This window comes from Trachurus trachurus (genome assembly GCF_905171665.1).
Source record: "Trachurus trachurus genome assembly, chromosome: 24".
NCBI lineage: Eukaryota > Metazoa > Chordata > Actinopteri > Carangiformes > Carangidae > Trachurus > Trachurus trachurus.
The window spans coordinates 14207724-14496081 of NC_139910.1; the positions used below are offsets into that span (position 1 = coordinate 14207724).

The 288358-nt window shown below is 41.2% G+C and overlaps 9 protein-coding genes across 11 annotated transcripts; 4 read left to right on the plus strand and 5 right to left on the minus strand.

Moving 5' to 3' along the window:
• Positions 1 to 801: 801 nt before the first annotated feature.
• LOC311007008 (hydroperoxide isomerase ALOXE3-like) lies at positions 802 to 7060 on the minus strand (the record flags this gene model as incomplete). Its single annotated transcript, XM_084000085.1, has 14 exons — positions 802 to 1007; positions 1134 to 1301; positions 1535 to 1635; positions 2229 to 2350; positions 2431 to 2597; positions 2719 to 2805; positions 3719 to 3922; positions 4096 to 4239; positions 4904 to 5076; positions 5893 to 5996; positions 6084 to 6206; positions 6312 to 6393; positions 6522 to 6726; positions 6914 to 7060. 14 exons carry the CDS (start codon positions 7058 to 7060, stop codon positions 828 to 830), a joined length of 2007 nt encoding a protein of 668 aa, XP_083856211.1. The 3' UTR covers positions 802 to 827.
• Positions 7061 to 15082: 8022 nt separating this feature from the next.
• LOC311007807 (hydroperoxide isomerase ALOXE3-like) lies at positions 15083 to 21902 on the minus strand (the record flags this gene model as incomplete). The annotated part of the gene is made up of 15 exons (XM_084001138.1): positions 21890 to 21902; positions 20362 to 20527; positions 19293 to 19497; positions 19083 to 19164; positions 18855 to 18977; positions 18664 to 18767; positions 17688 to 17860; positions 17373 to 17516; positions 16995 to 17198; positions 16466 to 16552; positions 16178 to 16344; positions 15977 to 16098; positions 15790 to 15890; positions 15389 to 15556; positions 15083 to 15262 (listed from the first exon to the last, which is right to left on the minus strand). Exons 2-15 carry the CDS (start codon positions 20512 to 20514, stop codon positions 15083 to 15085), a joined length of 2013 nt encoding a protein of 670 aa, XP_083857264.1. The 5' UTR covers positions 20515 to 20527; positions 21890 to 21902.
• Positions 21903 to 26321: 4419 nt separating this feature from the next.
• LOC311007169 (hydroperoxide isomerase ALOXE3-like) lies at positions 26322 to 50388 on the minus strand (the record flags this gene model as incomplete). The annotated part of the gene is made up of 26 exons (XM_084000257.1): positions 26322 to 26501; positions 26614 to 26784; positions 27000 to 27100; positions 27220 to 27341; positions 27415 to 27581; positions 27720 to 27806; positions 28002 to 28205; positions 28351 to 28494; positions 28648 to 28820; positions 29170 to 29273; positions 29595 to 29676; positions 29808 to 30008; positions 36114 to 36279; positions 36392 to 36562; positions 36852 to 36952; positions 37081 to 37202; positions 37288 to 37454; positions 37614 to 37700; positions 38137 to 38340; positions 38516 to 38659; positions 48686 to 48858; positions 49016 to 49119; positions 49243 to 49365; positions 49455 to 49536; positions 49668 to 49872; positions 50242 to 50388. 26 exons carry the CDS (start codon positions 50386 to 50388, stop codon positions 26322 to 26324), a joined length of 3732 nt encoding a protein of 1243 aa, XP_083856383.1.
• Positions 50389 to 52253: 1865 nt separating this feature from the next.
• LOC311007170 (hydroperoxide isomerase ALOXE3-like) lies at positions 52254 to 57460 on the minus strand (the record flags this gene model as incomplete). The annotated part of the gene is made up of 10 exons (XM_084000258.1): positions 52254 to 52433; positions 52928 to 53028; positions 53483 to 53604; positions 53771 to 53899; positions 55435 to 55643; positions 55742 to 55873; positions 55980 to 56152; positions 56238 to 56336; positions 56888 to 57092; positions 57314 to 57460. 10 exons carry the CDS (start codon positions 57458 to 57460, stop codon positions 52254 to 52256), a joined length of 1497 nt encoding a protein of 498 aa, XP_083856384.1.
• Positions 57461 to 58783: 1323 nt separating this feature from the next.
• LOC311007267 (F-box only protein 30-like) lies at positions 58784 to 64986 on the minus strand. Its single transcript, XM_084000388.1, has 3 exons — positions 64838 to 64986; positions 60259 to 62385; positions 58784 to 59570 (listed from the first exon to the last, which is right to left on the minus strand). The coding sequence occupies exons 2-3, from the start codon at positions 62326 to 62328 to the stop codon at positions 59376 to 59378; spliced, it is 2265 nt and encodes a 754-aa protein (XP_083856514.1). The 5' UTR covers positions 62329 to 62385; positions 64838 to 64986; the 3' UTR covers positions 58784 to 59375.
• A 4858-nt stretch (positions 64987 to 69844) lies between these two features.
• grm1a (glutamate receptor, metabotropic 1a) lies at positions 69845 to 99587 on the plus strand (the record flags this gene model as incomplete). Its single annotated transcript, XM_084001050.1, has 8 exons — positions 69845 to 70574; positions 74101 to 74350; positions 88857 to 89092; positions 90508 to 90754; positions 91385 to 91553; positions 93803 to 93929; positions 96235 to 97168; positions 98786 to 99587. The coding sequence occupies 8 exons, from the start codon at positions 69845 to 69847 to the stop codon at positions 99585 to 99587; spliced, it is 3495 nt and encodes a 1164-aa protein (XP_083857176.1).
• Positions 99588 to 101629: 2042 nt separating this feature from the next.
• rab32a (RAB32a, member RAS oncogene family) lies at positions 101630 to 116373 on the plus strand. The gene is made up of 3 exons (XM_084001051.1): positions 101630 to 101980; positions 111754 to 112031; positions 115026 to 116373. Exons 1-3 carry the CDS (start codon positions 101767 to 101769, stop codon positions 115173 to 115175), a joined length of 642 nt encoding a protein of 213 aa, XP_083857177.1. The 5' UTR covers positions 101630 to 101766; the 3' UTR covers positions 115176 to 116373.
• A 1215-nt stretch (positions 116374 to 117588) lies between these two features.
• Positions 117589 to 154558, plus strand: adgb (androglobin; the record flags this gene model as incomplete). The annotated part of the gene is given in 36 exon segments (XM_084000259.1): positions 117589 to 117647; positions 118052 to 118214; positions 118404 to 118496; positions 119660 to 119731; positions 120008 to 120184; positions 122788 to 122927; positions 124235 to 124321; positions 126959 to 127119; positions 128947 to 129020; positions 129778 to 129952; positions 130346 to 130439; positions 130953 to 131103; positions 133758 to 133803; positions 134642 to 134753; positions 134933 to 134996; positions 135153 to 135245; positions 136141 to 136249; positions 136563 to 136701; positions 138430 to 138544; positions 140103 to 140270; positions 140476 to 140614; positions 141052 to 141183; positions 143116 to 143209; positions 143909 to 144040; positions 144240 to 144393; positions 144761 to 144948; positions 145204 to 145370; positions 145821 to 145948; positions 145951 to 145977; positions 147395 to 147503; positions 149637 to 149791; positions 150796 to 150951; positions 151100 to 151190; positions 151309 to 151402; positions 153986 to 154169; positions 154355 to 154558. Coding segments are annotated over 36 exon segments (4446 nt in total).
• An 11118-nt stretch (positions 154559 to 165676) lies between these two features.
• On the plus strand, positions 165677 to 249873 carry stxbp5a (syntaxin binding protein 5a (tomosyn); the record flags this gene model as incomplete). 3 transcript variants are annotated; one of them, XM_084000618.1, is made up of 27 exons in its annotated part: positions 165677 to 165814; positions 168002 to 168099; positions 200969 to 201050; positions 202626 to 202726; positions 211607 to 211741; positions 217857 to 217920; positions 218823 to 218906; positions 227433 to 227564; positions 229001 to 229071; positions 229446 to 229600; positions 231888 to 231960; positions 232160 to 232307; positions 234331 to 234398; positions 235759 to 235799; positions 236116 to 236336; positions 237908 to 238089; positions 238456 to 238581; positions 238942 to 239093; positions 240792 to 240854; positions 242785 to 242838; positions 244618 to 244668; positions 245754 to 245993; positions 246608 to 246977; positions 247947 to 248112; positions 248330 to 248441; positions 248549 to 248769; positions 249772 to 249873. In XM_084000618.1, 27 exons carry the CDS (start codon positions 165677 to 165679, stop codon positions 249811 to 249813), a joined length of 3390 nt encoding a protein of 1129 aa, XP_083856744.1. In that variant the 3' UTR covers positions 249814 to 249873. The 3 variants fall into 3 exon arrangements, with proteins under 3 accessions (XP_083856744.1, XP_083856743.1, XP_083856745.1); XM_084000617.1 differs by lacking the exon at positions 242785 to 242838 and having other exon boundaries at positions 240792 to 240883; positions 244575 to 244668; XM_084000619.1 differs by lacking the exon at positions 242785 to 242838.
• Positions 249874 to 288358: the final 38485 nt, after the last annotated feature.

Below are 288358 nucleotides of genomic sequence, written 5' to 3' on the forward strand. Positions count from 1 at the left end.
CTACGTAGAAGAATTACGGTATACTGTATAAGAAAGCGTGTCCTGCATTTGTAAAAGTCTAAAGCAACGAAATCAAGGAAAAGTACTCTAATAATGCAGAAAACTCTTACCAAATGTTTAATAGGCCTACCTTACAGTCTGTTGTAATCATACAGGTTTCTGCTCAACAAACAATAAGTCTACAAGTTGCCTCAAAATAGACCATCATGATCCAACTTAAAGGTTGAATATGTAGAATATTTATTAAAAGCTATATTTTTTCAAAAATAATACATCCATGGGGCCTTTAGAGGGGTACAGAATGAAAGTATTGCTTTTCCATAAAAACATTTTTTTTAGTCTGAATTATTATTTTAAATTTTTTTGACGGGGTCGACAACTGACTATCTGTCAACGTTCTGTTTACATTCGTACCTGCCCGTAGCCGACATGTGGCTCAGTTCTCCGCTGTTTTCCTGCCTCCTCCCGGTCCTATGCGTTTGTTTCCAACCAAGCCTTTTTAATAATCAATCGGTGGATCAATGGATTATCATATACTTGTTAGGATGGGTGTATTTGTGTAGTCTTATCTGTCATAAACACGTTTATCGTCGCGGACTTTTGGTGCCACGGAGCTCCTTTTTTTTTTTTTTTTTCCAACTTGACGAGAGCAGTGACAGCGGAGGCTCTGAGCAGCAGCGCTAGTCCCCTTGCCCCACAGGCCAACTAACTGTATCATCTCAGCTATTGTACCTACAGTCAAATTCAAATCATAACACACATCCCAGCATGCAATGCAGGTGTTATGGATACAATCAGATAGCACAGTGTTACTGCCTCAGTCTTTCTCAAATATTTATACTGTTCTCAATCTCAGCAGGGTCCAGGTATGTGTAGGGCACTTTAAGCTTTGCGTTCCTTTTTGCAATTTCTTTACTGAGGTTGGACAGCTCTGCTTGGAAATCCTTGATCATCTGCTTAGGTGCAGATTCAGTGAATCGCTCCTCAGGGTAGCAACCCAAGAAAACCTGAGAAAGTGAAATATACAAAGACATAAAAGTAGATTTACATTATTTTGTGGTACACAAAGGCAGCATGGATATGCCATAATGACTGTACAATATATTGTAAGTATTTGTAAGCAACAAACTTACAGCATTATTATATTTTTCTGCCAGCACCCGAGCCATCGCTGCAAAGCTGACAGTTTCTCCAACATTTGGGAGGATCTTCAAAACTGACTCCATGTTTGACTGTCCCTTCGTGGTCGGAGGAGCTTTATGCAGCAGGAGTGAGCCATTGGGTATCCAGTGGTAGTCAAACTAAATTATGGAAAAAGATTCAAATTTTTTATTTACATTTATATTCTGTTTTGTATTGTCGGGTGGTGGCAACATAAATTAAAATCTAACTTCATCAACTGAATTAAATATTTAAAAAATATGGAAAACATTTTAAGACACACAATTGTAATGGAAGCAGTTTGTAGATCTGAGAGTTCATAGATCTGTTCCGTATTATTAATGCATCTTCCTAACTATTTACTCTGCCTCACCTGTCCATTATTGACAGCAGCATGTTGACCTGACACTGTGAAGATCACCATGGTGATGAATCTGATCACCTCCTCCACTGTATTGAAGGATTCTGGAAAACCTGTGTGAAACATTGCATTATGCTATTAGGCCACTATATATTCAGGTTGTATTAAAGCAGAAGTGAGTGATCCGGTCGTTTTCGCTAATGCTGCGTTCCAGGCAGGCTTTTGAAATCGTAAATTACAGCTTCAAGTCACAACTTACGACTTTGTAGCGTTCCAGGCAACCCACTCGTGTTTTTCCGACCTGTTTTACCGGTGAAAGTCACTATAACGGCCACTCGTAACTTCCGACCGGTGAACTCGTACCAGATCGAACTGGTACCACTTCACGGCCGGAAAAATACGAGTTTCCTTGAACGCACCATAACAGTCCTCGTCGCTACGTCACCACATTCACGGCGTTCCTTGGCTGCACACACAGCCCTGCATGCCGTTCTCTCTCCTCATTGGATAAAAACTGTAGGATACGATAAATGTTTTCTCTTCGGCTCAGAGCAGAGCAGAGGGACTGAGAGACCCGTGTTTCAGTCCAAACACTCTATGTAAGTGATTGCTGTCGGAAGATATAACTATTTAAGACTTATATTAACACAAATATATCACTCACTTCTGCTTTAACAACAAATTGCTCTAGAATGTGGCTAAATACCTGAAGCTTTCTTTCCCAAAAAGCCTTCGGTGAATATTTCACTGACCCAGTCCTGCAGCTCAGTGTCCTTACGGACTTCATTATCTGAGGGATAGTAGTGCTCCACCATTGCCCTCACGAAGCTTGTAAACATGAAACAATGTGATTTTGAATTGTATATAATTATATTTGCATAATAGTTTTTTCCGGAATTAAAAGTTACCTGTTGATGATGTTCCACAACTTAAGTCCATCATCTCTGTAGTAGTAGTTGGGAATTGACTCCAGTCCTCGTGCAGTGATGTTCTCTGGCAGACAGAGGGAGCTGTAGGTTGTTTCAGAGTGACCTCTTCTCATGAGTTCATCCAGCCCCTTATGCCCCAGTGAACTCTGATAATCAATAATGCAGAGACAAAAGCCATCAGAAAAGTTTCTTTCAGTAAAATCAAACCCGGAAACTACATTGAAAAAATTAGGGTTAGGGTTAGAGGTGTGTGTTTAAGAATCTTACCTTATTTATGATCCCATCAGGTCCAAAAATAGAATCACGGCCTGACATATTTACGTCCAGAGTGCCCCGTAGGTGGGCAATCAACAGCTGTACAGACCAAAAGAATAATGTTTATATTCACAATTTCATTCAGTTATTTGGCAGACGCTTCTATCCAAAATGACTTAGAAATGAACAAGTGACAGTAACATTAAGAAAGTCAGTGACGTCAGTAAACTTCAGTGGCTCAGTGAAGAGAGAATCTTAATGTAAATGCCAAGCACCCTGTGTGTCTGTGTGTGTGTGTGTGTGTGTGTGTGTGTGTGTGTGTGTGTGTGTGTGTGTGTGTGTGGGAATTTCACTTCAACCACCTTTATGTTAATATTTTATTTTTGAATGCATTTACAATAAACAATTATATACTTGAGCTTGAACTTGACAAGGAAAGAAGGGTCATATATATCTCTGTGTGTGTGTGTGTGTGTGTGTGTGTGTGTGTGTGTGTGTGTGTGTGTGTGTGTGTGTGTGTGTGTGTGTGTGTGTGTGTGTGTGTGTGTGTGTGTGTGTGTGTGTGTGTGTGTGTGTGTGTGTGTGTGTGTGTGTGTGTGTGTGTGAGACAAATCCAGAAAAAGGTGAAGTCTTGTGCTGGGTCTGTACTTTGAATGTATCTGAATACAAGTTCCAACATGCAGCAGGTTTTGCATGTTTCCCATCAACTCTAAAGAATCTTGGTCTCTGGTTTGACATTCAATTAATCCAAAGCAAGTGAAGTCTTGTTGTTTTCCTATATAATTGGTTGTCTTTTCTACAATTCTACATAATGCATTTCTCTTAGTTTGAAATATTAAAATATGAGATTTTAGTATTAACCGAAACTGGAAGTTCGATAGTTGGGAATTATCTATGGAAGTTACAGTCAAGGGTCAGTGGTCATTCCCTGTCTCCTCTTCACTATGAACTCTATATCAGACATAAAATGTTGTGAAAAATCAATCAGTAAAAGTCAGATAATTAGTCATACCTTGTAGAGGGGATGAATCACAGGGAAGCAGCGAAGAGTGGCTATAGTAAAGACCTCGGCCAGAAAGTGAGTCCTCAAGAGGTGATGGACTGCTTCATGATCCATGACATCTGCATTCTTGATGAACATCTTGGCCAGCAGCCAGTCTGTCTCTGAGTCACTGGGCAGAAAGATGGGATTGTCCTCAGAGGGTTGTTGACGCAGCTGAAATGTGATATGAAAAGCATCCACATAAATTTGTATTTCAGTAAAGTAGATTCTAAAACATACTAATGCCCTGTGGATTGTACTGTTATGTAACTAGTGTATCAGTGATTGTGCTGAATTGGATACCATACAGTAAATACTGTCACTTATCCACTGTATCAGTGAAATACCTGTATGGCAATTGGCATCAGTTCATTTTCCGCGTTCAAGTAGAACAAGCAGAGACCAGCTGTAACATGCAGCTGTTCTCCATTGGAGACTCTTGTAGGTATTCCATCCATCTTCTTTTGGTCGTAGAAGAAAATGTTGCCTTTCTGTAATGTTAACCAAAGATAGAAGAAAAACATTTTGAAGGCATCAAGAGGTGGCACATATGTGTTGTAAATCAAGAGAACAGGGTTCAGGAATCCACTGTGATTTAAGTAAAGACATTAAAGCAGAAGTAAGCGATCCGGTCGTTTTGGCTAATGCTGCGTTCCAGGCAGACTTTTGAAATCGTAAATTACAGCTTCAAGTCACAACTTACGATTTTGTAGCGTTCCAGGCAACCCACTCGTGTTTTTCCGACCTGTTTTACCTGTGAAAGTCACTATAACGGCCACTCGTAACCTCCGACCCGTGAACTCGCACCAGATCGAACTGGTATGACTTCACAGGTCGGAAAAACACGAGTTACGGGCTGCCTTGAACGCACCATAACAGTCCTCGTCCCTACGTCACCACATTCAGGCGCATCCCTTGGCTGCACACACAGCCCTTCATGCCGTTCTCTCTCCTCATTGGATAAAAACTGTAGGATACGATAAATGTTTTCTCTTCGGCTCAGAGCAGAGCAGAGTGACTGACAGACCCGTGTTTCGGTCCAAACACTCTATGTAAGTGATTGCTGTCGGAAGATATAACTATTTAAGACTTATATTAACACAAATATATCGCTTACTTCTGCTTTAAATGAACAAACTGACTCTGCTTTCATACCTCCATTTCCTTCTGCAGAGAGCTGTCTTCTGCTAGAAACGGCTTCACCATCTCCTCAGTGACTGGAAAGTTTGGGGGAAGCTCTGAGCATTTCTCGATCATATTGGGGTTGATTCCATTCAGGAACTGATATCCAAAGAAGTCGTCTTCCTTCCAGTGCTCTGCCACATACTCTGGAAGAGAAGCCATTTGCAAATATGATCTAAAAACATGATTGTAGATTCAACATTGTTGACTTATTTTGACAGATTAAATTGTGAATGCTCTGACTGCATTCCATCTCAAATATCAACACTGTATAAGCACAAACAATCTGGAAATAGTTCTTAATTTAAAGGATTTTTCAAATGAAAAATTCAGCCTAATTCAAGGCTGTAGACCTTTCCATGTACAACAATATCATTAAGAAGTAACTTGAACAAATGAAATGTATTCTGGAACATCTTTACAAGAGGAACTATGCAAGTCCGGTCGCGTTTCCGCTGTTTTGCTAACCCTCCTCCTGGCCATGTGCATGGCGAGAAATCAATCAATAGAGCAGTAGATAACGTTATATCATATACGATGATACGACATAGTTGTGTAGTTGACATAAACAAGAGATTACGGATGATGGGGAACGTTTGTGTCATGGTGAACAGAGACGAGAGTTGGGACACTGGGGCGGTGGCTCCAATCTTGCAAGGTTGGTTTTCAGCCAAGAGACGCAATAAGTGACACACACGTGGAGGGCAGAGAGCCTCCATTCTCCCTCATAACAAGATAAGCCATTTATTAAACCATCACAATTATTCCAAAGATGTTAAATTAAAGTAAAAATGTAGCATAGTTAAAGCTTCAAATGCTGCATAGTTCCTCTTTCAGTGTGTGCTGTTTGGATTGTTAGATCCCTTATCAGTGACCCTGATTACTGCTGTTACCATAACAGTGACATAACAATTGTGTATTAAGCAGCGGAACTGAAAAACCGAAAATGTACAGTAACTTACCTGACATTGTTGTCTTTTTGAACCAGAAGATCTTTTTCATGTCCTCAATGTTTTCCCAATTTTCCGTAGATCCGAGCAGCCCCTTAAGCTTGAGTTCAAACCCACTGAGATAGACAGGGTAAAAGTGTGACAATAAAGACAAGATGTGCATAATGGAACACAATCATGTCAGTTAGAATTGAAGGACGCACGTTATCATTTTTGAGTAAAGTACTTCACTTGATTTGGATTTAGAGAAACGGATTTCATTTGGAAACTCTGATACTTTACTGAAGTTGATGATGTGGGGTAGTCCTTCACCCATGGTCTTCCATCTTTAAAAACAAATGAGCATAAATACAGAGAGTGAAATGCCTCCATATGAGACTCTGTCACAACCATAATTGCAGCTGTGGGTTCATGCGCTACAGCAAACCTACTGGTACACGCTTTTTTTAAGTGTCAGCTGTTTTTCCCTGTGGTCAGTCAACAGGGGATGATCCTCCTCAAAGACCTTCATGGCTGAAAGGTGATCAGAACGTAACAGCAGGCAAATTTATTTGCAACTATTAAGAAGCTAAAACAACATAAATACAAAAATATAAATGTGAATTATCTATGATTTTTGATCTGGGGAATTTGAAGCAGACCTCTCCCTCCCCTGAGCTCCACCACCTCTCCCCTGGAGATCCATCTGTAACAGGGGAAGATAACAACATCTCCCTCTGGAGTCGTCACCACTATTTTGGAGCAGTACCACTCATCCTCTGAGAGAACGAAAAAGGGATCTTTCTCCACCTTGACCAGCAGAAGTTTCCCCAGGGACGAACTGGTCTTTACTGTGTAGGTTCCTGTCTGGAAGTTAGGGATGATATATATATATATATACAGTTAAGTTTGTATGTTAAGTGGTAAACTTAAAAAGTAAAATAAATTCAAAAACATAATATAGTACAGTTTTAAAATGTGCATTATGTTACTTGGTAGTATACTGTATAGGAGTTTAACTCAAAATATAATCAAAATACATAGTTCAACTTACTGTTCCTTTTTTGAAATCAGGGCCAAAGTTGTCCAACTCAGTTCGCTTACTCTGTCCTTCATTTCCAAATAAAGTGACATATATGTGATCCCATGTTCCTGCATATTGCTCATCACCAGTTGTCACCTCTAGCTTGTACTCAGCCATGGTCATTTGTGGCTACAGTCTACAAGAAGAAAAAAATGACAGTATGGCTAATTGGAGTTTGAGGGTTAAATTGTATTAGTTTTGTAGTCATTGTAGTTTTTATTTAGTTTGTGTTCTTTAAATGGTCAGACTCATTTTCACTGTTATTATTTCATTATTATTTTTGCACATGTTCTCAGAGAGCAGAAACACATACTATAATGCTGCCTCCCCTAATTCTGGGCCTCACCTCAGAATGCCTTTGTTGTAATTGTATGTTAAACATGCAACAAAATTGTATGTGTAAGTGCATAGAGCTCATTGCACTTATGCATAGCAGCAGTTATTGCACAGCCTGTGGCTTTAAGATTGCCATGTTGTTGGACAGGAAGAGGAAATGGGGGTAGGAGTTACATTCCTGTTTGACTGACAAATAGAAACTAATTTAGCCTGGAGGTGCACCATTTCTGTGCCTGTAGCGTCTCCCAGAGGGCGCCATCTTTGATAATACTACAGGCCTTGTCATGGCAGGATAGGGCCGCTCAATGCGGGATTCGAACCGGGGTCGCCTGCAGTGAGGACTATAGCCTCAACACATGGGGCGGGAGCTCTACCAACTCTGCCCTACAACGGAAGAAAGGGGTAACTCCTCAGAGTGCAGTTCTGAGAAAAATGAGTTTAAAGTATTTTTGTTGTCCAGTCAACTGTATTGAACTTAGGATTCTGAAAATTGGTCAAATCCTTGCTTTTGCAAGTAGTAGTCTAGCTGTGTAAAAATATTTAACTCAAACTTAACATTTTACCCTTATTTCAGTTACCCCTGTCTGTTTGTGCATTGAGGCAAAATATAAGCTGGCCATACAACGCAAGAAAGGGGTAACTCCCATTGGTTCTAAAATGGTAGTAGCCTGTTGTACAGTAGGGCGCGTTGAACATTCTATACACAGGAAGAAAAGGGTAACTCATGTTACTGTGTTCTCGCGTTGTTTCCCCACAGCTTTGGGTAGTTCTATACACAGAGAGAAATAAGTAACTCTACCGCAGTTTTTGGGAGTTACTGTGAAAGCCACCCGCAAATATATCCCAAATAAGATAACGTTGAGTCAAGATATTTATCCACATGATGTAGCAGACCTTTAAAGTCCCAAAAATGTCAAAATCTCATTTTTGACAAAAATGCGTTGTAGGGCAGAACTGAGCTAAACACCGGCCCACATCCCCATGTTTCAACCTTTGGACCTCAACTACATTCTTGTTTTTTTTAAAAAAAAAAAGGTTTTTAGACCTCTTTCTTTTTAATTGTGCCAGCTTTGAAAGCTTTGAACCTAAGTTCAAGCAAGTTTATCTTATCTTTTTCAATTGATAATATCTAGTTTTCTTTTCAGCAAACCATATCAGTTAAACAAACTTACCTGACGTGTTTCGGCTTGCTCTTCAGTCTTCCTCAGAAGTGTCACTTGCTGTTGCTGAGACGTGTCCTTATCACCTGTCTCTTGGTGAGGGCGTGACCAGCCCGGTGAATCCATTACATCCACCCACCGGGCAGGTCCCACCTCATGATGTCCCACACCTAGGACTCCCTCCTCAGAAAAAATCAGACAGCAAGGGGCCTGATCGGCCAGGTGAATTTCACGGATTGACCGGGCCGGTCACAGCAACATCAGGCACCTCTGAGGAAGCCTGAAGATGCCAGTCGAAACTACAGTGGAGCCCGACCAATATGGATTCTTTAGGGACAATTCAGATAAGGAAATAAAAAAATCTGATTCATCCAATTAATGTTTTACATGTTTTAAAAAAAAAAAAGTTATGTAAAACAAATAGCTGCTTTTAGTCTTTTAAATATGTCTTTTAAACAGGCATCAGAGGGTAAATATATATATATATATATAATGAAGTGATTGTAATATTATCTGTAGGTAATCGATAGATGGATAAGCAACATCATAAAAGTCACTGGTATAACATGATTTAAAATGTGCCTCTGATGTCCTCTAAACATGCATTCACATTTTCTTTCATTGTTCTTTCCACATTTTCCTTCTAAAGTTATTATGAATTGGTTTTTGCAGAGGAGTAAAGGAAGAAACAATACAGTAACTGTTACATAATTTATTTACTTTAGTACAATACAATTTTATCTGAGCACATTTTTACATATATGGTTTGATCAGTGTCACACAACAAGGAAAAAAGACTAAGTCAGTGCACAAACCTTCTGTTGAAACCGTCTTTTTGCCTTATGTCTGCAGACCCTGAACATTCTTCTTTGCGCTCTGCAATTTTGCTCACTGCCTTTTTCTCAAAACTACTGTACTCACCGCACCCACACACCACCCCCTTCGATTGGTGCTGCAGCGGAGAGGAGGGAAACAAACAGTTCCTTTGCTGAGTGGGTGGGTCCTTCATGATGGTAAAAACCAAACCAGATGGTGGTGAAGTGTGAGAAACCCAAATGGAAGAGGAGCAACGCTCTGTATACATCCCATTTTATTGTAGGCCTAATGACATTAGCAATGCCATAGCAGCATCGAAAGGCCAATCTCTGGTTGGCTCCTCCTGACATCCTGTGTCTGTTGGAGAAACACTGCTTTTTAACATGAAACATTGTTATTGCATTAATCAGGTCTGAAGCTCTCTGTTGATCAGTTTGTGAAAAAAATGCATATTTTCCCCACTTCTGTATCTACTCTGCAGAATCTCTGTGCCCCCACTGTTTGTGTGTGTGTGTCAGTTTTGCTCTCTACCTTTTTCACACACGCACACACATGCCCGCAGTTATTAAATAACTCGAGAGTCAAGTCAAGTGTAGCCTACAGCAAAGGACACAGATGAATTTATGGAACAGATCATTTACTGAGGCTTCATAAAGTCTTGTTCTCTGCCAGGAACAAATTCTCAGTAACCATAGCTTATTTATTTAGCTTCCACAGTTGTGAATTTACTTGCATGAACATGCTCCATAGTTATCAGGAAACACACCCACCATACTGCAAAGTGGCACCTGATTAGTGTCTAGTTAGAGACAAATACATTCACTATCAGAATGCTGAACTGACTGAAGTGGGAGATTGTCAAGTTCCTCCATGGTCTGAAAAGAGCTATGGAAAACTCTTTATGAAGGGGAGGGTAATTTGACATATTGTAGGATTCAGGACTGTGTCAGAAATATAACCCAAGAGTTATCAAAGATGTTTGAAAAGCAATTCTAAAGGGAGTTGACCATAATAAAGTCAGATCCTCCTCAAGTCTCCACCACTGCCACACACTGGTAAACGTCTGTCTAGAAGTATTCATGATAAACAGCAGGAAAGAAACTGGTTTATATTTTACATGTACATCACCATGGCATATCTGTTGTAATAATAGAATTTGCCTTTGATCAAACAGTATATCAAAAGGACCATGTGCATACTTTACCAACACTGGATTTCATGTTTAATATCTCTTATTTAAGAGATTACATTTAAAGGGATAGTTCACCCAAAATTCAAATTTCACTCATTATCTACTCACCCTCATGTCCTCCGTGCCTTCTCGGAGTTACGGGAGGGTATTTGTCCAAATGATGGTTGTGAATGGGGCTCACTTTTCTTCGTCCAAAAAACACAGCCAAAAACAACCAAATACCTCCATAGTGCTCGTCTGTAATGTCCCTCTTGTATTGAAGCCCCGACATGAGAAATTGTTCCGAAAAAAATTAAATAAATATATATTTTAAGCTTGTTTGTAGCGGAAGCTCCCAGTGTCTCAGTTCACTGATCTTCCTGTGTCAGTGCAAATCTCGCATGATTTGCACTGACCGGCGGAACAATTTCTCATGTCGGGGCTTCAATACAAGAGGGACATTACAGACGAGCACCATGGAGGTATTTGGATGTTTTTTGGTGTGTCTTTTTGGACGAAGAAAAGTGAGCACCGTTCACAACCATTATATGGACAAATACTGCTGCGCCGACCCCCCCGTAACTCCGAATAGGCACGGAGGACTCTGAAAATTCTGAGTAGATAATGAGTGAAATTTGAATTTTGGGTGAACTATCCCTTTAAGTGGAACACAGGAGACCGAGACAATTGCATACAGATCACCACCACCTTTATTTGGATAATTCAGACGGATAAAAATTATGCATTTCCAATAAATGTAATCATGTAACTGAAGCTTGAACTCCACTTTTAGACCTGAAAATACTAAATAACAAGCAGTCTGTAGAAATGTCTGATGTGTGATGACACTCTTCAACATTGCGATGGCGACATGACTTGCGAAAATAAGCAAATATTCAGGTTTGCATATTAACCACACAGTTCCTGTGTCTTTATGACTCAATGAGCTGTAGTACATATGCCAGGTCTGAACACACCATACACCACAAACATAGAAGAAGAGTGGAAACTTTAGATTATGCCGTAAGCAAACTCCAAACATTATAAGTCGACTAAACACGAGAACAAAATATGCCGATCGATGCCACATGGCAAGCGTGTCAGGTGTGGTATCTGAGGGACCCCATGAAAGGCTGCTGTTGTTGTTGTTACACTACCAGTCATAAGTTGTAGAATACCCTGGTTTTTCCAGTCTCTAATTAAAAATCATGCAGTTTAATATCTTGTATTCTAAATAAAAGGACAGCATTTTGGATTTGAAAAAGTAATCATAGAATAAATGTATTAGCCAAAATGTATTCTAAACTTTCAGCTCCTCAAAGTAGCCACCTTTAGCAGATATACTGCAACAGCTGAACACACACTCATGGCATTATTTCTTTAACGGAAATCAAAAGTTTGACCCAACTGTTGCAGAAGTTCCCATTAATGTGTGGCACTTGCAGGTTGCTGTGCTTTCACTCTACTGTCCAGTTCATCTCAAACCAGCTTGATGGACACTGTGCTGGCCAATTGTTTTCAAGAATACCATCAAGCTATAATTTCAGCCTTGACATAAAAAAATGAATAATACCATGGAATTATATGTTTTTTGTTAAGTGTGTGTTTGCATGCGCTACACCGTAATCTATCCATCCATCCATCCATCCATTTTCATCCGCTGTGTCCGAGTCCGGGTCGCGGGTGCAGCAGCACCATAATCTAATTAATCTTTAATCTCAGCATTCCTGAAGTTCTATTGGACAAAATAGCCACAAAGGGGAAAACCCAAAGTTGTGATCCAAATAATTTTAAAGCACAAAACCTAGAAGAATTACGGTATACTGTATAAGAAAGCGTGTCCTGCATTTGTAAAAGTCTAAAGCAACGAAATCAAGGAAAAGTACTCTAATAATGCAGAAAACTCTTACCAAATGTTTAATAGGCCTACCTTACAGTCTGTTGTAATCATGTAGGTTTCTGCTCAACAAACAATAAGTCTACAAGTTGCCTCAAAATAGACCATCATGATCCAACTTAAAGGTTGAATATGTAGAATATTTATTAAAAGCTATATTTTTTCAAAAATAAAACATCCATGGGGCCTTTAGAGGGGTACAGAATGAAAGTATTGCTTTTCCATAAAAAATTTTTTTAGTCTGAATTATTATTTTAAATTTTTTTGACGGGGTCGACAACTGACTATCTTTTTTTTTTTTTTTTTTTTTTTTTTTTAAAGAAACTTTATTAAGACATCATGGTGCAATACAATTCAATACACCAACAGAACATCGCCAGGGGGTTTCAATACAGACAATGCAGAGACAAGCTTTCATACAAAAACATTATATAGTGTACATAAATTCAAAGTCTTTATAGCTTTCATGTTGATGGATTTTTTAATAGACTTAATATATTGTTTGGCTTCATTTTCAAAAATAAGAAAAAGTGGTTTTTGATTAGTGTAACGACATTTATGAATGTGCCATTTGGCTAATTGTATAATAAGATTGATGATATAGTATTGTTTTTCTTTAGAAGATGGATTGTCAGTGAAGCCAAACAATACATGTTCAAAGCACAGGGAAAAAAGAGGTTCAATCGAAAAACAAATCAGGTTACAAATATCTTCCCATAATTTAGTTGAGAAAGGGCAAGACCAAAATAAATGAAAAACATCTTCAGGGTGTCCTACACAGAAAGAGCAGTTTAAATCTATATCTTTTTTAAATCGTTGTAAAAAAACTTTTGATGGGTAAACTCTGTGGATTATTTTAAAAGATACTTCTTTTACCTTATTATTAACTATATATCTAGCAGGTAAATTCCAGATTTTTTTCCAATTAAGGTTATTAACAAAGTTATTCCAATAAGCTATTACATATGGAGTTGATACGACTTCTTTCTGAAATAAAGAGCGTATATTACGGTTACTATTGCGTGTCGAGGAGAAACAAATTTGGCCTATATCTAATTTGGTTGGATCAAAGGGCAAGAGTGTTGGGTTTTGTACTAATGTACTTCTAAATAACATAATTGCTCCAGAAGGGATTGCATTTATGACAATATTAAATTCACTAATAGGAACAGGGATTCTGTATTTTAGGATAAATTCTTGATATGAAAATAATGATCCGTTTGAGTTAAACAACTGATGAACCAAAAGTATGTTGTGCATAAACCAATGGGGGTAAAATAAGGATTTGTTTCTATATATAATGTCTCTATTATTCCATATGTAGTATCTATGTGGGGAAAAATTATGTTTATAGATTAATGACCAGGAGAGAAGCATCTGTTTGTGGAAGTTGGATAGTTTTAAGGGGATTTTTACAATATTGTAATTACAAAATAAAAGGAAATTTAAGCCTCCTAATTTAGAGAAAATAAAGTTTGGTATGAAGTTCCAAATTGAAGAGGGTTTCTTGAGGAATTGTTTTAGCCAATTAATTTTAAATGTATTATTCAAAGTGTGAAAATCTAAGACGTTAAGACCGCCCTTATCATATGAATTCATTATTACTGATTTTTTTATGTAATGGTTTTTGTTTCGCCATACAAAGTTAAATAACATCTTGTCAATGTTTTTTGAGATCTTTTTATTAACATCAAGAGATAAAGCAGCATATGTAAGACGGGATAATCCCTCAGCTTTGGTCAGCAAAATTCTGCCTCTCAATGACAAATCTCTCTGCAGCCATTGATTTAATTTTTTCTGGGTTTTATCAATAATTAAATTAAAATTTTGATCGCATCTGGCTTCCTTATCCTTAGTAATGACAATACCTAAGTAAGTAATAGAGTCTTTTACAGGTATATTACTTATGGAAGGGATATTACAGGATTTAAGAGCAAGCAATTCACATTTCTTTACATTCAAGCAAAGTCCGGACGCAATAGAGAAAGTACTTATCAAATCAATGGCTAAAGGTATCTGAGAGCTATCTTTTAAGAATAAGGTTGTATCATCAGCCAACAACTGACTATCTGTCAACGTTCTGTTTACATTCGTACCTGCCTGTAGCCGACATGTGTCTCAGTTCTCCGCTGTTTTCCTGCCTCCTCCCGGTCCTATGCGTTTGTTTCCAACCAAGCCTTTTTAATAATCAATCGGTGGATCAATGGATTATCATATACTTGTTAGGATGGGTGTATTTGTGTAGTCTTATCTGTCATAAACATGTTTATCGTCGCGGACTTTTGGTGCCACGGAGCTCCTTTTTTTTTTTTTTTTTTCCAACTTGACGAGAGCAGTGACAGCGGAGGCTCTGAGCAGCAGCGGTGTGGAAGGCAGAGAGCCTCCACTGTCCCTGTAACAAGCTACAAGTCATGTATTATGCTGTTAATGACGGTAAAAATGAAACATAAGGTAAATATCCTGCTTGGCTCTCCTCCTCTGCTGTCCTCTGTTCAGAGCGGAGTCCCTAGCAACGGCCCGTTTTACCTAGCAACGGTCTGGCAATCGACTGCTGGAATTCTTTTTCTGTTGTTTTTCTTGTAATTCTACATAGTCGTATGTAACCTTTAAATCTAGTCCCCTTGCCCCACAGGCCAACTAACTGTATCATCTCAGCTATTGTACCTACAGTCAAATTCAAATCATAACACACATCCCAGCATGCAATGCAGGTGTTATGGATACAATCAGATAGCACAGTGTTACTGCCTCAGTCTTTCTCAAATATTTATACTGTTCTCAATCTCAGCAGGGTCCAGGTATGTGTAGGGCACTTTAAGCTTTGCGTTCCTTTTTGCAATTTCTTTACTGAGGTTGGACAGCTCTGCTTGGAAATCCTTGATCATCTGCTTAGGTGCAGATTCAGTGAATCGCTCCTCAGGGTAGCAACCCAAGAAAACCTGAGAAAGTGAAATATACAAAGACATAAAAGTAAATTTACATTATTTTGTGGTACACAAAGGCAGCATGGATATGCCATAATGACTGTACAATATCTTGTACATATTTGTAAACAACAAACTTACAGCATTATTATATTTTTCTGCCAGCACCCGAGCCATCGCTGCAAAGCCGACAGTTTCTCCAACATTTGGGAGGATCTTCAAAACTGACTCCATGCTTGACTGTCCCTTCGTGGTCGGAGGAGCTTTGTGCAGCAGGAGTGACCCATTGGGTATCCAGTGGTAGTCAAACTAAATTATGGAAAAAGATTCAAATTTTTTATTTACATTTATATTCTGTTTTGTATTGTCGGGTGGTGGCAACATAAATTAAAATCTAACTTCATCAACTGAATTAAATATTTAAAAAATATGGAAAACATTTTAAGACACACAATTGTAATGGAAGCAGTTTGTTAATCTGAGAGTTCATAGATCTGTTCCGTATTATTAATGCATCTTCCTAACTATTTACTCTGCCTCACCTGTCCATTATTGACAGCAGCATGTTGACCTGACACTGTGAAGATCACCATGGTGATGAATCTGATCACCTCCTCCACAGTATTGAAGGATTCTGGAAAACCTGTGTGAAACATTGCATTATGCTATTAGGCCACTATATATTCAGGTTGTATTAACAACAAATTGCTCTAGAATGTGGCTAAATACCTGAAGCTTTCTTTCCCAAAAAGCCTTCGGTGAATATTTCACTGACCCAGTCCTGCAGCTCAGTGTCCTTACGGACTTCATTATCTGAGGGATAGTAGTGCTCCACCATTGCCCTCACGAAGCTTGTAAAAATGAAACAATGTGATTTTGAATTGTATAAAATTACATTTGCATAATAGTTTTTCTGGAATTAAAAGTTACCTGTTGATGATGTTCCACAACTTAAGTCCATCATCTCTGTAGTAGTAGTTGGGAATTGACTCCAGTCCTCGTGCAGTGATGTTCTCTGGCAGACAGAGGGAGCTGTAGGTTGTTTCAGAGTGACCTCTTCTCATGAGTTCATCCAGCCCCTTATGCCCCAGTGAACTCTGATAATCAGAAATGCAGAGACAAAAGCCATCAGAAAAGTTTCTTTCAGTAAAATCAAACCCGGAAACTACATTGAAAAAATTAGGGTTAGGGTTAGAGGTGTGTGTTTAAGAATCTTACCTTATTTATGATCCCATCAGGTCCAAAAATAGAATCACGGCCTGACATATTTACGTCCAGAGTGCCCCGTAGGTGGGCAATCAACAGCTGTACAGACCAAAATAATGATGTTTATATTCACAATTTCATTCAGTTATTTGGCAGACGCTTCTATCCAAAATGACTTAGAAATGAACAAGTGACAGTAACATTAAGAAAGTCAGTGACGTCAGTAAACTTCAGTGGCTCAGTGAAGAGAGAATCTTAATGTAAATGCCAATGCCAAGTACCCTGTGTGTGTGTGTGTGTGTGTGTGTGTGTGTGTGTGTGTGTGTGTATGTGTGTGTGTGTGTGTGTGTGTGTGTATGTGTGTGTGTGACAAAGTCAGAAAAAGGTGAAGTCTTGTGCTGGGTCTGTACTTTGAATGTATCTGAATACAAGTTCCAACATGCAGCAGGTTTTGCATGTTTACTCTACAACTCTGCAACTCTACATCAGACATAAAATGTTGTGAAAAATCAATCAGTAAAAGTCAGATAATTAGTTATACCTTGTAGAGGGGATGAATCACAGGGAAGCAGCGAAGAGTGGCTATAGTAAAGACCTCGGCCAGAAAGTGAGTCCTCAAGAGGTGATGGACTGCTTCATGATCCATGACATCTGCATTCTTGATGAACATCTTGGCCAGCAGCCAGTCTGTCTCTGAGTCACTGGGCAGAAAGATGGGATTGTCCTCAGAGGGTTGTTGACGCAGCTGAAATGTGATATGAAAAGCATCCACATTAATTTGTATTTCAGTAAAGTAGATTCTAAAAACATACTAATGCCCTGTGGATTGTACTGTTATGTAACTAGCGTATGAGTGATTGTGCTGAATTTGAAACCATACAGTAAATACTGTCACTGATCCACTGTATCAGTGAAATACCTGTATGGCAATTGGCATCAGTTCTTTTTCCGCGTTCAAGTAGAACAAGCAGAGACCAGCTGTAACATGCAGCTGTTCACCATTGGAAACTCTTGTAGGTATTCCATCCATCTTCTTTTGGTCGTAGAAGAAAATGTTGCCTTTCTGTAATGTTAACCAAAGATAGAAGAAAAACATTTTGAAGGCATCAAGAGGTGGCACATATGTGTTGTAAATCAAGAGAACAGGGTTCAGGAATCCACTGTGATTTAAGTAAAGACATTAAATGAACAAACTGACTCTTATCAGCCAATTAAAGCCGCTCTGCTTTCATACCTCCATTTCCTTCTGCAGAGAGCTGTCTTCTGCTAGAAACGGCTTCACCATCTCCTCAGTGACTGGGAAGTTTGGGGGAAGCTCTGAGCATTTCTCGATCATATTGGGGTTGATTCCATTCAGGAACTGATATCCAAAGAAGTCGTCTTCCTTCCAGTGCTCTGCCACATACTCTGGAAGTGAAGCCATTTGCAAATATAATCTAAAAACATGATTGTAGATTCAACATTTTTGACTTATTTTGACAGATTAAATTGTGAATGCTCTGACTGCATTCCATCTCAAATATCAACACTGTATAAGCACAAACAATCTGGAAATAGTTCTTAATTTAAAGGATTTTTCAAATGAAAAATGCAGCCTAATTCAAGGCTGTAGACCTTTCCATGTACAACAATATCATTAAGAAGTAACTTGAACAAATGAAATGTATTCTGGAACATCTTTACAAGAGGAACTATGTAAGTCGGGTCGCGTTTCCGCTGTTTTGCTAACCCTCCTCCTGGCCATGTGCATGGCGAGAAATCAATCAATAGAGCAGTAGATAACGTTATATCATATACGATGATACAACATAGTTGTGTAGTTGACATAAACAAGAGATTACGGGTGATGGGGAACGTTTGTGTCATGGTGAGCAGAGACGAGAGTTGGGACACTGGGGCGGTGGCTCCAATCTTGCAAGGTTGAGACGCAATAAGTGACACACACGTGGAGGGCAGAGAGCCTCCATTCTCCCTCATAACAAGATAAGCCATTTATTAAACCATCACAATTATTCCAAAGATGTTAAATTAAAGTAAAAATGTAGCATAGTTAAAGCTTCAAATGCTGCATAGTTCCTCTTTCAGTGTGTGCTGTTTGGATTGTTAGATCCCTTATCAGTGACCCTGATTACTGCTGTTACCATAACAGTGACATAACAATTGTGTATTAAGCAGCGGAACTGAAAAACCGAAAATGTACAGTAACTTACCTGACATTGTTGTCTTTTTGAACCAGAAGATCTTTTTCATGTCCTCAATGTTTTCCCAATTTTCCGTAGATCCGAGCAGCCCCTTAAGCTTGAGTTCAAACCCACTGAGATAGACAGGGTAAAAGTGTGACAATAAAGACAAGATGTGCATAATGGAACACAATTATGTCAGTTAGAATTGAAGGACGCACGTTATCATTTTTGAGTAAAGTACTTCACTTGATTTGGATTTAGAGAAACGGATTTCATTTGGAAACTCTGATATTTTACTGAAGTTGATGATGTGGGGTAGTCCTTCACCCAGGGTCTTCCATCTTTAAAAACAAATGAGCATAAATACAGAGAGTGAAATGCCTCCATATGAGACTCTGTCACAACCATAATTGCAGCTGTGGGTTCATGCGCTACAGCAAACCTACTGGTACACGCTTTTTTTAAGTGTCAGCTGTTTTTCCCTGTGGTCAGTCAACAGGGGATGATCCTCCTCAAAGACCTTCATGGCTGAAAGGTGATCAGAACGTAACAGCAGGCAAATTTATTTGCAACTATTAAGAAGCTAAAACAACATAAATACAAAAATATAAATGTGAATTATCTATGATTTTTGATCTGGGGAATTTGAAGCAGACCTCTCCCTCCCCTGAGCTCCACCACCTCTCCCCTGGAGATCCATCTGTAACAGGGGAAGATAACAACATCTCCCTCTGGAGTCGTCACCACTATTTTGGAGCAGTACCACTCATCCTCTGAGAGAACGAAAAAGGGATCTTTCTCCACCTTGACCAGCAGAAGTTTCCCCAGGGACGAACTGGTCTTTATGGTGTAGGTTCCTGTCTGGAAGTTAGGGATGATACAGTTAAGTTTGTATGTTAAGTGGTAAACTTAAAAAGTAAAATAAATTCAAAAACATAATATAGTAGAAGATTAGACTTAAGTTACATAGACAAAACTGGTTAGTCGATAGGGCTTAGTCCCCCATGTATGAACTATAAAAGTGTATGAAGATGTCTGGGTAAATTTGTGCATAGGGAATTGGGAGTTAAGGGGTACCTGTATGGTATGTTTGGTATGTATGTATGTTGAATATTTGGGGGATGCTACTGGCAGTGTGAACTGATAAGATCACCCTTATCTCAGGATGGTCATTTTTATTTTTTTATTTTTATTTTTTACTATTACTTAATTATTTATTTCCATTATTACTGGTGTACTCTTTGGACATTTGTTAGTAGAAGAGGAGAGGGACAAGGGGACTTGACACTTCTGTGTTAATTAATTGAACTGTATGTGATGTACTTCCCCCTTTATGTTCAGAGACTAAATCCAGCAAGGGGAAGGGGAGGGGAGGGAAATAAGCCAGAGGGGTAGGGGTGGGATAAGGGTGGGACAATAGCCCACATGGTTATGACATACTCATTTTGTATATGATGTATGGTGGTATATGTACGATGTACGGTGGTATATATATATATGATTTAAGGTGGTGTATGTATATATGTCAATTAAGTAACTGTGAATTTGATTTAATGTGGGCATATTGTAAAACGGGCGGGGGGGATGAAATAATAAAAACTTGATCACAAAAAAAAAAAAAAAAACATAATATAGTACAGTTTTAAAATGTGCATTATGTTACTTGGTAGTATACTGTATAGGAGTTTTACTCAAAATATAATCAAAATACATAGTTCAACTTACTGTTCCTTTTTTGAAATCAGGGCCAAAGTTGTCCAACTCAGTTCGCTTACTCTGTCCTTCATTTCCAAATAAAGTGACATATATGTGATCCCATGTTCCTGCATATTGCTCATCACCAGTTGTCACCTCTAGCTTGTACTCAGCCATGGTCATTTGTGGCTACAGTCTACAAGAAGAAAAAAATGACAGTATGGCTAATTGGAGTTTGAGGGTTAAATTGTATTAGTTTTGTAGTCATTGTAGTTTTTATTTAGTTTGTGTTTTTTAAATGGTCAGACTCATTTCTATTTTAATTTCAGTTCACTAAATTATTTTTTCACTGTTATTATTTTTGCACATGTTCTCAGAGAGCAGAAACACATACTATAATGCTGCCTCCCCTAATTCTGGGCCTCACCTGTCAGAATCAGAATGCCTTTGTTGTAATTGTATGTTAAACATAGTAGTAGTAATTTAATTTATTTGTCCCCGTAAGGAAATTGAGTATGCAACGAAATTGGGGGGGTGGACATGCTGGATAGGGCCGCTTGATGCGGGATTTGACCTGGGGTCGCCTGCAGTGAGGACTACAGCCTCAACACATGGGGCGGGAGCTCTACCAACTGAGCTAAACACCGGACCACATCTCCATGTTTCAACCTTTTGACCTCAACTACTGTACATACTTGTTAAAAAAAAGGTTTTTAGACCTCTTTCTTTTTACTGTAAATGTGCCAGTGTGGCAAGGTGAAGAGGGCCCGGGCGGGGATTGAACCCACACCTCCCGGGTAAGAGTCATGCGCTCTTAGCCAGTCACCCAAAGAGACATCCGCTTGGCCAAGTAGCCAGGGCGCATGATCAATTGGAGGCATAGTGACAGGAACCTCAACTGTCACACCAGCTTTGAAAGCTTTGAACCTTAGTTCAAGCAAGTTTATCTTGTCTTTTTCAATTGATAATATCTAGTTTTCTTTTCAGCAAACCATATCAGTTAAACAAACTTACCTGACGTGTTTCGGCTTGCTCTTCAGTCTTCCGCGGAGGTGTCACTTGCTGTAAGAAAGCCGATAATTGTTATTTTTTCTTATTATTGAGGTGGTTGAGGAGCATCATATTGAGGTGTCTGATATTTGGTCAACCCCACTAACAGGCATCAGAGGGTAAAAAAAATATATATATAGTGTATATATAATGAAGTCATTGTATTATTATCTGTAGGTAATCGATAGGTGGATAAGCAACATCATAAAAGTCACTGGTATAACATGATTTAAAATGTGCCTCTGATATCCTCTAAACATGCATTCACATTTTCTTTCATTGTTCTTTCCACATTTTCCTTCTAAACCATGAAGTTATTATGAATTGGTTTTTGCAGAGGAGTAAAGGAAGAAACAATACAGTAACTGTTACATTATTTATTTACTTTAGTACAATACAATTTTATCTGAGCACATTTTACATAATGTGGTTTGATCAGTGTCACACAACAAGGAAAAAAGACTAAGTCAGTGCACAAACCTTCTGTTGAAACCGTCTTTTTACCTACCTCATTGCCTTATGTCTGCAGACCCCAATCTTTCTTCTTTGCGCTCTGCAATTTTGCTCTCTGCCTTTTTCTCATAAAGTTTCTTTTTTTCGAAATATTTGAGACTGCTCCAAACCACACACCCCACCCACACACTTAGAATGCCTGTGGGTTTAGAGGCAGCATCACAATCCTCCCCCTTCGATTGGTGCTGCAGCGGAGAGGAGGGAAACAAACAGTTCTACATTTTTCACACATGCACACACATGTAAATGTAAATGTAAATGTACTTTATTTATACAGCCCTTTACAACAATCCTTTCGGTGTACCAAAGTGCTTTACATAGTGTAATAATAAAAAAGAAAGAAGCAGAAATAAAAACAATTTAAAAATAATAAAAACAGTGAAAGCAATAAAATACGGCAAAGTCAAATAAATTAAAATAAAATAAGATAAAAGTGTTATTGTGCTACTGGTATTAAAAGCCATCCTAAATAAATAGGTTTTTAGCCTGGATTAAAAAAGGCCCGGGTCAGAGATGAGACGCATCTCGGTGGGGAGCTTGTTCCAGAACCTGGGAGCAGCAACAGAAAAGGCTCTGTCACCCCAGTGTTTATATTTTGATCTGGGCACTTCCAGTACAAGTTGATTAGTTGACCTCAAAGCTCTACCAGGATCTCGGATGGTTAAAAGCTTGGATAAATACAATGGGGCAAGGCATTTTAAGTTTAGCTAAAATACGCAGCTGGAAAAAACTAGTCCTGATTGTTCATTGGGCCTATATTCACAATGGATCTTTTTTTCATAACTTCCATATCTTTTTTCATATTTTTTTTTCCCTCAAAAAAAAAGTCTGACCAATCATATCATTTGGTCTGAATGAAATGATTCGATGAGCAACCTGAACGTATGTGCATAACAGCTTGCACGCTCCTCTCTACCTGCGACCAGGAGCAGTGTTTTTTTCAGGGTTTTTTAAACTGTATTAACAACAATCAGTCAGAACAGTAGCAGGACTCAGAGCCAATAGGAGAGTCCAGCACACAAGTCAACACACCGTGGGTGTTGAAGTCTGGACCAGCACGGTCCTACAGTCTCTTATTTTTGGCCCCAACCAGCACATACGGTCATGTTTGTCCTAGTCTGGCCTGACGGAAGTGCATTGCTGCCATTAGCCTCTGATTGGTCGGAACGAGCCACCCGGCGGAAGTCCCGCCTCCGTGCTGCAGCTTTCACAGTCCGCCCGGTAAAGGGAAACATCAACAAACAACAACAGGAACCGAACCGTGGATCTATTATACTTCCGTGTCATGAACCGAACAGAAGAATACATATCCGTCAGCGGTTGCCAACCGCCGTTAAACCGAACAAAAGAATAAATATCCGTCAACGGTTGCCGACCGTCATTACACCGCGTACCGAAATCCAGTTTCCAACCGGCAATATTTTGCAAGCGCACCGTTGCTACGGCGTTGCTACGGCGCCGACCACAACGATTGTGACTGGTTGAAAAAATTCCAAACGGCCGGAGCGTTTTTTTCTCTGATCGCAGAATCATAGGCGGACCAGCCAGACTCTCCTTCTTCTCTGGAGGAGGGTCTGGCGAGCGAGACTATGTTTGTCCTAACCCTACTTTGATCAACTATTATGCATCCTGACCAAACAGGTCTCATAAAGGGCAGGCAGTTATATCATAACCTGCGCCGCCTTTAATAAAGTATATTATGAACACACTGGGCAGGCCCACAAAGTTTCGTTATACTCTATGCGGATGACCTTTTGTTACTCTTATCAGTTTAGTGTTTATTTGTGTTCCAGCACAACCTGTGCATGTAGCAGAAGGAGGGGCTGACTCACAGAGATGATGACAGATTGTGAAACACTGTTAAACACAACATTTTTTTTTTTTTTTTCAGTGAGAGACTATGGCAGGCCCAAACGCGACTGTGGCGGCCGGGCTGCCATAGTGATGCCACTATCTACCTTTATCTCAGTTCTGGTCAGAGATTTTCAACACATTCTCCTATATTTGTAAAAATATATATATATATAGCTGGAAATCCACATCACCTCCATCCCATTCACATTGGGTTCACGAGGAAAAGGCATTTCTTAAGTTTAAAAAAAATCAGATGCACAGTTCAGGGTTCCAAAAAACTTGGAACTTGGCATGCCTTTTTAGACTATTTCACAAATGAACTTGATGCCCACACCTTAGATCAGAAGTTCTCCAGATCTCTAGCATATTGTATCCATGTATGATATTCATGCAATTGTGCTTTTTGGTTTTCTATGTCAGTTTGATTGTTTGTTTTCCTTATTTCTCCACATTTTCTTTTTTGTCCACTATATTTTATTGAAAACTCAATGAAAACAATTTTAAATAAAAATACATATCTATCACGGAAAACTGTGGGGCAAAAGAGAGACAAACTGAATTGTTAGTCATGAACAAAGCTTAATCACTCAATTAAATATGACTTTAACATAGAGACCAAGAGTCTATGTATCTGACACAGCGTGCCATATGAAAATTACAAGTTGTGCATAATCTTCTAAATGCCACGGAGATCAGGTGTGTACCTCAGAAAGGAGACTCCTATAGATTTTGGTTTGAACGAGATCTTGACACGTTATAGTGTCTATTCACCATTGTCTTTCTGTGTTTTACTCAAGAATAACATTAACTCATTGAGTGCCAGCCCTTTTATTATTTTTTTATTTTATTTTTTTCTCTTTTGCTCAGGCATCTGGCGTTTATTACCAACAACAATTACGCTCTCTTTTTTTTTTTGCTTAATTTTTTTTTTTATTGGCAACCAGGAAGTCAGAAATAATGAATCACAATCAAATTAATCATAATTTACCAATACATTTTTCAATTTATATAGATTAAAAAGTGAGAGAAAAAGAAAAAGAAACGAACAAAAAAACAAAAACACAACACAATGAAAAACATAACTATAAACAAGCATGAAACTAACACAAAAAGTATTACTGTAATTAAGAAGAGAAAACAAAAAAACAAAAACAAAGTGGTGGTGTACAGACGTCGTAAATCTCAGTAGTCCAGAGGGAGGGAAGGGGGGAAACAGTTTGTAGGCAATTGAGGACCAGGCGTATACAGACTGTATGAGCTCAACCCTTAAGACACTTAAGTTCTCTGGAAAGAGGGTAGCCTGCATATCATATTAATTATCTCTCTTCATAAGAGCTGTTCCTCATTACACTTTTCCAGAAGATTAGAAGCAGCTCCCTCCAAAGAAATTGTCGCGAGGAAAGTTTGCAACCATCTTCCCATTTCCAGATGGTCAGCATTTTTCCAATTGGTAGCGATGAGTCTTTTGGCCGTCATACATCCAGTTATTATAATTTGTTTGTGATCTTTTGGCCAAGATCCAGAGGCCATATAATTCAATAGACAAAGTACTGGGTCACAAACAACATATTGACCAATAATTCCACCCAGGGACTGTGTTACACTTTCCCAAAAGGATTTTATTTTTGGGCAGGCCCATACCATATGAAAAAATTTACCTTTTTCTAGTAGACAGTGCCAACATCGGTCAGAAACAGAGGGGTTCATACTATGAAGTCGAACAGGGGTAAAATATGTTCTATGAATAAAATTATAGTTTATCATTTTGTTCTTAACTGATTTTGATACTTTGTGTAATTCGAGTGCCAGCCCTTTTATAAAATGGTCAGTGCCATGTGCTAGCGTTTCGGGGCATTTTGAGTAATATTTCAAGACCCAGAGAATATTTTGTACTATGACTCTGAAAACACCAAATAGCTCAAAGGAAAGAGGAGACTCTCTATTTAACTAGGGAAAAGGAGGGAATTTCACTTCAACCACCTTTATGTTAATATTTTATTTTTGAATGCATTTACAATAAACAATTATATACTTGAGCTTGAACTTGACAAGGAAAGAAGGGTCATATATATCTGTGTGTGTGTGTGTGTGTGTGTGTGTGTGTGTGTGTGTGTGTGTGTGTGTGTGTGTGTGTGTGTGTGTGTGTGTGTGTGTGTGTGTGTGTGTGTGTGTGTGTGTGTGTGTGTGTGTGTGTGTGTGTGTGTGTGTCTCTCTGCTCTCACACTGATTCAAATCAGCTCTTAGTTCAGAATCAAGGTAAGGTAATATGATGCACCCAAAACAAAAATGAAAGAAAGTTTAAAGCAACAAAACCAATGGGAATAAAGTACTCTAATACAGAACACCCTTATATAAAAAACAAACCAAAAAAACATTCAGATTGTGGATGTACAGTATAAACTATTACTTGCTGTGTTATGCAGTTAGGTTCCCAACTTGCTAAGTCTATAAAAACATCACCTATTGCACAACCAGTTAAAATGAAATTGTAGTGCACTCCCCAGCATGCAAGACAGATCAAGAGAAATGCATGGATACAATCAGCTAACACAGTATGACTGCTCACGGCTTTCTCAAATAGTTACACTGTTCTCAATCTCAGCAGGGTCCAGGTATGTGTAGGGCAGTTTAAGCTTTGAGTTCCTTTGTGCAATGTCTTCACTGAGGTAGGACAGCTCTGCTTGGAATTCCTTGATCATCTGCTTTGGGCCAGATTCATCGAATCGTTCCTCAGGGTAGCAACCCAAGAGAACCTGAGAAAGTGAAATATATGCAACAGTAATGTAGATTGACAGTGTTTTGCTGTACACAAAGGTTGCATGGACAGGCCATTTGTAATGTATTTAATAAGTACAACAAACTTACAACATCAGTGAATTTTTTTGAAAGCAGCCAAGCCAGTCCTGCAACACTGACAGTCTCGCCAACATTTGGGAGCGTCTCCAGAATTGTCTCCATGCTTGACTGCCCCTTAGTGGTTGGAGGAGGTTTGTGCAGAAGGAGTGGGGCATTGGGCACCCAGACACTGTATTCAAACTATATTATAAAAGAAGAACCTTCAATATCACTTAGAATGTAATGTTTCATTGTAATGATCAGCTCTTATTCATGCAAGGGGATTTATCAAAAGCAAAACTGTAATGGACGAAGCAGTGTACAGATTTGCCAAATATTGCATATAGTTCAGTCTTTAACAAAAACCTGATAAAAGATCACCACATATTATATTTTCCTATTTACTCTTGCCTCACCTGTCCATTGTTGAGAGCAGCATGCTGAGCTGACACTGTGAAGATCACCATGGTGATGAAACCGATCACTTCCTCTACAGTTTGAAAGCATTCTGGAAACCCTGTTGGAAACACCACCGTTATCAGTTAATCTTCTCCATTTGCTGCCTGTGTAAAATGTTGTGATGTTCTTCTAGCTTTATGTGTATTCAGGCACGTGAACATAGGTTAAATACAGTACCTGAAGCTTTGTTTCCTAAGAACCCATGGGTGAAAATCTCACGGATCCATTCTTGCAGCTCAGTGTCCTTTTGGACCTTACTGTCTGATGAGTAATAATGCTCCACAATTGCCGTCACAAAGCTGGTAAACACAAAATAATCTGATTCTAGATTTTATACATTTACAGTGATTAAAAACAAACATAAAAAGTTACCTGTTGATGATGTTCCACAGCTTCAGTCCATCATCTCTGTAGTAGAAGTTGGGAATTGACTCCAGTCCTCGTGCAGCGATGTTCTCCGGCAGACAGAGGGAGCTGTAGGTCGTTTCAGAGTGACCTCTTCTCATGAGCTCTCTAAGCCCATCATACCCAAGTAAACTCTGATAATCAGCAATACAGAAATATCCTTCATCACACAAGTTTCTTTGATGTTTTAAAAGTTCATTCATAGGCTGAAGTTCAGTTTCACAATGGTAAAAGTCACACCATTTAAAAAGATGTTTGTTAAAGATCCTTACACTGCTGACAACCCCGTCGGCCCCCAAAAGAATTTTGCGGGCTCTGATGCCTACGTAGAGTGTGTACCGGAAGTGTGGAATCAACAGCTGTACAGCAAGAGAAAAGTATGTGAAAAGTCAAAGGTGTTTTGCTGTATTTTGTATTCTCTGTCTCCTCTACTAACCCCCCTTCAAAGACATAAAATGCCATCAAAATCATTGCAAAAACTCAGTTTCTCAGATCATCAGTTTAGATCCAGAGAAAAAAAAATCTAGCAACTCTATTACGTGATTAGGCTATACCTTGTAGATGGGATGAATCACAGGGAAGCAGCGAAGAGTGGCTATAGCAAAGACCTCGGCCAGAAAGTGAGTCCTCAAGAGGTGATGGACTGTTACATGATCCATGATATCTGCATTTTTGATGAACATCTTGGCCAGCAGCCAGTCTGTCTCTGAGTCACTGGGCAGAAAGATGGGATTGTCCTCAGAGGGTTGTTGACGCAGCTGAAATGTGATATAAAACACATTTTGATGTCCTGTTAGTAGTGTAAAAGCATACTAATGCACTTTGGAATGTTATGTTATGTGAGTAGATCAGTAATTGTACCTAAATGCATACAGTCACTGATTCACTGTATCTGTGATATACCTGTATGGCAATTGGCATCAATTTGTTTTCCGGGTTCATGTAGAACAAGCAGAGACCAGGTGTACATTGCAGAGGTTCACCATTGTAGTCCCTACCAGGTATTCCATCCATCTTCTTTTGGTCGTAGAGGAAAATGTTGCCTTTCTTTAGGTGGAGGAAAGACAGAAGGAAGACATTAAGTTGGTACATTTAACATAGAGAATATGATCCACTGTGATTTAAGTGAAGACTTTAAATGCACAAATTGACCCCCGAAGAACAAAAAAGCGGCCATTTAAAGCCGCTCTGCTTTCATACCTCCATTTCCTTCTGCAGAGAGCTGTCCTCTGCTAGAAATTGTTTCACCATCTCTTCGGTGACTGAAAAGTTTGGGGGAAGCTCTGTGCATTTCTTGATCATATTGGGGTTGATTCCATTCAGAAACTGGTATCCATAAAAGTCATCTTCTGTCCAGTGCTCTGTCACATATTCTGGAAGAAAATCCATTCGCAAATATGATAAAATGTCAAAGATGATTTTAATTGTTAAGGCTTGAAGTACATGATGAAACCTGATGATCATGGTCATTTGATCAAGAAAAACCAACATTTTTGGTAGGTTCTTCAAAGATTTGACTTTGACTGAAGTCTTTCTCACCTTGGGCAACATCTTTTGTTGTATGACATGAATAAAAGGTGAAGCTACTCTTACAAAAGAATGTGTTCTGCGCTGATGTTTGAGATGGAGTACAGTCAAACATGTACGAAAGCAATGTCTGTTACACTGACATTGCAGTGGTGTATTAAGCAGCAGAGGTGTGACTCTGGAAAAGAAATGTACCTGACATTGTTGTCCTTTTGCACCAGAAGATTTCTTTGATGTCTTCAATGCGTCTCCATTTTTCCATAGATCCGAGCATCCCCTTAAGCTTGAGTTCAGCACCACTGAGGACAGAGTAAAAGAAGGGGGAAAATGAATGGAGGATGACCGGTGAGGAACGTGATTGTGTTAATCATAAATATTCATATACATAGATCTACATTATCCTCTGTGTGTAAATTGTTTCGCTTGACTTGGACTTAGACACGCGGATTTCATCTGGTAACTCAGAATCATCATCGAAATTGATTATATGGGGCAGTCCTTCCGCCATAATCTTCCATCTGTAAAAACAAACAAAATGAAAGAAAGAAAGCAAGTTCAATGTCTCTCAATGAGTCTCTGAGACCATAAGTGCATCTGTGGGTTCTGTACTTCAGACTTACTGGTACACGCTCTTTTTAAGTATCAGTTCTTTTTTCCGGTGGTCAGTCAACAAAGGATGATCCTCCTCAAAGACCTTCATGGCTGTGACGTAAAGAGAACATAACAACAGGCAATTTAGATTGGCAACTGTCAGAAAACTGAAGAAATGCATCAAAAGACATAATGTCAAGAATTGGAATTATAATATATCATTTGGGGAATTTGAAGCAGACCTCTCCCTCCTCTGAGCTCCACCAGTTCTCCCCTGGAGATCCATCTGTAACAGGGGAAGATAACAACATCTCCCTCTGGAGTCGTCACCACTATTTTGGAGCAGTACCACTCATCCTCTGAGAGAACGAAAAAGGGATCTTTCTCCACCTTGACCAGCAGAAGTTTCCCCAGGGACGAACTGGTCTTTATGGTGTAGGTGCCTGTCTGGAAATGTATGTTAATATAAGATGTTTATCACACATTATTTACCCTTAAAGGTAGGGTAGGAGATCCTGGAGAAATCATTTGAACAGGCTGAATTTTGATTCAAAAGTCCAAGCCCCTTTCCTCAGACTTCTCTCTGAAGCCATGCCTCCAGAGCACAGGAACATGCAATGCTTGTTCAGCGTTGGTTAACAGGTTCACATCAGGGTGAATTTCCTTATATTGAAAGCCTTGTCGGAATGGTGGGACGATAGCATGTCGGAAAAGTGCTATGTCGGAATGGTGCCGGTGACGCAGCACCCGTCTCCGGGCTCGCATCTTCTGGCCCCCGCGGTACCGGCTGCTGTGCAGCTATCCGGCGGGACTTAACGTACTGCTGTATGTTTCCCCTTTGGCACAACCAATTAAATTTTGGCCACAGGAACATTGCGTCTTTGTGGAGATCGGAGATACTATAGAATTGACATTTTTCCCCCAAGCAGTGTGCATGCTATTGATGCACTGCTGACAGCTGTGGAGTATGGTCAGCATTTGTGAACAGGGCTGTTTTGAGAGGATGAAAAGAGAGCAGTGAGGTTTGATCCTCGGGGTATTTTGACCGAAGCATGCCACAGACATGTCCTTAAGACATCAGGGAACAATTTTAATTTGTGGAAAAGGGGCATTATATGTCTCCTAAATTCATTCCTTTCTCTGATAACACCCTGGGACCTTTTCAAAGACCCCTCAGGGTCCCTAGACCTGCTATTGGAAACCATTGTTCAAAATACAATAGTTTCTGTCCTGTGGGCTAACAGATATCAGATGTCACTGATAGCTAGACCGGTAGGGAGTTGGATTTCTATAAATTTAATGCAAATGAGCAGCTAGTGTATTGTTACCTGGCTCCCCAGGTAGGTGAGAATATTTGACCCCTTTCCCACTGGCCAAAAAACCTGTTTAAACCTGCTGACAACCGCTTCTGACGGCTCACCGACCCGCGTCGAACGTCTTAAATTAAGCTGCATCATTCTGTCCACCGCTACTTTCTTTTAAATATAAGTTTTAAACAACCAGCTTCCATGCTGCTTGTTTTTTTTTTTTTGCTACTTGTTTACTCCGCTGCTTTCTATCACACTGACATTGTCATCAACGTGATGACATCTCCAGACGCAGGTTGAACGGCCACGCAACTCTCCAGCTGGAGATCAGACGTGGGTTTTTTGGTCAGTGGGAAAGGAGTCACATGCTGCGCGTCGACCCACATATTTTAGTGGGAAACCTTCAGGCTGGATTCCTCACAAAACTAGTTTGAGGAGTGCCTATTCAACTGGCCACTTCTTCTTCAAATATTTTTAGATTTCCATGGGTTAGACATTGTCGGAAATATTAAACAACATTATCAGAATCTGTAAAAAACTTTAACTTTATTAAAGCAAAGTACTTTGTCAAGTCTGAAATAGTTGAAAGACTGCACTAAATACTGTTTCAGTAGAAATGAGCTCATACATTTGCTTTGAACATACTGTGGAATTTAGCTCCTGTGCTTCATTGTGCTTGAATTACTAACTAAACGGGATATGCTTATATGAGGCTGCCACATAAAGGTGCTATTTGATATTTATTGCAAAGTGAATTACTAAATGAAGTAAAGGGAAATGTACTACTATAAGTCACTAGACAGAAGAAAATACTTCCCCCCCCAGTACAAGTGTGGGCACTTCTGGCCTGAAAAAGTCTGAGAATGACAATGTGAGAAATGATCATTAACTTACTGCCCCTCTTGTGAAGTCAAGGCCAAAGTTGTCCAACTCAGTTCGCTCACTCTGTCCTTCACTCCCAAATATGGTGACAAATATATGATCCCATGTTCCTGCATATTGCTCATCATATGTTGTCACTTCTAGTCTGTACTCAGCCATGGTCACTCAGTGGATAGTGTCTGAAAGAAGGAAAAAAGCTGCTTGAAAATGTACCAGTCATGACAGTGTAGGTGGTATTGTTTTCACCTTGTTTGTGTGTGTGTGTGTGTGTGTGAGAGAGAGAGAGAGAGAGAGTCATGATGGAAAAATGTGGTCCTGGAAATATGTCAGATTTCCTCAGTGATAAGAATGCAAGCTTCCCCCATATTGCTACATCTATGAGGACTGTTACTACACATATACACAGATAGAAACTGTTTTTACCTACCTCCTTGCTTCACAGCTACAGGTGCAGACCGTCCTGATCTGTATCTAAGCTCTTGCTTACTGTCGCTTTTTCTACCCCCCCTCGCATACTTTGTAAAAGGTGGGCAAGCTTGTCTTCCTGGTTTTAGTTCCCATTTGCAAGGCAAGACCTGTTGAGTTTGTTGGGTTCTGTGTGGAGGAATAATAAATGATATGTACAAATCCTTGATCCAATAATAACATAACAAAAGGCAATACAATAAAATGATAAACACCAATCTCCACCTTATTCAGCATTCAGCTTTTATTGTTCTCTGCAGTGAGCACATTGTCTCACCTCCAGTTGCTGGTGTTTCTTTTATTTAGATAATGGAGGGGAGGCTCTGTGTATTTGAAATGTGATACCACTTCACAACATTTGATGAGCAACAAGGCTGCCAGTAATAATAGGTGTAACTTTTAATCCCTGAGTTAATACCCATAAACTGTCTAACCAAGTTTATACACCACAGGCTGTAAACACCCCAGTAAAATAACCTGTTTTGCAAGAAACTTTCCAAATTACAGGGCTGATCCTGCCGCCCAAAACTCTATTGTATGTGTACTTTACATGTATATAATGAAAAGTGCAATTTCCTGTTAGGCTTCAGAATCTTATACTCAATGATGTAAGGTATGTAATTCAAACTATGGAGATGACAGCTGCACTTTAAATATTTTTAAGGTGGAGTGTCTTGGCAAGACAGAACAAGTTGAAATTGAGAGCCACTTTCAGGTATTTGTCCTGGTACAAACGCCAAAGTTGCTAAGACTTTTGTAGTGCAGCCGGTTCTAATGACTTATTTCTAAGCTACTAGAAAAATTATAACACAGTTTTATCATTATCTTGAAAGATAAAATGAAGAGAACTAAACTATACAGTAGATTGTCAGGTCTGCCCAGGATTTTCAAAAGATGGAAAATGTTACCTCTGTTTCTAACATATCTAAATAGGAGCACGCAATTTCAGCTGTTTTTTTAATGGATGATTTAGAGAAACTAACTGCAGGGAGCATTTCAGTAATATAATATTACTATTAGGCTGCATTTCAATATGTAACATAGCATTATAAAACTAGAAAATTTCCTCTCGGGAAATTTTGAATGGGCCACGGGGCTACTGCCGGTTGTGCCATTTCTGTCAACATGGGAATCAAACCCACGATCTTAAGGTCAAGACAGAGCTGATCAGACAGACACATGATCATCTTTCTATAAGCACTGATATGGAGGAGCTGTAATCACATTAGGTTAACTGTGTGTGTGTGTGTGTGTGTGTGTGTGTGTGTGTGTGTGTGTGTGTGTGTGTGTGTGTGTGTGTGTGTGTGTGTGTGTGTGTGTGTGTATAATCACATGAAGTTACCTGTGTGTGTTAGAGTATGGGAGAGGAGTGCTGTTACCTGTGTGTTTTGATGTGTGTGTGTGTCTGTGACTGTAATCACATGAAGCTGGTTCTAGAGTCTCTGTGTGTGTGTGACTATGAGCTGCATCCTGTGTCAGTCTGATTTAGCTGTGTCTGTGTTTATAAACATTTAAACGAGCGCCAGGTGGATTGTTTATGAAGTTAACGAGCTCTGGCCTGAGGATCACAGAGGTTACCACGGCGATAGGGGCCCCCCCAGGCTGAGGCAGACAGAAACGTGGAGAAAAAGAGCGATTTTCTGCCTCTGCACCGGTCTCACATTTAGGCTTACTGTGACAAAACGGTAACTCCTATCAGAACAAAACACAGATCACATTGCTCTAAGGCAGGGGTCTCAAACTCCCGGCCCGGGGGCCACATCCGGCCCGCGGCCCCCCTACATCTGGCCCGCGTCTTGACGTGAAAAGTAGGAAAGGCTGTCAAAGTTAATGCCTTAATGCAAAATGCTTTTAACGGCCCTATTTTTTTTTATGCGCAATTAATGCGCTAACCTCGGGCCGCTCCGTAGTTGGGGGAAACAGAGAAGCTGCCTTCTCCAGACGTGATCACAGGTAGGCTGTGTGTGCATGTCTGTGTGTGTGAGTTACTACGGTTAGCGCGACGCTCCCGTCCTCCGGATATTTCTGCAGCTGGATTCACATGATCCGGTCTGAGACATGAAGCTCATGGACTGAGGAGTCGTCCCACTGCGGTCTGCACGTCACACCGACCATCGTGCATTTGCACTGTGAGGAGTCGCTCTGCTCCGTGGTCTCATACACAAACAGTGATAATCCCGCTGTTGCTGTTGTTGCCGTTATTGTGGTTGTGCGCGACGTAGCGCTGCCGCTTCGACTAGCGAGTCCCCCCCCCCCAATCTCCCGTTCATTCAGCCTGGTGAGGGAGGGAGTGAGGGAATGAGGGAGGGAGGGGTGGAGGGGGGTGGTGTGTGTGTGCGTGTGTGGGGGGGGGGGGGGTTGCTTATGATGCAGAAAACCTGCATATGTTTTTTCTCCTCATGTTCCTACACTAGAGAACTTGTTCTTCTTGTCACCAAACGAGGCTGCTCTCTCTCTCTGACAGCTGATTTTTAAATACCATGAAAAAGGTGTTTAGAAAGCATGGAAAGCATAAGAAACGTCCAGATCTGGATGTTTCTTATGCTTTCCATTCATCTTGCTGGTATTTCAAGCAAAAAAGAAAAATACTATGTGATTAACTCAGGAAATTAAAGGATTACAAATTGTAATCGTTTGACAGCCCTAATTATAGTACAATATTTGAAAATAAACCCCGTTTTCAGAAATATTTGTGATTTTTTTTTATATTCGTCTTGAAAACTTTAGTGGCCCTCCACTGAGATGACGGTGCCAGCAGTGGCCCCCAGCTCATTTGAGTTTGAGACCCCTGCTCTAAGGACTTACTGAAAATTTTGGTACGATTTGGTGTTTCTACAGTAAATATTTTGGAGAGGATGGCAGTTTTAAAACATCAGGCCGTTCTGCTTCTCTCAGAAAATATTTGTATTGGAGTCAATGAGGAGCAGAGACAGACGTGGCCGCACTAAGAGGCTCCGAGTTTAAATTCTGTGTTGCAGGACTAGTAGCGAATCGAAAATCGTCCGGAAGAGGACGAAGAATAATAAGAAAAAATCCACACAATAACAGTAGTGCCCGGGCTTGCTATTTCATAGCTGTTGGGACCAGTGCCCGGTGCGATGGCCCGTGGCCCTAATTATTATTAGTACAACATATATCTGTGAAATAAACAATAAAGGCAACTAACTAAATCTGGACGACTTTGTCCACTAGTCTGTTACACTGACATCTGCCCAGATACAGTATCCTAAAGAGGTGATGCACCTCTGTTGTAAACAGCAACATAAAACTGAACCAGGGTATCATGGATTACTGAAAGGGACAGTACAAATAATTTCTTAACATTGGTACTGTTTGAAATTACTCTTAAAAGGAGTTTAAATTTATGTGGGACACCAATGACACAGAGGTTATTACACACATTTAACCACCTTTATTTTAATGTGCAATTTTTTCTTGCATTTCAAACAAACAATAATATACTGACAGATATGTGTGTGTGACTGTTGATGGAGAACTGGCCCTGAGGTTGAACTGATCTGATTCGTCTTAACTAATGCTAAACTCACAATAGCTCTGTTTCAGAAATAATATGTAAAGGTTTTATGTCCTGCAAGTCTGGAGCAACAAAACCAACTACAATTAAGTATACTAATGCTGAAATCATAAAATTAAATTAAGATAATTAACATTATGAATTCCCACATTTTACCATACTATAAGCCCACTCATCAAAATGCAGCCACAATACAGTCTTGTCACATGATAACTACTTTAACAGTCTATAACACATCACCTATTGTACGTATAGTTAAATTCAAACCCTAACACACCTCCCAGCATGCAAGACAGGTGTTACGGATACAATCAGCTAAACACAGTATGACTGCCTCAGATTTTCTCAAATAGTTATACTGTTCTCAATTTGAGCAGGGTCCAGGTATGTGTAGGGCAGTTTAAGGTCTGAGTTTCTATCTACAATGTCTTCACTGAGGGAAGACAGCTCTTCTTGGAAATCCTTGATTATCTGTTTAGGGCCAGATTCATCGAATCGTTCCTCAGGGTAGCAACCCAAGAAAACCTGAGAAAGTGAAAAAAAACAGAAAAGTAGATTGATACAGTGTTTTGTAAAACAAAAAGGCAGCATGGGTAGGCTGTTATGATTGTACGGCATTCAGTTATCACAAACTTACAACATCGCTGTATTTTTCTGACAGCATCTGTGTCATTCCTGCAATGTTGACACTCTCTCCAACATTTGGGAGGGTCTCCAGAATTGTCTCCATGCTTGACTCCCCTTTTGTGGTTGGTGCAGGTTCGTGCAGCAGGAGTGTGCCATTGGGCACCCAGGAGTTGTAGTCAAACTAAAAAGCACAAATATGTATTACTTACATTTGTTTTTATTTATTTTTGTATTTTGTCTTGTTTCATATTGTAGTGTTATGGCATATTTGATTGAAACCTAATTTAATCAGCTGAGTGTACTATTAAACAGAGCAGAAAAACATGTTTAAGTATTCAAATGAAATTGCAGATTCACACCACTGTAATGCTCAGCTAATATCCTCCCAAGGGTTTTTATTAAAAGAAAAAATGTTATTAATGAAAACTTAATCAAACATCACTGTATATTCCTATTTACTCTTGACTCACCTGTCCACTGTTGACAGCAGCATGCTGAGCTGACACTGTGAAGATCACCATGGTGATGAATTTGATGACCTCCTCTACAGTATGAAAGCATCCTGGAAGACCTGTTGGCAACATCACCGTTATCAGTTAGTCTTTGGCATTTACCACCTGCATGGAAAATTTCACGTTCCTTTAGCCGGATGTACATTCAGATTGTGTTAATAACTTGCACAAGAGAGTGATTAAATACCTAAGTCTCTGTTTCTCAAGAACCCATGGGTGAATATCTCGTTGATCCAATCTTGCAGCTCGGTGTCCTTTTGGACCTTACTGTCTGATGAGTAATAGTGCTCCACCATTGCCCTCACAAAGCTGGTAAACACAAAACAGTTTGATTTTTGATTTTATATATACAGTTGCATCATATCTGATATCCAAATAAGAAAAAAAAAGTTACCTGTTGATGATGTTCCACAGCTTCAGTCCATCATCTCTGTAGTAGAAGTTGGGAATTGACTCCAGTCCTCGTGCAGTGATGTTCTCTGGCAGACAGAGGGAGCTGTAGGTCGTTTCAGAGAGGCCTCTTCTCATGAGCTCCATCATCCCATCATATCCAAGGGAACTCTGATAATAATTACACATACATATTTTCCATCAGACAAATTGCCTTTGGTAAAAAAAAAAAAAAAAATTGAAAAAAACGTTCTACAGGGAAAAAAAACAAAAAAAAACACAAGGAACTTATTTTGAGTAGTCAAAAAGATGAATGTTACAGATTCTTACCATTCTCAAAACCCCGTTATCTCCTAACAGAGATATTCGGCCTGTGGTGTTGATGTAGATAGTGTACCGACAGTGTGGAATCAACAGCTGTACAGAAAGAGGGAACAATGTCAAAAATAAAGGAAACAGGGAACTCCTGTTTTACACCTGCCGACAAAGAGTCCTGGCTTCTGGTTTGCGGTGAATTAAGCTTAGAGCATATCACCATATCATCTATGCATAAGTACTGTAGGTGCAATTCATTTCTCTAGCATATATGTTAAAGAGTAATATTGTTTTTTACTGTTTGATATGCTAAGTTAGAACATAAAATGTATGTGAAGTCAAAGAGGCCTAGTCGTTTAAGGTACTCAGTTGCACAATTTCTACCACTTGTTAAAATAACAAGGAAATACAATACAGGGCAGTGTCAGTATCCTCTTACTATTAACTCCCATTAAATACATAAGATGTCTACCTGAACCTGAATACCTGAAAATTAAAATAGTGCACCAGCTGTATAGTTTCTGCTGTGTAGTTATACCTTGTAGAGGGGATGAATCACAGGGAAGCTGCGAAGAGTGGCCATAGTAAAGACCTCGGCCAGAAAGTGAGTCCTCAAGAGGTGATGGACTGCTTCATGATCCATGAAATCAACATTTTTGATGAACATCTTGGCCAGCAGCCAGTCTGTCTCTGAGTCACTGGGCAGGAAGATAGGATTGTCCTCAGAGGGTTCTTGATGCAGCTGAAATGTTAACATGAAAACATAGGCTACATGTTAATTTGTATATAAGTAAGTAAAGTAGGGCTTCTCAAAACTTAGGCACTATGGATTTTAATGCTGTGTAACTACGTCAGTGATTGTAATGAAATGCATACAGTATAAAATATGATCACTGATTTCACTGTCAGTGAAATACCTGTATGGCAATTGGTATCAGTTTGTCATCTGGGTTCAAGTAGAACAAGCAGAGTCCAGCTGTAACATTCAGCTGTTCACCATTGTACTCTCTACCAGGTATTCCATCCATCTTCTTTTGGTCGTAGATGAATATCTTTCCGTCCTTTATGTGGAGGAAAGTCAGACAGAAGACGTGTTGAAAGCATCAAGAGGTGGCACATATTTGTAAGAAGTCAAGAGAATGTGATTCAGGGATCCAATGTGGCATAAATGCAGACTTTAAATGTACAAGTTGTCTTCCAGAGCAATCACTATCCATTTAAAGCTATCTAAAGCTCCTCTTTCCCTTTCCTTACCTCCATTTCCTCTTCCAGAGAACAATCCTCTTCCAGGAATGGCCTCACCATATCCTCAGTGACTGGGAAGTTTGGGGGAAGCTTTGTGCATTTCTTGATCATAGTGGGATTGACTCCATTCAGAAACTGGTATCCAAAAAACTCATCTTCTTTCCAGTGCTCTGTCACGTACTCTGAAAGAAAGGCAATTGTTGCAGTCACGTAAAACATTTTGGCTTTGCATGCACTTTTAACTGACCTGACCTGACCTTTTATTTGGCAACAAGAAAAAAGTTAAGCTTGAATACAATTCAATGTTAGTGCTCTTATACAGGGTTAGGGTTGTGGCCTTGCAATTACTGTTTTTGTTTTGAAGTAAGGTGTTAAACATGCAATAGCCTATGGAATTTTTGCCTCCCCCCTCTGGCAGTAAAAGTAATTACACAAACACTGTTGACACATGCTTAATAGCTACAAAGTATCCTGTGCTGTAGTTGTTCTTCTGAATGCTGAGTTTATTTTCTATCAGGAGATTCTGATATTTTCTGGATTTTTTCTGCCATAATCTTAGATGCTGTAACCTCACTTTCTCTCCATCGCTAGGCTGGCTGCTCCCCTCCTCAGCTCTGGCAAAGTAATCATTGTTGGTCAACTTGAAATGTATTGCTAAAAGTGTAGCAGTGCAGGGATGTTGCCATAGAAACAAGCTTTAAAACTTTTAAAAACTGCAATTTATCGCTATTGATGCAGTTTAATTAGCATTGTGTAAATTTGTTTGGAAATCAAATCTACCTGAAAAGTGTATGTATGTATTTTGCTAAACAACCACTCAGGTCAGATCATTCTGGTGTGTTTCTGAAAGGGGAGGAGCTTGCCTTGGTAGGCGAGTTCAGATACCTTGGAGTGATTTTGGACCCTACACTCTCTTTCAGAAAGCACATTAAAAAAGTAATCAATTCTGTTAAATATAATTTGGCAAATTTTAGACAGATAAGAAATTCATTAACTAATAATGCAGCTCTGATGTTTTTACACTGTATGATTTTCTCACACATAGATTACTGTTTTACGAGTTGGTCACTGGCATGTACCACCGCACTTAAACCAATAGACTCTCTTTACAAAAAAGCCCTAAAGACTCTGGACAAAAAACCTTTTTCGTTTCACATCTGCAATGTCCTTAAAAAGTATAATTTTCTAAGTTTTCATAGTTTTAAAATGTATAGAATGGCCTGCTCTGTGTATAAATGCTTTCATGGTCTGGCTCCACCACCACTGAAAGAGTTTATCAAAAAAAGAACAGTGAGAGGCATGAGCACCAGGGCTTGTGAGAGAGGTGACTGCGAGATTCCCCACAGGCGCACCTCATTTGGGAGGAACGTGCTGTCTGTGGTGGGGGGAGGCATTTGGAACAGTCTTCCCTCCACTATAAGGGAATGTCCCACTTACTCCTCTTTCAAAGGGAATCTTAAGCAGTGGCTTAAGGACACACAAGAGTGTGACCATTAACTGGACCTGGGGCGATATGACTGATTAATTGTTTACTGTCTGGATGTTGTATTACTGTTATGTCTTGCACATTAATGTTTGTCCTGTCCTAGTACCGTGTCTAACATTGTTTTTATGGTTTTGTCTTTCTTGTCTGTGTAGTGCACTTTTATGTATTTCGTTATATGTATTGTATTTATTGTTTTGTTTTTATTCCTTGTGGTGTACTGCTGTATTTTATTTATTTATTAGGGACGTCGGACGCAAATTAGCCGCCTGGCTATAATCCGGCATATTTACAGCAGTATTTCTTTTAGTTATACTAATGTTCATTAATATGCACTGTCCCTATTCAAATAAATGCTATTATTATTACCTGACGTTGTTGTGCTCTTGCACCAGAAGATGTCTTTAATCTCTTCAATGCTTTTCCATTTTTCCACAGATCCAAGCATCCCCTTAAGCTTGAGTTCAACACCACTGAGAAAGGTACGAAAAAAGGTTTAATACAAGTCAAGATCAGGAACAAGGAAAACATGACAATATTAGAATGTGATCAAATATTTATATGGACCCACGTCATTGTTTCTGTAGTAGACGCTTCATCTGATTTGGACTGAGAGTAGCGGATTTCATCAGGGAGGTCAGTCTCATCTTCGAAAGTGTTGATGTGGGGCATTCCTTCAGTCAAAATCCTCCATCTATAAAAACAACAAACAAAATTATAGAGAAGTTTGGAAATTGTCTGAGATCATGAGATCATCTCCTGGTTCGCACTGTACTACTTACTGGTACAACTCCCTTCTAAGTTGCAACTCTTTTTTCCGGTGGGCAATCAACATGGGGTGGTCTTCTTCATAAACCTTCATGGCTATGTGGTAAAAAGAACAAAAGCAGTCGAAGTACATTAGTCTTAGTGAAATTGTATGACATGTGATATCTATAATATACTATATCATTTGGAGAACTTGAAGCAGACCTCTCCCTCCTCTCAGCTCCACCATGTCTCCCCTGCGGATCCACCTATAACAGGGGAAGAGGATGACATCGTCGTCTGGGGTTGTCACCACTATTTTGGCGCAGTACCATGCGTCCCCTGGCAGAACGAGGTAGGGATCTTTCTCCACTTTGACCAGCAAAAGTTCCCCCAGAGATGCACTGATTTCCATGGGGTAGGTTCCTGTCTGGGAATTGACATTAATATGTCAAATCAACACGTGTTGACATTCATTCATAGACATTTGTCATTTATGTATGTTGGAATTGAGATACAGTCATGTAAAGGTTTCTAAAAAAGATCTTAAACATAATTAAGTGTATACATAATGTTACTGTGTAGCATTTAGCCACATTTAAACTAAAGCATATACTGGTATATTGTTCAACTGTGTGTGAAAAAAATATGCCAAATTTATAAACAAAAATTATGATGATGACCTATGGGTAGAACTACAGTACTTCATCCTCTTATGATAAACAGATGGCAGACTGGATGCCACAGTCTCAAAAGTAGTTTAATGAGATGGTGGGAGCTGGCTGGTTATAGCCTACTAACTTCAGTAAAATTGAAGCAAAATAACTAGAATAACTGTTTTGCTTTTCACTGCTGAAGACAACTTTTATCAAGAAAAGGAAAGACGATTTCACTTGTTTCAATATTTTTCCTATAGTTGTAAATAAACAGCTATTAATGCTAATGTTATCTACAAAAGGTGGATATAATATTGTCAAATACGTCATTCACAAACAATCTATTCTAGACCTTACTTGAGAGTTACTATATGAACAATGTGCAACTGGATTCAACTTACTGTCCCTTTAACGAAATCCGGGCCATAGTTGTCCAGCTCAAACCGCTCACTCATTCCATCTTTTCCGAATAAGGTGACAAACACGTGATCCCATGTTCCTGCATATGGCACATTACCTGTTGACACCTCTATCTTGTACTCAGCCATGGTCACTCAGTGGATGTTGCCTGGAAAAAGAAAAAAATGGAAATATATCAGTTGCAGATTGAATGCTCACATACCCTGCCAAGATAACAATGACAGTTTTCATTGTTTACACAAACAAAGATGGCTAATACTGAACTTTGTCGAAAAATATCCTACGTTATTACATGTTAAGTGTTCGGATCGTTAGCGTGATGTAGCCTCTAACTGTCGGTCAAAATGGTACACTCACTTACCCTTATATAATCACCACAAAGAGGGAAATTGGCTGAAGACACCAAAACTGTTTTTTTCTGTCTGTGGGGATTTCGAGCAAGTCTCAAGTGATAGTGCAAGGATCTGCGGTAATTAGCACTTTTTGTTTTTGACTTCCTTTCTCAGCCCTGGGGGTTGCTAGTGCCACCTGTCAACACACTGTCATTAAAAGGCAGCTCTTAACTACTACCTATAGCTACTTGCCATCTGCCCTTTTTTTTTTACTTGTAATCCCACCACAATTTTGACATTTGAGACCACCTCCCCCACTGTAACATAAGAGGTGCTGAAGCTTGTTTTTCTGGGTGTTATATAGCGCCTATAGCAACAGAGCCTCCAGGGACAGAGAGCACATTTAAAATTGCATATTTTTTGACACCAAACCCAAAGAACAAACTGAATGTTAAACAGTGTCGGTGGGCTGTTAGGTTTGAAATTCTTTTTACAGATTGATGTGTCACTGACATCCTCATTGTTACCCCGAATGTCTTTTCTGTCCTTGTCCATGTCTGTTTACACCTGTTGTTATTTTTATGTCAAATTTGGTTTGATTGGTATGAAATTACCTTATGCTACACCTCTCAGCAGCAACAACACCCCCACCCCCCATATGCTGCAACTTTGTCTAGTTACATCCTGTATACATGATTAAATATGCATTATTACATGAAGAGTGTGTAATTGTAGTAATTAGCCGCAGCACATCAAGCAGATAGAAGAGTTAAGGCTGTTTTGACCTACCTTCTCGCCTTAAAGCTGCAGTTCCAAGGTGTCGCTCTCTCTGAATTCTTCCTCTCTGCCTCTTTTATAGAATCCCCCCACCCCAATTATGACATTTTTAGTACCTCCCCCTCTGTGTGTTAACCTGAGAGGTCATGAAACTTGTCTCTCTGGTTTTTAGTGTCTATACTATAGACACTATTTTCTGGGCCTTTAGGGATAGAGGCTACTTTTGTTCAAAAACTTAATTTTACCTAGGCACTAAAGCACTGAATTCTTTGCTGTTCCTTTTCTTAAAATAATCCTTCAACCACAGTTTTGACCTTTTTTAAGACCACCTCCCCACTTTACATTAACATGCGGTACAGGGAAACCTCTGATTATGTGCTTTAGCTCCCATGGGACCAGGGGTCACACAGTTATACCAAAACATGATTTCAATGTTAGCCAAAAAATAAAAATGAAATAACCTGAATTCTGAGAAAAATCATTTAAATTGCTCTTTATCTTTTTTATAGTAGTACCTCAACCACAATTTGGACCCTTTTGAGACCACCTCCCCCATTGCATGTTAACATAAGAACTGGTCAAACTTGTGTATCTGGTGTTTAGTACCTTACAAGGCCTAAGGGTGTATGGACCACGTTTGTTCTTCAACATAGTTTTAATCCCCCAAGCCAAAAACCAAACAACACCTTGCTAACAATTATGCTGAGTTATTCAATAAGCATGTGACAACTCTGCATCTATGACAGTGTATTTCTTGTTTCTTCATCTTCACTAGTTCACATCTGTAAGGCCTAAATGGTTGTTGAGAGTTACATCAAAATACTAATTTAAACCAAACAATAGAAAAAAGAGAGAAATACGCGAGTGCATACTTGTGCCAAGGCTAGAGATAATTTCTTATTTTGATAATAACAGGTTAGGTGATGATGGGTTCTCACTCTCTGAGTGAATTCACCTGCTCTGAATTGCTTTCAGACAAAAGCAGCTTTTGTTGTCAAATCTTGTTTAAGTCAGGACTTCTCAGCACAGTGCGAACGCGGACATACAGCAGACAGGTTTGTTTACCGTGTGGCTGCAGAATCGAGTTACAATTATGTTGACCACTGCATTGAGATCAGATAACAGCGTATACTGTGTCTTGTTTCCACAGCTCTTTCGAAGATCTCTTCAGAGATGTGCTAGCCATTGTTTACCCAACCACAGTTGGTTTTCTCCCCCAGTATTTTACCCTGCAGGTATCCTATTTACAAAATGTTAGCACATTCTACTCTCCTTTAAGTCAGTCAAGTCAGTAATGCTCATAAGAGGGGTGGCAACAAGATCAACAAGCATGGCATCCAACCCACTTTAAGTAGTTAATTCAGGTTTACAGTATCAGTCTAATTGACTACAATCTGGAAATGAATCAAGACCTGTTCCGTAACCATTGTGGGGCAGGAAATCTCAAACCAGATTCTTATCCTGTATGGCCCCTTGTGAGTTACTGAGTAAATCTTTTATTTATTTATTTATTTATTTATTTTAACTTTTTTACTTTTTAAACTGTATCTCTAATAAGTATCCAGCATACAGTATACTGAATTGTTGATTCAAATGCAGTTTTAATTTGAAGAGCAAACAAAGCAAATTAATTGTCACCATACTGATGGAACTAACCCCTGCACAAGCATGTAGCTACATCATAATACACTCTCTATACACACTACTGAATACATGTTATGCACACATTGTTATACCATATATTTTTGTAATTTTTATAATATGCAATTGCATCAAACAACGCTAAGTACTGGTGCTAATTTCTGGACCCATTTTTATTACTTTCATTAATTCATTACTTATAATTATTACTTGTCACGAGTCACGACTTACTAGCTGCATTTTGCAATTCTGTCAATTGATACAGATCATGTGTCAAAGCTTGAGAATTTGCAACACAAACTTATCATTTGAGTTACTGTGTTTCTCAATATAGGTCCATGTTATACACAACGCAATCAAAGATAAAGGATTCCACCCATTTGCCTACAGTACATAACATGAACTAACTTTTTCATCTCACATCAAACAACCCACCAACTGTCTTTTACCCCCTCACTAACTGTATGTACCTAATATAAAGTTTAACACACACCACACCATGCAAAGCACATTAAGCACCCTAACGCTACCCCTAACCTTTTGGGTTAGTTAGATGGTTACACTGTTCTCTATCTGAGTAGGGTTCAGATATGTGTAGGGCACTGCAAGTCGCGAGTTCCTTGTTGTGATCACTTCACTGAGTTGGGCCAACTCTGCTTGAAATTTCTTGATCGCCTGCTTTGGCACCGGCTCATCGAACTGTTCATCAGGGAACGTGCCCAAGGGAACCTACCAAAATGACAAAACAAGACAGCGCTGTCACGGTATTGTTGGTGTTGAAGCAATTTTAAAACACTTAGCAAATAAGGATGTTCTAATGGCCCTGCTTTACATGGGTAATTATCAGTTCTAAACTTACCACGTCAGTGTATTTGTCTGAGAGTAACCACAACATTGCTGCTCCGCTGACCGTCTGCCCAACATTTGGGATGGTCTCCAAAATTGTCTGAATGTTTGACTGCCCCTTGCTGGTTGGAGGAGGTTTGCGGAGCAGGACTGAGCCATTGGGCAACCAGGAGTGAAAGTCAAACTAGATGACGAAAGAGGGTGAAATATGTGTCACATTTTATTTTTGTATTTCTTGAAGTCTTTTTACGCTCAAGTGTCTTTGGCTTGGACGTTGCACCTTCAGTATGCAGACGTGCTATTTGTATTCTGCATAGTGTCAACAAGTTTCACCCTTTGTTTGCCTTGTTTGTCCTCTGTTTGTTTTTCTTCTACACTCTGCAAATGTACTGCATGTTAAATAGAATTAATGATGTTAGACAAGGGAACAAGAATGATAGACACCTTTGTCATTTAAACAAGCACATACAGTAGATCTGTTTGGGGCTGAAATGACTGATGTGGTCATTCTTGGAAGGATAGATAGTATCCAGATGTAATTCAAAGGAAATGTTTGTTTTTTATGTCTGACAGCATGACTAGAAGGAAGCCATATGTTCTTTTGGCATTATGAAGGTGGGGTCATGGGTTAACCTCTCAAATTACTCTATTGACATGGATATGAGCCTACAACGTATTACAATAAGTTTTAATAGGGCATCGTCATCATTTTTAAGAAATATAATACCAGATAGACATTTTATATCTTTTGTCTTTTGTAGATTTAAAGTATTTGATTAGTTTGCTTAAACTTCAAGATCTACTTTTTTTTTTTTTTTCTCTCCAAGTATTCATGTTTTTACCTGTCCACTGTTTACTGCAGCATGTTGAGCTGATACAGTGAAGATCGCCATGGTGATGAACTTGTTCACCTCCTGGACAGTGAGAAAATCTGCAGGACAACCTGTTGGTAGCACCGTCATTATCACTTTAGTTTTGATATTCACTATATTTGCAATATGGATCAATCATATAGAGTTTATTTATTTGGTACGTTACATTTGTAAATTGCCTGAGAATGTAATTAAAGACCTGAAGCTTCGTTTCCTAAGAACCCATGGATGAATATCTCACTGATCCATTCTTGCAGCTCAGTGTCGATTTGGACCTCACTGTCCGAGGGATAATAGTACCCCACTATGGCCGTCACAAACCTGGTAAACACAAAACAATGTGAATTTGAATTTCATACTTGTATTTGTATTTGGAAAACAAAAAGAAACAGTGCAAAGGGGAGCCCTCTGTACATTTAACTGTTGATTGTCAAATAGATCTAATATTCACTGCCTAAATGAAAAGTTACCTGTTGATGATGTTCCACAGCTTCAGTCCATCATCTCTGTAGTAGAAGTTGGGGACTGACTCCAGTCCTCGTGCTGCGATGTTCTCGGGCAAACAGAGGGAGCTGTAGGTCATTTCAGCATAAGCCCTTCTCATCAGCTCTGTCAGCCCATCATATCCAAGTGAACTCTGAAAAGGTGATAGTACGTAATAATTTAAAGACGTAAAAAAACAACAACAAAAAAAACACAGTAAATGTGGTTTTCAGTGCTGCTATTCATGGATATTGCCATTTTAAAGATCCTTACTATGCATAAAATCCCGTCAGATCCAAAAATGTACTTGCGAGCCATGGTATTTATTTGGAGCGTGTAACGGACGTGTGGGAACAGCAGCTGTAAAGGCAAATACGTTCAAATAGATTAAAATATATTAGAATCAGTCTGATGTAAAAATTAGTGTAATCTGTTCAACTGTTATCACCATATCAAGTCAAATAACACACATTTCAAGGAAGTGAGTACAACTGCAACTGACGATAAAAAAAGTCAAACATATATGGAGTACTATGCAAAAGCTGTGGACAATTACAATTTTGAAGGCTTTCAAAACTGATAATTCTGTGAATATTTATTTATCTATAGGTAAACTTTATACTAAGTCCAAAAACTTAATCAAAGCAGGATTTGCAAGCAGCACCATTTCTACTTTGTTTTAGTTGCTCCATGATGTTGCGACCAAGGCTCTGTGATGGCTAAACCAGCAGGTCTTGTTCTTCGTGTCCTGAGGAAGATAGCTCCTCATGCCTCTGGCTGTATGTTCAGCTTTCTGCTATTGTGTGATGTATATCTAAACTTCTAAAGTGCCTAAAACCTTCCTGACTCCACACAAGGTAAACACTTTGTTAGTTGTATCTCAAAACACCAAACAAGCACCAACTGTGTAGCTCTACAGTAATTCCTGCAACTGGTAGTTATACCTTGTAGAGCGGATGGATCACAGGGAGGCTACGGAAAGTGGCAACAGTGAAGACCTCTGCCAGATAGTGAGTGTTCATGAGGTGATAGACTGACTGGTGAAGCATGAAATCTGCATTTTTAATGAACATCTTGGCTAGGAGCCAGTCTGTCTCTGGGTCGCTGGGCAGAAAGACGGGATTCCGCTCAGAGGGTTGTTGTTCAAGCTGTAAATGCGAGTAAAACACGTTAACACACTGATTAACTTGAAATGCAAATGCAAAGTGGTGACAGTCACACACCAGAAATTCTTAACTGACATACAACTAAAAATATGTCATATGTAGGCTACAGTACTGTATGCTGTAAGGTTGATGTCACTGTCACTGACGAGTGAAAATACCTGTATGGCAATCGGCATCAGTTTGTCCTCTTGGTTCGTGTAGAACAAACAGAGACCAGCAGTCACATGCAGAGGTTTACCGTCACACACCCTAGAGGGTAATCCATCCATCATCTTAAGGTTGTAGAGGAATATGTTTCCTTTCTGTCATGTGTGCAGCAGATATCAAGAGGTGACACAGGTTTGTAGTATAACAATACAGTAAAAATAATATCCCAAGCCAAATATTATCACCCTTTTAAAGTCACATTTCTATCTTACTTCCATTTCCTTCTGCAGAGAGCTACCGGCCTCCAGAAACGGCTTCACCATCTCCTCTGTGACTAGAAAATTTTTGGGGAGCTCTGTGCACTTCTCGATCACATTGGGGTTGATTCCGTTCAGGAACTGGTATCCAAAAAAGCCGTCTTCCTTCCAGTGCTCTGTCACATACTCTGAGAGCATAGCGAACGAGAAATATCCTGGAGTCATTATCTGAATTATCAGCAATTAAAGGCCATACTGCACACATGACTGAGTGCCATGTAAAGCTTAATGGCCTGGGCTAAGGACAGTGTTAAGTTGAGTTGAACATCAATAGTAAAACTCTACCAGACATCTTTGTTGTTTTGGACCAGAAGATTTTTTTTATGTCTTCAATGCTTTCCCATTGTTCAGAACATCCAGCCAGACCCTTGAACATGAGTTCAATACCACTGAGACACAAAATGTAAAAAAAATAAATAAATAAAAAAGGGAGAGAGCAGACAATTAAACAACAAGCAGATAAAAAATGCATTATTGTTTCCCTTACAAATTAGATGGAACCACTGACTCACGTGATCCTCTTTGTGTAAAGCATTTCCAGTGTTTTGGACATGGAGAAGCAGCCTTCAGCTGGGAGGTCAGATATATTTTTGAAATGACTGATGTGTAGCAGCCTTTCATCAGCAACCTTCCATCTACAAAAGGAAAAGCAAAAAGATTTGTCATGATATGCCCCTGCATCAAACTGCAGCATCAGGTGCATATTGGGCACATGAGAACTTACTGGTACAGGCTCTTCTTAAGAGTTAACTCTTTTTTCCGGTGGTCAGTCAACAGGGGGTGGTCATCCTCAAAGACCTTCATAGCTAAGGAAAAAAACATTTCACACATAACTACTGTAAAATTTTATCGACATAACTACTGTAAAAGAAAAATGTGAACAAAATCTTTGGGGTATTTTATAATTGTCAAAATATTAAGGGACTTTAAAGCAGACCTCTCCCTCCCCTGAGCTCCACCAGTTCTCCCCTGGAGATCCATCTGTAACAGGGGAAGAGAACAACATCTCCTTCTGGAGTCGTCGCCACTATTTTGGAGCAGTACCACTCATTCTCTGGGAGAGCAAAATAGGGATCTTTCTCCACCTTGACCAGCAGAAGTTTCCCCAGGGATGAACTGGTTTTCACAGTGTACATCGATGTCTGGAAGAGAGGGTTAAAGAATAGTCAATTATCAGTTTATGTTATAGCTAAGACTGTACAGACCTACCCATACAAATATAATGGCACTGCTGTTTGTATAATCCTGAATATGTCTCAACATAGTAGCATCAAAGAGCATATCAAAGAAAATATTGACTGACAGATTATAAATGATCACATATGCAAAAATGTTCAGTCCGATAGAAATTAAACGCAGAGTGTGCTGTCTTGTCAGTTTGTTAATTTAATTCAGGATGTGAGGTGGAACATTAAAATCAGAGATTCCATAAGAGTTTCATAATTATTTTTGAAAAGTATGTTGTTGCAAATTTAATTTCAGAATTAATGACCGACTCAGTTTCGACTTACCATCCCAGTTCTAAAATCTGCACCAAAACTGTCCAACTCGGTTCTCTCACTCCTTCCGCCACTTCCAATTAGGGTGACATGTATGTTGTCAAATGTCCCTGCATTTGCCATGTCACCTGTTGTCACTTCTACTTTGTACGCAGCCATCGTCAATCTGTAGCAATTCTGCACAGCTTGGAACAAAAAGGAGAAATTAAACATCTATACTCCAGTAATATTGTCCATGTAAAAAAAAAAAAAAAGGGCATCACCTACCTTGTTGCTTTACTTTGCTGTTGCTTTTCTCAGTACCTTTTTATACACTTTTCTTTCTCCTCCTACTTCTGAGCAGTTCAGTTATGACTTGCAAAAATTCAAACCACCAGTTGAGGTTAATTAGAGTCATTAAGTTATTAAGTTTCCTCTTGACTAACAGTAATACTTTTGCAACTGATTATGCATTTGCAAATACCCCAAGACCAACTGCACATGTTTATTTATTTAGTGTATTATGTAATATTAGTAGAGAGAGATTAAAGAAATTGAAGGCAAAAGTTGGGCAACAAATGTACCTAAAAGTTCACATGCCAGATCAAAATTGATTTGATAAATCAACAAGTTGACAGCTGCTGACAGTCTTGTTTATGTTTTAATAATTTTCATCATTGTCAGGGAAGCATAGATTACAATGCAGAGAGAATAGGATTCAAGCAATCATTTTATAGCTAGTCACTTTGATTAACTTTCTCGTGAGGTCATTGTAGGACAGATCTAATTATGCAAAACAATTATAGCCAAACCACAGTATTGTGGCACAACCAGTGCAGGTGTCGAAAGAGGTTTTCCATGAGATATGCCACCAAACAGATGGGTACTGTCAGTGGAGCCTCACTGTTAAGATATGAATTTATATTTCAAAAAGAACACCTGTGAGACAATAGCCTCTTCATACTATCAGCACAATTCACTTATTTAATAGCCATCGGTAACAGTAGGCTTTTAGAAAATCTTAACAGAATGAGGAGGATCCAGCTCCTTGGCCTCTGTAGTTTATTCTGTGGAAAGCCAAAGGCAAGCAGGGTGTATTTGGTAAAAGAGCTATTCATTTCAGCACTTTCTGGAAGAGCACAGCATTGTCTCAATGAGGGAACCAGTTCCAGCCCCATCTGAAGCAGGGCCGGTTCTAGGCAGGCATTTTTTCTCTCTGTGCTTACAGTAACTTCATTGAATTGGGTTGTTGGCTATGTGTCCAACCCCAACCTGGAGAAGTGGATTGCACTTTGTCAGGCCTCTACCTTCAGACCTGTCCAACTAGGGGCCGGGGTGGCCAACCAGGGTTTCAGAGCCCAAATTTTCTACTGTCGTAATGCAAAGAGTCACATTATATGGGGGGTTAGGGGTGCATATACCTGAAGATGCATTGCAAACCCAGAGGGGGTGAAAAAGATGAGTAGCTAAACCCCTGTAGGGGGGTCTGGGGGCATCCCCCCCAGAAAATTTTTGTGATTTTAAAATGTGAGTGAAGCATTCTGGTGTACTCTGAGAAGAGGGGGGTCTACTATGGTCAAGATTTACAAAACTGAAAGGTAGTCTTATGAATACTAAAAAAAAAAGAACCGAACATTTTAGAAAAGAACACTGTCCCTTTTTCGGCGGATTTTTGTGCTACTGCAGATCATTTTGTCAACTTGTAATATACACATTTCTTGAGTATATTAAAATGTGCTTTCTCAACTTCTAAAATTTGGATTTGAGGGGGCAAGACATTTATTTGAGGGGGCGCTGCCCCCTCTTGCCCCTGCGTAGAGCCGGCCCTGATCTGAAGCAGGGTTCAATATTTACCGAACATGGCGTTAAAAGAAACAAAGAGTGAAAGAACACTTCATAAAGACTGGGTGTCTGGGACACATCACGTGGATTTAATGGAGAGAAGGAAAAAACACCTCACCCATATAAATGTGTGATTCTTTACTTTACCAGATACAATATTTGCAATTCATTGGGCAAAGTTTTGACAACCCATCTACTCGTGGTCAAATAGTTACACTGTTTTCTATTTTTCTAGGGTTCATGTAATTGTAAGGGAGCTCAAGAGCAGAGTTCCTCCTTGTTATAGCCACACTGAAGGAGGACAGCTCTGCTTGAAAATCCTTGATCATCTGTAAGGCTGCAGGCTCATCAAAGCGTTGTTCCGGGTAAGTACCCAGGGGAACCTGACAAAGATAGGACCAAAATGTCATGATGGTGTAGTCGAAAAAAGATTGAATTGCCATTTAAACTGGTTTTGATTGGAACAAGAATGACTCACAAAATCCTCAAACTTCGTACTGAGGAGCCACGCGATTACCATGGCTCGTCCTCCAGGTGACTTTGTGGGCAGAGTTGCCAAGACGGTGTCCATGCTCGACTGTCCTTTTGTTGTTGGTGGGGCTTGGTTCAGCATCATCGGACCATTGGGAATCCAACCTAGAAAATCAAACTTGACATACAACAGCCATTAATGCAAGCATTGTTGGTTGACCTTCAATATGCTACTACAGGAATTCTTCAACATTCAGAAAAGAAAATGGAAATCCAATGTTTTTCTATTCAAATTCAAAATTTGCTACTTTTTCTAAGTTATTGCATTTTTTTCTCTTGATGGTGATGTATTCTTGACAGAGGAATTAGTTGGGCATAAAATGTCATGTATGGATGAAATGTTCACCTGCCCGTTGTTTGCTGCAGCATGCTGACCTGACGACATGAACATCACCATAGTGACAAACTTGATCAGTTCCTCCACAGTTTGGAAGCTTGCAGGGATTCCTGTCATGAATAGTTACAGTTAAATACATCAAATACAACACAACACAATTCCTTTATCCTTGTTTTACTTCCTGCTGTTCTTTCCTCAAAATGTGATACCATTTAGAATTTGTCATGCAGTTCTTCTCTACCCATAGGTCTGAATGGTTCACTCAGCCCTTAGATACAATCGCAACCCAGGCAATGTGATTAGAAATTGTGGATTACGTGTCTAAGGTAAATATGTTTGAAAACTATAACAAAGCCCCACTCTTGGTTAGTGGGCATTTCAAGCAAACATGATTCCCATTTTTTAAATGTCTTCACTATTTCTAATCCAAAAAAAACAGAGGATGATGTACAGATACAGGTTAAATATGCACAAACAGTTTGTGTCCTGGATAAACTGCCTTCTAAGACCTATAAGCATAATATGTGCTCAATGTTTATGCACCACTAACCCCAAGTGAGTTACCTGAGTCAACATTTCCCAGAAATCCATAGTGGAAGATCTCATTAACCCATTCCTGGAGCTCAAAATCTGCAGAGACCTCACTGTTGGATGGGTAATAATATGGCACTATCGCCTTGACAAAGCTGATGACAACAATAAGAAAGCAAATATGAAAATATTTAATATATGCCAGAAATCTTTATATTTCCAATTAATTCTCATCGTGAGCATTTGCTCCTTGACTAAATTTGACAAATATTTAATCGTCAGTTCATTAAATCAGGGTTGGCTGTTAGACAGGAAGTTCACCTGTTGATGATGTTCCACATCCTCAGTGCATCATCTCGGTAATAAAAGTTGGGGATTGACTCCAGTCCCCTAGCTGCAATATTTTCATGTGGGCAGAGAGAGGCATAAGTTGTTTCAGAGAGCCCTCGTCTAAATAGTTCCATTTGTACATCTGGTTCAACTGAAACCTGAAAAACGAACAAGTGGTATACAGTAGTTATTAATCTACACTGGGTCAACAACATTGTTTCTTTAGCTAGAAGTGTTCAGAAAGAGTTTGAGTCATACATGTTCAATACTTCCACCGGAGCCGATCAGTTTAGCACGGCCATTAATGTTTATGTGGAGGGTATATCGATGATGGGGGATCAGCAGCTGTGAAGAAAGCAAGGGGAGTTTTTAACATGTACCAAATAACAGAGCTGTCTTAACATGTAGGCAGTTGTCATCTTTGCCTGCGACACGTCAGGAAGAAAACACAGCCTACCTTGTGCAGAGCAGAGACGGTCCTGGCTAGTTTTACGCCCTGGGCAAAACCATCCCTTGGTGCCCCCCCCCCCAAAAAAAAAAAAAAAACCCACCAACAAACAAACACAAGAATATATTATAATCAGTGTTGGGGGGGGGGGTTCTTTTAAAATGTATTCCCCCACAGATTACTGATTACATGTCCCAAAATCTGTAATCTGTAATGCATTTCGATTACTCAAGTAAATTAATACTAATAGTACTTTCTGGATTACTTTTAGCGTATTTCAAAATCACCTGCCTGAGCGCCTTTAACACTGAATTTGATCTTACACATGATCTTAGGCTACCGTGGCTCCTTTAAATTAAATCATCAATAAATGTGTTTGAATTTGTCAAACCACAGTTTTATTTGTTATTGATCATCCAGCCATATTTAAATGATTTTTTAAAATAACCAATCACATAAAAGTATAGGCTTAGGCTATATTAAAACTGGGCAGCTTGACTACCTCTGAACCTCTAAAAAAATACACAATTTAAAATAGTTTTTGTTTGTGAGTGTAGGGCCAGCAACATGATGATATTTTGAATATAAAGTAATGACAGGAAGGAACCACTGTTCCATCTGTAGGCTAAACTAAAAATGTGCTTAAACCATAAACTTTATAAAGAACTCACTTCTCTGCTGAAGTCGGTGTGGTTTTGGAAACAGCGTGACGTTGCTCATTAGAAACATCATGACAGTCCAGGATCCTTTTTAACACATGATCCTGTCGCAGTTCATTCGTGTTGTTTACCAGAGACCGGACATTGAAGAGGAAGAAGAGGAATATTGCTGGGCATCCCGATAGCAACATTACCAAAATGAAGCCAACTTCAGGGCGAGGAGTTTAGCGCTTAACCCTCCTTTCTTTCCCCGCATGAGAGCCCTCTGGGCCGGCGGAGCATCCGACGTGAGACCTCAGCAGTCGCGAGTTGATCCCCCCCGCCCCCGTCCCCCCTCTCCTCTCCTGACACACACACAACCTGTAGTAGGCCTATGACTCTCAGCAGCAAGTTGACGTGACATAGGGGCGCCCCAGCGACCACTCCACTAACTTGACGGCGAGTTTTGTTTTGTCTTTTTTTTTTTTTTTTTTTTTTTTGGAGAGCGCTCGTGCGCCCTCACAAAGATTGCGCCCTGGGCGGTCGCCCATATTGCCCATAGCTAAAACCGGCCCTGGTGCAGAGGGTGAATCATTGGGAGGTTGCGAAGTGTTGCCATTGAAAAAACTTCGGTCAACAGATGAGTCTGAAGCAAATGACTGATCAATTCACCATAGACAGCATCTGCACTCCTCACATACATCTTGGCCAGGAGCCAGTCGGACTCTGAGTCACTAGGCATAAAAATTGGGTTTTCTTCCGATGGCTGCTGACCGAGCTGAGGGAAGAGACATATTCAAGTTTGCAGAATGCGATTAAAGACAAAAAAAAAACAAGTCAGTAAGTCAAGAAAAATTATCTAGATATGAAAGAAACCTGAATTGCAATGGGCAGTAGTTTCTTCTCTGGATTTAGGTATAGCAGGCAGAGAGCAGCAGTTGGAGCCGATTTAACTCTTGTAGGAAGACCTTCCATGATTTTGTAATCAGCTATGAATATATTCCCCCTCTGTAAAATATAAGTTACTAACTTGAGGCACTATAAAAAAAAGGAATGCGAAATAAGAGAACGCAGTATTTAAAAACATGAATTGTAGGAAATGCACTTTTTGTACCTCCATCTCTCCAGTCAAAGAGCTTCCATTAGATAGAAAAGGCTTCACCATTTCCTCTGTGACGGCAAAATTGGCAGGGAGCTTTGAGCAGCGTTGGACCACAAAGGGGTTGAATCCATTAAGGAACTGGGCTCCAAAAAAGTCATCGTCCTTCCAGTGTTCGACCACATACTCTGGGGCATAATAATTTAGTTATTTTCATAGAGATATTTTAAATAAATAGAAGTAGGACACAAAACGTAATGTACGTGATCCTACGAGACAAGGAGGGCTCTTTGAACCAGGAGAACTCCTTCATGGCCTCGAAGCTTTTCCACTGCTCAGTGAAGTTCAGCAGACCTTTCAGGTGGAGCTCAGCTAATCTGGATATAGGGGGAAAAAATGGTTCACTTTCTTTTAGTGACTATTATTTTGTGTTTGTTTCCAGGATTGATTCTTTTCAGATTAATGCAGATTGTGGCACTTACGATTTAGTACGTATTTTTTCAAATTGAGAAGCCTTTGAGAATGAGTATCTGATTTCTGCAGGAGCAGCATGCAGATCTTTGATGTTTACGCAGTATGGAATTCCTTCTTCATATTTCTCCCACCCGCAAAAGTAAAAACAGGAAGTAAAATTATTACCATCACCATTCGTTTAGGTGCACCTCATTAAATTGTAACTTGATTGATGGAGCACTCACTTGAACATTAATTTTTGTTTGACCAATTCTTTTTTCCGTTGGTCAAACAGTTGAGGATGGAAATCTTCAAAAGCCTTTGTAGCTGTGTGGATTACAGCCCGGATAGAGATTTTTTAAAAACACCTCTGAACAGATGATTAACTAGAACATAATCATTTTTATCCTTCAGATATCTCCTGTGACTCAAATGTTTCAATTTTGCATAACATAATATACATCACTGACCTCTCCCTCCTCTCAACAACACAGATTCACCCCTAGACAGCCACGTGTAGCAGGGGAAAAGAATTTCATCCTCCTCAGGTGTCCTCACCACTATCTTGGAGCAAAACCAATCCTTTTGTGGGGATTCGTGGAAAGGATCTCTCTCCAACTTGAGGAGGAGAAGACATCCTAAAGACAAAAGCGAAGTCACAGAATACGTTCCCACCTGTGATTGGAGAGGATGACGCAATGAGGAATATTAACATAGATCAAACAGCTCAAAATATTGACACTGAATGAATGTAGACTAACTTCACATATGAAGCGTCTTCCAAAAATGTTTCCATAAAAAATATTATGGACAGAATCACATCAGATCAAGTGAAAGAACTGAAAATAATTTTGTTTGAAATTGTCCTTTTCAAGTAGGGTGAAAATTTTACTTACCTTTCCAGGTTTATCGTCCAATCCCAAACTAGTCAGGTGAATGCGTTCAGATTCCCTCTCAGTACCAATCAAGGTAACATACACATTATCAAATGTGCCCGCATGCATCATGTTCCCCGTTGTTACTTCTAGAGAGTACTCTGCCATGATACCTACTGTACTGTAGCTAGCTGCACCAAGAGACACACAAAATCAAAACAAAACAGTGCTGATTATTTCCAAGAATTAGATTCACTCCACTTTCAAGTATGACAGCATCAAACATGAAGTGTCACAAAGCCCAAAAGAGAAGGCACCGGGGGAAGCTGAGCTACTAAACATGTTTTTCAGAAACACCACTTAACTCAACAGCAGTCACAGCTGTTGGCCATTCCCTAATTATGAGACCTCACACAGAGTTTTATTCCTGGAAGTTCATCGTCAGTCCATCAAAAGGCCTCAAATTAATATTTTAGCATCAACATAGCCATGTAATGATGATATATTCTTGAATGACGCACAGTCTGTTTCAGTACTCATGCAATGCCTTTCCTTAAATGTTTGGTGTTATCTAACAGACAGTGATGTCTTGTAATCCTGTTGGGATGGGCCACCTGGGATATCATCCCAAATAGATTTTGACTAGTTGACTGGCAGACACTGCTCTATTTAGATAGACGCAGAGAGAAACTAGTCCTGGATGACTAGTCCTTGGTGCTTGCAACAGGAAGCTGCCTGGAGCAAGGTTCAACTAGACCCCTGTCCGCTGTGAAACACATTAGTCTGTTAACAAAGAACCAGAGATAAGGTAAAGTAATTGTTCATTTTAGTCTTTCATCTTCACTGAAAACAACACAGCTGTACATTTGCAAATCATAGTAAATGTATACATGCAAATCATATTGAGTACTGGGGGGGGGTTAACTTAATGTAAATGTTTGATACTAAGATACAGACTTGCATTTCTGTCACTGAACTATGAGCTCACTTTACAGTATCCAAGATTACAGTTATGCAAAATATCTTGCATATTACAATCAGAAATGTAAATTATAACCTCTTCAAGAGGATCTAACTTTATATACTTTAAGCTGCATCTTTCTCGTTTTAATTAGCTTCCTCCATTTCTCAGCACATGCATTCAGTGTAGACATATTATTTAAAATCCTTTAATTACAAAAATCATGCTAGTGGATTTAGTGTTGAAGCCGAATTTGTGTTCCCCACTTAAGCTGCATTACAGTTACGGTACAATTTTTAAAATTTTCTTTAGTGTATAACAGTTAATCCTCATGAAATGTTCAGCATTTAGGACTTGTACTGTTTTATGTAAATGGATGTAGAGCCCTGTAAGCTTTACCAGTTATGTTGAAGTGATCACATACTGTGTATAGTAAAAACAATCAAGTGTTACATTAAATAACTTTGACAAACATTTCAAAGGCTGTAAAGAGTTTATTAAATGGTAGGAAATCACATGCATTATTGGACTGTCCTCATATTAATATCCATCTGTTCAGACCCATGTCCTGACAACCTACAAATCCAGACAAAAGACTTGCATCAGGTTGACACCCTAAACTGGGATAAGAGACTAGCTCAATACAGATCAATACAGGAGGGATTAGCAAATTGTGTGTAAAGTGCTGGCATAACTTCTGTCACAGAAATAATGCAATATAACTAGTAATCTGCTTTACCCATGGCTACTACTAGAAGGCAAAATAGTGAAAACATTCAAATCTCTTTCCACTTTCTCAGCATATCTTATAGAATATAATAAATCTATTGTGCATCTGTCTTCAAGAAAATATATTTTCTTACCACAATAAGGGTGCATTTTCAGAAAAAAAAATCATGCAAAGCTAAATGGTTAGTGTTTTATTTTCTCCACATAGACATCACCCACAGCAACAGACCTTCATTGTGACAAGTAAGGTGTTATTTCATTAAGGCATCTTCATTTTCTATAGTGTAATACAAGAAGAGTTAACTGTTTTTCAGAACAGAAAATCTTTAATTGCAACATCCACATAATACCACAGTGACTCTCATGCAGCTATGAGAGGTCAGCCCTGTTTGGTCAGGTGTTGATGTGACGCAGGACGCGACGCAGTGAGTGTCCATCTCGCGCAGTACACATGGCAGGAAGGGGTATAGGTTCCGTCTTGTGCTCCACTACGTTGAAGTGGCACTTCTTAAGGTGGTCCGACATGCTGGGCAGATCAGTGAAACCCCACGACAAGACTGGGCTGAAGGCAGTGCTGAATCTCCACACCTGCAACAGTAAAAAGGATGTTGGAATGAGAGGGTATCACATTGAAAAATTTTTGTCAAGCTCCTATTCATTTGTAACATCCGATTTCCACACAATTACAACATCCATGAAATCTAAAAGTCCCCCTGTCAGCATTTTGAGAAATACATTTATTTTCTTTCTTTTTTCCCCACAGAGGACCAGATGTCGAATGTTGATTGGACACACCAGGAAGTCACAGCTAAGAGGCAAGAAATTTCATTTTAATTCAATTCGGACTTTGTATCAAAACAATGGATACAACTTCTAAACTGGTAATTAGCTTTAAAGTTAGTAAAGCCAGTAGGTGGTTGTTGATTGTTGCTACTTTGCTTCCTTTGTGTTAGGCTAAGTTTACTGGCTGCTCCTTTAACAGCTGACAGGCTGGCATAAATCTTATCATTAAACATTAAAAGCGAATAAGCACATTTCCCACAATGTTTCTTCATAATTAATATACAAATTCAAAAGATTTTAATGTGTATGGGGATATGATACCATAAAAGTATGGTCATATTTTTCTTTTCTTTTTTTTTATCATTGGTATTATATGGTGTAACATCAGCAGTGAGGAATATTGGCTTTTACAAATACAAATACTTTTTCATCTTGAAAACTGATTTAGAGAAAATCAATCAAAAATACAGCAGTTTTACGACTTTCTACTCACTCTATTTTTGACCTGCCATGACACAGTGGCATGAGCACTGGGGGCTCGTCTTCGCTCCCACTGCAGCTCCACTATGCCCCTGGTCTGGAGGAGACTTGCACACACTTCCCTCATAGTCCGTGAAACTAGTGACAGCTGGCACAAGCTAAAACTGTCTAGGAACCCAGCTATGTGCCACAGTATCTCAATGGGCAGCCCACTGAATTGGTCAGACTGGAAGTCACCCAGAAGTTTGGCTTTCGGGCAAGGCTGAATCCCAAATGACCTGAGGTTCCTGTCATGCACCACCTTGGCCCCCCGGGTGGATGGGTAAAACCTCCGCTGGGAAAATGTGCAGCCGTAATATGCCAGTGGGCAGCGGTGCTCCATCCAGCCGTTGAGTCCAGCATGAATGTCCCCATGAACATTTGTGAAGTGGGAAGAAAATTGGTCCCGGCGGAGTGACTGACCACAGACGAAGGGGAACATATGCTGGTAGCGGGGGTTAGCGGGGAGGTAGCGGTTATGTGGGACGGCCTCAACCTCCAAAGCTTCCAGGACAAGACCAAGGCGGAGAGTGCGGAAAGGGCTGGGGTAGGTGAGCTGGGGGGCAGCGTGATCGCAGGCGGATGCAGAGGCCATGTCACCCACTCTAGTGTTTGTTACCAAGATCGCTGCAGGGAAGGTGAAAGTCTGCGTGCCAAAGTCAACACGGTACCCATCAACATAAACTGTATCAGAGATCCTTCTGCATTCTCTGGATTCCTCTAAACAGAAGAGCAGGGCTGCTGTGATCAGATCAATCTCACCTAGACCCATGGGGTCATCATCCTGCTCCAGATCGGATGTATCCACTGCTTTGTCCTCCATTTTGGGTCGCAATCTGTACAGCGACCTGTCTGGGGTGAAACCTAACCGCCCATTATGCAACGACCCTTGGCCCTGGCCCCTAAAAAACTGGTAATTGTGGAACCTCCGGTCGGACCCATGGTTCTCCAAGAGAACTAGGCCCCTGTCTTCCAAGACCACATGACCGGCCCTCTGTGCCACGCCCGGGCTGACATGTACTGGAGACATCATTTGGGGAGTCACTGGCTCTTGAGAAACACCAGTTCTCTGGTAATCTTGCACCTCGACAGGACAGACCTCCTCCATACACACAGACCCTGTGACTCCTGATTGTTGCCCATTTCTTGAGTTTGAAATCTTCAGATCTGTTCCTTTAGGAGCCCAGTTTCCACTTAAACAGCTAGAACAAAGACTTTTGTCCTCTGTCTCTTTATTCAACCCATCCGCAACTACGGGTGTTTTGTCTTCCAGTCCATTCTGAAGGTCTTCATTGCTGCTCAGTCTGCTCTTACGCAGAGCAGCCTCTCTGTTCGTGCTGCTGTCAACAGAACTGGCGCTGCTAACAAAGTCTAAAGCGGCAGCTAAACTTCTTGCAGTCTCGACTGTGGCTTCGTAGAGTTTACTGAAGTGCTCCTCGTTCAAGCCATTGATTCCGCTGACAATCTTCTCCTTTGCTGAGCCTGGTGGGGGAGGTTGCAACTGATGTGAGATCGATGGCTTTGAGGGTGAGGAGGAGGCCTCAGGGGTGCAGGTTGGCAAAGTTGAGTCTTTTGCCCTGTTCTCCTTGCTATCAGGGACAAGTGGATCTCCCTCTGCAGTTGGTGCCATCGCAATGACCTTGAGGGATTCGAGTAGTGTGCGCTGGTCCTGGAGTGCAAGTGCCATATCGAGCTGCTCCACCTCTTCCACGCCACGGCTCAGGCTCTCATAGGAAGTATAGTCCAGGCAGCTCACTGGCCATCTGTTCCACTCCATAGTGCAGCACACCACTCCAGCTGGACACACCTCAAGATGTCCATACATCTGGTTGCGCACCAGAGATAGGGGGCAGCCATAACCGCTGTTTAGACAGGGAACCCTCAGTAATGGGCACAGAAGTTGGTGCTCATCAGCTTTGCAGGAGTGAAATACGGCCCCACACACTAAAGGACATGTCATAAGATCACAGGAAATTCCTGGTTCAGGTCTGACCATGCATCTCTGGTTAACACACGACATACAGTGGACATGGTCCTCCTCCATCTTCAGAGCTGACAAGGTTGAAAGCTCCTGGGAGTGGCTGTGAGAAAAGCCACTGTCCTGGAAAAACAAGACAAAACAAGACTACATTAGTCTCTAGGAGGGAAATTAGTAGGCTAATGTTTGGTGGTGACATCTACTTAAGTATAAACATCTGGTTTGTGCCACTGAGAAAAGACTTGTGTTACTGGGAAAATATGGCAGCACACTAAAATTGAAATATAAAACTAATATTTCAAGTCATATCGACACATTGAATGATGAATTATTATACTTTAAAGTAGTAATTGCCCTACTAAGGCTTTTATACATAGCTCAAATGTAAATTTGTACGAGAGCTTTGGCCCAACCTTGAATGCCTGCCATAATTACTGCAAACCACCAGATGTCACTGTGAACCATGCCCCTAAGCTTTAAGTCTTATGTTGGCACGAAAGGGAACAGAGCTGCAAAGTTTCTTGAGGCTTTGTTTATCCATCAAAAGAAATACAACAGCACAGGAAACAGGCTAAAAATGCAAAAGGGATGGAGCAAAGAGAGTGCAAATCAAACTAGAAAGCTAAATATGGATACAGAAAATAAAGTAAACAGATCAGAATAGTGTACTTTTATGTATTTTTATATGCATTAATGTTGTAAATGTTCACTAAACAGATTTTTTACATTCCTTCCTCATGCCCCTTAGCAATTTAAAATACTGGGCATGTTTATATAACACACTACATAAAAATGCAAATATGCAGTTAATATCTATGGCTCTGTCCCAGATACAAGGAAATATTTACTGTGGGGTAGAACCGGATAGGTTGGCTGAATTTACTGAGTTGCATGTATTGTAAAAATAGCACTGATCATTTCTTTTCTTTTTTTAATTAATGAAGGGTGCACATCTAATATCTAATGACAGCTGGTTCCATCATTTTGGAGCAGCAACTGCAAGACTCCCTAGTTTTTACAGGCTGGCCCATTTTAATTGTGACGTGAAAGTGATTTGAAATGTTTGAAATATCATGGAACAACTTTCTCATGTGTATTTGACACATAACTTCCAAACAAATTGAATGACTAAGCAAATCTTAATTGTCTGAGGCGCTGCCATTCTTTCCCTAGAGCCTGATGGGAAACAGTGCCCCCACTCCACCCTATGTGGAAGTGAAATGGAGTCACGTGATGCATCCAAAAGGCTGTCTCATACAAGTACCTTATTAGGAAGCTTACCAGCTCGATATCAGGGAGGTGAAAACCATTCCTTTCTTGCTTTTGGAAAAGAGATTACTGTGTTAATTCCATACCACATACTAATTCTAAGCCGATTTTTGGTCTGTTGTACTGTATGTTCACACTAAAAAGTACCAAAGTAAAGAAGAAAAAAGGTCTTCATACTCTTTGTTTTGATTGAATGCAATGAATATGAAGCATTGTCCATCAATGTCACACTCAAAGCTCTCCACAGTAAAACATTGCATGAAGTAGCAGCAGGTAGTAATGATGCATCCCCAGACCTTGCAGAATAAAACATTTTACTTTCTCCTTGTCAAATCAAATTGACAGGATAACTCAAAAGCTGCAGTTTGACCAGCATCTGATGATTTCCTATAAGTGCAATAAAGTGGGAACATACGTATGTTGAATTATGAAATCAACTAAAATAACGTCTAATAAGTAGACAAAAATACTACTAATGTATTGCATGGACTCAGGCTCAGCAAGTGATATGATAGTTGAGGGTTGTAACACTTGAATACCATCTCTTAACTATACATAAAGCACACGAGGATACAGGAAGGAGACTATTGATGTGTTTCTTTCTCTACACCCAACATGACCTACTTACAGCGCTAATTACATGTGTCAACAGAGAACTGACAACCTCACGGTGTGTTCTGCAACTGAGATGCTAATTTATAATGTAGGCTAACGGTAGTGTTGAGTTAACATACGAACTGTCTGTCTCTTTTCATGCCTACAGTACTTTGCTTGGCTATAATTAGAAATGCAGCTTGCATGGGCATCAGTAACCGTGCATCATCTAACTCACTGAGCTAAAAACAAAAAGGAAATCGATAATTATTCTAACAAAAACTATTAACTGTGACAGATACCTACAACTGCAGTCATGATCAAAGATGATTGACTGTTTCTTAAAAAAAACAAACCCAAAAAAAAAAAAGTACCTTCAACACTGAGGCAGCTTCCTACTGTGGCTAATTCATATCCCTGATGTACAGCTGAAGTTCACTTAAATTGTAGGAAAAGAGCCGACGATAACAAGTGAAGCTTTAGTTAAAGTGTTAAGCGGTTTCTAGTCACCCCACTACTACGGCCCTGTTTGTTATCGACGACTCTTTCTGTATTTAATCCACTTGTTTTTGTAACAATGACATGCTAGCCTGCACTGGCCGGGCTAATGGTGGCTAACAACAGATAGCAGCCACTTCGGGAAGTTGAACCGATCACAACAAGCTACACTCCCGCTCCGTGACGTTGTGTTTGCATGCGAGTAGTTTCTCACCTTATGGTTGTGCGGGCAGCAAAACGTAGAATAAGATGTGTTTGATAGCTCAAATACACAAATACAACTAGCTTTTAAACTGTAGTTACCTCTATGGAGAAATTGCTACAGAGCTAGCAGCAGCAGCGACATCTCACATCTCACTCTCAGCCTCCTTTTTTTCCCCTTCCTGTCAAAACTTTATTGACTACAATTTACTTTCATGAAAACAACGAGAAATTTTATGGTAAGACATATAATATAATACGAATTAGTTTTGTTTAAGGTTAAACTCGTATATTAGGGTACATATATAAGAAAGAAAAAAAACCTCTAAAAAAAATAGTTTTGTTTTGATTTTATTTTGTAATTGTTGCCCCCGGAATTTTTGTTTTTTAGTTCAGTTTATTTTGTAATTGTTGCCCCCGGAATTTTAGTTTTTTTTTTATATATATATTAAAATGAATTATCACCTGATAAAAGATTGTTCTTCCCCACTGTTTTGTTTTTGCTTTGCTAAAATTATGAATGAATCAATAATAAACCAAAAAAAAAGGAACAAAAAAAAGTATGTTTAAAATGGCATTAAAATATATTCAAACCAATTGTCATTGCCAAGTAAAATTACCTTTGATGGTATGTCCTTGAAATCTGACAAATCACTTCAATCTCACTGCTTTACCACTCTTTTTGTTGCAGAGTAAGTAACCAGTAACAAACAGCAGAGGTCAGCATTGCACAGTTTTTGCTTGAAGCCGCCTTTCCAGCTGCCAGACCAGTGACTATGTCTGAACTCATTGTCGTTAACAGGGGGAGACGCCACGTTTCGAGGTCGGGGTCACCTACAAAACAGCATCCCTGGAGCTGGAGCACCTGACTCATGGACACATCAGCAGGACAGTGCTTAACCGCAAAGAATATCCACTTGTCATGAGGTGTTGAAACAAACCTATGCAGTCAGTGGGACCATCACTACATGATAGCTATAAAATCTAAAATAATTGTTATGTTAAAAAAAAAAAGGCATCAGAATTTCCAAAAACGTCATAACAACAAACACACATATGAAATACAATCCAAACAATACACATGTCAAGTTCTTGAAATGCACAAGCTTAAAATGGATTCACATAATGACTTCATATTCATATTACTGTAAGTTGTATGATGAACTGATACATCAATGAATGAGTGGTCACTCTATTGTGCCAGGTAGCCATTAACTTCTGATACTACCACTGTAAGGGCAGGCCAACATTGAAATTGAAAGAATAAGAGGCAATCAAAAAGGTCTTTCACAATCCAACCCAAGCTCAGACTCGTGTATTGTTTTGTCAACTACCCAACTCAGGAGACAGATAATAAGTTGGTAAATGGGGGTTGAGTGCATGCATGTGTTGGTGATGTTAAAATGCTCAATGAAAAAAGTCACACAGACAATATTTTGCAGACAAATGGGATTTTGGAGCTAATAGTTGTTGATTATCCAAATATAAATCTGCAGCAGTCCAAAAAATATTGATTTTAGAGTTTAGTGTAATTTGGTAAATTATAAAAACCAGTGATGTTACTCATGGAAAATGTATGTGGTATATTTTATTTTAGTTCAAAACTTTGGATTTCCTCCTCCTCCTTCTTTTTTTTTTTTTTTTTGAACACAATTCAACTTGACTTTTTCATGAACTTTGCAAGTCACCTTCATGCTGAGCACCTGATTTAATTTTGCAGCTGTCTGCTCCTAGAAACTATGCTCTCCTGAAAGTTTTCAGCTGAAGTGGCTTAATGTGGGATTTTAGGCAACAAACCAGGTGTTTATGCAAGACTATGTGCTGTCGTCTGTAATAGGTTGTCAATGCGGAGTCAATGAAAAGGACAGGTGTGACTGAATAAGTGCCAAATTTCCTGATTACCCCCGACTTGTGCGAAGCACGGCCTAACATGGAACATGAAAAATAGTGCTGCCAAAGGGCTGATTGATGGGATTTATGTTTTCTGGAAATAAAACAGAGCTGTATGTCTATTTCTCTGCCCCATCCAATTTTTCACACGCATAAGCAGAGACAGAAACATCAATATTACTGACTGAAAGCGAGAAACACTCCAAAGCCTGAAACGAACATAACAAAACAATAGGCTACAACATTTTCTTAATTGATGACTGTCTCCTGGATTGGTCTCTCTTCACCAATGCTTAAAGTAGTAATATTGCTGAAGCCATTGTTGGAAAGCCTTGAGGTCAGCCAAAGCAGACTGCAGTCCTGGAATAAACCGAGCACCGTCGCCCTTTGCCCTCAAGTGTGGCTGCAGCATCCAAGTAGTCTCTCCTTCTCAAACATGTCACTTTTATTCAGGTTCAATATCAGATGCTCGCTCCCAAGGCCCCGGGCACCAGCAGCGGCAGTGTCATAGCGACTCTTTTACAAGTTTATTTGTGATTTATACCGCCTGGCATGAGTCACGACAGGACCCTATCACGTAAACTGTATAAATGCACCCCCTCCCCACTTTTCCTCCTTCTCCTCCTCCTCTTCCTCCTCCCCGGGGAGTGGGTCTTATCTTTGCTTGGGATTAAGGCGCAGAGTTGGACCATGGGACTGGCTCACTGTCTTCACCACCGAGCATCAGAGTGTCTTTATACATCAAATTAACATAAATTCTAGGCTTGTGTGGTGTGTGTGGTGAGTTGTAATTTCCAAATGCAATGTGTTGTTTACTTGGAGTTACATTACTATTGGCCTCCATTGACCTGTTGATTGAAATTTTATCAGTGGCCTTCAACCAAACACTAGGTGGCACAATCCAAAGTGTTGGTTGCTGTCTATGGTTCTGAAAACATCTGCTGTAGTCTATAGCATATGTAGCTCGGAGAAGCCACACCTCAACTTGATTCAAGCAGTGAAGGTATCAGATGTAAAAACAACATTGTTGTGATCAAAGCATGAATAGGCTACACAAGAAAAAAATATAAAAGTAATGAAAAGAGAAAATAACTAATTAATATGGTTTAGTCATTTGACAGTTAAATAGATACACAATTTTTCATTAGGCAAAATCTGAGTTTAGCATAGATTTGTATTAACCAGTTAGGCTACTTTATTACCAAAGCGCCCACTAGTGGCGAAATCACATGAAATCCAGCAGTGTTTTTCATTTTCTCACCATGTATTAATTAGTCAAATTTGGTTTCACTTTGATTAAACGTTCAAAGTTATAACAGGTCAAATTGATTAGGTATACCACGCCTACAAATGTTCGTGAGTTGAATCTGTCGAGTGTCAAATGACGTGTGATATGTCAAATGTAACATGCTCCAGGACATCATTACAGTAATCATTAAATGAAGGACATTTGATTTAGTGGAATTTGGATAAAATACGTCAGGGACAGAATCCAAAACATGTCCAGCAAAAATTCAAAATGATGGGAAAAGTTGAATGGGCATGGCGTATCTTCAGTAGGCCTATCTCATTCATGTGAGATCTCAACATGCTTGCAAGCCAGTTGGCTATACCTGACTTTTAAAACTAGGCTATATTCTTCTTTCAATATCTGGCAGCAGTGATTTCTTATTTATTTCTTATCTTAAGTTATTCATTGTTTCATTCACTCATTTAAACGCAATTGGATAAAGCATTTAAGAGTTAGTGGATACATTATCTATTAAGAAGTTGGAAGGTTCGTGTGATTTCTACGGATGTGGCAGCAGATTTCTCTCTCTTCAGCTCTGATGAGACGTTTCAGGTCTTCCTCTGATTATACATTTATCACCATTTAATCATTTATCATACAGGCGGAAGAGGCATACTGTTAGAAAAGCCAATGGTTGCAGGAGGTGGGTGGGTGAGGAGGGGGGAGAGGGGGGGCTTCATGTTCAGTAGAGAGAGGGAGAGAAAGAGAGAGAGAGATGAGGGAAAGAGGTAGAGAGAAACTCAAGTGAAACAGCCGAGGACCACGCGCTACAGAAGGCGGACGAAGGCACGCGACATGTCTGAAGGATTCAGGTAAGTTTTGATGCAACAGAGAGAAAAAGCAGCTTCATATATACAGTATGTGATGTTAACAGGACATTGAATGAAAAAAGATGGAAAGGCTAGAAGACATGCTGTTATTCTTCTCTTTGCTAAAGATATTACCATTGCTTATGAATTACCATTATTATTATTAGAATTAAGCGATAATTTCATTATTAATTTCTTGTTATCAATCATTGCTACCTGAGGCTTCACGACAGATAGGAGGAGGAGGAATGTAACGGTGCCGGGGTAAAAGCAGGGTATGTTGTGTGAGTCCTCATGTAGAATTCAATTAACAGAGATCGTCTATCGAGATGTTTGTGTTTTTCTCATCTTCATCAGAAAACTGAGTGAGTCAGGTCGTGAGGAATGTGTCTGTGAGAGGACGACGAGTCCAGGCAACCGTCCCAAACACGTCCTCCTATAACGTGTTTGGAAAGCGCGCTGTCCGCGGTGCTGAATTCTGGTTTCTGCCTGATTTTGTCAATGGGCAGCGAGCTCACACACCGCACGGAGCCTCTCCCCATTCAGAGTTGCTTCTTGGTATTGAAGGCACGATTGTTTTTTAAAGAGGGTTTTAAAATAACAACAACAACAACAACCTGTCCGCTCAATACATACACAGATGATCACGGCACGGTTGGGTAATTCTCAGTGGACAGTTAGTCCTGTCCAGCCACCGCTGACCGCTGACCAGCTGGGTGTGAGTTAAGTGCCTTGCTCAAAGGCACCTAACTGGTAGTTGATAAGAGAGGAACGCGGACTCCTCAACAGTATAGGGATGTAAATCAGGGCGTTGATGGAAGAGGAGCATGCGTGCTTATAGTCAACTCCTGCTATATAAACGTTCAGCACATCTGGCGTCGTTTCTCACAGCAGTTTGTCTCATTTCTCTCTGCAGGTGTGCGTGGATATGCTGCAGGTGTCGTGCTCGCAGATCATGGTCGCTGGGATAAACGTGGATGTACTGACGGACAGCGGATAGTATGCCTGCACAGTTGGCACGGCTCACGCGATGTGGCACAACATGGCACGCGTAAAGATGGGTCTCTTCGCTTTCCTGTGTCTCACCACGGTTTTCTTCCGCGTCCTCGTGCTCTCCCACAGCAGCAGCATCTATGAGCGGTCGGCGGTCCCCCGCGCCGTGTCCCGCTCCGTGGCTCGCATGGACGGAGACGTGATCATCGGCGCGCTCTTCTCCGTCCACCACCAGCCGTCCGCGGAGAAAGTGGCCGAGCGGAAGTGTGGGGACGTCCGCGAGCAGTATGGCATCCAAAGGGTGGAGGCAATGTTCCACACGTTGGACCGCATCAACGCCGACCCCAACTTGCTTCCCAACATCAGCCTCGGCTGTGAGATCCGGGACTCCTGCTGGCACTCCTCTGTGGCCCTGGAGCAGAGCATCGAGTTCATCCGGGACTCCCTCATCTCCATCCGGGATGATAAGGACGGGTCCAAGTGGTGCATTGACGGCACCCCATCCAACCAGCCTCCACCCAGCAAGAAGCCCATCGCTGGAGTGATCGGACCCGGTTCCAGCTCTGTTGCCATTCAGGTGCAGAATCTGCTGCAGCTCTTCAACATCCCGCAGATTGCCTACTCTGCCACCAGCATCGACCTGAGTGACAAGACTCTGTTCAAGTACTTCCTGAGGGTCGTGCCCTCAGACACCCTCCAGGCCCGGGCCATGCTGGACATTGTCAAGCGGTACAACTGGACCTATGTGTCTGCAGTGCACACTGAGGGTGAGCCACCATCACTGACCTCCCTAACTGGAAAGCTACTAGAATATGGCCATGTTATCTTTCAGCAAATTATATAGATTGATAGTGAAACACGAAATATACAGGGTCACCATACAGCATCTTAACATGGCTTTAGAAATTTGGGGTGTGTGATAGGTTGTCATGAGATCAAGTTGTACATGGGAGTTTGAGAAGATAACTCTAAACTGCTGGCTTACCAAGTAATAAGTGATAAGAAATCAGCTAAAGACCATGGATAATTAACATACTCAGGTTTTTGTCAGTGGTAGCAGGTCTTTGCAGGAACATGACCATTTTTATCTCTTAGAGAGGACTGGTGCACTCTCTATTTACATCTCTCTGTTTCTGTCTCACTTACACGCTCTGGCTTTTTGGATCACGTCCCTATATGTGCATACATAAGTACACCACCATTAGGATTTTTATCCACTTGTCTGGAGCAGAGTTGCTGCGTGGATGTTACTTTCAGTGACACGTCTTCCCACGCTTCCCATGCATCATCACAAATCTGGGTGTGCATGTACTGAACGACCTGCCCTGCACTAGAGTGTGGACTCCAAGTATAATCTAGGTTGAGTCAATTTGTAATGGTATGTTTAAATATGTGCAACCAAAGCTGGAATGAAATGATCCAGACATGTTGCCAAGAACACAAGAGACCATTTTTAGGTGTTCATTTCAAAATGTTAAATTAATTCCATGGTTAAGGCAGGAGGATAAGTCTGGGATGAACAGTGACAATACCGCTTCAAATTTCACCAGGTTTGTATGAATTAGAATGAACGTCTTATCTGAGCAAAACCCGAGGAGTAATAGTGCTCGGTCTTTCATACCAATGATGGGCTCACTTTCTTTTTGGAAGCTCCTTTTGCTCATTTGTTCAGCGAACAGTGCAACAGTAACGGTGGAGACAGGAGGTAAAAAGGAAGAGACGAGTTGGGTAGACAGAGTAATTACTGCGAAGTGAATTATGTCCATGGCTTTTCATTAAAGTCTTAGTGAAACACAGCCAGTGATGTGCACCAAAATTATGACTGACAGGCTACATTACCCAGGATTCCCCCTGAGGAACTGCAGACTCACAGGGAGTGTAAAACATCTTTGGAAAGTCCTATTATAGTCAGGTGTTGGAACGGGGCTTTGACACAGGTTGCTTTCAGATAGATGAAGAGAGGGAGTTAGGGAGCTGCAGTACCTGGAGGCATAACTAGGTGGCGTCAGCTGTCTGACCTTCAGCATACCTGCAGGAGGATCCTCTGGGACTGAAGTCATAATTTAAGAGTAATGAAAGACCAGCCTGGGGAGGGATGGATTTGATTGTAAGCAACATGACTTGGGCAGTCTGAGTGGTAAAAAGTAGGATACCTTAGGGTTAGGGTGCAAACTTGTTGGCTTAAAGTGGAATTCTGTCTTTCTTTTACACCAAGACCCTATATAAACTATCAAACTAAATATGTGCTCAGTTTTGTAAGAGACAACAGTGGAGAAGTTTTGAGCCACTGTAAATTTGTATACGTGTGACTTCATATTATGATTTGCCTTTACCCCGACCTTTAAGATGTCATATGTAAATCCACTTGTTTGTTTTGCTTAATCTTTAGTGGTCTCGGAAATAGTGGTCATGACTGGCTTAAGCTTAAGTTTTCCCTCTCCGCCACCTTAGACAAGTTATAAATGCAGCTTGTTGCCCGTAGCAACAGCTAGGGATGTGAAATTGCATAAATTACCTGTTACGATTATCATCAGTCTGGTAGGAATACTCAAAGCAGGTTTTCAGTGGTCACTGTCAAATGGGCTGTCAGCTAATGCACCACCGCCCACCTGTCTCATAGCCTTGATGGAAAGAGTAAAATAATTGGATATTATTATTTCCATTTACCTGTGGGAGAACGAAACCAGGCAAATGGAAATATCATCAAAGGACTATTGGAAAACCAACACATGGGACCATTGTGTGCCAGAGTAAACGCATTACTGTGATGGCTATTTCAGCTCCCGTCTTCCTCGTGCTATAAAACCATACCATGCGGAGATAGAGTATTTGTTCTTTATATAAGGGGAGTGCAGAGTGGGGGCCCTTAGGAACCTGGCCGTTCATCAAGGAAATTGCACAACAAATGTGTTTAGATTTTTTATGGATATTTGGTCTTAATTTCCTTCTGACTACATACACATTCAAACACACACACACACACACACACACACACACACACACACACACACACACACACACACACACACACACACACACACACACACACACACACACACACACACACACACACACACACACACACACACACACACACACACACACACAGTGTCACACATTCAAGGATGCACCAGTGATGGGATTGTGTGTGTAATCCAACTCTCATGCTAAAGAGCTGTGGGCTTTATCAACAATCCAGACCATGGCACATTAGTCAAGCTCTGTAGTTCACATGGAAACAGAAGATTTAGACTCAAACAGCTTTGCAGGGCTCTTGATTGTGATGGCTCGATTTGGTTGGTTAAACAAGGTTAGCCAACTTCTATCTATCTACCCATCTACTGCTTTTGGCTTTGATTGCAATCAGTAGTCAGTAAACTCCCCGACACTCATTATCAGAGGATCAGAGCCTCGGCTCACTCGGGGCTTGACACACTGAACAACTGCTGGGGTGTGTGCTTTAAGCGTAATAGACTGTCCATCACTGAAATAATTAGAAATGTATAGTTGAAAGTAATTACTCATGCTATTTAACAACAGCACTCTGTTTTTGCAAGTAACAAGGCATGTAATGCTTGTGATTTCAGACACATTGATTGTGTCATTTATAATCAGAAAATAATATAATAATCAGAGATGTCACAGGCAGATTATTAGACATATCCACACAGGCTAGTTTTGAGAAGTGAAGGTGAAAATATGTCACATAGAGGCAGGGCCGGCCCAAGCCTCCACAGGGCCCTAAGCACATTTTTTGGGGGGCCCTCTATTACTGCCAATAATACCAATTATTGATCATTTACACACCAATTAATTTCATTTTTCTAATCTGTCATTATGAATCACCATCTTAGCCTGCCAACCTATGGTTTTCAATCTGAAATTCCACCAAATTCAGCTAAAAGTGCAGTTTGGGGTTGATTTAGACTAAAGTGGGATAGTGGGATACTGAATGTCACCTAGGCCTATTAAAAGTATAACAAACTAAACACATCATCCGCTTTTGTTTTTTTTGTTTTTTTTAAATACATCAATGTGAAGTCCAACAACAACAATTAAAGATTTTTGCAATTACGCAGAATTTCTCTAGGAAGCGGCAGAAGTTACGCACTATAGCTTTAAAAAGTTAATTGCAATTTGGGGCCCTAGTGGTCACGGGGCCCTAAGCAGGTGCTTAGCTCGCTTATGCCCTAGGCCGACTCTGCTTAGAGGTGATGTTTTACTGTTTGCGTCCTTGTTTTCAAGGTGAATGCTCACGATTTAGTAACAATCTATTTTCTTCATTACCTACAGGAAACTATGGGGAGAGTGGCATGGAGGCCTTCAAGGAACTGGCCTCTATAGAAGGCTTATGCATCGCCCACTCGGACAAGATCTACAGTAACGCAGGGGAGAAGCACTACGATCGCCTTTTGAGGAAACTACGGGAGCGTCTACCCAAAGCTCGTGTCGTGGTGTGTTTCTGCGAGGGCATGACTGTGCGAGGTCTCCTGATGGCCATGAGGCGACTGGGAGTGTTTGGAGAATTTCTCCTTATTGGCAGGTATGTTTTTTTTTCTTTTGTTCTTTATTAACCCTTTAATTCACGGTTGAGAGCATCTCTCTGGATGGCAAGAAATCGGTGAACAGGCTGGAAGGCTGTGAGGTGCTGTGTTGTCTTCCTGATGTGCGTGTCACCAAGGCAACCCAGATGAATTAGATCACATACCAATAGCACTGAATAGAAATGTTCTCCAGCAATGAATAATTGGTATTTCTGTCACAGATACAAAACTAGAGAGGGAAACAATACCGCTGGTCCATTCTCTCCTTGTTTGGTTTTTCAAAGCACTGGCAGCCATTCCTTATAGAACAATCAAAAAGAAGCACGCACACACACATACACATATATTTGTACACAGGACAATACTGAGTCAACGTGATCTGCTTTTGATTACTCCTTTGGATATTCACTCCATCACTTCCTCTCCACATTTCTCCTCTTCCTCTGTCTGTTAGTCAATGTTGAGTGACAGTGACTGACTGTAGCAGCAATCTTAGTCATTTGAAAAGGGCAAGTAGAGTCGCCTCACACACTTATACAGCGGCATATTACACCATGCAATAGCCCTCAAGGAACATTCACAGTTGTCAGTAAAAGCCCCAGTAACGTTGATGCTACTTTTCAGTCCATTCATGCAATATCTTTCCCCCCATCATCTCGGAGAGGGAGGAAATCTTTGGCAGCGGCCTGTTGTAGGGCAGTTGTCAGCCGTATGCTACATGGGGAGGACATTAATAAGACAGCTAAGGATGACTGAGGCTTGTAGCCGAGCTAAGCAGTATTCATTGGAGATTTGCTGAACACTGCATGAGTGTAGCTCAAATTGTGACCCGTCATTCCTCCAACAGGAAGAACTTAAGAGACAAGATGTAGTACCAATTCTGTCACCATCACATATCAAGTTATTCGGATTTTGAACCACAATAACTTTGAATCTGAGGGGGAAAAAAAAACTGAGATTCACATCCTAAAATACACCCCAAAAAAAAGAAATTAAATGAAGGCCAAATTAAGAAATTATGAATTAATTGTAAGTGTTGCGCCTTTTTAAGATTTAAATTTTATAGAAGAAATGATTTACACTAACTCTTAACAATAGATTTTGCGTAATGATGCCAGTTCTCTTTGTCCTCACTGGACTGTTCCTCATGCGGTGATTGGTTATTGGTGTTTAGGAAGAATCATTTGCTCCTTGATTCCTACTTGTTCAAATTAAGCCCCTTAGACTGTTTTTTTTGCTGTTCATGTATGTAGTTCAATTATAAAGATGGTGTATGTCTTTATGTAATGTCATATAGTTTGTCAGTTTTTGTTTTGAACGCTCGTGAATTGATCCTGTTAGTTTTGTGTGTGCAGCCTGTGCACTGTATATCTTGTTACTGCTTGCTATTGATTCCATTGTTATCCAAAATCTATGAATGCATCACTGACATACACCAATGTATCGGATGACTGGTTACTTCACCACCACAAACACGAACACTGTAGTTTATTTTTGAGAAATATTTCCAGTATATTACCACAGATAAGGGAGTTTGGAAAGTATGAAGACTGAGACTAAAACAGTGTTGAACGTGTAATTTGTCTTGTTGAAAAATGATGTACTTGATGTAGGTTACATTGTTGCATTAGATGAAATCTGGCAAAGAGTTTTTGTTCTATCCAGGATTCCCTGGTCTGATGAACACCTCTCTGCCGGCTGACTCTAAAGGATTTGTTTCTCGTCATTGCCATTTCTCTTCAAGAAGCCTTTTCTGTTTCCTATAAAATCTCCCAGTGGTGGAGAAGAAGAGAAGACAAGTGCAGCTTTCACCCGCTTCTGTTTATGTTGCATGTGTTACCTTCAATGCATGTGTGCATATTTAAGTTCTTGGCAGGGGCACTCTTTCTTTTCAGATGCTGAACATGCCTTTTAAATTATCCATTATAATGACACTCTAGGGTTACATTCCTTCCCATATCTCTCCTTTTCTCTTCCCTCCATAGGATGGGATGGGAAAGTGGGTCTTTTTTTAGCTTTTGTGGAAGTCTCCATGGGCGAAAGAAATGCTTCTGGGTCACAGAGAGAGAGAGAGAGAGAGAGAGAGAGAGAGAGAGAGAGAGAGAGAGAAGGAGACAGAGAGACAGTGTGGAAAAATGACAGTGGAAGTCTGGGCCAACGCAGATGCCAAGCCATGTGTGTGTTTCCTGGCATGTACTGAACAGCTGAATGATGCTGGCAGACAGGTATTAGCTCATCAAAGACGAGCTTGCTTTCCTAATTTATGCTTTCACCTCTAAAGGAACCTCTTTCATGAAGAGAGAGAGTGTGTGTGTGTGTGTGTGTGTGTGTGTGTGTGTGTGTGTGTGTGTGTGTGTGTGTGTGTGTGTGTGTGTGTGTGTGTGTGTGTGTGTGTGTGTGTGTGTGTGTGTGTGTGTGTGTGTGTGTGTGTGTGTGTGTGTGTGTGTGTGTGTGTGTGTGTGTGTGTTTGTGCGCACAGAGCTACAGAGAGCTGAAAGGATGTAAAATACACAAAGACGAACAAATAGTGAATGAAACAAAGTGACACAGCAAAGAGAGTAGGCTACAGACAGGTCAACTATCTCATGCAAGCATTCTCAGGTGTATTACTGCAAACTGTTTTTTTTCCCTTTGCTAAGTCAGATCAAGAAATTAATAACACTATTACGAATAATGTAACAACTATCCAAGTGGTCACCTTGCAAGGAAGCTGGAATCCATCGTGCCAAGTCCACTAGTTATCTGCAAAGTTGGCAAGAATCATCTACCGACGTGCTAACAACCTTTCAAATGTCCTCAGACTAAAATTTGAAAGCACTTGTCTCTTTCCTTTTTCAGTTCAGCCAACCATCTGACGCATCGGGTTAAGTAAGGGGCTAGAATTTCTGTACTGTGTCACCTAAACACTGGTGAAAATGAAAAGTTACATTAAAAAAGCAACCTCATACACAGGTTTGAAACCAGCATGTTTCAAATCACTGGTAATACTGTTCACACCATGGATTTGAAAGCTTTTTTTTTTATTGAGAAAATGTATCTTTCAGTCAGAGCAACCCCGTCAGGCCAATCAACACAACAATTTAGACTTAAATAAAACAGCAGTCACCACAACAAAATGCATTACTTCTCATCACCATCAAATGGGAATGTTGACAATATTGCATTTTGAGAAAAGTGGTGTTTAAATTATAGCACCACTTTAGGACAGTCAATGTAATTTGTAAGAATAAGGACGGGTGTGTGCAACAGGTTCCATAAAAACCATTGAGAGCTGTGAAGCAGTTATTACCACATACTGTCCATGTCCCTATAAAATGCTCCTTCCCCCACCCTCCACCCCCATCTCATTGCACTTAGCACGAACAAACAGAGATTTCGAAAATACAAGAGTTGACGTTGTTATGGTTTTTCCTCCTCCACTCGTCATGTAAAACCACGGCGACAGGCAATAAATCGCTACATAGCAGTGGCTAATAACCCACTAGTAGAGTGAGAGGAGAGTTTTGTTTCTGAGAGCTGTTGTTTTTGCTGTGCTGCCAACCTGCTCTTTAGACAAGGGCCAGGTGTGGCAATGTGCTCAACCCACTTTATCCCTGACCTGCAGTCTACTCTGCGTCACTTCAACACTCCACTCGGCGCTCGGCTATTGTCAGTCAGAGGAGCTCTTTTATTTCTGTCTCTCTGATGTCAGTCATGATTTTGCCAATCAGCTTCCTCTATTACTCTACGACTGCACACACACACACACACACACACACACACACACACACACACACACACACACACACACACACACACACATACACACGCTGCTAGACAACAAATATTGCATACACAAACTCTGGCACACAGATATAGAGACGTGTTGCTGACATAGATTGTGTACATTGTTCCAATCAAGAAGAAACAGCAATGTCTGTCGTCTTGTCGTACATTCCAGGGGGATTTTTATTAGATGAGAAACTTATTCTACTTTGGCAGAATGAAGCAGGAAGCAGGGGAAATGTATTGATTTAACCTAGTTTTTTAAAGAACAGAGATGACTGTGTTTGCGCTGGGACTTGGTTGAGGAGCAGATTAGGAGACTCAGTCAATTCTGTAATAAATTGACTGGAGATGGATTAGAGTAGATCTGGATTGTTTTGGCTGTAGAGTCCCCTTGGACAGGCCGAACGTTGGAACGGACAGATGGGTTGATACACTTGTTGTGGCACTAATTAATTTTTTTTATGTTTACATGGGTTAAAATGACCATGTGTAATGTGCAGTTACAAACCCTCATTGCCCTCTTCAATCCCCCCTCCAGCTGCAGTTACAAAAAATGACAATATAAGCCCATACGTCTTTTGTGCCAAAGGTTATGACCCATAGATACCTTATGTTGTCAGGCGACATCCAATGGCAAGTGATTATGACAAGAGAAAACACACAGGACTATGATACAGGCGTTTGATTCACATATGACACTTAACAGTGAAACTGTTACGTTTATCCAGGAACCACATCTTTAATATAGTAACCGTGACAACAAAGATTTTTAAAATGTTGAGGAAGTATTTATTTTAATCGATATCATAATCTATTCCTAAACCTAACCAAGTAGTTTTAGCAGCGTGGTTATACAGTAGTCACCACACAGATGATTGGTAGGCTGCTCTTGGTACATTGGCTTGTCAATCATGGTTACCAGGACAACAATGGTGTGGTGCAGGTGCTGCTACACAGGTGTGATATTGCAGGGTCATATCACAGATAAGAGTTGAAAATACGACCTTTATGGTTGTTAAGGGTGAGAGACTTGTTGGTTGGATGTGTTGATAGTCAAGCTGCGTTCACCATTTACACTTTGAAAATCTATCATTGTTGTGTTAATAGTTTCTTGTGTTGCCAAACAATGTGAACCCATCCTCATTTATCATTTATTAAGAGACTTAAAAGGCCTTTTTCTTAGTTCCTGAAAAGTTCAGTTATTACTCTGGGATGCCGTTTGAAGCACTGTCCTCCTGAACTTCCCTTTACCTCGTTTGACAGATGACAGTGACAGCATCTGTTGCAGTGACAGCGTCTCCCTATAAAAACATTAAAGTGACACATTTAACCTTTCTCTCTTGTAGTCAACACGAAAGAACACCAGGGTTGAAACTGTATTTTCAGAACATGTTCTCCAGGAAATACACAAAGTTTTGTTTTACCTTTCATAAACTATCAAAGCCTGAGTTGAGCATCTGGCAGGTCCATGACGAATAGACCTTGCCAAAATTAATTAGCGCAACACTTTTTTCCTCAAAGCCTCTTTGAAGTCTAGCTGCTGTACAGCTTTCCACTGAATCCAGAGAGTTTAGGACATAAATCAGAAAACAGTCTGACCATGGCGCATCAGAGAGAATACACTAGCTGCAGATGAATGTAATGTAAAATATAGGAAAATTTGAATTTCTTTGGAGTATGGCCACATGACTGGCAGAGGGGAGTTAAAAGACATTAAGCTTCACCGGGAGATCAGGAGTGTTGTTTGACTTTATCTCAGTGTTGATAAAACCATAATTAAAATTTATTTATCTATTAGTGTGTGTGGTGAGGAGGTATTATTGCACAATCTTGGAACATTAGAGCATCATGAGGGAACAGTGTGTGCTACATAGCGTGTACTCGCAAAATGGCCACAGATTCCTTGCCTGTTATTTGACCACAGAGAGCAATATACACAATGACTCCCAGGAGCTGGCAACCCTTTTTTTTTTTTTTCTTTTTTTCTTTTTTTTTTTTTTTTTACAGATCCACCACCACCATGCTCTTGTTTTGGCTCTTTGCTGAAACATTTACTCAATTTACAAATTGTGTTAGTCAAGATCTTTTTTTCTTTTTTTACCACACCACTAGAATAGTATTTGTGCTATGTAAAACAATACAATAAGCAATCCAGACACCAATATTTAACTCTTAAAACCTTCCTCATAAACAACATCAAACCATCACAAATTCTGTAATAGAGACGCATGATTGGATGACTATATGATGCAAACTAGCTCCAGTAATCACAGCTTGAAATCGGGAGTATAGACGATTTCATGCACACACACACACACACACACACACACACACACACACACACACACACACACACACACACACACACACACACACACACACACACACACACACACACACACACACACACACACAAAATGTTTACAAATTCTCTCAGGTTCACCTCGAAAAGCGAAGGCGACACACACCCTTAGTGCTGCAGCAAAAAAAGCCATTTTAGAAATTGAGCAAATGAGAAATGTTAATGATTCATACACTGCATTTTCAAATGTGTCAGTTGTGACGCTGATAGAAAATGTCTTAGCGCTGAAAGGGATGCGTCGTATCTGTTAAAATATCTGGCAGTGTGTGTGTTTTTTAACTGAGGTTTCCCCGAGGCGAACGCAGTTAAATTCTCCTGGAACACTCTTAAGTTTCCACCGTGGAATACAAACCTTTCCACTCAGCTGAAAGTTGCTGCAGATTTGAAACTACTGTACGTACGTGTATCTTTTGTTCTCGTTCGTTCCTTCCAGTTGCTGTTTCCCGGCACCAAGCTGCCTATAGTTTCTGAATGGCAACATGGAGTGAGCCCTCCTACCCATTTGCCCGCCTGCTTGCTCTCTTGCAATTAGCAGTGTTCGTTTTTCTCTCTCCCTCTAATGCTGTCTGAATGCTGTTATTACTAAACATAATTTGCATAAGCTGCTTTTCCACATGTAACGCTCATTTCTGTCCCTGTCTTACACTCACAGTTTTGGTTGGGGTCCCATTTTGAATGCTCAATTCTTGTTTTGTTTTATTGTTTGTTTGTTTCAGACAAAATGGACACTGAGACAGAAATGTGGATGTTCTACCTCTGTAATGCTTTGGCACTAGTCATTAGCAGGTTATGACTGTGTCTTTTGAGACAGCGGTGAGGTGCAGAGAAAGCTGTGAGCCCACATTGTGTGTGTCACGTGCAATTCTGCATTTGGCTGTCCTATTCGATTTTCTGTAACAGAGGGGGACTCAGGTTTTGCTCTGAGCTTGAATAAATGAAACGTTTAGGGCGCCAAAGACAGAGAGAGAGAGAGAGAGAGAGAGAGAGAGAGAGAGAGGAGTTGTGGCGCGACACATTTAGCTGCCTTTTTCCTGTCATCTGCGAGGCTTTCATCTCCTCCCCATCTCAGGAAGAAGAGCGCGGAGGATGTGGAATTCTGCCTATTGACTCCTTCTTGCAAGCAATTTGGCAAATAGCGGGGCATGAGCAAAAAAAAAAAGAGACCTTGTCGCTGGCAACAACACTTAAATAAATGGGTATCTTTTTCTTCCAGAGTTGGCGATGCACAAGAGGTTAAGGCTGGATTTCTGTTTCTAGGGTTTGGTGTAATGACTCCTTGCTGAATCAAATGTTTAAAAATATATTTAGATTCATGAATAACACGATCAAGCAAATCTGAGACGTCAAACTGCATAACTTGTTGGATATTATTATTACTTTAAAGAGAAAATAAGCAGTTGCTACACTGATAGCCCTTTCTCTCCACAGGGCTGTGTTTAGACTAAAATCTTAAGTTTTTCCACATCATCTATAATTCTCCTCTCCCTGCCTCAGTATTATCTAGACATGTACGTAGCATAATACCCACAGCTGACAATATGCTAAATGCTTCTGTCATTAGGCTTCCTGTTAGAGCACAATAGTGACTGACACATTAGTTAAGAATGTATGGGAGCGAAAGTGTGAAGGGTGGAGACAAGACACTAAACAAAACAAAAAGAAGAAAGCAGAAGAGGAAGTAAAGTCGAGCAGCGAGCCTCCGTCTTTATGTTATTCTCTCTATCCTCTCCCTGCGCACTAAAGCAATCTACATGGGAGTTTAGTGAGAGTTCACTGGGGCAAGTCACGCAGGAATCAAGCTCAAGATCATTTTTGTTGGCAGGGCAGGATCTACTCGAATAAAAAAGGCTTGTGTGCTCGCGTTGGGCTACCGTCGCCATGGAGATTTTGTTTGGACTCATGACAGAGTTGGTGCGATTGTCTCAGTGCAGATCTGTCATTCAGTCTGTCAGCGCGGCTCCAAAACACAATAGTCCCTTCTTCAAAAATATGGCTGACATCTGAGAAATTCCTCCCAGCAACAACAGTAACAGAGATTGTAATTATATGATACGGACACACTGTCGTCGTTCATCCGGTAATGGAGCCCCTTCCTCCGTTTACTGGTATATGTACACATGCATGTGGCTCTGGGAAGTATATTCAAGTTGAGTCAGGATTCGTGATTGCATCTGTTTGTGTTCCACTAAGCAAGGGAGCACAATGAGCTGCATCTGAATATTTATAACACGCCTCTGATGTTAATTGAAAGCAGCCACACATTGTCAAGGACATCTCTCTGTTTCCAATTGATGCCTTGTGTTCCCTTGTGCGAGGGGATGGGTGAATGACATTGGAGTGATCAAAAATAGCACAGTGGCTTTGCATGTGGACATAGTTGTCACATCATGATTCGCAGAAGCTGAAATGCTTTCTTGTACAGACAGCTAACGTTGAACCAAAGTGCATGCATATAACGTGTGCACACAAAGAGAATAGTGAATGGGGCTGTACCACACATCAGCCATCAAACCATGAACATTGTTAAGAGGAAAATCAGTAGCAATAACCAATTATCATTTTAATCAACTGTATTAATATAGTATATATTATATAGAGATTTTTTTTTTTTAATTATATATATAATCTTTTTTTAAATAATTTAAACCAAAGGAGGAGAATCATGTGTGCACCCAAAACCCTGTTGGGCACAGCAGGATACAACGGAAAAGGAGAGGCAGTCCACACACACAAATATGAACGCTCCCCAAAATGTAATGATGCATTGCATAGTTTTGGCCATCAGGATCTTTGGTAAACAAATATAATTAGATCTACCAAACGGGTCTGTCTAAAACAGAGGTTGGTTTCTTCTCATGAACAATTACATTGTAAAAATGTAATGAAGCAGGATATCATTTACTTCTTTAATGTGTACAGTACATTGTTTTGGAATAAGGACTATATTTCTGTTTCTGCATTTAGAGCCTTCTTTTTTGTTCACTTGGGTACAGTACTTGCCTGACAAGACCTTTTAGGACATTGTATATAATAGATTATAATTAATACAGACCTATCTGTCATTAAAGAAAAGCTTGACAGAAGTGGATCTTGCAGCTGTTTAAATTGTAAAAAAAAAAGCAACACGCAACCATTTATTTAAAAAAATGTAGGACTCCTTCAACAGCAGCACTCTCCTCCGGCTCACATAATGGTTTTTACATTAAACTGACCTACTAATAATAAGATCTTGTCATCCATCACTCACTGCTCCAGCTGATATTCAATGCACAGACTTTGTCATGGGGTTTAGTAGTGAACTGACGTCCCTTGGTGGTGAGAAGCAAAAAGGATTTTCTCCCAGCAGTGTTCCCTGTCAGTGTAGAGGAGACTGATCTCCCAACTCAAACTGGGGCATGATGAATAAGTAAAAGCAGCCTGGATGGGCTTTTAAAGGCTCCCCGGCTCACCCAGGGCCCTCTGTGTCACCTCAAGAGAGTCCTGCTGCTTCTGCCATGTAGCTAACAAGCCACCACCACCACTCCTGTTTCAACTCCACATAGAACTAAGAGAAATGGTGGATAATGGGATACTATAGAAAGAGAGAGAGAGAGAGAGATAAAGGCAGAGGGACGAGAGGGAGCTGCAGATCTGATGCAGTTGCAGCGGCATATGAAAAATCAAAACAGAAATGATGGCCTTAGACCATACATATACTGAACATGTAGGAAAATAAACACACAGATAAATGCACATAAATAATTAGAGAGAGAAATGATCCACAAATATCAATGTAATTCTGAACGAGATCATCTATATTGTCAGTAGCGATGCACGATAACTCTTTTTTTCCACTGTGGTACTGATAACTAATAACTTCCTGCTTCTTGAAACCATTGGGGGAGAGTGTCATTCCTCTAATCTGACCTGTTGATATTCTTTTTTTTTTTCTTTTTTTTTCAATGCAGTAGAGTTGTATTCACTTAACAGTCAAAAAACCCAGAGCTGTGTCTCAAGAAAAGTCAAAGAAAATACACAGACATGACCCAAGCATGCAGGACACGACTTGACCTGTTGATATTCTGATGGTTCATGAATGGCAGACAGTTTAAAAGTTTTTCCTGAACTTTTATTTTGACACTCGAACATAGCAATTAAGAAACTCTTGACTCCCCTATCCTCCCCTTCCTCTTTTTAAAGTAACTCTTCCCATTCATCCTCCTGGGGAAACAGCGCATGTGATTAAATTTCTGCCCTGCCAATTAATTCATGGCTTCATAAATATACAAATGTGCTATCAAACTGGAACTAGATCATCCGGGAGAGTCGGGGGAGCTCTCAGTCTACTCACTGTTGTATACGACTCTATAAATTATCCAGCTGATGGCGCGCAGCGCTCCTCTAAACAATGCTGCACATCATCAAGTCTCAGTAAATCATTGACATACACACATCCTATTATTTGGCATATGCTTTCAAAGGAATAGAAAGCTGCCTGCTGAATTTACAGAGATAAGCATTGACGCAAGTAGTTCATAAAATAAACTTGGAAAGTTGAGGGGAGAAGAGAAATGAAATTAAGTATGGAGGGTTGAGATTAGCCTTAGTCTTCTTGGTTTTACATGTCTGGCTCCATTGTATCCTAAATCAAACTGCAACTCCATCTGTGGATCAGCAGAAGATGCACCCGCAACTCTGCAGCTTTCTCATTTCACCCTGGTGCTGAATTCAAAATCTTTTTAAAGACTTTAATCTGATATACAGGCCTCCGAGGTCATCAAAAAAAGGCTCCTGGTTGTGTTCAAAGTTCAAGACTCGCAGTGACTGAGTTTTTCTGTACTCAGGTCTGTTTTGAATAAGCAATATGTGCACTTGTTGCATTATCACGTATCACAAATGATGGTACTTTGCAAATCGCAGGTACGTACATTTGCAAGTTAAAGAGCTCATGCATGCTCATGCATAGTAATACAGCTGTGTGTTTTGACAGGGTATTGTCTGATGTTGCAGACTGCACCTTGCATTAGGCAAATGCTGGTAAAAATGGGTGTCAGGATCTTAGGTTATAGAGCAGTTTAGGTCAGGTCAGAAAATTCTGTTGAGAATTGACATCTCATTTCAAGACCTAATTATTCTTAGAGGCAATTTACTGATGTTTCCTTGATTTGATTTGCTCTTGATCTACAACATTTGGTCATATAAACAATAATATACATCTTCAATCCCTGATTAGTTCAATGTTTACCGTACTTACAGTGCTGAAGTGACTTGGACATTGAGGTTAGACTGCTATCAACAGCCAGTGTGAGCTTCTTTAAAACATGACCTCGATTTTTCTCTAACCCATATTTTTGTTGCCTGAAAGTACAGGGCCCCGAAAACAGTCAGTTGACTCATATGACAACCTCTGCCTTCGTAATGGAAGAGTTCAGACTAATGTTATCTGTGAGTTTTTCGCTGTCGTCATCTCTGCTGTGCTGCTTTATATTCCCACCCGCTGCCTTGTCCATCTTCGGTACATCAACTGCAAAACTAATAACGTACTTGAACAGCGCCGACTCCTTAATCTGCTTAAACAGGTGTTCCTGCTGTATATTTCACTCAGGTTATGTAATAACGGGCCTTCCGATACGCAGCGTGAAGCCGCGGAACATTGAGGTGACATTAAATCAGATTTCGTCCCATTAGGCGTCCCTCTGGTGGCCCGAGAGTTTTGATGAGCTGTTTGGTGTTCTGCCAGACAGCACGATCCTGAGAGAGCGGCGCAAGTAGAGAGAATGTCATTTTACTTCATCACAAACTCCACTGTGAGAAACAGTCCAGCATGTCTTCAATGCCTGCTGCATTATTCATATAGTGAGTGTTGAACAGCGCTCCCCCCCTTCTCGCTCTCCTTCTCTCACTCTCTTTATCCACAAACCCATCTGTTTCCCTCTGTTCTGCTATAATAAATATGTTAAACACTGAATTTTATTGAATAGGCCACATTAAATGCAGTTACCCTGTCAGGGAATGTGACTTTACAATAAATACTCTGAACACACACATATCTGTAAGGTAGTGTGTGTGTGTGTGTGTGTGTGTGTGTGTGTGTGTGTGTGTGTGTGTGTGTGTGTGTGTGTGTGTGTGTGTGTGTGTGTGTGTGTGTGTGTGTGTGTGTGTGTGTGTGTGTGTGTGTGTGTGTGTGTGTGTGTCTTGGTGCGTCTGTCAGTAGGCTACTGTATACACTGAACGACAGAGAGGGGACAGAGACAGTATTCACTGTCTACAGCGAATGAACAAAATGTGACCAGGACCAATGAAGTTCACGTGTTTCGGACTCTAAACTCAATTAGGGGAGTGAAAACTGACTCAGCTGAGTTGTGCTTCATAAATATACAGCAAAAAAATGAAGAGCACATCTTAACAGACACACCATGCAGACATGGAATAAGATGTGAATGTTGCGATTTCAGGGGACTGTACTGCAGGAAAAATGTGGAATATATGTGTACATGTATACAGTCATTTCTAAACATTAATTAGATTAAAAACACCTTTCTGGACTTTATACATTCTGTATTCCAATACTTAATAATGATATACACACCGTGTTTCTCCAATATGAGCAAGACATTTGCCAAAAGTAAATAAATAAATTAATTAATTAATTAACTGTCGAAAACATTTAATATTGAGGGTGTTTTTATTTGTTTTATTTAACTTAAAAATATGAGGTTGGTGATACGTAACATGTGTTATTGTTTTTTTATCCCACACAAAGGCCAAAACTAGCAATCATACATTTATGATACATCATACATTATTGTCTGTGTAGCCAAAGCCTGCTGCAGGTTATTACTCTGCTACAGAGCTTCTAAATTGTCCAAAAATGACTGAAAACATGTTGATGATGCAGCCATCTCATCGGTCGACATGTTCCTCCATTATGATGAATACAGGCACTGGTGCTTCTTTTGAGTCAGTCTCCCTTATGTCTTCCTGGTGCTGTTAAATACAGTGGTCTTTGAGAAACAGTGGGCAGTTCAGCAGTTCACTGACCTTTAGACATGTGATTACTGGTACAGAGACGACAAAATCTGTGAGACTGGCGTCAGGGTCGACTGGAGATGCATAAATTATTTCTGGATAACATGGGATCTTTTTAAGGAAATTTCCATACGTCTGTCTCCTGCTGCCCATTATATGTTGAAGCCTTTGAGGCTTTCAGCTTGAGGACACCTATACCAGTACCTGGATCACACTGGTCTGATAGTATCCTCAGATTTGGTTGAATGTCTTTCCCATCCTGACTGACAGTAATTGTGGACATAAAGGTCAGAGACTTTGACCTGCACACACTGACACACAAACACACACATATCCTTACACTTATCCATCACCCAGAACATCCCATGTGTGCGAGGTAATTGGTTCCATGGTGAGTCATACCTAATTGGTGTGTAGCTGTCAATAGCACAGGTATTTCAAGGCAGTAGCCTCGCAGCACACATTAAAGCCAGACAAAATATGGCCGGAAGCCCTCACTGGTTCAGCTTTAGAGAAAGAGCAGAGCTTAGAGCTGTGCTTCTTTATCGGTTAATTTGTTTTTCTGTGTCCCCATCACTGGTGTTTTCCACTTCTCTTGGAGCCCACTGGGCAGCTGCGTGTCCAAATTAGCTTGGTAGGGCAGAAAGGTTACACAAGCAAACAAACAAGCAAGCTGAAGGGATTGTGTGAAGCCTACAATTACAGTTGAGGAGCTATTGCTTAGACTTCCATCCTCTTAAATTGTGGATCTCTGCGATGGATTCAAGATAAGCCTCCAACCAGTGCTGTCATGCTAATTTAACATCGTACAAGAGTGGCAGTCTCAGTCAGTGTTTCTCTTTATTTAATTGAAAACAAGACATGGTGACCTAAAGTTTGGGGTTGTACTGTCCATCAGTCTTGCTTTTACATGGTTCTGTTTTGTTCTGAGTAAATCCCAACTGCACCGTTACACGACAAATCAATCTGGTTATTCAGATCATTTGGTTGATTTCACAAAGTCGGTAGTGCATTTTTTTCTGAGTAATTATAGTTTAGATGCACTTCAGTATGTTGATCATGAACACATCCCTGTTAATTGACGTTCATGGCTGGTGGTACAAACTGTTGCATTCAGGTCAGTACAGAATGAAGTGTCAGTGCTCATCAGAAAAGTTTTATGGGCTTGTCAATCTGTATTAGTAGTCAGGGATAAATTGTAATTTGCAATAAAAAAGACTCATGACAGTATCATCACTGTGTGGCAGCTCCTCTCAGTCTGAGTTATGACAATGTTTTATTCACATTCAGATTTTGTTCTAATCTTTTACTGTCCCCCGTGCGATCATCACATTATAGACTTTTTTTCTTCTCTCCCGTTCCTGCAGTGATGGATGGGCAGACCGTTACGAGGTGGTGGAGGGCTATGAGCAAGAAGCAGAGGGAGGAGTCACGATGAAGTTGCAATCAGAGGTGGTCAAGACCTTTGACGACTACTACCTGAAGCTGCGGCTGGACGCCAACACCAGGAACCCCTGGTTCGCCGAGTTCTGGCAGTACCGCTTCCAGTGCCGTCTGCCGGGTCACCCACAGGAAAACAAGAACTACAAGAAAGTCTGTTCCGGTGGGTGAAAACAGAGAAATTATATATAGGTGATTCTTGTAACAGATCAGTACAAAGTTGTTTTTTTCATGTAATGCTTTCAAGCATAATCCTCTATTCTTTCATTTAGTTCAGTGAGTGTAGTGGGTTATACCTGACCTGTGTGCAAAACTGAATAATAATAACAAAAACTGTGTATTTTTATCCCCTCTTTTTTCCTCTTGAATATTTTCTCCCTTTGCTCTCAAAAAGGTGATCACGGTAAATTGAGTTCTTGACTTGTTAATAGCATTAAAGTCACAATTCAAAATTACTCGCAAAATCTAAAAAGTAAGAAAATGAACACAGCAATCAAAGTAATATTACGACGAATTGCTCAGCATGCTTATAATGAGCATAATGATAATTGCAATCAATTAGTGGTTTGTGATGACTGTTGCTATCTCAGAGCATTGTAGTCATAGTTGCTTCTCTGCTGTCTTTGTATCAACTTGTACATACCTCTTTTATTCCAAAGACCTTCAAGGTGGTAAGTGCATTTTTCTAGCCATTACCATGGTGATGATTCTTTATCAAAACTGCACCTGCACTCTGTAAGCATTTGACTGCTCCAAAACAGAAAGAGTTTGACTGATGCGTCACTAAGAGCAACACATCTCTCTAACGCCTTAAATCTGATTTAGTCAAATGGGGAGACGTCTTCATCCTGGCAGTGTAAGGCTCTCAGCCGGAGGGAGGATTGCATCAGTCAAACTCTGATGCAGAGCACTGGGATTGTCTGTATGAGGAAAAGAAAAAAGAAAAAGGCCTTACACTTTGGAGAAAACTGCACAAAGGAATGGCTCACCAAGCACACACCCTGTTCACCCAAACAGCTGGAACACTTGAAAAAGACATTATTTAGATGAGGTCACACCTTTTATTTTCTACTCTGTATGCATGTTGATGTGATAGACAAAAATACATGTTTTAAATGCACTGTCTGTAAGGGAAAGAGAAATGTAAATTATTCTTAAACACTGGGAAATTTGTTTTTTTTTTATATGAGAAAGCAAAGCATTGCACAATATCTACTTTAGGTTTGGCTGTGGGACAGTGCCTTTAGATGGCTGATGATGGTGGAGCACAACTTGGTATTTTGAGCCTTGGGGTTTTCCCTGACAACAGTTGTTCTCCACATCTGTTTCTCATTAAGCTTTGGACATCTTGTTGTGATTTCTCTGTATGCTAATATATTTTGCTGCAAAAGAAGGTTGTGTCTTTGCAGTTTATTCCCTGTGTCTGGTTCAAATTTCATCATGCATTGTGGAAAAACACCAGATTTTTTTTGCAGCACAATATTTATTACCTTTATTCCCACAGTTTAACTGCCCCTTGAATGCATCATAACACACCAGACTAACTGTTTGATGCCCTCTTTTTTCCCTCTCTAACAGGAAATGAAAGTCTGCATGAAAACTATGTTCAGGACAGTAAGATGGGCTTTGTCATCAATGCCATCTATGCCATGGCTCATGGCCTGCATGACATGCACGAGGAGATGTGTCCAGGGCAGACGGGGCTCTGTGAGGCCATGGACCCGATCGATGGCAGCAAGCTACTGGACTACCTCCTGAAGACGTCCTTCAGGGGAGTGTCAGGAGAGGAGATTTATTTTGACCAGAACGGAGACACCCCAGGAAGGTAAGAGGATGATGAAGAGGGTGATAACACAGAAAAAAAATGCAGGACGATGAAATAAAGAGAGTTCATGTAATCAACTTGGTTATAATCTATGAATTTCTCTCTTCTCACACTCTCTTACTCATTAGCACACGTGCAAATGCGCACATGTGTGCAACAGATCTTGAACACGAAAGGATGTAATTAGTTTGGACTGGAACAGATTCAGTGGATTGTCCGCCGCGGCAGCCACTTTCATCTCTCCTCAGTCCAACAGACAGCATTTGACAGTCAGAAAACACAGCCGTGTCATTCCTCCATCAGCTAGAGGTCAGGTAGAGCACACCCTGCCTCAGTATAAAAATGAGGCCACAGTGTGCACTGGCATGAGCTCTCTGTGTCACACTAGCAGGGTTGTAAGCCGTTTAAGTGACTTTGGATAAGAAAAAAAAGGTTTTACTAAGCTGTGGAATCGTTATCATTAAATTACCTGTCACTCTCACCCTCTCCCCTCCCCCCTCCTCCTCTCTGATCCTTAACACCACTCTGTTTCACTTTGTACCACATCTCGTTTTATTTTCTCCCCCGCTCACTTAATAAACTAATTTCCGCTCACTGTGGTCCTCCGACTCTCTCCCTCTCCCCATCCAGGTATGACATCATGAATCTACAGGGTGTGGGAGATGGTCGCTATGACTATATAAACGTGGGCTCCTGGCATGAAAGCATCTTGAGCATCGATGACATGAAGCTGTGGCTGAACAGCAGTGACATGGTGCGCTCAGTCTGCAGCGAGCCCTGCTCCAAAGGACAGATAAAGGTAGGAACTCGAACACGCCGCTCAGAGCAAACTTTTTATTCTTAAATTAACTCTGCCAGAGTTAATTCAGTCTGAAAAATCTGCAGCCTGGAAAATCAATAGTCATTAACAGTGGAGAATTTGCTGTGTGACTCTGGAGCAATTGTCCAAAACTACTTAAAGGTTCATCAACTCCAAGTGCCACTGTGTGTTTAAGTAAATGCCAGGAGAGGTAATTTAACTCAGCTAACTTCTGCTAGCTAATTCTCATTGTAAAAAGTGGATGAGTTCGGTCAGGCGTACACAAACAACAAGTTCACAAAATACTTTGTCAATTCCTGTTGAGAATTGTCTTTTCCAAGTTGTCTCTGAGGCTGTACTTAAAAGGACAGTTCAACATTTTGGCAAATTCGCCTATTGCCATAATCTCTATAGTCATAGCGGTAGGTTCTTTACCTTTACTTATAGGTGCATGTTCTTTTGAGATTAGCGGAGCAGAGATGCAAGCTGCTCAGCTAACACAATGGAGGTGAACATAGACCCCTGTCCCTCATAAAACTCATCAAATACACAATCCAACAACTCCAAAACACTCTTGTGGATAAGTTGTGACCTGCACATCCGCCAAGCTATGAAATAATCATGTAACATTATGAGACGGAGTTGTTTTCGAGGCGAATTTGACAAAATGTTGAACTATCCCTTTAACACCACATTGCTTTCTGCTAGATGCTACTTCTGGTGTGCTAAAATGTATTTAAACTTTATCTAACCAGGCAGTCCAATGGAGATTGCTCATGCTGATATTAGCTACATGTTGATATTTAGCATCTGAAGTCAACATCATAATTCAATTGTGCTAACATCTCAATTCGATAGATTTAAATTTTCACCTGATCATGGTGTCGACTGTCAGGAGGTTAGCAAAGTTATTACAGTTCATCCTGAGTGAGACATGACCAAATTTCATATAGTAACACAGAAACTTGCGCTTGTATTTGAACAAATGTGTCTGTATTTAAACTACCGTATATCTATGCAATTTTTTGCCAATCCACTCTCTCCTTGTTGCAACAAAGAGTGAGAGAATCAATACCTTTATGATTCATGCATATTTGAAGCATATTTGAGCAAGCAAATGGTGTTCAAGATGTGTCACTACAAAAATCATAAATGTAGCCTAATTCTCATGGTAATTAAAATCAGCAGAACACAAAGTCATCAGGACTCGGTCCCTGTGGTCCATGGGTGTCTAAATTTGGCAATGGCAATCCACCCAGTAGCTGGAATATTTCATTTTGCATCAGTGGTAGACCAGCTGACCTGCCAACGTTGCCATCCATAGATAATAAATACACAGATTTCAATCAGTTAGGACAGACGGTGTATCCCCTGTGTTCTCAAATGATTGTCTTTACCGGTAACTATGTCACCACTTGGATTTTATTTGCAGTTCCTGCAATAAATCTCAACACTTTGCATTTGTTCTCTTTGGCTGTCATCCAACGCATCCTCAGCTGGCAGTAAACTTTTAAGGATGTTACTCAGGGGTGTCCTACATTTTGGATCCCTGTTTCATCAATTACTTATTATATAAAAACGCTTCTTGAAGGAGAAAGGAATTCACAAGCTCAGTCTCATCTCATCAAACAAGATTGAGAAAGATTCTGATTATAAAACATCCTTTACAAAATTACTTTTACTTCAAAATTGAATCATTACAGTATGTGTTGGTTGCATAAGATGTACTAATGAATCCCTGTGCTATTCACTCCACCTGGCTAAGGGGAAGGACCAGTTCATAGCGAATAATAATAAAATCTGGTGTTGAGCCCAGTTTGTAGAAATGCCCTGGTTTGCTTCATCTGGGGCCGATTGTTTTCAGTCTAGCTATACACTAAGTCGCCCTGAGGGAGGGTGCATCCTCTCTCCTGGCTGCTCACGCTTCCCCCTCGATCTGCTTTGTTTCCTGCCCCACTTATCACCCTGCTTTACATATCACAGTGCTGGTAACAGCTTCTTTGGGAGCCGAATGTAAATTCAACCGGCCTTGTTTTATAAACAGCATGTCTGGGGCTCAACTAGTAAAAAAAAAAAGAAGAAGCTGCACCAACATATCCTCGTCTTTGATATCCCCTTGATGCTGATTACTTATTTAAGTTGCTTTGGGTGTGATGTGCTTCTTGTCACTGTGTGATCAGTGTTGTTGTGACCGGTGACTAAGATGCCCGTGACCTCTCGTTGTTGATGTCTGGCCTCCCTGTGTGCAGGTGATTCGAAAGGGCGAGGTGAGCTGCTGTTGGATCTGCACCACATGCAAGGACAATGAGTACGTCCAGGATGAGTTTACATGCAAAGCCTGTGAGCTGGGGTGGTGGCCCGATGATGAACTGGCAGGTAGGAGACGTAAAGACTCCTCATCTCTTTGTACTTTCATGAACAATATTCATCCACCTTGTTTATTTTTTGCCCTTTAACCAACCCACATTTATTAATCCTCTCATGCCACATACAGTATTTGCTGCTGCTTACCTACCCTGCGCACATTTATGTCTCAGCACCAACAGTTTTTTCCGACTATTTTGTGCTTCCGAAAAACACCTCCCTGCCCCACCCCCCCCCCATCAACCTCTTCATACCAGATGCTTTTCATCTTCCCGATCCTATGACCCTGCTCTGTTAGCGCTCTCAGCCTCTACGCCGCTCTCCAAAAGAGTGACACTGCTCACTTCCCATCCCTCCTCGCTCTTTGCCTTGTTGTGACCCAGTGGTTGTTTTGACAGCGATTTATAGAATGGAGAGGAGCTCTCAGTTCCCAGGTGTGAAATCCTATTACTGCCATGAGAGGCTTGGGGATACGTTTCAGCAGTCTGTCGAGGAAGAAATTCTCCCTTCACTCTCATTACATGTCCTCGTCTGGAGAATACTAATAGAGAGAGTTGGTATCCTATTCATAGAGTGAGGTTGTACTGTCCATATGTTCACTCTCATGCTCATTTAGGGCAGATTTTTTAAACACTTTTATTTTTGGCTGGACAACGACAGCGGGGCCAGTCTTATAAACAGGTCAGCTGCAGACTGACTGACTGACTGAGTGACTGAGTGTTGAAGTTACACCATTGGTCGGCTAATGCTGTGTGTGAGTGATGAGGTCACACCAGTGGGCGGGTCGGCCGAGTTTTCAATTTTCAGACCCATTTTACAACCTTTTCTGCAAAAGTTGCTGGCAACAAAAAGCTACGTTGCCATGACTGAGATTTCTTACTCTCTCATTCAGAGATTATTTTACAAGTATTTATGGCTGAAATCACAGTAGGGCTGTTATATTTAATGTACGCGTTTGGTGATTTAGTCAGACAGCGCCACTGGTATATAATGAGGATTTATACATTGAAGCGCAGCAGCTTGGAAATGGCTCGGAGGTTCCTACGTAGCCTTAATGGGCTGTGTTTCAGTCACCATTTCTTGCTCCGTTGTCTGATAACAGAAACCGAAAAAAACATGTAAATGAGAGCAGCTTTAGTGGGAATTCAGCTGTGTCAAAAATACTGCATATGTGAGCAGAGAGAGTAGAAGAGAAGCAAACAGATAAAGGGCTGAAACTGGCTGACGCTACAGCCAGAATGCAAATAGCCTATGAAGAGGTCCAGCCATACACTATAGTTTACTGTGGTGTTTCTGTTTACCATACATTCATTATGCTGCTGAGATTCTAATATATAATTTGCAGAGAGAAAACTGTACTACAGAACAGTGAGCTTTGTGTCTGAATAATTCAAAGACCTGCTCGCGGCTTATACAGAGGAATAAGGGATTTGAGGATTGTGTAAGAGTGGCTACAGATAAGTGCATTCCATCTTTGCCACCCCCTGTCCGTTTGCACTCAGTGACACTGATGCCTCCGTGAGCTGAGCTGGGTGGGTGGTCAAAAGAAAGCAGGCAACAGTTTTTTTTCCTACAGTGTGCTTTAGACACATTTCCCTAAAGTGTACCTCTTTGTGCTTTTTGCAGAAGTGCTTTGAAATAACACTTCTGTATAACAATTGGTTTTCACCTCGATTTTTCACATTACTACGTTTCACATTTTGTGTTGAAATTGCCCAAGCTTCCTGAGGCGACACGCTTTTTAGAATGTCAGATTTCCCATGATTTGACATATTGGGAGTTTAGCATTTAGACCAGAAGTGGGTATGTGCAAGTATATAGCCTCACCCATGATGGCAATGACTGTAATGCTATTAGCAGCAGCATGTAATTTATGGAGTGTTAAGCTGGGGAAGTCTAAGGATGTCAGTTTTCTCCCATTAAGCTCTGCAAACTTCCTCTCCGTGTTTGGATGACAAGTGTGCAACTAGTGCATCATGACAGAGTTGACACACATAATCACGTGGCTACACATGCACATTTGGCGTAATGTGAAGATGAGAGAGAAATCTGACAGAACTGGAGCTTTGGGATGTTGCGTGATGACACATGCAAATGAGTTCCTGAGCAGTTTTAGGCCATCTTGGAAGACTGTGGTCCCTGCTACACACCTGACTTCCCCTGTGTCTCCAAATCTGTGCTGATTTTCTTTTCCTCCACCTACCTACTGTCTGCTCATTGGTTATTTTTTTTCTGTGCTAATCCACCTCTCATTCACAAATCTGTGCTACAATACGGGGGAAAAAAAATCACCTGACATCTTCTCTGCTCTTTCCAGTCTGTCAGCCTCTGCCACTGAAGTACCTCGACTGGGCGGATGTGGAATCCATGGTCGCAGTGGCTTTCTCCTGCGTTGGCATCCTAATCACCTCCTTCGTCACCTTTGTGTTCATCCAGTACCGTGACACGCCTGTGGTGAAGTCCTCCAGTCGGGAACTCTGTTATATCATCTTGGCGGGAATCTTCCTGGGCTACATCTGTCCGTTCACATTAATCGCCCGTCCCTCGGTGGCGTCCTGCTACATGCAGCGGCTCCTGGTGGGCCTCTCGTCTGCCATGTGCTACTCCGCCCTGGTGACCAAAACCAACCGCATCGCCCGCATCCTGGCCGGCAGCAAGAAGAAGATCTGCACCAAGAAGCCCCGTTTCATGAGCGCCTGGGCCCAGGTGGTCATCGCCTTCATGCTGATCAGCGTGCAGCTAACTCTGGAGATCACGCTCATCATCCTGGAGCCCCCTGAGCCGATCAAGTCGTACCCAAGCATAAGTGAGGTCTTCCTCATCTGTAACACCAGCAACGTAGGCATGGTGGCGCCGCTGGGCTACAACGGCCTGCTGATCATGAGTTGCACCTACTATGCCTTCAAGACGAGGAACGTCCCAGCTAATTTTAACGAGGCTAAATACATAGCCTTCACAATGTACACTACCTGCATCATCTGGTTGGCCTTCGTGCCCATCTATTTTGGCTCCAACTACAAGATCATCACCACATCCTTCTCTGTCAGCCTGAGTGTGACAGTAGCACTGGGGTGCATGTTCACCCCCAAGATGTACATTATCATTGCCAAACCAGAGAGGAACGTCCGAAGCGCCTTCACCACATCTGACGTGGTGCGAATGCACGTTGGAGACGGCAAGTCGGCTCAATGTGGAACCAACAGCTTCCTCAACATGTTCCGACGGAAGAAGCAGGGATCTGGCAACGCCAAGTGAGTCACTTTTTATGTTGTTTATCTTCTATGATTCTATGTTGTTACAGAATGAGATGCCTAAACACTCAAATGTTGTCCAAAGATGATCCATCAGTTATTTACAGGTGCTTATTTTTTTAATATCATAATAATATCTGAGTGTTTATGCATACATTTAAAGGTCAAATTTTAACATCCCACTACCCACGTCTTTGTTAAACCAAACTGATAAATTGATTTAGGTACAATAAGTAGTGAACACTGTTTTATACGGCACATCCCCCTCCCCCTGAGAATGAAATATCATCAGTCCAATTAAGCTAAATTTAGCAGAGCACTCAAGGCGGGACGTTCTGCTGTCTTTCATTTACAGCTAATGGGCCACCAGTGATTCTTAAAGTATAGTCTTCACACATTTAGACTAGATTTAAGACTTGCATATAACTTTTTTGAGATCCACAGCAGTGACACGTGGCCAGGTGTCTACAGTAAGGAGTGGGGGCAGAGTATGAGAGTGATCCCAATATGTTTACGTGTTGTCTCTCACCCCTGCTATGCAGCCTTTCTAATCTTCTAACCCCTGAACCTTTTAAACTGAGCAGAGTGTTGAAGCTGGCAAATGTTTTGGCACAGGGGAGGTCATCCAACTCCTCTCCTGGAGAGCTGCACTGTCACCTGGGACACTGAGATGTTTTGTTATTATTATTACATTCAGGGGAGAAATGTAGACAGTCACCAGCCAGATAATCATGACCTGGTCATAAAGAACAGCACCGCACTCAGCTTGCAAGTTGAAAGCTGAAATCTCTTATTTTCTGCAAACCATGCAACAAACAGGTGGGAACCTTCTGGTAAATTTATTTGGGCATTAAATTGAGTTATGCTTTATTTTGAATGGTGTAAGTAACTTTTCTTAGTTTCTTAGTTAGATGAGTTTGTTGAGTTGATTACTCTTCCCCAAACACACTCAAACTTGTTAAATAAGATGGTGAATGAACAGTATGACTTGTCTCTGTGATCCTTTCACTCCTTGACTACTCAATGGCAAAAGAAGAAAGTTTTTTTTTGACACTGCAGCCCTCCAAGAGGGAGTTTTGCCACCCTATTGCTTTTGGTTTATCCTGATTTAACCTCACATTTAACTTCTCTCAGCATGAACAACCCTCCCCTCCCCACCTCCCTACCTAATCACATTAGAGCCAGTCCTAACTCATTCTATGCTAAACTCTGTCGTCTTCAGACCTGTTCAGGCACCTGCAGAAATACTTGTCCCAAATGCATGCGCCCCATTTTCAACTATATAAGCTAACAGGAAATGACAGTAGCTGGACGGCTCCTGATCCTATAGGCTAAACGTCTGAAGCAATATGAAGATCATAATGCTGTCTGCAGCACATTATGGATCACATTGTGCCACAGTTGATAAATGTAACGCTCCTGAGAGCTCACACGTGCACACCTTTAGCAAAGCTGTTAATGTTTGAGTCATGTGGTTCAAAAAGTATTTTAACATGCATCAGAAATGTTGAAATGCTGCTGCTCTTTTGTGTTCTGTTGCTGCTGTTGATGTTGTTCTTGTTGTCCCCACCTCCCGGTTTCCTGTGATAGTAACTTGGGTCTTTATCTCGTTCATAGTTCTAATGGCAAGTCTGTGTCATGGTCTGAATCAGGTGCAAGACACCCTCCGAGGGGGGGGAATGTGTGGCACAGACTGTCTGTGCATGTGAGGAAACAGGAAGCCGGCTTGAATCAGACGGCGGTCATCAGGCCCCTAACTAACACCCCCGACCCCCACAGTTGTGAGCCCTCCATCTGCGACCTTGGCACAGACCCGCATCTCCCCCAAGAACCACCTGGCGCTAAGCCTCTGTACAACCTGGTGGAGGAGGACGACGAGGGCGACGTGCAGCGCCCCCTCTGGACTCCCACTTGCTCTGGACAGATGCAAGGCCCGGAGTCCGATTTAGATAGGCCGGCTTCTTATTTGCCTTCTCACTTGACGGGCCGCACTACAGAGCGCTTGCAGGGGGCTGTGGTGGACACACACAGCTCCCATGTCCCTGCACTGAATGACCACACCGCCAGGGAGGCAATCCCTGCCAACGAGCCTTTGAGCTTGACACCTTCTCAGCTTCCTCTGGCCCCACAAGTGGGGGCGTTTGAAGAGGAGGGGCCTGAGGACGAGGAACTGGACCTCTTACACAGCTACATTTACAATGCCAAGGAGGAGGGGGAGGGCGAGGATTTAACTCAGAACAAGCCAACTCTGGAGGATTCCCTAGCCCTGTCTCCTCCCTCCCCCTTCAGAGACTCTGTGTGTTCGGGGGAGTCTGTCGACGGCTCCCCGGTCATGGAGTCGATGCTCGGTAGCCCCCCGGGCTCAGTCTACACCTCAAACTTGCTCCGGGACTTCGCACACAGCTCCTCAACACTGTGAGAGCAAAAAAGCAGGCGCTGACATTGTGGCCATCAGCACAATTATCACATCACATAAACATGCATTTCCACATAGACGTACACGGACACACATGCAAACACATACAGATACATACTGTAACATTATTTACCTTTTGAAAACGTACATTTTTTTGCTCTGTCATTTGTTTGCTTGTATTTATTACTCTGCTTTTTATCAGTAAGAGGTTACTCCAGTCTATAAGTAGAGAAACACCAGGAATTATACATGAGTGCTTACGTTTCTGAAGGGCTGTCGATGCACAAAGCCTTTCTGTCAAATGTTCAAACGGAGAACAGTGCCAAAACTCGTCAGCTCTCGTGCCAAATTCTGATGAATTAAGCAACACGGAGAATCATAATAAAGGATGTAGCTGTGAAGGTCGACAAAAAACACATGTAAAGAAAAGCTCAAGTTATGTGTACATTCATTATTAAGACACAACCAGAGAGCAAAAAGTCTTTAGATTAGCTCTGCTTCTCTCAGCTGCACATGTGGCCACAGCTGCATCAAAAATAAAACCAACAAAAATGACAAAAAAAAAACAAAACAGTTAGCTTTCCGCCTTTTTTTCATGCATTAATTTCACCTCAGCTTTCTCTCATCGGACCTCGCTGCAGTTTAAATATAACAAAGACCTAGATTAACGAGAAAAGTGCAGTAACTTGGTTGACTATTACTTCTGCTGTATGTGTTGCAAGGTGTGCTCAGCAATCACAAAAATATTATTACCAAACTGAGATTCCGCCGAAAACTTGCGCTGTATGATATGTGATATGGATATAATGTGCCAATCCAAAATGTTATCAACCTACATCCCTCGCTTTCAATTCTTACGATGTAGCTGATACAGGTTAGCGTGATTGTAGATGATGGCGATGTTGTTTATTCAGTTTACACTCCATCATTACCCTGAGAACAAGTTTTATGAGCATGGGATGTGGTTTAAAAAAAAAGTGAGTTTGCTGTGACATTGTAATGGAAAAACACAGTACTTGTACAAGTTCTCAAAGTTTGTAATACTGTTAAGCCATCTCTTGTTTTTCACACAGGTGGTATGTTTGTAATACTGATAAATGTTTCTATATTTAGAATGTTAACTTTAAAAAAAAAGAGTTTATACATTTTGAAACTGTCCTCAGATACTTGTCAAGGAGCAGTGTGTTTTGGTTTTTTGGGTAACTTTTAAGCTAACTTGAGTCGACTGTATCCTCTTGAAAATATTCAGTTGTAAAAGTAACCAATGATTAGTTGCTTCTTGTAATGACATGTTTCAATTTTGCTTCAATCTTGCATTATAAACTTAAGTAGTTTACTTGAGGTTAAGTTTCTTAGTTCTTTATCTATAAGAATGCAAATTATTTCAGAGTACAAGACTATACAGTGCATAGTGCAATTGTATTGTATTTCCAAATGTTTTTAGTCCGTTAAAGTGTAAGTTGTTGAAACTGATTTTAACCGATGTAAAATATATACGAGGGTGCCATCTGTTTAACACTGTCAGATCTAGAATGAAATAGGCCTTTATGTTTTGGGCAAGCTGAACAATGCTGTAAAATAAAAAACTATTTATATTAAGAAGACTGATTACTGCCTGAGAAAGTCTGGAAACTGGTTGGAAAAAGAAAGTCCTTAGACTTCCAAAATAAGAGTCTGAGAAATTAAAAAAAAGAAAGAAAATAAGAGTCACTGTCCATATATTGGATTATTGTTTGTTGTGTGAGATAAATTAACATCGGTCTTCTCGATCAGCTGATGATAATGACATTTGATTCAGGCGTGGGGGGTGGGTGCGTGGGGGGGGGGGGGGGGGGGTTATTTTCACCACAGCAGCAGCAGCAGGAGGAGGAAGTTTGAACAACATCAGATTCCCTGACATTTCCGGGTCCTATGACTTATCAGGTGGTTGCAGAGCGGCAGCAGCAACAGCACGGGGAGGAGGGGGAGGAGGAGGAGGAGGAGGAGGAGGTGGAGAGTTAGGAAGGGGGGAGACAAATGTAATTTCTGTTTCATCTGGCCTCAGCTCCCTGACCAGCCCCAGTCCAGTCCAGTCCAGTTGAGTCCAGTGCCCGGGCAGCTCCTCTCACAAGGGAAGTCTATATGAGCGAGGAAACAGAAGTGATAGGCTACGAGGTTTTCTTTTCAGTCAGTCAGTGTGAGCATGGCCGGGGGCTCGGTGTCTGAGTGTAAGGAGTACTTGTTCAAAGTGCTGGTGATCGGGGAATTAGGCGTCGGGAAAACCAGCATCATTAAACGCTACGTGCACCAGCTCTTCTCGCAGCACTACAGGGCCACGATCGGGGTCGACTTCGCACTGAAAGTCATCAACTGGGACAGCAAGACGCTGGTCAGGTTACAGCTGTGGGACATCGCAGGTAAGGACGCTCTGGAAACAGTTGCGATGTCAAAGTTTGGTTTTTGTTTTTTCAGCAGCGTGACACGCGAAAGGGGGAAGTTTCACCACTTTCAACTTCTTCAAGTTGCGAGATACTTCACAATATTTTGGCATTTCACGATGACAGTGAACTAAACTGCGAGAAATCAATGTGATGGAAAAACTTCCCACTTTAAAATTCCCAGGCGGCCGTGAACTCATCGATAGGAATTTCCAACACGAGAAAAACTAAACAAAACAAAAAACCGGCTCATCACTGCTCATTGTCTTTTCCACTTAATGATCGCGGCATCTCATAATTGTCAGAGGAATGTAGGTCACGTTGTTACAGTCTGAGCACACCTCCCCCCCTCCTCCCCTTTCAATGAAACTCAGCCATAATATACTTGTTGTAACACTTTCTCAAGGGATTAAAGATGCGTTCATGGTCTCACTAAGAGACTTTACAGGCCCTGATCTTTATTTCAGGCTGTTAATCAACTTGCACTATCACTGTAGTCTGTATTTTCTTCAAATGTCCCTCTGTGTGTGCACAGTCAGCCCCTGTTATCCTCGTGTTTCTCAGAGGATTTCACTAAAAACTTGTGTAACTTCTCAGACGAGCTGCCAAAAGCTGGCACGCACTCCAACCTGTGCATTCCTGCAGCTTTAGTAAGCAAGAGCACAGAGAAATCAGAGCAGTGTAAATAAAGAAGAAGAAAAAAAAGTTTCCCCACATGCAGGCAGCCTCAGTCGAGCTCTCGCTGTTTGTCATCTGCATGGCGGGGAAATATCACACTGCAAACAAGAGAGTGTGAGAGTGACACGCTTGAAAGGACAGGTGAGAAGGAAGTGAGCAGAGATGGGGAGAAACCAGAAAAATGATATGATTGATAGAAAAGATAACTTTTAAAGGCACATTACAGTTCAGTCAAGCAGGAATGAGGGTTTAATGATGGCTGCTGCTGGGTGGGTGAAGGGTGTGTGTGATGTCCCATCAGCCCTCATCTTTTCATGGTTAATCTGTCGTGTCTTTATAGCCAAAATACTTTGACATTTGGGCTTAGAAAATGGGTTGGTCATGTATGATGGGCCTCATACGGCTAATTTACAGTGGCTGTTTTTATGTTAGGTGTAATGAAATCACATGTGTGTGTGTGTGTGTTTGTGTTTGTGTGATCTGCTGTCATGCAAATGCCAACAATTTGTTTTCCCTGTTGGACCTTCTGGCAAAAGCTGTAAGGATTGTGTTTGCCCTTTAGGCAAAAATCTTTGAGCCTTATTTAGGTGGAGCTAAAACTGGAGTTGTTGGCAAAGACATTATTTCGTTTCCACAAATGCAATTTGTGCAGCGATGCTTTGTCATGGGTTCGACCACACCATATGAGTGCACATGAGGGACAGTGAGGGTGGAGGTTAATCATTCACTGGGAGAGTGGCACTCAGAGAAAGGAGCGGCTTAAGGAATATCTATGTGTGAAGAGTATGTCAACAAGTAGACAAAATATTAATCTATCTGTATCACTGATAATTTTGGTAGATATTTTCTTGTCTTTTAATTCATTGTTAGGTGTGTAAAATGTGAGAAAGATGGCATATTTTTGTCCAATCAGGTGTCCTAAACCAAGAGAGGATGAGTTTGCTATAATAAAGGAGTAAAACAGCATATTAACATTCATATTTGAGAATTTGAGAACATTTTTACTAAAAAAAAAGTCTGTTAAGCATTCCTTGAATTATTTTACCTCTAAAAGATTATCACACTTAAAATTGCATAAGTTTTACTGTTCCTCACCATTTTATTTGATCACTTACAGATTAGTGAAGTCATATAGAGAGAAGGCTGGTAAAACTTCTGCTGTTATCAGGACTGGACTTTGTCATTTACAAGTTATTGCTCATTTCCACCCATATATGCACTACATACCCTCGTGCTGCCCTGGTCGACAAATGACAAGCAGAAAAAAGTACAACTCAACATGACCCTAAGTCATGTGTTTCCAAAGATGATGCACAGCAAACTACATTATACAGGAGAAGTGTAGCTTTGGCTGGGATAGTGATGGTGGTGGAAAATGACAATGTGCAACTGATTTGGTATGCTCCACAGAGGATGGGGATGTTTCAAGTACATCCTGTTCAAACAGCCTTGGCTGAAAGTTTTAGTTGTAGCTTATTATCAGGACCACTAAACTTTATCGCCAGAGTAGTGAGATTTTTTTTTTTTAAATCTCTCCTGAAAGTCTGCTGCTATGGGTCAAGTCCACTGCTTAAAAAAAAAAAAAACCTCACATGTCCACATTTGGCCGCTGTCATTTTCCTTCCCGGAGAATGGGGACTGTGGATTTCCCCTTCGTCTCTCACTTGTGAATGATCTCCGGGATCTGGACAGGGGAGCAACGGTAGCCACGGTAACTCTCTGTGGGCATGTGGGTGTTGTTTTAAGACAGAGTTACAAACTGGTAACCTGTCTGTTTGAATGATTTCTCTATCCCGTTGAAACGAGAAATGATTAGCTCTGCCTCTAGATATGTTCTATTCTTACTTGTGAACATGGTTGTGCAGGTCGGGTCCATCCTCTCCCTCCATCAAGCTCACACGCCGAGACAGATCAGGACAGATGGTTAGAAACAGACTGCTGTTTTTATATTTATTCCATCGCTTACAGTGGTGACAGAAAGGGGGTGGACAGTTTGTGTGTGTGTGTGTGTGTGTGTGTGTTAGGGGCTGGGGGGTCGCCACAGCTACTTACGTGTCTGTCACAGACTGATTGGCAGTGAGGGCTACGTTTCCCCTCGCCACCGTCACTTGGTGCCCTGGCAGCATGCAGGGGCATCTGTGACTGAGTGCCAGGGAAGGCCGTCTGCCTGTCACAGCCAGACAGCACTCAGCACTCGATCAGAGGATCTGTGAGGGTAAATAAAACACTTCACACACACACACACACACTCAGATGGTCTAATATCATTCACGGAGACGAAGGAGCGTGCTCACACATGCTGTGCGGACGGACCTGTGTGTTGTTTACATGCACACGCACACTCTGACCAGAAAGAAAATTTGGAGGTTAGATGACACAGATACTAAAACCTCATTATTGACACCTACGTACACCAAGGCCTGGCCCGAGGACACTCCGAGGATAGAATAAGTAATGAGACGTGTGTGTGTGTGTGTGTGTGTGTGTGTGTGTGTGTGTGTGTGTGTGTGTGTGGGTGTGAAGGAGTGAAAGCTGGAGGTATATTTGCCAAGTCATTAAGACCAGCCATTAAGCCATTTAATCGTGCAGGAAAGGAGGAGGAATTATCTTCTTGGCAACACTGAGAGGAACTTCAGAGTTAGCGTTGTCTTTTACCAACCTCAATAATGATTACAGTCTGGGAGGAATGATAGTAATCAGAGGCCTGTACAAGATGGGGGGGGCACCATGGAAGTCAGTGTGAAGCTTGTGGCTGTCCCCACCCCCTTTCAGCCAGAATTGCTATTCTCTCCTGGATTTGTCTCAGCCAGAGGACAGGATGATTACCACCGTGGCACAGAGGAGACGAGCCGACACCTTGTAGGACCAAACACTCCTGTAAGAAGCAGAAGAAGATTGCACATTTAATGGGATGTATGCTGCGTTTTCCATCACAGTGGTAACCTTCAGTTCAGTCTTGAAAAGCTGAGAAAAACCTAATTTTACCTTGAACTTAAACTGTCTCTTTCAAACACCAATGTTTCTGCCAAGTGAATCCAAAGAAGTCACAAGATGATTAAAGGGGCAGCAATGAAACGCAAAATTGAATTTACTTGTTCCGTTTTTTGGTGAAATCTTTGCTTTTCTTGTTAAATATTGGATACTTTTACATAGAAAACAAACAAAACCCAACTGTTAAGAGACTTGGTCACAAATCAACCCTAATACGTATTTTCGTTATCAGATCATTTTCTTGTTTGATCATTAGAAATCAACTTCTGTCTAATTTCAGTATCACATAGCATGCAATTTTTTTTCTTGCTTGAACACTTACTTACTGAAACAATTAATTATCAAAACAGTTTGCTATTCAGTTCTCTGTGGATCAGCTAATTGATTAATCAGCTAATAGTTTCAGCTCCTGTTGGGAACCAGCAAGAGAAATCTAATCGCTGCCAACCAATTTACCTCCATTTGACTCTTCAAGCTGTGCATGCTAAATGTGACATTGACACCGATTCGAGCACTAAGTGTGAATGAACAAATGAAGTTGTAGTCAATGGAGCAAAAAAAAGAATCTAGAAAGTGCAGCAGAACTTTAAAAGACAAGGTAGAAGGTGAAATAAAGAGAAACTGCACTTAGAGGTGTTGGGCCAGTACGAGCCACCAGAACAGCTTCAGTCATCCTTTTTAGTACTTTGTTGTGGATGCGTCTTTCTAAACAGAACAGTATGGGCAGCAGATTTTCTCCATCATTGTAGTTTACTTTGTAATTTACTTCAGCCCAGTTGTAAGTTGATTGTTTCCTTTAACGTGCTAGATTCCACAACCAAACACTACACAGAGATTAAGACCAAGAAAATGTTTCCACACCTCTGTCTTTAACTGTTTAACATTCTCCCAATGGGCCGGTCAGTCCAATGGTGTAAGGATCCGAGGTCATGTGTAGAAAATCTACAACAAATATCATCATTTAGAGCTAAATTCCTCCAAACCTTGTGCCAAGGCTTTACGTTGATCAGCCCCCACCAACCCCTCAGCTGGAGGCAGGGGGGGAGGGGGACAATGGTAATACCCCTTGAAGGTGGACTCTATTCAGTGCTCGCCTCGAGGCCGTAGTAAGCCGTAGTAAGTCACTACTCACATGCTGCTCAGGGAAATTCAAACGTGCCAGTCATGTGTTGCTCACGGTCTTTTCCTGTTAATGACCGGACCTTGTGTTTGCCTTTTGTTATTTTGCTGTTGTTGGGAGGGCGAGTGGGGAAGTTTCACTGCCAGTTGCCTCCTGACAACAGACGGGAGACTGCTGCAGTTGCTACTGCCGTGTCTGGCTTGGACAGTTTCTATGGTAACCCACCCACAGGATATAGCAATATGTACGACCGTGGAGGAAACTGGGGTTGCTAGGGCTATGGATAATGATGAGACTTTGCTTTCTTTCTGTTTCTCCCACACAACAAACGCGAGATGATGATACAGTGGCTGTGACTTAAAAAAAAAAAAAAAAAAAACCCTTTCCTTTTTTCATCTGCTGATTCTGTAGGTTTCACGTGTTCATAACCGGCGGAGTGCCTAACTGTACTGTACTTTAGGTCACGCACCAGTATTCATCAGTGTGATACACTGAACTGAAATGTCCTTGTCTGAAGCCATTGGAATTCCACAATAGTTCACTGTCTCTCTTTACAGACAGTTTCCTGACGTACTCTCTCTTTAGTTCGTAGGCAGTTGCCTCATGTTGAGCGTTTGAGGCAGCAGCACACGTCTTTGTTCTCTCCTGCAGTCTCATGCTCCTCTGTGGCATTCGCTGGGTAAATACTCCATTGTTCATACAGCTCATTCCTTTCCTGTGTTTTATGCCGATTGGGTTAGGATCATATGACACTCATTAAGGCTTTTAGTACAATTTTATTTGTCCTTTATTTAGAGAGAAATTCATTTCCTGCACATCGTCAGAGTAATAGAAGGACCCTAACCCAAAATACAGCAGAAGAGTATCCATTGATCCCATTAAATTGATATTTACTATCAACTTTATTGTCCCTGTCTTTGAGCAGTAGGAACTACACTGATTCCAAGATTCCTACACTACCTTGATCTATTGTATGACCTGTGTCTTACAGCAGAACCTTTAGATAATAGAGGACTAGCTCATGGCTGGATATGCTAATAGAAAGTCTTTAAAGTTCTCTTCCAGTTTCAGCAGTATGAATGAACACGAATGAACGGCTGCCCCATGAAAAACTCATGTTTGGCCGTTTATCTTCCATCAGTTGAGAAACAATCGCCTGAAAAAAAATGAACTGAAAATGTATTTTTTCTTCTAGGTTGCCAAACACTTGTTGGTTCCAGGTTCTAAAATGTGAAGATTTACCTTTAGATCAAAGTGAATTTAATTCTCCAGAATAAGAAGACCACCTTAATATCCCTTTTAAACTGTAAAAGATCGGACACAAAACAAATCAGTTCATCAAGCAAATGGATTCACACTTTAATCTATGATGAAAATAACTGTTTTGTATTTTGTATTTCACAAATTAGTCATTAAATCACAAGTGGTGCAGACAGGACTGTGTCTGCTGTTGTACTGAAGCTGGTCTGGGTTCAGTAAAGGCAGCAGAATGATTAGCAGTACACCTGAAAGGTCATACATCATTGGACTTGCTGTCATTTAATGTTAGTGACTGCTGTGTGGAACCTCAGCGTCTTATCAATATCCGAAATAACTCATTACCTTGTACTACAGCCAGGTGTGTGTGTGTTAGTGAGGGCATGTGCACGTGTGCTACTTTAATGGTAGTGTTGGTGGTATTGATCGATGTAATCACTCAATATGAGTCTTTCCCATCCAAGCAACTGTCTCCCAGGAGGAGTGAGGTTCACACCCCCAAAGACTGGCTGCTCACGTATCGACCCAGCTATAAGGACTGGACGTGTCAGAGAATCAAGTGAAATGTTGGACGTAGACATGTTGTCATGGCCTCTTTGGCACCCAGTAGAAGACCTAGAATAAATAAATAATTCATTATATTCATATTTTCAACATTAATAACTTCTTTTTGAATTTAAACTTATAGAAACAAGATGTGAATTAGAAGCATGCAAGTCGGTGACCACCGGTAACGTTGCACTTTCACACTTCTTCACTTCATGTGAACCGCTTCCTAATTTGAGATGAACAGACATTTTCTTTTCATTGATTTCAAGCTGGATAATATGTTATACTTCTTTCTTCGTCAGTTTTTAATGTGAAATATCAACCTCTATTCTCCTGTGCCTTTTATATCTAGAAGTATTCAAGGCCTCCGTGGTCAGTATTGTTCAGTCACGCTCTGCTCCGTCGCGCTGCTAATGGTAACGCTGGACTCAGCCAAATCTTGCAATGTAATAGAAGGCAGAAAAGTATTTTGAAAATCATTAGGCCAGTCATTTCCTTCTATATTATGCCTTTGCCTCCACTCCATTCGATGTATGAGCACCACCAGGACTGGAAATGAAAGCCTTATTTCAGTCTATCAGCTCTTTATCCCACTGTGTCGTGTCTCTGGTGAATTCACCTGGGGTTATATCAGCTAAAATTAGACTCTCAATTATGAGCAATTACCGTCAGGCCTGTGGGCCCCACAGTGTATTCACTCTCTCGCTCACATCCGCACTGCGCCACGCCATTCTAGTTCCTTGCGTGGTTGGGTAAGTACCTATACAGTATACAGTTGAGCGAAAGTGAGCTGGGTGAAGCTGTGCTCACAGTTCCTCAAACCTTTTCCTTGGTTCGTTTTGTGTTTTGTCAGTCAGCTCTAGTGGAGGGTGTTAACTGTGTAATACATAGTACAATTACACTTGCCCTGTAGGCTTTCTTAAATTGGAGCAGTGTAGCAAAAATATGTGCTAAATCCGTCAAAAGCTACCTCAACTCACTGGAAGCCCAATGTATAATTGGAGAGACTGAGACTAAAAATATGAAATGAGCAGGTGCTTTGGCGACAAAATGTGTGATCTAATGTAAATAAATAGTAAACCAGACCAGACCTCAGGATTGTAATCTGGCGTCTCCATTTCAGACAATGACTGTTAATATCAATCTAAGTCATGAATATTTATGAGTCACTTATTGAGTTATTCTTTTAAATGTAGCATTTTGTCATTAAAAAAATTCCTTGAACATAACTGAGTTATTCAGACTCATATTTTTAAACTTTATAAAAATCCCCCATCTAAGTTCTCATATGAAACGGCTTAAGTGCGTTTCTGCCAGAACTGTCTGAAACACATGGTTTATGTCATTTCAGAACCACTCTGTTCCTGGCATAAAAATCATGTGTCTGTTCAGCAGTCTCCACAGCTGTCTGTTTTTTGTCTGAAAAAACTTTCAGTTTTGTATTTACAAATGAAAATGTCTGAATCCTGGATTATCATCACTGATGTTGCTGGTTCATGCTTGTTTTCAGTTCCTCTTATTTCAGACAGCATTAATGCACCTAACTGTCCAGAAAACAGAGCCCTTGAATAACTAACTAACCTTATTTTGTCCAATTTTTAGGTGAGCAGCTAATCTGTGGTTATTAAAGGCTATAAATTTGATATAACTGCATTTTCTTTTTATTTCAAATAAATTCAAGTGAAAATGTAAAAACTGCAGTGATCAAAGCCCAGAACTAGTGGTGTGTTTTTAGCAAAAGCTCAATATAGTTTATTTGTCTGTGCTTAAAAAAAAAACACAGAAAACTATTAAAAACGCATCAATGTAACATTTGTCTTCATTACACTGAACATGTGGCCCAAAAGAGACAAAACAAAAACACTGCTGGAGTAATTTTGCTAAAAAAAAAACTACTAACAGGTCTCAGCTGACTTACTGTAACTTGTTCAATCTTCTTTAAAACTGAAAGTGTATGCATGTATTCTGTATATTTATGGCCTGTCATCAAAGATTTAGGTCTTCTCTTAGAATGAATGGGGTTGAGCTGAGAGCAATATACAGCTTGGTTGGAAAGCACTGAAATACAAATTATAAGGCATGGTTAGGTTTGGTTTTAAAATACTGAAATTCACCAGTGTTGGGCTTTGGATTGAAGATTTTTCCTTATATGTGTAATTGGTGGAGGGGGAAGGCTCCACCAGCCCCTGTTGCTAGAGCTGCAAAAAAAGGTAGGGGAAATTCATGGATGGGAAAATGAAGCGGAGGAAGAGCCAACTCCACGCTTCTCCATAAAATCTATACTGTAACAGAGGTAGAGATTCACTTCCCCCTACTGAACCACTGGTCTATACGCCTCAGTGCACAGTTATAGTGAGGTGACGTGGACAGACTTGAAGGTACGTTAGAGTGTAGTCACTGAATTATTATCCCAGCTCAAGAGTTCATTTCCTCTTTGATTTTAAATGTGATGTTAATATGGAAATGTCTATGGAAATCTGAATTATTGAACTTATTTTTCATTTATGTGGTGTCAACTAAAAAGCTAGAATACAGTTTCTGAGTAAATACTGCAAACTACAGTCAGATGACCTAATGCGTCATTGTTTTGCAGTAGGATGGGAATGGTATTCTCTTGACTTGCTGAATACCCTTTGAGGAGCTAATATGATGTGACTGTAATTAGCAGATTTCGAGAAAAGTATGAGACAAAGTCCAGTTGTGTTTTTAAGAAGAGGCCTCCACAGATTGATAGTGACACCCCACATCCCCTTGGTAATTCCCCTTGCTTTGCCTTTGTGAAATATCATCTCAGTTTTTCTCAGAGAATGACTACAGAGAATTGGCTTATTATTATTGCAGATTACTTCTGCCATTCTCTGTGCGGATTAGGCCCATGGCAAATTGAGGAAAGTAGGTCGAATAGGAACCATCTTTATTCCCATCATTTTTTTTGTCCATATATAAGTAATGAAAATGAAATACCTAATATCTCTCCATTTACTGCAACCTGGCTCAGATCTAGATGTTTGGGTTCGTCTTTAAAAGCTTGTTTTGGTTCAGATGTTTAAGCATAATCTGCGCATTAACAATTTCTTAATCATTCCCTGACTCCTGCAGCGTTTAAGGGTTTTGTATAAATGCAAATACTCCACTGAAGTGTCTTCCCATCCCACAGGTCAAGAGCGATTTGGGAACATGACGCGGGTGTACTACAAAGAGGCGGTGGGGGCATTTGTGGTGTTCGACGTGACGAGGGGCTCCACATTCGAAGCCGTTTCTAAGTGGAAGCACGACTTGGACAGCAAGGTGAAACTGGCTAATGGCAGCCCCATCCCCTCAGTGCTGCTCGCCAACAAATGTGACCAGAAGAAGGAGAGCTCCAATAACACAGCCTTAATGGACAATTTCTGCAAAGAGACTGGCTTCCTGGGCTGGTTTGAAACCTCAGCTAAGGTGAGCGATCAATACATTACACAGAGAAGTTAGAAGTAGCATACATGCATGCCATTTTACATACATTCCTCCCAATATCTGTTTAACAGGCTTCTTTCCTCCCTCAAAAGTCTCTTTGTATTTTAATTTGAGGTATTCTACAGTTTGAAGCAGGGCTGGCTGGTCGAAATATTTTGCATCATGGGAGATAGATGTTTCCTTTTACAGCCTCGTGAGTCTGACTAGTTATGGGTTCCAATCTTATTCTCCACATATACACAAAATGTTTGTGGTAAATCAGATGGGATAAGGTCTTTAAACCGTGCATTGCTGAGTCAGACAAAAAGGAGATACTGAACTTTCACAGTCAGGATATTTGTTTCATTTTTCTGAATGTTTTCTTTGCTTTTCATAACAGACAAAAAAAAATTGGGGAAGTGGAGCCCTATCTGAATGGTGTAATCACTCTGTGGTGATTGTGAAATTGTCACAGTTAGTGTTTTGTAAAGCATTCAACAAATGTTCACATGAGTCATTTCAGTCCAAAATTCAGTGTTAAGTAGTAGTTTGTACATATTGATATTGAATTATGAAGAAGAGCTGGGTCTAGAATGACAGTGACAGGATGTTTGTTAAAAAAACAGAGTTTTTTTTTTTAACCTTGCTGTCAAGTGCGACAAGATCCATGGACATCCATCCATATCTTCCTAACTAGTGAAAGGATCCATGGGACAGCCAGTGTGTGATATGGTATCGCATGACGTTGATTGATGTTGCAGCCTGGAGCTGTGAGGGTCAGAGGGGTGGGGTCCTGAGAGATAATGTTGTGTAGTGTTTCAACTCAACTTCGGTCGCAGTGTCACAAGTTGGATGTTACGCCGTCTGCGCGTTTACGTTGTGCACTCGTGGTTCTGTTTTTGTGAGCAGAGTTTGATGAAGTGAGATCATTTTGGCTGCATCCCACTTCTACAAAGGGTTCACCTCAGAGATCAGCTCATACATCACTCAGCCTACAGTGTTGGAAGAAGCACTATTTGTTCATTTGCTTCAGTATACTGTAAGTAGCAGTTAATGCAGTAAATGTACAGTGAAGTATCAGTGACCCATATCAGTATTATGTGATAGGACCATTGTCATTGAAGCATTAACATAAAGTGTGCTTTAATGTTGTAGTAGAACAAGCTGGGATAAAATCTATAAACATGAGTAACACTCTATACTCTTCTATACTACATGATATGGTAATGGTTTCAATTCATACCATACCATACCATACCATACCATACCATACCGTACTATATCTCTTCTAAATGTAATTAGATAGCGGCACAAACACCTCAGAATGTTTCATGTCTATCCACTATGTTGTAAATCTTTCACAGTCTCTCTATGCTACCATATTTCTATCAGGCTCCTCAGCAGGTAACTGTGGGAGGGCACCAGCGTGACACAAACTAAAGGCCGCATGTGCTGCCTCATGTTCATTACTAAGACACTTTCCTTGAAAGTTGCAGTTGTTGCTGATGTGCGTTGGAAGACAAATGTGGATTTGTACTTTCTAACTATGAGACTCCAGAGAAATCCCCCTCCTGTGTCTTCCTCGCCTACGTTACCCATCACAGTCGTGAATAGCTCATTCTCTTTGTCCTATCAAGACACACACTTCTACATCTTAAACCACAACCACCTTTATACTATCCAAGTTGAAGAATGCTTTGATGAGTTTTGGCAGCCTGAGTTAACTTTATTAACTCATTCCAATGACCTCAGGCGCTGCAGCCACGTCACGTGCTGTGTCATGTGAAAGGTGTGTGTGTGTGTGTGTGTGTTGTGTGCAAAGCCTTTCTGGCCGTTTCCTTTCTTTGAGTGCAATAAACTGTTATAATAGTTTTATGTGCCCTGTCATCCTGGTGTTAAATGAAACCCACAACAACCTTTGTAATTCTGTAGGGGAGTGGCAGACTTTTTGTCTGAAGTGATTAAACATCAGCCGAACATGTAAATACGACACAGTCATGATGAGGTTGCATAGTAAACTTTTCATCACAGATTTGTAGAGTTTTGTGACTGGGGCTCTTCAAGCAGTCAGAAATTTAGGGGTTGTTATTTTCTCTCTGCTCCTAATCAGCCTTTGCTATTATGTAATCAACAACTTAATCTCTAATTAAGAAGATAGTCTGCTTCTGATTGGTTCACACAATCAATGTCTTGCAAAGTCATAGAAGGTGAAAAGTGATACAGGTAGTAGGAAACTCACAATCATGGAGTCTTCCCATGTCACACTGATTCACCAAGATTTTATTCAGTGGAGACATAAAGATTAGAGAAGAGAGGGAGAGGGAGGGAGAGCGTGTGACTGGAGGGTAGATGGTTCAGTTCCTGGCCCAGCGGGGTTAAAGCTGGGTGGGAAAAGTTAAAATGCAATGCTTCCCCCCTCCCTCATGAACACCAGGGTAGTTCCCTTCAGCACATGTCTTAACCCCTCAGTGCTCAGTGGACATGAAGGTCAGACCATGGTTCTACTATACACACAACATGATACACAGTGTGTTTGTTTTTTGTCTTCCTTTTATTTAAAAAAAAAAAAATATATATATATTATATACTTACTTTCTTGTTTGCCTTCACCTGAGATGACCAGGCATCTGTGTAAACATATCCAGAAAGGCCATTCATATTCATTTCTTCCTCAGCCCACAGGATGACAGCTGCTGGCCACTGTGTGAAGGACGAAAGCAAATGATATTTTTTCTTTTTTAACATCGTATCCTCTGGCCTTGGTCTGGCAACTGTCTGTCTTACTTTAACAGGCTGGTTCATAAATCTGAAAAAGAAACACTGCAGTGCCTGTGATGCCTTCTGTTAAATATAGGTTGCTGCAAGCATTAATGGTGGGTGAGCAGAGGCAGGGACAGGGGCTGGTGCCTGCACTGTCACCAAGGTGTAAATGTACAATGGTTTGTGAAAATTGGTGCTTCGTCACCTCTCTGACACACTGTTTTGACCTTTCCATAGGACAACATCAACGTGGATGAGGCAGCGCGGTTCCTGGTAGAGAATATCTTGGCTAACGACAAAGGTTTGCCGTACGAGGAGAGCAATGGAGACCGGATCAAACTGGACCAGGAGACTGTGGCCGCTGAGAGCAAGTCAGGCTGCTGCTAACACTCAATCCGTTCACATTAGCCATCCACCTCCCTTTGGCAGGGTCTGACGCCTATGGCTCTCAGCCCTCTACTGCAGCCTGGCAGAGGAGTATACATTTTTTCGGGGGGGGGGGGGTCTTCAAAGCTCCAGGAACTTCTCCTCCCGGCACTGCTGCCCATTTGACCTGCTCATCCAAATCTCTCACTGTAGCTATCCCTAGGCCAGAACAGAAGTCCAATTTTATCTTGATCTTGTCGCTAATGTTGTCATTGCCTCTACCATGCTGTTTCCTGCTCTGTTTCTCATCTCCAAACCACAGGACCTTTACTACTATGTTTGTCTGACCACATATTTACTTGACTGTGTTTTCCACCGCCAACCATGAACTTCACTGAGTTCCTCGTACTTGAACTTGGCTACTTCTCCTGTTCTCCTGACGGCCTCTAAAGACCTGGATGGCACCACACCTGAGAGGGGGAGATGAAAACTAAGCAAATGGGTGAAAAACACAGTGAGAAAACAACCTGTAGCCTCCTAGTATTTGTCACTTTGGTTTATTTTCTCTCAGCATCCTTGTCATTTAACATTTGTCTATGAAACAAGACACTTTATTTGTCCAGTTTGTATTTCTTCCATGTTTGTGTGTCCAGCTGGTCTCATGTAAGCATCACTGTGTTAAACAATATCATAGTGTTACCGTGTATCATATTCCTTGTATGAGTTGTTATCTTTATCCCATATCTAAAATAATGTGCCATAAACCTTTTTTTTGTATTTTAAAAGGAGAGTGGGTCACACTTTTTTATTATTCACTCAAACCTTTACATGGACACAGATGGACAATACAGTATTTCAGAAAAAAAACAAACACTTTAATGATGGTTATGTGTGAGATACTGAGAAATCTTTGTTTAATCGTCTCTCCACCAGTATGAAAATGTAGATGTGATTTACGGTACGTGTATTTGAAATGTGTTGGGTTGTGTATCATACATTTGGTGAGATAAAAACAAAATCATACAGAGGACTACACTCTTTTGCACATAGGGATAGGGATGTTAAGTGTCTTTTTTTTTAACATGGACATGAGATGAAGTTTACATGTGAAAATACTTTAAATCTACAAGACCAAAACAGAATAAACATTTTAACAGGTCTGTGTTGTGTACTAGTAATTAGACTATCTGATCTCAAGTATTTATCGAATACATTAGGGGCCTATATTTGTTTTGTTTTTTTCCATGTATTTATTGCCTAATAACAACAATACTGCAGCAATGTTGCCTGCCATACTCAAAATCATCCACAGTGTATTCAGTCATATCTGCACAACATTTAGCTCAAATACGATATAAACAGTTTTACTTCCATGTTTGTTTGTTATCACTCATTTTCCCAAGCAGATCTATGTTTTAGATTTTAAAAAATTAATTTGGTTTCCACTGACACAGATATCTTGGATCAAACCAGTTAAACTAGATTATTCAGTTATTAACACAGTTTTTTATCAAACTTTACGAGCACTTAATGCCTGGTTTAAAATGACAAGTTAGTATTGCCATGTTTTATAGTTTTTGCCATGCTCCATCATTCTGACTCCACTTTACTGGGTGGCAATATTAGTGTATTTTTTATATACATTTAAGACAGCTGTAAATATTAGTTAACTTAATGAAAGGTCAAAGGTCACTTTCAGGTCCTCAACTGTTTGAGAAAAAAACCTACAGATTGTATCAGTACCTATGAACCTACTCAATGGACTAAAGTTAGAGCTCATACTGTGTGTGTGTGTGTGTGTGTGTGTGTGTGTGTGTGTGTGTTTGAGAGAGAGAGAGAGTGCATCATGTGACTCCACTTAAGAAACAGTGTGTGATAGTCATCAGACAACACTACAACTTGTGCTCTTCCACACACCAAATTGTTCCCAGAGCAGGAATGCATTGGAGGCGTGTCAGTTGTGTTGTGTTGTGCAGATGTTAGCCTACACATCAACTAGCCAAATTAAATACATCACACGGAGACAGCCTTGAGGAAATACAGTGCAACTTAGCTTCTTTTGAAGTGTGTTTTTAACGTTTTTCCATCTGTTGCTAGTTTAAATGTAGAGCAACACGGCCACGTGGTAAGTTTATAGTGTTTTTTTTTTCAAACAAACTTTATTATCATATTTGAGACATTATACAAACAACTTACAAGACATCATACAAACGTCTTCATCATGATCTTTCAATGGTAAAATCTGCCCACCCCTCACTATAGTAACCGGTGATGCAACAGTCCAAGACTCCACCCACGTTAAAGCTCTGTTGCCTAGCTACATACAAACTTCTAAGGGCAGAGACGTTTCCAAACAAACGCGCCTCCCGGGGTGTTAACCCGACTTCTTTGCTTCCTGCTCAATTTTCCTGACATATTCATCACTCCAAGTGCAATGTCCAAGGCAGGGCCAAAGAAAAAGGAGTCGGTCTCCAGCAAAGTGTCTTTATCCGAGTGAGTTTCAGTTTATGTTGTTAATTAGCGTTGATGTTGGACACCTGTAAGTTAGTTAGCATTAGCGCCAGCCTGCACTGCATTAAGCTAAAAGCTGGCTAACCATCAGCGTCAAACTTTTATCTCTCACTGTTTGTCAGAGGCCTGAGAGCCACTTGACATGTCCATAATCACATATGGTATGTGTTAATCCTTAGTCCTTAATCCTGTGATCATCATAAGGATAACAGCCAGCAGTATCTAATAAGCTAATACCACTTTAGCTGTGAGAGTGTAAACAAGAGATTTACTGAGTTTACTCTTGACTGAATCTCTGCTTCTGAACTGGCTAATTTTGCTGCTAAATATTGACAAAGGGGAAGCCGAGAACAAATGAAAGGAATTGCTATGTGTCATCATTTCAGAGCAGCGTCCTTAGTTGCTACTTCCTCTGAGAGCCTTGGAGCTGCTACGTGGAAGTGCAAATTCCCCATTTGGCCTGAGTGGAGCGATGTAGAAGTCGGCAAAGAGAAATGGGACTCAAGTAAAGGAGCTGAAGATGGAAAGACAAGCAAGAGTCCCAGTGGGGTAAATGTGGAGCAGAAAACATCTGATATTCAAATGGATCATTTATCAGTTTGCTATACAGTGCAAATCTTCTTCCCTCATCATTCCTTCCCCACATCTCAGCTGTTATTAATGTTGACACTATATTGTTTCTTTGTCCACTAATATAGTTTTTCATTACAACTTTATTTGTCTGCTTTGGGTCTGCAGTCATTTTTTGAAGATCCTGCGGGAAAAATCTCCCTGCCTCGATCTTTGAAAGTGCACTCCTGGAAACGTCCCACAGAGTTTATTGTCAACAAGGTGACCTTCATCCCTCTATAAAAAATGATATGGTTTCTAATGGAACAGGACATGTCAATGTCAATTTGACGATGTTGATCCATGGCTGTGTAAACTGAAACACTTGTTGTACACTAGGACAGGTTAAGTGTAGATTATGCAGCAGTTCAAACTGACGCCAATGATAACATAATCAAAATCATCCAGCAATTATGTTGTGCACGTATACACCAGTAGGGATGGTGAAGTGATTTCATATCAGTCTAATGATCATATAAACACATCTCTTAATCAGAATAATTGACAGGCTCAGTAACTGATTCAATGATTGCAGCTATTACATACATTAAAAAAGTTCATTTCTTTGCTACATAGTGTGAAATGTAGTTATGGAAATCTGGTTTCTAGTCACCTCCAGTTAAATTTTAATTGCTTCACTCTACTTTTCCATTACCCCTCTCTCAGAGCAGTATTTAGCAATTACTGGAAGCTTCCTGTGTTCTGAATAAGTCCTTGGTAGGTCACATGCTGCCTTTTCACTTAAGATGTCAAAGGCATTTTTTATTAATTTCATACAAGAGGAACAATGGGCTAATCAAAACTGCAATCAGCTATGCAGATGCAGGCACCACTTCCGCTGTGATGTTCCCCCTGAATTGGGCTATACTGTGTATATACAGACATACTCCTATTTCCAAGTCTGGTGTGATTGACTGAACTTATCAAAAGTGTAGCTTTCATTTAGAGTGTCTGCAGTAATGAGAGAAAAAGCTTCCTCCTGTGACCCACAGAAAACCTTTCTCACCATCACCTAGCTAGCTCATTAATTCCAATTATTGAGTAACATGAAGGAGTCTATGAACATGATGGTTAAATATTCATCACAGACAGACAGAGAGTATCATGGCAGGGTTAGACCAGTTTAGGCCTTGGGATTAGAAAGGAAGCAGAAAGTAGGTCAAATATTCATGCTCTTTTTAAACGTGATGCAGTATGTGACAGTGATATTCTAATGTTGGTTTGCCACTGTGTTATTTTAATGGATATGTAAATATGTATGTATGTATGTATGTGAAGATGTGACAACGTAATATCTAATAATCTTAAATCGGAAAGTTTGTCACTCATCAGATGAAGGTATAAATCTGTCCCTGCAAAGTAAACAAGGATGCGCTTTCTTTCAGGGTCCTGTCGTTGTTGAAAATCAAATGACGTTTGACCTAATCTCCCCAAATGATCACCTGATTCACAGTGAGGTTAGTTTCAACACTTTCTACTAGTCCAGTAAAAATCACATTGACTTTTGGCTAGCCAGTATTGATCAGCACTTGGATAGTTTAATTTACATGTCAAATGTGGTGACGCCTGACTGACAGAAATGAATGAGACTCGGGTATAATGCAATGCCCAGTTGATTTAGTGAATGATTGATTAGATAATTGCCGTTTCGGCGAATAGATTTAAAGATTGGTTGGTAGTTATTGGACCCGTGATTACTTTTCTCCCCCCTCTCTCCTCCATCCCCGATCAAGATAATGAGGTGGATCATCAGTGAGATCTATATCACTTGGACACTTCATAACAGCACATCTACAGAACAGCATGACTGGAAACCTTGGGAACACATCTACTCGCTGTGTAAGGTGGTGAAAAATCATGTGCCTCTCTACAACAACTATGGAAAATACTTGGTCAAGCTCTACTGGATGGTAAGCAAGACACAAACACATACAAGCAACCACTCATACACAGTTATCTGAGTCTTCTGAAGACTTTGTGAATTCATATTTATTACAAGTTGTCCTATTGGTCTGATCTTTGCACTGTGTGAAAATGCGAAAACATGGTAAAAATCCTGACATCCTTTTACATGAAGTCGTTCTGTTACAATGCCTCTTTGTTAATCACTCTCTTTTGGAGGAGACACGCTTGAAGTAATGGATGACATAAAATTGCATTGTATTGTTCAGCAGACCCCATAGGATGCAGCAGATGAGAGGGGAATGGGGATGGACTGAGGATGGAGGCGGGGAGGAATGAGAAAGCCTTATCCACTCAGAGCTCAAATCAATCAGTCTCACTGCTGTGCCAGAAGTGGCTGGGCTTCATACATTGCCTGATGAATAGATAAGGCTTAACAGGAGTCAGCTGCTTCTCAGAGAGCATGGCTCAAGTTGGATATTGATGCCTAGTAAGTCTATGAGAGCAGGGACAACCCAGCGAGGACTTTATGCACTTCATTATCATTTATATCAGTCGTTAAGTGTAAGGGTTTTTACAGATTTTTGGCTCAAGATAAAGGTCATCATTGGGATACTATGAAAAGTTGCTGGCCTGTGAGTTTCAGTATGTGCCACAGATTTCTAGGTAATGGACATGAATGAACACATCATTGCGTCACTTCAGAAAGGGAACTTCTTCCTGTGTAACAATTTGGGTCAACGAGAGAGAAAAAGACGCAGCTAAAAGTGGTGGTGTCCTGTAACACTGTGGCTCTCGCCTTGACAAACAAGCATGACACGGTTGTAGGCAGCAGTCCTCGTGCCAACCAGAGCACACAAACAGATGGTTGTTGAGATGGCATTAAGCACCCAGCCCCCAACCCTCGTTCCTGTTTCTCTGCCTATTTTGACTCATAGCCTCCCCATCTTTTCTCATCCTTTATTGTTCATCAACAATCTTATTGCTGTTTCTTCCTTCACAGCGCTGTGAAAAACCACCCTGTTTGCATTTTGCCACCCTGCTTTTTCACCATCCGACAACTCTGTCGGTCCCCCCGTCCCCCCTTTTCTTCAGTTCTCCTCTAACTTGCCCTTTCGCACTCTATTTTACCCCATCTGTGAACACATCAAGCTCCTCCTTGGGGCGATGGTTTGACAAGATAGTGGAAGAATCAAGAAAGAGAGTGTGCCTTCCTGCACTGTATATAGGACTGCATTGCTTGTGCACACTGCTCTCAGAGATAAGGGAGGCACAGCTGTGAACAGCCAGTCAGATTATCATCTGCTTGTGCTGCTTTTCCTTACAAGCAGTGTGAAACTCCCCCAGACGGCCAGTAGACAGACCACTCCACAGATCGCATGAAACAAGCTCTGACACCACATATGAAAAGATGCAAGCTTAGCTAATACTAGGGGAAATATGGAATATGAAAATGAAATCCATAGATCAGAGATGTTGTGGTGATTAGTTACATATAGATCCTGATTTACTAAAGGTTTGCGTGTGTAAAAACGTGTGCAAACTTGATTTCAACACATGTTGAAGCTGATCTACTAACCGGGTGCACTGAGGATTGCGTCTCTCAAACGAGCAAAATAGTATGCGCAATCCATTTAGCGTGTTTGCCTTAATGATAATGCAAATATAGGCATTTCTGTCAAACCTGAACAGATTGCAGTGGCTGTTTTTGCATCTTTATTTAGCACATTTGAAAGGCAAGTCTTAACTGGCATATCTTTGCTAAAGCCTTTATTGATGTAATACCTGCCAGGGCAAAAGTTCTTATATCTCTGCATTTCCTCATGTCTGGGTCATTCCAGCTAACTGTAGCAGTTTATAATAAATCACAGAACTAACTATTATAGGACAAAATCTGGGTTGAGTTTATTTCTAGTCAATGTACACACATGGAGCAGCACCAACATTAAGTGTGTTAAAAATCTAAATACTGCAGTTTGCGCGTGCTGTCATTTAGCGGGTTACTCTTAGTGGATCACCTGTTTTGCATGCCAAACAAACACGCAAAATTTTACCAGGAGCATGCAATTTAGCTCCCCCTTATCTGGAATCTTAGTAAAACAGGCCCATAGTGTTTTAAATCTGGTTTTAGTGTTTGTTGTGGTGAAGCTACTCATGTTGCACACTTGGAAATGGGAGAATAAATTGATCATATTATATAGCAGTAGATGTTTTTAGGAAATGGTATCAATCACATTAGCTCCTCTCTAACGTAAAATTACTATTTCAGTAAAGGCAATTCAGCCTTTATTGCGAATGGTTATGTTGTAACATTTGGCAGAAAGGGCTCTATTTTTTGGGATCTGCTGTGTGAAGAATCAGAATCAGAGGGGTTGTGGAGGAATCTGCCTCAGCAAGCAGCATTGGCATGAGGGTCTCAGAAGACTGATTGTAGACATGTATGACTGGATGTTACCAGTCAGCTGGTGGCAGACAAAATGGTAAAAAACATGAATGAAACAGCTTATGCCCGAGTTTATCCAGTGCTATTCAGTGTTTCACTGTGTTAATATTTGAGGTGCAATGATCGTTATACCACATGTTCACTCACTGTGTCCTCCTTTGTTTTCAGGGTTGCTGGAGGAAGATCACAATAGATGACTACATGCCGTTTGATGAGGAAAATAACCTTCTCCTCCCTGCCTCAACCTGCCAATCAGAGCTGTGGCCAATGTTGCTGGCTAAGGCTCTCATTAAAGTGGCTAGCACAAAGTGAGTTACTGTTTATTCCAACATAAACTCTATAAGCATATCAGCATTGCCTCGGGGAGTTGGGAAACAGTTGTTATTATAGTCTTAAAGTAAGACAGCTTAAGAACAGACTCAGCCTTATATCCTAGTACATCCCCACTATGCAGCCTGGCTCTAATAACACCACTGTAAAATACATCACACATTATACACACTAACCTTTTGTTCTCACCCTGTAAACCAACCCTTCAGTAAAGTCGTTTCCAGGGTTGTGCTATTGTCTAATTTTAAATTCATTGTTTGATATATATATCTCATGTGTGTACGTTGTCTAGAAACAACATGTACACACATGGAGCAGCACCAACATCAGTGCACAGGAACCTCCACAGAGGGCCTTTTGCTGACTCAACCACACCATCACCTGACTTAATCTCTGCCTTGGGCTGAGTTTAATTTGGTGACAGACAGGCAATGTGCGTGTCTGTGATGGGGCGACATGGCGTGTGTAAAAGGTGGCTGTTCCAGTGTCCACTGAAGGTCGAGACATAAATGTTTTATCCAGGACAGGAAACAAAGGAGTCTCTCTCCAGGTGAATCATTTATAAGCTGTAGTGAAAGTTCTACATGCTGAACTAGGACTACCTAGGTGTCTTCTGATGCTCTTAAAAATGTTGTTGTCATTTTTTAATAAAGCAAGCTGAAATAGAGGGCTCCTTTCACTTTGGTGCTCAGTAGCTTTTATGTAATGGTTATGGACTGTAACATTACCAATCAAGATGTATTGATTTCACTTCCTCGGCTGTCGTAACGATGGACTGGACAGGTTGGCCACAAGAGGACCAATTAGAGCAGCTGCAGCCATCTGTTTCGCCTGAAAATTGGGTGTGAAGGATACACACTCAAAAATCATTTAGAGAGTTTTACGAAATCCCTGAAGTAATTCATACTTTAAAATGTAGAACGTAAAGTCAGTCTGTGTAGATGTGTAGAAAAAAACACCATACAGTTGTCTCCTGTTACCATTTTGCTGTTTCTGCATTTATTCCTGCCCTTCCATAACATTATATTAGACGCAATACACAGTCCCTCACCATTTTTGAAAAGAGAAAATGACATCTATTCTTGTTGTCAGTTGCTTAGCAACGAGTTAAACCTCTTAAATACCAACTGTGTTATGTGCTTGATTTACCATATTGAAACTATGACCTCAAACTGGCACCAATGCCACTATAGGTGGTTTGAGTGGAGTGTCTAGTTCTTTGCATTGGTCATTTTGCTCAAATAAACTGTTGTTGTTTTTAATTGTTTTCTGATGTGTGTTTCAGTGTTGTGTCGGAGGCCTGTGGGGAGATGGGTGAGTTCACCTTTATCCACACCCTCACCGGCTGGATTCCAGAAATCAGGCCTTTAAAGTAAGATCCTTATTGGTCCACCTTCCTCTCCTTCTTTGTCTCTAGTGGTATGCTCTAAAATGGTCCTTTGTGTCATTGATAGATGGTTTGACATTCTCATTCTTCTCCTGTACGAAAAAAGTGAGAGGCAGACAGACAATCTAATCTCTAGTAGTTTATCACAATAAAGGCTGTGACACCTAACTGACTCACAGGCTTACAAGGCACATTTCTCCCTCTCAAGTTTACTATTTTGTAATGTGTACTGTTGCAAAACCATATAGATTGTGAGTGAGAAGTAGTACCAGTCTAGAACAGTCTGAAGAAAATCAGACTTTGGGGGGAAATGACTACGGTCTACAATGGAAACAAGGAGATATGTAATAAAGGGGGAGGAGAGGCAGTGTGTTGTGGAGAATCTCAGCTTGTCAGTGATGGAACTTTAATGGGGCAACAGTGTTTTGGAGTGGAGCCGGGAATGTTATTCTCTCTAGCTCAGCAGGTTGGCTTCTGTTAGTGAGTCGCCTGGGGAGTCTATCAACACGTACAAGCAGTGGGCATGACTGTGTTTGCCTTCCAGATTGATTTGTGACACATGGATACGTAGTCTTATGTGTTCCTATCCACGAGCACACCCATACAGAGGGTTTTATTTACATAATCATATTCAATTCCAGTGGCACCCGTATGGAATAAGTGATAAGAAAATCAGTATTCTGACTGATGCTTAGAGCAACCATTAATGTAAACCACAAAACTACATCCAAAGTTATATATTAAAAATGGCTTATTTTTATTTTAGTCAGTATTATACTCCGGTGTCTCTTTATCTTCCACTTACTATCATTCACATCTCCTGAGCTGACAGGACCTATTTGAGAGAGGAGCAACCATATCAGAGCTTCTTTTGGAGATTACTGAAAAAGGGGCGGTACATGGTGTAATTCAAGCCAGATTTTAACCAGTTGGTAGCAAAAAGAGCAACCTTTAGGAGGAATCTTTACAGATTTGCATATGTCAATGACATTACAATGCTAAAAAAAAGGTTGTTCATGTCAAATACAGTAACAAGTCTAGCTCCCTTTTACTTGATAATCATGCAAAGATAATGCTCACTGTTTCTGGTATATTAACTTTAGATACTATCATATTGCCGCTGTCAGTCTGAATGTATGGAGATAGCCCTTAAATATAGCAAATTGAGGGTGTAGCTCCATCTTCACACTTGACTGGTTTTGTCCTTATGTTGTGTTGTGTCTGTGAGGTTAAATGAAAATAAAAAATGTCTAAAGGATGTGTTAATATTAAAATATATTATGCTATATCGACTACTTTATTTTTGAGAGAAAGAGATAGTATAATGATGTAAATCAGGGCTATTCAATTACAAATTCAGTGGGGCCAGATTTTAAAACCGAGACCTTAAGCCGGGCCGGACATTTTCAGCGGTCAATAAGAAGGTTATGACAAATGAGGGGCATTTTTTAAACCCAGCATTAGCTATTAAAAACAAATCTGCACAGCAAGAAAAAAGAGAATGAGTCAATAAAAGTAGTAGTAGTAAAGGTGTAGCTGTTAATGCTTTGAATTGGAGGGTTTTTTTTAGGAACGAAAAGTTTCCTGAGGCCTACTGTCCTCTGAGTTTCCACTGAGGTTTACAGCAGGGGGTTATGTAAATCACTAAATGTAGCCTAGTCTTAAAATTAGGCCTAAAGATGAACAAAGATTTATTTTCTAACATATTTTGATTGGTGAAAAACAAGGAGCAAAAAGCCATTTGGGGCAAATTACTCTGGGAAAGTATTTGATTACGGATTATTCCTTTGAAAAGTAGCTATCCTAATCAAGTTACTGTTCTGATTCCATTGCTAGTATTTAGTTGCGTTTAAATTAAACTTCATTCCCTCAAAAAGAAAAAAGAAAAAAGAAAAAAGAAAGGACAGCGGAGCGTGGCGTGCTGTCACTGCGTGGACGGTGCTCATGTGTGGCTGAAAGGAGAGACTGGTGGAGTATTAACCAGCCACCACGGTTTATTGTTGGCTGATAGGAGGGCTGAGGGTAGGTCAGCGTGCTCTCCAGAAACACCGTGTCGCGCCACAGCGGCCCGGTGTGGAGTGAGGTCCGTCGGACCGTCAGCCCCGGACGGACGGGGCGACTCGTCTCTCGCTGACCTGTAGCACCACAGGACCACGGAGGGCAGCCTCGCCTCGGCCTCGGCCGTCCGCCCGTCCGCCGCGGCGAAGCCTCCCGCTCCGCGACGAGCGGCTGTGGCCCTACACGGTGTTTCTGGAGAGCAGCTGACCGTGACCGACCAAGCCTCGGTTCTACCGGTAACTTTCAAAACAACGCACTGACTGGGTGGGTTGCGTGTTGCTAGGCTGCGTTGAGTGGTGCATTCACTGTCTGAACAACAGTAGGGATTTGGAGTTCTCGCAAAACGTGTTTCCCTCTGTGTCTTTTTTTTTTTTTTTTGGAGGGGGGGTCACCACGAGCCGGGCCACTCGGACATTGGTTCGGGGCCGGATGTGGCCCGCGGGCCGCCAATTGAATAGCCCTGATGTAAATGGTGCAGCCCATTATACTGCAAATACAGGGACAGTAAAAGAAATGGGGAACAAAAACTGAAACGTTTCTGTGTTCTCTTTAACCTCCTTTCAGATCTGGGGGGGAAATCTGGAATTTCTTAGAAGACACTCTTCCTATATTTACACACCCTGATGAGAGTTTACCAGAGACAAAGCCCCAGACTGTGGATCCAACTGCAGGGAGAGATTCCAGCCTGAGTGACAGCAAGAGCCAGCTGCCAGAGCAAGAGAAAAGTAAAGGCCAGAATTTTGCCACAGTCAGACACACACACGCACATACGATCTCCACAAACATACATTTCAATATCTCAATTATACACTGTGGATGCTCATCTAATTGAGTGAGGCAATTGAATCTATCAGCCATTAGTGATCATTTGTATGCACTGAATACTTTTATTGCTTTGTGTATTCATATACGTGTGTGTGTGTGTGTGTGTGTGTGTGTGTGTGTGTGTGTGTGTGTGTGTGTGTAGTTGTATGAATATATGCGAATGCACAGTGTGTGTGTAAATCTCTGTTTTCTCCCTCAGCATCCATAATTCAACTAGTATAGAGCATGACAATGAATATTTCATTGTCCCACAGAAACTTGCATTATCAATGATTCCATTTTCTTATGGCAGTAATAACCCTTGTACATTTGCAGCAGTCACAGTATTGCTCTACTGACCAGGCCTAAGTCCACAATCACGCCACCATACTGCAAAATACGTCAACTTCTGAGCCCTGTCGTCAGACTGCCAGTGCTTTCTCTCCTTCCTTTCGTTTCAAGCATCACTTCCTGTTTTCCCAAGCTCATGTATTATGAAGTGCAGGAAGGGTTAATGTGTGTATGGTGGACTATAAATAAACCAGCAGAGGGAGCAGTGGCAGGGTGAATTATTTGGTGTTCCCGCAGGGCAGAGGAGCCTCCTAAGTCAAGTGTGGTTATCTGATGAAGGCAGGATTGAAACATGTCCTCAGAAAAGAGTTAGAGATTTGGAGTTGTTTCAGGTCATTGTAATAGAGATATGAAGCCTTTATTTAGGTTGCACATTTAATTTGAAGCAGATTTTGTATCAGAAATAACACTGTGATGAAAATCATATGTGGTGATACAAAGGAAGAAGCTCCCTCTATTCAAAAATACAACATGACATTTTGTTGCAATTGTGATCTAGTATGAATTAAAATTATTTCTCATATTCCCCCACCTGCTCCTTTTGACAGTAATCTGTCTCTTTGGCTCGTCTACAATTCCACTTGTTTACAATAATTAAGTGTTAGTGTTTGGTATTATCATAATGAAATGCCTTCCGTGCACAAAGTGGTATTACTTAACAAAAATTTTATTTTTTAATGAAATGCATCAAGTTGTGCCACCCACCACACACAGATTCAAACCCTCCCCCTCTCACTCTCTCTCTCTCTCTCTCTCTCTCTCTCTCTCTCTCTCTCTCTCTCTCTCTCTCTCTCTCTCTCTCTCTCTCTCTCTCTCTCGTGCCTTTTTCGTGCTCATTCTGTGTTATATTCCATTGAAATGCATAAATCAAAATGTATAAATCACTATGCAGTGTGAAAACCACTTCTCTGTTCAATTCTTAATGTGTAGCCTTTATGTTAGTCTGGCAGTGCTCCCATCTCTCTTCACCGTATTCCTTCAAATTGATTTTCCATGTCTTCTGGCGCATGCGCTCACTTAAAGTATACAATGTACTTTAAGATGCACTATAGGAGTGGGACCCATCCATAGGCGTAGATAACCTAGACACTGTCTTATTGGCTTCGTCATACCTGTGAAGGCATGTGGTGCTTTCATACTCCAGTAATTGACCTAAAATTTGTTGTGAAATTTAGTTTAATTTTCTTTTGTCATCATAATTTTGCATTACTACATTCTACTAGTATTACTTAATCAATATGGTTAATCAGAGTCAGCCTCAAAAGTCAACAGTTACCCTCAATAGCATACATGCATGTGGGTCCATGTACTTGTTGTGCGAGTTTGCAAATCTTTATTATGTTTACCTGTTGATTACCTTGAAAAAAACTAAAGCCTTCTTTTTCTGTGTTTCTCAGGTTCCCTGGAGGTAGTGGTGTGTGCCAGCTACTATCCTTTCCAGCCAACTAATTCCTATGGGTTTGGCCAAATGGTATGGCTATTCACTATTCCTCCTCTCTTGATTAACAGATATAAAGTACACATGCTCATTACACTGTTGCATGACACATATGCAACCATTAAAACTTTAGATTGCATTTGGTCTTCTTTACTATACAGACTTGGCAACCTTACAGAGATGCACAATATGATGCAAATGCTGTATCGTCTTGATGCAATGGCTGGAATGTTGTCTGACCCAAGCAGTACTACTTCATCAAATTATATATATGTAACATATAATAATTATACATAAATATATGTGATCTCATATAATTATGATTTCATCAGAACTGTCAAATTAAGTTTCAACACTTTTTAAAGTATGTGCTGTCGAGTCACTTCTGTTACATAGCACAACAATGTGGAATTGCACAAAACCCCATAGTACTGTAACAGTGGGTGGTGGAGATGAAACATAACAGTGCTTGTGATCTGGGGGCATGTTGTGTTCTATTTGGATGCTTCGCCTCAACAGGCTTCACTTTATTATTTACACTCGTGCAAAAGCTAATTGGTGGACAGTTTCCTCTCCTTTGGAGGTATTATAAGACCTCAACACTCTGATCTTGACTTAAATCAGAATCTTCCTGTGAAATCCTGAATTAATTCACCTGTAGAGTTGGTTTCAGGTGACAATGTTTTTTTGTTTTTCACTTTAAACTGCATTTTTAAATATTTGTTTGCATGTTTAGTGGGTACTACATGTACACTTATGTCCGTGTATTTGTCGATATACTTGATCACAGGCTGACTCCTCAGAGTCCCTGCGTCGATACAGTCTCTCCTTGCTGTACAGTCACATAGTCCTGTTGACCAGAATCCGGGCATGCCAACTGGAGCCGCCACACAAACCACTACCTGTGCCTCGCTGGAAACTAATCCGCCAACAGAAGGAGATTGTGGTCACTGCTGAACCACGGAGTGAGTGAGAGACAGGAAGCAGGGAATAAAAAAATGTTAAAATGAAGTTTGGGAAAAAAGGTGATGAAGGGGAAACAAGCAGGAGGATGCAGGGGAGGATATCAAACAAATAGTGTAGGTGAATTTCATAAATAAATCTGACTAGAAAGGAAGGAGAGTGTTAATACAGGAGATTTAGAACCTAGAGTACAGAGGGCATACAGTCCCACATGCACAAATGAAAATAGGAAGGGAATAGGTACAACATTTCTGTATTGTTAATAGTTTCAGGTTGGGCATAGCTGACATCAGCTGATCTCTGAGTATAAAAAAAAGAACACGTAGAAAGAATTCAGAGTGTGAAAAGGCAGTGTTGGCATGATGTGTAAGGATTTTTCTTTTCTCTTTTTGCAGAGATCCCTTTGTCAAAACCAGAGCAGTTCATTGAGGTTGCCAGTCCTTTCCTCTCCTACCGTGCCAAGAGCAGCGTTGGCTCAGTCTCAGAGCAGTGTGTACACTGAAATGAACTAAAACTCTCAAAATTAAGTGATATGTATAATTTCTGCCTTTCTGTTCTTCTGCTCATTTGGCCATTAGTTAGCTTGTGCTCTGATCTCCCTATGGAGGAAAGATAACAAGAAAACATCTTCAATAAAAATCATATCTTTTCTGTTAATCCATTTCATACCCTCTTTCCCCCTTTAACAGGGAAACAACACAGAGGCTGATAAACAGATTTATTTTCACTTGCCTATTACTATACTGACTGTAAAAGTGCTTGCCAACCTTCTTAAGCTAAAATAAAATGATACCCTGGTGTCATTTAATTTGTATGTAATATGACACATATGACTCATTGGCACCATACAGTAGATGATATGGTGTACTGCGTCTAAATATGTTATATGTTATGTTAAGATGAGGTGCATGTGACATGATGATGATGATGATGATGATGATGATGATGATGATATGGTGAATGTACTGTATGTGCACATGAATATGTGTCTTTATGTGTCAGGGAGGTGAAGCAGAGCACACAGAGGAAGTATTCCTATGGTTCCCCTCTGGTGTCCATTGCTGAGAGAGAAGAGACTGAAGAACAAGAAGGCCTTGAGCCTGATGCAGCTGAACGCACCACTAACTCAGCAAACAGCACCAACAAAAAAGAGGTACACAGAATCACTCTCTGCTGGGCACATGTGGTCAGTATGTGTGTGTTTACCATTTTACAGAGCATTTTGTTGTTTAATATAAAACTTTAATTAAACATGGTTACCCAGGGCCATTTATCTAATAGCTATGAGGCTGAGCTATGTGTCCAAAAACTAAAACAGTAGCAGCTGTCTGCAAAAAAACAACAACTGTTGCCTCCTCTTGTTATTTCCTACATTTTCCCCCATTCTCCCACCCCTCTGTCTACCCTGTAAGTATGCAGTTGGAGGCTCATCAGAGTAGCTCTGTGTGTCAGTGACAACAAGGCTGCCATCCCCCAGTCTCAAAGTCACTTCTGTTGTCTCCCAGCCAGGCCACCACTGACCAGGGGCACATCTGCACTAAAGAGAGAACCAGTGACGGAGGGGAGATGAAGGGGAGGGTGGGGTTCAGAGCAGGAGCAGAGAGACATAGACACAGAGACGAGGATAGAAACAAAGATAGAGAGGAATAAAGAGAGGGGGACAAATGTACCAAATAAGATATGAGGGGGACTGGAAAAAAAATGGAAAGAAAGTGACTGTCGGACTGGGAGAGATGAAAGCGGAGCAAGACACAGGGAGATATGGGAAAAGAGAATCTCTGGTGTATGGTGATGGTGAACCGGGCGCGTGGGTTTCATGCAGGGAGAGGTCGTGTACTGCGCTGATGAAAAAAGCAGTGCAATTAGATGGTGTGCCATCAGTGTCTGCATCTCCTGGGGGGTTCATTATTACACTTCACTCCTAGCATACAGAGAAAAAATAGAGTTCATATTAATCGCCCTCTTGTGTAACTGTGACCAGTTATAGAGCGGTTAGGCTAGGGCAGTATGGACACGCTAATTTGATGTGTCGTTTGATGTGTGTGTGCACATGCACTCTTGCAGATTTGGTTCGTGTATATGTCATATGCATGCATGCTACGTTTAAACTGAAAGTGTGTTCCTGCTTTTCGCAAAGCACGTGGTGGGTCATGTGCTCAGAGGACCGTACATCAACTGAGAAGGAATTTTTCCTGTTTTTGATCCCTCTGTTTCTCTGAACGCTGGCCAACAGACTCAACCTCTGTGCCTTGCTCCTAGAATAGAAAAAGTGGTGTCACATGATGTCTCTAATACCCCCAGTGGCCTACTCACTCAACTTTAGTGTGGGTTAAAGCATCAGACCCTGGAGTAAGCGTGCAGTTTTAACCTCTAATATGCCTGGAATGTGGATAATCACAAAATCACTAAAGAACCTCCATGGCTTCAGGTTGCCGTTGCCGGAGAACTACACTTCCCAGAGTCCAGGTTGGGTGGTGAGATCTATGGATTTCTGTGTGCCTGCGAACTGCCACAAAGAGATTTTTAACTTAATTTTTTGTCATATTGTTCATGCATGAATTGGGATACACTTCAGAGAAAAATGTGAAATATGGAGAGTATGTGATGAAATGTGAAATACGGAGAGCAAAGATTTAACTCTGGCTCTGTAAAATAAAGCCCCATGGGATTAAAGAAATGCGGCCTCTTCCACCCATCAACTCATGTCTGTGATTTGATCACAGAAAAAACAACAACTGCCGCCTCTGAAAGCAGCAGCTTAAAATCCCAGGAGGCCTGTGTGTAAGATCTATCAGTCTCGGTGTCTTCTCTTACTGTATGTAGGTAAAGACAAGCAATCGAATAGAGTGGCATGATGTGGGTGGACAGGACACGCCATGCCTTAGAGCTTTATTCAAAGTTTTATGCACTCTTGTGAACACGCGTACATTTCTGTTGCAGGAAGGTGTTGCTATAGTGGTGGAGAGGAGGTCAAGTGTGCCTCCCAATCACAATGCCTCTTTACGTCTGTCTGAGCCTCTGGGTACTTATTCAAATAAGCGGTGACTCACACACACGCAGACACACACACATACACACACACATACACACACACACACACACACACACACACACACACACACACACACACACACACACACACACACACACACACACACACACACACACTCACTCTGATTCATCAGGGAGTCTTGGCAGGAGTTGCTTGAAGTCATACGACACAAAGCCATATAAGCCACTATCGGACATTCACCAAGATTTTTCCTCAAAGGAGAAAACCCCAAATGAAGGGACCTGGAGGAAAGTACCACTAGTTGATACAGGTGCACCCCTCTGCTTGGACTTGAATCCAGCTTTGTTATCAGAGCTTTAGTAATGTCATCATGACCGGATCATGCCCTGCCTTCCTCAGACAAAAGAAGATGGTATTTTAGGGATTTGTTAATGACTCATTAGCTATATTTCTTTATTGTGTTGGGCAGACGAGCATGAAATCAGAGCTGTTGAGTAATTTCCCTCTAAGAGGAATAACATGCTAAACAACATAACTCCTCATCTGTCACTGACGGTCGAAGTAAATTAGAGCTGGTATTCCCTGGTGGTGTTTTTAGCAGGGGAGGAGCAGCCCTTGTCACATTAAACCGTGTCTCGTGTCCTGTGGTGTTCGGCGAGAATGGCGCAACACCACAGCTGGCATGGGATCACTAGAGGGTGGAGGCGTATCTCTGGCAGTGTTACTCTTATCAGCAACTCACTGTTCATGCCTCTCTCACTCTCTATTTTCTCTCTCTCTCTGTGTCCCTCTAGGTTACTGCAGAGGACAGGAAGAAGGACGATGATGACATCTCCCATGGTAAAGGCTGATCCTTTGCAATGCTGGGCCCCTCATGGATGTTGAAAATAATCTGTACCTTATCTGTACACAGAATCGCTTTACCCGAGGTCAAATATTAAGCTGCCAGAAAGGGCAGATGCTCATTAATTCTGGTTTATTGGACTTGATGAAAGTAGCAAAGGTCTTCGTTTTTGGTTGATTTGAACAGCATCTGTGCAGCATAGTCCAATTAATGTGATTAGAAGAATTTGCATCTCTCGCCTCCACTCCATCCATCTTTCTCTCCATGACTCCATCGACACTTTGAAGAAGATGGGACTGAAATTATGTCTTATGACAACCGGCCAATTCCCTGCCTTCTCTCTGCCCCCGTTTAGTTGCTTAGTAACACCTGCAGTTTGAGTGAGCAGACCACCATTGCTCAGCAGCAGAGACACTGGCCCTCGCCGCCTCAGCTTTCTGATCAGACTCTCGCTTTGAGTAGAGCTCGGGGGCAGAGCAACTCTGTGTGTGTGTCTGTGTGTGTTTTGGGTAGAGAGTGCGTCTGCGTGCATATGTCTGCGGCTTTGCTCTGCATGCATTGAGATAGTGGGAGTCAGTGAGTGGGAGTATGGATGTGCATGTGCGCTTACACTATGCCATTATGTGGGAGTTTGGCCAATTCGATTCACTGTGTTTAAGATAATGATTTGAGTCTAGGATAACTTGCTATGAGTCACTAGAGGAAAGACATTTTGTTACTCACATCATTCTCAGCTTGATAAGGACATCATTCTTTTTCTTTATTGCTGCAGATATGTATTTGCAGTAATGAATAATTTTAATTTAAGTTCTATGCTTTATACTCCAACTCTAGATCGACCCAAATCTGTAATGAAGGAGCCTGTAACTCAGCAACTCTCAGCTCCTGTCAAACCCATCCTGCTGCAGACCTGGGTGGACCTGGAGGACTTTGCTAAATGCTTTCAGTGAGACACACTAAGAGACAAATATGTATTGCACACAATGCTGTAGTAATTTGTAGAATAACAAAACAGTCTTGGAAATAGGTTAGTTGTGTGCCTAAAAAATGATGCAATCAACATTGTAATTGCTTTTGTTAACAAGGCATGGAAATAACTGGCATTTATTTCTGTTTTTCTTCTAGGACTCTATTAGTGTTCCATAAATCACAGTTCTACCCACATCATATCCATAAATCTCACTTTAAGGTACATTATGCATCTCAAAATAACCCAATGATTAATTTGTCCAGTGCTCATACTTTATATATTTTCTTACATAATTTCATGTGTTTTTGATTTTACATATTCATGCTGTTTGTAATTGACATATTTCTATTACGGTAACTTATCTGTTGTCTGCAGAGCACTGTCCTGCCCAAAACCGCAACAGGTAGCAGCTGCAATGGATCGTCTAATATCTCAGGACCTGTGTCATCTACTGTTGCAAGCCCTGAGGTACACATGTGCAAACGCACACAGATGCACATCGCATACAAACAAACAGATGATTTGCAATGTATTTGTAATGTATTATCCAACCTAGCTTTGTACATGCTTTGACAAGACATTTTAAAACCCAATAGTCATTATTTTGTTCAGAACCTGGTATCACCAACAGTGTAAGTGCAGGTCATTTGTTGGAGAGCCAGAGAGATGTATTCGTTTTTGATGAGGGTCAGAAGTTTGCAGATACAGTATATAATGCTTGCAAGCTGTGCAAAGCTTTGTGAGTAATGAGCATTTTAAAGAGACTTCTAAATTTAACCATGGTCCAGTTCACTGCAGCCAAAGCAGCAGAAACATGGCCAGATCTGTGAGGCAGAGCTTGTGCTGTGCAAATGACTGGCTATGTCAAGTCAACATAAAGTGCCTGTTCATATCACATGCATTGCATACATACTTATCATTAAGTCATCTTGTTTTTGAGTGTGTGTGTTGTATGTCTGCATGTATAGAGCGCTGATTATGCTCGCCTTTCTTGACACTCTCGTCTCTACCTGTCTTTACCGGCCTATATCTTTATCCCCTGATTTGTCTATCTTTCTGTCTTTCTCACAGTTTTTTTCTTACACCGCTACATTCACCATCTTGCCCTCTCCCCCTCATCTCTTCTTTAGCTCTTCAGCTCTTTTCTATCTCCTCTTATGTCTTCCTCTTACCTCCTTTTCACCCCGTTTCTTCCCCTCTTCTGTAATTTCCTCCAGGTTCTCTTCCACTAAGTCACCTTTTATCCATCATCCCTCCCTATGGCTTTCTGCTCTTTCTCTCTTTTTCTGTTCCATGTCTGTCTTCTTACTGATAACTAAGTCCGGTGTGTGTGTGTGTGTGCTTTTGTGTGTCTCCCACCAAGTGCTCAGAGGTGAGAGGCACTCACTACCTGTGTGTTGACAGCCTGCAACCCTCCCAGATCCTCATCAGCTTCTCTGCTCTGCTACTCTGGGGAGATACAGCCGAGGAGAGTAAGGGTTTATCTATACACTCACACACCGACACACACATGCACACACAAACAAAGGTACTTGGATACAAAAAGATTTTCTGATAATATAATGTAAGAAACTTCACTAGTTTCTTCAGCAGCAATTATAACTCTTATAACTGTCCTTCAGTACACACAAATCATACCTATATCATAACCAATTTCAAATCCACACTTTATGTACATATTCATAATAACTTTATGAATTATTAATGTGACCTACTGTGCTTGTGATATTTGATTATAGTCTGTGACCAATACACCTTTTTACTCCCCTCTACAACACCAATTAGAAAAGGAAATGTCAGCAGAGTGTAGGTCTGCAGTTCTCACCGCCCAGCCTCACTCCTGGAAGAGTCTGCAGTCTCAGCTGCCCATTCTCACCATGAAGACCACCTCCTCCAAGGCAGACATGCTTAACTTACCTCCAGGGTAGGACAGCATTGATCGTTCTCTTTCCAGGCACACTTCAATCCCAAACCAAGTAGTTTTTCTACACCTGCAATCATAACATAGAAGACTGAGAACTGTGTTCCACATAGATCAAGCTTAGGTCAAGGTCACTTTGACATCATAAAAAAAACACATATTTATGAATAACAGTAACATGTCCTATATGCATTGTAATTTTATATTTAGAATATTTAATATGCTAGTACTTATTGTATTAGTGACTGTAGGCCATCTTGGCATTAACATGAAATGCTAATTAAATAGTTGACACTATCTGGCAGAGGCTTCACACATGTCCATAGTCAGCTTATCAGATTTTTATACTATCTCATATTCTCCTCAGTATTGCCATTTTACAATGCTCATCTATCATATCAATTTTAAGGATACATTTATGTAATGCAATTTTTCTCTCAAATTAGTCCTGTTTCAAATTTTAACACAGTATTTAAATTGTAAACCTAATAATTCAAAATTACCCAAAATTCTAATTCCCACCAGGAGATAGTGCAACAAAAGTGATTTAATTTATCTCTCATGACCAATGAGAGCTTGTGATGGAAGAAATAAATGTAAATGTAATGTATGTAACTGTTGTTGTGGTGTTTGCAGCTATGCAGAGATCCACTTAAAGCCATCATAAAGTTAGCAGAGGGTATCTGCGTACTTCAGATGCTCTGAAAAGCAGTAAAAAGCATCTGTCCTAGTCTCTATTAATGGGTGCTACTTGGCCTAGAAGCAGAGGGCCTACTTTCTGGGGTCAGGTGCAGGTATGAAGCAGTGCAATTACCACAGAGCCATAATCACACACATAGCACTCAACTTATCGTGCCCATATGCCCCATAGTACACTCTCCAAGAGATAATTGCTGATGTGTCTATGGTGTTGGGCAGCAGTCATTTTACAACACTACTTTTTCCTTTTTGGTGTCCATGTCTGCCCATCTGTATGTGGTACACTATTTACCTTCTGCTTTTCATCTATAATGTTTGAACATGCCCCCCTAGTCATCTTTTAATTTTTGTGTGATTTGTGTTTTCCTCTTTGATCTTTTCTTTTCCTTCCAATTTGTCTCATCCTCCCTCCTCTCTTGCTGTGCTCTTTTTCTTTTCTCGCTTTCCTATTTGTATCCCTTTTGTACCATCCCCTATTCTCCTACAACTCAAGCCCAGCTCTGCCTCAGTGTTCATCCATCTAGTTAGACTCTGATGGCTAAATTATGTAAAGCTAATGGGGCCAAGCAAGTGGGGCTCCACTCTCTCATGTCTGACCAGGCCTTGTGAACTGAGCTTGACGCTTCGTAGAAAGCACATTAGGCTACAGCTCTTTGACCGTTTGACCCACTCACGATTACCTGACAGAAACACGGCTCCACTATTAAGACTTGAAAGGGATTTATTCAGTGGAATGCACTGTTGTTTCATGCATTTCGAATCAGTCATTAGTCTATATGTCCCACAAACTGTGGAGCCACAGGGTGTTGAGTGGGGGGATAGTTCTGTATTTCTCACAATTCATTCCTTGTATTTTGTAGCCTACACAAAAATATATGCATCCTTTGACAAAGAATTATGTATAGACCTTTTTGAGGGTCACATACCAAAAAGGTTGCGAATCACAGTTTTTGAGTTATTAATAGTGTGCAGGAAACCTGGATTGTGTGTGCCTGTTTTCAAAATGCTCAGTTTTCTCTCTCTTGCCTCCAGGCGCCAAGTCTTGTCCTTCCACACAAAGGCAGCACTGGGCTACCACATCCACCTGTGCAGCAAGACACCTTTCATCTTTGGGGATGAAGAAACCATAATCTCACTACTTACCAAGGTGACCAAGACCTGTAGTTGTGACAAATTTGACAGTGATAGTAATTTCATTAGATACTAAAGCTTTTGTGAATGTAAGAGAGATTCAAGAGATGATTTTAGCTTGATTGAGATAACAAACAGTGAGCAACATTTTTTTTCTATTAATGAGTGAATGCTGCTTTTCAGAGAGAAGCTCCATTGCAGTTCAAGGAAACACTGTGACTCCAATTTTTGAAAAATAAATACCTCCAGAACAGTCAAGATATGCAGGCAGATATCCCTACTTTCATTTGACCATCCTCTCTGCTCTTGTCTGCCACCTGCTGCTTCTAGATATATTCACCTTACCATTTACATTTCTGATGTAAGGGAAGATATGCATTTTGTTTTAATTTCGATGTAAATGTTGAGGTCTCTTCCTTGAATAGTCCAAAGCTAAAACTGAGTGGAAAAAAAACAGTGATGACTAAACAACTGAACTAGAAAGTACTCAGAACATGAATTTATCTTCCATGTCTGCACAATCCTCTCTTATCTTTTTTGATAATGTTTTGATATTTTTAATCTAGATTAAGTATTGGACCAAGGAATTTCTGAATACAATCTCTCTCATTTATTTATATACTATAGATGTGGGAGTAATCATCATCTAAATCATGGCTACATCTAATCATGACCATTCAGAACAGAAGAAAATGAACCAAGGCAGAATGAAACTGCCAATATTCAAATAATGTCTTGTTCTGCTAAATGTATCATTTTTCAAACTACTTTTTTATGTGAGAAACATTGAATGGTCAGTTCACCTATATGGGAAAAACATGAAACTGCTCTCATCTTATCTGTAGCCTAACTCACGATCCAGCACTGTTTATGGACATGTGACCTAAATATTCTGAACTGTTTCACCACTGAAATTCTCTAAAAATGTGTTGACATTGTGAGCATACTGCTTTGCTGTTCTTGTTTTGTTTGTTTTTTGAACTTACATTCACTTAAAGCTACAGTACAGTGCGTAACGTCTGTCGACCCCTAGAGAAAATGTTGGCGTTTCCACGTCCTTTTTGACGAATGAACCTCGCCCTAGCTTACCGGCTAACTCAGCTCAATGTAGTATTAGCCTCTCCAGTTTAACATTACATGACACTCATACAGTAGTACCATTGCTAACATTACATTACACTCATAGCTCAATTTCCAAGACAATAATACAATATCTTGGTCCAGTACATGTAACAGCGACACATTCTACTCATAACAGCAGTAAAGCAGCATCCGTGTCTGCCCTCAGTCCGATTTCTGCTTCAGTCTACTTCTGAATTCTGGTAGTCAGCAGAAATGCGTCATTTCCTGTGTGCGGCGCGGGAATGCCACCTGCCAACACAAACTTCAAAACAACAAATACTGAAAAATTCCACAAGAGATTTCGGGAGCTGATAGGTTTAGTGGGTGTTGTGTTATCTCATCTAGCGATGGCTTGTATGTAATGGACATTTAACAGGAATTTAAAAGTTATGCACAGCAGCTTTAAATTGTTGTAGTAAATAATGATTCCCACTGCTTTCATCTTTTAAAAGGAAAGTGCTCGTTTCACTGAGCAGGCTTCATCCATCTGGACAGCCTTGTCCAGAGTGGTAGCTTCCTTCAGTGGTGAGCAGGACCTGCTAGCAGCCAGAAGATCCCTAAAAGAGGCTCATTGTCCCCAAAACATCAATACCACCCTGGAAAAATGGGAACACCACAAGGTAACTAACTTGCGATGGCACACAGTTGTGCTTTAGATTCAGTAAATACGGTACCTCATAATACTTCTTTCTTTGGTATTTGATTGCAGTAATGCTACATCTAAGATAAGTGCAACTTATAAGCATACAGTATCATGCTGCTAATATCTCTCCTCTATTTCCTGTGCACATGGTGTATGTGCATGTGTTTGTGTGTCTCTAATAGGTGTTTAACTCTGCAATTTACCATATGCTGTATGAGGCTCTGGGCAAGAAGATGACAGCAGAAGAAAAGTTTGCTGTGCTGGCCCTCACTGCTGACCCTTCACTCTTAGCCTCTGGTTGCAAAGAAGGCTTACTTAAATGTAGGTGTTGTCAATTTACATAAATTTGAGTATATAGCTAAGATGTGTAATGTTGAGTGTCACATATTTAACAGTGTTTGTCAGTTGCACCAAATCTAACTCCTTAAACTGCACAATTTCCGGGGTGTCGTTTGGCTTGGTTGATGGAACAGGTACCCCATGTGCAGAGGCTGTAGTCCCCTGTATTGAATCCCAACTCAGGTGGCCCTTTGCTACATGTCGTTCCCCCTCTCTCTGCCTCCCATTTCCTGTCTCTCTCTTGAATGTTCTATCGATTAAAGGCAAAAAAGCCCAAAAATATACTTTTAAAAAAAAACAAAAAAAAACTGCACAATATCCTCATTACCCTTTCACAGTAAATATGTGCTGAAGTCAGTTGATTAAAACACTGTACCAGTATAACAAACAGCATTTTATGGTATTTCACTGTTATTTAGCTGCAGAGTCAAAGCCTCCAGAAAACTGGAGAAACAGGCAGCCCACAGTCAAGGAGGTGAAGGCGGCCACCATTCTGCAGGCTGGATTCAGGAGGCACTTGGTGCGAGAAATCATCAATGCCTCAAAACCTGGTAAAGCCATTGATTCACACACATGGAACATATATTCATTGAAGTATCATGATCAGATTTACTTCTCATCTTTCAGAACAGATAAGTCTCTCACAATGAAGCAAGCTTAAGGGTTAAACTAGGCTTTAAAGAAGAATAAAATCAAAACAATGCCTGTGTTTCTTTTGTAGATTATTATTTAGATACACACAAAACATCTTCTGCTTGTTACACTCACTGTTTGATTGAGCCCGATGGCATGTATTGAGCCTCTGAGCAGAGGCACAAATATGTATTGATGAGACTGCCACTCTTACTAATACACCCTGACAGATGAGGGGTGGCCACAGAGGGGATACACACACATGAGGGAAACACAAGCACATATGAACACAACATTCCTGCATCGATAGACAAACCTCAAAGATGGTGAAGAGAAGACAAGACAGCACTAGATAGTTTCCAGGAAAGAAGGAGGGAATAAATAGAATGAGGACTGAAGAGCTTCACCTCTAAATTTATTCAGCATTCCTGCTTTGGCACAATGTTTTATTTTTGTTTCCTGTTCTGTTTCAGTGCCACTTAAAATCAGGTACAGGTTGCAGGTAATTTAAAAATATTTCTTAGTTTCATTTTAATTATTTCCAGTATCCAAGTTTGTGTAGAGATGGTGGTAATTATCTCACTTTGGTGGTGCACCACTGTTTGTTGATTCCAGAGGTAATGCTGGAGGTGACACATTGCCCAGACATTCTCTATTTATTGCCAGGGCCTACGGCCAGCTATGTCTTCTCCGGGCACAACAAGTGATAATGTCAACCTCAGAGTAACTTGCACATGTGGGAGAATGCACAGCCTCATTAATGCACCATTTGCATAAAACAATACTGTGCTATAATGTTGATGGGTTTTTGCTTAATTTTTTATGGCTTGAAAATGTGGTTTGAGCATACTAAATATCCAAAATATCTAAATACTAATGGAACCCATCTGCCAGCAATGCTAAAAATTGTTAGTGTTTATGTGGCATTAGTAGGATGATACTGTAATGTCTATGAAATAGAACTGTCATGGTGCTCTCAAATGTTATTCATTTGCTTGTCAAGCACTTTGTGCTTTCAGACTGACACTTGCAGTAACAGCAAAACACCAGTCATATTTTAAACACTCTGTTTTGCAAGTTCATTTAAAGAAAAGTAAGAATTTGCCTTTTCTTTTTTTAGATGGCCAAGTTGCTCAGCACATTTCAAGATGTTTATACATGTACACTGTGGTATGATAAACTTGTTCACCCCCACATTTATTTTGAAATCTTTCACTTCAATATCACTTTTTGCCTCAATGTTCTCGTTCCCTTCTTCCCCTTCTGTCTGTTGCCTCTCTTTGGTAACAATATTTTAATTCTGAAGTTGATGGGCGACCTCACCTCTCAATAGCTAGATGTGGCGACTCTAATGGCTGCATCAATTTGGAAAAGTGACCATTTGAAAAGCGAGGGCTGAGGCAGAGGGAGGAGGAATGGAGGGAGGATGCAAGGACACCTATGCCACAGATGTGAAAACATCTATCACTCAGCTGTCTCTTTAGTGATTCTCTAAGTTAGATGCACACTTGGACACACATACACACAAACACACACATGCCCATGAACACATAGTGCAACATCTTTTTTTATCAAAGCTTCGGTTCTGTCAGAGTGGTTACCTGTCCTGTGAGATGAGTGTGAAAGTTAATGTCTAGGTGTGAATAGTCTCCTCCTATCACCTCTTACTGAATCAGGCAAAATGCATTTTGCAGTTTCTCTTTTCTGCCCTGAACTAGGTCAGCTACAACAATTGTTTTGTGTTTTACGTATCAACATGGACATGTTTCATCTTTAATGGTGGATATTCTTCTATGTCTGTGTCTGTGTCTGTGTCTATGTCTGTGTGTGTGTGTGCTCATGTCATCCAGGTACGAAGGAGAATCTCAGCGCATCTAAGATCCTTGCAGACATGTGGCCAAAGCTTGAATCAGATGCAGACAAACATGCTGTCTTTTTACTACGGTAAATGAAGAATATAGTATTTTATACAAATAAGATAGAAAAATATAAAAGCTGTGACTCTCAATTCTATATGCTTATTTTACACACCTTAACGTAGCACATATGTCATTATCCGAGAGAATATGAATCCTATCGCAGTCCTGTGCCAAGTGCTGTGTACATTGTGTGGCATTCGTTTAGCCTCTCTGTTGCACCGCATGCCCAGAATATGCTCCCTCTCCTGGTTGTGGCGGCCTGTGGCGGCCAGGCAGGGAGCATTTTCCACATTGTGTTCCATCTTTTCCCAGTGGTACCATCTGCTGTTTATCCTCTCCTTGTTCCAATCGGCTAGCAGCGTCTGCCGAATGACCCGCTGCCTCGGGAAGTATGTGTGCGCATGAGCGTTTTTAAAGCTTGGTCAATGTGTGCATGGAGGGTAGGGTGGGGGCTTGCTGGGTGGTGTGAGCCTTTCAGCGTGTGTTTCTTTTTTAACTGACAGAAACATCCATCTCACTCAAAGTTTGTGCTGAGATGAACTACTTTCCACAATCCTTTCTTCCCCCACTAGATTTCACTAAGAGGTATCATAGTCAGAGTTATGGTTTCTCCAAATGGTCTGAGCATAAAGTTTATCATGGTCTTTTGATGACATAATGTAGTTTTAATACTTGATTCAAAATGTTTCTGAAAGTGCTTTCCCCTTCTCTGTTTCCTGCATAGGTTTATTATTGACCACTCTGTTAGGAGAGCAGAGCTCTACGCCTGTCAGCAGGATGACTGGACCAAAACCATCTTTGCTGATTACTCCGTCTCTCTTCAAGACACAGCCAACTCCTGGGTCTTGGTGTTTAGGTTAGAGAACATTCAAGGTTATTCTCCTCAGTGGAAGACAAATGCCAAATTGACATGAAAATTCTGGATTCAGGTGTAAATGGCTGATTTCTCCTTCTCTCTGCTTGTAAAGTTAATATATAGATATTTTTGTAAACTGCACACTGTGTTTCAGAAGCTAAAACAAATCTTGTTTACTTTATCTTTGTTATATGTGAAGAGAGGTATTCCTGGTTCCTCAGGAGATGCTGCTCATACCAAAGGTCTACTCACCAATACCTAATTGTTTGCTGCACGTTATAAATAATGACACAGGAGAGGAGCGTGACATGGTCTTCAACAGACTAGCAACCCATGTCTATCAACCCAACAAGGTGTGTGGTTGAAACGTATCCTTACAGTTCAATTTTTCATGTACTTGACATTGTTTTTGTAATTTTGGAAAACTACAATTTTCTCACTTTATACTATGATAAATCAATCAATTTTAGTAATGCTTCCTGCCCGACTTAATCAGTAACTGGGTACAAGCTTGTTGTTGACTGTTTGGCAACCAATTGTGGTTGACAGATGAAATACTGTTGAAACCATTCATTTAATGTATTACACATGAAATGAATGTGAACAGTAAATTAAAATTGTGGTTGTGTTTTGGTTCTCACCATGTTCACCTGTCTTACACACTCCCTCTAAAATTATTTTTGATTTCACAATTAAAAATCTCTGTATCTCTTATTCCAGCTTGGCTATACCTTTGTAGCAGAGGCTGTCACACCTGAATCACCTCCTGTTGGTGCCAAGTGGACGATGCGCCTCATTGGCTTAAGGGAACCGCTTCCAAAACTGTCCCGTGAGGCCCCACTCAGCACATTTTCAGTGAGGGAATTCCGGGATTATTACATCCCCAATGACAAAAACCTCATATGTCGGTAAGAGAAATATGGAATACACTATCTAACTTAAAGGTTCAGTGGAATCATCACTGTGGGATTTTATATGCAAATTAATTGTTGCTGAGGATGTAACATAACAAATAGCATCCAATAGCTCTTGTTTATTCATACTCACAGTACAGTAACATGATCTGGGATGCTTTATTATTAGAAACAAGGTGTGACAATGATAACAGAACACAGTGGGTTTCCTCTCAACAGAGCTGTTGAAAAAGCCCCTCTTTCCCATAGTTTCTTTGTGCAGGTGACAACAGAGGTCCTGGGAACAATTCAGTTTCAGACTTCCAAGCCAGATGTATTGATACGTCTGTCCATTCTGGATCAGGAGAAAAAGGTAGCCGGCAGCACAGGGAAAGGCCATGTGATTATTCCTGTGTTCTGCTTCCTGGCTAACAAAGGTGAGCATTCATTGTATGTCTCTGGATTAAAGCATTAGACTGTAATCCCTATAAACACAGATACAGACCTTTGTATGCGTGTTTCTGTTTTAATCTGTGATAATCAGCAGTGATAAATACCTACAGTAAGCTAACATATCTACAGCCCAATTTAATGTTAAATATGTAGTGACAGTCATCAAGAATAGTTTCTTGGGATTGATCATCTTATTTGCATTGGTGCACAGTCACACAGTGTGTTCAGCTTCACTTGGCTTTGGGGCTCCCTTGTGGCATTGAAAGAATTTCTCTGAAAGGCAAAATGATAATTTCAGTCTGCACCACACACAACAGCTTTTCAAAACCTGCATCTTAAACATCTTCTTTTCTTTCTTGAAGCTTCCATTAGTGCTTCCACAAGGTCACCTCTGTCTTTATCACCCAAGTTTAATATCTCTCTCTCTGTAACAGCCCACACAGATGAGAAGAATCGGAGCCAGAAGGGATGCCCCATTCAGGACAAGGGAGTCAAGGTGGTAGATACTCCCCAACTAACAACTGGGCAATCAGATGAGGAGTCTTCAGTCACAGAGACTATGGTACAGTATCACTGACAACTGTCTGTGTGGTATCTGCTGTTACTCAAACACTTTTCTGATCTCACTTGCACACGCACTCGGGCGCACATCTCACTTTCCCTCTCTGTCTTTCTCACCCACTTGCTTGCTGCCTGTGTTCATATCAATTTTTCACTGCCAGATACAGATAACGCCTTGCTTGCAGGCATGCACATAGACACACATGCAGATTAACTTACACACACACCCACATCCTCACCCAGACAAAATTTGCAAGAGGCGAGCTGCAGAAACTGGCAGGGTGGTTTTGTTGTTACTGTCGAACTTGTCAGAGCAGTGATTTGTGCATGATTTATGAGTCACTCTATTGTCTGAAGGCTCTATATCTAACAGACCTGTTGTCATTTGGTTGTTCATTGCTAAAGTATATAGTACACACTACCATCATTCACATACACAAAAGAATCACACACCACACACAGTGCTTAGTGTGTACAGGTCCATCAAACAGGGATAATAAACTAAGGTCTATTTATTTTATTTGATGAATGTTATTGATGCCACTGATACATGTGAACAACCAATCATTTTAATGTTCCCTGAGCAACTGCTTACACCTCATACATAACAGCACAATTCATTTGATATTTACAATAGAATAGTCAAGCCTTTCAACAACAAATTATTTTCTAAGTCTTGTCTGTGAAGTAACACAACACTGTAGTGCCATCAATAGTAATGCGACAGATCATGTCAGATCGCACAGATAAGCAGCAAGCCAGAATAAACAGCTATTGATCAGTCTAAGCACATTGATCAAGACTTGGAGTAAAGGGTCAGTGATTAAGGCTCTGGTCTGCGCCACAGGGACACTCACCAGACATATCAGTAATGGTGGATTGATGGTGATGGTTCCTATTATCTAACCTTCTCAGGACTTAAAAACACACATATACATAAAAACAAACAAGACACAATAGCATCAGCATTTTTCTTAAAAAAAGGCATTAATTAGGTTCTATCAGAACTATCAACATTGACATAGGACAAAATGAAACTGCTATAATTTGGTAATTTTTGTTTTGTCTAGCATGTGTCCTGTTCTATTAGTTTGAGTCTCACCTTGGAATATTGTCTAAATCCTGTCGTTTCTGTTCAGTGTGATGGATGTAGGAGTTACCACCTCCGGTGTAATTGTTGCTAACAAGCCCTCTGCCTCCTCTCTTCCATGTGTGCCAAGCATGTGCTTCTGTCAAAGACAGCAGAGAACAGCAAAAATTATAATGTGATGTTTTTGTTTAAGAGCTGTGTCATCAGCATTAGTGCAGTTTACAGCTGTATATTTACAAATAACACTTACCTCATGGTTTATGGTGTTGTAGGCCACATGTTATGCTGTATCTATATTTTTTGTTAATCTGCATATCTGTGTGTTGTACACTAACTTTGCATGTCTGTTTTTCACAGGGTCATAAGTATGTGTTGCAGGCAGAGGTTCTTTATAAGAGTTGGGATTTGGACGACACTCAGTTGGCCTTTGTCAAAATGCTCAAAGACTTGGAGAAGAATGAAAGAGGTAAATGCCTGACAATTATAAATGCCACAACAGTCAACTACATTTAGACGCCTGAAGGAAAGACATGGAAGTCATAGTTTACAGTACATTTTGAAGCTTGATATGAAAATCAAATTAAAAGTTTAATTAGGTTTAATTTATGCATGTTCAGATATCCCTTAAAATCCCTACAGTGGGTTGTGAAGCAATTTCATTTTTATGATTTCATTCAAAGTTTTTCAGCCTAGATGGTTTTTCTGATATCCCCCTCATGTTTTGTTTTTTTGCACTGCTTATTTTTGTGTTCAGTGCAAAATGTGGCAGATACTCAGTAGGCAGTGTCAGGGGCCAAAGCAGACGCTGTTTGTTCTTTACTTACACTAGCCAGGGGCCGTAATCACAAGCCTAATGAAAAGCCAAATGAATACAGCTGCTTTCGCAGATCACATAGTGTGGTTTCTTGTGCCCACTGGTCATTGGCTCAGGCAATAATCCTGTCCTCTGCCACCAACTCTACTCCTCTGCCTTTAATCATGCTGCACAAATTGGATCGATTTGAAAAATCAAGGCTTTTAAATTTCCAGAAGCCTCTTAAAAAATTCTGAAGTGATGAATTAATTGCGACATTTGGTGGATGTTGGTGTGAAAAAGGTTCCGCATGGGTGACAATTTGCGTGATTGCCTGAAGACAAATGCCAGCTTCTTGCTGTTGAATTGAAATTCTCTCTCCTCTTTTGCCCCTGACAGTGGTCTTTGTATTTACCCATCCAGTTTTCATGGCATGAAATCTAAAGATAAGTGCCCATGTGTGATATGTGAATCTTTGTGTGGGTGTAATGCCTAAATTTGCAAGCCAGATATCTAGATATGAGATGCTTTTTGACTACAGAGAAAGATGAGCCATCAGATTTATTGCAGTAATGACCATGTGGTCCATTAGATGAACAGTGATGCTTAGAAATGCTGTTTGTTCATCTAGATACATGTTAGCATGTCAAGGTTCTTTTTTTTTTTTTTTGCCAATGGTACGCTCAGGTTTGTCCATGTGTGTACGTGTTAGCCAATGTCCACATGTATCTCCAGTGGCTTCCCAATGAGCTTGTGAAAGTGGGTCAATAGGAAGTCAAATGAAGTTGGCTCTTGCCCCCTGGTGCCCTGGGAAATATCTCAGCAAGAAAGTGAATTAATTTCACCCAGTTTAACTCTGTCTCAGTGGTGAGGCTGTGCCCTTGATCATGCTCCGTACATGCTACATGGATGCACACGCACTGCATGCCACGCAAGCTTTGAATCCTCTTTAACAAACTGTTTAACAAGCTGCAGTCCGAACACTGCTCTGTGCATGTTTAATGTGCACAGATATGCATCTCTGTTTTAAAACCCAGTATATACTGTTAACACCAATTAATTGTAATTTTCTTTATTCTGCTATAAGAGAACACATTTTTTGTTGCTAAACAGATGCTTTAAGCCTTGAAGCATCTGTTTAGCAACAAAAAATGTGTACATCCTAATATTTATCATTTTTAGTTTGTCCAGCAGAAAATCTGTTTTCAGTCTTATCTTGACATTACAGCAGATTGATATTTAGATCCAATTTGAACATTGAATTTCTATATGATATGAGAGTAACTCAATAAGCGTGCACCAAAGCTGCTCAAGCAGAATGACAGGGTCTCGGCTAAATGATGGATTATTATGCCTCTCTGTGCCTCCGCAAGTGAGACTCCTGGTTAATGCCTCATCTCAACTGTGGATTGTGTTCAATTTTATCTACGAAGTACAACAGTGCCATCTAGCACACAAGCAACAATACAACACATGCAGTGTTTGCCCATGCTGCCGCACTCCTACTTTAGCTGAGCTTTACTTGTGTTGAGCAGACTGTGAATAGGCTAGATGAGTTCATTCTAAGAAACAGTTCCTCCGTGGACATGGTATGAATTAAGAGAGAACCTGTTTTATAAGTGAATTAATCTGAACATGTCAAACGTTTGGAAAAGAAATGCCAACATACATTTTGTTTTGTGTAAATTGGCAATGTTTACACCCTCTTAATGTTTCAATAATATAACATTTGTAGTAACAACATGTTTTACATCAGATTTGTAGATGATGAAGAATGTAATCATAATCTATGTTTCCAAAATGTAGTATACAATCCTGAGGACCTGAAGCGTTCATCCACTGACACACCGAGCCGTAATGGGCACAAGTCTGACACACCCAAACAACATCGGAAAGTCGAAGGAGACAAGGAGAAGGGGAAGCCAGCTGCCATATCCAAATCTGGCTCCAGGCAGGAAATGGTAATACATCACTACAGCACCGTGACACACAACAGCACAACACCAAAGCATTAGAGTATTCAACTGCAAATTAGGACAAGTATTATGCATACGTATTTCTAATCCATAAACCCAGGAATGAGCTGTTGAATAATAACTGTTTGGGTTTCATAAGTTTTACTGAATTGGATTTTCATACTGGCAATGATGCATAGCAACACCATTCATTAGACGAGTTTAAGCAAGGTCAGATTCAAGACGACAATATGCATTCCCAGCCATGCACTGATTTTGTATTCTCAACATAAAACGTACTGTGTCATTGTGTATTTTCCATAGTATTGTATTTAAGAAAAGGTACTGTGACAGTTGTCATGTAAAAATGAACAGAAATAGTCATTTTAGCCTTTTTGAGAGGAGGTTGTTGAACCACTTCAGTGGAGTACATACTTAACTCCTCTTCACAGATCCCTGTCCAAACCACATGTACTGTAATGAGACTGTTGTTGAACTGACATCTCTTCTATAATATTTTTTGTTTATTATACCGAGCAGGTCAGTATTTTCATATTTGGTTGTCTCTGATGTCAGCTAACTCTGAAATTCTAACAAAAACAGACTGGCATCAACAAATGGCATCAACCTAGCTCCTGTTATTCCCTCTATTCTCCCTTGCTCTACATGCCAAATCCTAAACAAAATGAAATTTGGTTGGTACATTTTCAGAATACTGATCCCCTAAAGCAAATATCCATTTTTAATGTTTTTTCAGTATTAGTTGCACAACATTAATGAAGGTTGAGGATTCATCATAATAATGACAAATTAACAAAAATGATCTATTTACAATAAAAAGATAACTGAACAGAACATATAATTCTGAGTGTCTGTCTGGCTGTGTGCCAGACTGAGTTGCTCATTGAAAGAGACACTCTTGTAATATATTGTTGTACGATGACCTTCAGCTGGTGCATGTGTGTGCGTCAGCATGTGCCTTATAATTTTTTGTTTTTTTTTCTCTGCAGAACCTTGACCTGACGAAGCCACACTGGACTCTGCGTGTGGTCAGTGACAAAAGTAAAGCAGAGAGCATCGAGGTGAAGAAGGACAGAGAGAGAATGGAGCAGATTAAATCCACTAAAAAAGCTTGGGAAATGGTTGAGCCAGGCCGCTATGCCAAGGTAACCCAGGAACTGAGCTGGTGGCAATTTAAGAGAATTACTTACCAGTTTTCCAATACCTTATGTAAAAATGTATGTGGTTTGGAAAGACGTGTCTTAATACCATTAATTGCACTAAAAACTGATGAATACTTTGCTGTGTTTTTAGGCTTCACAGTCTCGTCTCCAGTTTCTTAACCCAGTCCAACATCCAGCGAGTGATGAAGCTCCTGCAGATGATGCGGAAAACAGAGAGCGCGGTACAATACTCACACATGTATTACATATACATCTCCATACTCTATGTGTCGGTATACTTTTTTATTTCAGGATAAAACTGGATGGTAATGAGGCCTTTTATAATTGGTTCTTTTACAGCTGTTTCCAGATCTGGACTTGACACCTCTCTTAGTGAAAAGTTGCCTGATACCTCCTCCACCTGTCTCCACATGGACTACTCGCCCTTCATCAGGTGCTCTGCAGCTTTCTCACTCCCCCTCTCTCTCTTTCTTTATTTTATTTGGGCAGCATGCATATAAAGTTGGAATGATGATGATAGCAGACCATAGCCATCACAAGTTGCTCACATAACTATATATTACATTGTTTGAGTTTGTTGCACCACTGTGGCTGCTTAAGGATCAGGCTGTTCCAACAGACAAATTCATTTCTGTGCTTAGAGGGCAGAGATGGATAATAATACATAAACAGCCAAGACAGAATCATCATCTCAATGTATTTGTCTTTCAGGCAATTTCTTTTTTTTCCTGTTGAAGTCCTGTGGGTAATATGCAGTGTTCGGTCCAGTTGCTTAATGCAGCTGTTGAATCACTCTGCTTTTTTAGCTTTGTGAACCTGACTCGCTGAAAGGCCTGGCTGCAGTAGATGAGTTTGGTTTGTTTGTGTGCACTGCACATATGTGTCTGTGTACGGTATGTCTTCACCACGTATGTTTCTATATGGGTAAACATACCGGCATCTTTATCCTCACCAGCAGATTCAGCATCGTGCAGTATCTACAGCGGACGTTGCTGGTGATTTCATGTGTTTGTGACCTTTGCTCCCATTGGTGCTGTGAACAGCAATGTTACAAGACTGTACACTTTCACTGGCCTGAAAGGGCAATGCATGGACTCCAGAGGATAGTGATGTATGTAATATATAAACATTGCGTGCAGGCCGTGTGAAGAAGAAGCTAGAGTATACAAACAGAAAAAATAATAATAAAGAGGTCTGCTCCCAGGTCATTTGTTCAAGAGATTGTCCATCCACAACCTCTAGGACAAACATACCAAATGTATCTTACACCAGAGGGATGTTTACAGAGTGACATAATAATACAGATTTTACCCTCAATATCTTAGGGTTTGAACAGATAAATAATTTAAGTTTGAGTGAAATCATACTGTAAGCAAGCTACTGTCATTTCATGTTGCATGTTAGGTGAATGTAGAGCATGTTAGCATGGTGTTGGGGTTGCCGTGCCCTGCTTCTTGACTGACAGAATCTGACTGAGTAGCTGTACAGTCAAATGTATAACAACCACGGGCTGGAAATACAACAGTTCTACTATACTGTGTAGCTGGATCCCAATTAGAAATGTTACCTGCTGTCGGGCGGCTACTTAACAGTGCACAAAGAATATTCATCTATTGAGCATGGATGCCCAATTACTGTCAAGCAACTTTTGGAGTTTTTCGCTTGTCAACGTGAAAAGTGTTAGCTTTTGACTTTTGTCAGTGAGTGTTGGGAAGGGAAGCGTCTCCCTCCACAGTGTCCCATTACTCTCCCTCCCTCCATCTATCCCTCTGTCCGTCCCTCTCCATGATAAATGAGATGATATTTGGGTCTGTTAATTAGAGAGCTATTTCAGGACCCCAATGAGCTCGTCGCTCCAATGAGATGTGCCCCTCTCCCATCACCTCTCCATCCTCTCCTGCTGTGGGTATATTCGTGTGTGTGTGTGTGTGTGTGTGTGTGTGTGTGTGTTCGTGCCGACACGTGCGCGCGTGTCCAGCCGCTAATGGCTGCTGACACTGTGGCCTGCATTTAAAGCCAAGAGAGAGGGATCTTGAGGACTAGTCTATTAGGGGAGTCTGATTAGTCTGCAAGACACCTCTCTCACAAAGGCACAGCACAGGGCACATCATACATTTAACACTCATGCACGCTCACACACACACACACACACACACACACACACACACACACACACACACACACACACACACACACACACACACACACACACTCATGTATCCCATCTTTATAGAATTTGCACACACATTATTACACAGGGAGAGGGAGGTTTAACAGGGCAATGTTCATTAACTGAATGAACTCTATCCTCACCTCCACTGGCCTCGCCTCCTCATTAAGGTCAACTTAAAGGAAATAGATGGATACATTTAGCACTAGTAATCTCTCGTTGAATCTCTCCCTCCAAGTGTGTGTGCGTGTCAGAGTGTGGTCATGTGTGTGTCTTTTACAACCAAGTACACACATATTGACTAACTGCTTCACACTTACTTGGCTGCTTCTGTCTCTCTTTGCCTGCACATAGACACAAATTCCATTTTAGTTACACAATCAAATATTAACAGATAAATACTGGAATATGGTCGGTATAACCAAAACCAAATAGATTTCACAGATTTAAATCTGGATGTGCAACTTGGGATATGAGATAAGGTGTGGGACTGTGTGTTTATCATTTCCTGTCTGTCTACATTTATCTGCCACATTTCCATTTTTATTTGCTCTGCCTGTGTCAACATTGTCAGTTTTCCTATCGTACAGAATAGTCTCTAAAATCTGCAATCCGGTGGAATTTGATAAGTTGTACAATATTTTGAGATGACAATGTGATCCTCAATATATTCCATTCAAAGTTTGATGGACCGTATGCAACTGCACAATGCAGTATTTCTCAGGCAAAGTCTTGAGCATTCACTGAATAATTAACTACATAAACATTTCGTTTGGACACAATATTGGAAAGTAAAGTGTAAAAATGTAAATTATGGTCTGGTCAACTCCTTGTGTACGTCCGTAGACGCCAAAAAGATATTCCGGTGCTGATGGACTCGCAGATAGAGGAGATCCAGCAGAGGGACCACTTAGAAAAGATCCAGACCTACCGTTTGGTCCGAGACAATGTGCTGGAGCACCAGAAACAGCAGGAGCTCAACAGGAAGGAGCTAATGAGGCACCAGCTGGAGATGTACGAGAGCATGCAGGTCAGTCATAACAGTAGCACAAGTATGTGATTGGTGAAATTGCCTGTAGAAGGTGTAGGCGGCAATAATGAGAGGATTTGGCTATCAGGGTTAAATAGAGTGAGAAAGTATTTTTGTCAGCTGCCTTTCCCCTCTGGTTCCACACCGTTCTGTAACTTCTCTGCCTTTGTCTGTCTTGTCTCCAGGCAGCCTTGGGGCAGCGCTGTAAGAAATTTCTCAGCGCTTGTGAGGCATTTAGTAGCCGTCAGATGGCGGCCGCGAAGAAGGAACAGGAAGAGAGACAGGCTCTGGAGGAGGCCCAGCAGGCAGTTCTAGAAAAAACAACCCCCACCTCTGCTGTCACCGAGCAGCCTAACAAACGTGCCAAGAGTGCTGGCAAGAAAAAATGATGGTCATTGGCACCAACTTCCAGTCTCAATTCTCCTCTCAGACATCTCTCAACAAGTCTGCGTGAGCGCTGAAGGATCTTTGTTTAATCACAACCTTGTGGCATGCACTCAATGAAACAACACCTCAACAGAACATTATTATTTTCACAATATCTACTGTATCGCATACCATATATATCAATCAATATTCTTGTAGCACACACCTATATCCACCTATAACCTGTAATAACAGAACCACTGTTCACATATATTAATTTTCTTGTAGAAAATAAACTCTAAATGACAAAATGGCTGTTACTGGTAAATCCACTTTTCTTTTCATTGCACTGAGAATGTCAAGTCATCTCGCTTCCAATGTATGGCTTTGACTTTTTGATGCCCGTTATGCCTGATTATATTCTGCGAATCTTTTGTTGTCTTGAAGGTCACTGTATTGACCGTATGGCCCAAGGCATGCTGGATGCAGTCAACCTCCCACAAGCTGAGTGCCACTGATTGATCAGGTGATTGATATATTCTTGCTGGTAGAAGCCCACAAGAGTTCATTTATACAAGACCAAGACAAAGTGTAATGTATGAAGAACACAACAGGGATACAACAACATGGCAGCTCTCAATTACCATAATGCTCAAGGTTGAAGGGAACATACACATGGTTAGGTTTCTAATGTGTATAAGACTGTTGATGAAATGAATGTTCTGTTTTTTCCAAGTCAATTTGATGTGGTAAAGTAAGTGCCCTTTATCTTAGCTTAGTATGGGAGTGCATCTAGTTGGTCTCCATCCCACAGAGAGAGTCAGCTGATCAGCTGAGGAATGGAAAGCCAAATTGGAAATGAAAGGGAAGAGGGTGCCATCTAGTGGCTGTGGACATTAATAAATTCTCATTACCACGCCTGCACCAGGCTGTTTTCAAGGTTGACAATAATGAATAGTTCAATTTTGTGCTGCTGCATGAAGGAAATTATCTTTATGCCGTGTGTGTGCATGTGTTAGAATGCGTGGATGTGTGTGTGTGTGCTCGAGATAGCGGGATGAAAAGGCTTTTATTTGTGCCTGCTTGAATGTATGTGCATGTGCAAAGTCATCCTGCAGTAATGTGCTCCCACTCTAAGGCTTTTGTGCTCACTGCAAATGATTCCTTTATTAAAATACTGCTATGTAGGAAATACTTTCCTTTTACTGCGATACTGATCCCGATAAATAAAAAAAACATACAAGAAATGAAGAAGAACTCACTGCGGTAAACTTTAACAGTAATTTGTGTTTTTAACATATTGTATTTTCTATCTACAGTACCCTACAGTATGTGTTTCACTCTACACATATACATTGAACACTGTCTGCATGTGTGTCTTGCGCAGTGTTTTCTCTGCTCATAAAAGTGTGCTTCTGTGTTATGTGTGTTACTTCGTGTTTGGTTTTATGTGTCTGTTCAGTCTGTCAGGCCTCATCTAGCCAGCCACTATTTCTGCTCTTGTAGCTGCATGACAGAGCTAATCCTGAAAGCCTTGTTCCTGGCACAGAACATTCCCTCTTGTCTCTGCACCGTTCCCCCTCGCCCAGTTCATTTCTTGCTTTCTAAAACATCAGCTGTTATTTGCTGTTTTCTGTACACCTAAACCCCCCCTTGTCCTCCCCTGCCTCCACCTCCCCCCCGTCTTTCCTCCCCAGTGTGCATGAGGTATAGTGGTTGGGTGTGTGTATGCATGTCGTTCCATTTTGTTGTTAAAGAGAGATCACCCGACACTGTAATTGGCATTGATGTGTGTGTATTAATGGAGAGGCTGCTTGCTAATTGGCAGCTGTTTGCCAGTGGTTTGATGCAAATGTGTTGTGAGCAACGGAGGAACTCTGGTGTAACCTTGAAAAACAGGGGAACATTCGGCCATTGTGTGTGTGTGTGTGTGTGTGTGTGCGTGCGCATGTGCACATTTGACTTCCCACAAGTAATAAGAAAATATTTGATTCTTAAATGGACCCACATAGTGAGAGATGATGAAATTAAGTGAAACTAGATATACATTCCCCTAGTGGTGTGGAGACTGTGGTGGCTATTTAATTCACTTTCCATTTTGGAGCTAATAATTCAAGAATGCCTTTATCAATTTCTTTGCAGTTACTTTTGTAAATGATGAAAGGGCGCTCTAACCTGTGGGTCTATTTATGTCTCTGCTCCTCTCCTGATCTAATCTATACTGGATTCCTACAGTTGTCATTCAATGAGCTAACATGTTATTTCTTCACGTTAGCGTCATAATTCATAAATGCCTTGAGTCCTACATGAAGTTGTTAGTGTATAAGGAAGTAGTTGAAATGTCTGAACTGTGGTGGTGCAACAATGTAGGCTAAGTTATCTACTCTGTTGTATGGTACAGTTACGACAGAAGTTGAAGCAGCAGTAGTTTGCTCTGTTAGCTCCTCCAAGTGCAAAAGCTGGTGAAGACACAGTACTTAATTAAGTCTGACACTAATGTGTTCAAGCTATCAATAGGGGAAAAAAATGTATCAATTCAGATTTACTCAATAGTCACTTTCTTGGACACCTGTTAGTGGCATGAGCTGCAGCAACAAGGTCAACGTTTTTTAAGGAATACTTCAACAATTTGAGAAATAGCTAAGCTTATTTGCTTTCTTACCGAAGGTTAAATGAGAAGATCAATACCATTCTAAGCTCCTGTAATGACTGGAAACTGGGAGAAAAAGATACCAACAACTAGAGCTGGTCACTGGCATGTTCAAAAGATAATCTGAACAAGTAATTGCCTTTTTCTTTCACAACGAACTCCATTCATCACATCTGTAATGTGTTTAATGAATATGCAGTGTCCTTCTCATTTTCAAGAGCCTTATGCTCAGTTTGCTCCTTTTACGTTTTCTTTCACCTTTCTGTGCCCTGGACAGACACACACAGGCCCCTACACATGAATACGCACACACACACACACACACAAACATGCACTTGCAGCTGGCAGGGGGTAGATCCACGGTCCTTCAGCTTATTGGCTCAACATGGTATACAGCATTGTCCCATTGGTTTTGCTCCCTCCCTCTGGGACTGAACGTCTCATGAGGTCTGTCCTCAGTGCTCAGTGCTCAGTGCAGTCTGTGCTGATAAAACACAGAGGAGCAAGACTTTGAAAGGGAGAATCCTGTGCTGCTATGGCTAAGACTCGGCTCAGACGACAAGGAGCACAAGGCCAAGTCTTTATGTTGACAGAACGATAGCACTGAAAGGGAAAAGGTGAGCACTCACAGATTGACGGCCAGGCTTTACTGCAGTAATCCAAACTCCCCCTGTAACTCCCTCTAAGACACACGCACACACACACACACACACACACACACACACACACACACACACACACACACACACACACAGAATCTGCAGCCAACGCCATAGGCTGGACAGGGCCCCAGACTTGCTTGCAGACACAGAAATGCTGACCTGGTTGCAGCCTCATTCTCGTAACCCAACCATTTCTCTCCCCTGCCTCACCTTGATTTGGCTTCACTCTCTTTTCTCTCTTGTTTGGCCCACTCTCTGGCACCTACACCTCCTCTCTCTCCACTTCTCTCTCTCCCTCTCTCTCTCTGGCCAGCACTGCACAGCTCTGCAGACAAGTTCACAAAAAAGAAAAAGAAAAAACTGCAACACTTCAGATTCGTAGGTGCAGAGGTAATGAAGCACTGAGCACAAGGTCACGATCAACAAAGAAAAAAAAACAGTGCTTGTCATCAGATTTAGGCGACAACACACCCGGAGCATGATAAATCCTATGTAAAAATGTGTTCTTTTGTAACTTATACAGATTAGTTTTATCATCCTTATTTCCCCATGGTACTAATTCATCAATGTCTACAAGAGCCTCCCTGGACTACCAGTTAATACTTTGTAAAGATTAGTCTGTTCCTATTTGAAGGTCAAACTGAGTCAATATTTAAGCGAGGCTGAGAAACTGAATGGGGGAGGATCTGGAACCAGGGCGGATCTGGATAAACTGTCTAAGGATCAGCTCTGTGTACACTTAAAGATTTGACAGTGACAGCAGAGATAGACAAGTTGCAATTCAAAGCGCAGGCCTGGGTTGACAGCTGTCCTTCACTCAACACATGACTACACAACTTTTTTTTTTTTTTTTACGGTGGAGGAATCGCTAAATGCGTGTCCGCACATACTGATCGAAGTTTGTCTCTGCATCCAAGCTGTCTTCTGGGATATTTTAGTCACAACTGACTGTCACACTAACCACTACTGATATATTCGGTGTCCGTCGTGTGCTGAAAGTTGCACATGTCTATAGTTATTACAGAGAAGTCCCTGCGGTTGTCAGGATGCAGTTGATGTAACTTCCTGTTATGCCACACTCTTTCCAAAGTGTTTATTTCAAAAGATCTTTGAATTTAAGATCACATCAGATGTAATTCTTTGTTTGTATGCAAAGATAATGCAATGCATTACAAATGTGCATGGTGTTAAGGAAGACTTTTTGTTCAGCAGAGAACCAATCATGCATCATTTGTTGTCATCACTTCAAAGCTCTACCTCATCTGACGCATGGATGAAAGCTAATCTAATAGATAGGTGGCTGAATGGGAGGATATACACGATTTCCCTAAATAGCATCACAGCGACTGCTTGAATCGCAAACTAATTGCCTTGTGTCGGGGATGATTGCATTAATTCAACAATGCAGACTCAGTTTACACAGCAGAGCTTGGAGGTGTCAGGTTGCCAATAAAAGCAGAGTCTAAGTTTCATCCCACTTTATTGGAATCGTGCAGTAGCCTTCGCCAATCACAGGGGATGATTGTGTGGCTTCCGTTTACCATCAGGGGATACAGAACGATGGGAGTGCTGTGTAAGACGGCTCAGCATCACAGCACTGTCGTTCCTCAGGGAGGAGGACCTCAGCCTTCAGTGCTCATGAGCCCAGTTTCACTGATTCTCCCGTGAGTCTTCCCTGACAGGATAGAGAGGACTCCCAGTGTGATACCACGCTCCACTTCAGCAACACACAGACATGGTCATGGTAAAGTGCTGATTTGATAAGGTGTGAATTGATTAAGGCTAAAAACCAACAGGGGGTGAAGAGGAGTCATTGATAACCTGTCCTGCGCTCACCATTGATTATTACTATCTCAGATAACAATTGTAAAATCATGGTAACCTCTCACTGACTGTATTGGATTTCCCCTCTGATTCCTGGAATGACGGGGACTGACAGTAGCCGTGGTCTCGACTCATTGAGTCAGTGACATTGAACTGAGGACAAAGTGCTGTTAACCTCTTGTGTCTCATAAACCTCCGCCTGGCTGGTTTAAGTCAACTTGATTTTGGGCTGCAGCCTCTTTCTAGGAATCTGCCCTCACAGAGATCATGTGTCACTGCAATGGCAACACTGGCTTTGCCCTTTTCCTTTAATAGCGGCATCCATCTGTTCCACTGTATGTACGTGTGTGTATGTGTGTGTGTGTGTGACTTGATGGTCAGCTTATCGCCTTGGCTGATTATTGGAATTGATACCAGCTGTGCCGCCCCAAGTGGAGACAAGCTGACATTGTGTCACGTCCATCCCCGGGGCTGTTTACACAAACATGCCTGTACATACACACACACACACCCACACATACACACACCACACACAAGCCACAAACTGCAATTTCTCTCATTTCTATCTCGTTAGGGGCGTATGACCTTGTGACCTTGAAAGCTCAATCAAACATGTGGTGGGGGACGGATCTTCTGTTGCAGTCTAGTCTCAGAAATAACATGTGACATCACAATCATGCTCACGCTTGTATGAGACGCGAGCTTTTTGATTAGGAGCGCTGCGAACGTGATGAAGGTTTTATGGTGTTTTCAATTTCTCCACCCTCCATCTCATCTCTTTTATCCTCCCATCAATATTTATAAGCCCCTCCGTAACCATAAGGAGTAGGAGCGGGTGGGTGTGTATGGTGGGGGGGCTGTAGAGGGACATTCACTGTACAGTGCATGCATCTCCAAGCATTGTTACCTCCCGCATGCAACACATCTAGCTACATGTGTGTTTGCAGCGGGAATGTTTGACATTGAAAACATCCTCATATGTAACCAGGCAGAGACAATCAAGTATTCCCTCAAGGGCATTGGCTCATTAACTTGCAATCCCTCTGGTGTATGTGTCTTTGCGTGTTTGTGAAGTTCTCACGACCGGCAACTTGTCTTCTGCTTTTATGTGTGATGATATTGTTATGTCCTATCACTTGTTAGCTTACTGCATATACTTGTTGTATAAGGACACAGCGGTTGAATGCTGCAGGGAGGTGTGAGGTCATAAGCCCTAAACTCAGGTGTGCTACGATTCGCTTGATTAACTACAGCTGTCAGTGAGGTTGGAAGGTCCTTGTCCCTCCAGTCCTTCTACGTGACAGGCAGACGCCCTGACTCTTTGAGACCCGCCGTTGTCCCCTGTGTCCCCCTGGGTTTCTCACTTTTTTCCCCGACAGCACTGGGACTCTGCTGCTGTAGGGGTCGTGCAGGGCTGACTGTGATGCCGAGCTCTGTGCGGCTGCGCAGTGAGGCGCCGGGGGAAGGATCGGTCTTGAGTGTGTAAGAGTGTGACAAGGTCTATCTCTGTTAGGTCATCTGTGAGATTTTAAGTGGCTAAAAGCAACCAGAGGTGAATAGTCTGTGTGGAAGGATACTTGCTGCATATGTGTATCGTTGGAGAATTGCTTGTTTATGGAACATCTAGTTTAGTTTAGCAAAATTTAGAACAGCTGGAATCATAGAAATGATGATATACTACAAGAATGCTATGCTAATGCTATGCTGCATGATCAGAGTAATAAGATGCATGTATATGTATATGATGGATGTACTGTAGATGCATATTCATAAGCTTTATGCAAACATCTGTGTAATATATGCAAATTTGCGTGTGTGCGTAGGTGTTACCACTTCACTCTGCAGTCTGCTGTCCAACAGTTCACTTCACCCTCAGTTGTTCCAGTGTGCCTCTTTAAAAGCTGTTCAAAAATGTGTAGTAGATAATAAGGGTCTGTGCACAAATGATTTTGCCCAAAACAGTCTTGCTGCTGTATAGTTAAGTCATTTGACTGAAGCCAGTGGACGCCACGCTAATGCACTCGCTGGCTCATGCAGTCAGTCATTGTTGCCATGTCGTTGATGATGCTGGCTCGTCCATCCTCACCTCTAACCTGGGATTAGCGCTGAATTAGCGCACCGCTCTTGTGCATGACAGCTGATAGATCTGTATGTGCTCAATTAGCATGTTTCCCAGGGCTGTTGTGGTGAATGCTAATACATAGATAATGTAGTGGACGCTCTCCGCTGATCTTGTTAGTCCACACAGTTGATCCCAAGATTGAGTTAGGCATAGGCATGCTGTAAAATATAGTTCAACCAAAGAGATGTTCAGTACAACCTAGGCTGTGTCAGACTGTTCACTACATCTCAGCAGGAAAAATAAAAAACCTGGTTACATGGTCACATCGACCCAGGAAGAGACAGTAATTGTACTTCCAGCAAGAGTACAGTGACCAGCAGGCTGTCATACTGTCATGCAAGAAGACAGAATCAGATTATATACTGCACAGTACATTTACACTGCCTGCGCTAAGATCCTGAATCCATGTTCTGCTCTACTCTTATATACTCTGCCTTTTCAGTGGGAAAAATGTAATTATACAGATAATGAGAGAAAAAAATTAGGACCAAATATTGGTCAAATTAATAACTCATCACCACATCACCTTAACTTCAAATGGGATTTTTTACTCCTCCTCTTCCCCCCCTCTGTCTTGTCTTTATGTCCTGCTCACTTTGCACTTTGGCCTTTTACAACAACAAACAAAAAGAAAAAAAAACAGAATACATCGCTGCCTCAGTGGAAAGCCTTATCAAAGAACACAAACACAGCAGTCAGACGCTAAACACAACACACACACATATACACAATGCAGCCAGATGAATGGCCTGGCCCCAACACAATGGCGCTAAATTAAATCACTGATGTCAGAGTTGCCAAAAGCCCTCCCCTCTCACATCACTCCCTCACTCACATGCAAGGATTGACTAATAAGGACTTCTTTGTTTGCCTGTGTAATGTATTCAGGATCAGGCGATATCACTTGAGGTTGGAAGGTGGGTATGGTCAATTTCAGTTCATTATGCAAATCAGTAGAGCAACAATTGTTCTCAAGCCTCCCTGGTACGATTACTGAATTAATAATTTGCTCCCTCGTCCTCTTCATATCTTTTTGTGCCCTTCTACTCAATAGCATCTTCATTTCCTTGATGCATTCTTTGCATGGGCTGCGTATCAACAAAGGACAGCTTGCGTAGACGTAGACACGTACAGGCTGGCTCTCATAATCAGCATTGATTATTGCAATACACAGATATGGTGGACACAGAAATGCCCTTTTTTGGACTTTCTCCAGTTTGGGACTGAGTTGGCATCAGGTGGTGTTAGCAAGAGCGCAGGCACGGCCATTACTTCCACTGCAGCACCCCTGTCCCTGGTGCCGGCGGGCACCTGTCGAAGAAGAGTGTGTTAGCAAACAGCCCAAACAGGTGGCGACGTCAGTGTCACTCAAGCATGAGCAGCCTCTGCTGAACTGAGCTTGTCAGGGCCGGTACTTTCATCTGTGACCTTACCACCACAGACAGCCCCGACTGACGGACTGAACTCAACTCACTTGAGGTTTTTCGTGGGGGGGGGGGGAAACAAAACACAGCCGGTGATAAAGTCGTCTTAAGGGCAGATCTTTGTAGCAGCTGGTTCAGGTGAACCGGAGGTTGATGGAGTATCATGAGGGAAACCACTGAGTGGTTGGTGTTTGTTGAGGTTATGTTTTTACACTTATAAAGAGACCGACTGTGAGCTCTTGGCCTCAGCCCAGAGCCCAGGAGCTGGCGGGGGCGGAGGGTGTTCATAAATTTAGAGGTCTGGAGCTAGACAGAAACTGTAGAGCATCTAGCAGGGTGGGGATTTTAATGACACATTCAAGGCCTTGCTTGACGGCTTCTTTTAGTGATAATATAGTCACCCAACATGTGGGGTCAGGGCTCAGGACACCCGGGGTGAGAGGCCACGTACACCTTCATCTTGAACATACTGTAGGCTGGTCTTAGATAAAGATATTACGGCCTGTTGTGGCTGATACTCTGTGTGTTATGGTCGTGTCGGCGTTAACGTGATGTCACCCAGTCACTGAGGCCTTTCCTGTACCCATCCCTCGTCAGTAGCTCCTCACTGTGAAGTGTTACTCCTGCATGAAGTCACACTTGCAGCTGTGGCGGCTGCTCCACTCCACATTAACATGGAGGGTATAAATAACATTTAAATTGTGGGACTCCTCCATGAGCAGGACAGAGTCGTCACCATGGGTACTAACGGACTGATTGCTTGCTCAGCTGTGGAATTATTATGTGCTGTTTCCCTGTAAATGCACCCTGTAGCTTCTTTGATAGGCCTTTTAAAATGGAGGACTGCTATTCGTTCCCCCTTTTAGTTAAATTTTGACACATTTCTTTGAATTGTGTCTAGAAATCCAATTGATCAAAGTGTTTTTTTCTTTTATTCCAGACCATAGTGGATAAACAGTCTGTCATTCAAGCTCCTACATCCTTCAGGCTTGACTCCCTGTTATCAGTCAGTCGTCCTTGTCCTGCAACTGGTCCATAATGCTGCAGCTCAGTTGGTTCCACATTACCCCTATCCTACCCTTGCTCCACTGGCTCTCTATTCTCCATGATACATTTTAAGGTTGTATTGTTTGTCTTCAAAGCCATTATAGGATCACCTTCCCCATACATTAAAGACCGTTTACCCTCCTGCCCTACATCCAGACCCCATAGCTCACCTCATCATCCCTCGCACTTACCTTAAACACAGAGGTGATCTGGGTTTCTCACTCATGGCCCCCAGATAAAGGAATAGCCTGCCCATGATCTGCTCTTTCCATCCTCTGACTCCTTTAAATCCCATCTCAAGACACATACATGTAGCCCTTCTCATTTAAATAAGCGGTCTCCATCATTTAGCCTGTTACTTGTTTTTATTCTGCTAATTTGCTGCTAAAAACCCCCCCTTGTTTTTAAATGTTCCTTATGAATACATATGATTTGATACTATATTATATCCTCTATGGATTGGTGGCCTTTACGCCGGCACGCAAACAGATTCAGGGGCGGTGTATAATGGAAAGAATGGGACTGTGTCCTGTCCGTCTGTCTCCACACAGACAGTCTCACCGCTGCAGCATCCCAGCATCACCAGGTGCAGTGGAGCAAAACCTACTGTGTGCGTGAGAGAGAGAGAGAAAGAGAGAGAAAGAGAGGGAGAGAGAGAGAGAGAAGAGGAAGGGGGGCGTTGTCGCTGGGGGCCAGATGAAAGGAAGAGAGAGGGAGAGAGCAAGGGAGAGAGAGAAAGAGAGAGAGTGGGCTGGCAAGGTGGCGGGATTTGTGTCGAAGCCTCTGCTCTGTCAGACATGCGCAAGAGCGTCAGCAGCAGCAGCAGCAGCAGCAGCACCACCACCACCATCACCACCATCACCACCGCCGCTGCCGCTGCTCTGCGTTTCCGCCTTGGCTGAGCGGCGCACACAGCCGAGAGGGGAGGGGAGGGGAAGCCGAGAGAGAGGAAGAGCTGAGAGCCAGCCACCAAGACGCAGTGGGGGCACAGCACGGACTCTCCTGTGTGCGAATTACACCGACGCACCAACATCCCAGCAAGCAGCACGCCTCCAAACTGAAAGACAAAAAAATATATAACAACAACAACAACAACAGCAGCAGCAGCAGCAGCAGCAGCATCATCTCTCCACGTCAACAAGCGTTCCTGAGCGGCGCGCGCCACAGCCTTCCAGCATGGAGACTGCGCTAAAAAACAAGCACTAAAAATGTGAGATTTACAGAGGAAATCAGAAGAGAGAGCAAGCGAGCGAGCGAGCGAGCGAGGGCGCGTGTGTATAGCCTATGTGGACGCGTGTGTTGCGTGTGTGTGTATATGTGTGTATGTGTGTGTGTAAGTGAGAGAGCGAGAAAGTGGCTATCCCCCTGTATCTCTTGCGGGTGATCTCAATTGTGTGCTCTGCAGTCTGAAAATGAAGAAGTTCAACATCAGGAAGGTGCTGGACGGCTTGAAAGAGGCGTCCTCCTCCACCCCGTCTGTCCAAGTGGGACCACAGGAAAACCATCTGATCCAGGAGACCCTCCAGTCCGAGCATTTCCAGCTCTGCAAGGTGGGTGAGACCGATGATGTTACACCATGATCCGCATGTAGTCCCCCCTTTCCCCTCCTCCTCCCCTCCTTCTGCTCCTTCTTCTTTCTGATGCTGTGTTTGTCCTGCACTTATCCCATCTCAGGACACAGCAGGTGCAAGTGAGCTTCACAATAAATGAAATTATGGGCAATGGGCGTTTTTCTCTGTAGTCTCCTGAACTGGTTGAAGGTTTATTTAGCGTTTGTTTGGCTTGAGCCTCATGTCAGAGAGAGGATCACTGAAGCCCTCTGTGCTTGTCCAAGGCATGGTACGTTGTATACCTCCCTACAATGCGCATGCTGTGAGCGCGCAGGATAATAAACATGACCAAGTTTCTATCTGGTGGCATGTTCTTGCTTGGATTTTAAATAAAACGTCTAGTAATATTGAAGAATAGGCGGTATTACCCTCAGTGGAAATACCATCGTTTGCTCTGTGTGTGTGTGTATGTGTGTGCTTGGCATGAACTGTCATATGGAGGGGTTGGGCCAGACTGATCCCCTCTTGCATAATGTGCTGGGTTTGGATTAGCAAAACGGTGGTTTCTGGTTGATCTGTGTGCGTGTGCGTGTGTGTGTGTGTGTGTTCGCTTTTCATGTTATCTTTTCCTCACAGTGTCTCTGCATGCACCCTCTTCTCCCTCTCCCCCTCTTTTCCAAACATCTTCACACACTCCTGTTATCCTCATCATACACACACTCCACTTACCCCCACATCATTGATCTATTGGGGACTGATGGCGCCTGGAGAGAATAAGGGGGGGCGGGGGAAGGTTGGCCCCTCTGCTGTTTAAATTGGCCTCAACAATTAATGGGGTTTATCAACACTCGTGTATTTTACATGTACATGCTTAGCATTTTAATGCACTGTTATTTTAAATCAGTATTTCTCCAAGTGTTCCAAAATGCTTTAGTGTGGCCTTTTTAATTTACGCCACTGCTGCGGCATTTGGATTGGAACAGGCTTGTTTGTGTTTTCCTTTTTTTTTTTTTTTATTCAGTTGTTTTGCAATTGTAAAACTGGTGCTGAAACACAAGCTGCATGTCTGGTAGCTGCCACAGTTCATTGCCACTGATGGGCCACTTAAAGCTGTGTTGCATGGCGGAGTCTTTGTGTGCCTCTGGAGGTCAACATCATGGAGTCATGAGTCATGTGATTGTTACTATTGGCTGCATTGTAGACAACAACAGCCAACCAAACACCTGCTGAGGTCCAAATTTAGGGGGGGTTAACTTTTTAAAACTGTAATCATTTTAACATTGGTCAGGGGTGATAGAGTACCTGAAGTAACAACTAGAAAACTGAAGAACAATAAGTCAACATACCTGAGGGCGTATGGGAATATTGTGGATTGGAGGCTCGGGGGCCCAGAAGAGACATTGCACTGGTTTGATTTCCACTGCAGCCTAAATATGTCTATCAGCAGCCAGGCATCTGATTGAAGTCTCTTTGAAGCCGACTCCTGCCTCCCTCCTGCACCTCCACAGTCTGTCTGGACAGAAAGTAGCTGTAATGTTTCTCTGTGAGGAAGGCAGGTGTTTCTGCTGTACTGAGTGCTTCTTATGTAACGTGCTTTAGCCTTCTGCCGCTAAATAAACAAATCCAACAGCCCACCACCGGCTGACTGATGCCATAAAGCTACAGCGGCACACTTCGACATGGGCTGGTGGACATAAAGACAGACACACCTCGCTCCTATAGAAGCCCCCTGCGACAAACAGTAACTAAAGTGTTTTTCACTGATGTGATTTCTGTATGTTTTATTTCCAGACTTTGGTGTCATCACGACTTCATGTGGGAGGAAGCGAAAGGAGATAAAAAGAGAGAAATGAGAGAGAAGAAATCTCAAAATAGGTTCATAATTATAAAAGGCTCCTAAATAACAGAAGCCAAATATCAACCTGTCACGAATAACAGGGTGCCCATGCATAGAAGGAGCATTTGTTCCTCTCTTTCATTTTCTCTTCTCTGTGCAATTTCAGGCTTTACATTTTTTGTTGTTTCATAACATCTCCCACATCCATCTGGGCTGTTTGTTTACCCAAATCTGGGTGTGTGACATCCTCTGACAAAACAACACCCCTGCTGTGAAATGCAGATTGATATTCTGTCTAACACGTTGTCTTTTTTTTTTTTTTGTTCCATCCTCCTGCCTATATCTCCCAGACCGTCCGCCATGGCTTCCCCTATCAGCCGTCGTCCATGGCTTTTGACCCCGTGCAGAAGATACTGGCTATCGGCACCCAGAGTGGAGCCCTCAGATTGTATCCTTTCAGTTGCCATTGAGCAATTATGAGGTGGTGTCGGCCCGTGGCAGCTCCTGTTGGGTATCTGCGTCCCTGGGAGGCAGCAGCAGGTAAGAGAACAGATGTCTGAGCTGTCATAGTCGGGTGCTGATGTAAGCGCGTTGGGCTTCAGCATATTTGTGGGGCGTGCAGAGGAGTTTTCAATCGCATCCGAGAGTTGACAGTCCCCCGGAGCTCTGCATGTGCTTGTGAGTGTCAGCGTTGAGAGTAAAATATTCAATTTATGCTAAACCTTAAAAGTCCAAGATCCAGATGTTGTCATGTGGTATGACAATGCTTTCCACATACACCAACACCTTAGGACACGCTGTACTGTGTCTCCTGCATCCCACATTTTCGCTGACATTGCCACACTGTCGCACCTTCGCTCGCACGTTTAAAATCACAACACAAGTTCGCAGTTTAGCCACATATTGTACAGGGGATGCAGTCGAGGTAGTTTGCATCGGCTTTCTTGCAATATGAGGACGTTTACATAAGCAGGGACAACAGCTTGCGATGAAATGGCACCGCAGGGAGTCGTATAGCTTCAGAGAACGCCCGCGAGCTCGCCTGTGTCAGGCTGCTTTTACAGGTCCTCCATGTGTTCTCCTGCCTGTCCGACAACCTTTGCCAGCTCGTTACGGTGTGATGAAGAGCTGTCCGCCTGCCTGTACCTCGTTCCCACCTGCTGGCAGCTATGGCTGTGACTCAGTCTCATTCACCTGCGCTGAAAAGGTGAGGATGCAAAGAGAAATTCTTGCAGGCGGAGGGGGGTGAGCATAAAATCTACAGAGCCGTGTTCACCAGACTTATGAAAAGACGACGCCGGGCAGTTAACATACCATTTAATATGGTTTCTACTTCTTCTTAAAGGCAGCCTGAGAGAGACAGAGGATATCAGGTTGCACTTCGGTTTATAGTGACGACAAATTGTCCCTAAAGATTTACAGATTCCACTGAGACCACGCATTTCTTCAACCAAAGCAGAGCAGATTCTGTCTGTGGTACATGTATATGAGATGAAATCCCTCCTGTGGTGGAAGAGCTATGCAGGAACTGGTGAATAAGCTTAATGGGGCTTATGTCTTTGCTGGCTAGTACATTACTCCTTAGAGCTCCAGACTGGGTAAACTTAGTGTAAGGAAAAGCTTAAAGAAGCCCAGAACCAAACAGCTTAAAGATCAAAATGCATCCTCCCTCTGACTACCCCGAATTCGGATGAAATGATCTTGTCAGATGTTTCCTGCAGGCTGAGGCTGGTCACTTTGAAATTGAATGAACAGAGGAATCTCTCTTGTGTTTGAGTGATGTGGATCAGATAGAGTCTTATCAGAGTCAGGGGAAGGTGAGTTGGGAGTCATCCATTTATTCTTTGGTGCTGGTTCTTTTCCCCTGTCACTTGCTGTTTAGTCAGCCCTGTCTCTTTATCTGATGACAATGATACCAGCGTGGCACAGATGAAGGGGGTGGGGGGGCATGATGCAGATTTCATGATTCATAGTCTTTGTGTCGCCATGCTGCAGCTTGTGGGTTTTGCGCATGATGTGTTTTCGTTTTGGCAGGTTGCATGTTTTGTGAAAAACATCCTGGGACTCCTGTGCTGATACACATCTATGTCCTGGAGGTCAATATTTTTGCAGTTAATGGCGACTTGCGGCTATCGCTGTTGATACACGGTTGTGGGTATGTGTGCTTGTTTGCCTGGCTGGCCTGCCAGGACATTTGGCTGCACCCCTCTCCCATGGAGGATTACAGGAAGTGGCAGATCAAGGGCCTCTGCCTGGCAGTGTGGCAGAGTGAGTGAGAATTACAGCAGGAACAGGAGGTGCGTGTGGATGTGTACATGCGTGCGAGCATATATGTGCTTATGGGTCGGTGTGCGTGCGTGAATCCTCCAAGGAGACGGCTCATCCCTCTAGCCATGGAGCCAATCATTTCTGTGATCCCCCCCAAAAACTGTCCGGTGTTTGATGCTCACCACCGACTCTGCTGATGCCGCCACTGTCCAGCTGGGAAGATGACAATGTCCCTTTGGTGTTGTCTGGAGGAGAGAAAGAGGGGAATGGAGAAAGAGGTCGGCGGGAGAGCTGGCGGACACAGGACAGGGCCGAAAGACATGGAAGAGCAGAGAGGGGGAATAGATAGGAAGGAGTGAGAGAGGCAGGCTATCCCCTGCTTCAAGATCTAATGGCCAAGAATAGAATCCTTATTGATCTGTGTGTGGTAATGCACTGAGACAGATATGCGTGCGCACACGTACATGCGCACGCACGCACACACATACACACACAGTGCTCCCAGTTGTTTTCTCCATATTATCTCAGCAGTAAAAAGAAGTTGTGAGCATTTAGAAAAACAGGTTTCGCTGTGCAAGCAGTCCATGCATATTAACTTTCCGCTGGATTAGCAGTGTAATTTCAAAAATAAGCAGAAAAGCAGCATTTTAAACTGTGCAATGAAAAAAGAAAACGTCTCGGTTTTCAGCATTGGGTAAAAAAAGTGTGTGATGAGAGGTGGGGCTAGAGGAAGTCGTAGGAACCTTCCAACTCCCTGGTTTAGGTGAAACTATGGCACAATAAGGACACATGATGTTAAGGTTAAACATCAGTTGCAGGTTGTTGACACAGTAGTTGTAATGCAAAGCCAGTGGCAACAGATTAAAAAAAAAAAACAGGGCGTCCAAAGCAATCAGCTACGTCCATGTATCAATCACACAATGTAATGATATTAGGAGCCTTTGTGTGTTGGTGATGTCGACTGAGATCCATCAGTCTCCAGAGGAAAGAAATGTAATTACTCCATGCACACAGGTTTATCTGTGAGGAAACACTTTCAGCTGTATAAAAGCTGCACCTTTTTAGAATTAAAGTATTGCTCATTCTGTCAAATACTTGACTTTGAATTGCATAATTGATCATTAGATATCCGTCCAAAAGGTATAAAGAAATGTTTTCTTAAACAGCAGGAGGTGCTCAGCAACCTGTAATGTCGGTTATGGAGAATCAATTGCTTTTGAGGACCAACCAAAATGCCTCTATTGACCCAAGTGTCAAAGACTGTGAAAATCTCCCTGTTTTCAATCAGTTTGATTTGGACTCACTGAATTGTTGTTACTTGTGTTAAATGACACATACTGTGCAGCATATGTTGTTAAATATGGAACATGTTTATAGTAAGATACTGGCTCAGATTGTGCGTTAAAGGCAAGTATAATATGACTGGGTATATTATGTATCAATGTGTATGTTTTTGTGTGTGTATTTCCTGGGTGTTCAGCAGCTGTGTGTGGGTAACAGTGTGGCGGTTCACCTCTCTTTACTGGTGGTGGCCACGAGAGATGGCAGCACTATAACTCAGAGACTCCCTGTGAGCCAGCAAGACGCAGATCAATAGATCAAATTGTCACTCCATGCTCTGCCAGATCATCTCATCGGCAGGCACAGGACATCATAGGACACACACACACACACACACACACACACATTTCAGACACTAGGTTATTAATTCAAGATGCGTATGTGACAAAGGTAACACACAGTTGTGCATTCACACATACGCACACACGCTAGCATTTGATGGTAGATGACTTATACAAATGTTAGTGGATGTGCACACACAAACACTGTATGTGTACTGACACACTGTACACAGACTGGCAAACGTTTGCACATGCAGGCGGACACTGGTGCACACATGTTTGCAGAGTCAAGTTTGACCACACACACACACACACACACACACACACACACACACATGCACGTTGCAGTGGCTGCCTGACATTGTGTCTGGCAGTTGCCCTGTGCAGCTTTTCATAGCACAAACTGTGACATATCTTCATCATTAATCTTCCTCCTGATTCACTCAGTAGCTCTGTTCCCCTTCAAGCTTTGTCTGCAGTCAGAGGAGAAGCTTACTGGGCCATGAGCTCATGGACTGGACCACTGAATGGGAATAATTTTGAGTGTTGCATCAGAAATTGGAGCTCGGTAGTAGATGTTGCAGTTTCATCGGTGTAGAAGATGCAAATGAAGGTGTTTAAAATCTCTAGAGAGCCTCACAGAGCATTTGAATGCGTACTACTGGTTGTAAACAAATGTATTTCTGTGAAATTCCTAAAGGATTGTAGTATGAAATAAGCTTTTGTTTCACAGAGTAGTGTAGAATGTAGTAGTAGTACAGTGAAATGCACTATATATAACTTATAAATCTGTGGTGATGCGAGGGATTTTGATTGTAATGAGTGATAACGTAACAGCGACTCACAGCCTCCCTGTTTTTGCACGTCTGTAGGATCTTCAGAGACAGAGGTTTAGATAATGATTGCATCGAGCTCTCTTTCCCCAGTCTGTGCGAGCTTACGCACAGTTTGTTTTTTCATTTATTTTTCTGTTTGTTTTGTCGCATCTTTATTCTCTCTCTTCTTTTTTTTCCTTCTTATTTTCGCTCTCTTCCTCCGTGGGGCTGCCAGTTGCACGCTAACTCTTCTAGATGGCACTCTATAGTGCAGATCAGGCCTGAGGTTGTGTGTTTGTGTCTGCGTTCAGTTATGCAATGTGCCAAGATGAGGCTGACTGAGACAGCAACAGTCTCATCAAAGGAGTTAAGCCGCTGTTGTCACCACCGCGTTGCGTACCACACGGTCATGGTATATGCAGATGATTTAAGCATGCACATGATGTGTGATCAATACATACACTTGTCGTATCTTGCCAGTACAGCATGAGATGTTGTGTCTGTTATCCTGTCGTGAGTCACTCCTGTGTCAGTGGTTAGTGTGTTAGCCAGTAGCAGTAGCGTCGGAGAGATGAAGGATCGGGGTAAGAGGAGAGGTATCAGACAAAATGAAGAGGGATGTGAATTTCATCTCAGTTGACCTCATTTTACTTTTCACACAAGTGGGACAAGGATTGTGGAAGAGAAAGAAGAGACTGGCTTGAAATGAAGTCTTATTGCATCTGATATGAGAGCTTAATGTGTTTGTGTGTGTGTGTAAAGAGCTGCTGGTACAGTTGGAATCGGAGTCAGCCTGTGTTTGCCAGATGGTATTTTTAAAAAAAAAGGGTTAAATCTAGATTCCATGTTGAAGCCACCAGAGAGCTGCTGGTGTGTTGCTTTCATGTCAGTTCGGTGCACATCAACTTTACACCATTACCAGAACAAAGGACGTGTGCGTGACTGTGAATGTTTGTGCGCATGTACCTGTGCACTGTACTGAAGTACTCCTAATCAAAGACCCCTTGTGTTCCAGGTTTCATCTTTCATGCCCTCCAAAAGCACTCAGCATCCCCCCGATCTATCGGTTCTCAGAAATGGAAAAACAAATTTTGCTGCATCAGTACCACAACAATGTGTTTGCTGCTCCTCTCTGTCCAATATCCTGATAATGTGTCCTGCTTACAGTAAGTCCTTTAGCCTTGAGAAACGCCAAACGGGATCAAGGTCTATGATGATTAAAGTCATGCTGCCATGTTGCTTCCCTTCAATAATTTAGTTTTCATTTAACTGCAGCTTTTATTTTTGCTCCCTTATCTCTGCTGGCTCCTGTCTCGCCAGAAATGATAGTCCTACATGTGTTTAGTCTGCATGTTCAAGTGAGAGATATGACTACAGTATTAAGCCTAGTTATGTTTTACCAATCCGCTAATGGAAAACTACACATACACACACAAAAACAACATCCATCCATGCACAAACGCATTCAGCCTTTTCTTCCTGCAGTGAGTCATCACAATTCAGGAAGCAGTGTGATATTTTTGTTCACTTGAAAGCAATGTTATTGGAGGACAAGAAATCTTGATGACCTGGAGAAAGGTTAACAGCTCGGGCTGCCATTAGAGAGGAATACTAAAGAAGTGCCGTCTGGAACTGGGTGTGTTTTTTTGGCCCTAGCGTTTGAGGCTCTTTGTAAATTGAAATTTTACCCATGAGATACAGCAGGATGTTTAAAAATCACCATGCCTATATTTCACCACCCTATAGACCCAAACAATAGGGAGCAAGCTGTAGAGTAGTGCGTGTGTGACGCACAGCAGCAATGCCTGAGAGGTCACCAACCTGTGCACTAATTATTCCCAACAGACGGCCGGTCACGCTTGAGTGGCTCATCGTAAATACACAGTGTCATGTGGGCTGGAGAGAATAAATGGGTTCAGATCTGCACACATAAACTCAGAGGGCGTACTACCTACTGCACTGCTCCATGGTTGGCTCCATTCTGACTGTTTGTGGACGGGTGAAGCTACAGTGTTTTGATCAGGCAAATCATGTTGTGTTTGCCGCTCTGGCATTGCTTGTCATAATATTTTGAAGCGCTAATTAGATGGCATTAATTGAAAGTAAACACAAAATAACTAAAATTACATTCAAAGTTGACGTGAGACTTGATGAGGGACGCTGCAGCTCTGTAGGCATCATTTTTTTTTTTTTTTTTACAGACGTGTAATCCTTTCAGTTAGAAGTTGCTGAAAGCTGTGGGCCTTTGAATAGTGGTAATTAACTTGGCGGTGGAAGTGAGGAAGCGTGCACATCGGAGCTGCTTGTGACAGCTGATGGTGCACACAAGAAACTTCAGCTGTGAGCGGTGGACAAACTTAGCAGAGTTTCCATGGTGACACCATGGGAAATGTCTCAAGAGGGATGTTCACCATGAATTCATCCTACTATATTAAAAAGGCTCCCCAGATTACTACAATTTGGATCTTATTTTCAAAGTTTTCACTATCATTACTGTTTGTTATAACAACCCTGCTCTTACCAAGTTAATTGAAGACCATCAGGCAGGCTGTAACCCTTAGATCAGTCAAACCTAGTTGGAAGATATTACTAAGGCAAAAAAAGTAAAATTATTAACCACACTGGTTCAACTGATTCTCAGATTGAGGACTGAAAATTAAGATGGAACTGCCATTAAATTAAATATTTAATTCAACTGATAGCTAATTCATGTTTATGCCAGTATAGCTGTCATTATTTTTCATGGACTAAGCTGTAGCATGCAAACCAGCATGCAAAAAAACAGGACAACCATTTGAATATTTGTACATTTTGTTATTGCTACAGAAGCCAACAATGTGAGTTCAGTTCATCATCAGTCTCCAGCTGTTGTAGCACTGAGTCACTGGAGCACCCAGTTTGTCCTGAGGAAATAGGGCTGTTCAGAGGGACTATTATAACCCCTTGTATTGTAAATGCATTGATGTCTGAGGCTTTTGCACAGACTGGTAATTAAACAGATGTTAATTGGCATTGGCTCTGTAGAATTAGCAAAACTTTACAAATAGTCCCTTTAAACCAATGAGCTGTTTACATCCTGACTTTGTAACAATTTCCCCTTGATCCCAGATCTTAACAACTTTGAATTAGTGCAGTTTTATCAGAAATACACGAGGAACAATGGCCTGTGAAATACAGTTATTCATTTACTATTTAGAAATGGTGGTGGTACTGAGTCAGAGCTCCATCTCGGGTGTAGCATTCTTGGAAACAAAGTCGCTGCACCCCTCGGCCTTGCAGAGAGTGACAACCAGGGACACACAATGCTGTCAGCCTGTTTTGATTTATGACAGGGTTTACTTCAAACAACTGCTTTTTCAGCACTGCCGGGGCCACTTGTGAGGGCCATGTTCCTACTGTATTGATTTGCACTTATATTAGTCATGGTCAATATGCTGCTCTACTGTAACACTGCTCTCGTGACCAAAGGGTTTGACCACTGTCCAGTCCCCACACCACAAAGGTCCCTCATCATCAGGTCAAGTTTCCAGAGTAAATGAGCCTGTGTGTGTGCACTCTATTGGATTTGCTTTGATGTCATTGTGCAGCGTCTGATACAGACGTCATGTTATGTGTACATAGTATCAGGTGACACTATGCATCCTATTGAGTGGAAATTGTGGTTCATTTGTAAGTCTTAGGCTTTAATTATCAAGATATATTCTTAAACTGCCTGAAGATTAGATGTTAGTCAAAGCATATTACCAGCTACTTCTATAAAACCGTCGGAACTGAAACCGACTTTGTCTATAAATGAAGCAGTGTTGTGCAGATTGTAAAGTACAAGTTGTTGCAACTTTCCGTGAGCAGATTCTGGTATGTGCTGATAGCTCTTGCCTGTCCAGTGAAATGAATATCATTTCCCCCATTACGTGCCGTAAATCTAGCGTTTCAGTGAAATGTCACAGTCACCTGACAAATCGTACATGACAGTGACGGAGAGCTCGGCTGTACGGGATCAATTCAAATGCGTTTTTCGAGGTTGAATAAGAATGTGATGCCTTTCAAGTACACACAGTGTGCGCCCGGGATTGTTGAGAAGCGACATCTGGTCTGCAAGCATGAGCTCATCCACAGGTCTAAGAGTGAAGCCGTGTACGTATCCTGCTGTCGAGGAAGAAGAAGAAGAAGGAAGAACTGAAATACGCAGTGCTGCCTGCATTTGTGTATGAAAATGTCGGTGAATCGCTGTTTGTGTTTTTTCTCAAGGTGACCTGACCGAATCAAAGGCGGCCTCCCCTTGACCGAATGAAAATGCCACATTTCACCAAGCTAAATAAGATAACAATGGAAGAACGTCTTTTTGAGATGCTCGTCTGAACATAATGTTTGTGTCAGTGGCACGATAACGCTCGATGGTGGTTTTGCTCGACATTTTCGTCGAGGTGTGGAAGTGTGGCAGTCGAACTTGCGCTGTCAGGTTTGCACCGTCCCCTGTGGTGCTTGTAAGGGGACTAGCTTACAGAATGCTGTGAACCACAAAGAGTTTGTCGTCTCGCTTTTCTCCCTGCCCTTCATGTGACCTCTAGGTCTCCACGGGGCTTCACCACTCAAATGACTGTGAAGTACTTCTCCCTTTTTTTCCCCCTCCTCTTACCTCATCTCCTGTCGTACACCATGCTGCTTTATTTTTTTTCTTATCTCTTTCCTATAATTCACATTGCCAGGGATATAATTGTCTAGTTCTTTTTAGAATTGCAGGGATTTTCTAATGGGATTTACAGATTTTTTCTGTATTTTATTTTATTTTTCTGTGCTTTCTGTCCCCCTGCTGATTCTCTGCAGCTCATTATTTTTGTCAAGCTACTGTAGTAATCTTCCACTCTGTCTCTGGGGACTGTGCTCCCTCCCTATTTTAATGTTCCACGTTTTTTTTTCCTATCATTTGTTTTTGTAACCCTTCCTCTCCCAAGTGCCACAACCAAACATGCAGAGGCTGATGTGGCAAGAGGTTATATGTATTTAATGTTCAGTTATAATTAATTCTCAGACATTTCTCTTATCTCCCATGTAAACACATAGGTGGCATTAACATGAACCTGACATGAGAAAGAATTACAGAGCTTTTGGCTTTTAGGGCACACATTTATGCAGTGAGGCATGTTAATATCTCATCAGACATCTATGCTACAGATGCAGAGGGAGCACTTGCGCTTTAACTATTAGGATCTTCTATCATAATTATGTGGTGTCTATATAAACATGGTCAGGCATAAAAAAGAAGGTTAAAGGTTTTCCTGCTCTCCATATGCTGCACTGTAAGTATATACATTTTAGCAGTGGCCGCATGTCCACATACATATGAGCTGAGAGTTAAAGAGCAAATGAAAATCTTAAATCCTTTTAAAATCCAGATTACAGGTGAATCATGGATTATTGCTTTGCCATTTAATCATCCTCTGTGCTCTGCGTTGACATCACCTGTAAGTGAAGGCAAGCCAATGGTTCAAGTCTGCCTCTGTGCATCTGTTGGCCTCTGTTTGAAACACACAACAAAATGTGAGAGGCTCTGCTTACTGTTAAAAAAATAAACAATTAAATCGTTTTCAAGAGCCCATATTGTCAGAGAAGCTCACACTGAAGACATTATATAAACTGGATCACTGTATGTTAGTCATAACCATCATAATTAGGGCTTCATCTCATATTTATTCATTATCTTTATTTATTTATCTGTTGATTTGGTTAAACATTAATTAAAATACTCTAAAATGAGAAACAATTTCTCAGAACCTAGGATGTGTTTAAATAGCTTCTTTCGTTCAACCAGTCTGAACCCCACAGATATTCACTTGACAACAATATACAAAATAAAAGTAGCAAATTCTCACATTTTACATCAAAACCTTATCAAAACTATATTTATCAATAAGATAATTGACTGATAATTTCTGCATTAATTATTGAACAATCTCCTTGGTGTGTCAACTCCATTGCTTTAGAATTGCACAGTCTGGCAGTCCATTTTATTCTGCTCTTCAGGATGTAATTTTCAGTGCTGTTTGATGTGATACTTCATGCTGCTTGATATTGTGTCGGTCAGGTACACATGGTTGAATTGTGCTCTTGCAAAAAGCCTCTTTCCTGAGCTGCTGTGTGTTTGTAGTAGAAAAGATGTGGTAAGAAACAGAAACTGTTCTGGTCTGAGAAGTGTGCATGCGACAAACCCTGAGCACCTAATGGCCATGGGCTGTGTAAATGGTTGGTTATGACCTTACTAAAATCTAGACACTCAGTCTCTGTCTGACGCACATACACATACATACACGCTCACACACAGCTCTGAATGCACAGTCACATACACACACGGGAGGAAAAACAGAGAGGTTCCCAAGGTACCAGTCCTTGAGGAATTGCCTGTCAGTGTGTTTGTGTGTGCGCTGATATGTGGGTGTGTGCATGTGCCAAGGCTCCTGCAGACAGTGACAGAGCTGTATGTGAGTTCAGCTGCATACATACAAAAGCTGTGTGTCCTTTTACCTGTGCTTCTGTATTTATGTGAAAAAGCCTCAGAAAGACCTTAACATCCATCCAAATGTGCATCCAGGTGAAACATCTGTTACGGCACACACACACACACACACACTCGCACACACACACACACACACACACACACGTCTATTGTTTCATCGCTTATGGTATATACTATTTGAGTCTGACTGTTCCATTTCATGCTTTTTTACCTTCTTTGCTAAAGGCTAATTTCTACATACTCAACTAAACCAACTCCAGCTGGAGAATATTAGTGTCTGCTGTAGCTAACAAGCCTAAACTGCCAGTGAGGCCATGTGGGTAATGTTGCTTATAGGCATATTATGGAATACATACCATAACTTGTAGATATTTCACTTGCTACTGTTTTAACTGCACTAAATCCCCTTAAGCAGAGAGAAATACTTCCCTGCTTGCAGTGCACTCTCCTTGTTGCACGCTAAATATTAGCTATTGTTTACCTTAAGATAGCATTTTGCTGAGTCATCTGTTAAACTCATGACTGTGCTTTCCCAAGAGATACATTTCTCATTAAGGTGGAAAGACCTCTAAAACTGCTTGGTATATTTTCTGAAAATGAATGGATGTGAGGCTGGGGAGTGGGGCATGTTGGGAGTTGTGGTTCTTTGCTGGGCCATGACATTTGGACTGCTAGATGGCTTACAATGATTCAGCAAGATGAATTTATCCAATTTTGAGCCCATTTAGGTCTAGGTATGATGCCATCGAACTGGATGGAGTCAAACCAGCATTTAGAGACTAATCTCACATTTATAAATTCTCCATGAGGGAATGTTTGCTACATTTACTTGATTGTGATATGTTAATGTTGTTTTTGTTTCTGCTGCCCTCTAATGGTTGCAGAAATTGCCACTACAGGTTGGAATAATGTAAATTTTGAAATGTCATCCAGTTGCACTTAGGAAACAGTGATTCATGAATCATGTTCTTGGTTTTTAGGAATCTTTTACGTGCCAGTAAACAAACGGGTACGTCAAGATGCTTGGACCGGCTTCAGCCTCAGTGCTTGTTAGGGACAAGGTTTGTGTGTGTGTGTGTGTGTGTGTGTGTGTGTGTGTGTTGTGTGTGTGTGTGCTGGGCTGTGCCTACAGATGATCATTTTTGGTGTAAATACTCTACCATTTAATTTGTCTGCTTTGACTGACAGCCCATCATGGGCTCACAGTGTGTAATCTTAGTAGTGGTGCTTCCACCTCTTGCTGACAGTAGCATCACCAACAAATGTTCTTTGAAGATCCACTCGGTGACTGCTGCCAACCTAAATAGACGGCAGTTTTGTGATGGTCTTTGCTTGACTACAGCCGTTGTCCTGGACCAACTTTAGCTGACTGAGGCTGTGATTCTGCCCAGGACTTGGCTCAGCCTCCGCCTGTCAATAAGAGCTACGCAAATCTTGACGTCTTGCCTCCCTCCACCCTGCTGGTAGCTACGATGATATTTACCCCGCTGTTGCTCCTCTGTAGGCTGCCCTTCAATATGCCGTCACGCCGAGTGCCTGTAGGGAAGACGCGTACACACATGTCGCATGATGTGATGACTCAGGCCTTAATGCCCGGCCACATGGCTGTCATGCATGCCGCCCTTCCCCCCATCCTCAGCGCTCAGCCTGTTGGTGTGTACGATATATTGTAGGCTTATATCAAAGTGTGGTTGATGCTGTTTTTGTCGTGTGTGTGTGTGTGTGTGTGTGTGTGTGTGTGTGTGTGTGTGTGTGTGTGTGTGTGTGTGTGTGTGTGTGTGTGTGTGTGTGTGTGTGTGTGTGTGTGTGTGTGTGTGTGTGTGTGTGTGTGTGTGTGTGTGTGTGTGTGTGTGTGTGTAAGTGTGTGTGTGTGTGTGTGTGTGTGTGTGTGTGTGTAAGTGTGTAAGTGTGTGGAAGAGGGGCTGTTTGTGTTTTTCTGTCTGATTGAAGCAGAATGTGGATTATGTTGTAATATGAAATGTGTGGAAGGTGGGGGGAGGGGCAAAAGGGTTGAGACTGACATTTTAAGATTGAGGAGACGTATGGTGAGGAGGGAGGGTGAGGGAGATTAAGACAGGAGTTACACTTATGTTTGTCCAGAGACAAAGAACTACAGTTTGCTTTAGCATCATCCAGAGTGGGAGTCAGCATAGTGGGCGGGGAGGGTTGCATGTTGTTTTCTTTTTTTCCTTTCTTTCTTTCTTTTTTTTTTTTAAACAACACCAGAGATTTCTAGCGTAGCATCAACCTGGTGCGAAACTGTACAGATACAAATACCTAAAAATGCTGCAGATGTGTCCTTGGTTTGTCATTCAGTGCAGCAAAACCAGGGTCTGAATCCCTGCAGCTACTGTATATATAGGAGACCAGAGAGGAAAAGCAACAGGAAGATTGGAGGGATGAAATCACTGCAGACTGACGAACTTGCGTCTAAGTTTAGAAAAGTGAAGAGGAGGAAGAGAAATTAGAAGGAGATAAAATGTACCGTGGGAGTGTCTGCATATGGAGTGGGGCCAGAGTGGTCGCAGCCATTCAGCTCCGTGACTCAGAGCCCTGATGTTGTGTGGGCGGGGTTTGCAGAGATTTCAAGGGCAACAATTGGCTCCTGACCCAACTGTAATCAGACTGCTGTCCAAGCAGAAACCACCACATGTTTTCTTTTTTTTTTTTAGTATGAGCTGAAAGAAATGTCAGACCCCTAGGAGGTGGGAGACGCCCACCATTTCTCACACAGCACACAGAGCACTGCAGAGCCCCCCACTCAACTGTCCACAGAGCATCCTTTCTTCATGCATTTTGCTGCTTTGATTCATAACAAGGACGGCGTGTGAAGGAAAGGACAACCTTGCAGCTTGTACATCGCTGCTTTCACTTCAGTGATGGAGCAGCTAATTTGTTTGATAAGCCAGAAGCCCTCGCCATCCCGCAGACTCCGGCGGGAGTGAATGATGAACAGGCAGTGCGAGAGGTTTCGGCTAGCTGCGCCACTAGGCCCCCATTAAGCCTCGATTGGGGTCTATTGGCCTGATTCCTCTTCCTGTCTGGTGCTTGGCAACGCTTTTGCTTTCACATTAGATGCGGGTGTCGATGATTGCTGATAACACGATGAAGGAGGACAACGGTGAGCGCATTAACCCTGGCTGCCACTGCTGCAGACCTGACAATATTAGCATCCAGAGAGATAACACATGCTGTTAACCCCTTCTCGCTCTTCCTCTCTTAAGTCACAGACAATGAAGCGAGGACTGTCTTTAATGTAATTGGCCACGCCGTGTACTTAACAGTAATAGCGTTTTGATGTTGTCTAGTGCTGAAATGACATTGTGGGAGTGATTTCACTTTGCATCTTTGCAGGTCTCAGTGAACCGATCAGCATCTGGCCCTGGTGCTCAATTTTAGAAACTGTTGCTGCAGTGCCATGCATTTTTAATGGCTGAGGCCATTGTAGTAGCCTGTGTTCTGCGTATGTGTGCATTTACTGTCCGTGTCTATGTATGTGCATATGAATATGAGTGTTGATGTGTGTGAATATAAAACGTATGTCCTGTGTATATACATGAGGCAGCTTGAGTGCCACTGTGTAGAGAAGAGCCAGGTAAGAAGCACTTTTGCTCAGTTGTCCACCATGCGTGTATGTGTGTGTGTGTGTGTGTGTAAGCCTCTGTCAGCATATATATACGCAAGCGTCTGTTTCCATTTGTGTTGGTACATTGTCTTATTTGCTATCAGTGATTTGAACACTAATGTGATGTGACAGTTTTGGGCCTGAAACACACTCCCTGAATAATTTTGAATAAAACCTGTGGGGCTCAAATTCCCAGAGGTCTCTCTAATAATGCTTACACGGGTTTTGTGCAACTCTGCAAAATTAATTTGATGCTTTGCCAAAGAAAAAAAACAAAAGAAGAACTGGCAAAATCGTATGAAAAACAAAGTGAATATAGCCAACCAACCTGATAGACCCAGTGTTCATATTTTGTGGATTATGTAGTAAGAAATATCTTCCACCTCGCTCTTGTTAGACATGTATTGATTCTGCTGCTGAAATCCTCTTTTCCTAATAAATATGCAATATCATCGCTGCATACCAATAGGCTGAAAGAACTCCAGAAATATGATATTAGATGCTCCATAATCTGTACAGTAAAGAACAAGCAGGAAAATATGTATTGCAGTTTTAATTAATCCAGGCTAATATAGTGTTAGCCAGTACACAGCGTGATCTTTTAATCCTTATCTGACTTTGTTCTTTGACTGCAGAGGGCAAATAGATTAGTTGAACTTGAAAGTAGTAATCTTGGATAAATGCGTGCTCCCTTTCTGAAATACAGTATGACTGGAGAGTTGAAGTCATGATCAGCTGTCATATTCCCTCGACATGTCACTGGTTGTCACAGCTTAAGGCCATCGCATGTTTGACACCAGCGTGGTAAGAGGTAATAATTTAAGACCAAGTGCCGAGAGAACCAAGGGCGTCTTATCAGGAAGGATATTAACTGTGTGATGCAACTGTGCTAAGAGAGTGAGAGATGATGACACGCAGCAGAAAACTGAACATGAATGACATGCATCCATTAGCTCTGTAAAACTACTTCAGTTACCCAGTGAGGAATTATTGTAGTTGGCCGTTGTTTAAAGGGATAGTGCAACGTTTTGGCAAATTCGCCCATTGCCATAATCTCTATAGTCTATAGTCTATCTCTATATGTGCAGGTCACAACTTCTCCATGAGAGTGTTTTGCAGTTCAAGAAGGGGGGTGGAGGGGTGGTGGTATTGAGTGCTCGTGGTGGAAACAAAGGAGTAAGCTCCAGGTATTGCGGGTGCTCTTGAAGTTGAAAAAATTGAGAAACGAAAAAAGCGCAAGGCTTGCTTCAGGCACTCACACGCACGGAGACAAGGTGTTGTGTAAAAGGCCTTTAATTAATCAGGGCATAGATGAAGATAAAAAAGACACCGACCGGTTTCGACCAACACGGTCTTCTTCAGGGCGTGGGTCAGGGATCAGAGACACAGGTGGGAGTCCCTTATATAGACTCTGTGGGTGGGCCAAAGGCTGGCTGCTAATCAAAAACAATAGTGATGAATTAATATAGTTAAACAATAACATGTGCATATCAACTAAAGAATATAATAGTCAAAGAATATAATCAAAAAAATAATCAAAGAATATAATCAAAAAAATAATCAAAGAATATAATCAAAAAAATAATATATAATAATAAGGGCTATGTTTATAAATAATGAGGACATGCCAAACAAATAAGAAAAGTATATCCACACTAAATAATCTAGAACAAAAAGAATGTGGGAGTTGTTGGACTGTGTATTTTATGTGATTGTTGAGGGACAGGGGACTACTGTATCTAACGTTACCTGAGCAGCTTGCGTCTCTGCCCCGTGGATCTCAAAACAAAATGCACCGACAATTAAAGGTAATTAATCTACGCCTATGGCTATAGGGATTATGGCAATGGGAAAATTTGCCAAAATGTTGAACTGTCCTTTTAAGGTTGTATTAGATTTTTGTTGGTTTTGTAAATACTTCAAAAATGATCATCGAAAAACAGTGGAGCACTTTGATTAAATCAATTTATTTTGAAATTCACCTATGATAGATGTTTTTAAATAGATACAGGACTCCACTCATACTTCCTGCTCCGTCTAAGGTTGGAGATGGAGATACAAAACTACCACCATGTAAATCTCTTCAGCCTTACTCAGGAATTGTGGGATTGATAAAGCCTGCAGAGAGAATATGACAATAGATGCTTCAAACAAATCTGTGTACACGCAACCTCGCACAAACTCAAGCATGCGCACACACACAAACGCACACACTGACATTGCCTTCCTGTTTCTAAGAACAGCACCGGCGTGGTGCCAATACACAGGAATCACTTTACTGCAAGTCATGTTATTTCCACAATCCGAAGCAAACGGCTCCACCTGCAGTGAAGTTACAGCTCCAGTGTTTGTGTGCAATGCATGCATGTGTTTGCTGGATATCGGCCGTCATGGTCGGGTTACCTAGCAGACATCCTGGAAGAGCAATGGAATAAATGGGGAGAAGGAAATAAGAAGAGAGAGATCAGACAGAGAGGCGATGGAGATAAAAATGACAGAGATGGTATGAGCGAGAGAGGCGGAGAGGCGACAGAGGGGATTAGCAGCAGAGCGAGGAAGACACTCTTTCTTCTTCCTGCTCTCACTCCTTTGCACTTTCTCTTGTCCTCCATGTACACTATAGGCACTTTGCCTGACACACAGTGATGAAACAAAATACATCCTGGCCTGTGTGCTCTCCACACTGCACGACACATGCCTGTAAGTGCACACACACACACACACACACACACACACACACACACACACACACACACACACACACACACACACTCACAAACAGGGACAATCCTCTTGACTTATGTAATGCCTTTGTTGCACTATGCACTCACTCTATCCCCCTCCCCCTGAAGGCCTGTATATGGTGTGTGATGTGATTATGAGTGTGTCTGTCTCTTCTCCATCCTCTCTCTCTTCTTTCTTAACCTGCCTGTTTTAATCCCTGGCAACCACAGAAAAATAAGGTAACACACGACAAAAATGCGCTGTGGTATTTGTGCGCGTGTCATGGGCACAGTTTTCTGTATTGCACAGATGGACGTGTGAGTCATCAAAGTGTTGCAGTTTAATTAAGGGCATGGCATGTTTGTCTATGTGAATGTGTGCTCTTTTTTATTAATCCTGTCATTCAGAAAGAATATTTCTCTCCCCTAAATTACTTAATCCAATCTACTGCATCATGCACATGAAACAACAGTCACCGCCATGCAGCTGTTTTTGCTCATCAAGTGAAATGACTCACCTCTTTAGAACACAACACAATAGTCTGATATTAGTTGTTGTATGTGCAATATTTAAGGTAGATAAGTTTAACACTATATTATCAAACAATGAAAAGTATTTTTAATCTCTGTGGCAGGCTTTAAATGTTTTGAAAAGTGTCAACATTTCTCTCATATTCATCCATTCATTTATTCATCTATTCATTCTCTATTCTTATTCTTACTTACCAGAGCTTGTTTCAATCAGCTTTTGTGGCCTGAAGCTCTTCGAATCTTTTTGTTGAGCACAAATGTTAGATTCCCATTGAATCTCTTATGGATATTTATTCCCAGACAATGATTTGTAATGATTTTGGTGAACCTTTGGTGACCTTTAAGTCTCGTGCCAGTAGTAATATGAAAATGTGAGGACTAAGATAGATTAACGTCAGCTCTCACTGGGCAGAATAACAGCCTGATGTACTCCAAACAGGCATGGACACAACAGAACAGTGGACATCAGAAATTGTGCATGGTTGTTACAACAGGGCTGTAGGCGCCTTCAGTCTGCACACTTTTAAATGCAAAGGGGCTTGACGACTGTATGTATATATATATATGTATACACATATACTGTCTGTCATGCCCTCAGCTACAGTATGTAGACATGCAGAGTATGATTTCAGCTTCATGCTCCAACTGGAAGAGAGAATTTTGATTTTAATGACACCTTAACCCTTCATCTAGCGCTCATGTTAATAACAAATATGACCTCATGCCCCCAGTTTTTGTATGGCTTCAACAATACCAAATCATATGTGATATTTGTTCCATCAGACACCCTTTCATATTTCATTCTCTGCTTTGTTTCACTATGCAGCAGCAGCAGCTTCTCTTGTGTCATTTCAGGTTTTATTTGTGTGCGTTTTTTTTTTTTTTGCACTTGCACTTTTGGCTACCAACCTTTTTACAGTCTATGCTACCAACCCAGGCAAACATTGAAACCTCTGTCTTCCAGTTGAAGGACAGCTTCCCTACTGTCTGTGCCACCTTGACGCCGCCTGACTCTGGTGTGTGTCAAAAAATCAGGGTGGAGACAAAATGCAGATGCTTCACAAAGTGCAGCACACACAGCAGCCCCCCCGGTTCTCTGTATGTGCGTGTGTGTATGTGTGTGCATGCTAGTTCACTCACAGCCCTCTGGTTCAGTGCTGGAGATACTTGGCCTTCTGTCTTGTATTAATCAAAGAGCAAAGGACAGCGCTCAGATTAATATTTTATATGCTGCATGACACTTTTGGCAAAGTGCCCTTCTCCACTGTGCTGTTGGCAAAGTGACAACCATACAATGTACCGACGGTGTGTATAATTAGTCGTATAGCAGACACAACAGAATTCATGCCAGCAGGGAGTGCTGTATAGATAACGCAATCCATCAGTCTTAATTCATCTATAGATGTCAGCGTTATAGGTCTTTAAAGTCATCGCAGCGCCAGTGTTATGATGTGACTTCTTTTATTTCATTAAGAATATACCGACAGTAACCGGCACCACACTGTCAAAAAGACCATGTAGTTTTTCCCCTTCTGTTCAGGTGAGCCTGTCTCAAGCTCATGTTTCATTTGACCTCTTTACTATCATTTTCTCTGACTTTGTGTGTGTGTGTGTGTGTGTAGCTCATAATGCCCAGACGATCTCCGAGCAATGATTTCTTGTTCAGCAGTCAGTTTTCTTACACATAGATATACCAGTTTCTGAGTATACAGCCAGTCAAGTGTTAATGGACGTCTTGTGATATACTGACTCTTGCTGTGCTGGCAGTGCACAGATACCTGTCCTCGAAAGCAGGGCTTGGCTCTGCACCGGTTGGCACAGTGAAATATATTGGAGGCCAGCAGTGGCTAATCTCCCGTGGTCCTACCTTTGAAAAGATTTGTTTGATATCAGTGCCAGAGCTTGCATGTGTGTGTATGTGTGTGTGTGTGTGTGTGTGTTTGTGTCAGGAGGGAGGAGGGAACAAGTGAGCGCACACACTCTCTCTCTCTCGCACACACATGCATACACACTGCTTTGGGGTAGGTTGGGGGACATGGTGAGGATAGCTCCAGGAACAGGCTAAACGGTTGTGTTGGTTTGTTACAATGTTTTTTAGCTTGGTAAATGATGCAGCATTTATTTCAATACACGGCTATCTAAACAACGACACCTGCAGATCCACAGTACAGTACAATACAGTACTGTACTGTACCTGGCGCTGTTCTAATTAGATTAACGGAAGTGTTTGAGAAAGCTCCTCACTCAGGATGCTTTTCATTGCCTTTGGAGCTTGTATTAAAACAAAGACACATAATCTCACAGTGTGAATGTGTTAAAGGTTAATTTGGCATTAAGTTACATTCTAATAAAACATTTTCCTCCCCACCACTTTGAGAGGGTAATACATAAAGCCATCTAAATGCATATGCTGGCTCCCATTCGCCGCCCGCATCCATTATTCATATACAGGAGAAAACCCTGTCACAGACTTTTAGTCCTGCAGTTGCTGGTCGTCTCAATCCTCATCTCTATTTCTTTCTTTTTCTCTCTATTTTCTCTCTCTAGATAGCCAAACCATGTTTCCTCTTAAATTATTCGGCCCCTTGTCATTTTAAATGTCCACTTGGGCTTTTGTCTTTGAAACTGATGTACTTTCCTCCCTCTGCCTTATGGTGTTGTTTCTCTTGGTCCATAATTTCTCAGTTGTGTAAGGCAGACATTGATCGTAACAGGGTGAAGGATGGAAACCTTGCAAGTCAGAGAAAATGACTATATTACATTTTGACATTAAATTATAAACATATACCGTAAGTGAGTCCTCACTCGCCTCATCCACATGAAATGCTGAAATTGATCAATGTAAAGGACAGTTTAGTACCTGCTCCTCTCTGCGGTCTTTGCTGGCATTTAATACCCCACTGTTTGCACTATTTGATCTGTCTGCTTATGGATTGAACACTCTGTTTTCATCGTCAGTATGTGCAGTCTGAAGACAACGGCGGGCTTAATGCGGGAGGCGAGAAAGAGCAATGAGCTATGTGTGCGAAGGAATTATGAGTGTCCCTTTTGAGACTTGAGCCGTGCCGTGGTTCATATTTCATTTATATGAAAGATTTCACTTGTTATGTAAGAAATGTGAGGCATACTGTATATACAGATGAAAAGCCTATATAAGGATACATTTAGAATCTTGTTTAGTTTAATATAAATGAAGAAAAGATTATTTGATTACATGCAAATTTCACCAGAAGGACGACACTTAATGAATGCTAATGTTGCTCTGTTGTTTAATAAGCCACTGCTTGAGAACACATTATCTAAATCAACTTAAAATGGTGATAATCTGTCAGTATTGTGTTCACAGCTTGTTTTCACTACTCCCAAATTCTTAGAAAATCCGTCATTGCAGTGAAATTTAACATTAAATGGCTGCACACAAGAGATGCCTGATGGCCAGTACTAGCAGTGATAGAGCCACATTTAGTCCAGATTGTTTTTAGACTAATGATTTAATCTGGACTCACTTTTTTTTCTATCACATGTGATGGATATGGACATTGAAAGGCAGAGAAGCAGGGGAAGTAGTGCAGGTGGGAATTAATCTGAGGCCAGCAGGTGAACCTGTGGCTCCAGAGGCGACAGATTGGACCAACTGACTCTCCTTTGCTACGTGATAGATAGTATCTGTTATGGGTTCCAGCACAGCACCAATTTGTTTGCTTATATTGCCAACTTCATGTTCTTTCCTCTTTGGTCTGAATGTTACTCAGACACACTGCAGTCACAGCTGGTAGAGTCACCAGAGACCAGATGAAGCTTGAAACTGTAGTAAAGTTAGGACCTCCTGAGGGCAGATTTCATTCATTCCCTTCAACCTTTATTTATTCTTGAAAAATGTGATATTGAGAGTACATTTAAATAAGAAAATACAGCTAAACAAGAGGACAACAACGACAAACAGATGGACATCACATACTTTATAATCATGGTTTTAAATTGACCTATGGGCACAAGTGCGTTGAGTTTTAAAGTGTGTTGTAAAGTGTTCCAGATATGTGCAGCACAAAAGCTAAAAGCTGTTTTTCCAAAATTAGTATTTTGCATAGGGGACTCCGAGTGTTAACCAATCAGTTGAGCATGTTGAGTAATTACTGTTGGAGTAAGAAAGTGATGTATGATGGCAATTTTCCATCTAGAGCTTTATATAGATGAATGAAAAACAATCTCTGTTGCCAAACATTTATAGATTCAGAGTTCAGACAAATCCTCCAACTTAAGCAACCATATAGGTTATTAGACCCTTCCCCCTGATAAGAGGGAAACTCATTCAAATGTTAAATTGTTAAAAATAAAAGTTAAGTTAGGTTTAGGCATAAAGGCAAGGCAATTTTATTTTATTGAATTTGTCTCAAAGGGCTTTACATGGCATCATTACAACATCCTCTGACCTTAGGCCCTCACATTGACTGAGGAAAAACTCCTGGAAACTCTTTTAACAGGGAAAATTTGTAGAAACCTCAGGGTGAGCAACAGAGAATAAACCTGTTGGTTTGGGTTTCTTTGAAGACTGATGCCATTAAAAAAAATTGATTGTGACTCAAAATTATGCTGTAGTTTTCTTATGGGAGGAGTCTCCTGAGTTCTCGCTATAATTGGCTGAGTGAGGTTCAGAGTGCCGGTGTGTTACGGGCAGACAAAGGCGGTGTCCTTGTACTCGTCCACTGAGGCAAGACTCATGTTTAATACATCATCACTTTTGCACCCTGCTGATTATGCTCGCTACGTGAGAGATATGCAGCAGTTCTCACTCAAAACCAGTGTGAACTCCACCACTCACCCAAATCCAAATAGATCATTGACTTTAATTTGGCATGAAATTGTCCACTAGACTCGTTTGCTTGCGAGAAACACAGCGCATTGCTGCGTCTAAATGGATAAAAATCGTAATCCTTGTTTTTCAGAATCGGTTCAGGACAGGACACGATAACAGTAAAGTCACATTTTAAAGCAGAGACTGCAGCCCCCTGTCACTTGCAGCGACATCCTTGTGCCTCGCTGTTGTGTTCAGCAGCATCGCCTGTTGGAACATAATCCTTTAACTGGCTTTGCATCGCTATCACAACAACGGAATTTCTGATTTTCGTTAAGCCGCTGTCTGTCACACAGTTTGACAGCTGCAGTAACATACTGTAGGTAAAAATCACGTCTTTTTCTCTTCTACCCGAGACTTTCAGGGCATAGAAAGGTCCAGCTGAATCGTCTTGTATTTTCTCTTTTGCATTGACACACATATCTCCCTCTCTGTATTGAGTTCATTCACTTGTCTCTTTTCCTTTTGTCGCACTTTCCTCCTCCCGTCTCTTCCAATTTAACCACCTCTACCCCCTTTCCTTTTTCCTCCCCCGACATCTCATTTCATCTCATTTTCTCTCGCTATGCTACGCATGCTTTTGCAGGGGGTTTTGGCCACAAGCTGTTCTGCTGACTCTACATTTGTTCCCTCATAGTTTACCCCTTTACTCTTCCCCCGCTTCCCTCCTATCTCATCCTCGCTCCTCCTTCTCCGCTCCCACCCCTCCCCTTGCCCCTTCTTGCCTTCATTCCCTACAGCCAGCGATATTTCCAAACCTCTTTCCCCACACTTTTATCCCTCCTCCTCTTCTCTGTCTCATCTCTTTTCAGATATTTGCCTCCGAGTGGCCGTACAGTAGCTCAGTGCTGAGTTGTCCTGCTAAAATTAAATGATGTCCTGGGTTATTAACACCCTACTACTGGGCAGAGCTGGCCAGGCTCCAGGAACCAACAATCCACATTATCCCTACAGCATACTGTAGGGAGGTTACAGTTTTTACTGTGCATCACCACTGTGCGTATACCTCGCCCGTGTTGGCGCTGAACCAGACTAATTCACAGACAATATTTCTTAATAGTGTTGTGGTTCTAGGACAACTGACCACATAGCCTTTGGTGTCTTACTGTAGCTTTATGTTTAATCCAAACATGTCAATGAAGGAGACAACTGTATAAGCTCTTCAGAGGATAGCTGTTTTGTGTATTATTTTTACACCAGTCTCTTATTCTACTCCACATTCAAAGAGATTCAACGGAGACATGGAAACCACTAGAAGAGTCATGACTTGGCCCCTAATCGAATTTCTCTCTGCAAATGGTCATTGTCAAGATGTCATCTATGAATCTTTGGGATGGGTGGTATAATAGATGTACTGTATGTGAGTATCATGGTGTGTGTGTGTGTGTGTGTTGAAATGCTTTCCAAGGTAAATGTGTGTGGAAGCTGAGGCAGCGACAAATACTCAGCGGCCCCATTGCAGTTTAATTGTTTGCCTGCATAATAAATCAAATGTGTCAAGGGAGATTATTTATACAAGGACTGTGTTAAACAAATGAATCACCAATTTGCTCAAGTCTTAGTTTTTCTCGGTTGTGTGTGTGCTATCGCTATTTGTTGGTGCCTGCAGGTTTGACGTGTGGTTTTTTTGCCCGTGTCTTGCGTATGACAGAACTTGTGTTTTCTTTTGGTCACGTGTGACTCTGATTTTCATGAGGAAGCGTGAATCTCACAGCCTAATGGTGTCATTGATGTATGTGGTTGCTACTTGAATGCTCTGGCGGAGGAAGGAGGAAAAGAAAAGAAAAGAATATAAACAAGTCACACGGCTCCTTCACAGGGACAATGTGTACATTTCTGCAGCTCAGAGGGCGAGGACCTGCGTCCAGAGAGCTGCTTTAGGTTTGCATTGTGCTCCAGCACCTTGGTCGGATGCTAGTCACTGTTCCTGCTGTTGCTAAGCGACAGCTGAAAACCGGTTTAAGGCACATTTTAGTTCAAGTTGAGACGTTTTCAGATTTCACTGACCGGTGTGCTGCACAGCGGGGGAAAAAAAAAAAAGCCCTGACTTCTTCATCTAGTGTATGTTTTTTTTTTCTATAGACCAAGAAAACCATGTCAGCACTGTCGAGTGAGATCCCTGGTGGACACACAGGATACAGTATAGTACTTTGAACCCGACGATGCTGTAAAAACAGAAAATCACTCTGGATATACATGTTGAAATGCAGGTTTTGTGAGGGAGTATGGAGGCTGGAATGTGTAAGAATAATATTATGTGTAATGTGTACTGCTGTTTTTATGTTATTGGGACTACGGACGAAAATTAGCATCTTGCTATAATCCGACATATTTACATGTTATGTCCATTAATGTGCACTGTCCCATTCAAATAAACAAATAAAATAAAGAAAGAAAAACGATTGATTAATTGCTGTATTTAAAAAGCATTTAGACGATGATTTTCACCCTAAATGGTGTATTTCAAGGTGCTTTTATTGAAGAAGGGGGGAAGAAAAAAAAAAGCATCATCAAATGTGCCAAGTCAGGGTGGGTGAACAAAATTGCTGACTTCAGAAAAGGTAAAATGCCTGGTAATAGCTGAGAGTTGGCCACAGCGCAGGGCTGGAACGCGGCCTGGAGGAATGGAGACGCAGCTCCCTCAGCAGCCTTTAAATGTGATGCAAACAGCCGCAGGCAGCCAGAGGGAGGCCGGGATATGGGTGACATGGGAGCGTTCAGGCAGGTTGAGGTCAATGGGGGGCTGCAGCATTATGGATGATTTGCAGGATATCACTTCTAAATAGGAGCTGAGTAATGCGTGTTGTGAGGTGAGGCTTAAAGCTGTGCCTTTTTCCATTGTCTTAGTTCTATCATCCTTATATATTTGTTCCCTTCCATCCTGTCTTTTATTTCTTTTACTGCTATTTTTTGCAGTGCGTCTCTCTTCCGCTCCCTCTGTTCTTCCTCGCAAATTCCATCGCCTCATCCCTGTCTCTGGTTCCAGTGCAGAACAGCCTGTGCCCCGTGGCCCCGCCCCGCTCTCTGGCAGGGTGATGTATAAGTGGCTAGCTTTGACGTCACTTCAGGCCTAACGTCATAGCAACCCAGTGCTCCCAGGCTTGCTTTTTCTGGTGCTTTCTCTCAGTGCCTCTCCCTTATATTATCTCCTCTTTATCCTCCATTAGTCACTTCTTCCTCTTTTACCATCTCCCCCCTTTGTGATATCTCCTCTGTTTTTACTGTTTCCCCTTCTCCATGTCCACTTCTTTATCTTGTCTATCATTTTTCATTGCTCCGGCCCCCATTAAAACGCACTCTTGCCTTTCTCCGTTGTCCACCCTCCGTCTTGTTCTCAACCCTCTGGAGCTTTCTATTGTGGTCCAAAGCTGCATCCTCTGCTTCATCTTTCTATTATTTCCACTCACAGACATACAAACATACAGAGGCATGACATGTTTGAGCTACAGTAAGCTGACAGGCAGCGAACCAGCCCTTCTCCCATGTGGAATACAGGCTCTTCCCTATTCAATTACACTTATCAAGATCAGTTCTATTCCTGGACAATGTGGTTTCATAAAACCTGTATTCTGTTTCCCACTGTATGCAGCCACTTCTCTCTGTGACAACTTTGCTTCGTCAGATGCCCAGTGACTCACCTTTGTTTGTCAGGAAAGTCGCCTTTGGCTTTGACTATAAAGAAGCAGTATAAAAGTGAATGAGCAGTCAACTTTGACTTCCAGAGTATAGCTCAGGAAATTTTCATTGGACTTGACAAGATGTGAAGCTGACCCACTTTCTGCTTTAGCTCTCCGTCCTCCTCTCTCTTCCTGTCTTCTTGTCTTGCTCCCATTGCTGCCCGCAGTCAGTCCGTCCACTTATAGTGTAAGTGTTGGTGCATTGTGGGGAGATGGGGTGCGGGCCCGAGATACAGACCTTGCTTGGTTAAAATGGGATGAGGATCGCACTTGTCAGCAACTGTGACACATCTCCTACCGAGGCTGTCCCGTGTGGACGGAGCTGAGGCGCTTCGGAGTAGCTTTGGGTCATGTTTGTTAAAATGCTGGAAGAAATGTGACAATGGCAACTGAGATGTCGAGTAACTTTTCTTGTAAAGCGATGAGTTAAAATTCAGGAAAGGCCACGTTGAATTGCAAAGAAGACACCGATGTAGCTCTTTTTCTTCCTCACCTCGACATCACTTGTCAGTCACAGCGGGGCCAGTAATGTGACATCTGTCTGTTGCCGTATTAACAGCATAAAATTCATCACTTCTTCTGCACCAGAGTTGTTCCAGATGCACCAAACATGTTTTCCCCTCAGGAACTATTGTGGGTAAAATCCATTTACTTTGCATATACAGTAAGCTAAAGCACCTCCAAATTGATTTAAGTATCATAAAAAAACATGATCCTGTTCATTAAAGGCACTTTGTGTCTTCCATTGGCTTTCTTTGCGTAATCTTGTGAAATATTTTTGTTAATGTTGTTTTCCCATGTCAAAAGCCAATGATGTAAAAAAACAACCCACAGAAATTGAAATTATGTTATTTCCCACTCAGGCGTGAAATCGAGGTAAAGACACACTGCCAGGGGAAACATGTATTTTATAGGGAACACATTCTGACACAACAGTGGTAAACAGCTAACCAGGGCCGCAGGTTCACAAAAACAAATTTAAAAGCTTCCATGCACAGGGTTAAGACTGAATTACCATCAGATATTGAGAGCAACAGAAGGAGCATTTAAATAAATAACACAGGCAGTGTCAAGACATACAGTAGTTGTCTCTTTTGGAACGAAATTTCATCATAATGATGATTTTTAAACTCATTTACAAAACATTTATGTACATTTATAATGATCCATAAATAATTTGCATGTGGAAGTGAGGCCATTGCAAACATTAATTAATTACTCATTTGTAAACTTAAATAATTAGTTATGTAAATAAAATGTTTTCCAATGCCTTTTGCCATATTTTTCATTAATTACATTGTAATTTGCTCAACAAATAAAATTTTGAATATTCAGGCTGACTCAATCATCAGTGTGAACTGCTGAAATAAACCTTCCCGATTGTTCCAACTAATTTGTGAGAAACTTTTCGGTAAAGGTTGACCACAATTTAATTTAACTTTTAAGAGATATCTGAACTCTTGAATAATTTACCTCAGAGGCAGCAAAATCATTTGTCAAATGGAAAAGCCGAATGAGCAGTTGTCAACTTTATGTTCAAATGTAGCTATAGTGCAAACTTTTACTGAATTTCCAGGAAATCAGCAACGGAAATGTGCATGTTCACTGACCTGCTGCCATTATCCATTAAAGCTGGAGAGGATGTCAAGACATGATGCAACTAATTTCAATTTTCTTGTGTTTTTACGACCATGTTTTTATGACCATGGACTGGTAATAACCAAGTACATAAGTGTGTGTGTGAATGTGATGTGCCCTGCCTGTGGGAGAATGTGTATACTGTAAATGTTTTATGTCATGGAATTAACAGCCTCCTAATGTGTTTTGCAAACTAACACGTACTGTATAGATTTTAATTCAAAGCATCTAGCCCAGAATACAGAGCAGGGATCTGTACAACTACTCTACGTCCTCCTCACACCGGATTAAATGGCTTGTTGTTAGCCTGCTACACTTCTGTGGTAGGCTAATTATTATGGCAACATTCACTTGAAACACATGGGCATATGACAGAAACAGTGTTTTTGTTCTTTGATGGTGTAAATGTATTTTGCTGGGTTGCTTCTTTTTTTTTTTGATAAACGTGTATGTGCGCTTCATGATAATATGCTTGTGGGACGGCTGCCTGTCTTCAGAGAGAAGTCAGTATGAGCAGTTTCAAAAAGCTCAACCTTAAATCCTCTCCTCTCTCTTTTTCTGAGGCCCTGGAAGATTTGGTTGCCTGGCAACATTAGGAAAGAGTTTCAATTAAAGCAGTATTTAAGAACTTTCAATTTTGGTTGAGTTTGGCGGCGCCAGTGGCCCAAAGCGGTAGTGTTTTGCCTGAAGGAAGACTCCATTTCCCATGAGCACTAGTGCGTTGCGCCGTAAACATCCTGATCTCCCGGTGCATGGAAATTAACAGAAGACGTCCAAACTAAGTTTCTGTTACCAGCGGATCATCTCACAGTAAACACACATGCACAATCCGACGGAAAGGTGCCGCATTGCCTGCTCCCTCCTCGTCGTGACTCGCAAAAGTGAAAGTGAAACTTAAGTGAGAGCCGGTTTCCTACCATGCTCCTCAAAGCTGCTTAGTGCCAGTGAAGGCGATACAGACCCCCTCAGGCCATGACAGAGGTGTCATTCAACCTGTTGTAAGTCGATGTACCATCACAAAAGTTATGAAAATATTACATGAAGGTTGAAAAGTTCCTAAGTGTTGGTTTAAGTCACTTTGAGTTGTATGGACTGACACTGGGCCCACACCATTCTGGTGAACGCCACACACCTGAGGGTTACACATTAAAAGGATGCTCGACAACCTTCTGTAGATAGGGTATTTGCTCCTCTGGAAGCTCTGACATAGACCAAGACAGGTTAAGTAGAAAAAAATGAGGCATTTCCTTCTGACACAGGCATGAGCATACGAAAAAATTTATATAAATAAGTAGCCAGCTCTGCTTAATGAACAATCGGTGATTCAGTTGGCACTTAAAGGTGGTAGACAGTTGTGTTGTTGTACATAGACTTCACATTCCTCCCTCTGAGCTTGGGAACAAAAAAAAGAAAGAACCTAAAGCTTTTGGATGTACCATATAGTACATCATGATCCTCATTAAATGAGCTGATGTAAGCTTGCTCTTCCTTACTTGCACAGTTTGACCTACATGGACATCAGTGTTCCTCCACAAGTCGGTAACAGTTTTGCCAACAGCACTAACCCAGAGGATGGCGGCCATACTAGGTCAAGTGGAGAGAGCATCGGGGTCCACTGTCCTCATCCACTGGCCCTGACAGTGATTTGGTGTGCGCTGATGAGCTGTTTTGCGTCCCTCTTAAAGTCAGAGTACTGTTTTAAAATGTATTTATTCATTTTAATTTCTGCCAGAGTATGAAGCTCTAAGCTTTGACTGTTCAGCGCAGCACTGACCCTCTGGTACTCTTCATGTTTCACATTATTTGAGACACCACTGCTGAGACCTCCAAACATAATCACTACGCCTCCTCTGTGAGGATATATTTGGGTTTTTCAATTCAAGCTGTGATTGATTATGAGAAACCGAAGTCTTGTGTGTGGTGTTTGATAAAAATGAGTACGAGTGCTTTCTGCCCCCCCTGTTTATTTTAGCTTTCTTGGAAGTTTCCAAGACAGTTTCTTCATTTTTCCTTTTTATTGTTCCTCAAATCCAGTAATAATAATGGCTGTCTATTCACACTGTTATTTCCAAGTGGTCAGCTTGTTTGTATGTGTTCAGGCATCATTTACCCGTCTGCTTCAGTTGCTGTGGTAACACTCCAGGCATACATACACTAACTGTTGGTGTGTATTTGCTGTATGGAAGCAGAACAGCAAGCTGCAGGCTGGATGAGGACTGTGCATCGTTTCAACAACATAGAGGAGGTTGATGTACATCTGAGGAGAGGCTTAATGATCTTCTATTGGTTTCCGGGGTACAGATGTGTTTGGAATAAACTATGCATAGTCGTTATGCTGCAGTGTTGAGCATTCAGCACAGGGTACAGTAGCTTCCCCTCTCATATAGACTTTGAGACCAGTGAGATGATTGTATCCCAATACTGAAGAGGATATAGGAAGGGCTGCCAGTGTTCAAGCCTATCCCATGCGGTGCAGTCTGTGTTTCTTTAGGAAGACGAGGCTTCACCTGGGAGCTGCTGGTGAACATAAGAAGTTTCCAGATTATCCACACAACCATGGCTACTGACTCAAATGTCATCTAGAGGAAGATACTGATCATCACTGACTCACTTGTCGGTGCCCTCCTGGTGTCATAGTTAAGGTCTTCTTAATCCTCCTGGCGGCTTACCGGCTGAAATCCAGTGGAGCTGGTGGATTCTCTCTGGTCAGAGGCATCATGGCTCAGAGCTGTAGTCCTTTAATTGCCTGTCCAGGAGGGGGAGGGCAAAGCTTAATCCACCTGAGGAGTTGAGGGCAGCTTTGCAGGCAGCACAGAGACCACTGTACCATGCTGATATCTGACTGAAGGAGAACCAGCATGTGCCATGTGAGACGATCGGTTTCAGACTGAACCCCAGCCTTTTTCTAATTAAAGCAGCTTGAACTGAGAAGCACGAAGCTCTCAGACGTTAATAGCTCAGAGTGATTTACAGCATAGATTGTTTGTTTATTAGCAATTATGAATTCTAAGGTCAAGATTGTTGAACATGTGTTTTTGTTTTTTGTGAATGAATGAAAGGCCAATATTCATGACGCGTTCAGCTCTGTTTTAAACTCCACCACCTCCTTAGAGAAATATCTAGGTTTTTAGCAGCTAAATGCTGTGTGTCGATTCGAATGTTTAGTTTCTTTTTCGTCTTCAGAGAAACAGCTGCAAATGATGCTGATGACTGAGAATGAACAAAAACTGTCAAACTGTGTGCTAAGAGTCAGTTGAAGAAATTCTCCCTTGATTTATCAGTATCAGTGACCCTTAACCTTAAGACGTAGTCGTTTAATCCATTGTCTCTACAACAGTATTGATTATAGCAGCTCTAACAGCATAGGTCTGGCTGTGCTTTCACACAACTGCTATATGAAATACACACTCTGGAATGAGATTGGGGCCATTTGAGTACATTGTGAAGAAAAAGGAAATGCATTTATATTGCGTGTTTACATAGAAATATCATTGTGTATTCAGTTTGAAGGTAAAATGAAGGTTCAGAATGAGACACACGTTTGGCTGAGGGCGAACAAGGTGTGTGGTGCCGGCTCTGTTGATGCGGCGGCTTTATTCATTGGGATGGTCACAACACACCTCAGGAATGATTACATGTATTACAGCTTAATAAATTACACTAGTGCCTGTCTGGGGGCTGAAGGCACAGTTTGCACTGTGGGAGAGGAGGACTTGATTGTTGGCGCTTGAATTAGATTCTTAGCTGAGCTCCGCTCGTTCTGCTCCCGTCGCCGTTATCAACACGCGATGGGGTTTCTTCTGTTTAATGGTTCATTAAGAAACTTCTCTCTCTCTCCCTCTGTCTTTTTTCTTTTCTCATCTTCCACCATTATATTTCCTGAGTGTATGTAAATGCATGGATGATCCTCTTACTGCATGTCTCACACTGTGTTCTGCAGGCAATTTACAGTACCTGGTCACATGGAGAAAGATACCACCCCCTACACTTAAACACACACACAGCCTCACACACACACACACACACACACGCACACACACACACACACACACACACACACACACACACACACACACACACACACACACACACACACACACACACACACACACACACACACACACACACACACACACACACACACACGCACACACACTAATGATGAGCAATAGTGTCATCCCTAGGGTGTTATACCTCTCTGTGCCCTCTGTATGAAAAACTGCCCCCCCACCTCTACCTTAATCCTGAGAGTCATGGGAAGAATGAATGGATATAATCAGTAAGCTCACCCATTCACTCTCCCCAGGAAGAGAAGCTCGTTATTCTCTGTCAGTCCTTTCTCTTCTACCTCTTCCTTTCTTTTTTCCTCCAGCATCCATCCTTCCACCCTGTTCCCTCTCTCTCTCTCTCTCTCTCCTGCTTCTCTGTTTAACCATATCCTCTCTTGCTTTCCCCCTCACAAGCACTCTCCACTGTCTAATATGCTTCTATTCCTGTAGAACAGCAGTCATGTGCACGCTTCAGTATTTCCAAATCATTATGAACACCTGGACTGCGTGGTGGGTTTGGTAACTGTCTCCAAAACCTATTTTTCTGAATGCTTCCTGCTAAAACTGAGTCTCTGTGGTGTAAAACTGTGGGGGCTCAGAATGAGGTGTTGGAAAAATTACAATATTTTCAAGGAGGGAATGTGATTTACAGGCAGGTGGGGGGTCTGACAGGGTGTAGCTCTGCAATGTGATACGCTTTCCTTGTTGTAGGGGATGAATATGGTCAAGCTTTGTGGGCAGACCGTAAAAAATGTCACTGTGGATATTCCATTTTCCCTCCCAGTAGGTAACAATGTAACATGTCATGACCTTTGAATCAGGTTTCTCGAGGAACAAATGACCTTGAAATGCTGAGGCACGTTCCAGGCGCCATATTTAAAGATAGTCACAGTGTACTGTATACCGGGCTGCTGCATAAACAAAAAGACTCACGGGCGGGAGTGATGTGGTGATACTGTAAGTTTCTCATGTGGTGCTGCATGTTCCTTGACGGAGAATCTCTCAGGTTTGGTCGTCCAGGCGTGGAGTGTTACTGTCAGCATGAGAGCGGAGCCGCCGTCATCCAGCTTCAGTTTCTCATCAATGAGGTAAGTTATAAGATACTCACGCTGCTCAATTACGCTGCTGATGTGCATGTACCCACCCGTAAGGCTAGTGCCATCTTATGAAGTAAGTAACTCCATGGGTAATAGTGTTACTGGGAGAAAAAAAAAGGATATTATTATCCCGCCCCAGTTTTCTACTTTAGTCTCTTAAAAAAGACTTAGGGGCTGATTCATAAATGTTCATCCCTGGTAATCGCATTTCACCCCTAAAATGTGCAAAAAAAAGGTTCCTCCTGTGTGCCATTGGAAGTGGAAGGGTGGTTGAATGATTTAAGTAGTTGTGTGAAAAATCTAACTTTTCTTATCTCTTCATCTCTTTCCACTCTTTTTCCACATTTTAACATGGTGAAGTGTCATCTTCCCTATGTACTGCCAAAAGTAGAATCAGTCATTTGACCAATTTGCCCTGGAATCGGCGAGGCTGGGTAATGATTCTCAATACTCCTGAGTACTGCGTGTTACTGCGTTCGTCACACTGACTCGTTAAAACTGTCAGGAATGAAAAGTTGGCACCGCAAGCTCGGTGTTTGCTAATTTTAGACAATACATCATCACTGCTTGTGTTAAAACCTCATTGAATATATGCTTTTTATTTAATTAATTGCAAAAAAAAAAAAAGTTTGTGATGAAATGAAATGTTCCTCAAACCAAGAAACTGCAAAAAGGGGTAGTCACACTTTGATATTTTATTGGCATCAGAACCAAGAAATCCAGAACAGACATTCACCACATTACTGACATTTTGAGTCTCTCTTCTTTCTCTGGGTAAAATCCATATGAATTAATTTCATATATTCATAAACAGTGCGTGGGATTTCTCGGTTTTCAGCTTTCAATTTGATAGACTTGTCAGCAGGACTTGAAAGAACTATGCTAAAATTGTTACATATCAGCAGCAGGGTTCAAAGTGTCAAAGAAGGACACAGCATGGGAACTGCGTTGTATAACGGCTGTGATGGTTGTTTGCATCTATCCTTTTAAAATCACAGATATGAGTCATCCCACAACTCACCCAGCCCTTATTAAACAATATTGCTCAGCTTAAATAGACACTTCTGCTTCATATGTCACATTAAGCCACAGGCCACAATAAAGAATTTAGAAGCGATTTGTTGAGTGTCTATTGACAAGCTGGAAATGTGTATTGCATACCTACAGCACACTCTGATTCATATTGAAAGAAGCACAAGTTTGATTTACTTCATCTTTTTAAGAAATGCTGTACTTCTCACACACATGCACATGCACACACACTGATTTCAGCGTCTGTGTGACTGTGACTCAGCAGCTCAAACAAACCCAGAGGAAGATGGAGAAGATTTTTAGTGCCTCCTACACACACATGCACGCATATACATCTCATGAATCATCATGGTTACCTGGGAGAAAGCTGACTGATTTAAAATCAGCTTGAGTTTCCAGGGAAGTCTGACTCATATATGTAACGCTCAAAGACAGAATGTGCTCTACATGTAATTCAGTAATAATTCCTGTTTTGCGAAAGCCTTTTTTTAAACTCTTGAAATATGAGATGAAATGTCTCTTCTCCTCTGACAGGGAGCGCTGGTGAGCGCTCTGGCTGATGACAGTGTCCACCTGTGGAACCTGAGGCAGAAGAGACCAGCTATCCTTCACTCCCTCAAATTCAACAAAGAGAGGTAAGAGGTTCACGAGCAAAAACAAAAAACAAAGAAAAAGAAAAAAACGCACATGATGTCAAAGTTAACTGGATCTTTCTGCAGCTCTGTTTTCTCTCAGTTTCTCCTCCTCCCTCCTCAATTAGGCCGTCACACTCGCTCTAGTGCAACATGCACTGTGGCAGGGGCAGTGTCACAGTTTACTGCCAGTGTGAACTGTTGCATTTCGCTGACTGTCATACTGTATGCAAACAGAAGGCTTTTCATTTGGCAAAACACGCGCCTCCAAATCTGTGCACAGGGCAAAGGAGGTGACGCTGATGCTCTCTCTCTCTCTCTCTCTCTCTCTCTCTCTCTCTCTCTCTCTCTCTCTCTCTCTCTCTCTCTCTCTCTCTCTCTCTCTGTCTCTCTCTCTCTCTCTCCTCTCTCTCTACCTCCCTGTTGGCCTCTAACTAAACGCTCATTATTTGGGTCACTTACTCTGCCTTTGAGGCTTTCCCATCACTGTGGCACAGGTGTGAGTCTACCCAAACACCTGAAGGTTTGCAGCGGGTCACACATAAACACAACATACAGTAAGCATAAACACACACAAGGAAGTAATATACAGAGATGCCCCCATGTCAGGATGGGAATTGAATCATGAGGCTTTTAGGAACCATTTCACAGGCAATTTTACCAGTTTTACGGGTAGTTTAATTTATGAAGTACGAACTGTGTGACGTTTATATTACTAATAATCATTTTTTGTTTTAGACCATATTATAACCAAGCACTAAGCAACTTGCACAGATTTCTCATCAGGTTGAACACTTTGTTGCCTTGAATCTTTTTTTCTTTAGAGTTGTATTATTGTCACATACTGATCTGCTTTGTGTTGTGGACTGGACCACTGGGAAAACTCAGTGGAATTTCAAGTTATTTTACATGAAAATATAGGCTAGCATATATTGTGAACAGGATAAGGCTTCCTTCCTTTTTAAAGATTCTGCAGACATGCCTCAGATTGTAAATGTCAGAATGTCCTTGAAGGCACCAGCACTAAGAGTTGAAAACCGCTCTTGCTTGCAGCCTCAATATTACATGATGAAAATGTAATTTAGCAATAATTTAATAGATAATGCTAATATGATTAAATGGAAAATGATCTGCCTAAATGGAATTAAATCAAGTCAAACAGTATGCTTTTTAAATGCCATGTTGGTACAGTACAGTATGTGACACACGCAAATATGGAAGCAACCATGACATTATGAAACATTCACTCCAACATCGGAGGAAGACAAGTGAAAAGAGAGAATCACCTCACCTCAAGGAAGCTGGTGTCCAATGTCTCCTCCAGCCACTAATGCAGTGATTACCCATCAGAACCAATCATATCACTGGCCAGTGATCTGTCACTCTGAAAAGTGGTGAATGGGTTAAATGTCATCGCCAATGATCTGAGACAACACTGACGATATGGACAGGTGCCCAGCAGCAGCTTTTGGGGGAGGAGGAGGGAGTTGTGTGTTCTTGTGGAAGCGCTTGACCGCCTCTGACATTTAGAAAGCACCACCAACCAACGCATCAACGCTAAGAAGACACAGCAACATAGGGGAGCAGAGTTAGGGCATCTCATGCTTGTGGATGAGGACTAGCAGAAGAAAGTAAACATAAAGCAGCGGAGAGGAGCCGAGAATGAGGGAGGTGAGGATGAGGATAAAGAAGGGAAATGATGGTAAGCGAAATCGAGAGTAAGAAATAAGGGCAAGAGGAAGAGCAGGAGTTGGGCCGTTCTTCATTTCCTGGTTAAAAATTCAAGAGGATGAATTCTGGCTTTCACTCCTCATCCATACGTAATGAGCACGGACCGGACGATTAGAGGAGAAAATGCAAATATTTGGGCCTCATGAGTGAGGCAGGCTTACCGGTTGATCTCTGCATCAGACATCAGTCTGGCTGTTCGACCACTCACAAAAGTTAGATCTGAGGGCTTGGCTGTCTCACAGAGTGGCGGTGACTCTTCTCTGCTTCTCTTCAGTAGGCTATTCATGTAACAGCTTGGAATCACTCTCGGCTTAGTAATAGCAATACATTTGCATTTGCATTAAGTCTTTCAGTTTCCTGCTTCCTCCAAAAGACATAAAGCTCATGAAAGCAGGAACGTAACTGTCTGTGTTTGTCTACTGTGTACTATGTATTCCATATGTGTTACATGTATAGTATACATGTTACACATTATGTATACATTGTATACCAGCGGTATCTTATTTGATTCCTGCAGTACATGCAGTTGACATGTCATATAGTACTGTACAGGAGTTGGGATGTAACAATCTAACAACAAATGTGATACAATTGCTGATTGAATGTAGATGTGTGTTATTGCTGGGAGTAACATCCTCAGACATATTGACGGGCCTCAGCCCATGAAGACCGAGCCACTTTATGGGCTTTTGAGGTCTGTCTTTCAACTTCTAGAACCACATGCTACTGTATGCTACGCTGCTCGGCCTCTCGGGACCACAAGGATCAATAAGAGCTATAGATAAATGCATGGAATTAAAAGCATATAAATAACCATGCAATTTTACATTAACTTCATGTGTGAGAAAGTATCCCATCTTGACATGTAAGCAACGGGTATATAACTTCTATTTGCACCACTCATCTATCATCTGGCTCGGAGCAAGTGGTGTTTTGCTTTTAATGCAGTTGTGTTTGTGTTATGGGCTTTGCTGATTCAGTGTAGCATGAAAAATCCATCTTGGCACCAAAGTTGTTATTCAAGCAGAGTGCATGAAATTCTTCATATGTATACATCAGTATGGAATTATGTTCAAGTGTTTGCGGAGTAGCTCTCCATTTCGCATTTTTGTTTAGTGATACTCAACCCAGCAGCCCTCCATAACTATTGTTGTAGTAGTTGCCCCAAAGGAGAAACCTCTTAATTTAATGGGACCATCAGGGTTTTGTTGGGCCCTTCTTATTTCAACTCTCCTATCACACAGTTTAGTCAAGTGTCTCGGACTCTGATGAGCTTTTAAGATCCCCTCTGGCTCAGAAAGCTGCAAATACTGTATCTTTTATATCTGCTTTGTTTATTTTTATCGAAGGTGTGCATGCCTTTGGATCCTGGCTTTTTAAAACATTTCTTAAAAGAAATAACATAAGGTTACATTTCCAAATGGCTATTAGAGGATCAAAGTTTGAAGTGTCACCTGAAGTTAAGAATGGTTATTGAATTGACGCTAAGAATTGCAGATCGTTTTGAAGACGGGCGTGTTTCAGGATTGACTCAGACAGATCTGTAAAACCTGTAAAAGTCTTAGTCACCCACTGCCACTCGATCCCATCCCTCACTTTTTCTTTCTGCCTTTGCTCCTTTGTTTTTCTCCTCTTTGACTATTTGTTCAAAGCTTGACTTTAGCTTGTCAGGGTGTAGAGGACAGGGCAGCCATTTCCTCAGTCAACAAAAGGACGGTCACCCAACCAGAACTGCCACGACAGACTCCTAACGGAGCAACAGAACAAAAAGAAGTCAGAAACAGAATCAAACGCTCAAGTTCCTACCACCCCAGGTACATTGTGAGTCACAGAGTTTGTTTCTGTGTGGATACACAGAGATTATTCTCGGCTTTACTGTATGTGCCTTAAGGACTAGCGCTAATTTTGAGAAATTAACCATGCTGCTCTGTTGCTTTGAGGTAGATGTGGAGGTTGATACCTTGTTACGTACGGAGCTACAGCCTTGAGATGATTAGCTTAGTTTAGCATGAAGACAGCTATACTGTTTATCTATTGTGTTCCAAAATACAGCCAGCAATGCCTCATACTTCCTAATTAACATCTAATTTGTTAAATCTATACACAAACAAAAATGTAAAGATGACCATTTGTGATTTTAGAAGGGATTGTGTGAAAAAAAACTATTTGTCCACCTTGCATTTATGTGCTTTGTCTCCGTTTGTGGTCACCACAAGAAAAGAAGAGTTCCAGTACACAGCTGTGCATGAAACCACAAATTGTTGTTTTTACATTTGTAGTACTGAGTAAAGAAACAAGACAGAACTATATTAATTTGTGAGCTTCAAGGTGGTTGTTTTTCATGTCATGTTCATTTTGGGCCACTGTGGGCTACCAATAGGGCAAGACTGCTGCGGCCCCCACACAGGCTAACATACAGTATAAAGGGCCCCATTGTTATTGGGTGGCTTTCTTGCTAGCAGCATCTTTCATTTCTAACTGTGAAAGATTAGCTTAGTTTTTTCACTTTCACACACAAACTAAAAAATAGGTAAGGCTGATGACAGCGCAGGCCAGTAAAAATAAAAAAGATTATACTTGGTTCACTGCCAAAAATCTAAATTGTGTGTGTTTTACAGCTAGCTTTTTATCAACTGCTTCTTTTCTTCATGTAATTCACCTTCTGAAATCTGTAGGCAGCATGTCGTCTTGGGGCCCGTTCCAATACTGCAAACAGATCCCTCTTTCTCACCTTCCTTCCTTCTTTCTCTCATTCCTCTGATCAGAATTTGAGTTGATGGGTGAAAGCAGTGTGGCGGAAAGCCCTCCGGCGTCAGCATCCATTCACATCAGATCACAGGCCCAAGGAGAGAGGAGAGAAGGGAGGAGGAGTTGAGACAGACTGGGCCTCAGCCAGAGAGCAGTGAGTCAGTCTGTGGGTAGGAGTGTGGGGATGCAGGGAGCGCAAAAAGAAATCCTGTCGAGTCATTCTGGCGTAGGATGCTCTCGTCACCTCCTGGCCCTCACAGGAATGCACTGCAGATGTGGATGCTATCGTCAATGCAGGGTGATATGATGGGAGATAATAAGAGGAGGGGGGAACATGTATACACACTCATACAACACAAATGAGACCTGATCTCTGCTCTTTTACTTGCTCATTTGTAAGATTTTTAAAGAAATTTTGTGTATCAGAACAATAACTCATTGTCTCTTGATATATTTGTGTTTAGCCTAGAAACAGAGTTTTCTCAAATATTTTGGTGATTCAGGTTACCTCAGGATTGCTGATCTAGGATTATATCCCCTCAGAGACTTTTATTTCTTTTTCTCCCTTTTTCACTTTGACTTAACCTTCTAAACGTACAAACACGTATATTGAAAAAACTGTGATGGTGAACCAGTGTCGGCTTTTTTACTTTAATTATAATAAAGGCACATAAGGCTGGGATCGATGTTCTGCAGGTGCACCCTGTCTGTATAGCCGAAAAATAGTGTGAAAAGTGCTGGAGAGATGTGTTGCAGAGGCAATTTTGTGTGTGTGTGCAAGTGTGTACGCAGTGTGTTATCAGATTAGATTCTTCTTAACTGAGCCCCTGTGGCTAGATTGGGGTCTCTGGCCTCTTAGATTCTCCGATTAGACTCCTCTGTCCCATCTGGAGCTTTGCCAAATGGATGCTGTATGCCACCAACTTTTGCTTGTGCTGATGTGTGTTCTGTTATTTCTACAGTGATTGGCATTTGTTAATCAACTTTTTTGTTGCTTGATAATCATTCTTATCTGCATTGTCTTTGTCTGAGAACCCATTTCCAAACAATGTTGACAGAATATTTGCCTCTCAGATACTCGTTTTAAAAGATAGTACTGACCGGATGCGATAACAGAGGATTAACATCTGCAGCTTAGTCTATTTTACATTAATTTAGTAATTGATATCTTTGGATTAATTACATTTTTACATCATAATACAAGTGTCAGTGGTATTGTACAGTATGCGCCTTATTACTGTTTAGCTACAGTGATGGCGACACACTTTGATAACAGAAACCGAATCCTATCCTTTTTGCAAAGCATTGTTGTCTAGTCAGCCATTCTGCAGTAAGCGGTCAGTGCTTTGCTGAAGGACATTTCAATAAAAGTTGTTCACAAAAAGGAACCAGAAGGAGGCCGTTTAGCTCAAAGTTTTCAAACTGATAGTTTTAAAATGGCAGATTGCTTCATTTGTAGCAATGATCCTCTTTGATGGGAGCATCACAGAAAACCCTGTGTTGCAAATCATGAGTTTCCCCTCTCGCCAATTCATTTGCAGTGAACCATGCTCTCATACGTCTAGCCCACAGTGCAGTCAGCCTCTGAGTTGTGTGTGGCAGGCATCTGTCATGTCTGCGGCAATGTGTTTTGCCCTGAGCCTGCAAGCTAGCTGCTGCCTTTGTGTGTCGTGACCACTTGAAGCTGGAGCTTTCACCAGGAGACACGCGTGTGCAAGACAAGTGTGAACACAGTGACGCAGACACATAAGAGCACTTGCACAAACCTTTGTATTTGTACGCATACAATAATACACAGCGAAACACACGCACACACACACTTACAAATTGCTAGCAAATTTGTATAATTATGCTCCTGATGCTGCCACTCAGTTGGCCTCTCTCGTTCCAGCTCTCAGAGCACACACACAGATCAAGCATATTTATATGCAACATAGATTTACATACAGTATATGTAATTACACTAATTTCAATCAGCGGCTGGGAAGCATGTATCCGTGCAAATGTATGCACACAGACACAAGCATGGTACAGGCACAGAAATAGTCATTTGCGCACGCAGTGTTTGTGTTTTCGAAAATCATCTCCCTGAAAGCTAGCACATGGACACACTCCAGCCCTTACATACATAGACAAGGCACATCTGTTTGTGCAGATGGAAAAGGACATTAACTCCAGTTGACAGTCTGCCTACTGGATATAAGGACGCCACAAGTTGTCATGAAAAGTCATATTGCCCTTAGTCATCTTGCCTGGTTAAGTGAGTCTGTATGAGAGTGTGTATCTCAGTGATCAACTGCTCATGTTTCAGTAAGTCAGCTCACACTGTCTTCTAAAAAAACATGTTCATATGTGACTAATTAGCATGGGGAAATACATGCTCCCTTGGTGAGCTGGGAAATCCAGGCGACTAATTTGGCAAAGCAAATGTCGTATGAAACTGTTTTTTGCCAGAAAAGCCATGTTGCTCTCTGATGAGATTTAATAAACGAGCATGCCCAACTCCATATTGGATTAAGCCGGGTCATACTCCCAGCTGTACGTGAATGTAGGTTAGTGTGTGGTGTGTGTCAGAGTCCTGCTTTGTGAGTGTGTTTTGTGTCCTTTTTGTGCAAACTTTGGGAGATGTGGATGAGATTTATGTCAAGGAGCCCAGTGCCTGTGCTCAGAAATATGAATATATTCATGTGTTAGAGCAGAGCATTGGGGCAGAGAGGAAAGGTGTGCGTGTGTGTGCGTGTGTGTGTGTCTCTCTGTGTTTGTGTCTGTGTGTAGGAGCTGCTACTCTCAATACAGCCCTGGAGCAATAGTGTGAGATTCAGAGAAAGAGAGGCAGAGAGAGAGGGAGAGATAGAAGCTGTCTGAGCAGTAAACCACACAGGAGGGCTAGCTACCTAAAGTCACCGCAAGGACATGTTTATGCTAGCTTATGTTTTGCAGTATGTTGCATTGTCTGTTTATGCAATTGCAACATGTTCCCACAATATAACATTTTAATTTGTACTACTGACATCCTTTGCCAATTATTATTTCTGCCCACAGGGCTTCTAAAGGTTCGCCTAAGGTCAAGAGGAGATGACTGGTTAAATACTGGAAAAGTACCTCTGGCCAATCTTTAGCTTTAACTCAGCTCTTCAGTATGCAACAACAAAGACACACAATCTCTTTCTGAACTTAACCCGGTTCTTTGGCGTGCTCTTAATTATAGAGATCTTGATCACGCTGTACTGTAGTTGCCTGTTGCCTGGGGAGGATAGATATTCTAGGGGAAACAAATGAAAAACATATTTGCTACAAAAACAAATTTGCTAATACAAGATTATTTTTTACGAGAGACGGTTGTAGTGTAACGTAATTTGAAAAAAGTCACTGAAGCATGGGGAAGGGGTTATTATGATCTTCCTGTAATACTACATAAGGCCTGGGCTTAAGTACAATGCCAGTTTTATTAATTTGTCTCTGTCAAGATAACATTTTAATCTGATTGTAAGAGGAAAAAATGTTTTATTTTATCTTGGAGTCATATGTTTTTTGACCTGCTCTACAGTATGTCCCTAATCCATCTTTAACAGCAGATATAACAGATTTCAAACTTGTTGTGCTGAGTGATTCAGTTGCTAAATATTTGGTGGTCTGTAGCGGAGATACTCCAGTATGTCCTTCCTGTAAATAATGAACAAAGACAGTGCTATCACACTGTTACTGATTTATTTCCCTTCCTCCTCAGGTGGGTTTCTCAGCTGAGGAAACTTAGGGGCTTTGTGTCCGATATGCGGTTCACTGACATCCACAGGTGCAGCTCAAACCAGCGTGCCGACTCAAAAGGATCGCTGGGGGAGCTGGACGACCTTGAAATATTAACAAGTCGGATTACCAAGGTTGTACATTATTATTCCTCAGACGGATTCAGAGGTTGAATCAGAAGATGGATAAAAGGATAAAATGATGAAAAAAGGGATGAGAAGATGAATGGATAGCCACCGTTGAGGAGGGAAGGGTTTCTAACCTCTCATTAAACTTAAGTCTGATGGATGGATGAAAGGAGGAGGTTAGGGGGTTGATGATGAAAACAGGAGAATTATGGGTGTCTCATTGCCCTCATGTATCCTGTAGGTCTGCAGAGAAGCGGCTGATTGAATGACTCAAAAGTCTCTTTGGTTTGCCACTCTCATCTCCGCTGCCTCGACCTGACGGAGTGGTAAATAATCCTCTCAAAGTTTTGCATAATTTGTCTCTGTTTGTAATAGGACGTCGAGTGATTTTCAAGAAGCGCCTGACTCTCCGCTGTCTGTGTCTTTCTTCCTGGTGTGTCTGGTTTATCCTTTCTCTTCTTCTCTCTTGTCGTCTTCTACTCCCTCTTTCTTACCCGACTAACGCTCGTCTTCTCTCCCTCTCTTTCCGCAGAATAACTTTTTGCCACCTGCCCTTCCAGAGTAAATGGTTGTACATCGGCACAGAACGGGGGAACATCCACATCGTCAACGTGGAGTCCTTTATGCTCTCAGGCTATGTCATCATGTGGAACAAAGCCATTGAACTGTGAGTGTCGCTGCCCACGTGTCTCCCTCTCATTCTGCCTCCCACACATTTTGCCCTCAAAGTTCTTCGCAATGGCTCTCGCCTCTTCTTCAAATGCTGCATGATTTATATGCTGCTGAATAGTTTTTTTTTTTTTTTTTTTGCCACACAAGGAGGGGGGGTGTTCACATCCAAAGTGAATCACTGATTTGTAGATCAATATTTGAACTCTGTAGGGCTCAAACTCATATTGCCAGCACTGCAACACTGATCTCAGGGTCTATTGACTCACCTTGCAGCACTTAAGTGAGGTGAGGGATGCAGTGCAATCAGCGTTTTACCTTTCAAAAGGTTATTGTCGTTTAAATGTAAAAAAGATAAGAAAGAAATCATTAGTCAGTCTATCATTTCCAGACACAGTATCGGACTTCAGGTAGAGAGCGACCTGTCTGCTTCGCTGTTTCAATGGAACTGTCAGCTTGACAGGCTCCATTTTGGTTCCCCGCTGTAGAGACTTAAATTATTCACTGGAGCGTTTTGCTTTACGCTCATCCCCTTCTGTGTGTGTATGTGTGTGTGTGGTAGGGAAAAGAGGAGGAGGGGTGGAGCGGGGTGGAACAGGTGTCTGCCGAGATCAGTGTACGGCACACACAGACGTCTCGTCTCGTCGACAGGGCTGCAGGGAAGAAAAGGCGAGAGTGAGTGGTGGGAGCGAGGGAGGGAGGAAGGGAGGGAGGGGAATGTATGACAGAGAGAAGACGGGAGGGGAATGGATGAGACAGGGCTTTTGCCTGGGGGAAAAAAGGACATGCAGAGAGGAAGAGTGATGGAGAGGGATGGAGTGGTGACAGAAGGATAAATGCAGGTAACAGAGGGCAGAGCAGAAGATGGCAGAGAAGAAAGGAGACGTGCAGATAAATGAGGATGGAGAGGTAGATGGAAAAGGTTTCCAATTAAAGAAAAAGGGCAGAAGAGGAAGGTAAGGAGTGATAATGATGAGATAGAGAGGAGATAAGATAGAGAGGTAGATACTGGTGTTCTTCCTGGCAAGGACAAGCTACAACTTCCACTCCTTTTTCCTTTAAAAAAAAAAAAACATTTTTTCACTCTCCTTTGCCTTTACAGCACCTGTCACTCCTCCTCACCCTCACCTAGACGTCAATGTGTTTTGACTACGCCCATTCACACATTCCAACAAATCACCTTTATTCCAGAGCTGTTCATGACGTGACCATGGGGCAAAGTTACTGTATCAGTATCTGGAGTGTTAGAAATAGAGGGTGGGTTGAATAAAGGGAGTTTCACCATTAGTTTCTTAGAACAAATGCAGCATGCACAGAATGTGGAATAATAATAATAATACACATGAAAATATATTTCTCTCACAGATGCACAAACAGCAGTAAGTTAATGTGCAAAGGCTCTGGGCTAACCACCAGGGGCAGATGGGGGTTAAGCATCTTGGTTGTTGCTAAAAAAGTAGATCAGTCCCATCTAAAATACAGAAGTTTATTATTATAAAATTAGAAACTGAATGTTTTGCCACTTTCACATCAAACAAAAGGTCATGCAGTCTGTAAGTGGAATTTTACATGGCCTCAATATCCCCTTCTTTAACGCTGCAAATGGCAGAAGCAGTAAACACTCACCGTGCTGCTTGTCCGAGATAATACGAATCAAAATTTCCATTTATATTTGCAATAATACAATGACATGCACTTTCAAATCGGAAGCGGTATCTGTTATAGCTTTATTGCTAATTTTAAAGTCGTAAAACTTACAGACTCTTCCCCTTTCTCAACTCTTGTTACTTTATGCTATCTCACAGGTCCAGTAAACATCTCTGCATCTGCTCTCTTCTTTGCCCTCTCTTCCATCTCCACACAGTCCACCTAAAAATAATCATTCTCCCTCCCATTGTCTCCTAATATTGTGCTCTTGCCGCCCCTAACAGCTTTGTTAAGCCACCAAACTTTCTTTGACGTGTTGTTGTTTCCGCCCAAATAGTAGCTCTGCACAATTAGTTTGAGGAAATGAGGTTTCCATATCTTTCAGTTCAAGCCTCAATCACTCACACAGCCATTCTGCGGGATATTACGGCTTGAAGATGGCAGTGGTGCCAGGAATTGATTCTGGGATTTGTTACAGTAGCTTTCTGTTTGCATATCAGTTTGAGTGTATGAGTGTGGCTCTGTGGTTTGCTTTGATGCAGATCAGAGAGGTGTGAGGTGATTCTCTTGTTCTCCTGGGTCTCTCTGCCAGCTGTGGGCTTAGAGGAGGGTTGCTGTGCCCATGCGAAAGCCTCTCTCTCATTGTTCTGTTCTGTTGCGAAGTTAGCACTTGATCTAAATCAACTGCAATAAGAGCTGTAACGATTAGTCCAGTGACAGAAAATTAATCAACAAAAGTGTTCATGATTGATTTGTCGTTTAACAGGCAACGACTGCGGGTTGCTGTTTCTCAAATCAGAGAAACTTCTGCAATTTAAAAAAAAAAAAACTTTGCTTAAAGCGAGAGCTCTGTTCTATTGTGATTGTTGTAATGAGGCTAGGATATGGTCTGCACCGGGGTCATCTTCCCTCGGGCCCTGCTATTTGGAGACAAGCTGCGGTAGCTGTGTGTGCCAGTGGCCCCAGGCCTACCCTGGCCCAGTGCTCTGTCTGTTTGTCTGACTCACACCTCTGTTCCCAAGCTACTGTACTGAGAAAGACTAATAGACACACACACATATCCTGCTATAGCCAACTGTGTGGCATGGCATTATAGTTCAGTTAGGGCTGCAGGCATTAAGGACATTGCAATAAGGCCACATGTAAATCTGTGTTTGTTCACGTGACGCATAATTTGTCTATGTGTGTTTGCGCTGCGCTGCATATGTAAAAATGTTTATATGTGTGTAGCTGGCAGCATCTGTGTGTGTGTGCGTTTTGATTTGATTCAGCTAGATGGTCACTGGGCACAAAGAGCCGGGGAGAAGTAGGACAGGAGTGGTAAAATGTTAACAGCTTACTATGACACATAGTTCACGTGAACATGTTAGCCCAGGGCCTCTCCTGTTCTGTCCTCTTTTATTTGCTCCCGCTCTCCCACTCAGGACCCTCAAGCTATTGTAAATACTTGTTTGAATTTTTCATGCTTCTACGTATGCTCCTGCACACTGTGGTTTTAGGCATGTGTGAATGCTGTCAGCTGGTGCTGCAGTGCACTAGGAGACTAGTGTCCCTCTGCATCAAGTATCAGACTCCAGGATCCTTGAGTTTGGGCTGCAGGTGTATAGAACCAGCACAGTGACCTTTCCTGGGGGACACAGCCTTAATCCGACACCCTGTGTAGTTAGGATGGTAATTAGTCACTTTTCTGATTCAATTTAGTTCAGTACAAAGATTTGTATCAGTAAAAGATATCATTGTTCATAAGATCCTGCCTCAGTCTTCACTCTAGTCCTGGATTTTACATTAAATATGTCTGAAGCTTGTTTAAACCTTTTTTTTTCAAGTCAGTACAAAAACTGAATCGTTGTATTTCAGTAAGGTTTAAGCCAGTGATGCTGTGCATCAGAATTTGAGGCTGTCAATCAGCAATAAGAGGAGTCTCAATGCTAAATGTTACTGGTTTGGCCAGTTTCTGGATTCTGTATAAAAAATCTGTTGTGGAAATCTCCACATATGCTCACTGAGGTCAGGATAGAGCAGCACAGCACAGCGTTACCCACTGGTGTTATGTTTTTTCCCCCTAATCACACACACCAATCATGTATGATTGCCTGAAAAATCATACGTAATGATAACAAATTCCAGATATAGCATTTCGTCAGCATTAACACACACACAGTCACAGTCGACTGAGGTGACATGAGGCCACATACCGTATGGCTCTGCTGCAAACAGGCTTTTCAAGCCACGTTGCCGCGGAGACGCTGTCATGGTGACTGCGCCTCTGCTGCCTCAGAGGGTGTCACCCGTGGTGACAACAGATGTTTGGGGCTTCACCGTGCATGTGTGTTTTCAGTGCACATGCATGTCTGTGTGTGCAGTTCAGCCCTGAGTAGGTATGCTGGCTGAATACCTGTGCTTTTATTCATACATGCATGAAATCAGAAGTCAGACCCTTTTTCTGTAGTTGACATTGATGATGTCTGGTGTGTGTGTGTAAGAGGACGTGGGGGCGTGCTTTCATTGAAGACATGTTTTCAGATTCAATGAGGTGTTACTCTTCCTATTGCTTAAACATTCCCCCTGCACTGTCTACACACCCAGACACAATGGCTTTATGTTGTGTTTGTGTGCGCTCAGGTCTTTGTGTGGTTTAGTTTCTGCATTGCAATAAAGGCATCATTGAGTGGGGGGATAATTGATCTACATTCGATGCTGTAAAGGTTTATAGTAGATAGCTGTCGGGACTGGAGGAGCTAAAGACAGGAGAGTTTTCTATCAGGCATTTAGTCTTAACTGTAGCAGTTCTATGTGTCTGTGTTTGACATGAAAGACCTTGAACCCATAGCTGAAATACAGGAAGAAATGATACGATAAGAATAACAAGTATGCATAGAAAACATGCACTTATAAACTCACATACCCAAATGTTCCTGTCCCTGAAGCCCTTTTTACTCTGTATGCAAAACGCAGAGTTATTAGCTGTACGCAGGCAGAAATGTGTGGTCACAGGAGCGTGCTGAAGTAGTTAAGCAGGCGTGTGTGTGTGTGGGGGTGGGTGGGTGGGTGGGTTTGTGTGTTTGTGTTTGTGAGTGTGGATGATTTTTGGGAGCCTGTCTGTGCTCTGCCCATCCTGCCTCTGTTGCCATGGTGATTCCTTTATCTCCAAACCTGAACGTGTATTTGCGGACTTTGTGAATATGTTCACGTCAGATTTATTTACTGTATAACAACAGGTTTTTTATTTTTTATTTAAACAAAACAGATTTGTTATGGAGTCTCACAGGGGAACATCAAATCCTGAAACAAGAGGAAAGAAACCAAGTGGGACCGGCGAGTGAGCCTTTTATGCATACAAGTTGCATTTTGTAATTCAGATGGAGGGTAATTGTCACGGGTGTATGTTTTCCAAGTGGGGCTTGGTGTTAAGATGTGTTTTAATTGTGCCGTCATGCAAATGTGCGTGTGTACATGTGCGTTGTGCTCTGGACGGCTGTTAGCAGAGAGACAGGCAGTGAACAGGGATTAGATAAATCAACAGCTCCAGCTGCAGCAGAGCTTAGGTAATAAGGCTCCAGCACTAACAGGCTAAATATAGAGACAACTGACTGACTCCCTGCCTGCCCACTAACTGCTACCTTCCAACACACACACACACGCACACAGACAGAACATAACTGAACAGACGGGGTTAATATTCACCCCCTAATAATTGATTTCCATCCAAAAGATGTTTTTCATCATCTGCATGCCCTGCCCTCTGCCGACTGGCGATGGATAAAAGCGCTGCTAAATACGTGGGCCTAAAACAGACATTACTTACATTCGGTTGCAGCTCTTTCCTCATCCTCTCCTTGTCAGGCATCCCTGCCCTTTCTCCCTGGTTTGGGGGTTATGTTTCAGGCTCTAATAGTCACTCTTTTTTTTTTTTTTTTTTCAGCCGTGACCTTCTCTGGCGCTCCTCAGCCCACATCGTATCTTTAAGGCAGGGCAGGTTAGGTAAAATTCTGCAGCCACGTGGCGCAGAGAGAGGAGATTTGACATAAGGCTGTCTAGAGGGTAAAGCATAGACAGGAGGGGGAGAGGAGAGGAGGAGGGGGGGCAGCCGAGCATTTTGTGCCATCGTCTTCGCTGACATGCAAATGGTCACACACACACACACATGCACCGACACGCTGGCACATACACATGGCCATTGGGGACTGTCTGGCCTGGCAGAGCCATCCATCACAACCTTGAGTGAGCTTATGTCTTTGAACAGCCTTTTAAAACCTTGGAGTGATTGGCAGCTCTGTCCTCCCTAGTGGATCTCTTCCTCAGGTTCAAAGACACTTGCGTCCCACCTTAACCCTCTTCATATCACTGTGTGATGGGACTGAACTGTCCCTATGTCTGTGAGCTTGTTTTGATTGTTACCATGTCTCAAAGAGAAAATCTATTTGTCTCTTCCTTTGTCTTCCCTTACATTCTGTTTCTCTCATCAGGTCCTCCAAGGCTCACCCTGGACCAGTTGTCCATATAAGTGACAACCCAATGGACGAAGGAAAGGTAAACAATGACTTTTTTTTGTCTGAGATAACAATATTTTGTCGTGTTGCAGCGAACCAAACAAATGTTAAATGGAAATTCAGGGCAATTACATAACAGTTCTGCCTTGTGAAGGTTATGTTTACATTCAGTGTTTCTCACCAAAATATATGTTTTGTATTTCTGACGTCTTACAATCTCCTCCAAGAACATTTGAGCTTTTATCTTTTCAGATATTTTAACTACAGTATGCCTAAGTTTTCTTCTTCACTGCCTGTGTTCATGCATCACTACTACTCAGCAGAGTAAACCATCCATGTGCATGCACATAATATAAACAAACCTGGGACCCACTCACAAAAAAACAAAACAAAACCAAAAAACACTTCATAGTGCAACTAATTGTAAAAAAACAAAACAAATTTTCCAACCAGTAGGCATTCAGGTCAGTTTTTAACATGAAAGATTATTTCAATAAAATGCCCACACTTTTTACTCTGTTTCTGTACCTGCAGCACACCTTGTTTAGCTTTCAATTGGTCATTTCCATTGCACAGTTAAATATGGCCTGTAATGTGCATTTGATATGCTTTTGTGATACATATTAGAATGTTCAATTATTCAGACGATGTGTTATTTCTATAAATAAGTTTTCAAAATCATAAAAGAAAGTCTTACTCCATATAAATTCTAAAAAAAAAAAAAAAATCTCCTTGCATTTTCTGTTACCATCTCCTGTGAGCCCAGGTGGGCAGGTTTCTCCCTGAGCCACTGGCATCTACTTACACCTGACTTCCTTTCATGCTGTGCGTGAATGTCAAATGTATTACTTCTTTTTCTGCCCATGATGGGGTCTATTCTATCTCCTCTCTGTCATCTCTGCTACCTATCTCACTGACTGCCTGTCGCTCTTCCTTTTCCAGCTTATAATTGGATTTGAGTCTGGGATCGTGGTCCTGTGGGATCTGAAATCAAAGAAGGCCGACTATCGCTACACTTACGATGAGGTAGGCAAATCCCCCTATTTCCTTTTCTTCTCTAACCACTTTCAGTCACTTCACCCTCCCCGCCACTTCTGATGTACAGAGGATCTTTCAATACAGAAACTGGGAATTAAATCACATATTCATGAGCCGCTCCGATGCCGTTGTGCATGTGTACGAGTTTATTCCTAGAACAAACCCAGAGCTAGAGATAGTTTACTACAGCTGACAAGGCTTGAGAGTTGAGCATGTTTATGTAGATGACATATTGTACACTGTACGTACAGTGCACACACTTCTTCAGGAGTAAGTCTTTTCTCTCATTTGTGTTTTAAAACTGATGATGGAAGAGAGTGCTGACTGGGAATTAATAGGACTTTCTACTTCCTGTGGGGTAGAGGGTGACAGGGCTGTCTTTATGGCTGCTCTAATGTGTTGTTTAATGAAGATAAAGCTTTGGTTTACTGGAGAGTTTTTTTATAGCAAGTTTTGGGCAAACTTGCTTACTCTATTTGAGCAATCTAGCAGCGAGAAGAATGAGGAAGCTGGTCAAAGTAATTTCTCAATATTAGCTGTTGGAAATGTGAAATAGTGGTATTTAGCAAAATCTCACATTCAGTCTATTTTGTCGGTGCCTCTGTTTTTTGCAGTAGGGCCACTTGCAAAGAAGAGCTTATGAAATGCATTTTTTAACAGTGTTATGATTTATACAGAACAGCACCATGTGTTCCTGTCTCATGAATGAAGTTGCAAGGTTGCATAATGATTTTACTTGCATATTATGGTTGTAGAAAGGGCAACTTCATTCTGTGAAAGGTCTACCTCTTTTTTTAAGGCACTGAGTCATGTGGTTTTATTGGCTTCCCCAGAGGCATACAGTGTGTGTGTATGTGTGTGTGTGTGTGTGTGTGTGTCTATAAATAAAAGAAGACACAACAATAAAACACAGTGTCAGAGGCAGCTCACATTCTCCCTGGATCTGGCATGTGTCATAGCAAGGGTGTGTTTTGGTAATTTAGCCAGACTGCGGTACAGTATATTGATAAAATCTGTATTTCCTCTCATAATACATTACCTACATCCATTACAGTTAACATCATAATCAATATATATCACTGTCCGAGCTGTCTGTGATCCGTTGCACTCCATGCCTTATTTCCACATCCAGTTTCTGTGTATGGATTGTTTCATTATGTATTATGAGGGTGATGTAATGTGTGCCAGATTGTGGTTTCTTGGTACTTTTGGAGTTGGATGTCAAAGAAATGTAGCCAAAATACAAACACAGCAAATGTACTGTATGTGTTGGTCGTGCTCTTTCCAAGCAAAGCCTGACCTTTCATAACCCATAGTTTACAATATCAGTGGAAATTTGATATGACTACGAGTAGGAGAGCTCATTCATAAACTTGTTATGGAGGCTTAAGCCGGTTGAATGGTTTTTAGGCACCAATGTGCACACTTAAACACACACAGTCATCATGTACGTGGTCATACAGTGAGGTCCATAGTGCTGCGACACAGAGCCAAACCACCTGTGTAAGACAATTAGATAGTTGCAACGCTCACGCTGGTTCTCACCTCACCGTCAACGCTGCGATGCTGTAAGCACGCTGAGATAACAAGACTCACTGAGGTCTTCATAGACATAAAAATTAGAGTGTTTTGTGCGTTCGCCGTCTCTCTCACTCTTCCTGTCTCTGTATTTGCTCTGTCTCCCTCTCTCCTCTCAGATAAGCTAATATCCTCCCGCAGCTCCTAGGGCATTACAGCTCTAGTATTGAATCTCCCAAGGGAGCTCATCTCCTCTATCCAAACCCCTACAGTTACACCTCTCCAGAGACTGGGGTTGAGTGGGTGGGAATTTACCAATGGTGGGGTGGGTAACTGCTTTGCATTTTGCTCACGATGGTTCAGACTGACGACGCAATGGAGCCTGCAGCACACAAGCGCTCTGTCATCTCTTTTGTTATGTCTTGGGGTTATTCTCCTGGTGGAAAATCCCAGCGTCAGATATCTTTAAAGTTTAATTTGGCCCCAGACCAGCCCTGAAGGGCACTGGAGACAATTCCTGGGTTCTGCTGTGCTGCATCACTAGTGAAATGTGGTTATGATTTGCTCCATGACTTTTTTTAATAGTACTGTTGTGGACAATGTTGTAGCCAACACCGATTAAATGGACTGAGGAGAGAGTGCCATTGGGAGATGAACACGCCAGTGGCTTTGTGGTGGGAAAGAATTGGAATTATAGACAAAATTATACTGTATGTTGATTTCCATCCATCCATCCATCCATCCATCCATCCATCCATCCATCCATCCATCCATCCATCCATCCATCCATCCATCCATCCATCCATCCATCCATCCATCCATCCATCCATCCATCCATCCATCCATCCATCCATCCATCCATCCATCCATCCATCCATCCATCCATCCATCCATCCATCCATTAGCTATACTGCTTATCCATGCAAGGTAGGGGGGCCTGGAGCCAATCCCAGCTGACATTTTGCCAGGGCGGGGTACATCCTGGAGCAGTTGCCATTCTATCTCTCTGCAACATATAGAGACAAACAACCTCACTTGCTCTTTACTTAATATAATGCACTTAAAATTTCCAAGATTTGATGCTATGTAGGCTACGTACTCGATTTTCATATGCAATTGTAGGCACTATTTTATAGCTGTGTTGATTTTACGATGAGCAAGAATGTTCTGGTCTTCATCTGTGTATCAACAATATATCAATACATACCGTATTTCTGCAGATTTATGAGCTGAAATCTATCATGTTAATTGGGAGTGATGACAGAGACAGTGAGGGCTGAATTATATCCCAACATTGAGAGGGTTGCTATGGAAACTTGGGGCTAATTTGATGTAAAGATGGAGATGATTTACTTTCCTGGGCTGATTTCTGTCATTAAGCATTATGTACCATTAATTATAGGTAATTTGTAATGCATGGATTAGCTGGCATTTGCCGTCATTCACTGACATTGTGCGTACGTGCAAACTCCATCTCTGTAAAACCTCTGCAAACAATACTGCTGTGTGAAATAACTTTTTACAGCTATCAAATCCATTGTGAGCTTTATTCTTCCCGTTGTGCACCCTTTTCCCTGCTGTGTGCTTTCATTCAAACACTATTTGCCTAGGAGCTCGCCCGCCACGTATCAAAGTTGTCGACTGAAATGAACAAGAAAAGGTTTCCTTCTTCTTCTTTTCAGTAGCAGAGTTAAGTCAGCAGACCATGCAGTGATGGATTCAGACTTTGGAATAAGCATGGCGTAAAGCACATTTTAGTTTTGATGGAAGTTCGTGGATGTTTAAATAAGTGAGAGGCACTCTGCGATTTCAAAGGATAGACATAAACGGTGGGCTGGTCGCCGTATTCTCGGTGCATTTGTGACAGTTTTTGCAAACTTCCTCACAGAACGACAGCAAGTGGAGTGTGCGCATAAGGGAAGTAATGAAATTGTTTTGACTAAAATGAAAGCAGCTGTTTGACTGCGGAAATGTCAACAAATTGGAGGAACTTAACCTGGCCTTCTTACAACAATGAAATTTTCTGGCAGAGTGCAGACGACAGACGTACAGCACAGAAGATAAAACTTGTGTTTTTACAAGCTCTCAAAGAGCTGAGAGAGCATGACTTCCACTTTGTGTCTTTCACTGGATTGTCTATTATTAGGTGTGGATCAGCAATATGGGTTTTCAGTGAGTGTTAGCCAGAGAGCATCCGTCACCCTGACCCTGCGCCACTCTGCTCCGCCTGACTCAACACCTTAGTCTGAGTCTGGCCCTGATGAATGGCTGGAGTTCCTACACTTCCCTCCTGTTTATCTCCCCTTGCTCACTCAGTGCGTTGTATCTTTTTTGAATGGATTGCTTGGAAATGAAATCATGGCCAACTTTCTTTTATTTTCATGTCAAAGGCGTAAACACAAACCCAATTTATTCAGCAGTTGGTGCTCAAAAACTCTGGATCTAATTTGCAGAAACTGTTGGGAACCTTTGGAGAGACTGTGGCAACCATAAAGTATTTGTGTATACATCTAAGTATACACAAATGCAACTCACAGCATGCCGGTGTGTAAAATCTGCAGCAAAACACAAAAACTGGGGTGAATTGTTTGCTTTTATTTGTGTAGGAGCAAGGCACTGCTCTCTGGGCTATCACTGAACACTGAAGGCCATAAGTAACATAATAAAAGGTTTAAAGTAATTCCCACAGCCACTGCACATTAATTACATTAATTTCCAAGCGATCGATCATTCGAAACAGTTTCCGCTACTTCAGCTGTGGGAAAATTTGTGTTATCACCATATGTAACGTGTTAATGATGGACCTGACAGCATTGTGAAAGCTGGATGCAGATTTAGTCAGATAAAACAATTTGTCCTCAACTAATTGGTAGCACTTATTCAACTTAGTGAATGAGTGATGTCCATATAGGACAGTGCATTACCAGAACCTATACTCTTTTTGGTAGACAGCTCAGTTGACTGTTTGATATGTCCTTTTGCTGTGAATCCCTCCCATCTGGTCGTCCAATAAGATTAAAAATAAATGGTACAAATAATTTGCCAACTCAAGACAGAAGCCTGGCTTCGTTAGGAAGCATTTTCTGCCCCAGACCTGTTGTGAATACAGACATAACTGAACTATTCATAGCTGATGGATCATTTGTCAAGTCTGGCACAATATCCATTAGTGGGATAGAATATCACTCTTTATATGATGGTCAGTCTCTGTGGGGCTCTATCCATCACGATCGACAGGATGTTACTCTTCATAATACTAATGTCACAGGAGTCCTTCTTGGGCAAAAAAAAGGAAAACTGAGGTGTTAATTTTGTTGCGTCTGATCCATAAAGCTCTCAGATCATATTTTTAACAATGCTAGACACTCTGTGGAGCCAACACTTTACTCAAGAGTGAAATATTGGATTGCATTAATAGTCTCTTGCTATCAGCACAATTTCTTCGCCAAGAGAAACAAGCTAGTGCTAATCAAAATATCCTGTTGTCACAATTATCATAGCAAACCTTAAAAATAGCAGTCTCTTGTAACTATATTTCAAACCAAATGCTAACATGAGTACGCAAATACATGGCTACAATGTCCATAAAAATTATTTTTAACCAAATTTAAATGAAAAGTTTAGTATGTTATCAAGCTAAATTCTGAACAATAGCAAGAATTAGCAACTGCTGGCTGCACACTGCACAGCATATGCAAAGCAGTGCCTTTAGCTAAATACTAACATGCTCACACTAAAAGCAAACGCATGGTGATGCTGATGGGAATATAGTTTAACAATAATTTAATCAAAATCAAAGAGTTGGCCATCAAAATTTTGGGTTTATGGTAGTGGGATCATGATAATCCCATTAGCCTCTGAATAAAAGTTCTTGAAATCTCTCTGTCTACGGTTTCACTGGTCTCATGATCACAAGTTTTCTTGTTTATCAGTGGCAGTGGATTAAAGCAGTAATGACTTGAGGAATCTGTCTGACTTCGATTGCAATGAATCTCACAAAGTAAAATCAGGGACATCTTGGTTGTACTTTGACATAATAACAACATTACATTTTTTGCTCCTATCATAACAGATGATAGTGCATCATCTTTTCTAATAGAGCAAAAGTCTTAATTGGTAAATTGAAGCTCATAGGGGGCTCTTTGTCTCTTTCAGGGCTTATATAATAACCACAAGACAAAAGCAGAAACAGAATGGATTTCATGTTCCAAAACAAAAAGATTTCTCCATGGAAATCACTGTTGACATACTCGCCCTCAAATGCTTGTTTTTTAGATTAAGCCTTTTTTGGTTGAATGTTTTTCTACTGGAGCGGGGTTACCATTGCTGTGGGAGCTTGTGTGTGTGTTTGTGTGGAAGTGTGTGAGGCACTTCAGGGCTAAGCTGTCTTTGTGCCCCAGTGTGAGACAATGTTGGCAGAAGCTATTCTAATTAGGGCTGTGATATGCATGTTTATGTGTACGTCTATTTTGCTTCAGCAATCTCTGTTTGTGTGTGTGTCTCTCTTTTGTTGTGTGTGCGAGAGAGAGATTCTAATAAATGTTGACTGAATTCTCTCATCCCCTAAAGACCAATCTGTGAAAACTGACCTGATATAATAAATCATGAAATTAGTCTTTTTAATTGGTATTGTTTGAAATGATGAGTACCATGTGTTTCAATTACCCTACTCATTTTCCAATTAAGCTCAGTGCATTGTTCCCTCTTGGGACTGTCACAGTGAACAATGCACTGATAGATTTCTGGAGCTCAATCTCTCCTTGTCAACTCATCTGAATGGAAAGTCTCACCAAAGTGTGATAACTTTTAGCATTTAACATTTTCTTGAATGTCTGAAGATCAAATCCTTCATCTCGGCTGCAGTCAGCATGGAGGAAACACATCTAAGACCCTCTCTCTGCCAGTATCCAAACATCTCTTCTTTATTGAAACGTCATGTATAAATAAAATTGGAACAAAGATGCAGGATCAAACACTTCATGCCGGTGGTGAACCCAGATCCCCAAGTATGTCTAATTATAAAGTACGTCTTACACAGTCAAGGATAAATCGCTACAGTTCCAGAGTGTGGGATGCTAAAAAATTTTACAGACTCGGAAATTTGTTCACAGTGCATTCACGACGCCTGCGGGAACTACGTCCGCACCACCTGGCACTTCATACTGGTGAATCACTTCTGGCAACAAATCATTGACAAACTATCTTTTCTTCTAAGACATGGCATCCCACAGTCTCTGCTCCTTTTGCTCACAAGGACACACACCTGCCACCAGCTTAAATCAGACACCTAAGCAATTACTCACCGTGCCTCTCATTTCTAAGAAAAACAATCATTGTGGATAGCAAATTGGAAAACTCTTTGAGGTAGTAAGAGGGAATGAGTCATTTACCTGCGTAACAAGATAACTTTAGTCTGTGTGAGTCTGCAGTGAGATGTCGCATAACCCTAGCTCTGAGTCATCAAGCTCACGGTGACCTGGAGGAAATCCCATTGAGATAACCTGAGGGTAATGAGACCTTTGAAAATCCTCAGACCTGTGCACCCATCTCTGATTGCTTCTTGTTTGGACACAAACTGCTTTATTAGCTTCATCACTGTGAGTTTAAGATACAGCCTATCGAAAGGATGACAAAACTGACCATCAAGCAATACATGGGGTTCATTACACTCCACATCATGTATGCATAGATCCATGAGCTGACGCTGGTTCCCCATTTTGTTATATTTTGAAAAACTCAGCATGTTCAGTGACACACGACACCAGTCATGATTAATGACACACTGATGGCAAAATTGATATACATCTAAATAAATAGCAGGTGCAATTGGAATATTTTGACTTTTGACTGTGCGTTCACATTTGCATTGACAGTATATGAGGGAATCATTCATTTCAGATGCAAGACAAGGTGCAGCATTTGGGAGACAAGCTGACAAGGAAAACCATTGGCAAGTTAACACATCAACAATAAATGGAGCTGAAGCCACAACTGCATATTGTTGAACAGTGCAAATGTGGAAAGAGGCAGATAAATTCAAATAAGGCTGTACCAAATTCTAGCCATTATGTCATCATGTCTTAATGAATATTTCCCTGACAAAGCACTGGGCTCATGGTGGGATCTATTACTTCTGCTGCAGGTTTTCTGGTAAGAGAACGCACCCCGGGTGAAAATTCATGTCACAAGCCTTGTGAAAACTGCTTCGGAGGCGGGTTGTGAGCTCCACACAGATTTGTTGCACATCATCATATTTACTTAATGTCAAAATGTTCGCTAGGTTTAATTATGAGCCATGAAAAGGGCATCAATAAGCAAAGTTGCCCTTTACTGGTGCACACTGGTCATGATGTGTTTGTGTTTTCTGTGATTGCTTGTCAGCAGATAAATCATCGTGAGCCGGGCTTACAACAGTAGCAGGATTGCTCAGATGATGAGAGGACAGAGAAAGCAACGTCTCTCTAACTCTTGCCTGTCTTTCCTTATTTTGCTCTTTATTTATTTGTTTGACTCTCGGTTTTCTCCTTTATGTCGTGACTTTTTTCTTCTCGTCTTTATCATAGTCAGTTGTCTTTTGTTAAAGACAAAATGTAAATAGGCATTCATGAAATAGAGTTCTTAAATTTACAATCATGCTTATAAAACCTTCCTCTTGTCATCTCTGAGTAAAATGACCAATCCAATCTGGCTTATTTCACATCCAGCAAATGGCTCCTATAAAATGAAAAGCTTCTTCTAATGTATGCATTCATGCCACAGGAAATGCTCTGGAGTCAGGGGCCAGACCTCTATTCTCACTTTCACCATCTGTTCAAAAGTATATAATCCAGAGTCGCTGGTGTTTAACCCACATATGAACATTAGGTCCCGTATGGCGGCGGCAATGCTACAAACTCTTAGCGTATGGGAGATGGTGGCACATGATGTTTTATCCTGCTGGACCACTGACCCTCCCCCTCTCTCTCTCTCTTTTGCATCCTGCCTGTCGTTTCCTAGGCGATCCACTCAGTTGCCTGGCATCACGAGGGCAAGCAGTTCATTTGCAGTCACTCAGATGGAACTCTGACCATATGGAACATCAGAGGCACGGGCAAGCCCATACAGACAATCACCCCACACGGTAAGGAGGTGGACACACACACACACACACACACACACACACACACACACAAACAAACACAAACACACACATCCTGCTTCACAATGGTGTTCACATTGAAGGTGGGAATTCTGCAAAAGTAAACGGGGTGTAATTCTGCTACTCAAAAGTGAATTTTCTAATCTAAAACGTGTTCAAGTGAAACAGTCCGAGCCAAGACAATTGCAACTTGTGATGAGGGGTTGGTTGCAAGAAGACGTTGATTTGTATTGAGAGGTGTAAAGAGAAAAAATGGTTGGGAATCACTGGTCCAGATACATTGATTGACAGGTGCATCCATCCTTAGGTTTGTTAAGTCCAAACCACTTATGTACCATTTACAGTACAGTACAAGTTTTACACTATACATTACCAGTGTTTTCAGCTACAGTACCTCTGCCACTCACATGAACCACTCTGGAACCGTTGCTCGAAACTCTTCCTCCATCATCGTTTCCTAATTTCAGTCAGAGGATTATTGTCAGTTCAATTATGCCCGGCCTCTGTTTGCTTGACTTTGTGTCTGCGCGCACATACATTAGTGCTGGTGCTCTGTTTATTTCCTGCAGAAAGCAGCAAGTCTGCTCTTTTGAAGATGTATTTTTAATCCATATTCCTGAACCCCCACCCCACACAACTACTCATCCCACAGAGCACATTGACTGTTCCCCCCAGATGAAGGACCTGGAAGAAATAGAGTGTGTGAGAGCAACAAATTGACAAAGAGAGTAAGAGAGGAACAAAGGAGAGCTAGAAAAAAACAAAAACAACTTCTAACCAGTTTCTCAAGCTGGTTTTGTGTGTAGGGGACCGCAGAAAGGATTTCACCACACAGGCTTTTTAATTAGTTGTTTCTCCCACTGCTGCATGCATAATTAGTTTGGTATTTAATGGGCAATTATGCAAATTCCTTTGACAGGTTTAAGTAAGGCTTATAAGTCTTTTTTTAATTGTCTTTTTTAGATATCTGTTGTTTAGATGTAGTTATTAAAAGTAGGTCTTATTATACAGACCTGGCTTGTATGTACAGTATAACCTGCCTGCTCTTCAGTAATAATAGTTCAGATATATCCAGCCACTAATTGCACATTCTTATTCAAAAATATGTTTAGGTAGGCACACACATGATGGATGGGCAAATCGTGCTCACGCGGACCTCCCGTCAGGTGTGAATAGATGGTTTCTGTAAATCATCCATGAGCGTCACACCTTTTTTGCACGTCCCTGCCCCTGCATTTGTCTTTCTCCTCTCTGATGAATATGCCTTTATAATTGTTTTGCTTCTCTTTTAGAGCTGTGTTTTAAGTGCTGCTTCTAGGGGTTTAAAAAAACGAGATGACAGGAGAAACAAGAAGAGAGAGGAGGTGAAGTAAGAGTGAACTGGCAAACTGAAGTAACTTCTGTCTGTTCTATTTTAGGAAAACAGCCCAAGGACGGGAAGAAGCCAGAGCCTTGTAAACCCATTCTCAAAGTAGAATACAAAACCACTAGAATTGGGTAAGGTCCTTCATACTCTTGTCTCTCACACACATACACACACACTATGACATACATTTACACACATTCAAGGGTAAGATTATGTTAATATGCATATAACTTAGACACCCCTAACTCTGTATAATGTCACTCCAACAGAACTACGATATCCTAGCATCAGATATTACATTAGACTGTTATTTGCTGTGCAAGTGAATATATTGAAATGTTTTGTTAAATAAGTTCAATTTAGTCATTGTTTTATAATAATTGTTGAAATGGCAAGTCCATAATGTCATTATAATTATGTTGTTTAATGGCTCTTCTTAAATAGAAAGCCCTGAATACCAAAAACACAGCTTTTATGCCTATGCATTTGTGTGTCTGTGTTGCAGGGAGCCCTTCATAATCCTGTCTGGCGGTCTGTCCTACGACACGGTGGGCCGACGGCCTTGTCTGACGGTAATGCATGGGAAGAGTACCGCTGTGCTGGAGATGGACTATCCTATAGTAGATTTCCTCACACTCTGTGAGACACCATACCCTAATGGTAGGTGTGTCTTATGGTGTGTGCATGTCTGAGCATTGTATTTGTATGGAAACTGTCATCATGTTCTCCATTCTGGCAATGCATTAGACTCACACAGACACACGCACACACACACCTTTCTGTTTTTTTAATTATGTTGGATTGCTTGCCCTTGTGTTTGTGTGTTTCTGTAATAAATATGAAATTTCCCAAGGGGAAGGATCCTATTTCAGTTTCATTATCCGACACACAGAATATTACTTTTTCATTTCATCTTTTTGCACACAGTCTCTTTCCATCTGAATTAAATTATTATCTTATTTCCTGTATTGAGGGGTAGGAGGAGCGGGCTAAAACAAGTTGGTGTGGAGATGAATGGTATAGGATCCTGTGTGTATGTAATCTAGTATGTAAACTGTGCTGAGCGTAGGGTTATCTGGTAGATATACATCAACAGGAAGGATTAGTGAGTTATGTAACAATGGCGACTTCATTATGTCACTGGCAACCTGATGCGACTACCAGCTGATTTCATCTGGTAATGGACGTTACTGGGTTTTTGGATTATACAGTACATGTCTGGCTGATTGTGTTGCGTGTGTGTCTGTGTGAGTGAATGTGCGCACTTAAACCAGTGCTAATGTGTAGAGGAGGCTGATGATCCATGATGATGCGGTCTGTGATGATGCAATGTGCACACCATGATGTGTTAGTAAAATGGCATGAAGACAAAGAACCAGTAGAGAGGTGCAGTATTCAGACAAGGACGATGATTGAAAAGTGAAATTCAGTTCATTACAACAAGAAAAAAAAACAGCCTTTCTCAAACTAAACTAAGTAAATTCAGACAAAACGCCCCAAGCTGCTGTATTACATAATATCTAATAATAACTTAAATGAAACGAGATACTTTAAGCAAGACAACCACATGGAATTATCTCCCATCTCTGCATCAATTTCCTTAGGGCAAAAGCTTAATGGGGTCTTTCAGCTTGTTGTTTTGGTTTTCTAGCCATGAGTTTCCTCTGATAAACATAATTTTCTCAGTTCAACATCGAGAAAAACCCTTAAATTAGCTGATTTGTGTTTTGTTTGGATCTTTAGCTAAACAATAAGCGAATAAACATAATTACAGTTGCTTTTCCAAGCTCCGAAATCCTAAAAACTGACAGAAACGGCGGCAGTGATCAGATGTTGCCAAACGATTCTCAACAGAATGTGAATCACTTGTAAAACCAGCGCCGCTGAGGTGAAAGGCGCAAGACAGTGAGATGTGTAGTGACAACAGTTGTCAAAGTGTTTTAACCTTGGTGTACTCTGACAGCCGGGTACCCGCCACGCTAAACAACAGATTGTTCCCCCGGCACCATTTTACACCCACACACACACAAACAAACGTACGCGCTCAGATCAGTACATATTCCCGAACGGCCGGGTGTGTGTGCGGCTATTTAAAGATCAAACATCCAGAAGGAAACAGAAGGGAATCAGAAGCAACTGTCTATAGGCTACATAATGCAAAGATGCACTTTGTTACTGCAGTGGACCCAGACAAAGCTTGAGGGCGGCAGCCGGCAGGTGATTTGAGGTTAGAAAGGCAATCTTGTATTTCTTTGCTTTCCCCTCAGTTTTGTCAAGGTGCCCTTTAGCAAGGTGTTTAACCTCCAGCTGCTTCAGTTAAGTAGCTGTCAGCAGAAAACCGTTCAGGGTTAACTTTTCTCTGGGCATGTGATTAGTGTCAATCTGAGAAAAAAGGAGCAATCTTTGCATGCATTCACGAAAAGATGTTCTCAGTTATATCTGTATTGCTTGATATGTGCAGCCTCTGTATTAGTATTCACATCTAAGACAACCATACCTAGTCTTATCACTTTTATAAACCTGGAGCAGGATAGGAAACATGATGTACGTGCAGTTTATTAAGTAGCATGGTGAAATCTGTCCAATGCTGTGCCGCTGTGGATGATGTGGTTCCTTCATTGCAGGAGTTTAAAATCTATTGGAGGGCTATACTCGTCTTCAGGCCGGTGTATGAAATTCCACTTCCGAATCAGATTCATACAAATATTTAACCAGAGCAATATCCCCCACAGTTATAAATCACGTACATTAATACATTTTCACCGTTAAGCATTCCTGCCCTCACGTCTTCAGGGCACAGATATGATAATAACATTTGCCATATAAAGTCTGGGAAAGTCCTCCCCTGTGGTTTGCAGATTCCAGGGGAGTTCTCTCTCAAGAAATTACAGAACTACTTAAAGTCTGGCCTGATGAATGGCTTGTCTCCGTGCATTTCTCTGTGCAGATTTTCAGGAACCTTATGCTGTGGTGGTCCTTCTGGAAAAGGATTTAGTGGTGATCGACCTTGCACAAAATGGGTGAGTCTTTATATCACATATCACAATTGACCTATTAGAGCTTGTTATCTTTATTATGTATTATCTTTATAGCCTCTCCTTTATATCATGGTATGACTTACTCTTATTCTTTAGGTTGCACGCAGTACTGAATGGGACTAATGCACTGATCCAGGGCAGACTAATTTAATCAAGAGCGACTCTGCTCTCTTGTTCACAGTTACCCCATATTCGAGAACCCCTATCCGCTGACTATCCACGAGTCTCCTGTGACCTGCTGCGAGTACTTTGCCGACTGCCCTGCGGACCTCATACCTGCACTTTACTCCGTTGGCTCGCGGCAGAAACGACAGGGCTACAGTAAGAAGGTAGAAGCACTATATAGGAAACCTCTGCTATACAGTATGTTCTGAAACGAAAATTGTTCACTGATAAGGAAACTAAAATAGAAACAAAAACACTTTAGTCTTTCTCCATTTTTGTACACTTGGATGCTTTCCCCTAGACATATTTTACTCATTGGCATGTTTAACTGACCTGTTGTGCAGTCAATAAGTAAATTCCAGACCTGATGTGACCCTTTAATATAACACCTGACCCAGAGTTATAGGCGCAGGTTTGTTGCTGCACAGCTAAAGACTCAGTATAATAAAGATAAGCACTGATGTTTTATGTTCACTCCTCATCATATACTCTATTTGAATCTTTTGATGAGACAAAAGGGTTTACTACTGTATAAACTGACTCTGTGCTTTTTCTAAACAGAAAGATAAAGAAAGACCTTTGCATATAGTTTTGCATATAAACGTCTATATGCAGTAACATATATAATTTAGCCTGAATTATAACCAGCCCTGTTCAAACTCCTGCAGCTACTGCTCCATTATTCATCAGCTGCCTGTTAATTCTACCGCTGCCTGTATATTTAGGATATAATAATATTTGGGGTGTTGTGTATTTCTTTTTTTTATTTTTTTTTATTTTGGCGCCTCAGGTCTTTGAGATACACAGTTGTTCTCCCTCTGGGACCTGAGGCCTCCTCCCTGTTTCTGTACCTCCTGCTTCTATATTCCTCCTTCTAATAATGAATGCAGCCTTTCTCCTGCGCTGCACACAGCTGTGCCTGGCTGCATCTGGTTTGCCCTTGTGGTCACCGCGAGATTGCAAAAAGAAAAAAAGAAAAAAAAAAGTTACTGGTCATACCCATTTATGTTTGTGCTTGGAGAGTTTGCCTGCGTTTGCATCTGCGCCCTATTTCAGGAAAATAAAGCCCAGAGTCATAATGTTTCTACAGTTTGTACCAAATTACATATTGGAGTTCTTTTTTTTTTGGGAAAACTTCATGGGAATTTGTCATGAAACTGCAGACCTGCAAAATAAGTAGTAGCTGTAATGCTAGAGAAATCGCTAACTGCTGTGTCATCTTATTTAAGCCGAAGCAGACTTTTACTTTGAAAATCAACCAAATCTTTGAACACTCCTCCTATCTATTATGAAGTTGAAACTTTCTTTCATGTTGCATGGAGCAACACCATAAAAGAGAGAAATGTAAATGTTGCACACTATGCCGTCTAACCATCCTGCCATACACCAAGGGAAACAAGCTTATATGATATACTGTAGGACGCTTTAATACATTACTCCACATAGCACATTAATTTGTATTAGTGGTGCTAAAGTATATATATCTCTATATTTCCGTGAAGCCAGATGGAGTATATAATAGTGTCATATTACCTAACGATCCGCCACTCCCTCTGCACCCCTCCTCTCTCCTCTCATCCTCTTCTCTCATCCCTGTATCATCTTAGACAGACCCCCTGCTCTTTCAGCCATTATGTATGCCTATGTTCTTTTCCCCGTCACCTTGTTCCAGCTTTCTGTCGGAAATGTCAGCATGTACTGACCCAAACTCACTGGCAGGCTGCTGCTTTTCCTTTTTCCTTTTTTCCTTTTTTTTCTTTTCGGTAAGCGAAAGGCCTGGCTGAGCTGCGGGAGGGCATTCTCACATAAAGATCACCATGAGTCATCCTGGTGACCTTTGTATGTGTCGACGTGTTCAAAGCCAAACCCCCCCGCCCCCCACCAACAGACACACTCACACACACACTACACACACACTCTCAGATGGCGACACACACACACACACACACTCATTGAGGTGTATAATCTATAATTGCAAGACATGCTGAGAGGCGCACACAGAGGTTTTCTGCCTGTTTTTTTTGTTTTTTTTCCCAGGCACGCTCACACACATTCACAGTTTTATCGCGTCATCTTTTCTCTAAAAATCAATGTTTCTATTGACACACTGTTTATTGACAAAGCTGTTCTCCTTCCTGTACTCTCTCATTCTCTCTAATGCAATGTGTGTGTCTGCTGTCTATCCAGGAATGGCCTATTAGCGGTGGAAACTGGGGTCAAGGCACGCAAAGCTACCCAGAGATCATCATCACTGGGTAAGACAATACTGATTTCATTAGCATTATCATTATCGTCTTGCCGCAACTCAATTACTTTCACCTCTCCTGCGCTGTCAGGTCAACGTGGCAGAGGAGCCTGTCTTAAAACATTTACCGTCGGGCCTTTATACACTCCAATCATGTGCACTTTGCAGCATTTTGATGTTTATTATCCGCACACTAAGCTGTCAACAAGAGGAGAAGGGGCGTTTTAACACAACACACACAGTGAACAAAATGACATTGAGGTATGGGTCTGGTCGTAGGAAGGTCTCGCTCCTCTCCTCCTTCCCTCTCTCCTCCCTCCTACATGTAGTATTTACTATTCTGTCCAGGTTCTTCTCTCTTTCTCTCTCTAAGAGTGCAGCAGCCTGCAAAATATTTCCCTCCCAATACACTCAGCTGAATTGGCAACAAAAACAATGAGGGGTAAAGAAGAAAATGACAACCAAAACACATGTTATTTTCTGACAAGTGTTCTCTCCTGTGACATTCAAATAGGGAAGCTGTCGGACCCGTCGCCTGTTGATGAGCGTGATCCTGTGCACATTTAGGCCATTATCAAAATGTGAATTTACACTAAATGTCCAAAATGATGTCAACATATGAACATTTTTACTTCTATGTCATTGCCGAGCATGTCATGCCAACTCTATGGACACTAATGTGTTGCCATAGCAGCCTCTGCTTTTCTGGGCAGGCTCACCACACCGCGATTTTGGAACCTGTTCAGCAGAGATTTGTTCCCATTCAGTCACAAGAGCTTTAGAGAGGTCGGCTGCTGATGCTGGGCGACAAGGCCTGGCTCAGGTGTCGCTTTGGGTTGAGGTCAAGGCTCTGTGCCGGCCAGTCAAAGTCTTCTGCACCAAACCTGGAGGAACCATTTCTTTATGCACGTCACTTGTGTGCGTAGGAGGCACTGTCGTGTTGAAACAGGAGGGGACTTCCCCTTAAACTGCTGCCACACAGTTGTAAACAAAATTGTCCAAAGCATCAATGTATGCTGCAGTATTAAGATTTTCTACAAGTGGAACAAAGGAGCCTAAAACATTCAAAACAGCCCCAGAACATAGGTACAGTTTGGCCATAACTGAGAAAACCATGGTTGTTGTAAATTGTATTCCGGAAAAAATGTTACAGTTTAATATCTAATCTGTTGTGGTTTCTACATGGACATCAGATGTTGTACGCAGAGTAATTTAAGTGTGTTAATAAGTAAAAATCACTATTAGACATGTTGCTTGCAAAAGTGCGTGTTTAACTTTTATCTGTGAAATTGTAAGACAGCAGGTTGCAAATTTAAACTCATCTCACGGTCGTTTCCCTCTTCTGTCTCTTTCTTTCCTTCGATTCCCAGGCACGCTGATGGAACCGTGAAGTTCTGGGATGCCTCTGCAAGTGAGTCCTCGCGGCTCTTGCTGAGCTTTATTTATTTTTTGCAACTTTGAATTAATTATTGTCTGTAATTTTCAGACAAACAGCAGACAGCAAAGGACATTTTGAGCTTTAATGAAAATGTAAAATAGAAATGGTGGATAAAGGACAGGAAATCTCATGGAACAACTTGTAATGTTTTGTCTTGCAATAATTATTCATTATGTTAAGTTCAAAGCACCGCGTAGCCTCTGATGTTTGGAGCCACATTTTATATCAATGTCTGATGACGCTGGATTGCAACTGATATTTTCTGACATGTTTTTTTTTTTCTTTCTAGTAATGCTCCAGGTGCTTTATAAGCTCAAAACAGCCAAGGTGTTTGACAGAAACCGGTCCAAGGAAGACAAGGGCAGCACGGATGTGTCAGATGAAGACCCCTTTGCTATTCAGATTATGTCCTGGTGCCCCGAGAGCCGGATGCTGTGTGTGGCCGGGGTGTCAGCCAACGTTATCATCTACCGCTTCAGCAAGCTGGAAGTAACAACTGAGGTGGTGCAGGTGGGAAATCTTTTTTTTATTGTTATTATTATTATTAGTTATTATTCATAAAATTACTGAAAACACATCTATTTCCCTTCTCCTTTCATTTTAAGACTCTTGCACACACAAGCAGGGGATGTAATTGTAGTTCTTCAACAAGACTTATATTTTCCTGTTTGTTATTGTTCACCCTCAGCGCTCACTCTTTGCTGCTCTAAGATGCCGTGAGACATATGCACACAAACACACGCACACGCACACACACACACCCACACAAAAAGATCTGCCGAGTCAAAGGCAGTATGGTTGCCATGCCAACAGACGGAGCAGTGAACAAGCAAAGCGAGACTGTCATTATCATCTGCCTTGATAGCGACGTAAGTGCTTATGGGGGTGTTATGGGAGTGCGTGTTTAACGGCATAAAGAGGAATTGTGTTTAATCTGTGAGTGCAGGCTCTCACCTCTCTTATGTTACAAGTCAGACGGATGTTCACGTACATGTTTAGTTTCTGGCGTTGGTCATCAGAGCAGTGGGGTGTTAAATTGGTAACCAGCGAGATGCTTTATTTATTTATAAATTTGGCATCATTCTTTGTGTTGCTCTCGACTTTGCAGAGATCACTTGTCAATCAAAGCGCTGTACCCGTGGGCAGCACTGTGATGTGTTTTTACTTGCAGGTCTGTTAATTAATTTTAATGTTCTTAGCTGGTTCATTTGACATGTTTTACTGTAAATATCCACATGTTTTGTTTCCCCCAAAACAAGAGGTTGCCTTGAACATGTAGGTTTTAAGTGCCTTGCTTAAGAGCCCTTTGGCAGCTGCAGCTACAGTAGCTATTAAAGGAGATGGATTCAAATCAAGCAGCTACTGTATAGCAGGTAGCAGGAGACTCACAGCTTTTCTGTGGGTGACTGCCACTGCTGATGGATGCGTCAGAGAAATTTCAGACACTTTTTCCTACGCTCTTAAAAGTGCGACTTGGATGCGAATCAGATATGCGACGGCAGCGAGCTGTAATTAGGAGAACAACCTCCCTCTGCACAAGGTCAAACACCTCCCTGTAACCTTGCAGGAGTGAAGGTAGAGGAGGACCGAGACAGGCGGGAGTGAGGATCTGAAGAAGGGCACTGATTGCTCTTCACTCCCACATGTCAGTAGGGGCTAATGAGACTGACAGAATGCAGAAAGAGAGCACGCTTTGTGTGTGTGTGTCCGTGTGTGTGTTTAGGTGATACTGTATGTGAAGGCAGAGGTTGCAGAGAAGTAGCCAGAAGGAGGACTTTAAAGGAATGGGATATTTCAGTATTGGAGGACCTCTTTGACTCTTAATCTGCCTACACACACACACAGCCCCCCCCCCCCCCCCCCCCCCCCCCACCCCAACACACACACACACACACATACCCACATCAAACAAATCTCTACCGTTAAAGTACTGTGAATGTCATCCACGGCCATTTGACTTTTACCTTCCTCACCACAGTTTTGAATCCTTATTATGAGTTTTCATTATGTCATTTTTAATAAATCAGATAATATATTATGTCTTGTGTGTTTGTGTGTGTGTGTGTGTGTGTCTTCTACAGCTACTAGAGGTGCGAATGCAGTATGAGCTGAATGACATAGAATCCCCAGACGGTGGCGGTGGAGGGGGGGAGCAAACATCGGCGCTACCTACGCCCGGTGCCTCCCCTCAGACAAGCGGCCCACCATCACACCCCTCCACCAGCAGCAACAACTCTGACGGAGGCAACATGCCCTGCCTCAAGTATGAAACACACACACACACACACACACACATGCACACACACACTCAGAAACACTTGCATAACCTCTCATAAGCACCGGGAATGCTTGCACACACATACTCATACACAGAAGACTCTTGCCTTTTGCCTCAAGCACACTTGCACAGACTTAGTCAGCGCCTGAAGCATTCTCAGCCTGAGCCTCCCCATCAGCCCCTTGCAACCACTCAAGCCAGACCCTCAACAAGCGCAACTGCTCCAGGACTGCAGCTGCACCACTTCTCTTTCTCTTTATGAATTCTATTTTTTTTTCTCTCTGGTTGCCTCTACCCCCCACCTCTCCTTTCTGTTTTTCTTCCACTCTGTCTTCTTCTTCTTCTCTCCAGAGTGCGCAGTACTCCTCTGAAGCAGTCTCCAGGTTACCAGGTAGATTTGGTGGTCCAGTTAGTGTGGGTGAGTGGAGAGCCCCCTCAACCGATCACAAGTCTGGCGCTCAATTCCTCCTACGGCTTGTAAGTACACAAACACACGGAAAGATCTTAGTCAAATCAAATGGTCTTTTCTGGACAGATACTTATAAAATGGACACATTTGCATCTGAAATCAAAATATAAAATGACAAAATCCAAAAAGACCATTTTATACGGATAAAATGTGCAAAATTGGTTTTGATATAATTCTGTGGTTGAACCAGCAGGGAATTGTGGAGATTTCACTTTGTCGCCAATGTTTTCAGCTTGAAAGAACCAAATCAAATCTCATATCATCACTTTTATCTTTCTGCCTTTTCATCCTTGTTTGTCTGAACACACCCCCCACCATTCCCTGCTGCTTCCTCCACTTTCTCGCCGCCTCTCTCATCGCCTCCCCAGAGTGGTGTTTGGCAACAGTAACGGTCTGGCGGTGGTGGACTACATCCAGAAGACAGTAGTGCTGAACTTGGGAACGGTCGAGCTTTACGGCTCCAATGACCCCTACCAGAGACAGCCCCGGTCGCCAAGAAAGACACGGCAGCCTTCTGGAGGTAATGAGGGAAAAAGGGATTAGAAGGGGAGAAAAAAAACAACAACTTATAACAAAACTTTTCCAAACACACACAACTGAAAAAGTTTGTTTCTATTAAAGTGAAACTACAAGACCTAACCCGCTGTTATTCCATGTCCACAGCTGACTAATCACACATCCGAGCTCAAACAGCTAAGTGGCTGCTCACCAGACTTGCAAGTCACTCTGGGATGAGCAAGACATTTTTTATTCCTTTACACCCAACAACTCAAGTCCTCATATTTGGTGTATATACTCACACACAGCTGTGAAAGGACTTTTTAATATGTTGTATTATTGCTTAACTGTTTGTTAATGTCCACCTACTGAAGCCAAGTTATCTGATATGACCCTGCTTTTCTGTTCTTCCAGCAAGACAAAGCTGTTTCTCTAACAGTTTGAAACACTGTTCATGATTCATTATCTTAATTTTCTGCAGTTTTCTTTAGTGTCGGCGTTCAACCCTTTAATCCCGCCAGTAGACAAATACTGTGTCTGACTCAGATGTTGCAATTGGGGGAAATTGCACATACCACTTGTCAACTAAAATGTTATTTAATATTCAAGTATTCACATTGCACTTCCACTGTAGGACTGGGTTAGAATGATTGAACATTATGACTTGTTTTTGCCCCTGGAGCTCACTAACAGTGATTACTCAGACTCCAGTCCCCCCCCCCTCCCGGCCCAGCATCCTTGAACTGATCTGTAAACCAATCTGAATGTAAGAATGGATGAAGTCGTCGCATCTTAAACAATGCTATCCTGACTTCATGAGGTTGACACACGACAGAGCAATTTTATAACGCAAAAACACACATGTCAGTGGACTTTCTCTTTTTGTCCATCTGCCTCTCTCTGTCTCCGTCTCTGTCCCTCTCCTTCTCATTCACACACACACACGCACACACGCACACACACTCACTCTCCCAGCCCATCCCTGTTACACACATCGCCACTGCAGCCCCACAGTACCGCTGATAGATAATAGGCTGCTTTCGGTATGAACACGCTGCCACCATGTGTTGGATGACGGCAGTGCACCTACGCAGACTGTGCCGCAGTGTCATGATGATGCACTGCCCATACTTAAGCAAAACTTGATGGATGAATTAGGAAGCTGGGTGTGTGTGCGTGCTGAGGGCCTTCTTTTTGATATTTATGATAGTGTATGCACACACACGCACGCACAAATGCTCCCATATACACAAGCACATGTAAGTACACACAGAGCAGCTGGTATCACTGACTGGTGAGCAGTGGGCTGGCACCTGTCAGAGCTTGGCGAGTGTGAGCAGTAATCAGGCATCCAGCTGTGTTTCTCTGCCAGCAGGGACTGCTGTCTGCTTGGCTTTCTGCCTCACAGGACAATGTCACACACACATACACACACACTTACACACTCACACACTCCAACACAAACGTGCAAGCAGCGAAGAGAGGAATTAGTCTTACAAATGGGTGAGGAATTATTGAAATTGTGCTCAATTATACACTTAATGTGTCAGTGGAGTACGAGGGCTGGTGTGTTGATGAGTTTACTTAAGGAATGAAGAAAACACGACAAATGGAAACTATCTATTTGTTCATAATGGTCTCGTTCGGTCTTCCAAAAACTGCTGTAATCTGAAGTTCTCTCAAACTTGGCAGTATGTAAACTGTGTGGTCTCTCCTGCAGGTTTGTGCGACATTAACGAGGGCTCAGCCACATCAGAGGACCGCTGCAAGTCTCCTACTTCAGGTAACATGTCCTTCAGCGTCAAAGATACAGTACAGTACAACACTTGTGCTCTCTAGATGCAAAATCCAAAGATGAAACCAGTCAAAAATATATTCTGTAAACCTTGGGTTTAAATGCAAGAGAAGCACTGGTTAGGGAAGAAGATTAATGTTTCAAAAAAGCCTCTACTTTTAATACGGGTTTATTGAAACTGTAGCTCATCGAACTTGAAACTGTACATTTACGGATTTTTGTTTGAACCATAAAATTGTCTGGCTGTCAATTTGCATTCTACCTCAGTCTTTAGAAATGCACTGTTTGACTTTAATACCTTTCATTTATGGGTTTTTGAGTGTATTCCCCTATTTTTGCATGCATTCTCTTTCAGTAGAGTTCAGTAGACAGGAATAAATTTATTTTAATCTCACCCAGTATCCTCGAAAACTGGGTTATAGGCTGTAAATGTATCCACCTCTCTATGATGCTGATTCAGTGCGACAGCTAAGAACCATAAACAGAAAAAAGCTGTTAAACAAAACTTTGCAATCCGGTAGAGAAACACATTAATTTGCATTAACTAGGGTATTACTTAAACTAAAAATGCTCAAACGAAAGCGCCTTGGGTATATTCACATATTCAGAAACTGAAATATAAATAAAAGATCAACAGTTAAACATATCACTTGCAAAGTTGATGTGAATTAACTTCTGACTTGGGGTTTGAGCTAAACATTGAAACATGTCTGGGTGCACTGCGCTGAGGCTGATTCTTCATCCTTTATCATAATAAGCCACTTTTATATCAGTGCAGTTAAATAGATGAAAGCAAACAAAACAGATTATACTGAAGGAAGACAGAAAAAAAAACAATTTACGCGCCACCTCTAAGTGCAAATATTTATCCCTGTGATGATTGTGTTGTGAGTTTGTTGAGTTTTGCGGCTGTAAGGCGCACTGTTGCTCTGTCACTCGCCTCCCTCTTAGTCGACATCATTAGAATTTCAGCTGAAGGTGCGTGAAGAGAGGACGGCCCAGATCCATTTCATTAGTGGTAGCTTGGCATTAGCACGCTGCTGAAAATAAGGAGCTTTTTTAAAAAGGTCAGATAGAAAACAAATCTGAAAGTCTGGAGTCCTGCCACTTTTTCCAGGTATGATGGTCCCAGCCTCCGTGTCTGGTGCCACCAGACTGTGGTTTGATACATCTGTCTCCTCTGCATTATTCATTGGACGGAGAGTGATAAGGTGCCTTCCTGCAAAAAATGTCTGCCTTAAGAAGTCATTTACTCTAGGGCTAAGTGTTTTTTTTTTCTTTCTTTCTTTTTCGGTAAGTGATAAAGTCTACCAATGGAAGAAAATAATTTAAACCTCTTCGTTTCATGCAGTTTCACCAGTTTTACCTTGAAAAAAAGCTGCAGTGTGATGAATTAAGATTCCATTAGTGCCAGAATAGTCTCACTTTATTCAAGGAAATTCTTCGAATAGTTTGATTTGCATTTAAAACGGCTTTAAATGACAGTACCTCTTACAAGTGACAGTGCTAAACCACTTATACTGTAGTAATAAGACGGACAGAAGTGGTTCTTCTTTCATGTGCAAGTTAGTTCAGGTGAAACAGGAAAATTGATTTAATTGGTAGAAATGCATTAGAAATATACTGTAGATGTCATGGACCTTTGATACCTCTAAGAGTAAAAGAAATTAGAACCTCCACCTAGCCTGCTTTATACAGCCAAAATTATTGTGTCATTTAAATATCATGTATATTTATTTAGCAGGTGGTACTTTTATACCACATTATCTTAATTGAAAGGAAAAGGGTGCGTTTCCTACCAAGGATAAAACACTCATCATGGTAACAGGGGTGGCTTGTACAGTATGTAGCAACAAGCCAAAGGGTGTTTCTAACTGCACATTTACTGTACTTTACTTTCCCCCTTACACCCCTAAAGTGTTGACGTCAAACAGCAATCTACAGCAATTCTACAATGGAGGTGGTAGAGGAGGTAAGATTGGCCAAAGATTTTCATCAGAGGCTGTGTAGGCAGGACAAACATGCTCCAGATTTGTCCCCCTCTCTGTATTTTTTTTTTCTTTGTCGTAGAGAAACTGTCTCTGTCCTTCGTGTCATAGTCACCACAGTCGGAAGAAATAGAGTTAGTTGATAGAGAGCCGGATCCGCCTCTGGGTTAGCTTCTGTTCCACTGTCTTCTAGTTATCAATGTTCAGTCATAAACAACTGTAGTTTTCTCTTTTTCTTTCTTACTTAAAATGACAATGTGCTCGTATTTTGCTGCTGAGCAGAGACAGAAAACTTTACAACAAGAACTGGAAGCTCTTGGAGCAGAGGCTAACCTGGAACTAGGGTGGGACTACAGCTGTCAGTAGACCTTAGTCACCTTACAGTACACACATTGCATGCTACATGTATGTAGCACGAGTGTCCAATTGTAAATGTGCCTGCGTTTGATATCTGTCCCAATATGATTGTCCATAGTACAGTGCAGTACGATTACGTCTCAGAGCGGAGGGCACCCCATCTGTCCAACTGTGTCTTTATGTATTTGTGTGTGTTGATGCAATGGATAATTTTCTTTTTTCAATTTTTAAGTAAAATGAAGCATTTCCTGTTTAGATAAGGGATGCAGAATCCGAAGTGACGATGAATAGGTAGTGGCTGTTCTATCAGTGACAGGCATTTTCAATTTTGCTGCAACCTGTCCACACAGAGGCCAAATGAAGCATTACCTCATTTAAAAAACAGTACACACCCTATTACAACCTGATTATTCACCAGACTTGTTATACACTGACATGGAAAGATCCCTCAGTTATTTTATTGGTTTATGGAGCGTCGTGGTGTCCTGTCATTCCCAGCAAAGCTCTGCCTGGCTATAGAATAAGTGAAAACACCTACTATGTTGGTTTCCCGAGCCTTTAGATTGTGAGGTAAAGGGATGTCAGTGTACAAAGTTGTACAACAGAAAATTTTCAAGTACATCAGACAATCAAAAGACGCAAATGAAAATGAAAACAACAAAATGTATTCAGCCTGCTCTATAAGATTTTTCTGTGGGCATTTTTTATTCTGTAAGGTTGTTTTTTTTTTAACATACTGTATAAAGTATTTTACTCCTTTAACCTCAAGAGAGAGAAATAATATGGAATATCCTCATCCATACCCTCAGTATGAAAAGAGCAGTGATCCTCATCCGAAAACCCAGAGCCTTAAAGGAAAAATTGTGGCTTTAGATGGGAATGGAAAAGCGGGATGAGGTGACAATGGTGGGGATTGATAACAGATGTCGAGTTAACAACTTCACTTAGCACTGCAATATCTATTTCCATAATAACTTTGACCATCTTTTTCACTGTCTTCTTCCATCTCCTGTTCAATATTTTCTGTTTCTTGTTACCTCCTTGTTCTTGGTGCATGCTCCTGTGGCATGAGGGTCCTGAATGGCTGTGGCGTTTTCATGTATCTTTACTATTCCTCTCTTCCAGGGCATGGTGCACCCAGAGGTCACCTCCTTTGTTTTGTCTGTCACAGCATGCCTCTGTGAAACACAGGGATGTCCTTATGCGGTGTCTCCTGCGTAAAGCATTTTGGCTCTTCTAGTCAGTGAAACAATCCCCAGGCACTTGTTCCACAGCCTTTTGTCATTTTTTTTGTGTATTTAAGCTTTATGCACAATCCTATCCCAATGCTAGTTACCTAGCTTTGCATGGCATCGTGTCTTAGCTTAGACATGTGTTTGTAAAGAGGGATGTTCTCTTTTTTCCAGCAAAGATGTCACGGAAATTAAGCTTGCCTACTGAGCTAAAGCCAGACTTGGGTAAGCCCTGACTTCGTGTCTCCAAACAATTTGTATGATATTGAGTTTATCTTTCTCACTCCAACTGGACTCCATCACATTTCATTAGTCCAGTTTTATCTGGTTATTAGCCTCAAAATTGGCAAGCTGTGCAGATTTTCTTCTAAGTTTGCATGAGACAAAAGTAGCACTGATCTAATCTGAATTGAAACTCATTCAACTAAATGATATTTTTTGGGAAATAAATTCAGTGTGAAATTCTCTCCAGTCCTCCCACCTTTTGACCTTGGTGGGGGTCCTGTTAGAGGTCAGTGGTGCTAAGCTAAACTTTGCACACTCCATCTCACTGTAAGGCTTTCTTTAACCTTTGCAGCTTTCTCTTTCTCTTTCTTCTCCTGTGTTCTTCATATCTTTCCTTTCTCTGTCTGATTGGTTCCCAATTAGAAAAAAAATAAAGCCATTTTTTTCTTCAGGGGTGCACAACTTTACCATGGATGGAACATTTTGGGGCATATTAAAATGTGCAAGTGCCAAGATATTTATCTCTATGCTTGTTTGAGAGTCTCAGTGCTGTACTCCTAACCAAAGTGCCTGATACCTGGTTATTTCATACTAAAATAACTGATTGGGGATGGAGCATTTAAAAATCTTGGTTCGTGGAAATGTGCAAATGTGTATTTACACTGGATTTGTTTCTATTGTACAATATAGGAAGGTTTTGATATTGTAAATCATATTGTAAATCGGCATCAATTAGGTTTGAGCCTGTCGGCCATACGGACACCAGTCTGTGACACATTTACCAGCTGTTAAGAATCAACATTGTTCATTATTATTCAATATCCTTCAGAGATCAGTCATGAGCAAATACAGTTACACAGCTGGTTTGTCTTGAGTCTGTTTTAAAAATTTCAACCCACACTCATTTGTCTTCCGAACTATGAGAACTCATCACTAACGATCATTTTAATCTGTAAGTACAGCACAGTGTGCACATTTGTCCTGTCTCTCTCGTACCGCCATCGCTTCCCGGCTGCTTTACCTCTCTTGTTTTTTCCTCACTGTCCTCCTGTCTGTATGCCCGCCGCGGGGTGCCAACCCATTAGACCACCGGGACAACTCCTTCAGCCGCTCTCGCTCCTCCAGTGTCACCAGCATTGACAAGGAAGCTCGAGAAGCCATCAGCTCCTTCCACTTCTGCGAAACCTTTGCCCGGAAGGGAGAAAGCACTTTGACACACTGCCTGCATGTAGGCACGACCCTGGGAACTGTGCTGGTTTTAGCTCTCACATTGCCACCTGCTGGGGAGCAACGACAACTGCAGCCAGTCATCATTTCACCTACAGGTGGGTAATGGGATCATGGAAGGGAAGAAGCAATGAATTGTGTGGCACGTAGCAGTTTTGTAGTTGTGATAAATGGAGACTAGATGGACTAAATTGTGATTGATTTTTGGATGTTGCAATTGGGTGCAATTGAAAATATAGTATAGTTTGTGTCATCATTAAACTAGACCAACCAAGGCCAGAACACTGAAAAGAAATGTGCATTATTTACATCCATGCTAACATTTTCCTGGAGTCTGTTTATTGGTTTAATTGCTACATTGATCATTTATTGGTGTGTTCCCACCGCTTGTTGCTAATTTGTAAAACAGCAAGAAACTGAATGACCTCATTTGGTGTTTTTTGAAGTAAAAATTAGATTATTGATTATGTCATCTTATTGACCTATTTGATGGGTGGACCTCACTTGTTCCGTTGACAAGCATCTGACAGCATGAATTGACTGCATCTGAATCTCTTAATTTATAAGTTGAAAATCACAAAAAATGGAGTCAGATCATATAAGATAAAGGTAAGGTATGATAACACATTTGTACTAACAAAACCCAAAAATGCAAAGAAGGAAATTGTGAAAATTAGATTCTAGTAACAAGTCTTTTCCGTCCATTCACCAGGCATGTTGGTACGGCTGAAGGGCAGCATCATGCGCATGGCTGTCCTGGACTCCACAGGGTCCCAGGTGCCTCCTGCGTTTGAGCCGTGGTTTGAGCCCAACGTTACAGCAGACGGTGAAGAAAGAGAGAAGGTCCGTAAGCGCCGGCCCGTCTCTGTGTCCCCCTCCACCTCCCAGGACCTCAACGAGAGCCAGTATGCCGTGGTGTGTTCAGAGAAACAGGCCAAAGTCATTTCCCTCCCCTCCCAGACCTGCATCTATAAACACAGCATCACAGAGACCTCCTTCATCTTACGGGCAGATGTGGTGCAGATGAGCCAAGGCGTGTGTTTGGCTTGTTTCTGTGCCAACGGCCACATCATGACCCTCAGGTGAGGAATGTGTCAGGCTGCATGAAAGGCCGGGAGGAGATAGTTGGTTATTAATAAAATGTATCAATCAACGTCAGTTTGAATAAATCAAGTTCTTGTTTTTAGATTTAAGTAGACATGATCCACCTTCGGTCTTGAATAGTATGTTTAGCAGAGAACATCATGACTCTCTAGAGTAATATCAAACATTTCACAATTGGAAGCCAATTGGAATAAATGTGGCATCTTGTAGGACGTAGAACATATACAGAGGCTACAGTCCTCGCTGCAGCGGCGGCTCTTTGCTGTGTCATTTCCCACTCTCTCAGTCTCCCCATTTCCTGTCTCTCTCCAGCTATCCTGTCATTTAAAGCCCCCCCTCACCACAAAAAAAGAAAATTGGTAGAAATAAACACTGTCACCACAGAAGCAAGCAGAATTTACATATTATGTCCTCAATTAAACTTTTCCTTTTGCTCAAGTCGTCATCCAAAGTCAGACACAAACAAACACTGTGTGCCCATGAGAGCTTGCCATTGATTAAATTCATCTTTTAACCCCAGCGCTAAATTACACCATCAACGTCGCTGCACCATTACCTTTGTTTTAAATTTCACCTCGCTGTGATGCGAGTGTAGTAATAACCAACACAGGCATGCACCTACAAAGCAGGTTGATTTTCATGCAGTTGGTGGAAGGGCATGAGTGAATAGCTATGGTATTAGTCTGTCACTCATCCTCATTAATCTTCATTTCCCTAGAGGAGAGAGACACAGACAGAGCAGCCTTCCATATGGGTGTCTGACAGAGCAAGGGTGCCCAGCTGTCTGCCTGTCTCGTTTTGTGTGCCGCGTCTGTGTTTTCCTCTAAGGAGTGCGTGACCGATGTCATTACTGTTTCAGTTGACTGATGTATTCTAAATAAGTTGTTGTGATGTTCTTTATTTTGGATCTAAAACCACTTGAATCATTTCTGTGTCTCCTGCTCTAGTTTGCCGGGACTGAGACCGCTCATGGATGTAAACTACCTGCCTTTGACAGACATGCGGATAGCCAGGACATTTTGTTTCACCAACCTAGGTCAGGCCATGTACCTGTGCTCCCCCACTGAGGTCCAGAGGATCACTTACAGCCAGGACACCTGCGAAAACCTACAGGTCAGTCAACACTTTATATATTCATACAGCCGTAATGAAAAATGTTATAGGAAACACTTTATGTAGAATGACTAGAGGAAATATATTTAGGGACTGTGTTCAAATGTATATTTTACCTGTGAGGGAGTCTGTGGTGGACAACAAAACACTGAATTCATAGACACCAACAGTCCAACCGTATGTAGCAGTGTGATGTGTTGGTGTGTTGCTGTTTCAGGAGATGCTGGGTGAACTTTTTACACCAGTGGAGACACCAGAGGCACCCAACAGAGGGTTCTTCAAAGGCCTCTTTGGCGGCGGAGCACAGTCACTGGACAGAGAGGAGCTATGTATGCCAAACCTACACAAATCCAGATACAGTGCAGTCCCTAGTTGATGCAAAGTTTCCTTCACACACCTCTCCCTGTTTATCTTTCCTTTCACCCTTTTCATCCAGTTGGTGAGGTATCAGCTGGAAAAGCATCTCGAAGCCTGGCCCAGCACATCCCAGGCCCAGGTGGCATTGAGGGCATGAAGGGGGCGGCCTCTGGTGTGGTCGGAGACTTGGCACGTGCCCGAATAGCACTGGATGAAAGAGGCCAGAAACTGGGCGAGCTGGACGAGAGGACAGCTGCCATGATGGCGAGCGCGGATTCCTTTTCCAAACACGCCCATGAGGTAAAAGAAAAGTTCAACATATGGAGCAAGTAGTAGACAATAAACCCCTTGTATCATGGTCGTGCATAGTGCCTATCTGAATGGTAAAAGGAGACTGATGAAATTTTGTAAATAGTTCACTGAGGAATAATCTTCCAAAGGCAGGTGCCACTGGATATTCATTATGTTAATATTTTTTCAAAACTATTAGTCACTCATACTATTTGCCCACTAGAGGGCAGTATATGTCTACAGAAGGGACAGTGCTGTGGACCCACTCTCACTTTGTATTTCATATTTATTATTTTACTGACTCATTTTATTATGTACAAAATGGCCTTCAATGGCGGGTGAAAGATTAGTTGTGATGAACATTTAAAGGGATAGTTCAACATTTTGGCAAATTGGCCCATTGCCATAATCCCTATAGTTTTAGGAGTAGGTTCGTTACCTTTAATTGTCGGTGCAAGCTATTTTTAGAACGGCAGAGCAAAACCGCAAGCTGCTCAGAGCTACACAAAGGAGGCTAATGGGATTTCTTGGTTTCCCTCATCAAACTCATCAAATACACAATCCAACAACTCAAAAACGCTCTTGAGGACAAGTTGTGACCTGCATATTCACCATGCTATGAGACAATAACGGAACGTTATGAGTTGTTTTCAAATGCAGAGACTGCTTGCCGAAAATCTGCCCCCGACGGGAATGCGCATCAGCGGTTTTGCATGAATTTACCGCGAATTTACCTCCTTGAGGGAAACCAAGAAATCCCATGAGCCTCTGTAGCGTAACTCTGAGCAGCTCGCAGCTTGGCTCCGCCGTTCTAAAAACATCTTACACTGACAATTAAAGGTAACGAACCTACTCCTAAAACTACAGGCATTATGGCAATGGGTCAATTTGCCAAAATGTTGAACTCTCCCTTTAAGTCTTGAATTAATCATAAGAATGTATCGCGCACCGGTCGGGTAGGTCTTCCTCATACAGTACTTGATCTGACTCAAACATTTCCTCTGTTTTCAGATGATGCTGAAGTGCAAAGACAAAAAATGGTACCAGTTCTGATCAGTGACGGGGGAGGAGCAGAGCTCCATGGACAAGGCTTTCACCTTCCATTGGCTCATGTGGACTCATCGTGACCCACCCCCCTCCCCCTCCAAACCCGTCTATCTGTCCATTCATCCATCTCTCCAAGCCTTCTTTACTGAGACACTTGGGATTTTCTTCCCTAGCACAATGTTGAATACTGTTCTTACCTCAGTCTTAAGGTGGAACTGAGGGGTAGACAGGGGAGAAGGACAACCTCAGAGGAAGCAAATAAATGGTGTCTTTTTTTTTATGTTCTCGTCTGTTTGTTTATCTCTGTTCAGCCTCTCTTCCGAGGTAGGCAGTTGGCCTACGCACCTGGAGATTCTTCATTCTCATTTGCCAAAAAAACGTCCTTTATTGTTTCCTCCACTTGGAGCCCACCGTGGGCAGTATTCAAATCCATGAACACAGCTGAAAAAAGACAAATACTTAATGAAGAAACAAAGACTACAAAAAAAATCTTTAAATGTAAAAAGAAGGAAAAAAATCTAAATACATCATTATATATACATAAATCTAATAAATGTGCAACGCTGTATCCACTTCCGAGTGACAAGTACAAAAGAAAGGGATAACTCATGGAGGAGACAGGAGCAGGGTGGGAAGGCTGAAGGAGGCGGCGATGGGGATCCACAGGAAGCGCTGTGACTGTGACAGATGCCTCCTCTATGCAGAGAGTCACAAGGATAAAAAGCAACTTATTCTGATGTACACTGGATATCTCGTCATCTCGCTCAACCTCTAGACTCTCCTCTGTATCTTACAGACTTTCATATCGTTACCAACAGTGTGTATGTGCGTGTGTGTGTGTTAATTTCTATTTTCTTGCCATTCCTCTATTTGTTATTTGTTGGGTTTTTTGCTCCGTCTGTATTATTGGAAAATCTCTTATTTTTCTATTGTTGTGAAAGTGGATGATATTTGATTTGTTGGAAAAAAATAATATATATGTTTTTGTGGCTTTTGTCTATCTAACAACTCAAATTAATTTCTCCTTATGAAAAGGGCTGGAATCTAAAAGGAAGGCAAGGATATAAAAGGCATATATTGTTTAGTTCTCGCTGACATGATATGAACCACTCACGTTTATTGTTTACCTGAGGATTTCAATTCTTCGCTTATCTGATGTGATATAAACTGCCTCCCTCACCCTCCAATGTCATAAGCTTCCACAGTTTGGCTTAGTCTCTGAGTGTGACTGTATGAATGCTGATTACATCAGTATTAATAGTCTAGCCAGATTTGCTGGTTTCCAAATTCTGGAGCACACAGGAGTAAAATTCCTGTATATGTGCATCCATATATGCAGGATAAAAGAAACATGGATTTGTAATCCTTTAGAAGTATAGAATTTAAACCTATTTAGTACTGTTTTTCAGTTTATTTTTCAGTATTTTGTTGACAGTTGTCTATATGAGAAAATTGTCTGTGTGATTCCTTTGTTTCTATTTATTTATTGAGGTGCAAGAGACAGTTGTGTTTGGTGTCAGAAACTTTCACCCTCATTAGTATCTTGTTTCTATATCCATGTTTGCAGTAAAGCTCAAATGTGGTATATCTCTCTTTCTACCAGGCTTTTAACCTTTATTTGTATATAAGTAAATAGTTTGACAATCTAAGACCAACTGGAAAGTAAATGTCAAGGTTGCTCAGGCAACGTAAGAGGAGAGAGGCCATATTTTTTCTGACGCCAAAGAGTTGCTTTAGCTTTTCCATTGCATTATCATTTGGCTCGTCACTTCATGAGTCTCGACACCACGAGTTATACAGTAATATGTGTAACTCAGCGTGGCCTCACCCATGGAGTGTAGACCCTATTTAGGAGTATTGTCATCGTCATCACCTTTCAGGGTTCAAGAAATGGAGCAAGTTGCAATGGAACTCAGCCATTTATAGTAATATTGTACCACAATATGTCATTAAATGTAACATTTGGACAAATGTTAAATGTTAAAAGTGGCCTAACTGTTGGATGATAAGGCTGTTTCCTTAAAACAAAACAAAAAAAACCTGGACCATTACACTACAGCTCAGACACAACAATATTTATGGTATTCATCTGTGTGTGCGTGTGTGTGTGAATGTGTGTTTGTATTTATGTCTGTCTGTGTGTTAGGGAGTGTTCATGTAAATTAAGTGATATGATTTAAGGGGTTATGTTTTGGTTGTTTAATAATTGGTGTTGATGTCCTAGTCTCTCACCAGTCAGCTGTCTGTGTCCAGTTGAGTGTCTGTTACACTAACTAAAGCCACCGGTGATGATAAAAAGATAACAATAGTATAGTCAGTCAGCATTAAAGGATGACCTCTGAATTCTGGTTTAATTTAACAGTCGCATGTTGAGTCTCTGCACACATGCTTCAACCCTCACTCCTTTTCCCGTCTTTGCCTTTGTCCTCTGACGTCTCTCTTCATCCTGTGAGTCTTCTGGTGACTCCATTGGTTCCACAGCTACAGATTTGGCCTTCTGTGTTTAGTGAGCATCATAGTGTGGGTGTTGGTAGGTAGCTCTGTCTTTTCCCACCCATGGCGATGAAGAAGAAAAATAATAATTCAGGAAAAAATAAAGCTAGGTTAAATCTAGAGGTCATCCCTGAAAACCACTCCAGTGTCTTTCCCTCCAACCCAACTGTTATATGTTTCTTGTTCTCTTCTTTTTCGTTTCCAATGTTATACTTGTTTTTTCATTTTTTTTCATTTTTGAATGATTTGTTTCTTGTCCATACACTACAGTATGCAGTATTCTTACCCAATACAATCCATACACTCAAACAACAACAAGAGGGAGTCCTGTCGATCTGCAATATGCCATCTTCTGTCCTGGATTCAACAGTTATCAGTGGGTTGCAGTATTTTTCTCATTGTAGCCAATTTTCTTGTACAGTTTTATGCAACTTTCACATGGATGTTTATGACTTTATCTGCTGCCACAAAAATTTAGAAATTCTGTAGATAGAGATTACTGTGCAATGGAAAATAAAAGTGGAAAATGTATTTTTTGTCTTAAAGCATCTTTTAATTTCATAGTTGAAGATTTGACCATGTTCACATAACTGAAATAACAAAATGTTGTTCCACTGTAGTATTTGGGATGGTACATGGGGATATAATGGAGTACTTAGAGTAGGTATAAATACACAAAGAAAGACAGATACTGTAGGAGAGCAGCCTGAGTATGGGAACATAACATGCTGTATTAGAACACACACTAGATGGCAGCAGACACATGCAGTTGCATCCACATGTGATCAGTCTGAGCAGATGAAACATGGTGTGGTCAGCAATCCTACTGCCCAGCAAGTTATCTTTAGATGATGGATATATGACTTATTTATGGACAAAAGAGAAACTGGTCATAGAATTTGATATGAGAGAGAGATGTTGGTTTGTTCCTTTCTTTAGTTTGAGTAATACGTATTTTCTAACAGTCACTCTAGCTTGGTTTCTTAGCTGATATAGTCTACTTATACTGTATTTCTACCTTTTCTTAGAGCAACACGATCCTGTATTGATTACACTAAGTGACTTCTAAATGTGCTCTTTGGTTTCTTTGAGCTCTTGAAGGTCAACTATTTTCAGAAATAAGAGTTTTAATTCACCACTGACTGGTTTCAGGACATTTTAGACTTGCAGTAGCTACAGAGAATGACAAATTACCATTAAGTGGCTCTAATCAGGATTTTTGATAAAGGTTGTATCTGCTGCTAAAAACATAGTAATTATCCAACATTGTCGAGCTTTTGCTAGTATCTTCCACTTAACAACTGCCTTACAATAGACCACTGCTATGAGGAATAGGCCCCTTGAATCAGAACTACACTCGTCCTAATTTCACATGCCCACTGAGGTCAGTGAATTCATCCGGCGGTGTATTTACAGAGACTTATGGTGTGGATCAATTACTGTTGAAAGCAGAGAGGCTTCCAGCTTGGCTGATGATTTCCTCTCGAGAGATTTACAGTCTGTGACCATACATTGTCCCTTAATGTTTCCTGACCTCATGTTGTGACTCATTCCTGGTGACTTGTAAGTGAAATTCAGTGTGAGATGACCAGTTAAGACTTGAAACCAGACAAAGCAATATATTTGAAGCTAAAATACCATTTTAAAAAACCTCCTGGTTTCTGAACCAACAAACTCTTAAGCAAATAAAACTGGCTGCTGAGATAAAGCAGGTCATGGCTGGATGTCTTGTCTGTATCTGTTTTTAGGATTGATTTAACTAAAAGCAGATACAATATAGGTCCACAAGTTGATCATCCCTGCAGGACTGCACTGTGTAAAATTGTCATCACGTCTGCTAATCCGATTTGAGGACAAATTGGACTGAGTTGTGCTTTCCTGCAGTACAGTACCAACAAATTGACAAGCAGCAGCATTATTTCTCTTTTTCTAAATACACTCTGTTGAATTACTAAAACCTTGTATTTGCAAAAATCTGCATTTAAAATCCACAATTCAATGAAAATACATTCACAAAAAAGTAATCTTGTGCATCCATGGTTATGACTCTCTCCTCCTCTTCCATATAATGAAAAGGGGTTATGGCCTTGTGGCTCATCATCATCTCTTCTTTACATAAACAATACTATCAGATAAAGTGATGTCATAATTTTATTAGGTGGAGTGCATGTGTTTTTCATCAAAGATAAGCTTCTGTGGCTACTAAAGGTTGAAGGGTAATTTAATGGTATGGAGACAGAAGAAGGGTGATTTAATACATGATGTTGATTTGTTCAATTTGACTGAAGCCATGAAGAGAAGGTCACAGGGGAGAAATGTTTGCTGATATATTTTGTTTGATCTATTGACCTTGTTAGCGCATGCATGAAAGACACACAAAGATATAGGCTTAGGCAATCCAGAGCTGAACACGCTCCTCTGCGAATGACACGTCAGTGTGACTGTTGCTGTGGTGACTGGAAACATGACTGACCTGAGCCACGTATGCACAACTGGAATCAGTGTGACACCTGGGGGGAAGAATGAGCTGGCTGTTGATGTCTGTTTTAGCTTAATTCAAACCACCCCTAAAGTCAGATGTTTTTGTTTTTTCCCATCTCACTGTTTCATATTTAAGAAGAGAAACCATGAAATGAGAAATAACAGACACTGAGAGGCTTTACTATATTTTATGAAATAAAAATTGTTGCATGATGTTCATTGTTAAAGACAGCTGTATCTGACACGCTATGGTTTTGCTGGGCAAAATATAAAAAACAGGGGCATAAACTTTTCATTTTCAAACTAAAATATATTAATGTCATATTATTTGTTACTATAGCATATTATTTATTACTGACACTGGTATTTTATTATGTTGAGTTAAGACAAGCAGCAAAGAACTGAGTTTTGCTTTTAGAGCAGATGTATGGGTGGGCCATTTGTTCAGTTAAATATCTCTTCATTGCGTAATCTACAGTAGGCTACAGACCTTTAGAAATAGCCCACACACATAAAAAAAAAAAAAAAAAAAAATCTAGCTGAAACATAATAGACTTTCAATTGGGGGTTATTTGCACCACAATACATTCAACCAGACTAACAAATGCTGAACAGGCTCAGGCAGGCGACGTCACACTCACACATGACCAACTAAGGCAAGCTGCAACAAAAAAAATCCAACACACCTTTTCTTGACCTAGTTGTTGCACTTCTCTGCTGTATTTCTTTTACAAGCTAGCCACCATAGCCTAGTTCACCTGCCAGCAGTCCCGTTGTGTTGCCTCTGCAAAACTTTAATTAAGTAAGAGTGATTTGATGGAGCTTTTTTCATTGCGGACATTTTGACGTGTTGCTGCAAGAAAGGCACAGGTGTAATTAACAACATTAATTATGGCTGCATTCTATAAAGCTGAGCCAGGTTCAGTGCTCAGCTAAGGTGTGCGGTTGCTAACTGCAGCAGCTTCCAGGGACACTTATGGAACCTGGCCACAGCTATCATCATTAACTGAATTAGCTACACCTGTGCTTTTCCTGCTGTGGCAATTAAGCCCAAAAAATGTCTGCGGTGGAAAAGGTCGTTTAGTTAGGCTACTTTGTTACCCTGCAGTTGTGTGTTTTCTTTTAAGGAGCTATGTCAGTTGTTACCTTGTATCACGTTATGGCACAAACTGGAGATAGCTGAAGCTGAACCCGCTCTGCACTGAGATGTCAACACCAAGGTAGGCCAAAGCATTAGCTGCTTATGCTAACATCATGTATGCTACTGTAGGTGAGGAGAGGGTTATGTCTTTGCTGTGTAGTTTGTGTTTCTGAGCTTTTGTGCAACATTGGCTTGTGCTTTCTGTTTTATTCAGCCACAATTTGCTTGTTGGCTGCTTCTGTGACACTTTGGCTGTGGTTTTGGTGGTAAATTGTCATATACCGGTAGTCCTACAATATAGGACTAGTGCTCTCCTGGTGCCCACTGGCATAGTGGTGAAACAAAGTAGCTTGAGCCAAAGTAGTTTGGCAACATGTTTGGCTGCTTCTCCGAAGTGAGGAGAGGGTATTGTGGTATTTGTATTTGCCATTATAGTGATGTTCTCATGACTAGGCCTACTGTCTTAGCACATTCACATCCATAGACCATTCAGGCTCTCCTGTAATATTGGCTTCATGGGAAAACTGAGCATGGTTATTGTCAAATATTGATATTTTCACAAGCATTTCTCGTTTAAGTCTACATCTCATATCTCGGTACAGCACAGGCCTTTGTATTTCAACTATTTATATCATAATTGCATCTGACTGCCAAGCTCAAGCTCTTTTTTTTTTTTAATCTTTGTTTTTAGTTACTGACTGCATGAAGGCTGTTTTGCCTGCTGCACTTCAAGTGGTATTAGTCCCTTCACTGGTTGGCAGTGCTTTGTGGGTGTCTGACCCACAAGCAGAGGCTGCTAAATAAAGAGGACAATCTTGTCATAGTCAACAGTGTCTAACAGGGAAAAGACACATGGTGGTCTGGCAAAGTAGATAAAATGGTTCTTTAATTCAATGCTCCCTGCATGGTTGAATTGGTCTGGGATTGAGGCTTGTAATGCACTTGAGTGTATGAATGCAGGCACTCATTAATGACTGGAGGAGATAAGTGTCATAAGTGTTTTAAAATAAGATAAGATTTCATTTTTTATATATCTTCGACGTCCTGATGCAGTGGCTAAAAATGTATTTGCTGCAATACAGTGACTTTTAATGTCTCCATAATAGTTGCTTGTTGCAGTTGTTATAAAATACTGTAGGGAGGATCAAGTTTGAAAACATAATGAGTATCTTGATTTACTATGCCACTGTATGCTGAGGGCATAAGTATGACATCATGTTTGCTGTGTTTGTACAAGCAACTAAGGAGAATCATTACAGCATTAAATTATGCCTCTGGATACTGTTTCATTTCTAGTTCTGTCAGGAACAATATGCAACATACTCCTCTGTCTGATTTTAACCAATGTGCAGTTGACACTGCAAAAGCATTGCTTGCTCTCATAATTAAGAGGCAGAACTTGAGCTTTTAGTCAAGGCTCATTTGGATACATATGTTTCTGTTTGGTTTAACTGTACCCTGTTAACATCCAACCTGCACATAACAGGGAAATGTGTGAAAGGATCATTTGCTCCAATCTGTCAAACTGAGAAACATCTGTTTTTGGAAATGAGTACAAAATAATTTGCAATGGTTTTATCTTTCTCTCTCTCTCTCTCTGTGTGTTCATAGGGAGAGAAAGGGTGTCTAAAACAGACATGGGTGTGGTTGAAAGTCTGACCTTATAATTTTGAAATTGCCTCAACTCAGTTTCTCGCTCCTCGGTGGAGCGAACAGAATGAGGGCTCAGTAATGGAGCTGTGACTTGTTGGCCTCTGGTCTGGTCTTGTGCTGTCTTCTCTGCCTTTGGAAGATATTGCTCCAATTAGACTATGAGCAAAATCAAATGCAATTCAAATGTGCAGCTATACCCATTTTACGTCGTCTGTTGGAGAGGGAATGGTCATGCATGTGAAGACCGTCATGAAATGCATACATTACAAAATGGCTGCCATCCAAATCCTCAGCCTGTGCGACCAATTTCAAATTGCTGTAATGTGTGGTTTTGAAATACCACAGCACTAATAAACACAAATTGAGGTCTTGTGTGCGTGTGTGTATAATTACAAGAGGCACTGAAGTGGAGCTTAATCATTCTGGTTCTGTGAGCTGGGACTAGGGGATAGGAATGCTTGTTGTAGTCTTCCTGTCATGACTTGCCTTCTGTAAATGTTAATGTTGAATCTCGGCTATTTTTAGCACTATATAGGCCTAATCTGTCCTTTATCAGTGTGTGTATGTTTGTGGTTGATAATTCCTAAATGGCTCTTTAGACTTAACTCTATGATAAGTGGCAGTTGGATTACATACATGTAGGATTAGTTGCTGTTTGACACCATACTAGCCTGTCTATATAAAAAGTTAAGTAACTGTGTGTTTTATTTCGACACTGCATGATGATTAGTTGTTTTCAAACATTTGTCTTGTTGGACCCTAGCGTTCATGATGTCAAAAGTGTAGTTCATTTTGCTAAGGGAGTGAAGGCACTTAAAAAATCATGCCTGTCTTTTAGGCCCATCTGTGCAGGGATTTAATTTGTTGTCTGCAAAATCCTTGGACATTTCACTTGTCAAAATATTTAATGCTGTTTAGGGTAGAGTGGCTTAGCTTCTCCTGGAGAGGGACCATTTCAATATGCACGACATGCCGTGTTTTAGCATAAAAGAAATGAAACTTTAATGGCTGGTTTGAAAGCAGGCACAAGGTAATTCAACTGAATCAGATAGTTGTACCATCATTAACCCGTAACTGCATTCAAGAGAGTTCGCAAAGTTTCTTTTTAATCATGTATGTAATTAATTTTTACTCCCTCCTTTTAATTATTGCTTTAATGTTGTGTTATGATTTGTTGAGGATTAGTATGAAGAGGAATACATTCTCCAGAGACCATGCTTTTAAAAACCTCTCTCTCCCTCTCTCTCTCCTCTCAAAAACTGATGGGCACTCAGGTAAAACACACTCGGAGGTGCATTTGCAGCCACACTGGAACATCTGGCAACCACTTCCATGTCCTGGTTACCATAACAAATTTATCAAAGACATCTAATGTGCCATAATATATATTTGATCATACCAGGGGATCTAATCTGGGTGTTACACCTCCATCAATAATTAACATTCTCAGCAAGGTGTCTGTTTATATTTCCTTTGTGGCAACTGGAGACTGTCCATATCACTTAAGTTAGCATGCATGGAAGGACATTGTTTGTTGCTGACAAGCAGCTTTTACTATACCACTGAGTACCATTTGGTGTGGGGAATGATTAAATGTTTCTTGTTTACAGAAGTGTGTAGAGTAACAAATACCCTGGTCCCCTTTCAAATAGTTGTTCAATATTCCCAGGAGACCCATAATACAAAGACTCAGTCCAAGGACTCTTGTGGGTATAATAAATACCCATGATCACTATCCAGGCCACATGGATACCCTGTCATAGGGTGAGATGTTATCATTTCTGTTGAGTTAGACACAGAACTCATCTACAATCCCAACTGTAAATGACTGTAATTTTCCAACAGGGAACAATGGAGAGTTTAAGAGCCTTTGCCTTGTGTGAGCTGCTGAAGCAGGCACCATTAATGATGATCGAATCCTGTAACATACCCATTCATCCCCAGTTTTTCACTGACTTGCCGATCCTCTGCAAGGGAGACCAATTTCTTTCAAATAGGTTAATTAACTCTTTTGGCGTCCGCCGTCCAGGTATTGGGTAATTATGGCATAATAGAGAGAACAGGTTAGCATCTATTTTTAACCATTCTCTGAGTTGTCCTTTTATCAAAATGCCATAAAGCCAATCACCAACTGGGAGGAAACCCATTCATTGTCCTAATTTGTGTGCCCAAGGACGGGCTGTTCCAAATCTGGATGGTAACTTGCTGTTTGGGCAACCTATGGTCTTTGAGGTTAGGAAAAGCTGTAATTAGTGTAGCCTTTGCTTTTCTTCAGTAGTATAATGAAAGCAATAATTTGGAGCAATATGACTTGTTCCATCTATGTTGTGGTGATGTGCTTGTATTTCCAGAGGTGTGGTCTTGAGGTGATAGTTAGACAACCCAGGAGCTATGTTTATAATTAGCTTGACAAATTGTTTGACATGGATTTGTTGAGCTAAAGTTTTCCCCCACTCCTTGTTAAATCACAAAATACAGTACAGGACTTTTAACAATCAGTGACTTTTAAAAAGCAACTTACACTGGTGTTATCTCCAGCTGTTACTTTGAAGTTTTGTCTCGCTTGTCCATGGATGCATTCTCCAAGACAGTAATGAAAATTGTCTGGGGACAATAAAAAAAAATGCTAGTGTACACCCTGTGCTGGCTGGAGAATTAATTGAAGTTTCAGGCTCTGCAGATAAAAAATTGAGAGGCAGGCTGTGATTCAGCAGTGACCTTCTGCTTTTATAACGCACAATACAGGGGAGTTGACTAAAGCCATTTTCTGGCCGTCAGGACTTTTAGCAGTCCGAGTACAAGGCTACAGATGGGCAAAACTGAAAACTGTAGGTGTGAATAGTCAAAGCTGGTCACTGCATTTCCCACACCACAGCCTTCATAATTGGGCAAGCGGGCTGAAACATTGGACAGAGGAGAGGATGATGGTATTTCAAGAGGTCCATGTGTTAATGTTAACTCTGACTTCACTTTACCTATTGTAGTACCATTTCAGTGCATTAGTGTAAGTTTTTGTTTTGATGCATCAGTCTGTCTAATTTTACTACCTCAGTTGAACTTGGGCGGTAGCCTATAGTTTATACAGTAGAGTTTTTCTTTTTTTTCTCCCAATTGTAGTGTTGAACATAAGAGTCGGTTTATGTACAGAGATTTTTATTTCCACTGGAGCTGCTGGCAGGTGGTTGGGGTCAACTAAAAACATGCACAGTGCAAGTGACTTGCATTCTGAAAAGAAACACTATTTTGTTAGCACTGTGGTGCTCCAGACAAAACAATGTGAGGTTTTTAGTCTCAAATTACCACTCAAGATGAACAATTCTTGTTCCAGGAGAAATGGGCAAACTGAATCAAAAGATTAAGCTGGCCTACTACACTAACTTTGTGGTTTGTTTAAGAAATTGTTAAACAATTTTCCATTGTTCAGAAAACTGACACTGGCTGATACTGTACCTCATAACATATAATCACAAGTGTTTCTGCGCAGGGGGACTTCACCCTTGACAGGCCCACGGGGTCGAAATTAAATGGCCATTAAATAACCTTCTTCTTCTTTGGCGTTTTAAAAAGCCTAGAATGAACAAACTGGTACGTCACAAACGAGGCAGATCATTTGGATCATACTGTAGAAGCACCTCAAAAGACACGAACCACCAAGTACACATACTTACCTGCGTGCCCTCATTCACTTTTCCTTTGTGTCCTTTCACATCACACAAGATAATTCTTTAGTGCACTTTTTCACAACACATGGTTCAGTGGAAACCAAATTAACAGTATGTGGTAATGCGTGTTATCCTACCACTTCAGACCCATGCATCTTTGGCTGAGCATATTCCCCCACTGGAATTCCAGAGATCCAGGCGCTTCATCTTGGAATTTTTCAAATGACTGCCTGGCAGCTGCTGGTGTTTCCACGGCAACTGTGTGATTGGGAAAGGGGATTTGAATGGTGGTTGTCAGCGAGGAAAATTGAGCGCTGCCACAGGGATACATTTTGCCCTGTGAGAGTTTACGTTAAAATGTGGGTCAATCATAAGCTTCTATTAAGTCTTCACCCTGGTGAAGCATATTAATTTGCATTTTGCTTGACTTGTATTCCATTAAGAGAGGTAGGCTGCTCGCTGGTTTCTGGAGCTGCAGAGCAATGTGTGATGAATATGTGACAATATGAAGCGGGGGGTAAATAAAGAGAACTTCTAGTGCTTGCAGGCTAATGGCTGCAGATGTCATTCTGCACATTGCTTGCCTTTTGATCACTGTTTCAAGCAGCTCACCGAAGGAACAGTTTGACATGTGCAGGAAAGAGCAGCAAGTAATAAAGCATAGTGATGCTTTGCATTAACTGGCACTTAAACATATGAAATAGGATTTATTCTTAATTTTGATTAATGCAGCTATCATAGTGCCTTTGTGATTTCTCTGCTCTGACAAACCAGTGACAATCGGTCTGATCATAGTGATCTTGGCTGCAAGTAAATATCATTACTTCCAAAATGAAGCTACATAAAGTCACAATTATATTGTCATGTTATTAAATAACTAGATTTCAATACAGATTACAATACATATTACATCTGTATCTGTGTCTCTCAGCCATTTATGTGACTAATGGCTTTATTTTGAATGTTATTTGCATGGATATTTAATTTTAAGCTTTACATAAATCACTGGAGCTGCAGATTCACTTATACATTCTGCAAAGGACTGTCATTAAATCTAAGACTCGGATAAAATCTTCCAGAATTTAAACTGTGACAAGCACAGACACTCCTATCAGTCTGAACTGCACTGATCTGTAAAAAATGTCACTTATCAGTGTGCCTGTGATGTTAATGAATATTTTATTCATGTGCTGTGTCTGATGGCATGTCTCAAACCAGTGCCCAATGAATACTTTAACAAGCAGACGGATCAGGTTAGAAATCACTATTATAAATGTTAGGGCTGGGCTACAATGACAGTTTGCGTGAAGCATTATCATCCAAACAGGAATGCAATTCCTTTATTTTATTACCCTTAGAGTTGTGGTTGACTTTTTTTTTTTATCTTTCTGTGGCTTATCAGATTGGATATTTTCCTTTTTTTCACGCAAATGTATCAGCTGTGATCTAGGTACTAATACGGCAGATACTTAATCCCATCTACTTTTGGGAAATCTAAACATGAAATTGTACCAAGTAGAATGATCAGTGTCCTTGGTGTGCAGCATTGTTTCTTTTCATATACAGTATACTTGTTCATGTTTTAGTTGGAAAATAATCATGGTTGTCACATGACTATGATGCGATGGCATTCTTTTGTATGGCACACTGGCAGGCCTCTTATGAAATGGTTTGAAATGCTATATTTTTCCAATCCAAGATGGTAACCACACTCAAGTGCCACAGGGGAAGTTTTTTTTCTTCTTTATTTTTTTCTTTCTCCCACTGATCAGAGCGAAGCGCTTCAAGATCATTCTTCCAACCAGAGATTTGCCTGTAGACATACACATACAGCATGCAGACACACACATGAACATACACACAAATCCCACAAGCATCAACACTTTTGGTAATGAATAGCTGTGTTACTCTAAACGGCATCTCCAGAGAAATGGTTGTTATGAATGAGAGTAGTGTGTGTGTGTGTGTATCCCAGCATGAGCTCCTCTAAAACTTCTTCCCCAGTGGATATGGAGTGGTGAAGAGCCTGTTTGCTTACCTCAGCACAAACCCAGAGAGAAGGCAGGAACAAGCCTTAGTGAGCTACTGATCCACTGCTGCTATTCATGGAAAGGGCAGGATCAGATTTCCAGCACCAGGGAACCTTTAGTATTCTCATTTCTTTCTCCAACAGAACCCCTTGAGTTGGCCTAACAAAAAAAACAAAAAAAAATCAGGATCTGATTTGCATTCGGAACTTTAAGGTATTTGTATTTTGGCTTTAGAAAAAAAGAAAATCTCCATCTTTAAATGCCCAGGCCATTAATTGTTGTAGGTGTACAGTAATACTGACTTTGTTACTCCAGAGATATTTGTTCAAGCAGAAGATACAGGTACCGTCCCACATGTCAACACAATGCTTTTCAAGGTTGATTCAACATGCAAATTAACAAAAAAGGTGCTTGTACTGTAGCTCGCAGCCTTGTGAACAAAGAATTCCTTTCACATATTTGCCAAACCTCTATCTTACCGCTAAATTACTGTCACAGAATTTTAAGCACCACAAATACATCTTTCACCCCAGGCAACCCAACACTTAGGGAAGCTGAAGCCATTAATGAAGTAGGAGAACGGAGGCTTGAACACAAGTGGAAACATGTGTAAACTTCATCAATGGTTAAAAGCTTCTGTGAGACTTGATTTTTTCCAAACAAGGAACTTTTATTTTTCACATGTCTTTCAGAAGACTTTTGCTTAAATCTTTTCTCTTTCTGTCTCTTTTCACTTAAACAAGGGAAAACTGATGTCTACATTTTGTGTCACATCAGGAAAACATTTCAGATTAGACTAAAAGCTAATGTTGACAACAATAATTTAGAACAGTGATTAACCAGGTAAAACAAATGGACAGTGCATTTGCACATTGTTTGACCAGTGTGTTCTTTAATAATTAGTTTTCAACTGAATGGGAAATAGAAAATGTATTCTCATTTGTCCTTTTCTGTCTAAAACAACAGTTTGATTTCTTGAAAACCCACAACCTTGAAGTGACTGACAGCTTTGTACCCAATGTGTGATTGACGATGGAGGTGTACAGAACTATACTGTACTACTGTAGTGTACAGAAACACACCCAACGATATACCCATATGACACTGAATGAATTGAGGCACAACAATACAAGGCCTGTAAGGGTGCTGATGAGGACAGCTGCTTTTTGAACTGAAAATGAAAGGGAAGTGACAAAGGAGGAACTATCCAAGAGTGACTTATGTCAAGGCTTGCTACTAGTAGTCTTTTACTCTAAATGAAGCCTGGTTGTATGGATCCTCCAGTTGTATCATAGGAAGAATAGTGTGACCAAGGTAACGAGCAAAGGAAGATGGGTGATTGGCCACAATGGCTTTTAAAACCACTGCCAACCTCAGAGCCCATGCAGTTTAAGAAATGTTTGTGCTTTGAGGTGTGCATGTACAGTAGGAGTTCAGTGACCAGTTTTATTTACTGATTACTGATAAACATTTTATTTGGACAGATGTGTCCATGTCATACAAATCATGCACAAGTGCATGCAATCAGGCCCCTGTGCAACATAGGTAGGAACATCAAATCCCTGTTTAACACACACAAACATGACAGTCTCTGCAGGGAGACTGTCAGAAGAGCTTGTCTCACTTTGTGATTGCAGCTGTGTTCAATTTTGGCCTGGAATGGGATATTGTCTCCCCCACACTCTTTTCCTGTTTTAATTAAATGGCTTCCTATTGCAGAAGACAGGGTAGACCTGACTGCTTAAAGATAGGGGAACAAATTAATAAGATTTCTCCTTTATTTGAAATTGTATTTAGAGATGGAAAATTAAATATTTGTGTACTGTTCAAAATGACATTGTGTTCTGGCACACAAGCTACGTATTTGCTGTTAGTTTCAACATAGACGCTCGGTGGGATGTTGGGAATCCAGTGGGCTGGTTGAAATTATTTGTTAGAAGCCTCTCATCTGATCTTTTTAATGGTGAGAAATGGTCACACAAATTTGAGCCGACAGAAACTGATCACGCACGCTTATATTCCCCGAGGCTGAGGGATTACATTTGGAGGTATGACCTCATGATGAAGTCAAATGGGGTTTTCTTTAAAAAAAGTGATGGCAAGGGATGGAACATTTCCCAAAACAAACGGTTTGGTTTGGTTTGGTTTGGTTGGCTTGTCTCATAAGCGTAGGGCTAACTAACCCAAGTTTGGCTTTGGCTCGGAGATGAAGGGATTTCAGGGTTTCCCTCATCTCAGGGTTAACTTACTCTGAGTTTTCACATAGCTAACCCACTTCTGGAATACCCCCAGGTCTTCTCTTGTTTTAGTGCCTGCTAACATTTTTTTGATTATTGAAAAATTGTATTTTCATGGTTTTAAGACTCAGCCATTTTATTTCTTCCACAAACTAAGACTAAAATTAGGAATAGAAAATAAATTAAATAAGAAATTAAAACAGTACATTTACTGTAGGTGTTTGAGTTGGTAAGTTTGGCCTGTGAAGGTCCTGAAAGCCCTGAGGGTTTCCATGTTTATAACCAATGCAAATGAGTGATTAGGAAAAATATTACAAACATGAAAGGAAAAAACCTGAACAAAAAGAAGACGAACATTATGGCATACTCCACATGTCTGAATGAGATGCTGGTGTTTTTAAAGCCTTTAAATAAAAAAATAAAAAATCACTGTCTCAAATGAAAGGCAGGAGTACTTTGGTGATGGCAGTTTCTGGCTGTCTGTACTGATATGAATCTCTGGAGAAAATCGCTGGCAAAGAAAAGAGTTCCAATATGAAAATACACTCGTGCACAGATACTGTAGGTACACACCAGCTCCAAGGTACTGTAGAATGTAGGTTGTCATTTTTGTATTGAATATTTGACAACTTGCATGTCAAGATTCTCCCTGGGGAGGAGAGCAGCAATGGATCAGGCACCCACAGAAAGTCCTTTTTTAAAAGAAAAGAAAATCGCTCATTTGGATTCAGTTTGTCTGGAATGAACACACTGTAAACCTTCCTTGAAAAGGGTACTTGGATATTTGTGTGCACAAAGGAGTTTAGACTGAACATTTGTTTTAACAATGTGACATACTAAATATGATTGCAACTGTAAAGTCTGAAGGATTAATCATGTTTATGTATCGGTTTTTCCCCATAATTGGCACCACAGTTAAATGTTTGTGGTGAGTTTATTTTTCCTTTATCTCTTATGCATTTTGCAGATCATAAAATGTTTTTGTTCTCCAGTCTTGTTTTTTCTTTTGTTTATTAATTCTTATCTGCCTGCCATTAGTGTTTTATTGTTTTGCCTATTTATTGTGTTACAGTACAATTTGTTTGTTTTTTTGGCCTTCTGCTCCCTCCAACACCTTTTGGAAATATAGAGCCACTTTGGCAGGATGGGTTTGTCAAATTATGACCTCACAAAGTCACCCCTTTTCCCTGTAACTAAGGACACAATGCACATGCCACTTGGTGCAAAACAAATTCGCTATTTGTGAAGTGCAAAACAAATTCACTATTTGTGAGGTGTTAAAGATAGAACTGCCATCTCTCTTTGTCATTTAGTTGTCTTAACATGGGCCTGTGTGTGTCTTGTGTATAAAAAACAGAGCAGTGTCCCTTTTTCAGCTCTTCCCTGCTGTCAGCAGAATGTGCTGTTTGGCCCCTACTGTTGTTTGCAGCAGCTCGATTCTGCCTGTTCTGGCATAGCTCTGGGTGAATTTAATCGGGAGTGAATAACATCACGCTCATACACCCAGCAACACACATCTCCAGACTGGCATCACACAATGGGTTAGAGGGTTGATTGGTGTCTGTCTTCAGCTAAGCACAAAAGCTGGTTTTGTGGCTTGCTGTGATAGAGGAAGCTGGAGCATGTTCCTCATTGATAACACTGTATGGTGTAATAGAATCATTCATGGCGGATTTGATGCACAAATGTTTCACCAGCTGTTATTGTCACACTGCAATGTATCGTAATGATCCCATTATGAGCAAATCAGATGCATTTTTTTTTATCCAAAACTGTGATATTGTCCCTTGACATTTTTTTCACACATTTTTCTGTGATCCAAAGGACAGGCCAAAGCCTTATGTAGTCCTGGCAGTAACACTTTTGATACGCTGCAGTGGTTTGTTACCACGGCAACAAATAGATCAGGGTATTTGCATCAGGCTGCTTGACTATGTACCGTACCTTGTTGATAGCTTGTGGTATCAAATCACCATACCAATGTAAAATTATATTGTCCCTTTTTGTTGAGGGCACATTTATCAGGCTGGTAATCAATGAGTGGTTCTACCAAGTAGTTGTGGGCTGGCCCTCGGTTCCCACTGCTTGTTACCACTTTTGGCATGAAACAACATTTTCACTCCATATCATGGGTAATCCGTTAAAGGGATAGTCCAACATTTTGGCAAATTGGCCTATTGCCATAATCGCTTTAGTCATAGCAGTAGGTTCGTTACCTTTAATTGTCAGTGTAAGCTATTCTTAGAACGGAGGAGCGGAGCAGAAGGCTGCTCAGGGCTACGCTATGGAGGCTAAGGGAATTTCTTGGTTTTCCTCATCAAACTCATCAAATACACAACCCAACAACTCCAAAAGGCTGTCGTGGACAAGTTGTGAGCTGCACAATCACCACGCTATGAGATAATAATGGAATGTTACGAGACGGAGCTGTTTTAGAGGTAAATTCATGCAAAACCGCTGATGCGCGTTGCGTTCAGGGACAGTTTTTCAGCAAGCAGTCTCTGTATTTACCCTGTATTTACCTTGAAAACGGCTCCGTTTCGTAACGTTCCATTATTATCTCATAGCGTGGTGGTTGTGCAGGTCACAACTTGTCCACGAAAGCGATTTGGAGTTTTGGGATTTTGTATTTGATGAGTTTGATGAGGGAAACCAAGAAATCCCATTAGCCTCCGTAGCGTAGCTCTGAGCAGCCAGACGCTCCGCTCCTCCGTTCTAAAAATAGCTTGCACCGACAAATAAAGGTAACGAACCTACTACTATGACTATAGCTATTATGGCAATGGGCCAATTTGCCAAAATGTTGAACTATCCCTTTAAGACCAAACCATAAAATAAGGCTAAGGATTAGTTTGCATTAACCCTTTATAGATGTCCTGCTGTGTAGCATTGACCTGCTTCAGGAATGAACTACAGAATAACAACTTGTTGGGTGTCATTTGTGCTGATTTCTTGCTGGTGTTTCTCTTATTGCAGACTTCACTTGATTTAACACTTGACTTAACTGACTTTACACCTGCCTGACTGGATTAACGCCCCGACCAGTGGTGGTTTTGACTTTCCTGGCAGTTAACTTGCATGCCGCCTATACCCCTCCAGCTTCCTACTGTATATTGCCACCATCAGCACTTTCACAATCCCTCGTCATTTAATCTCCTTTATGCACTTCATTAGCCTGCTATGCTAGCTGGACTGCTCCAGCCCCTTGCCCGCCTTACTGGTTAAAAGTGGTTAAACTGGCAATCCGTCAATCTGAGGCTTTAAGTATGGAGAGATGTCTTTTCTTTCTCTTACATGCTGCTCTCACCCAGACTCGCATGACTGCCCGTTTTAGTGTTTTATCAGCACTTCCTGATGTCTGTATTCTGCAACAAAGAGAGACGGAGACACTGAATCAATTACTGAAGGTATGCATGGGTTCACACCATCCATAAGAGTCATGTATTAACAATGGCTCAGATAGAGACACAGTCATGTAGGTCACTCATGATATTGCTTGGTCTGCTCTTCTTATGACCAATTATTTCAAATTAGTCAGCTTCCAGACTGCCAGGGTCGGTTTGTCGCATATCTTTGCTACAGATGCTAATTTAATGCAATTCATGAATCCTGTCATGTCACTGTGTAGAAACAGATTTCACTTTTATAATATCAAAACATTTTCTTTTTTACAGTGTTATCATTGTCAGCATAACAGGTTTTTGTCTAATCACAAGTCCTTTCTCTGTATCTCGGCTATGAATATTCATTTTTCAAATAAAATCAGACGACCCATTGACTGTTTCAAAACTATTGGATCAACCATTTTGTTACTCAAGGTTGGCAAAATAATTAAACATCAATTCTTTTAATTATGATTTTGTTTGAGCACACTATAGCAAAGTTTTATCAGTTATGTGCTATCTGAGGAATCGGGAAATGTTTCAGTATTTGAATTACGAAGTATTTGAAAGGAAAAAAAAAGGTTACTCTTGTTCAGAGTTTATACAATCCCAATTGTCTTTTTTTCCATTGTAATTATTTTTAAAGATAGACAAATACAACAATTGCAGGTTGTAGTTCAACCTTTGTTTTGTATGCTAAAAAGGTTTGGATGATTGGTCAACAAAAACAACCAATTTGAAGAAATCACTGCGTGCTAGATTAGCATTTTTTGGTCCCTTACATGTAATTTGTTCTCTCCTCTGCTGGCCTCATATCCTGTTTTTCTAAAACTGTTTTTTTTCTTCCATGTATTCCTCAGGAGTTTTAAGTGCAGCTCCACCCCAGTCGTAAAAACCATAATTGTGACCCTTCAGTTTCTGTCTTCACGTACTGACTGACACAGGACATCAATCATGTGTCTCAGCATCTGATGGGTATCAGAATGAACAGCTTTGAGGTACAGGATTAGAGAGAACCACTATGCAGCGACATGACTTCATGTTAATCATGGTTGTCCCTCAGGATGACGGGTGTGACAGTATTAGCAATGGATTTAAATTAAAACCTATGCACACCTTTTCATCAGCGTGGTGACAGCTGCTTAGTCAGACCAATTAGTGTAACATTTTCCTCTCAGCTTGGCCTCAGGTCCTCTGGACCAAAAGACCCCTGCGGATGACAAATATTAGAGGGTAGAAGGAGGGTCATATTGGTGCAAGGGAATTCTTTTGCTGACAGACCTCTTTTGAAGTCTGTGCCCAGCTTTCAGACCTTCCTTCACAATTCTGGCAATCAAACTTTTGGCCTGCTCTGTGGCTGAATTCATTGTGGTGACCAGCTTGTAAGAGCAATGCCCTCAAGTGGTGCTGCACAGTCGAATTACCACATATCAACCACCAAAGCAATAAGGTTAGTCTCCTAAGGGTTAGGGTTAACCCTTACAGTAATTCAAAGCTTGTCACCATCTGCTCAATTCATAGACAGATACAGTATAACCCTAATAAACATAGTTTTTATTTTTTATTTATTTTACCTTTATTTTACCAGGCAAATTGCTTGAGATAAAAAAAATCTCTTTTACAAGCATGGCCTGGCCAAGAAAGCAGCAACAAGATATACACACAAAGAAGTGAGGACAAATATGAGAGAGAGTGAGAGAGAGAGTTTGCAGGGAAGTAGTAAACAACAAGGGCAAGGCCATTCGTTCTATAGGATATCTTTCTCATTAATTGCCACCTGGCCAGCACACCCTGACTCTCTGCCTTTCTACATGAAGGAAACTTCCTGTATTGGCACTGAATGTTGGCAACGGCTCTAAGTCCTGATGTGCAGAATTGTCCATCATGGATGTTGGTGATGTGTCAACAGATGCTGGAGTTGTTTGTAAATTGTATAAATGCATGTAGTGGTGGTTACACACATGCAAATGTGTTTACAGACACATGTTTGGGGAGACGGTGTACATGCACAAGTCAATTTCCCACTATGTGATATTTAACAATTGACATGCATCTGAGTCCAAGTCGGTACAGATTCGCTAGTCTGATTAGTGTCACTGCCTTGCCACAGAGCTCATGCTAATCAGAGCAATTAGGTAACAGCACGCATCTTAATTTATGTGGCTGGAGCCAACACTGAACCTCCTTTTTGAGATGCAGTACAATGACAGTGATTGTCAATTAGAGACGTGGTATCAGGGATGTGCAATGCCACAGATGGATAACGCCATCATGATCCCTCCCGCTAATTCATAGCCTGATTTGCATGATCCATTTAGGAAGCATTTATGAGAATGGGAAATGGCTGTTGTCAGTGATGAGGAGGCAAGTGGGATAGAGATTTATAGGTGGGTGTTTTCTTCTTGCAGCTTGTTTATACCTGCTATAATTTGTGCAGACGGATTCTCAGAGTGAAGCAGTGAGGATTAAAATAATTAAGTAAAATAAGGGAAAATGCAATTTAGATTGTGCTGTTTTTATAATAGACAGCATGTGGTTTTGCAAGTGCTATGATCAGCCTTGCATCAGTTTAACAGTTAATTATAACTCGTATAATTAGTTTGTGTAGTTGCCTTTTTTTTTTAATGAGCTGCCAAACCATGAACAGAAAGTAGGGCAAATGAACATCAGATCCAAACAGATACTGTCAGGTCATCCAGAGGTTAACATGAGGTACCTTGTAGAAGCATACCTGTAGTATTTGGTCCATAGAGATGAGATTAAAATGAAAAGAAAGAAAGATTAGGCTGTCAGCACTAATAATGTATCGTGATTATTTATTGGCAGTGTGATAGACATAATGGTAATTATGATTAAAGCAATTATTTACACTCTAGTTAAGATACACTTGCACTGCATTGTTCGAATAGTTGCCTTGGACTGTTTGAGTCCAATTAAATCACTTTAGTTTTCGTGTGTGTGTGCGCGCGCACACAATAGATTGGAATGGGTTTCTTTCTCCCTGCTTTGTTTAAAGTAGACAACCATCCTGGAAGCCAGAGAGTAGTACTGTAGCTACATACTAATTGTATATAGAACTCTTCCTACTCAGGACTACATCGCTAGTCTCAACAATCGCTTCCTCCTCTCCATCTAAACTCTCATCCTTTTCCCTTGTTTGAATAAAGTTGTGCACAACTGTGTCAAATATGCATCTCCCTTGAAGCTTAGAGGGAAACGCTCATACCACATGCAAGAAAAGCAGATTACAGTTATGAAGGTGAATAAGATATAGTGTCTTGGCTCTTCTTACTTCATGTCACTTTATGCTATTCTTTCCCCAAACCATGCAGTTGATCTAATTTGCCCTTTTTAAAAATGCATGTCTCTTCTTGATCCAACATTATTTCCTGTGTTCTTGTTATAACCCTGTATACGTCTTGAGACTCTTCCTCTTCTCTGTGGCTCCTTTCATTTACCGTGGTAGTTGAACTCAGCCTGGGGATATCTGACATCAGTGAACCCTGGCTATTTCCGGTATCTCCATGTTAGTGGAGGCGATTGAGATGTAGACTCAGAGTCTCAGTTCAACATTATAGGCAAGGGTACAAGCACAAAACCAGCTTTTCTGTTGTCAGCAGATGTTTCTTGTGCTAGACTGCCAAACCCGCTGTTTGTTTTTTGATAGTATTTGAAATTGTCCAAGACGCCAGGCTTGTTTCTCATACCTAAACATTCAAATTGTGCCCCTCAGACATGGATAAAGATTGATGGGAATGTTGATGGCCCTGGTTTGGCATTGCTCTCTCTGGCCAGTCTGAACTGAGGGGAGTTTGGTCCTCAGGAGCCCACGTAGACCAGGAAGTTGTACTTGACATTGATCTGGGCTGAAATAAACTCCTTCGGCCTAAATATCTAGTTGAAATCTGGTTGTGATTTGAGTTTTGGCTGACCTATCTGGCTTGGATTATACCCTTGTACCCTAACCAGAGCTCTGCAAAGTCGAAATGGGATGGTTACCAATGGCATTTTTATATCTTTGCAAATAATTTGACATAGTATTAAGTGCACTGCTTTGAACTGGGCACTTGGAAATTAAAATAATAAACTCTAAATGGTTCTTAACCCAGCTTGTACATTCCACTTGGAAACCGACGTTGAGGTCAAAAACTGAAATTAGTAGTATTTGCTTCTTGTTATATACAGTACTGTCTGGAGCGACACATCACTTCCTGGACAGATGAGGAGAGATCTTTGCAGGATATGCCTACAATCTAATCCCCCAATATGCTTTTCCAAGTATTCTGATATATTTGAGCCTTTGTCTCTGGCTTAAGATACATACAATATACAATTACGCTTTCTGGATGGCTGGTCAAAATTTGTCGGGGGTCAAATTATTCATTGCATTGCTGAGAATGTCTTGTACAGTACATACCAGCATGGAATGTGGATCAAAACGGTATGCATTTAGATGCAAATTTCTGTTGACAATAAGTATTCTGTCCAAGAGCTGGGTGTGTACACCAAACCCAATTTACAATAGATGGCAGAAGCTCATATTCAGTGAGAAAACGTGATATGGTAGCTCATAGCAATGGCAATATCCTTTTTTACTATTGGTTTTACTATCCTACGCAAGGAGGATAGGGTCTTGACTGTCTTAGAATATTTTTAAATAAAATATAAAAATACTGTAATAGATGTATATAGTAGCAAGTTGAATTGTAATTCCAAAAATAAATGCAGATTAAATATCTCATTCGGACATCTACTGTTACATTTAGCTTTCTAATTGTACACAGTTTAAAGTGACAAATGGGTTAAAATGGAGAATACTCAAACTTTGGATTTTGCCGTCGTCATTCACTTTGCCCCGATGGATTAAAGTCTGTGTGGAAAAAATGACTTCTGAAACACATGTACCAGACACACATTTAGTTACATCAAGAGCTGATGTGTGAAGAGGAGCACCTCCTAATGTGACGATTTTTGCACATCTGATGCTATAATAGAACTGCAACAGCACATTCTGTACAGTTACATAACTAGTGTTAATGCAGGTTTTCTCCTGCCTTTTTCACTTTAGGTGTTATATCCCCCCCAGTGCTTGTAATATTAAAGTGTCTTTCGAGTTGAGCGGGAATGTGATTCAGTGGATAGAAAGCAAAGCAAATGAAACTAAATTATTAATTTTTTTTTTTTTTGGTATAAATCACTACATTTTTGCCCTTCCTTTTGGAGAAACCAATTTGACAGTAATCCATTAAGTTTCTTCTCCATTTTAGGTGTTGTAATATGGTTTTTCAGGTCTGTCAGATCATTGTGCTGAAGGGAAAGAAGCATGGCTGGCCTACAGACAGAATAATGTATTTAAATCTTATCTCTCCACTGTGAGACGTTGAGTTAAGAGGGCTGAAATATTACTCATTCAAGCAGGGGTAACATACAAGGTAAAATCGGATATCCATGCTCATTACAGACTTTTAATTCAATTCAAAGTCCTTTCAGCAATGAATGAGGAGAAAATAGAGACTATTCTCAGTCTATCACTTCCGATTAAAAAATAACCTTGGTACACAGAAATGCAGAGATGTGTATGCAGCACACAGTAGCCTATTGGACTGGCATCCTTCCACCTTTACATAGTTGACATTGCTTCTATTCCCATCCAAATATCATCCATTCAGCACTTTTGCTTTTACAATGAATACTTCCCTCATGTTGGGATTTCAAGGACAGGACTGGCTGTTAGATGACGGGGATAAAGAGCTTAAAATTGAGAATACAAGGAGATGGTTGAGAGGGGTCTACAAAGGAAAAATTGGGAGAGAAAAGGGACAGACAAATGAGATAAGGAATAGCCAGGGAAGGGGCATTTTGCTTGCCAAGCTGGGTAGCAAATGGTGTCGGTATGACTCACAGGGCATAAAGCTTTTTGCAAGCATTTTGTCATGTGTGGTGTCCAGGGAGAGCAGGCACAGAAAGCTCCTGGGGACCAGGGTGACAAGATGAACTGTGGTCTGACAGCTGTCACATGTCACCTTGAGAGGACAGACGGTGGCACCTTGCTGATGTTCCTGTGAAGTGGTCCGAAAAGACCACCCCAGACTTGTGAAAACACTACTGTAATTCCAACTCCAAAGGTAGCACTCAGTTGAAAAAGCCTCTGAGGACGTTAAAGCAACACTATGTCGTATTTCAACCTTAAAATAATGTTTCTAAACTTATTGAAGTGGTAGAAAAATGGATGAATAGGATGAATGGTGCTGCTGCTGCTCCCTGAGTGGGGTCACTTTGATTGAAACTGCACTATGTAACTTCCCAGCGCAGGTAGGAACACCGGAGTGAGCTACAGAGACTGAGCTCAAGCCCAGTCTCCATGCTCCTCTCACCCACACACAAGCACCCTGTGCTGGGCTGCATGGCCGGCCAGCCTCCCTCGAGCTCTGGAGCTTTGCTCGGCACAGGCCTACCGGCAATGACTAAGCACTGATGGCAATGGCGACGGCGTTGGTGTTGCTTTAAGTAAACTTACCCAACTTTGTATTACTTCAATGAAGAACCCAGCATATAGAATATTGAATGAACACCATTGTATGTTGATGAAGAACTTTTAAAAATGACAATGAGGCCAAGTGTTGCCTCTGGATCTCTACAATACTAATCATGCCAGGACCTTGTTCAACTGCATTAAATAATGTTGAAACAATACATAGGGCTTAGGGTTTATAGTACAGTCAGAAAACACATGTAGTTTGAACACACCCACATCGAAATATAATTGAGCTTAGAATGGACCGACACCAGTGGACCAAACCTGATGTAAGCTGTCACACAGATGGGGATTCGGTGACCCTCTCTACTTTTGTTACATAGCCATTCCTCAGCTGCATTACATGGTGCAAAGAACACATGTCTCCAGGCAGCTACATAGATTTATACATGTCGCTTATTCATACACACTGTTAAACTGTTTTTATTTTTAGTTTACAAATGTGTTGCTGGGTGCTACAAAACAATTACTAGTTTATCCGCATGCATGCATCATCTGTTCAACTTTAATCCAGTCAGCTAAAATCAGCCACATATCCTCCACCAATCCCTCTTGTGTATCGTGTGTTCTTACTGTATGTATGTACTGTAGACACTGGCAGCTCTGTCCATTTGGGACAGTATCAGTTCGCGCTTAGGGGATCTTGAGCCAAAATGCTCAGCTACCCATACAAGGCATCAGAGACAAAGAGACAGCTGTACACACCTGGGGCCGTATTCACAAAGAATCCTAAGACTAAAAGTAGCTTTCAAGGGCCTTACTGTACAGTAATAGCCTGTGATCGGTATATTTCACTGTCCATTCATCACTAGGAGTGAATTTGTTTTTTTGTTTTTTTCCCTTTCCTATGGTGACCTTCGGGTAATAGTGAGAAAAAGAGTTAATGAAGGAGGGTTTTTGGGGGGGACTTTTCAATTGCACTGTTGTTACCTGCTGGCAAAAAAAAACAACTAGATATTGTGTTATATTTTGGGTTTGACACAGCAAATTACCTTTTTAGTGACCCTGTTTTGATTTGAAGTGCATTGTACCGTAATAAATTAGACCGCAGGCCTAGGACTGATTAGCCCTTTCCCAGATGTGTGTCTGAACAGTGTCAAGGGAGATGTCTGTGTGATGGCCAATAGACATAGAAAAACTCAAATAAGTGAGTTAGTAAATCATCATGGTTTCTCATTTTTTGGGTCTAGGTATTGGAATTGAATTGATTTAGAACTTTTAAGGTTGAGGAGACTTTAGATTTAGTTTGCATTTAATCTAAATGCCAAAACAAACCTTGATAACATTAATAAGGTCATCTGCTAAATTTGAAAAGCACTACCTCCCGACACAACTTTAAACTTTTACAAATACTGAGCTGACATGTGTCTTCTTCGTAAACGTAAGGTGTTTATCACCCAACGGGACAGTTGGCAGTGTGGCATCCGTAACTCATTACATTAACAGATGTTTACAGACCAAGACATGTTGTGCGCACAGCCTAGCCCACCTGTTGGTTTGAAAATGAATGCAATGTGACTTCAAGGCCTACTGTATGTGCGGTGCATTAGAAAAATGTATTTACATACAGTGTGTCTGTTTGCCCAGGGTCCCTCCTATTTCACAGGGATACATGAGTAATGTGTTGTTCCCAGCAGTAGGCACAACCTCATCTTATTGTTTTTTAACACTGTTATACATTTGCAGTGTTTGCTGTATACATTTATTGTTTTCAGTGCACAATAACTGCACTCTGTTATAATAAATCTGGCAAATGTGTACATTAATGGGTAATAAGTGGAAATTGCATTAAATGTCTATACATTAAGACATAAGTTATCTGCTATTCATTCAGATATTAATGCTACAGCCACCACTGTAATAATTTGTTTAATTTAATCTTTCCATGCAGAAAACATCACCAAATTTAGCTTCATGATTCATTTTGAATTGGTCTGTTTTATTAACTTGTCATTAACCACACACAGTAAAGCTAATGTATTTATATTATACACTCCTGGCCTAGATATTCTATATGGCTTCACACTAATCATATCATGCACACACGCCCATAAGCACACTCATACACACAGCACCAGGCGTTGGTGCCTGAGGACACTGCAGTTGCCAGCGACTGTTAAGGTCAAGTAAGCAGAACCAACTCTGATGCAACCACTCCAGCTGCACTCGTCTTGTAACCTAGCATGAGCAAGTAACAACAATTACCCCCGCCAGTCCAGTTCACTCCAACAATTACCAACAAGCCATGCTTGCATTATATTGACCTACTGCACTCTAATCACATTGACACTCACTACTTCCTAGCTCTGACTACAAAGCGTCTGAATCAGGATATGCTTTCATCCGAGAAGACTGTTTATGTTGGTGATGTCACTTTCAGCTTCCTTTTCCTCTGCAATTACCTATGTCTGTGGCCTTTGTTTCCGTGTTTAATTCCCCCATTCATTTGAATCAGGCCTCCGTCTGTTGCTTACCATAGAGTCCTTATGGGAGCAAATGAATGGATTGCAGGTTTTAATTAGAACAGAGCAGACCTTGGATCAGGTCAGTCACCATTAGTCTCCTCCCCTCTTTCTCTTTGCCTCTTTATAGCCGCTGTAAAGCACAGACTCAAACCAGCAGGCCATTTTTCATGCTGGTTTGTATAACTGGATCATCTGCAGGAGAGGAGCAGTTTGCCATATTAATACTTCCTGAGGTCTGGCGTTTATTAAGCAGATAATATCTAGTCACTGTGTTCACTTTTGCTGATGTATGAGGAAATACTTGCAGTATTTGTCTTTAAAGAAGATGATTGTAAATTCATATTTTTCCAATTCAAAAATGTTTTGGAAGGGTGTCAGGGGGCCCAGGGGTCATGAAACTTACCCTCTTTACAAAAAGCCATAAATAAATGGCAATAAACATAAATCTCCAAGACCACACACAGACAGTTTTAGTTTCCCAAAGCAGTTATTTGATTGATTTTCTTTTTCTTTTCTTTTTTGGAATTCATGGAGTGACACTGAACACTGCTACTAGATGCCAAAAGCAGCTTACTGTAGTCGATATGTTTCTTGGCCTAAACAGACGAGCAGTGTTTTGATTCATGATGACAACCTAAGAGATTTAATATAACTTATGTTGACAACATGAGCATTACTCTAGTTCTGTAAATGTCTATGCTCAGCTCAATCAAAGGCAATGAGTATATGAATGATTATATGATATGACATGTTTTAATATCAGAGAATATAGCTGAGATGAAATCAGTTGGCTTGTATATGGGGAGTATGTGAAATGCTGTTGTGTACCTCTGACTTAAGAAGCAGCTGAGCTCTTGATGTTTGTTTGTTTGTTTTTTCAAATCATTAATAAGCAGGATATACTTCTATCAGGATATACTTCTATCCTCTCATCCCTTCTCACTCTGTGTGCTGTCACTTCAATGACCACACTTCCTTCAGGACCGTCTCCTCGGCTTTCTTTTCATTAGGAAGTAGAGTTTAGTTTTTTTTTCTCTCTTTTTTTCTATTTTGCTTGAAGCTCACCTGTCATCAACGGTTTGTGTTCATCTGTGAATTGGGGCTTTCATGCAGCCTCTCTGATGTTATGCCAGATTTTTGTAAAAGGCTAAGGAAAACTCTAATAAACTGTTCAAAATATTTCTATTTCTTTCTACTAACTGAACAGAGCTGCAGCTCTTTGAACTCCAAATAATTCTACAGAGTTTCAAAACGACATGTTGACGATGTTTGGTTGTTATGTGCGGTGGTGGGAGATTTTTTGGGGTCAGGGTTGTAGGCCAGCCCCTCCTAAAAACATCATCCAGATAACCCTTTCTCCTGACCTCTCCTTGTAGAAAGCTTTTAGTGTCACCTCCCCACAATGAATCTGTTGAAGATTACTGATGTTCACAAACTACCAGGATCATTGGCTTATTTGAGCTGGAGACAGATGTTAAAGTTGAAAAGTTCAGCTGAAATAAATCGAAGGACATAGCGGTCAAAAACCATCTTATTATTTAAACGGCATAACTTAATGTGGCAGTCTGGGAAGGAGCTAAACAGTAACAACGCATACTAATGTCAACAAAATTGGCTGAAGCTACTGTCCTAATCCTAACATCTAATCTATCAACACTGACAACATGGATTCTGTGTTTCAAAGTACAGTTTTCCATCAGCTTCTCATATGTAATGTTTTGGATGGAGTAAGTAAAACTTGACCACAAGCCAGAAAGTATTTCATTGTTGTTACGTATCTGTTTCTTTGCCTTCGTTGTGTTTAGAGCGGAGTTAGACAGCCGATTTACATTCCAGCTTGATTCACTGTGGAGCGTGAAGGCAGTTCAGGTCAAAATCTGCTGCGTGCTGTTCAGACTTTGTAAAGCCATGCCAACAAGAATGTTACATGGAATATTTGACATATTTACATTCCTTTTCAGAAAAAAATGTCTTTTCTTTCTCAGGTGTCTTGAAAAAAATCAATAAACCATTATGTCTTCTGTATTGCAGAAGATGTAAACACAATAAATAGTGTTTACAAAGAGTGATGTGTGAGTGAACATCTCTGCCCCCAATTAACCCCCAGTTTATGGGAGTGAGTTGCTGTTTTGTTGCATTTGGTGTTTCAGATTGCAGCCTTTTAAGTAATGAATGGCTCATTTATCCATTCAGAATTAAAACGGTGTGTGTGTGGCCCTGAAAAGAGCTCTCTGCATTCTTATCTGGCAGCTCTGTAAACATAGGCAAGATCTTTTAGAAAGTTTGTACGTTTGGGAGGAGGGGGGGAAAGGTGACCTTGTTTTCCCTGGTTACACTTCAGACAGAATTTCAGGACACTGTTTGTTTGTACATAGTCTATTAGTCCTCTAGGCCTTTAGCAGAAGCCTTTGCATCATCTGCCAACTCATTATGCAGCCCATAGAGTTCTCTTTAGGGTTTGTTCCCTCTTTCCCAAGCGGGGTGTGCTAGTTGGTCAATGTTTGTTTACTTGTTTGTATGCTGGGACATTCCCTGACATGGATGCAGAACCCTATTCCATTTTTATTGGCCTTGTCACCAGCAATAGGCCACTTTGACTGTGCTCTCTAATAATAGACTCCCCCTGTACAGATTAACTGCATGACTGCACATAGAGAACCAGAGTTATACAGTATGCACAGTACAGTAGCAGAGTGAAATTTCACTTGTGACACCTCTGCTTATTGGAAGGTAGAGAGCTGTTTCACAATGACTAATAGAGGAGATACTTGTATGGAAAAAGGTTTCTAAAGTACTCGGCACTGGACAATGGAGCCGGTTGAGAGAGAAGTTAATTATGGTTAAAATAAATGGACAGACAAGCTTGATTACGTACTTTAGGAAATGGGCTTGTAGAATTATCAAGGGGACAGGATGGGTCACGTTGTGGCTGTGATGTTATCACTTAAATGTCCAGCAGAGCATGATTGATGCGTCTAAAGGCAGGAAATATTACTTCAAGGATGAGACAGCATCTGGACCATTGGTCATTTGGCTTCTAACTGTAATAACCTTGATGGAGGGAAAGACACTTTTAATAATGATCGGCTACAGGCTCAAACACAGAGTGTCCTTCCACAGCCTGAAGTTGTGTCAGATTTTTCTCAATATCGGGTCTGGAAATGTCACATTTTACAGTAACTGGAAAGAAAGCAAAGAAAATCATTTCATTACTTCAGCAAATGGATCCACCAAAGTCAAGGCCATTAGAGACAGTGAAGTAATTACATGCAGCGCTTAACACTTGGATACAATAACACGAAAGCTAAATCTAGAGAACTGAGCAGAATGGGTTGGCAGTAAAAATAAGTAATGTTTTATTTGTTGACTGTACATGTATGTTGCCTGCTATTATGAGCTATAGAAATACTAAATAGAGGGCAGGGATTGGGGCCAGATGTATAAAGTCGCACTTATGGACACACAGACTGTGCTAAGACTGTTTTTGCAGGAGATGACAGTGGCTGTCAGGATGATTTACTTTTTGCTGTTGGGATGGAAATCATCACTCCTAAAGGTCTTTCCAAGTCATGAATCCATCAAAATTATTGGAATAAAGTCGTAGCAGTAGTAGTAATCTTACTAGCGTTGGAGAATAGGGCCCAATATAAAACCATTTATGAATGGTTGAGTTGACATAAATCATACTGTGTTTACATGCACATGTCTGAGTGTGCATTTCTTTAACGCATTGTAATCTCTGTCGGCCTTCGTATGTGCATGTTTAGATGTCTCCAGCCATTTGTCCTCCCCTGGGTCCTGGTTTATTTATTTTCAAGGCCCAGATGTAACATGGCTGCCATAACAGGCATTCTATTAAGTGTGCCTGGATGGGTCTCCCACAGACCACTGAGCAGTCATCAGGTCTGTACTGCTCCTGACTCAAAGTATTCAATCATGCTTACATAGACTGTGGCAAACTGGAGAAACATCCACTGTGTAGTCCACTGTCCTCATGACTTATATTGTACTGTATGTAATTTCGTGGATGTATTTATGTTGCAAACAGGGCATTAGGCTGCAGTGGCATGTCCAGATGTCATGTCAGTTGGCTGGGGAACTTCATGGATCACTCTCCTTTCCCCACTGTTTATAACTGGTGTCCACCACACACACAGCAGTGTTTATGCTGACATCCAGGAATAGAGGGGGGAGAAGGGGGAGCTGAGGGTAGGGGACACAGACGTCAGGCAACTTTTCTTCTGCCACCTGGGTCCTCCATTACTACCCATTACTGGCCGCATGCTGCACATTGCCACACAAGTCCTTTGCAGAAGTACTCAGCAGTGTTTCACTTCAAACTGAGTTTTTTTTTAAAAATGCACATACAAAAGAGAGACAAATTGAAGCAAAATAAATGAGAAACGGCATTTTTAGATGTTCATACCGACTTGGAAAAGGTCTGACGATGGAAAAAAAGGGGTTTCATCAGCCACAGTGAAAATTAAGTTCATATAAATGAGCATACCTTGTTTTTGTAAATGCAAGTAATTCCCGTCAAAATATAGAAATATAACACATGAACATAAAATTAACCTAAAACATTTATGTGAAGAAAATATTGACAAGTGAAGCAGTGTTACATGGTAAGTATGGGTTTCAGAATCATTCTTTGTTTTTTCACAGCCCTCTCCCACTATTTGCCTCACCTCATTCTCCCTCTCTGTCTCTTGCACAGTGAAAGGCTTGACTCCACACACACACACACACAAATAGTGGAAGGCAGCTGAGCCTCTTTGAGCACCAACAGCTGTAATGGTGTGATAAGGTAGCAAAAACCCAAGGCCGGGGTTTATTTTTTTTAGGCATGGTCAGAATCCCAGTGCGGCAGAGGTTTTGTACAGGCCTACTGAGAGCCCATGTTTATCATTTCTTGAACCATTTCACGGCCCCAAATGAAGACCAATGACACAAGCTGAAATCTCCTGTACAGCTGCTTTTATCAAAGGACATCTGGATAAGAGACAGAGAGGAAGATGGAGAGAATGGTACGAGAGAAAGAGGAAGGAAGAATATTTCCTGGTGAAATGCCCCCCCCCCTTCCATTTCCACCATGGTGACAGTGATCTATGTCTCCTGGTGGGCAATATAGTTTGTTTTTCTCCCCCTGTTCTTTAATCTCAGATAGACTATAGATAGAGAACACGCCAGTTCGAGGAATGATGAGGAGACCCCCCAGTAGTGCTTCATCAAGGACATTCTGCAGGGAATTCAGTATATCACTTCTGAGTCGGTCTGTTTCACTGAATCGAAAAGGAAAAATCACAACTAGACTTCTAGGGCCGTTTTACAACACATCTGGTATATTTATAACATACTGTAGATGGAAACATACTGGACCAATTTCATGCAGTATTGCGGTCCAGTTATCCCGCTCATTCATCGGAGAAGAAACATGGGACCACAGTCCAAATGTCATAGTAAACAAGCATGTTCAGTGTTACAGTGAGAGACAGAGTTTCTGGATGGGAGAACATGGTGTGTCATAGTGGCTTGAATCAGAGTAGATATGTATACTAAATGATGTATTGTAGCCTGGTATTAAACAGCAATATGTTTGTTATGACTCACTATAAACAAGAAAATCAGCCTTTATTGACAGCAGGTGGACTTAAGAAGTTAACTTAACTGAATGTGAATTTAACTCAAGGCTGAGCTTTGTCCGTTCTTTATTTTGTAGTATAATGAAACAAACTGACTGGACATAAAACAAATTGAATCAATGAGGATCACTGGGATTGTGATGCTTATTTCTCCAACCTTTCAGGGCTGTTACTATTTATTATTAAAATGATGACTTTGATCTCCCTTTTGAAGATATCGCTCAGGTGCAGATGAAACACTAGGTCTGTGTGATGATCAAAAGTGTTGGTCTATTATAAAACAGAAAAATGGGGGGTGTATTACTTTTTTTTAGTGATATTCAGAATGCTGTTAGCAACACTTCTGTCACAGATGACATCCTGCAAACTCTTTTTTCTATTCTAATACTCTTATATCTATTAATTAACTAGCAATTATCTTTTTATTGCAACTTATAGTACAAGATGAATATAAAACCTGGTCAACTTCATTTAATGTTTTTAAAAGTGTGGCTGTTTCAGCTCAAGTCTTTCATTTTATGAGATTGCCCTGTATTGTTTTAGAAGTCAGATGTTATCTTGCAGTGTAATCTTCTTTTTATGTGGCCAATGGTAAATTAGTGTAGCAAATGCCCCTTTTCACGATATGCCACAATTCACAGAGATAACGGGTGTCACCATGTCACCCACACTTTAGAAAGTTGATGCTTAATCATCAGGCCCCACTGCCCAGTCAGTTTTTTTTTAATACTTCCTGTCCTGTTCCTTATGTGGCAGGATACATTTTTTTTAATTACAAGAATGGACACACATGGATACCCCTCATTGACTCAAAAACACACCCACACGCACAGATTCCCACAAAACACTGTGCATCCTGACACATTTAAACCCTTCCTGTCTCTATCTCGAGCCCTAATGTAGCTCCAATTACCGCCAATTACCGCTCTCAGCGCTGGTGGATAGCAAAAAGATTAACAGTGAAATACCAAAGTCATTGGGCTGATTATTGAACGTAACACTCCTCTGTCCCAGCACGCTGTTCCTGTATTGATTTTCAAAAGGCGACGCTGCTGATCCATGAAGGCAACATGGTGGCATATATTAGAGCCATTTGAGCCAATTAGAGTGATGTATGTCTCGGCAGCCGGTGGTAGCGCAGTCAGCGACACACTCGGATGGAGACGCTCTCCGTCATTTTTCAGAGTAATTAGAAAAACATCACACGCCATGACAGGCGGGGGAGGGATGAGTGTGTAACCTCTGGCACACTGTGATACTGCCACAGAAGTACACAAAGTTGCACAAACACCACGAGGGAGAGACGGCTAATGGCAAACGCTCTTTAACGTTGATTTATGGCACAGATTTTGCCGTAATGCCTCACGTCGTTTATCTTCATTTAAAGGGAATAGATGTCTTATTTACAAGTCAAATTACAGATTATATACCTGGCCAATATTTAGGAATGGCAACACCTCTGCAGCCTCATGAGTTACAACAACATCATGTGTGTAGTGGATGCTCTGGGGCAACTGGGTCACTTGCAGGTGCGTAGGTGTTGGAGCACAGACTAAACAGGAGCTTAACTCAGGCAGCCAAGCTTTGTAGGCCTATTTTAAAAAGGACTGGCATGGATGAGAGCTGTGAGTGTGTATGTGTGTCGCGCACACATTCTATTTCTCTCTCCAATGCTCCCATGAACATGATCATTCGTGCCCAGTTAAATCCGTCCCTACAGAGTCACACACAGATAAACACCAAGCTGGTGTTTGAATGCTTGTGTGCATGCGTGTGTGTGTGCAACATATGAAAGTGAGGAACCATATGTGCCACCCACTACCTGTCTGCTCCCCACACTTCCACTTCAAAGCTTGACCAAGGTAGACGAGGAGGAAAATGAAACCAGACAAGCCACTTCTCATCTTGTAGGCACCTACTGTATGTTTTCATAAGGCAGACACAACCAACACACACTCATTCTGCATGGATGATATGATGGGTACTGTGTGTGTGCTGCTGATGCAGATAAATGCAGGGTTGAGTGTGTACACACACAGCAGTGTTTCTACTGGACAAAGTCACAACAGAGATAAAAAAAATAAATAAAAAAAAATCAAACAGGCGAGACAGCTGAGTCCCCTAAAACTGGGTCTCTGTGAAGGGGGTGGGGGGGTTAGAAACACTGTCTACACTGCCTGCACCATCCGCTTGCTCCTACATGACACACAACAGATCAAGACAGATGAGAGAGAGTGGGGCGGGGGGAGAGAGAGAGAAGATGAATTATAAATGGCTTCATTCCAAAACCTTATGAATCCATTTTGATTTGGGAAAAAAAGAAAAACTGAAATAAGCACCTTTATCACAGCTCAGTTCCTTTACACATTTGTCTGTAATGCAGTGTGTGCTTGTGCAGCAAGGTCTTTGGTGAGAAAGCAGACATGTACCATCTAATGTGTGTTGTGCATCTACTGTACAAAGTGAGGGTAGATGTTTTATCAGCCACACGCTTCCCACTCTTCCTAGCCTGGAGTCCTTGCTACTGTACAAGGCTGCTGTTACATATATAGATACTGTACATGACATGTTGTGATGCCACTAGTCTGTGAAGGTGCTTTAACCAACAAGGACAAGTTGGTATTGTAACAAGAACAAGAGCGGCCAGCTTCCCATCTACAACTTTAAAGCCCAGTAATTTTTTGGATGTAAGACCCAAACCAGAGGCGCCACCAAAATAATAAGAATAATTCTGAAAGTAACTCAAACTGAGCAGAGGCAGATCTCTGGGACATTTCGGGTGTTCATTTGTAGCTTCGTCAACATGAGGTTTTATTGGGGTAATAATGTGCTCCATGAAAACTGTAAACAGAATGATCTCATAGAATTAGACTGTGTGTCTGTCTTTAAGTAAGTACCAGAGATGGGAACAGAGTGAGACTGACACACACATAAACACAGTTGAACAGAAGCAGGCTCATGGGATGGCGGGTGGCTCTGTGTACTCTCTGGATGACATATTAAATCACAACCATGTCCCCTGCTCTAATAGAGTGACTGTGTCCTGTTTTATCTATTTACCGCTGTAGTATCTGCCTCTGTTTGGCTATCTGCAGAGATAAGGCCTATTTAGTAGCACTGTCCTCAGCTGGTTTAGATCATGCTTGATATTAAAAGTCTCATATAAAGGGATAAGGCTGATAAGTAATGTGTGTGTGTGTGTGGCCAAAGCCTGGTGAAGCTAAAAAAAAAACGCTTAAATTGAGCCATAACATTATCAGCTGACTCTTGATAGATAGAAAGCGAAATATGCAAGACTGAAAAAAACAACAACCACATAGCAGTTATAGTAAATAGTTGTAATAAAGCAACATGTGAACATGAACATACACTGTATTTTTGTTTATAGCGCTATCCTTCCTGCTTTACATTTGCTTTACAGCTGGGAGTGTCTCCCCCTGTTTCTTCATGGTAAAATACACCGTAAATGTATATTTTAAAGCTGATTAAATTGAATTTCTCTTCCTGGGAAGGTATGCCCCCAGACTCACCCAAAAGGTTTTACACCTTGTCACCTTTGTCCCCCCTGATGAGTTTGCATTGTTGTAACATGTCTTCCTTGACAGTAAGTAAACTGAGACATCCACCTGGGTGCTGACCGTCTTGCTCTTTCTTTCTCGGGGCTTTTCTTAATCTAGACAGATTCTGTTTTTCTTAAAACAGAGCACCAAAGGGGGTTTTAATCATTGGTAATTGAAGACCCTGCTGGGAGTAAATGAGCCTTAATCTGACAGCTCAGTGCGTACCATTAGCACCAGGGGCTTAGGCATTTGGATGGCACATTTAGCGCGATGGAGATAGAAGCAGGATTTATAGAACTGTCGGTGGCTTTGCTGCTGTGCTGGAGAGAGTCGTCCCACATCTAAGTTGTGCATATCCCCTGTGGGATCTTTAGGCCATGCTAAACCTATTTTGAATAAGCTTGTGGGTTAATGCTTTAGAGTTGTGTTTTTTATGCACCTCTGTCCCTGAATACACGCCTGTTGCATAAAGCTGGTCCGACCGTACTGTAAAACAAACTTCATGCTGTTCTCTCTGGAAGTGTTTTCATCAGTTCAGATGAAACATAATTCAGTTCATCACTGATCATATCTCATAGAAATTAGATCCACTGGTCCCTTTCTACTCTTTCTCTCTTCCCTGAGAAATTTTTATTTTACTGGGATAATACATTTTCAGTTCAGAGTTTTGTGCCTTATCTTCCTTTCTGTATGCACCGTCAGAGGTGAAACCCTTCTGACTTACTTCCCATTTGACTGATAAGACCAGAATTTATATTTCTCTCTGGTTCTGTGCCTCAGTCAGCTGGCAAAGGAGCAGGATTGAAAAAAAAAAAAAATCTAAAGATAGAGGGGCAAGCATGAATTAAAAGATAAGATACAAAGTTTTCCAAACACTGTTTATTTCATTTTCATCACATTTGGAAAAGGTTATAATAAAGATAAGGCTGTCATGTCTGGAAATATGGCTTTTTGAAAATGATTTTCTCTACAAATACCAAGCCTTAGTAAGAACTTTGACTAGCGGAAAGATTGCTGGGTAAGTGGAGCACCTTGCTCAGTTTGTAATCAATAGAAATAGTGGGAATCCAATATTCAATATTCATGCATCATAATGATTTAATGTTAACACTTTTCTACAGGACTGACGTGGGAATCGGTGGCAATATTCAGTGCACTGTATTGGTGTGTATCCATCCATGCATGCGTGAAAAATTGTGTGTCCTCCAGTAGGAGGTGTTGGAGTGTCTGTACACCTTCCACATGGCTGCCTGTGTTGGCCTAAAAGCC

Coding starts and splice junctions, on each gene's coding strand:
- LOC311007267 (XM_084000388.1), bottom strand. CDS start 62,328: ATGGAGGAGGACCATGTCCACTGTATGTCGTGTGTTAACCAGAGATGC. Junction 59,571..60,258: donor CATGGCAGGTCAAAAATAGA/GTGAGTAGAAAG, acceptor TTACTGTTGCAG/GTGTGGAGATTCAGCACTGC.
- rab32a (XM_084001051.1), top strand. CDS start 101,767: ATGGCCGGGGGCTCGGTGTCTGAGTGTAAGGAGTACTTGTTCAAAGTG. Junction 101,981..111,753: donor ACAGCTGTGGGACATCGCAG/GTAAGGACGCTC, acceptor CCCATCCCACAG/GTCAAGAGCGATTTGGGAAC. Junction 112,032..115,025: donor GGTTTGAAACCTCAGCTAAG/GTGAGCGATCAA, acceptor ACCTTTCCATAG/GACAACATCAACGTGGATGA.